This window comes from Phoenix dactylifera, chromosome 8, assembly GCF_051530095.1.
Source record: "Phoenix dactylifera cultivar Ajwa chromosome 8, Ajwa_hap1_PhDact_Kaust_v1.1, whole genome shotgun sequence".
NCBI lineage: Eukaryota > Viridiplantae > Streptophyta > Magnoliopsida > Arecales > Arecaceae > Phoenix > Phoenix dactylifera.
This window is the reverse complement of record NC_143197.1, coordinates 27,883,602-28,170,660: the sequence shown is the minus strand read 5'-3', so window position 1 is coordinate 28,170,660 and position 287,059 is coordinate 27,883,602. Positions and strand designations below refer to the sequence as shown.

Here is a 287,059-nt window from a genome sequence, read left to right as displayed (position 1 = left end):
AACATTTCCACCACTGTATTCCAGCTTTTCCTCAGAATTGACAATAGCACGCCTCTTAAATGACAAAAAGAAAAGAAAAGAAAAGAAAGTAAGTACCTTCGCAAAGGCATGAGCCAGTGAATATCATAAAGCACCGTACAGCAAATTTCTCCAGTTTTTTATTTAACTACATTATGCATTTGAGCAGGTAAATGACATAAAAGGAATGCTTTCTAAATCATTATGTTCCCGAGAAAGATAGATCAAAATTAAGAAAAGCAGTGGGAAGCCTGCATAGAGTCGAGATCAATAACTTGATTTGCTACAAGGTTTGTGGGGCAAAAAGGCTTAGCTGAGACAATATTAAAACATCAAAACTCAAAATCTTTGACTGGTGAAGCAGACAAAAGACATCTTTTCATTAACTCTGTGCCTAATAAAGTTCAAAGCTCAAGCCCATGATATGAACTTGACTATTTCCGCCATCACTTTTAATGCCAAGGAGCACAGACACACCGAAACACATACAACAAACACACGCATATATTTCCTACCTCTTTGTAACAATATCTAAAAAGAAAAATGAATAAGAACAAGTAATTAACAGGTTACATAAGAGCATCTTCCAATAAACCTTTAAAAATGGATATGAAACAAAGGAAGCAAGTTGATAGCACCGGAACAAACTAATAAAAAGAAATACCTAGCACTGCCTTGACTTCTCATGTAGCTAGCTCATAAACACTAACCTTATCCATGCAATTCCCCATTCTAAATCGAACGAGCGAACCAAGAGAACAGGGTCACCCAGATTCTGCAGGCAAAATTAGACGAAATCCATTAGAAGAACCAGAAAATATGTGTGGCACTTCCCAGAAACTCGTAGAACCTAAAAATAGGAGAAATAGTAGAAGATGCCTGCAATCCAAACAAAATAGAGTTTTTCGGAAAATAGCTGATTCCTCACACTTTAAGGTCACAATTTGTTGCCAAAATAGTGAGAGAAGAGACATAGTCAGAGAGAAATCTTGTTTTCCATCGTTTGACAACGAAAAAAGTAAATTCATGGAGGTTCTCTCAAAAGACAAATCTTTCCTTTTAGGAAAAAAAAATTACAGAAAGTCAAACGGATCATGGTTTCACAACCTTTTCTTTTCGACCATATTCCCCTCCCCAAGTTTCTTGGATCCCGCGAAACACGAGAAGATTCATAAATTTCATTTTCTTCTGTTGATTTCACCGTGGGATCTCATCAACGGAACCACAAATTCTTTTTCAAAGAATTTGAAAAATTCCTATTCGATCATTCGAAAGATTTCGAAGTTAAATCAAGAAAAGAGAGAGAGAGAGAGAGAGAGAGAGAGAGAGAATGAGAATAGATACCTTGAGCCAAGCCGTCCCCTTCGGAGGGGAGGTTTGCGGTGCCTATCCGTTATTTATGGCGGGAAAGAACCGGCGGGGATCGGAGAGAAGAGACCCGAGAACGGGCGGGAGGAAGACGGGAACGAGGCGGGGGACGGTGGAGCGCGCTGGGGAGGCCGGCTTCTTTTTCGGTGATTCCCACGGCGAAGCGATGGCAAACCACGGGGTTTGCTTCGCTACCACCGAGCCTATATCCAAGGATCTGAGGGACATCAAACTTCCAATATGACGGAAATGTCCCTTGCCACGGCCGTTGTGACGGTTAGAAGGCAGGCATTTTGGACCAGAAGAACTATCTTACGACGGTTTGAATTGTGGGAGATGGCAGCTTGCATGCTGATAAAGTCTGCCTCATTTTAATTTTAGAAGATGGTTTCGCGTATGGTATGCTGTGTCAATCTGAATCGGACGGTATAAAATATATCATACTATATCGGTTCAGCATCAATATTCTATATAAATGTCATACCGATACTCGTATGCCAAAAAAATTTTATACCATATCATGCCGATACTGCACTAGTATGGCATCAGTACGAAATTTGATACCGAAACGACGAACTTTAGTTTGAAACATTTGGAATGGGCTATCTCTCTCATGAAGGACACGATATTATCCTTAATTACCTAAACAACATTACAATAGTGCTTTGCTGTTTTTCTTTTTGCTTTCTCCATGTTTTGTTTGTGAATGGTATTTAAACATGATCAGAAAGATGCTTATAATCCATTTCTCTCTCTTTTTTTTGAGAAAAATTGAGACCAATGCCCCACAGTCCTGTACCAAACATTAGACCGTGGCACTCTACTTTTCCCCTCATAACATTACATACCTCACTCTTTAAGGATCTCACAGTCCTGTACCAAAAAAAGGTTCTCAAAGGAGCTTCCAGCATGTATTCAGGAAGGCCAATGGGGCAGCCGATTGGGTAGCTGCCTACGTGGCCCACCATTCGGAGTATGCCCTTTGGTCGGGGGAGGGGGAGTTGCCTTTGGCACTCCGTGAGTTACTGTATTTTGATCTTATTGGGTGTATTCACACACGTACTGTATGATGCACATGTTTTAAGCAAAAAAAAAAAAAAAAGAAAAAAAAAAGAAAAAAAGAAAGAAAAAAGAAGAAGAAGAAGAAGAAGAAGAAAAGAAGAAAAGAAAGAAGAAGCGCTTCCAGCACTCTTTGCCAGAGGACTCCTTGCTGTTAAATAAATACCTTTCCGTTCCATTGTCTCCTAGTCGCTAACAAAGAGCCATGGAAAATTGGTCGCAAACCTCTTAATTCTCATAGCAGTGACGACTCGTTTCCTCCTCCAAGAGGGCCAGGCTGATAGAAAGGTGGCAGGATGTCCTTTGATTCCCAAGTGGTTTTTAAGTATGAAGAAAGTAGCAGCTGGTCTGCACTCTTTTAGGTACGAAGCTACAACTTGAGTTGAATCTGCCAGCCATCCTTTCCAAACCAGCAGTTCCTCCATCTGCAGTCTATTTCTGAGTGCTAACCAAGTGAAGATTTTTCACTTTCTCAGGTATTACTGGCTTCCACAGTGCATCATGATAAAGACAGCTCAGCCCTCCAGTATTTAAAAACTTTTAGAAGGAAGACACCGAAAACTTTATATAGTTTTTGCAGAACCTTATCATCAAAACTTGAGGGACATACTGTTGGGGCCAAAACAGGGATATTGCAGAATAAACTAAGGCAAAACCAAAGCCAACTAGAAGCAATATTCACACAGGCAATATATCAAACACTTGAAAAGCAGAAAGAAAAACACACCAAATTTACGTGGAAAACCCTCCAGTATAGAGGGAAAAAACCACGGGGCAAATCCAATCAATCCACTATAATAAATATAGAGTTTACAATCCTCAAGTTTATGCCCAAAACTTGAGTTCATAACAAATTGGGAAAACTCCAATATCACCTCCCTAAGAGTAACAATGATCTCACCCAAACCACCACAATGTGATGAACCTAAGAATGTAATGAGATCCCTAACAAATGAATACTATAAACTCCCTATAGCATCCAACACAACTCTTAGATAGAAATCCAATTTGTTAAATCATTGTGTGAAAAACCACACCCAATAAAAAATAAAGAAAGAAAGAGAACCTGTTTTTCTTCCTTTATTTCTTCTTCGTTTGGCGTGCCAATTTCTGTCACTGTGCCCTCTGCCCAAAATCCCAAGAGCTGACGCGCCGTGAACCTTCCTCCTTTTTTTTTCTTCACAGCCGCTCTCTCTGTTTTTGGGATTTTCATGTGCCGCCACTTTGATTCACGCCTCCCTATTTAACTTTCACGTGCACACTCCCAGGGTCCTGCAAAAAGCAAACAAAGGTAAAGCCCTAATGGGCTTTCTGGGCCTCTCCAAGTGGGCTGGACCCACTTACACATACAGCATTCGAGATGTTAGGAGTTCAACAAATTCCCTGTCTTACAGCAAGTTCATAAGCCTTGTAACTCGCGTGCGCCATCTGTTTCCTATACTGTTCCTTGAGAAGCTATTAGTAACATTAGTTTTCATAGCTGAAGGATAAAGATTGGAAACAACTGTTTCAGGGGCAAAGTATCTAGCCCGTCATCCCCCCTAAAACGCACCGTACCCCGTTTCTTGACTTGAATGCAAGACACTGGGGGAAAGCCTTTTGACTCTTGTTTTTGTCTTTCTATATTGGGGAGAAACAATGCAGCCTTTTATTACTCTTTAGTCCAAGCTTCCTTCTAGAATAACGTAGAGTTGACTAATTTTCCTCCAAAGTGCTTCATCTTTGACCAAGAACTTCCATGCCCTTTTGACCAACTGCACAATGATGAATTCTTCGAGATTTTTAATTCCTAACCCCTTTCTTCTTTAGCTTTACACAGATTAGCCTAATTAACCAGAATCCACTAATTTAATCCTTTGCAGAAGAAAGCCTGTCTCCTTCTATCAATTGGATGGCAGACCTACCTAGGAAGCTCGTAAATTGCCTTGCGATAAGAGGGTAGTGCTGAGAGAATAAAATTTAGAAGAGTAATTCTTCCTCCATGAGATAAAATCCAACCCTTCCATTCAACTAATCTATGATCAATTTTCTCCAAGGAGGGTATCCAAGTTGATTTAGGTAACCTTCTGTCACTGATTGGTAGACCGAGGTAAATGAAAATAAATTTCTCCAACTTACAATCAAACACTTTGGCAAGATTTCAGCTTCAGCTTCCCAAATATTCGTGCAAATTTAATGAAGTTTTTGTCTAAGTTGATCTTGAGAGCTATTAAGCTTCAAAGAATAAAAACACAGCCTTGTCCACAGTCAAATTAACAGGCGTCCCTTCGATAAATAGAATGGAATCATCGGCAAACTGCAAGTAGAGTATGTTCTGAACTATCTTATTCTTGTTAATACTATAAATAAGATCTTGTTCCCGTGCATAAGTCAATAATCTTGTCAGCATATCTACTGCTGATATAAATAAACTGGGTGATAAAGGTCCCATGCCTGATCTCTCCCTTGCATTGTATCCACTTAGTTGAAATCACCAATTATCCTAAAAGCTTAAGCTGATAGGATGAGGTAGATTTATTTATATATTTTATATTTTCTTACAGTATTTGCTCACTCGGCAAGCCATTGAAAAAACAACAAACTAGAGATCTAGTTAATCCATAAAATAGTAAATGCTCTTACTTTTGGAAGGTCCAATGGAAAGATATATCAATCTAATCAAATGAATGTCTTTTCAAAATCAAGTTTGCAAATAGCTTCATGCATCTTAGTTTTCTTATAGTATCTAATAATTCCGTTAGCTGCCATGATGTTCTCAAGGATGCGTCACCCCTTTATGAAGTTGATTGCAATTCATGCACGAAACAAGAAAAGAAGAGACTAGGTAGCGCAATGCGAACCTTTGCAATCATTTTGTGTAGATGGTTAAGAAGAAAAATTGGCTAGAAAAAGACTATTAAGCATACCCTTATGAAATTATTTGAATAGGGCAACCACATCTTGTTTCAGCAACTTCGTATCATTTTTATCTTCCATTAATTGGAGGGTGAAGTAGCTAGCTCTCCTCGGTGCCTTCTACATGAACTCAATTGACATGTGTAGGCTGATGTGGTATACCATATATTTGCCCTTGGATCTAGTTTTGAAAATAGAATTATAAAGAAAATCGTAGCTTATTTAATATAGATATAGACTTAAATAATGTCCATATGCAAATTGCATCAGCTTATTTAAAACTTTATTATGGTCAAATATTTGATACCATATGGTAAGACCCATGCTCCAATCGACATTCATTTTGATCAAACATAATGCAACTTAAGTTGGATATGTTGAATAGAGGAAAAGAAACCATGAGTATAGGGTAGCATTTGCCATCAATAGTCGTCATCACCTGCATGTTGGGGTTTGCTGCAGTTAGGTATGGAACTTAAACAACCTATCACTACTTATAAGCTAGATATCCTAATTAGTTAAGCTTAATGGTACATATTGGATCTAATTAGGTTGATCATGGTCATTGGTTGTTTCAAACAAAACTATTTTTTAAATACATATGGGAGCTGCGTATGTTTCTCATGCTGCCCTGGGGAACCTTTTTGTCCGCTGGCTAGGAAAAAAAAGTGTTATCTAGGCATGATGCCAAACTAAAAGAGGCAACCGAAGTCTAAAGTTACCTGACTACTCCAAGTGAATGATGACTGGTCATAATCTTATCAAATAATATATTATTTATAAAAAAAATATAAAAGGCATCATTTAGAATTGTTGAATAATAATTTTTTTTGCATGAATATTCTTCCAAATATCGATTTTTTCATAAATACCCTTCTAAATTGATATTTGCATATATATATATATATATATATATATATATATATATATATATATATATATATATATATCCTTGTAAAATACTTATTTTGCTATTCTACTTTTTTTTTATCCTTATTTTTGTATATGTACCAACATCATCTAATGTTGTTAAAAAATTAACGGTTTCAAATTAAAATGGCTAAAATATTTTTATAGATAGATGTGCAAAAAAATATATATTTATAAGATGATTACAGTGAATGGTAAAAAAGTAATTTCAAAATTTTATTTTATTTTAATTAAAATAAATATGATTTTTATTAATGGTGTTAGAAGAACCGATGAGTATTTATGCGAAAATAGTGTTTTATGGGCGTAAAAAAATACCACGAATATTCATGCATATTTAAAGTTAAAAGAATATTTATGTAAAAATTATATATTATATATATATATTAATAAGAAAAGAGAGAAGAGCTATGAGGACGGAGCTGTACCTCAAAAATTAATGCTCGACTGTGCATCGCCCGACACGCAACGATAAATCCTGTGCTAATCTTTTACGCACGGCCCACCGCCCCATGGAAACACGTGACGAGCGCTGCCTATAAAAGCCAACGCCCGTAGCAACCCCGGCCGCCCCACCGACCCCCTCTGTAATCCGAAAGCCGATGATGGCTTCTCTTTGCCACTGCCCCGCCTCTCCTCCCCATCACTCCCTCTCGAAGCTCCTCTCCCCTCTTTCTCGCCCCAGACTCCATCCCCTTCTCTCAAACGTCCCGCCCATCTTTAACCCTAGCCCTAATCGCATCCGAGCCGGCGATCAGTTCCGGAGGCTCTCCTCGTCCTCCCGCTCGATCGCCCTCCCCCCCGAAGAATTGGATTCCCCTTCTCTCGGCGATCTCACCAGACCGGATTTCCCCATCCTCCATCAGGTATTTGATTTGATACCTGATCAATTGGTGATCGCAATCTTTTCATTTAGCTGAATCTTTTGAATTTTTGATCGCTTAAAAATATCTCTTTTCGTATACTCTCCGTGGTGATGTTGGATGCTACAACTTTTACCCGTATTTTAATGCCAAATTGCTCATAGACTTTGTAATTAGATCCTGCTACTGTTTGATTGATTACTTATTTTTGCTTTTATTTGTAAATTTATGGGCTGAATATAAAGTTTGAAATTGTATTTTTCATATTGGGAAGAATTAAATAGCAAGCTTCTTGGATTTTCTAGGAGGTTAATGGGTTTAATCTGGTTTACTTGGATAATGCTGCGACTTCTCAAAAACCGACTGCTGTTCTGAAGGTTTTGAACAAGTACTATGAGTCCTATAATTCAAATGTTCACCGTGCCATCCATTCTCTGAGGTAGTGAGGAATTTCTTCTGCTTTTATTGCAGCTCAGTGTTGTTCTTACTTGAATCCTTTTACCTGCTTGATGATAGCAAATAATGATTTTCTTCATAAATATTTTCTAACATGCAATCTGATTTGATGCGACACCTCTAGATGATTTCATAGTTCAATTGTGACGAACACTTCTCACCAACATAACCTACTACACATGCACATATTATGTATATGTGCAGTTCACGCACACATGCATTCATGGATGTATGCTTATCAAGTGATCTCTAACCTGTCAGTGGAGAGAAAATTAGCATTTAGCTTGACAAATCAGAGGTGCTGTACCTATTTTCTTGATGTTTGCAGGCATAAAAGCACAGTTTAACATGCGTACTTTTGCTATTATGATTAGTGCAGAGGCCACAGATGCATATGAGCAAGCAAGAAACAAAGTTGCAGCCTTCATCAATGCATCAAAACACAAAGAGATTGTATTTACTCGTAATGCTACTGAAGCAATCAATTTGGTAGCATATTCATGGGGCCTCTCAAACTTAAGATCTGGAGACGAGGTGTGTTTTCTACATTTTTTTTTAAAAAAAATATTTAAGGCTTATAATTCGAGATTTGGACATCTTATGTGATTGAGCCATAATGTGGGGTATCATGCATCTTGTGGTTCTATAAAAATCTTTAATATTTCATACTGAAGTCAGCAGCCCTAGGTTCATTATAACTCCTACAAAATCTCCTTTCTGTACCGGATCATTTTGATCAACATTCCAATTAAGAATTGAACTATCATCTTCTGCGATTTTTATCTAGTGATTTTTTTACTGTAGAACTTATTTCTACCTACCAACAGTCTATTATTGAGAAACTTATTGTCCATTAAATACGTTTTAAGTTGTTAATCATTTGTACGTTGCTTTTTAAAGTTACTTTCACCCTTTCCTTGACAGTCTACTTAATTTTTTTTAGATATTACTTACTATTGCGGAACATCATAGTGCTATAGTTCCTTGGCAACTTGTTGCACAAAAGACTGGCGCTTCTCTGAAGTTTGTTGGGTTGACAAAGGAAGAAGTTCCAGATATTGAGCAGCTTAAGGAGCTTCTTTCAGTAAAGACAAAGATTGTTGTTATCCATCATGTCTCAAATATGCTTGGTAGGTCCGTACTTAGGTCAGCTCATAATTTTAATTTATGATTTTTAGATTTGTTATGTTTCTTGATATCATAAAGAGTAAGGCCAGGGAATATGAACCCCTATGACTGGAGAATATATTTAGGAATCTGGAAGCAGATGTGTTGAAAAATTAATCGAAGACATTTTTTATGTTGTAAATGTTTTTTTCCTTTTTTTCTGCAAGATGTAAACTATATTTAGTTTGATTTGTAAAACATCATGAAAATGTATATTCAGTAAAATACAATTATATTGAATAGGTTTTATTGCTCAAGGTATAGAGTTAATACTTACAAAACTATTTAGTAGAACAATATGAAACCTTCTTACCTGTCCTTAACCAACTAGACTTATACTTTCGTATGGCCTAGCATTATGAGCCAGTTTGTGAATGTATTATCGGTGGTTGCACTGTGATCTCGGGCTGTTGACTTAATGCCTAGAGAAGCTAATAGACCTATCTTATTTCTTTGGAAAATCGAGCTCATGCAACTAGGATGGGCCATCCTCTAGTACTCTCCTATAATTAAACAGAGTAAGGAGGAAGTGGAGTTTGATGCAGGGAACTGTATATTTCTAAGTCAGAAGTTATAAGTGGAAGAATCAAATTAAGACACAATCCTCGATGTAAAATTGCACGTATAATCAACTTAGATGGACCAGCTTAAAAAAAATCAATAAAATGATACTTTAAACTAATTTAAAACTGAGAACATAATAGGATACTTTCTTAAAGTTAGCTAACAAGCCTCGTCTCATATGTATGGATTGGCTTTTAAGGGCTAAGGCATGACCAATTAAATTAGTGGGAAGTGCACAAATGGAACTAGTCTCTAATGAACGTTCACTAGACATTTTCACGAGAACTGTGGGGAATATACTCATTGAGGTATCTTTAGTTTTTACACAAGATAACAAATGCTCAATTAATTGTAACTAACCAAGGACTTTTCTCCTGTTAATAGGTGAAGCATGCTTACTTTTCTAACTAAATTTTCACTAGCACAGGGAAGATTAATAAAATATCTGGATTCAGCAATATTTCTACCTTTCCTGAGTGCCGAGAAGAATGTGAAATAAAATAATGACTTCATGAACTAACCTGTATATATATATATATATATATATATATATATATATATATATATATATATATATATATATATATATATATATATATATATATATATATATATATATATTTTGGCTTCCAACTAGGCATCACTTTTTGCCTGCATGATCATTTAAGCTGTTATAAGTTTCCTTTTCTTTGGATTTGGTATAACTGCATGTCTTTATGTCAATGTTATATAAGTTTAGTTAGTTGTACTCTTCTTTCTGTATCCACTTTCTTTGTTTTTCAGGTTCTGTTCTGCCTATTGAAGACATCGTGGGCTGGGCACACAGTGTCGGGGCAAAAGTTCTTGTAGATGCTTGTCAGAGTGTTCCGCACATGGTTGTTGATGTGCAGAAACTCGATCCTGATTTTCTTGTTGCGTCATCACACAAGGTTCGTATTATTCTGGACTCTTTGGGTTGGTAATCAAGTGAATTTTAATGAACCATTAAAAGTTCAGCTTTGAAGGATTAACGTGACTGAGCTAAAGAATAAGCATGTATCAGATGTGTGGACCTACAGGCATGGGATTTTTGTATGGTAAAAGTGAGCTCTTATCTGCAATGCCTCCATTTTTAGGTATGGTTACATAATCCATTCATAACTGTTGGTAATTATTATGATATCTTTCTTTTTACCTTTTTTCCTATTTTCCTTGATAGGTGGTGGTGAAATGATTGCTGATGTGTTTCAAGATTATTCTACATTTGCTGAACCTCCTTCCAGGTCAGGATCCTCTTCTCATAATCGATATATATATCTGTTCTCTTCAAGTTTCTGCCTCTTTTTTTTAAAAAAAAAATCAACGTGAGTTAAATAAAGTGATTTTAAACAAAGTCGCTTGCATTCCATTAAAAGCATGTATCTTTATGTAAGGAGGCTTTTTTAAAATATGAATTTTGAGCTATAGATTTAGATGGAATTCAAGTGATTTTGTTTAAAATGATGTTTTGGACACAATCAAAGTGTGATATATGTCTTACATGAAATTCAAGTGATTTTGTTTCATATTGTGTTAATGAAACTATTGTGGTTTTTCTCCAAAACAAGCTGAGACAATATATGCATATGCTTCTTTTTAGTTTGGTTTTGCCAAGAAAAACCAAAAAGTCAGAATATTGTCTTGATTATTTATACTGGAACTGATCAGCCTGTGAGCATTTTTGGTTGTTTCATGAAGTGATCTTGGCTGGCATGATGGTCCACATTGTTGGAATAGAAGTGCTTGTGTAGGTTTTTGTTAACTCGCAATGGTACATTTTTGGATGTTGTGAGAAAAATGATGCTATCAAGTGTAAAATTAAAAGCTTCTCGCTCAATGACTGATGGATATAGGAAAATTCTGCTCTTAGGTTGCACTACCACGTAGCTACTGGATTGCTTGTATTAGAGTCTTGATATTGTTTCATCATGAGAATATGTCATGAACTGTTTTTACATGCCAATTTTGACTGCCTTTTTTATGGTCTAACACTTGTTTGCATGCGGCAGATTTGAGGCTGGAACTCCTGCAATTGGGGAAGCCATAGGATTGGGAGCAGCAATTGACTACTTGACGGGTATTGGCATGCAAAGGATCCATGACTATGAGGTGGTCACCGTTCCTCGTTTATTGTTCTTTCTATGTTCCTTGTTTATTGTTCTTTCTATGTTTCAACTGAACGGCAAGTTGGATGTTGTGTAAATAGAGCTATACCAGCACAGTGTAGATTTACTTATGCAGTTAATGGAACCCAACAAAAAAAGCCTTGCGTCATCAGGTGTAGAATGTTTACTTATTAGAAAATAAAGATCTTGCAATTGCAATGCATTATTTTCTTAATGGATATGTTCTAAGGGTAATTTGGATGGGTATATCTTCAACAGATGTTAGAATTCCATTGTCACATACAATTTCATAAGTAATGGGCTATAATTGCCACCACCTAAAGAAAAAGTGCTAAGCTGCCAAGCACTCTGTTTGTTTATGTCTTCAATTTTTTTTAATATTTGTTAATGTGATTATGTTGTTGGTAATCAATTGATCATTGGAAACAACAAAAATATATTATTCAAAAATGCCTATGAATTTACTAGCTTTACTGTTTATTTTTTAAAAATTTTCTTGGCAACATATTGTCATGCGATTGTTCAAGGAAGAAGATGGGGTAGTTTAGTCCATGAGATATCCTGATCAGCAAATTTAAAGTCTCATCTTTTACAAGTTTATTCATACTTCTGTTTTCACTTTTTTATTCTAGAAGCAAATGATAATTCTCATTGTGATATCCAATCTCTAGGATCTTGGAAGGCTGATATCTTTACAATCTCGGGATAAGCAGATGTTTACATGGGGGTTATATGCTTTTGTTTTTAAAGTGAGGAAGCCTTATGGTGATCCTGTATGTTATGGATGCTTTCAAGGAAGGAGGGTTTGCAGATTGTTTGCAAGTAACAAGTTATGAGGAAATTAAATCCTTAAGCTATGCTCTGTCATAGAGCAAGGAGTTTTATGTTAATCGACTTTAAGCTCCTTGACAACTGGATTAACAAAATAAGACAGCCAAGTTGCACCTGCATTCTTTTATATGATCGACGCGTGGGGGAGTTCAGATTCTGTTCGGCAAAGCTAAGGATAGAGATACTGTTGGAGTATCGAAACTAGAACTTCTTTAAAACTAAAATTGGGGGAATAGAATGTGGTTGCAATCAGTAGAAGGGGAGCCATGGAGAACTTTCATAGCCTTTGGTAAAGAATCTGTTATTGAAATGTTTGAATTTATTATTACTACTCAAAAGAAAAATACTGAGAAAGATTAGGAAATATGCTAATTAAATTTAAAATAGATGTAAGCTTCCTGCTGACATTGTAAGCTTCATGTAGTTAGTCTGCATGCAGTCACCTAGACTAGGGGTTAAATACTTAGTTATAAAATGCATTAGATATCTTGTTGAAACACATGCAGAATTTTTTTTTGATGAAAATGATTTGTTGCACGTAGGATGTTAGGAATATATTTCAGCTTTTGAGTCTTTTGGTGTTTACAAGAATTGTTTTGAATGGGGATTCACCATGGTCCATTGTTTGATCTAGTTGAATTAAAAGAGATATTTTAGTTGAATACTCATGTGAAGTGCTGGTAAATTGCTGCCTTGATGGTGACTTTAAAGGTACATGGAAAAATGGTAAAGGGCAGTCTAAAGCATGGGAAGCTTGTTGGAATTATTCAGGATATATCTTTGGTTTTATTAGTACTAGCATGTGGGAGCGCGCAATGCACGTTTAGTAGAAACATAGCTTAGATAAAAATAATAAACAATATTAAATAGCTAAAATAAAAAATCAAAAATGGACGATAAAGATTGGAGGTGGATAAAGTTGTTAGAGCGGGAGATAAAGATAGAGGGGAAATAAGTTTGTTGGAGAGTAGTTAGGATAGAGAGAGAGGGATTTAAGGCGTTAGAGAGATCCCATTGGAGAAAGGATGATGCGTGTGGGCTTAGTTTAAGTATATGCATGTTTTTTGTTTCCAAAAGTACTTATGTCGACTATTATCATGTAATAAAGTTTTGTTTATGAATAATATCCAATCATGGACAAATTTGACAAAAGCAAGGGATCTCCAATGCTTTTTTAAGTATAGTGTAGAATAATGCCTTAAAGTTGTTTGATGCCTGCATATTTTGCTACTATTTGCTCATACATGAGGTGCTGATTCCCTGTTGTTTCTCACTGTAGTTTTTTTTAGTTAATTTGCATTTACTTTCGAAATTTACCTCAATACTAACAAATGTGTCTACTACCCTTTTCAGAAGGAGCTAGCAAACTATCTTTATCATAGCCTCCTCTCTATACCTAATGTGCACATCTATGGTCCTGCTCCTTCAGAAACTGTCCATCGTGCTGCTCTTTGTTCATTTAATGTCGAGAATATTCATCCAACAGATATTGCTACTATTCTTGATAAACAGGTAGAGAAATAATGCTTTTGGATTAATAAGAAAGTGTTCTTTGTTCTTTCTTTATTTGGTTTCAAATGACTATTGTTTATATGAAGATTCTTAAGTTTCTAAGATTTCCCTCTAAATCTTTATCTATGTACATGTATATATAGAAGGGAGGCTACTTTATTTAGGGCTGGCAGTCTATCCATTGGGTTGTGTTGACCTCATATATCAAGATCTGGAAGGCGTGTCCTAAATCTGATCTAACCCACCAATGGGTTAGGAATGCCTGAACCGAACCTGACCCATAGACAGCCCACAACCAACCTACTGACCTGTTTAAGGCCCAACTCATTTAGTTTTGAGCTTTATATTAAATGGATAGATTGTTTTTTTCATAGTTGTAGACCATCTATGCTAGAACTCGTCTCTCCTTTTAGTTTTAAGCCATCAGATCAATGGTTCAATGGCTCATATATTGACTAAATTTTTAAAATATATAAGTATGAATATAATATAAATATTTTTAAAAATTGTACAATATAAATAACTCCCCTTTATGACCCGATATGTTGAGGGGCCTTTGACCTAAACATGACCCGACTCAACTTGCTGGCTAGTTAGGATTGGGACCTATACTCAACCTGTGAATCTGACAGGTTGAGTTAGGCAGGTAGGTTCTGGGTCGAGTCAAAAAGTTGCCATCGTTAATTATATTCTTGGTAGGAGTAAAGTTTCAATGATGTAGTATATCAGTCATGGGTACTTTAATTTGAGAATTGACATAGCTGATAATGATAAAAACTAGTGAAATGCTTAAAAAAAAAGAGTATGTGATTAGAAAGCTCTTTCATATATGCATCAGGTGGCTCAAAATGGATAGTAGCTTCAAATTTGCCAGACTGACCTATACCAAGCATTCCGTACTAGTATGGTATTGAGGTTGGTTAGGTATGAGCAAAATTGATCCAAAACAAGCAAAACTACTTCCTAGTCTCATTTGTACCAACATGTATCACCCAATTTTGGGTGGGTATATGGCCGAACATCAAAAAATGCTATGTTGTTGGTATAATGTGCACACTATATCAACTGTACTGTACCAACCATATGGTAGCCGATATCAGTATAGTGAACTTTGGGTAGCATTGTGGCTATTGAGCTAAGATGAATGATAAGACAAGTTCTGACTTTAAATGTTGAATATGATTTGCACTTCTTAAAATAAGTATGGACTAAGATTCAATAGGTTTGAGTGCTTGAAGCAATATATTCCAAAGAATGTTGTATTTTGGCAATAAAATTAGTTATTTTTTGGATCGCTTAACCCATGAATAAGAGACCTCTAAAGCATATGATTTTTAGTGTTAGAATTTTAAATGTTGATCATGGCTGAGAATGTCGATCCTTAATTTTAAATACCTACTATTGATTTTGCATCGTTGAACCGATTAAAGTGACCTATTGGTGATTTTAGTGGCTTTACATAATATAAAAAAGAGTTTTTTCATCTGGGATCAATTATTTTGGTATTTGTTCATCCTTCTTTGGGATATGGTGATCGACTGTAGATTATAGCGAATGTAGCTGACTAGGTTAAAGAGGAAGTCTTAAGTTGAAGAAATGGAGTTGCTATCTGGCAATTGAAGATTGTTAAGGCACTGTGGATGATGAGAGGGAAATAATAGGAACAAAAGAAAAAAAGTCCTCTAGTCTATGGATTGGAGGGTGATCAAGAACCAAATTGTGCATTGGGTAGGTATTAGGTTGCTCCTAATCTATTGACTAGAGAATGAGTACAAGCCTCATTGTGCAGTGGGTAGGTATTCAGCACTCAATGACTCGCTAATTATGGTCTTGAAGGTTTTTGATGACAACGAAAACCAAAAAAAATGAAACATAAAATCAAATTAGATATGACATTGGAAAGTGAGAGTGGAAAAGGAGATAGAAAGAATTAACTGAAAATGTGAGGATATTTCCAAGGACCTGCCTTTTTCTCCTCAATGTCTCCCCCTCTTTCCTTGGTATCAAGTTTGGAACCAACTTGGCATAGGGTAGGGTATTCATATTTATACATGTAGATAGGCCTTGAGTTTGGGTTGGCTAAGGATGTGTTTGGATAGGAAATTTATTAGGTATGGAATTTTAGCGGAGTAAATGGTTACGGTGTAGGGCCTACGCTGGTTTTTAAGGTTCTGGGTTTGGAAATTGGAAAAGTATGTTCAAGGGTGGGTGGTGAAGGATTAGACAACTCTATGGCTTTGACATGATGTCTACCAGCTATTGGATGGCTAAGTTTTTTAGGTATTGGAGATGAAAAGCTCTCACTTGCTTCCCCACTTTTCTGCCTAAGAAATGGGGTATCAATAATCGTAGGAATGGTTTAGGTGGCATGTAGGTTGACCATAGGTGGCTATTGGGTGGCTTCACATTTGGTGACATTTGGTTTGGAAATTGGAAAAGTATGCTCAAGGGTGGGTGGCGAAGGATTAGACAACTCTATGGCTTTGACATGATATCTACCGTCTATTGGATGGCTAAGTTTTTTTAAGTATTGGATATGAAAAGCTCTCACTTCCTCCCTTTTCTGCCTAAGAAGCGGGGTATCAATAATCGTAGGAATAGTTTCGGCGGCATGTAGGTTGACCATAGGTGGCTATTGGGTGGCTTCACATTTGGTGACATTCAATTGGCTAAGGATTATTTTAATTGAAAATGAATACTTACACCATATTGTGCTTGAGTTGATGGGCTTACTAGGGTTGGGTCGTTGGATTTACTTTGTAGGCTTAGTTCTTGGATTGAGAAAATTTGGCTTGGCTACTTGGGTTGAGCTAGGTTTGAGCTTGTTTGGTTTGGTTTTGATTAGGTTATGGTTTAGATTTGTTAAATCAGAGGGTCTTAGGTTAATTAGGTTTTGTTCTTAGGTTTTATGTATATAGATTTAGATGTGGTTTGGCTAATTAGGGTGGGTTTGTTAATTAGGGAAGGTTTTGATCATGGTATGCCGTACCGGTTCGAATCAGGCTGTACGGGACATATTGTACCATACTGATTCGGTACCAGTATCTAGTACGCCAAAAAAATTTCGTACCATACCGTATTGATATTGTGCTAGTGTGACACTGATACGGAGTCCGATATCGAGACAGCGAACCTAGGTTTTGATTAATTATGTTTTTTCTTTTTAGGGCTTGCAATTATGTATGAAGAAAAAACTTCTTAACATTTTCACCTTCCATGTATAGCCAAATAGACTTACTGCACTAGGTTGTCTTTCTGAGATATTCTACTCCTAGATGTGTGTATTGTAGTTTGTTTTTATCTTGATACAGTTTAAACAATTATTTAAATGTTTAACCCTTGGTTCCTTTATGGGTATGGTCAGCATATAATGAAAATTAGTATGTGCTTTTGCTTTAGAATTATGAGAAGGTCAAATTTCAAGCATAAAAGATGTCCAAAATTATATGATAGCACATAATTTGGTAAAAAAGAGGAAAAATATTGTTGAACTCTTGAGGTTCAGCTTATATGTGTAAATTCTATTGTTGAATGTTGAAAATGTAAACTAGAAAAGTTGGAGGTTATTTTGTTTTCCAATTTAATTTTGTTTGGCTGCATTTGTTGGTGATTTGTTAGCAGTAATCGTTGCAAACTATTTTATCAAAACATATTAGATTCCTGTCTAATATCATGTGATAATCTGGTCAAATCTATTTGCTTATATAATTTCTCTGATGGTCAACTACCTATTTCTCTTAGCACGGAGTGGCTATTCGATCGGGACATCATTGCGCCCAACCGCTGCACCGTTCCTTGAGTATTAGTGCGAGTGCACGTGCTAGCCTTTACTACTACAACACCAAGAAAGAGATTGATGTCTTTATTCGAGCACTCAAAGATACTATTGACTTCTTCACTTCCTTCCAGTAAGTTACCCTACATTTTTTCTCCTGTCATGGTTGTGGCAATTAATGTATACTAAATAATTTTGTAAAAGAACCTAGATAATTTATAATGGAAATTTCATTATTAGAATTAGTGTACTATTCATGAGAATGAATCTTTTAGTTGGTGGCAAAATATTTGATGCTTGCTACAAAGTGGGAGAGAAGCATGAGGGACCGTGAGTGAATGGCTGAGCCCGGGCAGAACCATACCTGAGAGTGGGTGTGCCATCTGAAGGAGAAGATTCCAGCTGCTGAAGCAAGGTTGCCTATTCTATCTTAGGGTGCTCATATCTTTGTGGGAAATCTCTTCGTTTTATTATGCTTTTGCAAAGGGAATGGCATGGATGGTTTTGTCGTTCAGAAAAATGCCATTATTTCTTTTGGTGCTAAATTAATGCATGCTGCCGCCCTTAGGTGTCCTGTTGAAGGCAAACCGGCACCTGCAACATATGCATTTATGGTAGGTTGATATATGAAACCATAGCCCGTTCTCTGTAATTAGGCTGTAAATGGTCACCCGGAGTGCATGTTTCTAGCCAAGTTTGGTTCCACGACATACCATTTCTTTGAACTTACGCAATGTGCATGGAGACAAAGGTGTTTGATAAGGGATAAGATTCTGATTGGATTGGGTTGCATCATGACAAAGCTCAATGAAATGTTATTCCATGAGTTTGTTGCCCACTTGATTTGGAAGGTAGCTATTGTTGTGTTCTCAAATCTGATTTTTGACTGTAGAGAGTTACTTATTGATAAAGGTTTGTGAGGAACTCTCCTAGTGAGAAATAATATTCTGTCATTTCTCATGACTTACAATAAATATGCTTTACAAAGTCGAGTAATATTTTGGGCTTTTATTGCATGTGGTTTGGACGAAATTGCTATTCTCATTTAACTGAAGATATCCACCTGAATTTGATCATTATATGTATTTACAACTACTTTCCTGTGGTTTGACACACTGCTTGTGGGGTCGCATCCTAAAGAATATTTCCACTGGAACTTTCCCGATGATCTGTCAATTATGTCTTTTTCTTCCCTTTTGTTTTTCCACTCTTTTTCTTTTGCAAATTGTCCAAGATGGCGACTAATCTTCTTAGGATATCTCTTAGCAGATTTTGAGGCTTCATTTCATGTGTCACATAAGTTGCATTTCGAACTACCAAATCTCTAAAACTAATCACTCGTTTATGTGTCAGGCATAAAGCACCTTTACATGGGGTAGGTTTGAGCCTGATAAGTTTCAGTTTGTTGAGTTCGAGCAGACCTCAGCTCCAAATTAAGCGACATCGCCTTCCCCACCATACCAATATCAAGCTCTCTGGATTGCCAACCCACAATTTTTTTCCTGCATTGCCATCTTTTCTGAACGCATACATTCACCTAACTTGTCCTTTGGTCCAGTGGACATTTACAGCAGTGCGCCCAATACCCCCTTTCTTGTGATTTCACTTTTGTCCGCTCAACTACCTCTTCATCTCTCCAAACACTACACCTCTGTGCGCACATGGTGACTCCCACCCAAAAGTCTGAAAAATGCCTAATATTCTTGAATGATTTAAGACCATCAAGCTGCATAACTTTGCAGCCAAGGCCTGCAGCAAAGACACAAGGGCCATATATCATTGATGAGGAACTTTATGTTTCACTTGCTTGTGTGATGATGAAACCCCCAAAACCTGGGTTTAATGCAAACACTTAATGAACTCATATGATCCCAATTTGCCCATGCACATCTCCCCTCCCACATCTTTTTCGTCAGATTATGCTCTACGCAGGATAACCATTTGCTAGTTGTGTTCTCATTCTACCTCTTTCAATTATCGTTTTCGATCCTCTTTCTTCATTTTTCTGCAGGGTCTCTGAATATCTTTTGTACAAAATAAATACTTGTCTTGTTTTTAGGTGGGTCATTTAGGTGGGACCATACTTTTTCATTAACCTACTGTGCTGGCAGGCTTGAGGATTGTCATGTTTTCACACAATGTTGAAGGGAAAATTATAATCTTCCATCTACTTGATTGTATGGTGGAATGTAGTATAACATGTCTCAGGTGGGGCCTATGCAAAATTGGATTTGTGTTACTTGTTATGCTGGAAATAACACTTTTCCAAATGCTCTATCTGCGAGAAAGGTCCACCGTTCACATATATGCCGGCATGAAGTGGATCAACACCAAATGCCACAAGGTTCTTGTTTTGCAGGGCGTTGCTGCTGGGTAAATAACAATCATCCATGCATATGTGTACATGAAGTGGATGAAAAGGAACATGTTATGGGATGTGTTCATTTGTTATTCATGATAGTGGTCTTCACATAATAGAGAGGAACTTGCCTGTGTACTTATTGCTCCATTTCAAGTTTTGATCGATTGTACCTTGGCATATAAATGAAGTTCTCCCTAACTACATGTCAAGGGCCATATCTTCAGTCAGCTCAACTCCCCGATCCTAGAAAGCTTTGGTACTATAACGAAGCATGGATTGGTATTAATGCAGTGTTAATGAGCTGGGTGAAGTTGCGAATTTTTTGTGACCTTAGCCTTTTCGGACTTGGCTTTCTAGAGAAAGTTGTGGACGTGCTTCTGTCTGGATTGGCATCCCAGTGAACTTTTAATAGTTACAAGATTGGGTCTCTCTCTCTCTCTCTCTCTCTCTCTTATTTCATACTTTCTCCTCTTTTGGTTAGAAAGCAGAAAAAAATGTAAGAGAGACAAACCAAAGACGTAGTTCTCCCAGATAAAATCTTCGGAGTAAAGAACCGCATAGGATGCCACCCAATCCGCAGTGCTATTGGTCTCTCTGAAAACATGGATAGCCCGAAAGGTGGCACATTCGTTTAAGAGTCGGCGAATATCGAGGAGTAGCCACATCCCTCCAAATGTCGGACTTTGCTTTGATGCACGTCATCTTCGTTTGTTTTTGCAATTGATTAGAAGTGACAATTCTTTCTATAATTTCGTTCTATACATTTATTATTTATTCCTTCCTTCACCATAATTTGATATAGTTTGAGTTACCAGTCCTTTCTGGCTTCCTCCTATTTTCCTTCTGTTCTCTCTTATTGATGTTCCCAGTGCATGTTCCTTAGCTGCACCTGCATCTTTTGCGTGTGCTGCCATTCTGAATGGGGAAAGCTATTGAAAAATGTCCAGGTAAGGGTGCATGCCTGCCTCTTTACAGTGTGGAGAGACAGTCAGTTGGTCATCTCATTACCTGAGAAAAAAGGCCATCAAATTTGATATCCACTGTGGATTTCTGGAGGCATTGAAGTAAGCAAGTCATGTGCTTCTGGTGCAGCAAGTTACTTGTTGGGAATTTAGATTTAATCAACACAGCTGAGTGCCGGCCCTACTCCCCACATTCAAAACATCCAGCTTCCATATTGGCTATTTTAAAACATCGCAAGTTCTCAAGTGTTTTCTAGAAGTAGCTACATCTATAAAACTTTCACTCACTACTGTAGAACCCAGTCTTCAGACCGCTACCAACCCAAGTCGATTCGAATTTGTCTACTTCATACTTTCGTTCCTTGGAAAAGTATCAGTATAATAAAAAAACTTGCAGAGACTCTTCAATCTGTGCACTAAAGTACAAGAAAGAACTTGCAATGTATGGAACCATTCCAAGAGCAGGAAAAATTGAAGTTCGTGCACTTGGGCTTTTGCCAGTTCCTTTCAAGCTCTTAAATCTGGCTGGTTGCTGCTGCTGCTGCGGCTCCCATAGGGCATTTTCCTTTCAGCAAAAGTCTATGATCAATTCCTGAAATTCTTGGGCAGGGGAAGAACTGTGCATTGGACCCCATCCACATGACTTGCTTGGAGAGAGCGGTGGCTGTTCCGATGGAGCATGCCTGCTGCCTTCTGCCCGCCGGTCAGGACCACCTCATCGACGGCCCTTCTTTGTCAGAATTCATGGGCCCTCATCTCAATTGACTTTATGGTACGTTGCTTTAACTTTTCCCGGTCATCTTAGATCTCGTTGATTCCAGCGATTCGATCGATTCGCTCGTGGTCTAACGACTCTTCCAGGAGTGGTTGCCCCCCCCCCCAAGTTGATGCTTCTATTAATATTAATCAGCGATTCGAGCTGCATCTAAAAAGATATCTTTGATCTCAGATGAGGCCATTGGTCGCAAGTTGGTAGCCATTAAAACAATTTGACTCTCATTTCATTGGATGCTATAGATTTGTGAGACTTTCAACCATTTGGAAGCCGGCTTCAAAATCTTATTTATTTGTCTCCATCACTCATCACCCATCTTAGTGGGGATGTGGAGACCACGCTCTTGTTATTTATCTGATGTGGGGTGCAACTATGGGTGCCCCCTTAAAACAAAACAAAGGCTGCATGACATAGGTCCATGATGTGGTTGGTTAGTGTGACGGACGGCGGCATAAAGCACAAAAAATTATACCTTATATGCGCCACGTGGCTGTGCATCAGGTAATTATAGCCGGTTGTTTCTATAGCAATACATTGAGATTAGCGTTCAACGAATCAGATCAAAAAATTGAAAACTGTGATGAGCTGCATGCATGGCTCTATGGTGCATGTAGGGTAGCGGATAATTACTTGTGAAGCTTATATTTGTATGTGATTGGTGTAGGGGATCTCTTTGGTACAAGTCGGGTCCTGCAGCATTTTTGTTCTTTATTTTTGGGACGACTCTGATTTGCTGCCTTCGTGTCGGCAAAAGAGAAATTAGCTCGTCTTTCCTCAGGAGAAAAAAAAAAAAAGGCCCGTGTAGTGTGCGAGAGCTCGAGTATTACGGCCATCCTCGCGTCCTTTGCGGTGAACGGTCGGCGTAACGAGACAATTTTCCGGCGGGGAATGATGGGCCCACCGAATCTTTGGTGTCGGACCGCTGTCCGCTGGATGCGGCGATCTCGTTCGCCGGAGAGGCGTGCTTGAATCGCCCTCTCTCTCTCCCACTCTCAGCACAAACGTCAGCAACCATTTATCCCTTAAACCCGTGGTGGCCACGTCCGCTTCATAAAGTTTTAACCACGTAGTGCGAGGGGAATCGTTCCCACTTTTTTCTCCGAGGAGCAGCTCTTCATTAGTGCCGTTAAATGGTTTCACACGAGAGTTGGCTTTCCCGTTTATTCTAAAAGGTGATTTGAACGAGTCATGGCATAATATCCGTTGCAATAAACGAACATCACGCATGTTTTGGGAGGCTTGAACCGGATTTAAAACATGTGCAACGGGTTGGGCCGGAAGGGGTGGGAAAGCATGCAAGTCCGTTACTTGATGACCTCGACGACATGCTGCTGGAGTCCAGTGTGTGTAAAGGTATCTCATATCTTCCCAAAGCTGGTAGATTGCGTTGTCGTGTGTGGAATTACAATTATAATTACATTAGGATGCTGCTTCCCAAACTTGCAACTCATATTAGGTCGTGATAGCATTTAAATTGACCGTGGAGCTACATCCTGAAGTGTTTTTGCACTTGCGCAATCAATTGAAAACAACTCTGATCTGGACAGAGATTAGCGAAGGAGCTTATAAAGAGAAAGCTCTTAATACGTGTTTAGAGAAGGAGTCTAATAGATTATTTATAGTCTTCTTTAGGAACCAAACGTTACGGATGGTTACATCCATAAAGAGTCACGCCCATCAAAATAATTCTTCACTACTGTGAAATTATCTTAATGTCCTTAAGATTATCAGAATTTACGAAATTCAATGGAAGGTTCTAATAAACAGGATTAGGATTTAATTAAGCATGATCTAACATTTTCAAGATATTTTGATTGCAGTCCAGCCTTCCCGTTTTCTTAGGATGGTGGCCGGTGGAATATGACATGCAAACATGCGAACTTATCCTTTCCAAGTAATGGATTCATGAGAACATCGGGGTATGGCGATGCAATCCGATTTCCACTTGTCAGCCGTCCATGTCGACGCTCGAATGATGTGGAGGCCACCCAAACCCGGCGGGTCCCATGCAACCCACCCGACCACGAGGCGTACACCGCCTCGAATCGATCGTCTCCTGTGCCACCCTCTCCACCTCCCGTGCTGACATCTTCCACCCCCATTCCGCGCAAAGCTCCTGACACGTGTCAGCTAGCCCTCCATACAGCCACCGTTCAGAATACCGGCCCCAAAACGAGCCTATCAAAATTTCAACGCTTTTCCAGCGTCACAGATACTATTATCGTCTTGCATTAACCTGCTCCGGACAGAGATTACATTGCTAAGCCACCAAAAGTACGAAATTGTATAAATGGAAAAACAGACATCCCAAACTTTTCCACGTCAAAGCGCGGGGGCTACGGAAAGCCCCTCCTTTCCCACTCTCACGAGTCATCACTTCAGTCTAACACGAAAAGGCCACGCATTAAATTAGAAGGATTTCCTTTATAATAAAATATTAATGATAGTACCAAACTGTAAAAAAATCCCGCCACTCGCTCTAGCTAACAAAACTCGCAGTAACGCTCGGCCAACTCGCGACGCATCCAACGCTACATGATGACGATTTTGCCCCCGGTGGGTCGGATGGGAGGAGGAGGTGAAATCGTCATTTTAGGCAAAAATGGAGCCGAGATCTTAACGAACTTGGCTCTAGGAGAAATCGTCGGCGTCCAACTCGCCGAAGTCCACTTCCAAGAAACGCGGTCGCGGCCAGTAGAACTCCGTTAGACATAACGGCGGCTCGAAACTGAACCCGAACGCATCTACGCCGCCGTCGCCGAGGCAGTCGAACGGCGTTTCTTCGCCGCCGTACCGGAGCACAGACGTCGGCGACGGGTGGGAGTCGTCGGAGGAGCCGCCGCTCTTGCTCGGAGCCTCCTCCACGGCCACCGCCAAATCTTCGGTCGCGGGGGCCAGCGAGGCCTTCTTGGCGGGGAAGTTGGTCACAGCCTTGGCCCCTTTCAGCCGGACGGCGGCGTTGTCGTACACGGTGGCGGCCTCCTCCGCCGTGTCGAAGGTCCCGAGCCACACCCGCTTCCTCTGCGTCGGGTCTCGGATCTCCGCCGCCCAGCGGCCCCACGGCCGCCGCCGCACGCCGCGGAACCTCTTCTGCTCCCCCGCTCGCTCCGGCGCCTTCTCCGCCGGCTTCGGCGCCACCGCCGCCGCTCTCCGTCGGTGCGCCGCGCCCGCCGAGGCGGCGCCGGCCTCCGACGCGGCGGCCTCCATCCGAAGCTCGAGGACGTGCCTCTTCACTCTCCTCCGCGCGGTCCGGCCGCCGATCTCTTCATCGCTCGACGACGAGTCGGTCGCATCCGCATCAGTGAAGCAAACCCTCACGACCCTCCGCTTTCTTGACTTCCCGTCGGCCTTCGCCGCCTGGACCGTCTTCCTCGTGGCCACCACGTGCTCGGAGAACTTCACGCCGGCCATATCGAGCCGCCGCCGGGCGACGTCCGCCGGATTCATCGCGAGAACTCCCAAATCCGAAGCTCCACTAGTCGGGTATCATTCGAAGAAAAAGTTAAGAACCAGAAACGAATCCAGGGGTTCCTATTCTCCCAAAAGCTTCGAAATTCTTCGAACCAAACAGAGATATACTCGAAGAAATTCTTGACCGACTCCTTCCCCCCTTGCTCTCTTTCTGGCGGACAAAACCCCCAAAACCTTTCGAAGTACGGGAGAAATCAATCTCTGGTTAGGGTTTTAGCCAGGGTATTTGCTGGATCTAGGCGGGAAGGGGAGGGAGAGCGAGAGAGTGAGGGGGGGGAGGGAGGAGGAGCGGGGGAAGAGTGGAAAATGAGACCCAGAAGGAAAGCGGGCGAATGGTTGGGTAGAAGGGAGAGGAGGGGTATTTAAGAAATAAGATCGAGCCCCTTAATCTTATCGTCTCTTAAATTTCCAAAATACCCCAGTCTAGCTGTCCTGGGAACATGATTTGGAGATATTGCTAATCTATATTTTTCCAATTACTTCCGTATTTATCACCGATCCATCTCTCTTTAGTGTATGCCGGATTTCATCGAATGGACGGTCGATATCAGATCTAGTAGCTGAACTAGATTAGATTCTGGCGAACGGTCGACTAGATTGGAAACATAATACTCGTGTGATGCCAGCTAATGTAGTGTCGGATAATTGATTACTCGATTAAGGATATTTTTGTAATTTTACATGACGTACCCGGGACTTTTTCCCGCGTTTTAAGGTGCGGAGCGTAGCCGCCTCTGCACGTGGGACCATCGGTTGGTTGCGGTCGTCGTCGCGCCAGGCCCACCACGGACTTAAAATCCCATCTCCCGAACTTTTTTAATTTATTCTAATTCGTCACTTACTTCTCCTTCCCAGCCGTCCGATTCGCTCGATCGAGAATCAGTGAACCGGGCTTTTAATGCGAGTATTCTGTGAACCGCAGGGATAATTTGGTTTATGGAGTCCGTGGATCGCTAGGCGTGTGCCACGTGGAAATATATTCTCGGCCTTCGAACGGAAATTTTTCGGTAAAAGGAGCGCGAGAATTCGACACGTTCGCAGGGAAAAAGCGGGTTCGGGGATCTGATGGGAATGATCCGTGCGCCTCGCGATCCGAGCGCACGTGATGACGTCCGTACTTGGGAGCAGGTGTGCGGCTGATACATGACCGGAGTCATGTGGAGGCGACCCCGCCGTATACGGGGGAATCCTTTATACAAAACGGTGGTGGACTCGCATTTGACTGCCTCGGGCTGATTAACGATAATTTCTTGCGACAAAGACTTTTCAAGCATCTCGGTCTGTGGTCAAGTGTGAAAACAATAACGACGTTCTTGTCCTTGCAGGGGGAAATCATACACCATTCATCCCTATAGGCTCCATAGATCGAGCGCCTACCTAAATATATAATTATAAAAACAAACAGTTGTAATTATCTGCAAGCATAGCTACATTAGATCGAGCCGAACAAAATACAAGATCAAATATATAATAGATCAAAAATTTATAGACCCAAATCCGATCTATTATTAAATGGCTCAAATTTCATGTTCAAACTTGTTTATTTTATAAAATAAATAATCTAACTTAATCTACGGTATCTTGAAATAAGTTAAATGGGTTAAGCTGTTGAACATTGCCACCCTTGCCTGCAATGCAGGGTGTAATTTCTTTATGGGTTAGTCCTAGTTGACCTGGCCAGCATTTGCTGTGGATTTGGTAATGAAGCTTCCTCAATGGATGGGAATCTACCATCTATGATATAGATGTATCCCCCTTGTTAATTTATACTGATAGATGATGCTTTGGCTTTTCTTGGGCATAATATCATACACAAGCGAACAGAACGGCTGCACTGAAGAAATAGAATAGTAATTACAGTGATTGCAGAGGAACTACTGTGTGGACCTAGAAGATGTGTTTGTCAACTGCTAGTAGATCTTGCTGGAAGGGTAATTTATGGAGATATAATTTATTTTGCAATAAGGTTGAGCATGGATTTTGACTTGAATGATGGATTGAACAGCTAGGTGATCACTAGGGAGAATTTTCGTAATCATTATAATGTAATGTTGGAACTTTTACTGTACTCAGGAAGAAGAAACGAATTGCTGATCTCTTTAATCAGTAACTGATAACTATTTAGAACTTACAATTATGATGAACGGCTTGACAATCTTGAATAAAAAAATGGTCAGCAAATTAGGATGCGTGAAGTTGATCCCAAAGAGCCGGGCTATAGCCGGATGAATAAGATATTATGAAAGGAAAAAATCACTAACAAGTATACCTTTTATGTCAATAAAAAGTACATCAGCTAAGCTAACAGAATGATTTGACATTAACTTGTGCATTCAGAATGCACTCAATCGCATGGTCAAGTAAATAGGTCATGTAGCTTGGAAGATGAGTTGCTGCCCAGACTAGTTGGATGTCACGTGCATCTCACGTGCCAACTGAAACTATATCGATGAATTCTATATATAAATTTCTCATTTGTTATCATATTTAGTTTGATGTCTCAATACATTTCGTGCAGCATATGATGCCATTAACAAATAAATGAGAGTTGATGGTGCATTAAAACTACTTGCTGATCAAAAAATTATAATTAATTATTGATTCATATATAAGGCTGTTATTAACTCAGATATGGTGTAATGGTTAAGCAAGTGCCATTTTATGTCATTCATGAGTTAAACTGTAAATTCTATTTGTTGAAGCTTATACAAAAAGGAGAGCCGTCTCTTTAGTTAAATTGTCTGAGAAATTTAAAAATTCAAAACCACATGAAAGAAGCAAAATATAGGCAATCTAGTTCTAAAAATAAAAGAAGTTCTATATAGTCAGTTGTCATACATAAATAGATTTTTCGTAATCATCTGGTGTTTCTTTTATAATAGCTAATAAAGGTCATTTTGCTCCATATAAGGGTTAGATACAGTAGAACAAGTATTTAGATCCCATCGCCTTCCTATTATTTAGACTATTAACCCATCAGCTAACTGCCTTCACGTTCCCCATTGAGGTGGCATCTAGGGTGCGAAAGAAGATTCATCTTTCTTTGCACGAATCCGTAATTGGATCATCCAATGCACAGATCTCAAACTACACAATTTTGTCATTCATCTGTCCGCACAGATCTCAAAGCAATCGGTGGGGTGATTGGATGGTGGATTTGCATGAAGGGAGATGAAACCACCACCCTACTCTTCATCATATTTCGATGATGCTCATCCGAATCTCACAAATGAGGCCATGAAGCAAACCATTGAACTTGAGTTCAAACACTTCCTCCTCGAGGTCATTGCTTTTGGGGTCCCTCCAAATGATCATTGTCTCTTTTAACCGTCTCAATAAATCCATCCTGGTGCGACTCCGTCGGATGCTATCCGTTGCATTCTTGGGTAGTAGACTATGTGGCATGCCATATAGCGCGTGATTGCTCAGGCTAAGCACCGGAAAAAATGCCGGCGAGGGCAAGAAGAGTCGATTTTTGGCATAGCAACCGCAAAGATTACGATTGGCACTACCGTTTGGTTCCATAAAACCTCAGCAATCATTTCATGAAGAAAATAAAGACCTATCTATGTTGACCCCTCATGAAAGTTGATAATGCCGGGGTTACATATGCAAAAATAAAATCTTTAATATGGAAGCAAAAATTTGAAATAAAAATCAGGATGCTTGACACATCAATTCAACTTTTAAAATTCAAATTAAGTAGGATTAGTGGCAAAAATATCAACCACATGCGCACGTGTGTCCATGAGTCCAAAACTCACCAAACCCAGCTAGGCCATAAGCTATTAAACTTCATTAAATACAAATCGAGCGTCATTAAATCATCCAATATGCAATTATTCAAAACCATGAAAACATAAGAATTTGAATCTTTTCCAAAATTATAATAAAATAAAGACGTCAGACAATGAAAAATATTCCAACACTAAATGGGCCTCACAGGGACATTGCTTAGAACGATGAAGTTTGAAATTATGGAGTTCTCTTGGTCAATTAAGTATTATTATTATGCTTTGGATTTAGAAAATGACAAGTCATAGCATTAGCAGGGCATGCAGCGGCGATAATCTGACCCCATGAATAATATTCATTACTCATTTAGTCATACACCTTCCTCTTTTAACCCCACAGGAACTCTTAATTAATTAATACCTTTTTCTAAAGGATGAGGAGGCATGAGTGGGTGTCTTGCCTTTATGCCACTATACAACATCCATGTGATCCTTGTCCTTTTGGCTTGCTGGCTTCCTTGCTTTGAGTGGGATTAAACAAATCTAATGAAGCGACAATAGTCAACTGAAGTTAATTTGGAGAACCTCCCTCTCTCTCTCTCTCTCTCTCTCTCTCGTGAATGAGTACAATCCGTTTGGCTTCTTTTTGATGAATCTAATCCGCTTCATCATTCTCGGGTCTTATAAGCTAATCTTGGGCATTGGATCTCACTAAAATATCATGATAGCGGGTGGTATTTGGAATATTGGCACTAAGCTACTCAGATATCTGGCACGTGTATTGACACGATGAATAGCACGTGAGAGTGGATTATGAGTTCTGCAAGAGTTGATTGTTTTCTAAATTATTGAAAAAAAATCATCAATTATTCATTGATTTCTTCGTTATTTAAAAGAAATGATAATTTATTGATGACCGTGGAACTTCTAAAATCATTCAACAAATCAAACAATTGCCGGCTTTAATAAGAGCCACGCCATATAAAATAACATGAGCTTGAATGCGAGAAATAGATACATATGGCGTCTGCAGGGTTTACTAGGTGAAACTTAGGTATTTGTATGCATAAAAAAAAAAAAGCATATGTGGTGTGTATCACCGACATGTATGAATAGATTAAGCATCATTGTTACTCATCACATTACGATTATTTATTAAGGTTATCCGCTATGGTAATCAAAACCAGCAATTGCAATTTCATAACCTTGGCATGAAATTACGATTAGTTTAGCTAGTCTTAATCATTTTCGAGAGCATGACATCACACCCCCACCGATTATGGTAGGATCGATTGAACATTTGAATGTGAGGGGATGTCATTATCAGGAGGCACCGAACCTAGCTACAGTGACGCCTGCGCGCTATGTGGCACTTGGGATGGCCGCTTGGAGCCCAACCAAACAAATAAAACACGTTCCAAGATACGCCGATTAAAAAGACTAACGATGAGAAGTTGATGACCAAAGGCATATCTATCAAGCGCCTGGAAAAATATATAATTGATAGCTCTGAACTCTAAAGACGAAAACAGGGACAGGCCTACATGAGAGAATCCGATGTCTGCTCGGCATTGAGCGTGAGACAGATTCGTGCTCGATGGATGGCCCGGGTATTATGGCATCCATGGTGTCAAACTATATATGTAGACAAGAGAATCAAACTGCAATCCATTTAAAGGTGACATTTTTGAGTGCTAAAATCTTAGGATTTAGTTGGATCCATCCCATATTGTAGATCCAGACTTCTTCTCCAAAAAACTATAGCAAGTCCAAAATCAGACGCAATGGTGTCATCCTGAATCCTAAAATTTTAGAATTAAGTGGTATCCACCTGTCCAAGTTTCTTAATGCCAACATCCGACACCATGGTGAAGCCGAGTCCAGTGTGGGACCAATTGGATCCAGATCTACTCAAATCACTTGCACCCCCGAGGGATCACCACTAGTTTAAAGTGAAATCCAACTAAACAAATCCATGGGTGGCCAAGGTCCTTTCTCTAATCTATGTGTCGGTAAATCGCTTTTAAAGGTTCTTCGATTCTTTAAGGGGTGGCAGAGATTGGATAAGAGGAGGGTTCAGCTTGTAGTAGAAGCGAGTGCTGTTGGTCCCTCTACCATGTGTTATCGCAATCATCTTGGCAGAGAGGAAGCAGAGAATGTTCGTTGCTTGTAAACCAAGCCTCCGAACACTGTGACCCTCATAATGGATGCAACCCTATGAGCTTCTGATCATCGGTATAGGGTCCTTATAGCCATTTTAGTTTTAAGATTTCCAAAGATTACCCTTCCTTTGAACAAATAAGAGGTAAAGGAAATGCCCGCAAGAAGAGCTTCTGTTCCTAGTTATTTCTGGTTGGGTGTGTCATAATAGCATGCACCGAAGAAAACAGAGAAAAAACTGAATAATAAGAATTCAGTTAATTGTCATTAGGAATTTTTTTCAACTCTAAGTCCTAAATTGATAAATTCACTTACCATGGTGCCTCAAAATAATTTATTAATTGAAGACGGGTATAATTACCACAATTTATGATATTTATTTGAAACACTGTTTTAGAGGAGAGGATCTTAATTCGCACAATTGAATCCTACCTAAAAACACATTCATTTTAAGGCTCTCACATCATACATATTGTAAATATTTCATGTCATAAAATCATAATAATAGCTACATAAATAGCTATGGGGCTATAAATGATAACCAGAAACCTTGTAACGTGACTTGATTGCTATTAATAATTGAGTTAAAACCCTAAGGTTACTGTATCAATTTGTATAGATCCCAATCAATAAACTAATGTGTGTGTGTGTGTGACAGGCTAGATATTTTATATCTATTAACAATATGCACATTATGACTTGTCAATTTATTGTAAAATTCATCTTTCAATATTTATAAACAAACAATCAAGTTTTAAGATATCATGACCTAGAACTAATAAATAATCATTTTAGCATGACAAAAGAAAGGGGTGGCAAAATTTGACTTGCATTTGCAATGGGCACAAACCTCCCTACAACAAATTGGGGTAGTTCTATATACACCCCCCCTATTGCTCAGGACACCCCCCAAAAACCAAAAAGAAAATACCCAAACTAACCTTTAGTGTAATTACCATATTGCCCTTGAAATTTTCTCATACACCCCCCCCCCCCTCCTCCTCCGTTTCGTTTTGAAAAGAAAAAAAAAAACACCCCTCAAACCCCCCTTAAACCCCTCCTCCCCCGTTCCCCCTTCTCCCTCTCGTCGCCGGCATTCTCCCGATCTCCGACCACCTCGCCGGCTTCTCCCGGAACCACCTCGCCGGCTTCTCCCGAAATTTTTTTTTTTCACGGTTCGTGCTCCGTTCGGCACTGGATCGCCGAACAAAAGGCTTCTGTTCGGCTGAACAGTGCCGAACAGAAGCCTTCTGTTCGGCAACCCTCAACCGAACAGATCTGTTCGGCTGCACAGTGCCGAACAGAAGGCTTCTGTCCGGCACTGTTCAGCCGAACAGAAGCCTTTTATTCGGCGATCCAGTGCCGAACGGAGCACGAACCGTGAAAAAAAAAATTTCGGGAGAAGCCGGCGAGGTGGTTCCGGGAGAAGCCGGCGAGGTGGTCGGAGATCGGGAGAATGCCAGCGACGAGAGGGAGAAGGGGGAACGGGGGGTTTTGGGCGTTGGCGATGTGTTTTGGAGGGGAAGAGCGGGGTGGGGGGGGGGGGGTTTGGGGGGTGTAGAGAGCAATTTAGGTGAGGGGGTGGGGAGGGTGGGGGGTAATTTAGGAATTTTTAATTTTTTAGGGGTGTCCTTAGCAAATGGGGGGTGTAGAGAGTATTTAATTTTTTTTTAATTTTTGGGGGGTGTCCTGAGCAATAGGGGGGGTGTATATAGAACCACCCAACAAATTGGTCTAGGAGCGGTTCTCCATTGACCGGTTCCAGCTGAACATGAGTCAAATATATAATTAGATTTAACCCCCTTGAACCTCATAGGTCATCTAGGTTGATCCAATCGGAAATGAACCGACTCTCAAATTTCAACATAGCTAATGGTTCTCCAAATTTTTTCCATGTTTTGGTTTATTATAAAACTTAAAAAAAGGTTATAGAGTGATGGGCATGGTGGTTCACAAAATTGCAAAATGCAAAGTCAATTTTTAGCTAGAATTATGAATATCATATAAGTTAAATTTTAAGTCTATCTCAATTATAATGATATATTTGAAATTAATTTGATTCAGTTGTTTGTGACCCTAGAAGACCATGATCTTCTATTTTTTTAATTATATATAACTAATAAGCGAATACTTTAAAAAATTGGTGGAGCAAGTACATTATTTTATATAAAATAAATAGATCAGATAAGTATTTACATTTTTTAACCTAATTATTACCAAATGAGGTTAAACGGGTAAGATATGTCATGAGAAGATTTTGACCCTGGCCTGGCTTGACCAGACCTGAACGCAACCCGTCCTATTGCGATCCCCAACGAAGCATATGACATTGCAAGCATAGATCTTATTTTTATCTAATTAATAACTGTACGTAGCACCCTAAGGTTATTCTACATCCAGAACATGTTTTCTATGAAAAAACACTGAAAAGTTAGTAATAGTTCATACCATATAGAGCCAACAAATATTCAACTAGAGTTCTGAAACTGGATACAAACCTCACAAAAAATAAAACCCATATCCTGACCCAAACTTGCTGGTCTTACTTTCATGTCCAGATCGATCCATTCTCTTGCTGATGTAGAATGAGTATGACAGAACCAGGTTTTCGGAGCTCGGCCTGAAAATACAACATTCGTTTTCTACCCTCCGGGACCATGCACAATATAAATGCAAGCTACAAGCACACCTCTGGAGCCGAATGAAGAAGTATGTTTTTTCAGACTAACACCCCACCTTCGCACAACCTGGTTCAGTTTCATTATTCGTACGAAGGAGTAGGCCCATTTGATCAGCTTTCATTTTATCACATAACTCTTAATGACGCCTCAGGTCCACGTCGGTGGGGTTAACAATAGCAAATACAAATTTGACAAACAAGCCACAACAAGCCGCATCTGTTTGATCCGTTTCCTACAACTATCAGACCACATCAACCCACCCATATTTTAAAGGGCCTACAGAATGAACAAAGGCGAGTTATTGACAAGCTATTCTCAATTGAGCACCAGCATGAAGACGAGCATATGAATATTATTCACAGTGAAAATTATAGCAGGCCAAGTAGCAGACATGAATTTGGTATATCTGGTCAAATAAGAAACAGAACAAACATGATACTCCATCTTAACGAAATCACTTTAAGAACATCATGAGAATCAGGACCTTCATCATTAGATTTCATTTGTCTCGATAGCATAACACACTCAGAGTAGGAGACCCTCATCCCATAGCATATTTCTGAGTCCAGCTGCGAGCTGTGGCCTCATACTTTGCTCTGTCAGTCTTGTACATATGAGCAATCTCTGGAACAAGAGGATCATCTGGATTTGGATCCGTCAACAAAGAGCAGATAGAAAGCAGGACCTGTTGCAAATTACATTGTTCACTATCAAGAATCACATAGTTCCAATCATAACATGTTCAGAGAAGGAAGAAAGTGAAATTGCCAATATAAAATGTGAAAACACAGATATCCGACTTGATTTGCAAAGCACATTACTATGATATAGGTTTAGGATCAGAAAAATGGTGCTCGCTAGAGTGATGATATCAACTGCTAAAAACTAGGCTCAATTCTCATCATAGATACTACCGTATATCTGATCAAAAATAAAATCATGACAATCCTAATAGGTTATCCTTTTTGTTGTATCGACTAACTTCATTGTCATTCTGCATATATTTTATTTTAACTCTAGAAAACAACAGTTCCTGGCAAGCATGTATGGGTTTGGCATGGACAAGAAGAATCATCAAATAATTGTCCATCTTTCAGGGGGAAAAAACGAATAATTTTCCCTACAAGGGTCCCCAAAAGCAGCTTCCACCTACATAGGTTACATTTGAACTCTCATACATATTATAGGAACTCTCTTTTTCTTTCATTTTTGGCATCAAATGATCTGAATTTCCATATGGAAGTGAGTATTAAGAAAGTTCGGGAAATTTACAAAAACAAAAAAAAAAAACACAAGCAAGACATATACTGCACATTTTTATTCAGAACTGGCCATTTGTATAAACTTGTGATAAAAAACTGAATTTTCTGCTTTATTCTTTTTCTTTTCAATGTATCTTCACAGCACATTCACATCAATAGCAACTTGCGAATAATACTGCAGCACCACAGACTTTAGTTCTGTTCTTGTTCTTAATGCTCATTAACAGAAACACACAAATTTATGAAAGATTGGAGAAATTTTAACATAAAACATAATTTTCTTATTTTCTTCAACCAGTATTAAATGCCAAAAAAACTGTTTATTTCCTATCAATAATGGCATAAAAAATCGAGTTACAGAAAGGGATACATCCTGTTTGTTCAACACAAATCAAAACAAGTAAATAACATTTGCATGTCATACCTTTGAGATGGTCAGGGCAGGACTCCACTGCTCCTTAAGGATATCCAGACAGATACTCCCATTACTATTGATGTTCGGATGGAAGACCTTAGTCTTAAAAGCAACCTAAAATGTGTAACTGTATCAGTGTATGAAGGTATGGATCCAGTATAACAAAAATTAAAAAGGAAAAGAACTGTTGATTATTGATAAATCACTGAAATGATCTCAACCGTTAAATGTCATGTATATAGAATATAAAAATATGGCACTGTATATGCCACAACCACACCAACAAGCATAGTTCTAACTTCTGGTGATTATTTTAACACAATATTCTGTATAATTGAGTCCCCATTTTCCATGGATTACCTACAGAAAGAAGAACTCCATCTTTATGTCATCCGTGGATGCGTGCAAACACCTACTGACCTACAAATTTCATGCAAGTACTAACCTTTCTCACTAAACCTTTAATGACAGCTGTTAATATTAATTTGGTATGTAAGCAAGTTCTAGTTAACTAGAACCAAACTTGTCATCTAAATGCACTTTCATTACATATATACACACACACACACACACACACACACATATATATATATATATAGTCATCTTGATGAAAGAAACCAAAAGAAAAAAAAAAGAAATGAACTTCAAAACAGACACAGCTACTTTTGCATTCCCTTCTAAAAATAAGGTTCCTTCTCTAGACGAACACTGAGATAATTCAATATTCCTAAAGATCTCCCAAGTCTTTTGAGTTTCTGATCTAACTGTTGGATTCTTCTATTTTCTTCCACTCCAAATCTCCCACTAAACAGCATGTGGCTACTCCAAGTTTCTTGTCTTTCAAAATAACTGGACATAGAAATCATCATACATTGTAGATAAATTAAAAAAAGCTTAAGAGAGTTTTCAAGCAACCTCATTTCAAAAACAGTTCTGAAGCAATCTTTTTTTTAACAACAAAAAAAATGCAAGGGAGGAAATTTTTCGTATAGCACATGAACAGCTCTACATCAGTCCTCCCAGCACAATCTACTTTCTACTTAAAATATAAATAATGATGACCTCCACATAAAGGATTGAATCTCAGAGGGACATTGGGATTCTGCACCAACTTCAATAGATTTGTGGGCCCCAAAATACAAGCACTTCGTAGAATGATCTAGCATAGTAAGATCCTTGAAAGTAGAAAACCTAGCAACCACTCCCCCAAAATCAATATCAACAATGAGAATGAATGTCAAGTGTCCTCTCACTTCAGCTTAGTTTCTACATTATTTGGGCAATGAACAGCCCAATTTGCTAGTTCTGAAGGTTAAACCAATAACACATAACTCTGGTCCTTCAATTGATTAAAGTAACTAACGTTAAGGAAATAGATTCAGTAACTAGAGAATAGGAAAATAGACTGAAATGGACTCTTGCAGTACTTCCCATGCATCTCTAGAACAATGTTCTATCACCTCTCCAACATTATAAGCTCTCCTTGCTCTCCTTTCTTGAAGCATGGGCCTTGTTGTCTCCATATACCATGATTGAACTGACAGACACTCCATCCAAATGAAGACAGTTTCCACATGCTCTTGTTGGATTAAGAAAAAAATACTATGATGTAAACCATGCAAAATTTATTCACCTTTTCAAGCAGATGAAAATCACAGATAACAGGATGGTTAAAACTTAATTTCCAGTTGAGACATTATCCACCAGCAGAGATAGGAGCAACATCAAACACAGATTTTTGTTTCAGATAAAGGGTAATTTGGGGAAGTGACTGTTCAAATCATGATGAAATGTTCCAAAATTCAAATACTTACTATGATATAACATAGATAAAGCTTCCAAGTTCCAAAAACTTAATGCTCTGCATCAATATATCCTAGTAAGTGTTTTTATATCTACTTTATAAAAATATTAGAATTTTGAATTTCCGAAATATTTCAGAAACATTCAATCACTTTTTTCCACAATACCGTTGATATTGGGGGGAAATCTTGTATCCAATGATCTCTCAGTAATCTCCACCAATAGATACTCCAACCTATAATAGTGCTTGAAATAACTGAACATAACTGAATTCTAAGATATTTCCATTCTTACTAAAACATGACTGATTAATTGATTCCATTAACGTGGTGATCCTTCTAAATTGCCGTCGATAGATATTATCAAAACCTGACCCTTGGATAGTTTCAATTCTTGATAAAACTTAACTAATAAAAAGTTTCGCATCTTGTTCATGACCAAAGTTTCTATAAGTTAGAATTTTAATTAATCAATACTTTCTTCATCCAACCAAATGTTGGCTTGATGCCCTCGCCATCTAGCACTCTCATCATTATGAGGGTCTCCAATAATGAACTCAATTTCCATGTAAACAATCATTACATTTAACATATTGGTTTTATATTCTCATGCATAAGCAATGTGCATGCTCAAAATAGTTTTACTACATTTTTATCTATGCCTTTTTGAATACATAATAAAGGAAACAAATGGAAGTTATTTGAAAAAATAGTTGCTGATGGTCCTAAAGGATATGTGTTTCTTGATCTTTTACCTCTTTTAAGAAGAGTAGCTTTGAGAAATCTACCTATTCAGACTAGGATTAGTTACAAAACTGAATTGGTTATATGTTGAAACTGGGATGTAAATGAGATCATGATCAAGAAAACTTATTATAGTCTTCGTACAACAGACTACAGCAGAGTTACAAATAAATATGAAATAGGTTTATTGAATGAAATATTAATTCTTCCTTCAAAAGATCTCTCAGCCTCATCATTCTTAAGTTTTCTAATCATGTCTCATCTCTTCTCTCAAATCCTTTTATCTAATGTCTCTCCAATCTAAACCCTGCAGAAACTATATAAATCCCTCCTAGTCATTATCCCTAGCTAGTATTTCACATGTGCTCTGCACATGCCTTTCAAAAAAGTGTGGAGAGAGAGAGAGAGAGGCAGAACAAGAAAAGGTAAGTGTTCAGTTTGGAGGTGGGGACTCTATCGCACTTCCACTGGTTTCGCTTTTGTGGAATCTGGCTTCACATGTCCAACTCTTATAATTCACTTCAGATTCAGTAGATATGGACCTGAATGTGCTCAGAGGTATCGAAAATGATACAAGTATTCCATGCCTGTTTTCTGGATCCGCAGTATCTTCTCTTCAACCTTAACTGTGGCTTCCACAAATCAGTGGGCAAGTAGGGGCGAGCCAATATTATATACAACCCTGCCACATTAGGACTCAATTTAACTCAAATTTCTATCACAAAAAAAAAAAGAAGAGGAGGGAAGAGAAGAAAATGTCTCCTCCCAACCATGTCACTTCCATGTGCATTCCATTAACAAAGTTGGCCTTCAGGTCTCCTATTGTCCATCAAGAACACCTGCAGAATCCTCTTGAGCGAGGATCTGATAGTTATATGATTGTGGGATGAGCAGGCAAAAGTTTCACATGCCAACTAATGTTAAATAGGTGAACTGCAGTAATTAATTGAAAAAAATAAAAGTAGCAATGTTATGGAAGCCAAAGTGGAGTTCATGAATAGAGGTTCAAGCTTGGAATGGTACTTCACCTATCCTGGTGATGCAACTAATTGAAGCCAACTGTTGCTGAAAGCAAATGCAAGAAAGCAATAGCATGCAATCATCCACAATTAGGAGCAATAGCTGAATGTATATAATTAATATTATGATCTCCTAAATGTATGAACACAATACTGAACAAAAATAAATTGCTGAACTTTATCATATATCAATGAACCAAATGGCCTTTCCAGAAATCGATGATAATAAAGATATGAAGCAAACATCAAGCAACAATAAAGAGAAAGTCACCCCAAAATGCATGCTATATGCCTTTAGTACCTAAAAGTTAGTGCTCTAATCAACAAGGACACTTATATACACCCCCCCCACCCCCCGCGCCCACCAAAAAAAAAGGCAGAAAAGTAAAAGAAAAAGAAAACATCCCCTAATTAGGGGTGGAACTTAAAACAGAAAAACAGACCATCATGACAACAGACTAGACGGGAACACCTGTAAATGAGATATCCAAAAGCTATGCCAGAATATCACTCATACCTTTGGTGGCTTGAAAGGATAATCTGGAGGGAAATGAATATTTACTAAATATACACCTCCAGCATATGGACTGTCAGGAGGGCCCATGATCGTTGCTTGCCAATGAAACATGTCCTGTGCTACAGGACCTGCAAAATATAAACATAAATTCCCAGCATTAGTGCAGTAGAGAAAACACTGAACATATCCAACCATATCCTATTAAAGATTGCATGTTGAGTCAGCAGAAGCTTTTTATTTCATCTGCTATGAGTCCCTGACTAACCCTTTTAGGTCATTCCCCCCACTATTATGGTAAGTATACAAACCAAATTCCTCACCTTATCATAGCCTCGCATCTTTATTTTGTTGCAAAGTGACCATGCTATCTGATTTGCTTTTCCACCACATTTTCAGTGTAAATCTTGCAAAGCAACTTTTACCAATAATATGTTCATTTCTAATCAAGTACAACAATCTGAGCCATACCAAGGGTTCAACGTTGTTACCGTCTTAGTCTCAAGATCATATATCCTACAAGTCTCAAGAAGCATGCAACAACTTCACAACGCACTAAAATGCCCCTCTTGACTTCATCCATCCAACTCTAGTTCTATAAGGTAAGAATTTGTATATGCCTCCACTATTTTATATAACCAATCAAAGATAAGAAAATAACTATGGCTACATATATCTTGGGAATCAACTTTGATCATGACCAAATTATCATTTGTATTCAAGATACAGTTGAGTTACTTGGAAACAAAAGCTCATCAGTAACCATCTGAGACAAAGTGCGATTCAAATTAAGACACATAGCAGTACAGATGACCTGCCCTTTTATCAAAGAGTGCAATGTACTTCATCAATGATTTTGAGGATAACCCTGCAAAGAAAATCTCATTTTGAAGATTTAATCTGCCTGATCCTTTATTATGATGTTTTCCACAAACATTCTATGACAAGACACTAATTAATTTAATTCTCTGATCTTCTGTTGACATAATATTACACTTGATAATGAAAAACTACTAATCAAAATTCCCAATAGTTTTAACCTGAGCATTTCTTTGAGGAATAGGACATCATTGTGCTAATTAATCAATTTAAGGGTGGGGAAATTGAGACCATTACAAAGGGAAAAAAGATTTTAACGGAACACTTGCACCATAAAATCAACCCAAGCCAATAAAGAAAAAATAAATAAATAAATAAATCACTGCTTAAGTTAATACTAAAGTCCTAACACTTCAATAAATGAAAAGTAACTAGGACCAACTTCATCATTGTCACAGTGACACAAGTCCTGGACTAAGTTAACATAGTTAAAGTTTAACTATCGCCTGGTAAACATGATTACATAACCATATTAGCTTTAATAGTTTCACACGGGCAGGTGTTGCACGTTATAATTGAAGTTACCAAACTTACATTCATAGTTTCCACTTCATAAAAAACTTCTCCTTGAAGGTGTATCTTATTGATATGAAAAAAATGACATGCTTTAACGATTATGCGAAGTCAAAAACTTCGCCAACAACATTGGCAACCAGTGCCATCTATAGAAAGTTTTACATAGAGTGACTTCCACCCAAGCAAGACCTATATTAACACAAAAAGGTAGTCCGAAATATAAGAACTCAAACTATCCCCTGCAGCCTTTAGAAGTCTAAAAATTTAATCCAAATTCACAAATCTGGAAGTAAAATAAAAGAAAGCTAGTGCAAAACAATAACATCAAGTTGAGAAAGGCCCCTCCAGCAATTTTTCACATTTTTTCTTTTCAAGAGTGAAGGTCATTGTCCTTCCTTCCCTCTGCTTTTTGACAATTGACAACTTGTGTCATCTTCAAGAAAAAAAGAAGCATAAGAGAAAACGAGGGTGTGGTTCCTATAAGAAATAATGAATCAAATATAACTTGACAAAGAGAGGAAAAAATTACATGAAGAGGGATTTAGAAATGGAGTGGTGAGAAACTAAAAAGACCGAATCTGGCGCTACAGCCAATTGTACCTGCACTGCAGGAGGTAGGAGGATCCTTCTGCAAATCCTTCAGCTCCTTCAGGATACGCTTTGATGCCATGAGAATCTTCTGCAAAACAAAATTTAAATAAAAGTTTCAGACTCTTAAAGGTTAAAGGCCAATGCTGACAAGGATGACAAAACACATGAAGATTATGAATTTAGGAATCCAAATAAAATTACACTATTCTCAAATATTAGAATCCAAAGGAGTATTTACTAAGTGATCAGAACCTAGAGGAAACAAACTTTCAAAAGAAAAAAAAAAATTGGAGAACCATTTTAATTCTAAACCACAGTAATTGCATGGGTCAAATGAAACCATAGCACTATTTTTGCACTGGATAAAGTTCCTACAATTTGGAAACTGATCAAAGGCCATCCAGTTCAAAGTAAATATACTAATAACATGCAGAATCTCATGATTCTTTTTTTCAGGGAGACTATGAAAAGAGGAAAGATGGCTTAACAGAGAAATAACCTAAAAGGAAAATCTTTTGATTGTACTCAACCGGTGCCCCATAAGCCTATCCGTAAACATATGATTGAATTCAATATGTTGTTCATTTATGTTTGATTGCGTCATAGTTCTATAATTCAAATTAGGTTTATCCTTGGCTGAACTACATTGGCAAGAAAAAAACAGTTGGTACAGCTAATCCATGAACAGCCAACCATCATATTGTAAAATTGGAAAAGTTCAATCCATGGTCATTTGGGGCCTCCTAAAAGGCTCTACTAAATTTATCAAGTTGTTCCAAATAATCAAAATGGTCGAATGATGATTTCCAATCCAACTGTTACTATGCTAACAAAAATTTAGTTCCAACATCCTCTTTCAACTTCAGTTATCAACAAACGCCATGGAGTCTATGCCAACTATATAAATACCTTCAACTTCAATAATTTCATGTAAAAAAATTTGACAACTTGATCCTCTCCCTTGCAACATAAGCACTATGAAGCATTAATATTGCTAAAATCACCATGAGAAAAATGGGAATCTATCTATAGGCATCACTGAAGTGTCATCAGAATGAAGTTTTAATAGACCATATTGAGAAATAATCCACTCTCCAACTATTCTTATTAGCAACCAGACATTAAGCATGGATGGTGACACATTGATAGAATCACCTTGCTTCCATCATTAGAGAGAACAGTAGCTTCTAATTTCTCCAAATGACAAATGGAAGCACCATTTCCAAGGAAAAACCATAATTTACTATAGCTTCCATAAATGTCATTAATTTGTGAAAACTATTAGGCCCAGACCCATCAAAAAATTATACAATAATCTCCTGTGTGTCTCTAAGTGATACAACAAATTAACACTTTTACTAGCATCCAACAGATAACCTCAAAACAATGTCAAAACACATAACAATAACACCTCGAATGGTACAAACTCACTCTTCAAGTGTGCATAACCCGCTATTCACACAAAACCTGAATGCTCAACCGAAATCAAATTTCTTCAAGAGTTGACCACTTTCAGATTTCCATCTTAAACCTTTTTTGACATCTTAGTCAAAAGAAAATAATTTCTTCATTAATTTGAGAACTCCTGGTGCGTCATGAAAATCATGACAATCATCTAAGATTCATGTCTCATGGACCTTGTAAACTATTCAATCATAACATAGTAATTTCAGATTGGGTTCACCTCGCTAACACTGATTGAAACCCTTAGCCTCCATGGAGGTACCTAACTAGTAACATCAATGAGAGCCCGTAAAACAAGCGAACACAAGACATTATCAGAACAATAACCTGCATGCCTTCTATATAAAATAAACATCATGTGATCTAATAATATTTATCTATATAGGTTTAACTAAATGGTTACATAACAAATGCCAGAATTCAGGATATTTGCAAAATTCTACCAGAAAATGATGAAGAAAAATGTGTAAAAGCTGAAATACTAATTCCAGCACAAAGTTACCAAAACTATAGAGCAAAAAATCTTATATAACATGCCAACAACACTTGTCTCATCTAGTTCACTGCCCACATCTCAAGAAAAAGATCCAGGATTCGACTCAAGATTTTGTCACTCCCACAAAACTAGGGCCACAAATGAGCTGAGGCGAGTTGAGTTGGCTTCTCAGCCATAGGTTGATATGTAATGGGGTTGATCAAGCTTGAGTAAAGCTCGACAAGACATGATCAAGCTTTGCTCGTTCATCAAAGCAAACTGATCCTGAACGAGCTCCTTATCGAGCTCAGATTATCCTTATTCACTTTTGCAAATTCAAGGATTCCAATTCAATTCACTCATAATGGTTGAGCTTTAAAAAATGTTCGACATAGGCTTGGTGGCAAGCCGAACCAGGCTTGTAAGCCTGTTCTCGGGAGAAGACTGAGTTGTGCATGACCAGCTAATTCATTTGCAGCCCCAAACCAAATTTCCCACAAGAAAGGGGGAAAATCTTATATAACACGATCCTTCACAGTCCTTGTAAGGAACTTTACTATGCATGATCCACCAATCGATTTTGCAGTAATTTGTCTTGTTCACCCACTTCGTAACTATTAGCAAGTACTTCTCTGTTCTTGAATTCAGATCTTTATGAAATAAAATAAAATACTAGGATTTGACTGATAAAACTGATCAAAACTCCTTGAAAATTGAATTATTCCATTAGATCTCAAGAGCTACAAAGTGCCATCACTTTTTTTATATTCATTATTAGAAAAAAGAATTGACTACTACTAAATAGGTAATAAGTTATGAAGTACTTGCTGATTCCAATCAACTATCTACCTCACATGATCCACACGGAATAGTTGGACAATTTTTCTTCCAGCTGATTCGGGGGATCCCTATGTTGCTATTCATGTATGCAACTAACATAGCCCTATCACCATGATTAAGTAGATATAAATTAACCAATCAAATTTTTGAGTGACTACAGTACAGATCTCATAACTATGATTAATTATCAAATATGGTTTAAAAAAATAACAAAATAATAATGATTCACTTTTATAGTAAATATGTACATTTTTGTCATGGGAATACTAGCAGATGCTCCCAATCATCTCTTAGATCACATGTGAAATTTCCAATATGCGAGACAAAGCCTTCATCATTTAATAATTTGGATTATAAGCTGCGCACTTATAGCCTTGTTTCCACAACTATTTGGGAGTTAAGCATTTATAACACATAAGAAGATAAACAATATCATATGACTCAATTAAAATTTTACCCTTTTCATTAAAATCTTTGTCATCCCCAAACTTGGTTGGGTGAAAGAAACTGTTACCAACCTACTGAATGCACGTGATATTTTGCTGCAGCCCATAATGAAGATCATATACTATTTCAGTTATTCTCTATCATGATCGTAACCCATAAAAGCACTCTTGCCATTCTTGTTTGTGGCAATAATACCCTTTTTTATCTATGCAATGGACTTATTCTGAGAACTGCAACTACATTTAGCTTCTTTCACTGGGGTTGGGCATCGATGTCTTTTAACTTCATCAGTTGAAGGTGCTCGATAGAGTTGGGCAACGGGCCGTGCCGGGCCGGCCCGGCCCAGGCCCCCCGGGCCAAAACTCTAAACGGGCCGTGCCTGGCACGGCCCGCTTATGAAGCGGGCCGTGCCTGGCACGGCCCGTGAGGCACGGAAGGCAAGCCCGGCCCGGCCCCCGGCCCCTCTATTGGTGGGCCGGGCCGGGCACGGCACGGCACGGGCCGGGCCGGGCACGGCCCGTAACGGGCGGTAACGGGCCGTGCCAGGCACGGCCCGCAACGTCTCTAAACGGGCCGTGCCTGGCACGGCCCGTAACGGCTCCAGACGGGCCGTGCCTGGCACGGCCCGTCTGGAGAGGGGGGAAGAAAATAGCCGTTTCCAACGGCTATTTTCGGGAAAAAGACGGTTTTGCCCCTCCCAACAGTCCTATAACGGCTGAATTGAGGGGTATTTTGGGAAAAAAAATTTTTGGGCTTCTATAAATAGCCCATTCCTCCCTCATTCTCACCACACCAAACCTCTCATTCTCTCCTTCTCTACTGCTATTATTTCTCTCTTCTAAAGTGCTCTTCTAGCAATTTAATTTTTAGTTTGTTCAAGTGCTACACAAGAGGAGGTTCCTGTTGAGAAGAGAAGGTCGCTTCTGTTGAGAGCACAAGAGGAAGCTCGGAATCTCGGCGCTGCCTCTGCCCTCCGACCCTCTACTCAATTCCTCCTTGCGGTTAGTTTTTATTTTTTGAATTAATCATAGATATGTCATCTTTTGAGGAAAGTCAGTTTGGCATTCCTGTTTCTGAGGGGGAAGAAACTAATCCCCAACCCCCTGTTCCTAGTTCCTCTAGAACTGGTGAACCGAGTGAAGGTCAAACCTCTTCTCGTAAGAGGACTAGTACTGTATGGAATGAATTTGATAGAGTTATGGTTGAGGAAGTCTGGAAAGCTAAATGTAAAAAATGTGCCAAACTTTATAGTTGTAGTAGTAGTGGGGGAACAGGGCATTTAAAAAGACATCAAGAGAGTCATAGGATGCATGATTCTCATGCTCAAACTCAAAGTAGCCTTAATATACAAGGGGGATTACTTGTAGGTAATTTTGCATATAATCATGAAAATCAAAGAAAAGCACTTGTAAAATGGATAGTCAAGGATGAATTACCTTTTAGTTTATGTGAATCTTTTAATTTTGAAGAATATGTTCAATTAAACCTACAACCTACTTACAAAAGAACTAGTAGGCGTACATTTAGAAGAGTAGCTATGACCAATTTTTTAGCAATGAAACAAAATTTAATTGAAACACTTTCTACTTTAAATGTAAAAATTTCATTAACTTCTGATATTTGGTCAGCATCTGTAGGTAGTAATTCTTTTATTGCCATTACTGCTCATTATATTGATAATGATTGGCAATTAAATAAACGTATTCTTGCTTTTCGTGCTTTTGATTTTCCACATTCTGGGCAACAAATTTCAAATATAATTTATCAAACTGCATGTTCATATAATATTAATGATAAAATTATGTCTATTACTTTTGATAATGCATCTAATAATAATTCTGCTGTTGTATTATTAAGAGACTCATTGCATCCCATATTAGATGAAAATTTACTGCATATTAGATGTGCATGTCATATCTTAAATCTTTCTGTTCAAGCTGGCATGGGCATGATTCAAGATGTGATTTCAAAAATTAGAAATGCAGTTTCTTTTATTCATGCTTCTAGATCAAGACTTCAAGAATTTAAGGAATTATGCATAAATCATGGTAAACGTTTTAAAAAATTTAAACTTGATGTAATTACTCGTTGGAACTCCACATATAGCATGATACATGATGCATACCCATATAAAAATTTATTAAGTGCATATATTAATGATCGTGGATTAGGATTTACATTGACTGAAACTGATTGGAATAAAGAAAAAATTTTGGAAGATTTTTTGCTTAGTTTTTATAATGCTACCAATGTTCTTTCTGGTATTTATTACCCTACTTCATGTTCATTTTTACAACAAGCATATATAATTAGTCAAAAATTTGCAGAACATAGATATAATGATGTTTTAATGCCTATTATTCACCTAATGGAATCTAAATGGAATGAGTATTGGGACAGGATATGTCCTATGCATAACTTAGCTGCTGTATTTGATCCTAGAGTTAAATTAAATGGCGTGCTAATTTTACTTGATGCATACGCTGAAAATATGCATCAAGATGCTGAATCTGCTAAAGATGAGGTAAGACAACTTCTTTATGATATTTATGCTATATATGATGAAAAAATTCGTGGATCTAGAACACAAATACAAACCTCTATTCCTCCTTCTAGTAGTTCTCGTTCGTCATCTATTTTTTCATTCATTGCACAGAGAAGACACACACATGCTTCAAGTTCCTCTTCATCTTCTTCATCTTTAAGTAGTGAACTAGAATTTTATTTACGAAATGATCTTCAGTCTGCATATGATGAAAATCAAATAGAGAATCTAGATGTATTATCTTGGTGGAAGAGTGTTAGAAATCAATATCCTGTTATGTCTGCAATTGCACGCGATATTTTAGCTGTGCCGATGTCCACGGTAGCATCGGAATCCGCTTTTAGTGCAGGTCGGCGTGTTCTTGACGAAAAGAGAAGTAGGATGACGGGCGAAACGGTGGAGATGCTTCTCTGCTTCAAGGATTGGCTGGATGCTGAGGCAAGACTTCAAGATAAAGGTGGACATAATACAACATCCTCTGATGATGATGATACAAACACTACTGAAGACTGAAGACTGAAGAGTGAATACTGATTCACTGAATCACTGATGATTAGTAAGATTTCTTAATTTTTTATAATTGTACATTTTTATTGTATTCTGGAGGTCAGACCAAGGTCCAAACCTCGGCCCTTTCTTAGTTTCTTATTGTATTCTAGAATCTAGAGGTCAGACCAAGGTCCAAACCTCCCTTCATGTACCATTTTGATTGAAATTAATAAACTGGTAGGGGTCTATGCCAAACCCCCCACCATTAAGGTGGCTTTATATTCATAAATCAAGATTTCTTAGTGTTCATAATTTATTAATGTATTAAAAAAATTTTATCGGGCCGAGCCGGGCCCAGGCCCGGACCGTGCCAGGCCCGCGTGCCAGCCCGGCCCAGGCCCTTATGGGCCGTGCCGTGCCGTGCTGGCACGCGGGCCGTGCCGTGCTTGGCCCGCGTGCCTAGACCGGGCCGTGCCGGCCCAGGCCCGAAGCGGGCCGTGCCTGGCACGGCCCGCTGGCCAGGATTCGCTAGCCCAGCACGGCCCTATCAAAGGGGCCGTGCCAGGCACGGCCCGTCACTGTAGCTGGCGGGCCGTGCCAGGCACGGCCCGCTTCGTGCCGTGCCGTGTCGGGCCGTGGGCGGCCCGGCCCAGTGCCCATCTCTAGTGCTCGACTATAATAGATCAAGCCACAACCATTTGCACACCCTGATTTTGCCTCTCCAGTTTCATCCCTAGTCGCATCACTCATCATAAATTAAGATCCAACACTTGTTTAAGTGATAATATGGGCATTCTCTAATCAAGAACTCATTCTTGAATACCAAACTTATAAACTCCTAAAAGCCATGACATGTAGATAACTGCCTAGGGAATCTCTGGATACTCCATTTCAATCTTCTTGCTATTAACTTCAAGTTGATTTGACATAGGAATCACCTTGTCAAAGTCAAAAATCATTTTAGAACATTCAAATTGTCATCTTAACTTTCACTACTTCCAAGGTAACTCCTTTCAAAGTGCACACCTCTTTCATTTTACTAGTACTTAACATATTAAAAGTCATGTATCCATTGCTTGAAACATGAAGAAATGAGCACATTTCTCAATTCTTTTTAGTGCACCTTCCAGGCTCAGGGAGCATTAACTACTCTAGCTCAATAACAGCCTCCATGTAGTTCTTCACTATATTCTAGATTTTATATCCAAGAAGTCCATTAACCTAAAAACTCTGATGGCACTAATTACTAAAGAATGACTTGTAGAGACTAGGATTCATCTCTCCTAATTAAAAGGCATGATCTACAAATTTCTACGTTAATAGTTTGCCCGTGAAGAATTGCAAATCAGCTCATACTTCCGAGATCTAACTTTCGGTTTTGGACGTTCATGATTCACAAAGGAGGATAAAACATGGATAATGAGCAAAATAGGATTCTGACTTGATTGATTTCAATAAGGGCAAATCAACCATCTACATGTTTAATCTAAGAGTTATAAGTGAGTCAAAAGGGTTCAAATCTGGCATGGCCTCATTTTGACTCTAATTAGCTTTGGGTTTAGAGATTTAGATGAGCTGCCATTCATGTGGTGGGTTGTACTAAATTTCTTTTCAAATTAGGTCAGTGTAAGGTGTAAGTCTAAAGACTAAGAACCTAGACTCAGATTCCTGAATGAATTTTTCTCAGGTCCAAGCAGCATTTTTCGTGCTTGACTAGTCTAATCCAGGAGATTCAGACCCTATCCAGTTGGAATTCAAGTTTTTGTGCGGACCATATCTAACCCATAAGATCAAATTGGATATGGGTCAAGTCCAGGCCCAATCAGCTAAAATCTGATTCATGTCTAGATGTCTCCCTTACGTCCCTAGTTACTTTATCTTTACATAAATTCAAACATGGACTCCGAACACCAATAGCCTATTTGTCAACCTTTCTATAGACAGTCTAGGCAACTACCATCAACTGTGCTTCGCAATACGAGGAGATGTTATCTTAACCTATATGTCTCAGTTTAGCTAGTTATCTAACCAACATACCTTGTTGAGCTACCAGTTCACATTTTCTTTTCTTAAGCACATGAAAAGCCTTCTTCTTCCAGAAGACCAGAAAGTAGAAGCACATCAGACGAATGGACCAAATATAACAGATGTATTTTCCTTCATCAAATACTAGTTATGGATACTCCATCAATTCAGTGCCTCTCAACCTATAATTGTGGAATCAGAACACGGATGCATTCCTAGACCATGCAATGTTTTGAGATGGAGGATGTCACCATGTAAAAGCTCTTAACACTCGATGAGCTCTTAATTCTCCCTTGATCATCAGGCTGAAACCTACTTTACCATGTCGCCAGCAGTGCATTGCCAAAGTTCAGTTAGATCTTAGTTTAGGGTCTAAATAGGATAACAATTGTACCAAATCATGGTTTAAAACACATCATATACTACAACAGCAAGATAGCTCCTTCCTTTAGCATTCTAGCTCCTTATGTTAGCATTCTTTTACTATTGCACCTCCTTCAGGCAACTTTGATTTTCTTTTCACATTGCCACTGAACATTTCTTTCATATCCAAAACTACGCAGCAAATCATGGTAAGTGATCGAGCAATACGTAAATTTTAAAAAAAAAGTCTCCTCTTCTGAAATTTGGTAACACGTAGACTAGTAATCCAAGCGGCAGCTAAGAAAATGGACAAATGAAGGGAGGATTCGTGATGCTCGCGCGCTCGAAACAAGCGAACCATCCGAGACGTACGATTTCAGATTGTTCACAAATCGACCAATCCCAAAAATGATATCTAACCCATCGCATATGAATCTAATCCCCTCTTCCGCATAATAAACCAGAAATTTAGAAACAAAAGGGCCGATCTAAAAACCCTAGAAACGAATTCGATCAAGCCTCACGGAATGAAACCCCAAAATCCAAATCAAGAACGAAAAATAAACAGAAGCAGGCAAAGAATCGAGATCGGAGCAAACCGGACAAGAACAGCAAGGCCTCAGAGCCCGATCGAATCGAAAGAAATAACGAAATCAAACCCTAGGTACTCGGGAACTGATCGCAATCCACGGAAACAAGAAGGGAAGGAGGCGAACCTGGGTCGAAATCAGGGGGCGCCTTGACGACGGGGGGCTAGGGTTTCACGCTCGGAGCTCTCGGCCTCGGAGGACGGCGAGAAGAATTTATCGCCAAGAATGGGGAAAAATAAAGAGAGAGGGACGGCCTTGGGAATCGGGTCAGATCCACCACCGCGCCGCCACCGCTGGTGCAGGGAGGCAAGGGCACCTTATGTAGTCAGAGAAAAAAATGTAGTGACGATAATGACCCTGAGGCTTTAGGCGAATGGCAAGTGATCGGTGAGTTGCTGTGTTGTTTTGGGGTGGGTAGAGATGGAAACGTTCGGGAAGGCCGGCCATCGGTTTAATGGCCCCTCGCCTTGTTCCATAGAATACACGTGTTTTTTTAATCAACTTGATAATTTCAGCCAACTTGAATCAACCTTTGTTCGATCTTGGACAACGGGAGAAGGGAGGGATTAGGACTTGGTAGAGACCAGCCAAGACCAAATTTAAGATTGACCGTTGGATTATATTTAATTATTACAGTTCGTGTTACTTGAGGAAGACTTGAGATTAATTTTCGAGCATGCGAACGGTGCTCGAGCTTAGGTCAATTATATTTAAATTAAGCTTGATTCAAGTCCGCATAGAACCAAGTTCAGGCTACTTGGATTATTTTGACAATCCTGATTAATTTATGAACTTACTTCAGCCAAGTTTTTAACTTGCCTAGATTATTTGTAGAATTAAGAGGACATATTTGGAAAATATCTATTTTTTTTTGTGCAAAGAAGAATACAATAGCAGTTTAAAAAAAAAAAAAAAACACACTTGGTTGGTGAATTATATGGTGAGAAACTGACTGGGCCGGTCAAGTTGACTGGCCCAGTTAGTTTGGCCCAAAAAGAAAAAAAAAAATTGGCATATGTCGTGCACATGCTTGAAGAGAAGAGGACTTTTGATAGAAGTCTTCTTCCTGCTGATCTCGTCGGATGGAATCCAACTCTAGGTCAGATTCCTGCTGCCCTTAGGCCTATTGAGAGGCCCTCCCCTAAGTCCTCTCTCATCCTCATCAGAGAACCGACCTCGATCGGAGTTCACCGTCGGTGTCTTCCTCGATTTTTCTTTTTGAGCACTTATCACTTTCGCACCATTGCCATAGCCAATCGCTATTGGAAGAGCCACTATCAAGCTACTACTTTTCTCTCCCTTCCAAACCTTTTGAAACCTATATTTTGGTTAATGATTGTTGAAATTTGGCCGAGAAAGGCAACGCCCTATTTTCCTCTATTTTTGAAAACAAACTATGTTTCTTCTTGTTTCTGACGCTTTTTGCCGCCTATGCTTGTCGTTGAGGCCTCCTTTTGTTTCTCCACGATAGCTTATCGCCTTGGTTGGAGTTCCGATTACTAAATTTGTCCTGTTTCATGATTTAAAAGGTTGGAACCCCTATTTTGATCCATTTTGGTGCTGCTCGCCGCCAGTCACCACAGCCGCCTGTTGGCCTGCCGTGGGTCCGCTGACCCTTGGCGTAACCACCACCACCCTTTCCCTCTCCTTTATTCTTCCTTAGCTAGAGAGAGACTTTGTTCTCTCTTCCTCTCTTCTTTCTCTCTCTTTTCCATCCTTTCTATCTTGTTTGTCTCTACTGAATTTTCTCTCTCTACTTTCTCTAGAGATGATAGATCAAGTAAAATACTTCTCTTAGTGATTTTGGATCAAGCCTGATGAAGGATTCTGATCTAGAGTTATCGGGCAGTGTGCCAACCCCTACCTTAGCCCTTGCAAAATACTATTGATTTAATCATCCTCGATCTCTGTTAAACTATATATGCCCTAGTTCGAGTATGATTCGATGAAGTCACCTTAATTAGACCGACCGAGATGTCAGACATTTCCGCTTGGTCAGTTCTGTGAGAGTAGTGAAATTTAGAGTTTTTATTTTTTTAAAATAATTATGCTAAAACTTTAATAAAAAATATAATTTTTGAATATTAGGCTTAGAGGGTAACTTTCAAAATTAATTGGACCTAAAATTTTATTGCTTTCACAAAGTAGGTAATATAACTTTGTACTTTTTTTTAAATTTATTGGCAAATTTATGAATATTTTTTGAATCAAATTATTCTCGATTTATGAACTTGATTCTTAATGTTTTATTATTATATATGCCTCTTTCCTATGTGATTTTTGATTGAATGTATTGATTTCGATATGGATTATGTTCGATTGATCTTGATGTCGTATAATTTATTATTTGGAACACTTAATATGCTTTGAGAAAGCAAGTTTTGCTTCAAAACGGATTTAGACTCGCAGCTAGACTATGTATCGATGCCCTGCCAGTGAGGGTTACTTGCTGGTATATCGACACCCTACAAATGGAGGTTATTCACTAGTATATTGACATCCTACTAGTGGGGCTTATACGTTGGCATATTGACGCCCTACTAGTGGGGGGTTATACATTGGCATATAGACAACCTGCCAATGTAGGCACTTTGATGAGCTCACATTCTGACCCAACCATAGGGTATAAATATAGTTGTAGTTCAGGATTATCGAGATGAACTTGATGATTTGAAAGAAATTGATTTATGAAAAAGATTTGAAATTTGAAATGACTGGATAACATATCGATTTGGTTTTGAATTGATATATTTTTGCATTCTTAATTTTAGTATATTATTATTATTTTATTGCTTGATTTATCTAATTAAAGTGTTCATTACTTGTTAGACTGTCTAGCTTATTATATAATTTTTTATTATTTTGCAGATCCGAAAAACTAACTGACTTAAGGATTTATCTTGAGAGAGCAATTAGAGACAATATTTTATTTCAAGGATTTAATGCAAGATTTTGGAATATTATTAGTTTTGTAAAACTTTTTATTTTGTTATTTAATTAAAATTTGAACGTTATTATTTAAATTATTTTTGTTGCTGTCTGATTATGCTATCATAATGAGATGTCTTGTATGCTTGTGGAGCAACTCCGATGATTGTGATAATTGGTGGAGCACTAAAATACGGCGGCCAATAACTTTTTTTTTCTTCTTCCTCCTCTTTCTTTCTTTTTCATTGGACAAGCATTACTACGGAAGGGGATTTAACGACAAATCAAATGCACAAGTTCTATCTGTTTAAATGGATTAGACGTGTGCATTACCATTGATAAATTTTCAGTTTAGTTACTTCTCTATAGATCAAATAAGCATCTGCGTAAGGGCCTTTTAGATGCATGCCACAATGCCTAGAGAGGATGAATTGGTGAGGAAATTGTGACAAGAAATCAGAAGAATGTGACGCATCGACCCCATAAAAATTTCAATGCTTTTGGGATATCAAAGAAAGACAATGCCACAATGCCTGACAACTCCGATCGGCACTATATTAAGACTTAAAGAGCACCAAATTGTTTTAATTCGGCAAACAAATACATCTGACCAATTTATATTTTGTGGCGAGCCTAGTTTAGTTGGAGACATCTTGGGCAAGTTGATATCTAAATTATTACGATAAGCACATGATTAGAAGGCTCTCTTGTCTTTATTTCTGATCACACTAGAACTTTGACATGCAGGATATTACTCAGCTGAAAAAAAAGTTGTTCTTTTTTCGTGGCCTCTAGGACCTCTGCAGACATGCATGATGCTGTTAATTTGGATGATTCATACATGATGGAACATTTTAACTTTTATCTCCTGTGTGACGATGGGTACAATGGAAGATAGGCCTTTTGGCTTCTAACCCCCAAGTCTCTGCAGTAAACTATGTGCTGCATATTACCAGGATTTCTTGCCTGATGATAAGAGTACTGAAAGATAACGTTTTGTAACTAGTGATAAATCTGATTGCACATAAAAGCTAATACATTCAAGAAAAAACATGCTGATAGATGTCCAAAGCAAATATTAGTTAAACTTCTAAAATGGATGCTATCTCAGTCACATGAAAACTTTGGAGAAGCTTTTTTTCAAAAGATCAGGCATGCAAATATTTGAGTTGCTGGCATTTTTTAACAGTAATCATATGCATACTCCCTTTCGTATTCATTCGACCTGAGGCTGAAAAAAGAGTCTTCTGAGAAAGCAATGTCATCTTCGGTAAACAGACTCCAAATATTTGAAGTATAATGAAACCAAGTTAACTTTCAACACGAAGGGATAAAATAGAATAAAGAAAAATCACCAATCAAATTGTGGAAAAATGAATGCCAGTCACTACAACAATCATCAAATTTGACACATAGAATACATGCAAGGATCTGAATGCCCTTTGACGCAGGCTTCCCCATGCACCCATGCTACCATGCTGCACAACAAATAGAACTCACTGAGTCAGATTCCTTCCAGAAACTAATTTCTAAACAGCTAAGCCTGTTTTTGTTTTTTTTTTTTTTCAGGCCCCCTCATGGTGTTTGAGCATTTGAGTCCTTGGACTTCTCTGATGATGGCCGGTTCCCCGAGTCAGAGTGCCGGACCTCCTCGATCATTCTAATCACTTCCTCCATTCTGGGACGTTGATCTGGAGCCCTTGCAACACATGCCATCGCAATCTGAAGCATCTGAACCATCTCTTCCTCGATGTTCTGATACCTCATCAGCTCCACATCAAAAACTTCTGCAGTCCACTCTTCCCGGACAACAGACTGTACCCATCTTGGTAGATCCACAACATCATCACGTCCTGGAGATTGAAGCGGAGCTTTTCCGGTGAGCATCTCAAGGAGTAGGACGCCAAAGCTGTAGACATCAGATTTCTGAGTGGATTTTCGAGTCTCGATGACTTCGGGTGCACGGTAGCCCACCACAATTCGGGAGGGAGTTGCATGGGTGTTCATAAGGGGAGCAAGGCCAAAGTCAGATACGCAAGCTTCAAGGTCCTGGGTGAGGAGGACATTAGAAGCTTTGATATTGCCATGGGTGAACTTTCCACCTCCTTCAGTGTGTATATGTGCTATGCCACGTGCAGCTCCTACTGAGATCTTTACCCGGGAGTCCCAGTCCAATGGAGTTCTTCCAGCACCCTTGTTTCCTATAATTTATGTTTGAAGGGAGATGACAATAAGGCAAATTGGATCATAAAATTTTTATCACAGTAAAGTTATAAAACTTAACTTTAATCTTCAACTTTCTTTGCAAACAAGGAGGTTAGCACATATCTTATTTATGGTCAACTTATTATAATATGGATCAACTAATGAAATTGAGTACTCAAGAACAACATGCCAGATTACTCAAAACAATTTTTAACTGTATACGTTGAAGTAATTTCAGGACAAATATGGTCTATTTGATAGAGAAAAGCATGCGATATTAATTTCTCATAATGCAAGGTTTCTGACTCTCAGAAATGGCATTAAATTTCTATTACATTCATCATTAAGATAGCAACAAGTCCCATTTATTTGATCATGAATGATATTATAGGTATGTGAAGGGAATTGGGTAAATATATTTCTAAAATCTAGCTTACATTTTATGCACAAAGTTTGACTCTTTCAGATCAAGTACATGGAAGTTTTTTCAGTTGCAAAATAGAATTAGCTGTTGATTGATCTGGGACAAAATACACCCAACTGACATAGCTAGCATAACTATCAACTCATTTGTACTTATAAGGATTGGTTCCTCACCACTTGTTAATCATCTTTAAGGATCACACAGTCGTAATTCAGTGAAACTAATGTTAAAGTAATAATGAAACAATCTTAGTTCCTATTGAATCATCTATGGCTAGCCTAGTATAAAATGATGTTTTGGATCCATAGGGACATGATTAAAATTGCACCGTAGACCAATATACCTATGGGACACCTACTTGTAATTTTTGCATACATTACTGTCTCCTCATGAAGCACAAATGATCGAACCAGATAAGACAGAGTTCTTAGACAGAACTGAACAAAGGAGCCAGAACAACTGTAATGAAAATTGTCTATTTCTGCTCTTCTAAGTAGGAAGCTGAAGCATGAGCAGTTCCAAATTGCAAATTTAGGGCCTTCATGATGTTAACTACGTTAAGTGTTGATTACATCAGACAAATTATCCTAAACTGCAAAATAAGGATTCCATGGAGATACGCCAAGCTATTCAACCATTTTATGGTTCTTTTAAGTATAATTTGAAAAAATGCTATGGGACGATATTATTCTCAAAATATATGTCAAATGCAAAACAAAACTATAACATCATTGTCAAAAACCGTAAAATAAAATTCCAATCTTAATCTGGGACTCGGAATATATTAAGCCTGGTCAATTCCTTTAGAAGGAGTGTCAATGGTTTACTGCATAAAATGTTGTCAAAGTGCATGAATACAGCAAGCTTATCTCCAAGCCACAAGAGTACACATATGCAACACCCATCAGAGGGATAAACCAGCCAGTTCTCATTCATCTTACTAAGAGTGTGCAAAGCCTGATGAACAAGAGTTAGACATGACCTCAAGCAACACAAACGAGCAATGGCTTTGCAGCAAGTATGTCTGCTAGTACCGGGGCTACCACAAAAAGGCTTAAATAGCTCTCTCTAAGAAAGTTTGGCCAAGGATCTGTCTTTCACAAATTATGCCAACCAGACTTCATAGGAGGACCCTTTAAAACTGAAAATCACAAATTGTTGGAGAGATGAATAATAAGGAGTCGACATAGGAAGTTGTAGAACACGAGAGAGGAGAGGTTTCATAAGTGTTTATAAACACTCCAATGGGCAAGTCCAATGTACCTTCACTCTTAACCTAAAAAAGTGTTTGCTCTAATTTTGTCCATAAGAACCGATACAGTGTCCTAGCATGCATCATTTTACTACCTTTAAGTGACTGCTTCAATGTCTTTATCTAGCACTAGACTTTCTCTGCTTTTCCTACAAAGAAATTTCATCACACAAAAACTATGGGAAAAAAATGGTGCTATACTAGAAAAGGAGTTAAAAGTGCACAAGTCCAACCATGGCTCAAAACAGAAATACTATCAAGGGATGCAATCACCAAGGTTGGTATGAGCACAATAATAGCATAGTTAGGTGCACTGAGGTACATGACTCAAACCAAGGCCCTCCAATGTAACATCAGTGATATTCATCAACCTGTTAAGGCCATCAAAGCCATCCAATGTGTTTGCAATATGTAATTTGATCTTGATGGCTTTTTTCTTTTCCAGCATTGCACAATGCACACTTGTACCTACCAAAGTTCTCTAGTCCTCAAGTTCTCTCACATATATGGAAAAAAGTAGGGTTTTATAAATAAATGAAGTTTTTAGCTGGTTACACAGCAAACCACAATAATATAAATTCCGATTTCTCATGGGCTGGACTTCTAGAAACCGAGCTTTTCAAATGTATCCATGAAGATAGAGCTTATCATATGAATAACTCAATGTCACCAGGACTAATTGGTTTTTACAGCACTAGTTAATCTACATCAGTTGTCACCAAATCATGTTTTGGCAAAATTAGATAGACCAATCAGTCATTTGTGGGACTCTGGCAAAAATAAATTGCTTCATTTGGCAATATTAGAGAACCAACGTGGCATATTGAATCATATTACTAATCATTTGCAGATGGCTGTTCAGTCTGAAAAAAACAAATTGTATTATGATGCTCATATTTGGCATTATAAGAACATTAGCATCAACAATAATGTTAAGTAGATTCTTAAACATATCTGATCTCTAAAGATTTTATATAGTTTGGCCTTCTATATTCACCAACTTGGTTTGTCTGATGTTTGTGCAACAAGCAATCAGACTTTCTGTATTACACATATTAACCAATAGGCCACAATATGATTTCATTTTCCTTAGTAAAGCAGTTCACTATTACTAGACAAAAATATAAATGACTAAAGAGATGGGAGTTTAAATAGGCATACCATGCAAGAGGGTGGAGAAGCTGCCAGAGGGAACATAGTCATAAACAAGAAGCTTCTCATCCTTGGAATAGTAATAAGCACGAAGCGGCACAACATTTGGGTGCTGCCCGACTCTTCCTATTATTTCCATCTGCTGCTCAAAATCTCTCTTCCCAACAACCACTTCTTTCAACCTTTTCACCACTACCGTCGTACCATCTTCAAGAACAGCTTTATATGTAGTCCCATAACTTCCCTTCCCAAGAACTTCAGCAGAAGCTCTTAGTAGATCTTCGAGGTCAAAATTATATGAACAGCCCTCAAAGAAAACCAACTTGTTTTTCTCAGCTTCTTGAACCCCACTGCTGTACTCCTCTTTGGGTTTTTCACTCCTTCCACCAGCAGGACCCTTTCCCTTTGACACTATGCTGCCCTCCTTATCTCTCCTCTTCAAAAAGCATACCAGAAGTACAATAGCCAATACAAACAGCAGGGTTCCTCCTCCAGCAGCAATTGCAATAATGACTCCTGTACCTAATTTTTTCCAAAAGCTTTTTCTGGGCTTCGAGGGGAATGCTGGTGGTGGTGACATTGGTGATGGTGAAGGAGCAACTCCTGGGCATTGTGGTAGAGGGGAACCACATAGCAAAGGATTTCCTAGAAATGACTCAACTGGGAATCTGTGGAGAGAAATCGGTATCTCACCACTGAGATTATTGTAGCTCAGATTCAAATGCCTTAGCTTGGGAAGTTGAAGGTCAGGGATGGGTCCAGAAAGAGAGTTATTCTCAACATACAATGCAGTAAGTTGAGTAAGATTTTGAATCGTCAGTGGAATTTCCCCCATGAAAGAATTATAGGAGAGGTCAAGGAAGGTGAGGTTGGAAGACAGTGCAGTAGGTATAATTCCAGATAAATTGTTGTGCTGAAGGAAGAGAGAGTGCAGCGAAGGAAGTGATGCAACATCTGGAGGAAGATGTACAGTAAGGCGGTTGGATCGGAGGCTCAAAACTTTAAGCGCATCAAGCTGTCCAAGCGTGTTAGCAGGAATTGGGCCTATGAGCCCAACCGCTGGTAGACGAAGGGTAAGTACACGGGAGTGATTTGGTGTACATGTCACCCCAACCCAAGAAGAGCAGATTGGGGTCTTAGAACTCCAATTTAATTTGTGTCCATGAGGGATTGCTGCCGCAAAGGCAAGAAGGGCTTCCTTATCAGAATTCAAGTCAGCACTGGTCAGAGAGGGAAGGCATAGAAGGAGACAAAGAAAGGGAATTGATGTAAAGACAAAGAGGTGATCCATGACTAAATTTCTAGAAGAGTACAAGGAACTCAATTATTTTAGTCACTGGTTCTTCCAATCCTGTAGCAGTCAAAAAAAAAAGGAAAAAGATTATAAAAGACTATGCAGATAATATGGACATTAGAATCATAGAAAAACAACTGCATATCGTGCTTCTCAGCAACATTCATGGATTTCTCCATCGATAGTCACAAAAGAAAGAAGAGTGGGAAGTAAAGAATGACATAAAATATATCAAAGCAAAAAAAAAAAGGAAGGATGCCTTACCTAAATGTTATCCTATTAAAAGGAAACCTGGCATTAGAAAAAAGAACAAATCAATGTCTAGAGTAGCAATCATCTTTCATTTTTCAAAAAAGAAATTAAAGAAGAAGAAGAAGAAGAAGAAGTATGTAGTCTTCTCAAAACTTTAGATGCCTAAAAAAACAAATGTGATTCATTAAGACCTGGAAATGATCCAATTGCTAGGCGAGAATATCAGGAAAAGATCAAGCACTGTGATAATTGCTACGTAGGGGACCATCTTAACTACCGGTTAGCTAATCTCTCTCTCATTGAAGTGAACAAGGAGGTTCTTCTTGTCTGTTTCTTTTCACATCTAAGCTTCAAAATTCTTGTTACCCTAACAAAAGGGCAGTGGGGTCATTATCAGAGCAAAATAACAGGAGCCTCTCATAAGGAAAACTCTGGTCTTTCTCAAAGAGTGAAGAGAAAAGCAAACCCATTTATTTTTACAAATAAAGTCAGAGTGCTCGAGACAATGGTTTCAGAGAAATTCATCAGCATCCAAATGGAAGAAAAGCAAAGCCCAAATGCAAAACTCCAAAAATAATTTGCACAAAGAATGTATTAAAAAATTCTGCCCACAATACCTCAACCCATCTACTGCCATACTGAAATGGAGCAGCAAATAATGCATTGCTTACCTAAAAACAATCAATGCCCCGAAAGGTCATCCCAAAGCAAAAGCACAGGCAGTGTCAACTTTCTTTTCAGAAAAAAGGACCAAAGCTTGGAGCTTTGGAGCAGGGGAAGGACTTCGGTAAAAAAATGGATAGGTAACATGGGCCAACCCGGCGTATGTTAGACTCCCCCAATTTAAAGACAACGACACATAAAACTACTACAAGCACACAGAGATAAACCATTTAAATCTTAAAAAAATTCAAAAATCCAATGTCCTAAATCTTAATCTCACCTAATTCAAAGAGCAGAAGCCGATTCCATCAGCTCCTCCCTCCACCAATTTTTCAAGGCTTCATCAGTCGAGCAGTGGCATGGCAATCTTCAAAAATCTGAAAAAGGATTCTCACTTTTCTACATAAAAACCAAGGAAGAATCAGAAAGAAGGCATTCAAGGCTACTAAACACTAAATTGAATCATACCTGGGACTATCCACAGCATCCAATTGAAATAACTCTCAGAAACAACTCGAAACTGGAATGCGACCAAACAGTTCAAGACCGGAACCCTGGAAGCCACCGTTATAAGCCTTAGCTTAGAGGAGCTTAACAAACAATCGAGATTATCCAGAACCCGTGAACTAATTCTCCAACTGGAAGCGGCTTATGGCTCCCGGCGCTTAAAAATGCGACCTTTCACCAGAAAAAAAAATAATAAGAAAAAGGCAGGTCTCAAAAGAATCAGAAAGAAGCACCGAACAGGAGGGCAATTTGACAACATTGCTCCACGAACCTGGCCTCAAAAGCTCCAAATCCTCCGTTACAGCCGGAAACCAGAGCTCCATGTCCCGAAACAAAGGAAACCCGTGTAAAACTCGCGGAATTATTCTAAGAAACCGATCTTTCTGGTTTTTCCGGAATCAACGAAATTAGGCGGAACAGGACGAGATTTCTCCAAGGAACTCGAAGTATCCCATTCCCTCCAAGGAGCAACCTCCAAAGCTCTCGCCCGCGCCCGCGCCCCCGCCCCCGCCCCCAGCTCCCAATATCGATTCTTTAAGCCACCGTGTCTGCCATTAAAGTAAGAGAGCGAAGGAGTGAGAGAAGTGAAGCGTATTGAAGGAATTGGTTATGGAAACGCCCTTGCCAAATGTAAATTTACGAGTCTAGCCTCGGGCAGGTGCAAGCGTAAAGTCTCTGTGGGGTCACGCGCATCACGCGTGATGGAGGAGGGCCGAAGGCCTGGGTGTTCTCCCAGTGAAATTAGAGCCGTCGGATTGGTGTGTCCCCTCTAATATAGCGGGCCCCACTGGCCCTAGACCTGGTCTTGGGAGCACCGCCGCCGAAGGTAGCGTTCCTGGAGCTTTGACCATTCTAATGCTCAAAAGGCCCCACTACACTCCCAAATGTCGCCATGTGGCGGGAGGGGTGTGATGCTATTCGCGATCTCCAGTTACACGTGGCTGCGAAAAGAGCTCGCCTAACGTAGTTGGTAATATACCAGAGCATTTTCCACGTTACCGGGTCCCATTTGTACACCCACTCCCAGCACTGGGCCCCACCTTGCGTTAGGGTAGAGGATTTGTTTACATTTTGCCGTCTGAATTCTTTCTTGGAATGAAACAGGAATGAGCTCTGGAATAAGTTTTATTCCCCTTGAAAAGAAAGAGGAGGCCAAAGGGAATTGAATCAAACTTTGTTCCTACGATGGGGAACCTGTTTATTTCTATCCTCGGTCTTAGATTTATTCCAGCAAGAATTTTGAAAAAAAAAAAAATCCACAAAACAGAGAAGAGTAACTATATTTATCCCACCTTTTCTTATTCAGATGGTAGCAGGGAATTGGTTGAGTCCTCTGCAGACATCCATGCAGCTTGATTGTGAAAAAGCCATGCCAATGCATACGGCCTCATGTACTGACATGGTAACATGGGATTGACAACATACAGCAGCAAAAAATAAAAAGGAATAGCAAACTAAATTCAGATGCTGACGTCTCCTACTTGGACATATTTGTTTGGAGGCAGATGATTCTAAAATTATCGGAATTAGCAAGCTGATATCTTTCACTGTCCCCAACCAACCTAGTTTAATAAAGATTAAATCTTAAAACAAACGAAGGAGGCCTTGGAGACTTTGGAGGAGAATCTAATTATTAACAAAGATGACAAGGGATGCACTGTTGGCATCTGAAGGCCCTGATTCATAACAGCATGATAAAGCAAAAAAAGAAAGGGGGATGGACTTTGGCAATGAGGTTGTAATTGAGAGATAAAATAGTGGAAGGACGAAAAAAAAGAGAGAGCAAAGTCAAGTGGTGGAAGAAAGGAATATCATAATAAGGAATATCTGAGTCCCCGCATAAAGACATGAATGAGAGGATGAGAAATTTTTTTATTAGGAAGGAATCAGAAGGTTAAAGAATTAGTCGTTCCATGGTCATGCTGATGATTGATGGCTTAATGTAAGAGATCATACTTCAGAGATTATAGGCATGCTTCATAATTGGAAAGGGATGTTTAGATGTGAATTATTGCACGAAAGGCATGGAAACTAGTTAATAATAACTCCTGGAATTAAGAAACTTAGCTTCCAAACAAGTTACATGCACATGAAGTTGGAAGTTGGGCCATTTTGAGGCACTTGCTCTACATTTGACTCTAAGCAAGTTGCTTGAAAGCCAGCAGCTCATCTGCGAAGCCCTCGGAATGCATTAATCATCATGCCACTTAGGACTCACGATTGTTTACTTACTCAGATATTAAGTTATTGTAATCCTACTCGCATACTCATATACAATCTATAGATAGCCATCAAATATGCAATTGCAGTTGAGCCAAACAACCATCCAACTCTTGTCAGGCAATAAACACATTATACAATATGCAGTGCGATTAAATAACTTAGATACCTTGTAATTCTCTCCTCTTTTTGAAGGATAGAGGCTCTGTTTAAAAAAAATTTCACATTCTACAGTAGAGTAGATGCTAGTACAAAATGGTCCTTTGACCCCAAAAATGACCCCCCAGCAGCTCAGACTGTCCTATTGAAGGTGGTGGGTGGTTCCCTCAACAAATGCTGGTATCCTATGGTGCATCTGCCTCAGAGTTTGGGAAATGGCAAGGAAAGAGCCCGCCATGAGAGCATCATCAAGTCTTCAACCCCTTTAATTTCTTCTGTTCACTGAATCAAAGAAAAGCCCACACAGTACAATTACCCAGTCTTCCTTTTCTGGTAGATAGAATCTACTTAATTTTTAAAGTTAGAGCATCTTTTCGTCAAACAAAATGAGAGCATCTACCTGCTTCAATTTACTCAGTTTGCAGTCCTAGCGACAGCATTTATTTCCGAAATGAACCGCATATGTTATATATGTAGAAGATACACTCATAATAGCCTAGTTGCATGTTAACTAAGTGGGGTAGACTCTGTTTCTGCTTACTTTGCATCGAAGCAACTCAGACTACCAAACAACAAGAAGCTATTACTAATTTTTCAATCAAATGGATGCTATCCTAAGCAAGTTATATCATGTGGTTGCCTTCTTTTATTTCTAACTACTCAACCATTTGAGAGTCTCCAATTAATTAATCATGGCTCTTTGGGCATTCTTTCTCTATGCAGGGAGCCAAAGAAGATATTTAATGAATAGATGGACGCATATTAGCTCCAGTAGGTATACTTGCATTAAATTATTCATGTTGATTCTAAGATCTCTTTGTCAAAGGCTTGATCCTGGTGAACTTGGCTTTTACTACATATGTTCATCATCCAATGAATTTTAAATCAACACATATTACGTTAAATTATTAATGCCTTTATATCATTCTTCCATCCGCTCCATAGGAAAAACTTTACGTTTGAATTGAAGCAATGAAGCTTCTAACTCGGTTGCTCCTTTTTTTTTCTGATCGTTTTCCCCAATTCCAACCGCAAGAATTTGCACCTTAAAAGAGCAATAAGCAGCAAAATTCACTATTGGACCACGGCATATACAGGCAAGTGCCAGTAAAGTAGCTTACATGCAAGAGCTGTCACCTTTAATACTTATTGCCTTCACGTCAGTTTGTGGTTCCACGCCTTACCTTCCAATAGCAATTACACCGTGATTAGACTCTTAGTTGAGGTCCAATCAAACTTAATCTTCATTGTTACGTAGCTCATCATTAGTTGCAGAAAACCCCATCTCGTTTCCCATTTTCAGGGAGAGCAAGCAACGAATAACTGCAGTGTTAGTATCATGCCATTAGCTTACTGTAAAACAGTGCCATGCACATCACTAACTACAAGTTTTATTATGCTAACTGTGTAAGGACTGTACGGACATATGTTTAGTCTCATATTGATTATTTACCGAGCAAATTTAACTAAGAAACTATAAAAAATACCTTCCGACTAACCATTTTAGATGAGATCTTGAGTTGTTATAAATGATATCAAAACGAACTCGGTCCATAGCCTATGTGGACGAGGAGCCACTGTAGCACGAGTTCATGAAGGCTGACCACGGGCCAATCGGGGTACTTGTGATTAGATTTGAATAGATTTGAACCTTTAGCATGACACAGACGTTAGGGCTTGAATGGATGGAATATGTGAGAACCCATGCGGGCATGTATTTAGTCTCACATTGGTTATCCGCCAAAAAAATTTTAGATACTTATACAGAACTAAGAAACTTAAAAAATACCATCCGGCTAGCGATGTTGCGCTGCATTCCTTGCGGTAGAGTTGAGTTGCTGGGTACTGGGTCAGAAAACAATTTAAAATCACTTGAGATGTTGCAGTGGTGCATCACGGCACATGCTCCAATGGTCTTTGAAATTCGAATTTATGGTTTGGGACTTTGGAGGGTGAAGTGCTTACACGGCCCGGCTCTTCTTTAGGATTGATGACAATAGATAATAATTTTGACCTGATCGAAAGCACTGCGAGGAGATGATTAGAGCAGGGAAGCTTTTTTCGAGGGGCACAAAAGCCGGCTTTTTGCTAGTGATTTCAAGAAACAGCTCACCTTATGATTTTAAAAGTGATTATTACTTTGAGGTTCGTCGGATCAAAGCTTTTCCAAGATTAGGGAGCAAAATAGAAAACTTATTTGGTAGGTCGCTTGGTCAACGCTTTGCAGAAGAAAGAACCTTTGAGGACCGCGAACTAGGGGGCCCATATGTTGGCTAGCTGTGCTATCAAGTTTGAGTTTTCTGATTTAATTTGGGCTAAATCTACCTCTTATGATAGTTATCAAGATTTGGATTCTTATTTCTTGTTCTAAATGTCAAATATTTTATTTTTCTTTTTCGTTTAGTCTAAGTGATGGTCAAATAAATTTTAGCAATATATATATATATATATATATATATAAAAATTCATGAGTTGCAAGGATTCACAGGCACAGCCTTAACTCCTTTCTTTTGAATCTACTGATCTCAACTGGTATTGAAGGAGTTTCGGAGTGTAACTATGTTCTCCAGTGGCAGAGTTTTTTTAAAAAAATTTACTTTCTGTATTATAAGATTATCTGCCTTATATGCTCTAGTTATCTATTAGAAAAATAGATAAGTGAGGTCAATGTCTTCTCCTCACCTACTTAGTTTGGCCCAGTGGTGGGTATCATCCACCTGGACAAGCTTTTGAGCTCAAAATTATAGGCATAATGATGTAGAGAATGCCTCGAAAAGAAGAAGATTACATTTATTAGTGGAGCAGAAGGCATGAAACTGAGGCAGTCGCAAGGTTATATATGACCAACTACTAAATAAAACTAATCATGGAACCATGGGCGTTACAATTTAAACGAGACATAAGTTATGATGTGTATATCCAATTTTCATGCTCTTGGTATTTGTCAACGGTTGTTGGTGTCATGCCACCGCCTCCGTAGAGCATGTGAGGCACCTAATGCCCACGTGGGAGCCACATGAGGGAAAAAATATGGAGCTTCCCTGCTAGATATTGTTCGGTTTCAGAGTTTCATGCAAGTAGGAGTGCAAATGAGTCGAGTGGGATCAGGTTCTGAGTGACTCCGATTCGATCTTCTTTTTTGTTCGAATTCTAATTTTGGACTCAGATTCAATCCGATTGAAGAATGGATCGGGTCGGATCCGAGTCGGACCCAGATCTAAATCGGGTCGGATTCGAATCCGAATTAGATCCATTTCTCCATGCTTTTGAAAAGAATTTGGGCAAATCTAATTTGGTCACATCATAATTATGAGGTGCTGGGTGACCCAGGACTTGAAAGACTTGCAATTGACCTCCAGTCAGAACAGATGACCCATGACTTACAAACTAAGTCGGTCTACGAGCCAAATTTCATATCACACTATTTTTTTGTCTATATGGCTGATTGGACGGAACTTGGTGTCTCCCAGCTCCCCTCTTGCGAGGACAAAAAAAATCCCAGACCTTCTTCCAAAATCCGATTCCATTGCAGAAAACTGGCACATGACCCATATTCAGTTCTGTTCCCCCACTTCCTCCCTGCAAAAGTTAAAAAAAACAAAAACCAAAAAACAGTAGGAAAAAAAAAAAAAAAAGCCAGCCACCGAGACACCAGAGGTATCAACAGTGTAATAGATCGAGAGAGAATCCTGACGGACCAATAGTGCCATGACCCACATACCAAAAAAAAAAAAAAATCTCTCTTTTGCTTCCCCCCCCCCCCCCCCTCTCTCAGTCCATTCGAGTTGGGTCGGGTCCATACAGTAAACCCAAACTCGATCCAGAAAATGATTCGGGTCCAATTTTAGGATCCAACCCGGACTCACGGGTCCTAAAATTCGGATCGGGTTGGTCTATGCGGGTCGGGCCTCGGGTCGGACCCATTTGCAGCCTTACACACAAATGTCCTTCATCCTTCCCCGGTTTTGTTTTTCTTCCAAAACGCGTCTGCAGAATTTAGAAACACCCGCCTCATATGCCCGGGTTCTGGAACAAGTCTTTCTGAGGTGGGACTATTGGGCCTCACATCCTTCCCACCATAGGACAAGAGCCGTTTTCGACTCTGATACCAAATGTCACGTCTCCGCCTCCGCGGGGCACGTAAGGCACCAAGTGCCCACGTGGGGGCCACATGAGGAGGAAAACACGGAGCTCCCCTGCCAGATATTGTCCGGTTCCGGAGCTTCACGCAAGCATCCTTCATCCCTTTCCGATTTTGTTTTTCTCCCAAAACGTGTCTGCAGGATTTGGAGACACCCGCCTTATATGCCCAGGCTTTGGAACAAGTCTTTCCGATGTGAAACTATTAGGCCTCACACCCTTCCCACCATCGGACAAGAGTCGTCCTTGGCTCTGATACCAAATGTCACACCCCCGTCTCCATGGAGCACATGAAGCACCTAATGCCCACGTGGGGGCCACATTAGGGGAAAAATACGGAGCTCCCCTATCAGATATTGTCCGGTTTCGGAGCTTCACGCAAGTATCCTTCACCCCTTCCCAATTTTGTTTTCCTCCCAAAACGTGTTTGCAGGATTTGGAGACACCCGCCTCATATGCCCAGGCTCTGGAACGAGCCTTTTCGATGTAGGACTATTGGGCCTCACAGTTGGACTCTTTCTCTTTGGCCGCTGCTGGACTTATGCATCGTATCAAACAAGTTGGATTCCTTAACCAGTTTATAAAACAATTTCTTCCAAAATAACCGCCCAATTTTGCTTCCTACCTTCACATACACTTTGGAGAAAATGTTCAGTTTTACTAAAGACTTCAGACAGGACCAACCAAGAAAATACTGGTTGATTGTTATATGTAACATACACCAACAAATTCCATTAGAAGATGCAAGTTCTTGATTATAATGTCCATTTACAGGAGTCCCATGGTACAAGATATTACTAGTTGATGGATATACAAAGTCAGCATAAATCAGTCGTAAGCCACCATGCCTTTGCAATTATTTGCAATTGGCATCATAACTATTTCTTTGCCCATAATTCCATCCAAAACTCAACTGTTTGCCACTGGAGGCTTCTTCAAAATACTCCTAATACACAAACTCATCCATAGAGTCTCAAATCATTCACTCTTTCGTGACCTTAGCAAAGCCTCCCTGGTTTGGCGTCATAAATAGATACCATGCCCAAACACAACAGGAATACATGCATTCGATCATTCAAATAGCGATACAATGCCATGGCAGACAATGTGCTAATCTTCATATGTGCTGAAGATAAACAAGTCCACTTTTCTATATAAAACCAGTCAACAGATGAAGTTTACAAAGAAAATAGTAGATCTAATTCCGACATCTTACCGATTACACATCAAGAACCGAATTTGAATCCTAAAATCCATAGATTCAAGAACTTGAGGGTTTAGCTGTAGGGTCCAGAGTCATATGTTTTATGGACATGGCTAGTAGGAAGGATTTTCTCAGTTCAAAGACTTATCAAACTTCCAGTATCTCTTGGTTCAACGGGGAAGAAAAAAAACACACACCATCCAATCCAGGGAGCATCTTCTAGAAATATGAAGATCAGAACCAAGAATTAAAAAATCAAATGTTACAAATATTACACAGACAACAACAAGGGAATCGTCATAGAGGATCAAAAGGTTCTGGGGGAGGCTCAAATCGATGATCGAAAGGGCTTTGGTCGGACTTATCCTCAACACTGTGCAACCAACTTGTGTTCTTTGAATCCTCTTTCATCAACATGGCATCATACTGGTAGCTACCATCGAGATCTAGCTCACCCACACTCTCCCTTGTCCTGAGGCTTTCCCTGTCTGGAGACCTAGACATACTGTCTCCATTATATGACACAGATCTGTTGCAGTCTCCAGAAAATGTTTCATTACAATTGCCATTCTCTGCAGAGTCTTCATCACTTGTCAGAGGAACTATGGGTTCCGACATACGAGCTGGTCTTCCTTTTGGAGCAGCAGAGCGAATGCTACGAGGAAAGAGGGAAGCACCCCGAATGCCCCCCAGGCTTTGTCGAATGTCCTGTGTTAACAAAGAAAAGAAGATTTCAGAATTGTAACATACCATGCAGCAACAGTCTTTATATTTAACAAGCTATAGTATCCAGTCTTCCCTCAGAACTATGACAATAAAATACTTTCATTGGAAAGTCCAAATGCTTAATAATAGTAGGAGCCACCTGTATGCATGAATTAGTGGATGTTCATATCACCAAATGCTAGCAGGGAGAAGGAACACAACGTACCATGTGCCTGAGAGCCATATCAAGCGACTTCTTTGAGATCGTCCTTCCAAACCCGGTGCTCTCTGTGGCTGCAGCTGGCCTTATAGGCTTACGAGTTCCAGACTCTGATACCATAGATTTTCGCATTTCAGGTGGCGTGGTCTGGTGTCCATTGTTCTGTGATAAAACCTTGGGTGGATTCTCTGGGAACCTGCTCCGAGGGGCAATAGGCAAAGACAGCCTCCGATTTGAACTCACAGAAGCTACTGTCTCAGAGTTTGAACTTGAATTTGACCGAACTGTCAGCGCCATTCCTGGACGCATCCTGCCAGCAGAAGCTGGCCGTTCAGGCAACTTTGTCCTCAGGTTAGGCGGCGTATCAAGTGAAAAATCTGGGAGATCAACTGGGCGCACTGGAGCTCGGGACCGTGGACTAGGGGAGCTGGGACGTGATGAAGGTGCTGAATTTCGGCCATTTCTGGCTGAGAGCCGCCCAACAGATGGGGAACGCCCTGTCGTCGGGGCTAGTGTTGGTGCAGCAGGCTGGCGAGTGGGGGTTGATGGTCTTGAATTCAAGCGGGCTACTGAAGAATTTGAATTTGAGATAGAATTGGTGGCAGCTTGGAGTCGTGAGGTTGGAGTTGATGGCCTAGAACCATGTGAAGGTCCAGATTTAAGTCCTGGAGCGCTGGGGGTTGCTCGAGTTCTGACTGGAGTGGATGATCGAGTCGGTATGGGACGTGAGGTTGGAGTCGATGGCCTTGCAGTTGAGAGGGTAGCTGGTATGGAACGTGAGGTTGGAGCCGATGGCCTTGCAGTTGAGAGGGTAGCTGGTATGGGACGTGAGGTTGGAGTCGATGGCCTTGCAGATGAGAGAGCAGCTGCTCGGCTCCCTGGGGTTGATGGCCTTGAGGTTACTGAGGCTGAGCTAGTGTCAAGGACTGATGTTCTGTTAGTATTAGAGAAATTGCTGGAAGAGATGGAAGGCCGGGTCACCGAACCACTCCTGGCTGGCCTTGTTGAATGGCCAGTCTCGGACTGAGAAGCAGGGAGCTGCAACAAGAATGAGAAATTGAGATGTTTTATTTATTTATGAATGAACACATGGGTGTAAGAATGACACAACTGAAACAAGAGCAGCTTAAAAGGTTACAAAGTAATACATGCATTAACAGATACGAATTAATACTCTCCAAGGGATGTTGACTTAATCCCCAATCCATATAAATTTGTGAAATTACCATTTCCTATAACTAAACCAGAATTGATCGATCTAACAAAAAGGTAGGTAGGTGAGTGGCGAGAGTCGAGACTATGATTCACCAGTTCTCTGGCATAGAAAGAATGCCGCATGAGATACAGTGATATTTAAGCTTTACATGAGATGAAACTAAATGACATCACAGAGGACAGATCATTAAAATCTGATTGCAACTGAGTATGTAGATAGAAGTATATTTTGGGTTCTCCTTCATATACTGAATTTAACATTTGCTGAAGAGCCAGACAAAGCAAACTGTGCTGAGCTCAAAATAACTTGTCAGGCCCTTGAACATTAGAAAAGACCAAGAAGATCACATATCAAGAAGGTGAAAAGGCTACTACTGCATAATGAGACCAGATGTTTGTGCTTCTTCTGGGGTATAAGCAATGAATGCTTGCAATAAAACTGATTAAATAAAACCTTTTGCAAATTAGATTTAGATTCCTTTTTCTGTTGTGCATGCATGCGTGGAAGAGTTCGGAGAGAACCCCCTGGAATGGATATGTCATCTTGAACAACCTAACCGTTGAATTAGAATAACAAAGATAACTGATAAACTGTGATACTATATTCTTAGAACAGCTACTGGAGATGATGAGATGATTCATACCCTTGTAGCTCTTGTAGTTGAAACTGATCTAACAGTGGAACTGCGCTTAGGTGCTACTGAGGAAAGTGGCTTCTTACTAGCATCAGAAGAAGGGCCATGTGGAGATCCAGGAGGAGTTAGAAGCCTGTCCATGCGGAAGTCAAATCAACAGCTAATTAGCTTTCAACATTTTGCAAGACATGTGCCAAAGTAGAAATTCTGCTTGTAATTGCAAACTAAGAGAATCTGAAGGTAACAACATTTAGCATGTCATTGGCTTCTGATGCCCTACCAAAGATGATACAAATGGGTTTTTGATCTTCACCTACTAAAAAGAAAAGATAATTCAAAGATAAAAGACACAGAGTATAGGATTTATTGCATGCTCAAATAATTCAAGACTTACTTGAAACCAAATAATCAACAAGGAGTTTTGGTTATCTTTTGCTAGTAAGGTGTAAGCATTTTTACTTTTTATCTGTTTATGGAATATAAAAGTCAAAGACTTGACCATGTCTTTTATTATGAGAACATTCCAGAGAGTATAAAGACATCCTTATAAGTATGGAAAGGAAACATTTATTGACAATCCGTTGCTCCATTTAGGGAGAGATGAATTTCCTCCCTATCCTGATCTAAATTAACTCTTGCATGTATTATCTAAGTTGCTAAGAATTATTATGAAGCTTTGAAGGACAACTGCAGGCAAAGTAGGAATCCTCAAGCCTACTCAACTTGTTGGAGTGTCTTACAAAAGAAAATGTAGTTTTCAAATGAAAATCCTATTTTACTTTAGAAAAAAGCATTTTTCCCTTTTGAGTGCAAGATAAAGTTTTGAGTTTGATTTGATTTGTGTTTCCTCTGACTTTCGAACATTTGAGGCTTGTTCAAAACATAACTTATCCTATCAAGTGCATAGCAACTAAAGAAATATTGTACATATAGCATGATGGTCTGCCGCCAACTGTAAGTTGACATAAATCCTACTCCATAGAGCTCTAGACATTTGGAGATGGCAAATTGCTATCTAAATAGTTCACTTCATACAATAACTTTAGCATTGCCCATAACCAGTTAACATCTCTCTACAAGTGAAGATGGATACAAATAGACAACCTTTTTTGGGCAATAGAAATTGATGGAAGATGTATAGCATGACCTAGTGATCGGATGTAAAGTGGAAGCTTGATGAGTTCAGAAAGAGCATCAAGTTACACAAGAGATGATCAATTATCCTTTATGAATCAAATATAAGTTCAATAATTGAAGACAATTTAACTATGTCAGACTTCAAGATTCTGTATCTAAGGTTCTTGCATCAAGACATTTTTTGGGTAAGTTTGCATTAAATAGAGTATCAGAAGCAATCATAAGGACAAAAAAATCATTATAGGCAAGCATTCTAATAAATCTAAAACGTTAAATCTTCCCTGGAACAAAAATTTTCACGCTTAATGCGGCCTAAAGACTGATCAAGAACAGCTAAGCTTTTCTATTTTAAGCACATGGGGATATACCCAACCATTTTATTGAAAAAAATGAAGGATTTAGTCATGGTATTTACCAATCGTAATCATGCTTTCCATTGTCAGCATTGAGTAAATCATCCATTCCGCTCCTCCCAATCTTGGCCGATCCAATTGATAGTCTCTCCAATTTAACTTGTTCTGCAAAGAACAATAAATAGAGTCAGAAAAAAAGGACAAATAATCGAATTCTCACAACTGATGAGTAATTCAGTCCTGCCGGCTCCCACAGAAATCACATCACAACTCGTGATACAAATAAATATTACGTCAAAATTCTTCCAAACGGAAATAGATGTTTAAATTAAAAAACTAAAAGCCCAAGGATTACAAGAAGTAAATGCCATCGTTACAAGCACGTGATAAAAACTACAATAAACAGCAGAAACTTAGATCACGAGATTTTCACGATATCCAAATAATTATAATTAAAACTTGAAACATTTCTCAAATAAAAGGGCTGTCATAGATCGAATTATTGATAAAAGAAGATAAATTTATGCAGTTTGCGCACGCTCTCATTCAGGAGGCCATTTCCGGAAACATACCATCCACAAAACAATCCAAATCCACAAAAGGCCAAAAAAGAAAGTTAATAATAATAAATCAGAATAAAATGGAGGAAAAAGAGGGATCCACACCGTCCTGGCCGTCGGATCCGTTGGCCGATCCGATCAGAGCGCCGCCGCCGCTTTTCAAGAACAGATCCAATTCCAAGCTCTCATCCTCCCCCTTTCCGCCCAAGCTCCGCCGCCGGTCATGCCCCCATCCCCCCGGAATATTCCTCCGTTCCGACAGCGATCCCCTCGCCACCCGATTCATCGGTTCCCCCACTCCCTCCCCGATCCGATCCGAGAGAGAAATTTCTCCTCCCAAGAAAACGATTAAATGAGAAATTTTTGTGGAGAGAGAGTATAAAAGGAGTAGATCGAGAGGGAAGCAACGGTTCCGCGCCTATGCGGTAATTAGCGACATTTCGGGGATCGAAAGCTGGTTATTTGGTGCGGGAGTTCGCATATGCTTATGTAGGGATCTTGAGAACCTGATGGCGTGCGAGATGGACGGTGATGGAATCGTGTCGCATAGTAATTCTCCAGATATTGACGTATTGAGGTTCGTAGGATTCATGGGTCTACCTGGGTTTATTTCCTTATAGCATGATGTGAGGTTTTTTGTCCAAGCTTCTGTCATTATAGTGTATATCTGTTCTAAATTATTGGACAAGGTTGGTACGAGGAAGGTGAATGATTTGATTTCATTTCCAAGTCTTTCGTAACTCTAGGAACAGAATTACAGCCTATAAGGAACAATTTTTTTTTTCGCGCTAAAATAAATAAATCATACCTAACGAGTATGGATACATTCAATAAAATCAAAAAATAAAATACTTCGAAGTGACAGAAACAACTTCCCATCTTCAGCCCATAAGATACTACCGAAGTAACTGGCTACATAAGCAGCCACACAGTCTGCAGCTCTATTAGCTTTACAAAGAATATTAATTAAAAGGCTGGGATTTTTTTTTTTTTCTTTTCCTTGGTGATCTTATTTTTTTCTTTTTTTTTTAAGAAGAATGATCGGTGTGCTGTTGGAGAGCTTATTTTCTGGGTCGGTTGCCAAATCTGACCAGTAACTATGACAGCCGTTGGATGTTAACTGGGCGGGTGTGATATTGTTGGGATGTAAACTTTGGTCAAATTCTTTTAGCATTGACTTTCAGGACATATTACAAAAGCATTTGATTTTTTTTAATTTTTAATGAAAGCATCATTTGTATACCCTATGCTTTCTATACTTGCAGGCACCTCTGACCTTAGCCTGGTCCATTTATAGCAAGAGAAACCAAGATCTCGTATTATCTTAACCGGAGAAAAGATAAAAATATTTTAAATTATAGTAAAAAAATATAAAAGCACCATCTAATATAAAAAAACACGAAGATGAAACAATAAAACTATTTGATTTTCGATAAATATTTCATTAAAAGTTGAAGAAGTGTGGCTATAGCATTAATTCTGATTTAAAAAATATCTTGAAATGTATCAATTAATCAAATGAGACAATAAGAGCAGGGGTTTTAGATATGTTATTTTAATGATATCTAATGCTGATGCATATAATATCTTGGTCATGATGAAAACATTGCCTACACTTTTGTAGGGCCATGATAAGGTATTTTACATTATATAAATTAAGCATTTTAAGCTTTTAACTTTTTTTTTTTTAGGGTGTGGGGAGGGTAATATAATGTTTATAGGTGATTTTGGTTTGCCTTGTCTCCCTCAAAACCAAAACATTTCCAATAAAAAAAAACCTGACATGTTAATGCAGACTTAAATCTATGTAACCGGAAGGCTTCACCAAGAAACTATGGAAGGAAGAAAATCCAAGAGACAGTAATTTAGTGGCTCATGTCAGTACTTGCCATCATCTAGTTTGTGTTTTAGAACCCAAGACTAACAGTTTGGTTGAAGTTAATAATCCATACTTATATTACTTCTCAAATAATGGCCCGTACTTAATTTGAATAGTTTGGTCATACCAAACGTTTAAATTTAGAGATGGTAGGTTGGTTGTGCATGTCATGTAGACATCATAGGTCCCATCTAATTGAGCCATTGTAACTGAAACTACTCAAAAAGAAGAAAAATAACCTATTTCGCTGAGTAACACAGACTAACAATTCAAGGATTTGAGTTGTCTGGACACCTAAAAATATAAATGTCAGCGATATCATTATTATTTTTAATTCAGATACTAGTTAGAGAGACATGAGGGCAATATCCCAACTCAAACTTGCGAGAATACTGTACAATAAAATGACTGCAGTGACATACTTAAAAAAGGAAAATGGAAAAAAAAGCTCTATTTCATGATAGAAATTCTAATATAAGATTAACTATTTGGGATATTATTTGGCAAGTTTTTTGTCAAAATATTTGGTCAAGATGTGGGGACATTTTTATAAGAGTTTCCATTATAATAGGAGAGTTGCGTCTTTCTAATGTCATGTATTTGCAACTAACTAAAAGCATACTGTTTTCTCTTACTTGGAACTTATCACTGGCTTTAGTTTTAGGGCTTTGCTTGGCTAGAAAATAAGAAAGATAAGAACAGCAAGGTTGTGCCTACGAGAATAGACATCTTTGAGTTATTCTAATTCTTATTTGACTGGAATCTTTGAAAATAACTTTTTTACATGAGAAACTTTTTATCATAAAAACTAAAAAGTAGGCAAAAATGATGATATTATTTCAAAATTAATCTATGGGATCTTCTCATTTGGGATAATTGTGCCTAACATTAAATAAAAAAAAAAAACCAGTATACCTGTTTTTCATTTTATGCCTGCATTTCTTGTTTAAGTCTTATGCCTGCTTTATTTCCCGACAAAACATCGCCTAAATTATTTACAAAACTCGGCCTCGTGTGAATCCAGCATTTCCCTTTTGGTCTAGCATGGCACAAATCTATCATTTCAATCAACCTAATGGCATGGCCCCTGCCGTCTCCTTGCCGACAGGACCGGAGTGGCGGGAGGAGAATAGAATGAGAGCTGAGTCTTTTTTGGTGAGAAATCCAAATACCAAATCTTCGGAAGGGGACAGAGCTCCTACTGAACTATTTGCAATAATTGAACTGAATAAATTAACTCCGCTCCTCAACAAGAGAAGGGATAATCGCTATGTTATCGTCTAGCATGAAAGGGAACTTTTTTTAATGAAGAACGGGGTGGGGAACAATCACAGGGAACTGTGACGTGGGCCAGGAGAAAGAGAAGGCTCACAGGATTTGCACCAAACGAGCTATCATACACAGAGAGAGGTTGGTTCGGTTTTTAATTTAATTGATGAAGTCTGCATCCTTTTCTGCCAAGCCTCAACCACTGCCACCTTATCTTGTCTCCTTAATCTTGTAAGCTATCCTACTCTTACATAGACCATAGTTTATATTTGGGAGATTGATTATTTTTCAGGCAAACGTTCGGACATGCATATGAACATACTCGCACTGCATTTTCAGAGCTGAGTTGGGACACTTGATTAGGAATTGGGCTTCTAATTGGGATAGAAGGCACGCCCCTCTATCCCCCACTCTGACATGGTAAATCCATAGTCAATGATGGTGGAGATGCCCTCACTTTCAGCTGTTTCTCATCCATGGGAGTTCATAAAGGTAATGCCGTAGAGCACATTACCCGTATCCATGGTGAAAAAGTAATCCCACATTACCCGTATCCTTCTATCAAGCCAACAATGAACACTAAATGAAAAATAATCATTTCAGTGCTCTGAAAGCAATAGAACATTGGAAATTCTGATCGCCGTCTCATTTGAGATCGAGGCTGTAGAGCACATTTGAAGAATTTTAAGCTCCCTTACCAGTTACATCTAGATCCTACACAATTTATAGACCACATCCAGGACAAACAATATGTAGGAAAATTCTAGTCACAAAAGTAGAAATATGTAAACTCAAAACTCCTCAAATGCACTCCTTTCCCCAGTATTAAACAAAATTAGCACCATTAAAGCTCGGGAAGCCAGTATCCTCTGACAGTTTAGCTCCTCATTTGTAGAAATCAAAATCTGTGTCTGGCTTCTTTACATTGGTACGGTAGCCTTTCTCAAAGTCCTTGGGAAGAATAACATATCGGTTCTTGCGAACAGCATGCATACCCGCCTCCTGGCAAATGGCAGCAATCTGCAAAACAATTCATGAAAGATGGTCACTTTGGTCAAGCTACACTTTATATGGAACAGTTCTACTTATAAATGATGCGATACAAGGAGGGCTGAAATGCACAACTACAGTCCAAGAAAAGTTTATAGGTCAAACTACACTAAAGTTTCTAGGGTCAAACTATGCTATGATATTGTAAAGCCCAACCCCCCACCCCAAAAAAAATGAAAAAGACAAAAATAAAAAAAAACACTCCCGATGTTAGAAAAGCTTTTGCAGGTGGAAAAGAAATTGAGTGCACCGGTTATTACGTCAATAATGGTTATACACTCAAGCGACGTTAGTATAAGTTGGATTAGCATTATTATTACACATGCAAGTTGAAACGATCAAGGAGATGGGCACAGACGTTCCACAAGGGGCATGCTGTAGGCCACACTCCATGATAAAAACAACTCAAGATTTGTTATATGGTGTATAGATAAATGCTTGAAATGATTATTAGAAAGTCAACTCATTACACTAAATAGGCGAGAACACAAATAACTAGGAAGGAAATGTTAGCAAGAAGTTTCATAACCATTGAAATGAGTAAGGTTTTAATTCTCAGTCTCAATTAGAACAAAACTAACTCACAGTTTCTGGCTTCAATCAGTTTCAGCCAAAACTGATTAATTTTGATCTAGTTTTGGTGGTTATTTTCAGTTTAAACTAATCAAAACTAACCATCACCTCTTTTTTAGAGTTTTATTTTGGTCTGTACTATCACATTGGGGTTATTTCTTTATTTCTTTAATCACATAGGCTATATAATTTCAGTTTTTGCTAATTATCCTTGTTTTGCTGAGTAAAAAAAGATGGGATAGATGATGAACATAATCCTTGATAGGCCAAGGCCTCCAAAAAGCGATTTACAAAGACTGATGCAAACAACTAAATAAAAGATCAATCTTTATAGTAATGGCATTTTTCATATAAAATAAATATAACATTCTACAACTACATGTATTTAATTAACAGTCACTTAACCATGGAAATATAAGAAAGAAGTGCCCAAATTTAACATATTTGTGAATTTTACTAAACATGGTGAAACAATTAATTGCACCAGGCACTGAAACGTTCCAGAATTGCTAAATATAATGAAATTTTGTAAGTAATATAAATTAGTGGTACAAATTATTACCCCTTATGAGTTTTACTTACATGCAAAAGTAGCTTGAGCCCAAAATTGTTGAAACTACACAAATAAAGAACTTATGTATCACAAAATACTCTAAAATGCCATGTGCAATCTTTCTTTTTTTCTTTTATTTTTCTTCTACTTTTTCAGATGTGTCAATGTTTTCCCCGATTTTTATGATCAAAACTCTGAAACTTGGAAAGGAACTGCCAAAACTGAAACTCCACAAGCCCAACTGAATCTAAGTTCAAACTCCGACGAAAGTTGCATTCCATTATCATGTCTAAAACATATCAGCTATTTGAAAACACAGCTCATGTGCTTGAAGGAAAAATAACAGCCTAATAATTGGATCACTGAGACTTCTAGACAATCAATCAGACGTCAATTTAAAGTGGCTAATCTCAGCTTCATCTGAATCTGGAAATTTTAACACACAAAGTAAAATAAATGGAAAAGGAATTCCAGAATGAATAAATTTAAAATAACTAACCTCAGCAGCACTAATTTTATCTGGTCGAGAAACATAGTCTTCCAAGTCAACCTCATCACTGAGATTCATTTTAGCAGTGCAGACCTGAATAAAGACGAAGCACAAAGCACGAGACACATTCAATAAAAGAAGTGTAGAAAAATAGCACAGAAAATAATGTCATTATGCCTACTTAACCATTAGTATAGAATTAACAAAGCCATTTAAAAGATAATAAGCAATATTAGTAATCTATAGTGAAATTTTACTCATATGGGAAATAATCTTCTCAACTTTGCCTCTTTCTACAATTTATTGATCTTTCCAATGATTTTTTCCTGTAAACAAATTTTCTAATTTTTGCCTTTTCTTTTTGGGTAAGATCTAATGTTTTATTGCGCTATATTCTTGAGCAATAGTTGCCTATTTGAAAAACAAGTGCAGAAAGTGGGAAACAAATACAAAGAGACATAAGTTAACAATTGTAGCACTTGTGTACCTAGATATGGTCTCTCTCTATCTATCTATCTATCTCAATCTCTCCCCTCTCTGTGTGCATGTGTCCACATGTCTGTGTCCGTGGTTGTGTGTTCGTGCTTGGAGAAAAAGAGAGGTAAGACAACGCAAGAAAGATACAAGTTAAGCTTGAAAAAAGAGGAGCGAGAGACTAGGAGGTAAGAGGGAGGTTCACCAAGATATAGCAATGAAATGTTAAAACTCAAAATTTCTCTAGCAAGATCATCAATGATACTTCAGATTGATGAGAGCATCCCTCGTGTTTTTATCAACCAAGGACATGCCGCAATAAGAAAAATCAACTGTCAGATATTTATGACATCTAGATGTATACAAAGTCAGCATAATAAAATAATCAATGCCCGTCCATACCATTAAAAGCCTGCGATTTGTAAAGCTGTGTACGGATTGTTATGCATATTCCCGGTTCTATTGACGCAATTGGATAACTTCCAATTTATTTGTTGTTTGTTATATTGAACCAGTGCATTTTAACATCAATTAAAGCTTAAATTATGAATTTTAATGATATTTTGGATCGCTTTTTGCAGATCTTACTTGAAAAACTAGCCGCTTTTGCCGTCTGTCAGGCAAAGGAAATTCAATTTTCCGATCAAGTCTACCCGGGCGCAGAAGGGCAGGGTCTAGGGTGTCAGCTCGATTTGTTGCCATTATAACCTTTACATTCACAGTTTGATCGAAACCATCCATCTGCAAAACCAATCACAGACAAATACCTCACATAATTAATCCATGACAATGAAAATGGGCAAGATATGAGCAAGCATACATGTTGGTGACAAGCATACACATTGTTAATCAGTGAAAAAAAAGTTACGCAGTGCAAGTTTTCCTCTAATCCACGACATGGCTTCAATGGGAACAAGCCAAAAGACTAAGCACATCTAGAACTACACTTATTGCCTAAATTCCTTGGCCACTTCAGGGTCCCACCCTAAGATAACCACTAGATGGTCTTTGGAGCCAAAAAAGAACCAAAAAATGTTGCACACAGAACTTTATAGAGTCAAAAAATGCCACATCGACTTGATGATTTATCCAAAGCAGGGTAATCTCAATCAGGTGGTCCAAGAAAGAAAGGTTGTACACCAGCAGGAGCAGCTAGCAGCAAACAGCAAAACTAAATGAGGGAATTATTTATATATTTAACTTGTATAGCATTTCAGTTTGGTTGAACTTATTAGAGTTCTCTTTTATTTCTGAGACCTTTTACTCTTTCAAACAAGTGGAAAGGGATTAATTCATCAAAAAAGAGAAAAAGAAAGGACAAACTGGTGCCTCCAATATCTTTACTTAGTTCTACCTGATTCAGAAGTTCCATGAGGATACGCTGCACTTCCCTATCAGCACCAGTTTGTGCATCAAACCGTGCCGTAGCTATAGCATCAACCTCATCAATAAATATGATTGCAGGGGCATTCTCTTTAGCAAGTCGGAAAACATCCCGAACCATTCGTGGACCCTGAATAAAAAAATGCAATAAACAAGATGCTTGAAAATTGAAATATAGCAGAGGAATTCAGGAATAATAATGACAACTTCTGACCAAATTTATATTCTTCATGAAATTGAGCACAACGAGCAATCTTCTTATAAAAAATGAAGAAAATCTAAGCATAAGTGGTAGAAAATTGTTACTGCATGTACCCTTTAAACTTTGTCCTTGTAAGGATACAAATGAAACAACGGATACAACTTGTCGGTAAAAAAAAAAACATGAAAATTATCTTGACACATTTAGAACCTATATTTACACCACCTGTTAAGGAAACAAAAGATCACTAAGCAGATTTATCATTTTTTAAAATATAAATGTGACCAAACCAAATTCTATGAGAATGTCTTAACCTAGATGAACATAACAGACAAAAGGAAAAGGATACGCAATGGATGTGGGTGGTGCATTCAGATATATCTAAGAAACCGTACCTCACCCAAATACTTCTGAACAAATTCTGACCCAACAACTCTTATAAAAGCTGCAGTTGTATGATTAGCCACAGCCTTGGCAAGCATGGTTTTACCAGTTCCAGGAGGGCCATAGAGAAGCACGCCTCTTGGAGGATCTATACCAATCTGTTTGTATAACTCATGATGTGTCAGAGGCAACTCAACAGCTTCACGAATTTCCTGCTTCTGAATATCACAACCCCCAATATCCTGAGCAGATAAAAGGACGATAATTCAGCAAATTATAACAGTTAACCTGTAACTATTAACTGGTATCAACAGAATGCAGAATGCCAATGGTTCAATAAAATTATCAAATAAATTACAAGATGGTTAATAGATTACTGAATGAAGTGGTAAAAGTCAACATATTTCATTTCCTAGATTCATTGATAGATTTTCAACCTTTTAGTTAAAGTGATTAAAAGAATGAGTTAAATAAAGGGATGAAACAAAATGCATGACGATATTCACCATTCCAAGGTTGCATGAGCACCAAAGAGTGAAAAGACAAGGAACAAACACAAAGGATGATAAAATGAAAAGTAAGCGAAGCAAGCATGATATCTCCCCAAGTTCTAGGCACATGGTTTTGTGAGCTCCACTATTAAGTGAAAAATAAAGGAGTCCCCAGAGGACAGAGAAGCACAGAAACATATCTGAAGTTCAAATCTTTTCAACAGTCTTGATCTGCTTTTGATAACATGATTGCTACTATTTAACTGACGACACCAATATAATGCTCGCAATCTATTCAATAAATTTGTATTTCTTCTTCAATGAGCATTCCTCAACTATATCGATCAGCAATTCCAGGGGCACCACAGTAACTGAACTGTTGCTTCTAAACCAATACCAAAGGTTTGACAAGAAAAAACGCATACTGCATTCAAGTCATTTGACTAGTGACTTAATTCAACGTAACAGCAATTAGGTAATCGCAGATCTCATTTATAAGCTATCATATAACATGATTTTTTTCAAAGGTAACCAACCAACAGATGTCTTGGTACCAAGAGGGTTGGAAGAGATGCAAAATCATATAAGGCAATCCAAACCTATACCAAATTCCACAGGCAAATATTACATATACAAGTCATTTGAATATTTCATATAAAATGATTTTTTTAGAAGGTAACAACCAACATGTATTTGTACCAAAAGGGCTAGAAAAGCTGAAAAATACATCATACACCTTAAACCACAACCATCCAAGACATATTTTAGGGAAATAAACTTAATAAAGAACTGAATTTTTTTCTATAGTTAGGTTTTTTTGGTTGACATCTCTTTTTCCAGCAAGCATGCAAGCGCAAATCAAAGCAAGCAAGCATGCAAGACACTCGCACATATAGAGGAAGAGGCAAAAAAATATTGCATGCATTCTGAAACTCTACAAAGGTATCTTAGTAATGCAAAATTGCAAATACAATAATCTCTGTAACAAAACCACACTCATCTGACGATACTTGACTGTGAATACATTAATAAGCCCATCAAGCCAAGTAGATTTACATTATCAGGAGTTATATCGAGATAAATTTCCATATGAAGTCAGCTTTCAATATGTCTAGTTGTCTACAATTTTAACTACATCAAACGAAGGAAACTGTGTTAAACTATAAAACATACAATTTTGAAGTATCAGTAGGTCCTGTGCAATCACTGCAGAATAATCCATAGAACCACAGTTTGGTGATGTTGCGAACATCATGTAGCATGCCTGTCTTTGCTGGTCACTTTATTTGTTGGTGCTTAATTTATATGGTTTTGCAACTTTCATGCTGTGGCTTCAGTTCCTAAAATTAAATTCTCCTTGATGGATTTATTTTGTAATAAATAAAAATCAGACTGAATTCCCAATAATGATAAATAATCATGATTTTACTATATCAGACAAGATATCAATAACTTGGTTTCTATATAACAACTAGGACATATCTTGGATCTGTCCAAAATTTCTCCACTTCCATCCCAGGGGCCACTCACCAAGGTGTTTAATGTCTCACCATCCAAAAGCCCTGCACTCAACATCAATTTGCACGTATCACTAATATGAAAACTTTGGGCTCGAAAATCTGACATGGATGACCAATAGTAGAAGCGATAACAATCTACCATTTCCAATAAATCACCTAAAATTTCCAATTCATCATTCCAAGCTTAACATAATGATGGGATAAGGTTTCTAGGGAAAACAAAACAGATATTCTACTTAAGTTTCCCGTTGGATCTCTTAGAGAAAGTGCAATGCCTTCAAGCATCTCCCAAACAAAGTTACAAGAGCCATCAACAATCCAAGTGTTTCATTCAGGAGACAAGGAGATAAACACTTTTAAGTACAAACAAAAACAATTCTTTATAAAATTATTCATTAATAATAGTGCTCTTCAGAACATTTAAACAGCTCGCAAAAGTGATATCCTTTATTGTCTGTGTTAATAAACCGCTTCTCTAGACATGTTGCTCTCGTACAATTGGCAATGACAAACTAAGTTTGGCTTCTGGGTTTTGCCTTTCAAAGTCAATAGGACTTGATTCCAAAAGATTCAATGTATATTGTCGAAACTAATATGCATCGACTCAAGAACAAATGCCAAGAAAGTTATTTCTAGCTCGATAGCAGCATGATTATTAGCAGAGTTTAGAATGTCATCAGGGGCAACTAGGCAAAACCATGCCCCGAGTATTGAGAGAAACAAAATAATCTCGTCAGACATATGTCAGTTTTTATTAGCATATAGAACTATAATAGGATGCAAATATGGTGCAGAAACACAGGAGCCCATTTCTAGCAAAAAATGGAAACGTTCTGAAACCTGGTAGATACAGTGTGGAAAAGAACAACTGAATTTTAGCTTGAAGCAACCACTAAGTACCAGACTCCTATCATAATGCAACATCTTAGAATTGACTCATCCAGAAATACTCAGCATTCCATAAATGCAACTTGGCCACTTCATGCACATGTAAGAGAACTTGAGATCTTCACCACCCGTGCAATCACTAGTCCATAAACTTGTGATTCGGCTTCCTCTTTCAAAATGGGTGTGCTATATCAACAACCTCAAAGATTTTCTTCTCCCATAACTTCCCTATCCTTCACCAAGGAAAAAAGTGACAGCCTAGAGAGAAGTATAAGACTAAAATCCTGGAATCCAGGATAACTAAAATCATTAAGTATGGGTCCCACTACATACATTTTAAATGCAAATCAGGTTTAGTCTATAACAGTCATGAGCTTTGCATCTTCTCAATATTTCCCCTGCAACTCTTAGCTATATCTAACACTACATCAGAAATTCCTAGACTCACAAGAAAAGCAAAAGTAAAAAAAAAAAAAAAAAGATAAACATTTTTTTCCTGCAAAACCCAACTTCAACTCCAAGAAAACCCAAATTCTAAATATAGAATATTCAAATGAACTAAATACATTACTGAAGCTTCAAAATTCCCAGATTCTACCTAACTCCGAATTGCATCAATAGAACTACTGCATGGAACAACTAGGTCATGTTTGCAATCCCATATCCATACTAATATTCAATACTAACTATTCACGAAGTAATGCTAAAAATCAAGAAAAGAGGGTGTACCTTTCTTTAATCCCTAAATCCATCTTCAAGAAAACCCAAATTTAAAGGTTCAATAACCTATACGCGTAAGAAATGAAACCAAAAGCTTACAAATTCTAAATTCCATCTTACAGCCATAATAATCCACCAATCGGAGAAACTTTCACGCCAAGAAACACGAGATTCCACTCCAAACCCTAAGAAACTTTCCCGCCAAGAAACACGAGATTCCACTCCAAACCCTAATTTGCACCCTAGAATCCCAACCCCCCCGGGGAGATCTTCCCAAACCGTAATGCATAAACACATGCAGATGGATGCACATAGATTGAAACTTTCGATCAAAGAATCAATTTTTCTAGGGTTTCCGCACTCACGTTATAGGTAACGTCGGGTTTCTCGGACTGGCTGAGGAGGGAGATGCTAGAGTCGGCCTCGGGCGGGAGCACGTCGACGAGGGCGTTGGAGTGGCGGTGGAGGGCGACGGAGGCGGAGGGCTTGAGGAGCTCGCGGTTGATGGTGCTCAAAATTCGAACATAGTAGTTGGATCCGGTGGTGGAGCCAACGATGCCGTTGTTCTGGTCGACCATTTCCATGAACTGGCCTATGACAAGAGGAACGGACTGGATCCGCTTGACCTCCTCCTGGGCGCGGAGGAGCTCGCGCTTGAGGTTCTTCTGCTCGTCCTTGACGTACTCCTCCTGGATGTCGACAAACTCGATCTGCCGCTGGAGAGACTTGAGGCGACCGTAGAGATCCTCGTCGTCGTCGACAGAGAGGAAGACGTCGGCGCTCACGGCCGGGAAGCTCGGCGGCGGGCCGGACGGCCGGGAGCAAACTTTGTTGTCTACGACCATGGCGGAGGCCGCCATTGGAGAGAGAGAGAGAGAGAGAGAGAGGATGTTCTTTTTGGTAAAAGAGAGGATGTTCTTGGCTAACAGAGAAAGAAAGCCGTGTATGAACCAAAACCGGTTTATATAAAGACGGTGAATGAAAATTATCTGAAAACCCTATGTGAGTCTTTGTTACATAGACAAAAGATGTCTAGGTTACAACTTTCCCATGGAGTCTGCATTGGCATTACAGTTTCTATTAAAAAAAAAAAAATACATGATCCATTATTTGTTTTGCATGAATACCCTCCTAAATATCAAATTTTATATGAATACTCTTCTAATTGATATTTGCATTTATATCCTCTTAAAATACTTGTTTTGTTATTCTTTTCTATTTTTATTTTTATTTTTGCATATATACCTACGCCATCTAATGTCATTAAAAAATTAACAATTTAAATTAAAATAACTAATATATTTTTAATGTGTAGATGTGCAAAAAGAAGCATTTATAAGACGATCGAGATTAAGAAAAAAAATAATTTTAAAATTTTATTTTATTTTTAATTAAAATAGATATGGTTTTTATTAATGGTGTTTGAAGAACTGTTATATTACGAATATTTAGGCAAAAACAATGTTTTTATGGAAGTATAGAAATAAATATAAATTTAAAGAGAGAATTCAAGCAAATTTAAATTTTTAGAAGGATATTTCCAATGTGAAAAGAAAGAATAAAACATTCTTTGGAGCCATGACTTGAAATGGAAGTTAAGTTATACAAAGATTTCTAAATTACCGCTAAACTTGGTTTGGATGGTGCAATGCCTTGCTTTTAAGGCAAGGGACAGGGTTCGATTCCAAAGGGCACACTTTGACTCCTGATAGTACCAAGTCCCAGTTCCAGGAGGAGTGGATCAGTTTGCTTGGGAGCTTGCGCTCTGGCTTGCATGGGGTGGGTGAATAGCCCCCCCCTAGTTTCTTCTAGTATATTGGGTCAAACCATCAAATGTAATGTTTTGCAATGCTCATTTATTTGAACATCCTTTCTCTTTTCGAAGAGTATATACTTACCACTAATTTATGAGCCAAATAGTGCATAGTAGGCTGAAGCTTTAGTATCAAGAAAAAGTAACAATCCTGTTCCATCCAAAAATTACTCGATCATCGACGAACTATAGAAAATAGTCAAAAATATTGGATCATTCAACATTTGATTAATTAATTTATGTGATACTTGAAGATACCATATTTGGCTACTTGTCATTTATATAACAGACAGTGTATGAATAGTTTTTTTTGAGGAATTAACTTCCACAAAGAAATGATTTTTGACAGATAAGAAATTAGTCATACAAGAAATCTTTGGTTACGACTAAGGGATAACTTTTTTCTTTTGTAAGAAAAAAAGCATTAGAAGACTTTAATAGAATTCTCTCATAATTGTACATAATACGATGGGTTTACCATGGCGACTACCGCAAATGGGTCATTTTAGTCTTCTACCTTGGGACTAGGATTCTTTTCCAAAGTTAGGGTTTGACCTGCTATAGAGTGTGTCTCAGTCTTAATGTATCAATGATGCTTGAAATCAAGTTGAATAAAAAAATTTTTCTTCATCTTTGTAATCTAATTTCCCTCTCCAGTGCCCACCTTATATTATATTAATTTAAATGCAAAAATAAATTATGAGCTTATGCTAAAAGAATACTAACAAAAGAAGTAAAAACATTGTGAACTTATATGTTGTTCCACTAGTGCCCATCTTCTTCCTAAGAAACTTTTGGAAGATCAATTGAGCCTCCAGGGTTCGCCACCTTCCTATCTAGTTAAACTAAGTTATAACAAAGCTAGCCTTTGGCTAACAAGAGCTATCACGGTGTAAGAAATGTTCTGAAATTAATGAGCCAGTAATATTAATTAAAAATAATAGGATGAGATCAGTCCTTGCCATAAATCTCATTTAACAATGCAATATGAAAAGTTACTGATAAAAGTTTTGTATAAAAACTTAAAAAGTCCAAGATAATATGTTGCAAAATGCCTCTTCAATTAATGTTATTTAAAGTAATTCATTGCTTGAGCATGGAAGGAAGGATCTACTACTTGTATTTATTAGCATTTGTACAATGCCAATACAAAAGAAGATCAAGTAAGATAGCCAACTGATGCTTGTAACATCTTCTTGGAAGCATGGACATGGAGTAAAAATGCTAACAAATGGGACTTAAAGCTTATTGTCTTAGACCCTTTGGCATCATCGATAATTTCTATTTTTTATTTTTTACTTTTGAAAAAAAATGAGATAAAAATGATGTTTTTTTAGCCCAATTTTTGTTTCGATTTTATTGAGATTCCTTTTTAGTTCATAGAAATTATGAAATTAATTTTTTTTTTGTGAAAACCAAAATCATCCATAACCGGCACTCTTGGTGACCCTGCCACTAGCCATCGGCACCACTATGATTGGTTTCCATCATCACATATTCACCATCACCGCTACCACCACCACCAAATACAATATAGTTGACTACTAAACAAATTTTGAGTTCAAGTTCTTAAGAAATAAAAAATTAAAATATAAAAGCGACGCCAAATAGATTTCTCATGTAAATAGAGAAAGCGGACCACTAGATATGTAATTTGGTATGAATTGCTTAATATTTGTATCAAAAAAAATGTCAATAAGTTGCGACATTATGACTGTAACTAGCACAATTTTGTAAAAAAAAATGGTATGGAAAAACCTAGGTCAAGTGATCTGAGAATGAAGGTTGAAATAAAAACCAATTCATGTATTGTTTGTTATAGGGGATTTCATTTTCATTGTTCATCCTCCTTTTTGTCACAATTTTTATCAAATTCTTTTAGCTTATTGGTCACCATGAATTCAGTCTTCCTCGTCATCAAGTCATTCGTAGTAGCCTTTCACTAACTTTTTTTTTCCATCTGAAAACACCACATTCAAACGATTAGATTGAATCTTTTTGTATTACTGTGTTGCAAAGCTTGAGTGCTTCTTTCATGACTTTCCACTTTTTTCTAGTGACAACAAAGGTGTTCTTTTCCTGGGCTTATGCATTCCAAGCAATTTTGAGGGTAGTTTTGAATGTTAGGTATTTTTTTCATCCACACATGAAAGAAGCAAAAGGGTGCAAGCAAGAGCAAGTTTGTAACAGTACAAAATAACAAGGTCCTTAATAAGCTCCATGTCGATCTATCAACAATCATTATTTTCTCAAACATCGTCAAATAAACACAATTGTAATCAAAAAAACGTTATGCAATCATCACACAAGCTTAGAAAAAAATGGCTAATACTTTTTCAATACATTGTTGCAAATTTCTTAGCAGATTACAAGCTTAGAAATCCGGTCAACTACATACATATACATACACACATAGAGAGAAATACCAAATCAATTATGCAAACCAACGAAAGAGCGTCTCTAACGCCTAATCACCCAAATCAACCTAAGATATAGAGAACCTTCTTCTCCTAGGCTTAGGCTTGGTCAAAGCCTCCCCAAGGACCCCAACCCCACCATTATCAATGCTAGAAGCGTCCATGGACCCATGCCTAAACGGGTTAAGCTTCCCCAGGGTCTTGGAAAACGAGGAGAGAAACGTGGGCCTTTTGGGCCTTCCTTTGAGCCCACTACCGCCCTGTAGCTCGGACAGGCAGAGCTGCATCCGTGTGAGCTCCGACCGCAGCGCCTCGTTCTCCCGCATCAGCGACGCATCCGCCATCGCCCCGGCCCGGGCGGCCGCCGCCGAGTTCGGCGGCGCCACCGCGTCCTTCGCCGCGGCCCCGCTCCGGAGCTTGAGCTGGTCGAAGTAGAGCGCGTGGAGGATTATTTGTAAGGGGAGGCGGTTGTTCCGAGCGGCGTGGAGTCGGGCCTCGTGAGAGAGTTTGAGCGGGTCCATCACGCTGCACGCCTTCTCTTTCTCGATCTCGTGCAGTCCCGTGTGAGCCTGTCGTCCAGAAGAGGCGTTAGGTCAAGGGACTCAAAATTAACGGCCGTCAAAAATTATAACGGTTTTTAAAAAAATGATTTAAGTGATCTTATTAATCATTGTCATTTATTTGACAGAAATTGTTTTGTTTCCACATCTAAAAATCCAAATCAGATTGAAAATTTTGCTATTGTTATTTAATGACATATAACCAAATAGTAAACTAAGGGTGGTTGAGGTGCATTTAATAGGTTGACCTGACCTTAAACTAGATAATGTATGGGCTAGGCATAAACTACGTTCAACACTTTTCGATTATTAAAACCATTGATTTGATTTAAGTTATGAGGATAAAGATTTTACAAGTCAAGCCACAGTTTTGCTCAATCAAGTCTTCTGAACTTGGTTATTTGTTAAAATTGTTGTTATTGTTTTCCAAACACGATTAGTCATTTCAATCAATATCAATTGTTTTACTCTACTTAAAAGCACCATTTGAAGTAGGTAAGGGACCTAATTGGGAGAAAAAAGAAGATAAGAAATAGTAAAGCGAATAAAATATGGCAAAAAAAAATTTATTTTAGATCGAAATGGATTTATTAGAATGACTAGTACAAAGTAAATTGTGTGATGTATCATATCTGTTTAAGCTGATATATCCTTAAGTTAGTTTAGGTCAAGAAGATGTTGGATTAATCATCCAAGCTTGTAAATGACAAACACTCTATCTCGTCATTCCATTTTGGAATAATTGCCATCTATGAAGCTATGTTATTTTGTCTGGAAAATAAAATCATTTTTTTTTTTTTTGCTACTCTTCCGTAATTTCTGATGCCAAAAATTCTTTTAGCAGCCTGAGGGAACATAACGGCCGTTATGTCGCAACAACGGTAAGTAATAGTTTCGTAGGCGTCCCACATCAGTGGGTACCGGCGTTACTAGAGACCGTCATAGAGTTAGGGTGGCGTACGTTAACAGAAGGAACATATATGTCACTAGCGGGCGCATATACGGACCTTGAGGTAGATGTCGACGGCCCGGTAGAGGTCGTCGTCGAACCTCCGGGCGGACTTGGGGAGCACGCCAGCGATCCCGGCGAACTTGTGCACTGTCAGATCCTTGTCGGTGGCGATCTCGCCTACGAACGCGTCCACGGTGCGGGCGACCTTCTGGAGCGCGGCGGAGCAGCAGACGGCGCCGCCTCCATAGTTGTCTTCGCCGCCGCCACCCATCTCCCTTTGCAAGAACCTTGCCACGATCCGGCGGACGCTGTCTAGATCGACGATCCGCTCGCCTGAGTAGTCCAGCGCGACGACGAGGAGATCGGCGACGATGGCCTGGTCGAGCGCGACGGAGATCCGGCGCTCGAGCTCCTGCCGGCAGGCGGCGGAGGCCGTGAGGAAGATGGCGGCGCGGAGGAGGCAGCAGAGGAAGCCGACGGGGAGGGCGTCGTCGGGGACGACGGTGGGGAGGAGGGCGGCGAAGGACTCGAGGAGGGCGCGCTGGCGGGGGCGGTGGTTGGCGGCGGTGGCGGGGACGGGGAGGGTGCCGGGGGCGGCGGCGCTTGGGAGAGCGAGGAGGTCGGGGAGGTTGCGCTCGGCGTAGGCGGCGACGGCGGCGGCGAGGGTTTTGGTGGAGGCGCCGCGGGATCGCATGGCAGAGAGGATCTTTTGGAGGGAGGAGGGGCTGAGGGCGGCGAGCTCCGCTGCCCACCACTCCGGCGGGCACCTCGTCGGAAAGTTCGCCTCGTTGCATGCCTGGGGAAAATTTTGAGCCCGTTAACTCTGGAGAATTAAGGGCTACTTTGGGAAGTAAAAATTTCGGATAGGTGCACTTTGAGAATTTTCAGAACGCAGGCAGGCCTATTTAGGGAATACAAGGAACCCGTGAAAAAAATTGTGCAAAAACTGAGACAACACTCACCCGACCTTGATGCCAAAGAAGCAGAAGAAAAGGAGCAAGACAAACCTTCAAACTGATGGCATCGAAGCATCGCTTCGCGATCTGGATCTCCCCAGCCATGGGGAGCAGCTCCTCGCAAGATCGCAGCACGATCACAGCGCCAGGGAGCGTCTTGAGCGCCGCCTGAGCCAAGAATTCCTCCGTCCGTCCTTCGAGGTTCCCTTCGCAGTACTTCTCAGTCATCTCCAAGTACTCCGCAGCGCATCGGAGCGCCACCACGTTGTACACCGAGATCTCAAAGTTCACACCATAACAGAACTTAGCAGCCTTCTCAAATGCCTCCACTCCACCCGGCACCTCCGAGAGATCGATCCGGGCGACGTTAGTCCGGTCCGAATCCATGATCTTTCTTCGTATGTACCCACTCTTAGCCACAAGCATGAACTGACTCAAAGAAAAACATTAGTTTTTAGGTCAAAACAAAACATGATGAGTTCATTTCAGGAAGAATCGTAGCATGATCAAGCTTGATTACCTTGTGAAGAGGGAAGCTAACATCACCGACATGGATGATGATATCGGTCGGGATATCTTGATCAGATGGAACCCTGTAATATTAGTAGAAGAAGAATGGGTTAGAGAATTGTACATAGCTGTAGAAATTTTACCTTAGGTATTTTGGGAATGAATAGGAAAAGGAAGATAAGATATATATTACCATTGGCCAGTTCTTTCCGTGGCGGAAGGGAGGCTAGAGCTGGAGGAGGAGACGGCCATGGGAAGCACTCTTGTGGGAAGAAGCGCTTCCCCCAGAAGGTGAGCGCTCTTTTATTCCGTTGGGTCAACTACGTTTTTTGGTAATCCATCTCGATCCATTTTTAAGTGAAAGCGTTGGACTTTGAATTGCGTACGTCGCTTCCAAGTGTTTCACTAGAGCGGTGGCTGGCTCGGCTAAGCCATAGCTTTTGGCGTTTGTGTATTTTGGATCTATATAGTGGCCTATGGACTGGGTTTGCAATTAGTATATTTTGGATCATCTATTACAATTAGTATGCTTGACTAAGTCAAGCCACATCTGTATGTGATCTTGTGACATTATAACATTTGCATCTATAGCATGATGAATCATACAAAATTATCTCATATAAGACTTGCATTATAACTTATCTGTCCAAATTGATGGGCCAATGATTATTATTTATTTAATCTTCATTAATTGTGGACTTGTAGGTGTGAAATAAATATTAAAGCATATATGGTGGAACCATGACCTTAACATAGATTTGGTTTTTCCAAGTAGTCGAAATTTTTTTAAAATAAGATTGCATTTTATTGTGATCATAATGATTGCACATACATATCACTATTTGAATGCTTGGCTAGTACATATAATTTGAAGTACGGTATTTGATTGACCACACTTTTTTTTTGAAAATATGTCTACTACATGATTTAGGCATAAATATTACATTTGTGAAAAAAACATATTATCCTAGACGTCTACATTGCAATGATGAAAGAAAATAGCAAAAAGACAAATCCTACTTTGGATGATTTGGCTTGGCTTTCTTGTTGAGCTACTACCCTTACTTTTGGCTTTGTCGTAACGTGTATAACCCTACCTTAGGGGCTTGTTTGGTTTGCGGGAAGCATTTTCCTCCAGGAATATGATTTCTGGGAAGAAGATTCCTAAGAAGAGAATGCCTAGAAATGTATTTTTGGTATGTTTGATTTAACATGGAAAAGTAACAAATTTTTAGAGTGCTTATGTTTGGTTGATCATCAACTTTTCTGGAAAAGTTATGTGTAATTCTCATTATACCCTTAATAAAAGTTAGGTCTTTAATGTCTGTTTAATGCTGAAGAGCCTTTTTGGAAAAAAAATAAAGATAGAATGATTCCCGCATTAATTTTCCATAAAATGTAGGAATCATATTTTCATGAAAATACAACTTTTTTATTTTTTTTCATTTGAAAACTCCAACCAAATAAAAAATATTTTATTATTGTTTTATTGATCATATTTTTTCTCCTTGTTCTGCGAACCAAACGAGCTCTAGATGGCTTGGCTTGGCTTTCTTGTCGAGCGGTCCGAGCTGAGTGGCTCTACGTCCGTCTCGGTCTCTCTCGCCGCCGAACATGTGGCGGGAAAGGCTCCGTCCTCTCGTCCGGAATATCTTGGCGAGCGACGTGCCACGACACTAAGCTGAGGTGGCAGTGAGACAAGCACTGCATGGTGGACCCCATAGGAATCCAATCCACGGGCACAGCGTCCAATCTTTACTTCACACGTGTTCACGTCTTTCCGTGACCAAGGAAACCCTTCCTCCAATGGGATCAAAGAAAAGGATGGTAGTGGAATAAAATAAACAATTCCCGCAATAGCAGTTCAGTGCTGACTTGGACCCACCTGCGACAGCAAAAGAGTGACACGTCTTAGGCCCTGTTTAGGGAAGCTGTTGGCAGTAGAGCTGTTGGAAGTAGAGCTGTTGAAAGTAGAGCTGTCTGAAGTAGAGCTGTTATAAAAAGCTGTTTGTTGTTTGGTAACTATATTTTTAAAGTGCTGTGGCACTTTAACATAGATTTGGTAAACAAACTGAGAAAGTACTTTTATATGATAAAATTACTATAAAGGACATTGCATAGTATTATACAATAGAGCATGATAAAACATAACATATATTAATATATAATATACGATATAGTTTAATATTACTATAATATAAAATATTATTATTATTATATAGTAATATGATATTGCATAGCATAGCATAATGGTAATATAATTATTAGAATAAATTAATTTTCTATAATATAACATAATATTAAATTATTTAACATAACATATTAATGTATTATGATATAATATAATATATATTATGTTTATAGTATAATACAATAATAAAGGTATAAAATATTATAATTATTAGTATTAATTAATTTCTCATAATATAACATAATATTAAATTATTTAAAATAACATATTAATATATTATGATATAAGGTAATATAATATAATATGTATAGTATAATACAATAATAAAGGTATAAAATAATATATTATTAGTATAAATTAATTTTTCATAATATAACATAATATTAAATTATTTAAGATTACATATTAATGTATTATGATATAATGTAATATAATAATATACTTATAGTATAATATAATAATAAATAACCATTTATCTGTTTAATAGATTATCTCTTTACTTAACTATTTGCAATGGCGACAAATTCACTGTACTTATCAATATCATAAGGATCAGATTATTTGCCACTCACTCATTATTTTTCTTTATATTTATTTATTTATACGTTCATTCGTATATATATTTTTATTTATGCATTTATTTATTTATTATTTTATCCATTGAAATATATTTATTTATTATCTAATTTATTTATTCATTCATTCATTCATTTATATAAATATTTATTTATACATTTATTTATTTATTTATTCTTTTATTTTATTTTATTTTCTTTTATTTTATTTCCTTTTCTTCTTTTTTTTTCTTTTCTTTTTTTCTTCTCTTCTTCTCCTTCCTTCCTCTGCCCCCTTCTCCGTAGCACCGGAAGGGGGCCAGGCCGCGGCGGCCGCCGGAGGGGGCCGGGCCGAGGCCGGCGGCAGTCTCGGTGGCCGACGGCGCTGAAGGGGGTGCAGCACTACGGCGGCGGGGGAGCGGGACGGGGTGCCGCGGTGGGGGAGAGAGACGGGGTGCAGCGGCGGGGGAGAGGGAGGAGGTGCGGCGGGGGAGAGGGAGGGGGTGCGGCTCTGCAGCGGTAGGGGAGAGGGAGGGGGTGCGGCGGCGGGGGAGAGGGAGAGGGAGGGGGTGCCGCGGCGGGGGAGAGGGAGGCACTGCAGCGGCGGCGAGGGAGAGGGAGGCGGCAGCGGCGACAGGAAAGAGGGAGGCACAGCAGCGGCAGCGGCGGCGGCGGTGCGGGGGGAGGGGTGGGGGTGCTGGTGGGTTGGGAGAGGAACAGGGCGGGGGGGAGGGGGGGTTTGGGGCAGGTCGGTTGGGAGAGGAACAGGTGGTACAACGAGATTTTGGGGGGAGGAATTTTTTTTTTACATGGGGGTATTTTGGTCAAAAAGACAGCTTTCCGAAAAAGCTGAAAACAGCATTTTCGGAAAGCTCCAAATTTTTTAGCTTTTCAAAATTTTTTAGCTTTTCAAAATTTCCGAAAATGCTGTTTTCAGCTTCCCGCAAAAGCTGAAACAGCTTTTCAAAAAATTTACCAAACACCATTTTTTAGCTAAAAGTACTTTTGGAGGGCCAGAAAGTGCTTTTTGGCCCTCCAAAAGCTCCCCCAAACAGGGCCTTAGTCACCCTCACTTTGGGTAAGCTTGGACCGTGGGTAGATCTCAAGCTTGGGCAGTACTACCAAAGGAACAAAAAAAAGGATAGATCTCAAGGGAAGATAAAATGGTACTGTTTTTTACTAGGTCACTCGTGCAACCTTAGATTTGGTCAAAGTTGTCATCTTCTAAGGAAAGATGGGTACCGGTTGCAAATAGAGAAGCTTCAGAACTCGTTTGGTTTACACAAAAAAAGAAAAAAAATATAAATATGAGGCATGAAAAAATAATTTTAGCATATTTAGTTAATCATGAAAAAGTGGCACATGTTAAAGTGGCTTATATTTAGTTGAGTATCTACTAAAAAAATTATATAAAATATCTATTATATTTTTAATAAAGAGAAAGATCTTACGCATGAATTTTGATGGCTTGAGAATATTTTTGGAAAAAAAGAAACTCCAATTTTCAACAAGTAGAAAAGTAGCTTTTTAATGTCTTCTTGAAGGGAGCCTGCTAAACCTGCAATGAGTTGGACTTTCTAACCATGCAACACAATGTTGGCCATACATCTTTCCTTTGGGGGGTATGAATTGAGTCAATGACAACTTTTTTTTATGATTACTCAATGAATAAATGCATGCACACACATACACACACACATATACATACATACATACATACATACATACACACACACACACACACATATATATATATATATGGGGATTGATAACCTACTCTCTGTTATGGTAGGTTATCAATCTACCCATTTTTTATTGGACAAAAAATACCCTTACTTTTTATAACTCTTAAGGGTATTTATGTCTTTTTATAATCCCACATTAATTCACCCTCTCAACCCCCTAATTAATACTCTCTTCCTCTCTCTCTCATACATACATACATACATACATACATACAAATATATATATACATATATATATGTATATATGTGTATATATATACATGTATATATATAGATGTATGTATATATATAGATAGATATACGTATGTATATATACATATGTATATGCATATATATATATACACACACACATATATGCGCATGTATACATATACATATATGTGTATGTGTGTGTGTGTATGCATACATATACATATATGCATACATATACATATATGTGTACATATATATATATATATATATATATATATATATATATATATATATATATATACACACACACACACATATATGTATATATCACTACAAAAGAAGGAATAACTCCCGGCGCTTTTTTTGGTCTCTACCGACGCTTATAAGCGTCGGCGAATTCCCAGCCCACGCGACCCAAAGCGTGGGTCAGACGTCGGGCAGGTGGGCGTGGGTCCGGTTTTTGCCGACGCTAAGAGAAAGCGTCGGCAAAAACAGGGATTTGCCGACGCTAATGAAAGCGTCGGCAAAAAGGGCTTTCCCGACGCTTTAAAGCGTCGATAAAGCCCAATCCATTTTTATTAAAGCGTCGGCGAAAACAACTTTCCCGACGCTTTAAAGCGTCCATAAAGCCTAACCAGTTTTTCGTTTTCGCCGACGCTTTAAAGCGTCGGGGATTGCTATTTTTTTTAAAAAAAATAAAAATACGAATGTAAATTATAAAGGTCAAAAAATATGTGCTGCCTACTCATAATAAAAATAATAATTATAATAAAAGATAAGACATTCTATGGATACATAAAATTAAGAAAGGGAAGCTATAAGATGACTGCTTTCCAAATCACTGCCAACTAATTTCAGATACCAATTTATATGAACAAGTTATAAGCTTGCAAGAGTGCAAGCTAAAACTTACCATCTCTAATGGCTGTTGGACCATCCGCAAATAGCGCAACAACAGCAAGGGTCATGGCAACATCGGGCACGCAAGTTTTTTCTCTTGGAAGGATCTCGTGGTGGACCAGTAACAGTGACACTGTTCTCAGTCCATGTAACCTTGGCTCCCATTTTCTCAAGAACTTCTGCGAATTTCACATCACCCTACATCATAAGGGCAAAACAGAGACACAGCAGGAACACCCTTGTCAAAAGAATGAACGCAAGAAAAGGAATCAACGAGCGCAAGCATTCAGATCACCAATTCCAATTCTTTTCTTCGGAAAAAAAAAGCAGAAAGAAAAGGAAAACCGAGAGAAGATCACAAGATAAAACAAAACCGAACCAAACCACCGGATCTTGAGAGGCAAACCTTGAAGGCATGGCGAGCCTTGCATCCCATGAGCTGGAGCGTGCTCTGCAGCACCGGCCGCGTGTACCGGAACGACAAGCTGTCCTTCTCGTCCCCTCCCCTCGCTCCCTCGTCCACGACCACAATGTACAGCAGCTTCGGTACCTCCGCCATCTCCAATAACCCCTGCAGATCCCAAACCACAAGACCCACCCAAGGATCCATCAATTGACCCTCAAAACGAAATCAAAAAACCCAAGAAAACAAGCAAATCAACCAAGAACACCCCGCATTCCGAATCGCGACCAAGATCACATCCAAAAGATCAAAACCAAAACGGACGAGGAAAAACCCAATAAACAGAGCAATGCCGCGGTACGAAGGCCCGATCGAGACGAAAGAGAAGGAGAGAGAGAGACCGGACGACAAACCTGGGCGGATAGGAAGGGGGTAAAGCAGGAATGGAAGACGGGTAAGGTTAGGGTTTTTGTAGGAGAGGGGGCTCGATCCGCCATGCCCAAAGCTTCCACCGCGACCTCGCCCGCAGCGGCGAGAGTCTGGCCGTCGGCTTGGTCGGGCGGGGGGTAAGGAGGTGGGTTTTCAGGGGTAGGGGGAGGGGGGAAGTGGTCGCAGTAGTCGAGGGTTTCGGAAGGAGGAGGAGGGTTTGAGGCGACGGATTGGAGGGTTAAATAGATGCTTGCATTCCGTTCTCTTCGATCTCTGGGTTGAGGGAGGAGGGATGAGAGAGAGAGCGCGGTGGCTTCTGACACAAGCTAGTTGGCTTCGGACGCCTTTGGAGTTTGGAGAGGTCGTGGCTTCCGACGACGCTTTTTAGCGTCGTTTTAGGCCCGCAACTATCCCGACCCTTATAAGCGTCGTCTGTTGCCGACGCTTGTTTTAAGCGTCGGCAAATGTTGACGCTAGGCTAAAAATTACCGACGCTCCACTTTTTCTGTAGTGTATATACACATATATGTATACTGGGGAGAGAGAGAGTATTAAGTAGGAGGTTGAGAGGGTGAGTTAATGTGGGAGTGTAAAAAGACATAAAATACCCTTAAGAGTTATAAAAACTAAGGATATTTTTTGTCTACGGAAAAATGGGTAGATTGATAACCTACTATAACAGAGAGTAGGTTATCAATCCCCTATATATATATATATATATATATATATATATATATATATATATATATATATATATATATATATATATATATATATATATATATATATATATATATATATATATATATATATATATATATATATATATATATATATATATATATATATATATATATATGTGTATGTATGTAGGAGGAGATCCACAAAGGTTATCTGGCCCATTTATTGGATCCTATCTTCCAACGAGGCCCCTTATCCCAAACTCCTGGAGGGTAATCCACAAATGAAAAGGTGATACTGAAGATTTGTGCATGGATAAGAAAAGAGCATGAAAGATTGTAAAGCGTTACTTGGATCACATGGATCCTGGGAAAGCGAGTTTTCCACCCGTGTGAATGAGCTGGGTTTTATTAGACCTGTGGGAAGATTCATGAACTTGGGGATAGAGAATTAATTCTGGCTAGGGGTCCAAGGATGGAGACGCAAGATAGAGACCTTAGTGTGAAAGATGGCACCCTTTCGTCTCACCTTGACTAGCAAATGGCTAGGAAAGGAGTCCTGGAGTGGAATGCAAACAAACTAGTTGCTTCAACACGTTTGCCAATTTGAGCTACATCACAAACAATGGCTGTTGCTTGTTGCTTCGGGAGATTTGTGGTTTAAACATAAGGAGGGCTCGCTCTTGAAAAGGATATACTCATCTTTTGATTCAGTTAGCCATGCTCACGCCAAACTAGTATGAGCTGCCGATGTATCAAAAAAAAAGAAAAAAAAATAAAAAAAAGAAGAAGAAAAGATACACTTGAATAAAGCTTGTGGAAAAGATGAAGCACCATATCTTACCGCACACTGGATGATTATGATAGTATAATAATGATTATAATAAGAAACATTATAACATAGTGAGCATCATGCTGTTATGGTTTTGATAGAAAATTAATTCTACTATTAAATCATGGTTTGATTACCACAATAAAACTTACTATAGTATATAGCACTATAAAGTTTTTGGATATTAGCAATGGGATGCATTATTATAATTACACATATTCATAAGATTTATATTATAATAACCAATAATTACTATGTAACAATTATAATTATATTTTTACAATGATGCCCACTAAACTGATTATATCGCTGCAAAATTATTTGATTTATAATAATTAGGTATATTAAATGACAAATAGTTACATATATTAGTTATCATAATATAATTATGATTGTTATTATAATATTATATATAGAAATTAAAATAAGAATCATTAAGATAAAATTAATAATGATTAAATAATTATATTATGACCATAATGATAGTTAGGTTATTTATTTGATATTATGATAAGTATACATGTTATTGTAAATACAAAGCTATATTCTATAAGATATTAAAAGAATCTATTGATACTGAATATATTAAAATTATAATATTATCATATATAAATTATATTGTGGTGAGAGGATACAAGTTAGGCGGGATGAGATTTTCTACCCTTTTTCTCCTACTATATCAAATATAACTTATGAGCCAACTTGTCATCTTTCATAAATATTGCACGCCAATTAATTTATGCCCTGGAGTCCAGGTACCTTCGGTGAGCTTAACCATCTTCCCTCTTTCTCGCCCTGCTCTCGTAGCAACGGACAAAACGCCGGCTCGAGCCCCTTCTCCCGTGATTCTTTCCGTCCGTGGTTGGTTCCCGATCCGATCCCCACTGTATTGTCTCTCTCTCTCGCGATCGATCGAACGCTAATAGAAGAAGAACAGAGAACCCGCCGTCGGGGAGAAACCCTAGCTTTTTTATTGGGGGAGGCGCGGAGAGGCGAAGAGGAGGAGGTGGGAACGATGAACGACGCCGATGTCTCGAGGCAGATCCAACAGATGGTGCGGTTCATCCGGCAGGAGGCCGAGGAGAAAGCCAATGAGATCTCCGTTTCCGCTGAAGAGGTTTTGTTCCGCAAATCTCGAACGCTGTCTCTTTTCTTTATAAATAAAGCTGTCTCTTTTCACTCACTTTGTTTCTCTTGTTTTGATGGAATCTTTCGCTTTATACGCTGTTTACAGTGATCGGTTTGCCGTCAAAATAGCATCTTGGGTGCCTTTGTTCCTTTTGGTTTCTTGTAATCGCTTTGATGAACCCGCTCATTAGTCTTTTTAATAATACGAGGCTAAAATCTGCGCTAGATTTCTTGGTTGTTCAGCAATTTTAAATATTGAAACTTTTTTTAAATCAAGAATGATTTCCCCCCCTATTCCCGATTTTCTGGAGGAATTTTTGCAAATATCAACTTTTTCCCTACTTTTCTCGTCAAACTGATATTACCCTATTCGTTACCCTGGAATCAAGACTTTATCTTGGCATCGATATCAAAGAATATGAGAGAGAGACCAGTGCCTTCAATAATAACTTTATTCTGGCACTGGAAACTAAGACTTAATTAAAGAGAGATCTTTTTTTTCTGATGTGATATACCAAAATAATTAAACTGTTGTTCTGTTAGTCCTGAATGTTCAATCAGTATATCCAGATAGTCTAAAAATACTTGTTAAGGGAGTATAGCTGGTCTTTATTGTTATATTACCCCGTTTATCTTTGACATGGAATGATATTGGATTATAGTCCTTAGACAAATGGTTAAAATGGTTGGTTACCATGATGGAGTTGTGGGTTGAATATATATTAATGTTTTAAAAGATTGCGGATGGCAGACAGGTGGCCATATCGCATAGTGCCTAAATGCTGGGCAGGTGCCAAAACATCAGAATGCCCAAGAAAGAAAAAGTAATAAATAGAAGGAGAAATTTAAAAGTCCATTATCTGTAACATGAAACATAACAGGAAGTGCCTAGGTGGTCATGGTTGTTGTATTTATGGAGTTACGTTATCAAAATGATAATATGTCACTATGGATGATATCCTTCTTCTTGGCACTTGGATTGCACTTATCCATTTGAAAAACAAAGAGAGAAAAGAAAATGAAACTGGGGCATATGTTCATGTGAAGAATCTTACACAAGGTTAAAACGGAAGTATTGATAACTTTATGTGCTTTTAAGAGTGCTCGACTATCAATATTTTTTTATGCTTTTATTAGATACATTAGGATAATTGGCTTGTTGTGAGACATTTTCCCCCATTGCATGCAGGAATTCAACATAGAAAAGCTGCAGCTAGTTGAAGCAGAGAAAAGAAAGATCCGACAAGAATATGAACGTAAGGAAAAACAGGTGGAAATTCGCAGGAAAATGTGAGTATGTGTTCTGAATCGGTCTCAAAAAATTAGCCACAATTTGTAGTTAATCTTGGCCAAGATAATTGTTTAGGATCCTTCACGACTTTCTCTAGTTATTTATCAATTTTTTCAAGACAATAAGAGACAATGTGCTCCTTTGATTGTGACATTATGGGCTTTTTGCAAGCAACATATGGCAAAAAGTGTATAGGAATACTGACATCTTATCCTTTAGAAGTTCCTATGCAACAATTAAAAGACTTGTACAACCCATGTTGGTCTTCTTATACAAATCTGAGCAGGCATTATACTTTGTCTCCCTGCAATACATATCAAACTTGGTCTAGTCTGTAACAACATCATCCCAGCCTCACACAAATAATGCTACAAGGCTGTGCCTTCCATATATAAGGGTTGCACGTAGAGCTTAGGTTTATGCAAAGGCCCATACCTAGACTCATGTAAAACCTTATATAAGCCCATAAAAGGGTCACCCACTTGCTTATAAGTTTTATACAAATGCAAGAAGGGAGATTTGGAACTTTTACCAGGACATCTATCAAAGTTAAATATTGCCATGGTATGCAAAATGCATTTTCCAATGTTCTATGAGACCTAACACACCCTTCTTAATGAACCCTAAAAGTACAACTTTTACCAAAACCTTCTAACAATATTGATGGTTCCTAACAAGCCATGGATAATCCTTATCACAAAATTTGCCAAGTCTTAAAAAACTAGCAGTACAATCTCACCTATTCCTTGTACGAGCCGCATAACATTGCTGGTAGACATATTTTGAGTCCGCTCTCATTCTTGCACAATATTCATACATGGCTTGCAGTTGTACCTTTGTACTTTAGTACAAACACATAAGGGGGTTATAACTTTGCAAGTATGCCAACATTTTAGGAATCTATATGCACATTGGGCACCTTAACTTTGTGTAGAGCCCCTAACTAGACCTTTGTGCACCATCTCCCTAAAGATTGTACATATATTTTAGAAACCTAGAGGAAGTCTACAACCCAATAAGTCTTGTCACCATGGCCTTGTCCAAGGTATGTTGTCTTCTTTTTAAGAACTTCTAATAACACAACCTCTCTTCCTTACATTCAATGGGGGCTTGTGAGTCTTGCAGTAGAGCTTTCACAAGGCTTGATACATCGATATTGTTGTTTGTGTAGGATGGGATGCATGGTACCTCCTATCATTTATATGAGAAAGTCAACCATCAATGTAGGTTGTGAAAAGCTTGTGAGATTGTACAAGACTTAGTATAGTATGTACAGATCTTAAAACCTCAATATACGCCATGCTGTTAATGTTCTTCACCTTTTGTTATACAATAATGTGGCACTGCCAATGGTATTGTTTAAGCTGTTCTTGACTTCTATAAGATAAATTTGGTCAAGAAACAAAAAGTAAAGAAAATTGGCTTCTTGAACAAAATAAACATGATATTTTCAGTTCATCTTTTTAACATCCATAATGGTTGGCTAAGCAACAAATTGACTTTGAAAAACCCATTCCAGTGCTAATTAGGGTAGATTGATATGGTGTGTTCACAAAAAATTTCAAAGGGGTTAATAACTGCGTTTATTTGATAATCGGAGTCATTGTTACAACTTCATCTAATATCTGGAGCAAAGCAATGATTGGGTGTGGGTTCAAACTTTGGAATACATATGTCACTGACATGGCCATTAATTTTATATTAGGATTCTGGTTTGGCTACACAGCTGCTCTTTTTTATGTTATATTATGGATGTACATCAATTTTCTAATATTTTCTTTCAGTATGCTACCTAAGAAGTTATGCACGTTCTATGAAGTGAATCCCACATCTTTCAAGCAACATGATTGTGTTGGCATTTCAAAATGTTTACATTGGTTAGATTGTGAACGTTAGTCCCATGCATAATATTTGTGTGCTAATGCAATCTGACCATGGTTGCTTCATTAGGATTTACCAGAGAATGATTACATGCAATCTCACCTTTCTTTTTCCTTGGTTTTAGTTTTCTCTTTTATGTAAAGGAAATTTTATGAAGGTTATATCTCATGCCTACAACATTTAAAATGTTTGCTCCAGTCAAATTGAGAATACTTTATTCTATTAAAAAAATGTGCAGCAAGGAAGATGGCCTTATAGCCAAGTAACATACCCCTTGTCGGTCTACCAAAGTTATTGCATCCTTGTGCATACCTGTGCATGCACATGCACGTGTGACACACACACACACACACACACACACAGAGAGAGAGAGAGAGAGAGAGAGAGAGAGAGAGGGTACAAAAGAGGCTTTTGTCCACTGGTCCTTTTTCCCAGAAAAATTACAAAAAGGAAGAAATATATAAGGACGGCCCTCAACTGCTTGTCCCCAATGAATTTTGATGCCAGGAATGTTCAAACCAAAGGTGCTAAAGCAAAAAATGTAATGGCCTACTTTCAATTATTTTTTGTTAACAGAAATTGGATAGTGCATATTATTCTTCGTACAAACATTTTATCAAGTTACTGAGGTTAACTGTCCCTTACATTATAACTGATAGGTGATGGTCGAAAATCTTCAAAAATAAGAAGACAAATGGTTAGAAATGTGAATTGGAGTGAATGTAATACTTCTCTTTAGTGTGTTACTCATGGAAGGCTCTCTCCTTCTCAAATGCCATAGCGAGGAAAATAGCACTGAGTCAAAAGGAATATTTCTTGTTGGGAGCTATTTGTAGAATGTTTGCTCATGAACCATACCTTTTTCCATAAGCCTCACCTGTGTAGCGATTGCATTTGCTAGACATGGGTCTGCATTTGTCTCAACTTCAGTTTTGATAGTGCAAAAGGAAATATAAGTAAAAACCAAAAAAGAGTGTGAATCATGAAGATAATTTGCACTTAACTTGAAATGTACTGTATTTTTGAGGACCTCTTGGTATATTGCTTTAGTGGTTTCAGATTGTTGCAATTCAAAAAATATATTTTCTAAAAGTGAAAATCAAAAATCAGATTTCATGTCATTTTAGAGTGCAAGAGATCATTTGATTGTTTGATGACACTCTAAACATCTATACATGTAACCTCAAGAATAGCCAAGCCTATGGAAGATCTAGCTTTTCAGTTTAATTTATTTCAAACCCAAATATCATAATGCTTCGAAATCTTCTAAAAACTTGCATAGTCCAATTTAAATCTTCAGCAAATGTTTAGTATTCAAGGAAACGATGAAGTACACAAAAGCAGCAACAAGTTGGCTGTACAATAAGTTAAGGTTGGAACATCCACAAACCAAACTCAGCTTTGGGTTAGTCCCAGACAAAAACGGGATGTCTTGATTTTGGTTGTGGAGTTTTGAAACTCATGTATGAAATTATGATAACAGCAAGGATAGCCATGCGAGTAAATTTTCCTGATACATATCATTACAGTAGGTTTCTAGCAATTTGTGGTTGCATGTTGTCATTTTAGCTTCTAGAATTTGTTTTAGCAGATTTTCATCCATCATTGAAGTCTTTTTGCAGTGAATACTCAATGCAGCTCAATGCGTCACGCATTAAAGTTTTGCAAGCCCAAGATGATCTCGTAAATTTGATGAAGGAGACTGCTAGCCAGGAGCTTCTGCGTGTTTCTAATAATTCACAGGCCTATAAAAGGCTTTTGAAAGACCTTATTGTCCAGGTAATAAAGAAGTGTATTTTTGCATATATACCCAATAGCCAATTGCATATTTACCCTTGAAAAGTTGAAAATTGCATATTTACCTGTAGATCCAATTCCTTTTGCTAATTTACCCTTGCTGCCGTCACCTTCTAGTACGTATTGTTAGATGGCGTTGTTAAAATATTATTAAATTTACGAAATTGTATTTTTGACCTCATGGAACCAGCCCTTCAACTAAAACACGAACCTCTTGGCTGCTAAGGCGGTATTGGATGATGGTTTAACATGATGATTTATTTTACTTATAGTAATTGAATTGAATTATTTCTACTAACTAATAATATTTGAATTGGTTTACTGCTATTTTAAAGTGAAGTTATGAGAACTTTCAAAGGAATAAAATGAAGCAAGCATTACTTATTTTTCTGTCAAAAAGGATAAAATTAACTGTTTAAAATATTATAAGCTAGTAAAATACTATAAGTTACTGGAACACTTGAGTTCAATCACTATAAGTAAAATGGATCATCATATTAAGTCGTCATCAAGTATTATACTAGCAGTAAAGAATTTGTGTTTTATTTAAAGGTTAGGGGTTCAATTCTGCTCTTGAACGGTATTTTAATTTAATTTTTTTAGAGCCAGTTCTATTGTGTAAAAATGTTATTTTGTAAAGTTAATGATAGTTTAACTGCAGTTTAATGGTGCCGTCTTATGGTACCTAATGGAAGGTGGTAACATGGCTAAATATGCAAAAGAGGTGGATCTAGGGGTAAATATGCAAATTGTAACTTTGTGGGAGTAAATATGCAATTGGACATTTTACAGGGGCATATATGGAAAAATACCTAAGAAAAATGTTGCTTTATCCTAATTGGGCATTTTCATTTGATGTTGGGTTACATTGTACCATGACTGCTTGTTTTTCCAAAAAATTTTCATGGGAATAAAAGGGTAAATAACATAAAATAAGGCCATGAAATACAGGTGGACTCAACTGGTTTGTAGTTGTTACCATAAATTTATATGAAAAATTCCAGGGGCATGCCATCTATAATTTTTTTATATGAAATTTAGAGTGGTTATCTACTTTTTCTTTGTTTCTTTATTTCATCAACAATTGCCTTCTTTCTTTTCTTCTGTTTTTTGGTTGGGTTCTCTTTTTAACAGAAGGATAATTGGATCTGTGTGTTGTGATTTCCAGAGCTTACTGCGTCTGAAAGAGCCATCCATTTTACTACGGTGTAGGGAGGTTGACCATACACTGGTAGAGTCTATCTTGAATGAAGCTAAACAAGAGTATGCAGATAAAGCACAAGTTCATCCTCCAAACATTAATATTGATCATGTGTATCTTCCAGCACCTCCAACTAGCAGTGAAGCTCATGGAACTTTTTGGTAATTTCTCAGCTAGTCAGATTCAGTACAGAATTTGAATATACTAGGAATATGCCAACTTCTAGGATTAAATTCTAAATTTAGAGGAAGTCATTAAATCCTCTGCGAGCAACATAATTTGTAGAGACTGCTTCTGCAATACTACATGCTTTCTTGTTTAAACAGGATGTATGCCATGCTTTATAGTGCGTTGGACACAGTGATTTAGGTAGTTTGCATGCAAGTCCTTTGAGCACAATTTAAAACCTGCAAGTTGACATGTTCAAATATGCATGGTCTCATATAGTCCTGATCTTCTCTGTAATGTATAATTCACTATTGGAGCCTTTCTTCAGCCACATCATGTAGCATGGAAGACTTTGATCTTTCACAGATATGATCTTAGCCTAAAAAAATGTGCATCAGTGGATCTATTTAAACCTGCCGATGTTTCTGTGATGTGGATTTTTGACTTTTCTCTACCTCTGTTGTATCTCTAGAAGTGCTCCACTTGTGTTAGCAATTCATTTGCTATCTGCTTGTCTTTGCTAGCAAATGATTACCGGCACAATTATACTTTGGGTTCTGTCAGTCTTAACCCTTTAAAATTTGACCACCAAGTAATCATTTCCGATGAAATCTGGAATCCTAAATTGTATGGGAATCCAACACCTTCACCAGCACCAACTCTTTTTCTCTTTCAAATGTCTCTGCATGTTTCTTATTGGCTTGGAAATTATTCACCTTTAGGTCTGCCATATTTTGTGTCATGTGTAGTATAAATACGGGTAGTCATTAAGTGGAAGGAACAGAATATATGGTTGGGTGATGTTGAAGGGAGAAATGTGTAAATCTAGTACAAGGGAGTTTACGGATAGATAGTTTTCAAAAATTGGAAACTTGGAGTAAGTGCCCACTCATAATGAAATATGTATATCCAACGTGATGAAGACCTAGGAGTTGTCCATTAACATTTCCTCTTTTTAGCTTTTTTTCATTATGATATCCATTTTTGCAATGCAGTAAATGTTGGTTTGCTCTATGATAAATAAAAGGAAAACATGACAAATATGAATGTGTTACTTCAAGATATTATGATTCAATAACATTTGAAGAAGAAGAAGATGGTACCAATTCTCAACCCTTCACCAAACTGTGAAGTGTAGAGGCCCAGCAAGGTCCGTCGAATCGGTACCGGGGCTCATACCGGTCGGCAGATGGATTGGTACGGTACCAGTTCGGTACCGTACCGACACACGGTATGCTTGAGCGTGCTGATTCCGTACCAGCACGCCTTTTTTTTTTAGAGTTTTTCAAGTTGATTTAATTGGTAATCAATTTTTTTGAACCTTTTCAATAATTTTAAGTCTAATTTGATGTTTTTGATGTTCTTTTGATGTGTTTTTGATGTTTCTATAATCCCAGTTTAACCTAGATGATGCATCTTATTATTTTAAAATGATACAAAATATAAAACGATTAGTGAGATGCTTCATACTATAAGAAGCAACATGAAATATTCTCAAATCAAGTAGTGAGGTAAAAAATATAAAATAATACAATCAATTACATATATTTAAAGTACAACATACATACTAATATCTAAAATCTCGTCAAGTGGCGATGGCTCTCATAGATATCTAGATCATCGGCATGGTCAGGACTCTTAGTTGACATTCATGCATACTTTTAGATTACAACTTAGCTGACACAATTGTTTAGTGATGTTTAAACTTTTTCGTTTTATGTTGATACCGAACTTATTAAAGACTTCCACATTATTAGTATTTCAACATTCTCTAATCCTCTTACATATTTGCATCGTTAGTCAATGTTGTTTCTTTTTTCTCCTTCCCCCTTCTGTAACATTAAACTAGCAAGGCAACTGATCTATTTGAAAATTGGCAGTTGACTATTTATTTCTGTACGAGCTTCTTGATGGACTTTGATTGGTCTAAAACAATGATCCGTTGTGTTTCCCATGATGTAACAGCTCTGGAGGTGTTGTTTTGGCTTCACAAGATGGGAAGATTGTCTGTGAGAACACACTGGATGCAAGACTAGAGGTTGCTTTCAGACAGAAATTACCTGAGGTAATCTTTCAGGCCTGAATTTTTTTAACATTCTAACGAGATAGATACATTTCAAAAAGAATGCTTTATGATGTATATCCTGAAGATGTGAGTTTAACGACGTGTATTGGCTCGACCACTCTTGAAAGACTAATGGTCCTTATATGTCCCTGTTAATACTTGTGTTGGCAGGTGTCCGTCTTTGGTGTGCAACTTTTGTCATTATGTCATTGTGCCTTTTACTTAGCTATTCGCTATTTTGAATTAATTATAAAGAAAGATAAGTTCAACCTTGGAGTCCTGTCTTTTTGCTCCATGCATTTTAGAATTTAAATGACTCTTTTATGAGAACGTTTTTTTAATGAATTTTTGACTCATAAAATTAAAATATATATTTTTTATAAGAAGTAAACCCTAGAATGACATAAATATGAGATTTGAGGTTGACATTGGATTTTCAAAATTTTCTCTCATAGGACTGAAAAAAATAATATTGGTAAGGCTTATTTGTTCTAATCACTGAAAGGACTTTCAGCATCATACTTGTGAATATCTCCATGATGATATGTTGTATAAGTATTCTTATTTTTCTATTCATGTCTCTCTATTCGTATCAACACCTCAAATCTGTTGTTCACCAACTGGCTAGAAAAATTTGAGCTTATTTCTTGTGCAATCTGTCATAATAAGGCTATCAATCTGGACCACTGAATATTGCTTCTAATCAAATAATAGTTTTCTTTAGTATAGCAACGGAGATGTTGATAGCTTTTCTCATTGGTAGACTGCTGGTATTGTTGATGATTTTTATGCTGCAATAGATAAAATGAATGGTCTGGTTAATTGGATTGGATTTGTGCTTTAAAAGGTTATGACATGGAATAACCCTGCAATGCTTACAGATTCAATATAACCATTTTAGAAATGCTCACATGTTTATTTGGTGAACTTCATAGCTGATTGCATGTTGTTATCCTCTCATGTTACTAAGAATATGATTTCCCCGCCTTTCTTGCAGATCAGAAAGCGTCTTTTTGGGAAGATGGAAGCCTGACTTGTTCATATCTGTATTTTTCTTGCAATAAAACATCACTCGTCCTTTCACCCATTTCTGTAATGGGTCCTATATCTTCTCTATTAAACCTCCTCCGCTTGGTCCAAATTTGAGCTTGACAGTCTTTAAGCAATGATAGTAAAGAGGTATGGTCTTGCATTCACATGCACCAGAGTCGCTGTTCTTTCACATGCCGAACAAAATCTGTTTCATCTTATCACAAAATTCTGGTATTGTACTTGCTGTAGATGCTTTGAATGTGCTTACCCATACACTGGGATCCTGGGACAAGCACTTCCGCCCTTTGCTTGCTCTCTCTGTGTCTGCCTTTTGTCAGACCGAAATCTGAGTTACTGATAGTTCACAAGTTAGATAAGTTAGATTCAAGGTTGCATGTTGTTTAAAGTAGTATTTCTAAGATTTGGACCCAAGGTATTGCTGGTAGAGTTGGATTCTGGAAGAAAGGGTCAGGAAGATATTTTGATCTACATAAGATTTCTGTTGATGTTCTTAAGTACCAACAAGAAGCTTGTCTTTGCATTATGCTTATGTATGCATCACATTGACCGGTGGTTGGCTGTGAAAATTTCATGATTTGAGTTATCCAATACTCTCTTGTTTCTTGTTGCCTGATTTTTTTCACCCCATTCTGAAGTTGTCAAAGCGATCAGTGTGGCCATGTTTTACCCATTGTGTTTAAAATTATTTCTTATTTCATGAATGCTAAGTATTTAGATGTAGAAAGAATGAGTAATAACAGAATTCATCGAACTTTCTAGAGAATATTAAGCTTTCAAATGGTGAGATGATTATATATGAGTTGTTTCATGGATGCTAAGTATTAAGAGGTTGTGCTGCTGGCGGCTAGAATTATTTTATTAAAAATATTTATTCCAACTTATATCATATATAACTAAATCCAAAATGTTTGGTTGAGGTAATTTGTTTGTTTGGATGGACATTTAATATGTTTTACTGTCCATGTATCTTTAGTAGGGCCATAGATGTGTGCCCAAGAAGAAGGAGAAGAAATATAATTTAAGGGTTTTAGTTATTACAAGCTTTTGCTTCAATGTTAAGAAAAGCGGAAGTTGGATCCTTATTAGAATTTGAATCCTTTTCTGAAATCTTCAAAACATGGGGCAGTGTGTTGGAGTTTTAAAAATGTAGGAAAGCTGGAACCAGGATCAAGTGGAGCAAACTCCTGCCCATTTTAGGTTCACAGAAGAAACAGAACTAATATTTGATGTTTTTCTAAATATTGGTTCTGAAGTGATCAAACGCTATTTGTTAATACATCTGTATGAAAATTGTCAAACATTATGCTAGCTTTGACAAGTTCTCTCTTATCTGGATCATTATAGAAATGGGCTGAGGTATCTGGGTCCTAGAACTCGTTTGGGAAAAATAGTTTATGGAAATATGATGTCTAAAAAACATCGTGTTGGTATATTTAATTGATTATAAGAAGACATTACATTCTAGAATGGTATGTATTTGGTTAAGCACCTATTTTTTTTAAATATATATATATAAATATCTATCATACTTTTGATTAAAAAAATATTTTATTCATGGACTTTAATAGCATAAGAATACTTTTAGAAAAAAACGATATCAATTTACAACCATAGTTTGTTTATGCCGTCTATGAATTTTTCTTTCTAATGAAATATAAAAATTTTATTTTTATAAAAATACTATTTTTTTAGCTCTTTTTCTTGAAAACTCTAATTTTTTATTTTTTCGTTGTTCATAGTTTTCTCCATTTTTTTTCTGCGAACCAGATGGGTTCCGTCTAAAATGTAATAAAGATAGTTTTATTTTTACATGTTGACCCAGTGAACCTGAATCTGCCCAAATATATAATGACATAAGTATTGTTTGGCTGCCAAGGCCCGTTAAGTCTCGGCTACCATGACATGGTCTATAACATTAAAACCTATGCTCGCATTGGATTGGGATGTGGATCCAAGGACCATCAAGCCCGACCCTCTCTTTTCTGTAGAAGGGAATCAACCTGCAGAGCTCTGGAGACTAGCTGCCCCCATGGTACTTTGTACATATTAAAAAAGCACAGAGAGAGAAAGAGAGAGAGAGAGAGAGAGAGAGCAGATACATCCTTCTTGCATTATTAACTTATCCACCAACAGTGGTTTCAGGTATGCCTGTGAGCACTAATAAGATCTCAAAAGATCATACAGTGAACAAACTGCATGGTTGTACGTGTACTCCATAATCTAACCAAGGTAAATATAACTTCTCACAACAACAAAACCCCACTGCAATCTATGAGACAGATTGTCTTTGCCGCCTCCTGCTCTTTCCATCTGATGCCTGCAACTTCTTCGTGCTCTTATGCTGTTTTCCAGTGGCTGGGCCAAACATTGCTATCCGGCCTATTCCCCTAGAAAGAGATGCAAAGAATGCTCTACCATGTTCCCCTGATCTACTATCCCTCATCCCTTGCTTCATGAATGCCTGTTCCTTCTCCAATTCGCTGAGCCTCACTCGCATCCTGGATATCTCTAGCTTCAGCTCCCGGTTCTCCCTTCGCAACGAAGCATAGTTGTCTCTCGGTGACACTGCAGCACTTGGGACCCCGCTGCTACTGATCATCCTCTGAGAGAACCCGTCGCCGGAGTTCCCTGAGAGGGCAGACTTGAGGCGAAGCTGCTCGAAATAGAGAACACGGATGACCATCTGGACAGGAAGGCGGTCATTTTGAGCGGCGTGGTTTGAGGCTTCCTGGGAGAGCTTCTGGCAGTCAATGAGCTTGCACAGCTTCTTGCATTCAGACTCTGTCAGGGATGGATGGGCCTGATTGAGTTCAAAAGCTTGGTCAAGCATCTCAGGAAAAGCAAAAAGCATGAAACTTGAAAGATTTTCTACAAATTCATGTTGAGTTATCGCATATTTTCGTTACAAGAAAATAAGGTCATGTAATAAAACAGTCATGCATTCATAATGAAAAATTAACTCAAAAAAGACCAGACTGATCTTTCAAAATTTTAACTTGGAGTGAATTGAGTAACCAAGCAAGTTACTAATAATGGGTAACTTTTGTTTGGAAGATAATTGAGAGATGAAGTTACAGTTCTCACTTAAGAAGACTATGCAAAAAAAATTTCTGATAAAAGAAATGTTTCTGAAATGTTTAAAGAATTGGATCCTCTGGATTACATTGTAAAGTTCATCGAAATTTATTGAGTAATGACAATATTAGTTTTGTTAAATTTAAACCTTGAGCTTCCATTATATATGTGCTTGTATTTATGTGCAAGCGCATTTGTGCGCGCGCGTGCATGCATGTGTGAAACAGTGATAAACATAACAGACAGCAAACCGAATAAGGCAAATTTTTAGTAACTCCATACTACTCACTTTTCCTGTTTTCATATTGAACTAATATCTTCACCAAAATTTAAAAAACTGCTCGATTCTTACAGGGTACATCTTGAGTAAAACATGATGAAGTTAATTGCCACATGTCAAATAAGGCTAAATAGAAAATAAACCAGAAGAAAAATCATGAAATAAAATAATAGTAAGGTGAACTAAATGAGGCAGCAGGTCAAGAACATGCTACATTGAGACCTAGATGTTACAAAAAGTATAATTGTATCTTTCAATTCACCATAGAAAAAAAGAAAGAAATGTATAATTATATTCACAGTAATTGCAAAATCAGGTTCAAATAGTTACCTTCAAGTATATGTCAATTGCTCTATAGAGTCCATCATCAATTACATGAGCATAATCTGGCAATAATTCAATGATAGCCATAATTTTTTGCAATTTTAGGCATGGATCTGGTGCAATTTCTGCCAGGTACCCATCCATAAGCCTCCCCACTTTCAGAACTGAACTGTGATTTGGAGATTTAAGACCTTCAGATTCATATCCACAATGCGATGACTCTTCAGAAGCTTCATCTTCAATCCTTTGCAGGAAATTCACTAGTATACGATGGACAGTATCAACATCAAACACTGAATCACTTGTCTGCAGTGAAGGAATGAGCAGGTCATCTAGTGATGCCATTTCCAATTGAAACCCAATCCTCCTTTCAAGCTCAAGCCTACAGCCAAGACCTGCATCCACCTCTATTGCCATCCTTAGCATCCCAAACAAAAAGGACAGAGGAACAGATGTGATCTTCTCTGTTGCTAAGAGACCAACAAGTGTTTCTATGATCACCCTCTGCTTGTCTCCAACGAAAGCACTAGAATCCCAAGCTTGTCGTCTTTCAATACCTTTTAGAGAGGTTTGGGCATAGTGCATAATTGATGTGGTAATGCTATCTGATCTCACCCCTGTCCTCCTCATGGCAGCAATAACTCGCTGATAAAGATCAATTCTTAGCACTGAAAGATCTTCAACCCACCAGTCCTGACAATCCATTTTCAACTTCCCAGATCCAGCATCACATTCCAAGCGGGCTAAACCAGAAACCAGCTGTTCCTTGCTAGCATTTATGGCAATTGCATCCACACATCTATTCAGTATACCGAGCTCCTCCACAATGGGATGCAAACCCTCACAAGCACATAAAACTTCGAGAGACTTCTCAAGGCTTTGCACCACAATCTCATTCATGTAGGTCTCTGTCCGGGCAATCAAGTTCTCCTCCTGGTAATCTTCTGTCATTTCTAGATACTCAGCAATGCATCGGAGATGAGCCACATTGCTGGTAGTGATTTCGAAGTTTGTTCCGTAGCAGAATTTTGCAGCAAGTTCAAATGCTGGAGCTCCCCCAGGTACATTGCAGAGCTCCAACTTAAAAAGATCAGGGTCCTTGGATTCCACTATCATCTTGCGAATTTTTCCACTCCGAGAAACCAAAGGGAACTTCAAAATAAAAAACAAGGTCAGAACAGATGTTACAAAGCCGATTTCCTCTATGTGAGTTGCACGGAGTGAATGAAGTTTCACCAAGAAGAAATAATAAATATATGGCTATGCACGAGATTACTAAATGCTAATTAGTGTGCAGATATTATGTCTAGGCTCTCTTGTCTGGAGTAAGGTAAGGGATGAAAAAAGATAAAGTGTGTTTATGTATGTATATGTATTTGTATATGTATATGTTTATGTATCTCTCTCTCTCTCTGTGTGTGTGTACTCATGGATGTCCTTTATGTTTTGATCCTGGTAAAGTCTAGGCTCTGCATCCTTTATTTTTTGACCACTGTCTTGCTGATATACTCATAGATGTCCATCTATGAATCAAACAAGAAAAGATTAAGCAACTTTATTAATGGATGGTCATTTATGTGGTTTCTTGGAAAATTAGCTTTCAAATATACAATCACAATCTTGCTATATTTGATTAAGATTGTTCTCTCATGGTAAAGGATGTCCACATTGACTCATACTGCAAATCTAGATTTTCAATCATTATAATAGTGGTTTTCTCCCTTGTTTCATTTCATTGCTTACAGCACACATTGCATTTCGTGGGCAATTATTAACTGGTCAAATATAGCTAAATCATATCATATTCAATCTTTAGAACAGTATCTGCATTCTGCACAATACTATAAGCACCAGAATCCAGAATTCTCATAGGAGGAGTGTGCATCAATGACACATATCTGAAAGAAAGGGTAATGTAAACTATATAAATAGAAGAAACAGAAAGCTATTCATGAACAATTTCATTAAAACATCCATGTATACCTTGTGCAACAGAAATGATTGGCCATCCACATAAATCGTTATATCCCCAACAACATCAGAAAATATCCTGCACATATTGTGATAATCTTTACAATAGGAAACAGGCCAAGTACCACATTCTTACTTCCAAATCTAAATATCAAGCCATTAATACTGTATCACTCCCTGTTTTCTTCTTCAGCCCTCGAAGAATGATGGCAAGAGATTTTTGCTAACAAACCTCATAAATAGTGGCAAAAATAGAAATAAAAACTAGGTTATGAGTAATTTTTAAAATAAAAAATACAGTTTTTTGTTAAAAAAACCTTTTGACATTTCATACCTTTATTTTTTCTCTAAAAAAAGCTTTGCGAAAAAATAGTTCCCAAAAGGCAATGAATACATATAAAACAAGAACGCATTTATAGCTCAAATGCGAACGAAAATAAATTTTGAAAAAACTCTGTTTTGTTCGCATTTCATAATCCGTTACTTGACAAAAATGGGGAAAAGGGCCAAAAATATCCAAAAATCAAAATTTTCTTCTCCGAAGTCCCTAAACAAAACACCAAAGAGTAACACATTTAAAGCTCCCAATAAGAAAAACCCTGCAGAAAAAGAAATCCCAAAGGATCGATTCGATCTGACCAGATAAGATCTCCTCAACTCATCCGACAAATACAAAAGCAAGATCGAAGAAGAAATGACAGAAGGAAACGGATCACCTCCTACTGATCGAGTTACAGAAGCGCGGAGACGTCGCAAGCTTCATCGAGGAGAAAGGGAAAGCGCTCTCCGACGCCATCCCCATTGCTCTCTCTCTCTCTCTCTCCCTCTCTCTCCCTCCTCCTAGAGCTAAAGCTGAAAAGAAAGAACTGGAGTGGAGCTGTAATAAAAGGAGAGTGAACATGAGAAGGAAAGCTCGGCTTCTCACACACCCTCGGTTTTCACTGTTATTTGCGTTTATGCCACTGAGGGCGTGGTGGGAACCACGGGGTGGGTAGGAGTGGGAAAGAAGGAATGACGGACGATCGGATCATTTCGGTTCGCTTTCTCGACGCTGGTGTCCATGGATTGGACGCTTGAGGTGACGTGGAATGGATGTGGGTCCACGGTTGATCGTCCTGTCGTGTCGTGATGGGAGAGGGACGTATCTGATGGAAAAATCTGGTGGATTATCTTGTCGTTAGGTAGAAAAATAACAGTACAATGTAACAATCTAATGATCCCATCTAAAATAATTAATTTTTTTTATAAATATTTATTTTTAAATAAATAATAAATATAAAACTAAACATGTACAAATTTTTACATTAAACTTGAAATGAAGAATTTACTTTGAGTAATATTTTTGATGTTTCTTATCTCAACAATTAATTATATAGTACAGGTGGTAGTGTGGTATGCTGATCAAACAGATATTTATAATTCTATGGTGAGAAGAATAAAAACCCCATGTTGTAAGTTTTTTTTTTTTGATTGAAATGTTATAAGTTCTGTTTGGTCTAATTGAAATGGCACAAATGGGTGCAATTCAAGAAAGATTAGTATGATTAATTGGTGCCTTTGTAATATTTTACGATGAATTGTAATTTGATATATTTAGATTGTTAATTAGTTTGTATATATTGGAGAATCAAATCAAAGGTAAGATAGTTATGTTTTCTTGTATGCATAGATGAAGTTTATTTTTGTATATAATAAAGGATGGTAAAAGAGGCATATTTTTTTAAGCAAAATAATTAATTATGAAGGAGCGTGATTATACTTGAATTGCATGGATAATGGATGTAAGCTATTTTATAATTAAACTAAGATGGATGATTGAAGACTTGAAGTTGGATATGACTTTGCTGGATTTAATGTAAACATTCAGCTATGTTATCTTTATTAAGGTAGTGGGTAAGTAGGTGATTGGAAGTGACCTAGCTACTATAGATCTCTTATGGGGTGCAAGCTAGCTTTCATTCCATTTAGTAATTACGCACTAAGTATCAACTAACATTTTGAGAATATAGAGTTCGTTATAAAGGGGTTTTTTTTCCCCAAAACTCCACTTTTTGAGTTTTATGAAGAATCAATATTGGTTTCCAATATATTAAGCCTGCAATCAGTTGATAATCTGACTTCTATTTTTTGTTGTTACATAAGACTGCTTTATGTGCAATGGAATATAATCATTAAGATTGTTGATTACAACAGGGATAGACGAAGCAATTTTATTGAATCCATACTCATTAGTAAACTTCATGCCTATAAACCATTACAAGAAAGTATAAAATCTGTAATATTCAAGTTTTGTGGGCTACATGAGAGTGCCTAGAAATTTTTAAGAGTTTCTATATAAAATTTGGCCAAGTCTATTGCGTTCAAGAGTTTAATTCATTAGCTAAAGTACAGAACCACTACGATTTGATATGGTTCGACATCATTGCAACTAACATTTTAGCAACTAATTGAGCACTCTGCATATAGTTTATCCTAAAAATCATTGGAATTGTGCAAATGTAATCTATGGTCCACTAGACCTATGCATAAATGGATAGGTGAACCACTACTTTCTTTAATTCAAAATGACCCCAATAAATAATAAAAATAAGAAATTGCTTTTAGGACAAACCTATAATTATTGCCATGGATTTCCTTGCTAAACTTTTTCAATATAAGTTCAGCCCAACATGGAAGACTTGATTCAAGAAATAATAAAAAAAAATGCTAATATAACATAACTCTCACACATTATAAAGAAACATCAGGATTCCTGTATTTATAATGGTAACAAGTCACATGTTTGAGTGGAGAGAGTTTTATAAGATAAACTTGCAAGATGTTGATGCTAACCAAAATTTTGTGGAATCTCTTCTGATTTCTAATGCTAGTTCAACATTATTCATGATCTAATTAAACTAAGACTAATTAGATGGCTTCATGAAACCTTAGATTTTTTATTGGATCTCTCCATTATAAGAAAAGAAACGAAACACTTTTAACAAATGTGGGGTTCACCACGATGCCATGTTCTTTCCAAAACGGGATGGGGTTACCATTTTTGTTTCCACAAAGTTTTACATCAAACTATATTTCCTTTTCTCCTTTTCTAATATTCATATATTGGAATGCAACCTTGCACTCAAAAGTTTGCTTTCCCTTCCTATTCAATGAAGCAAAGCCCAAGCTTTTTGACTGCATAATTGAATGGCTAGCCTGTAATTTTGCAATTGAAAGTGGTCCTTCGATGGGATGTGCCGAAGGGGAGGAATATAAGGAAGTGGAATGATGCGACAGTTGTAACACGGAACTCGATAAGGAAGTAATCATCGACAGCGCTTCTTTCCTTTCTTTGTGGGCTGTTTTTGACGTTATAATATCCAAAAAGCCTTGCAACGACGCAAGTACGGTCCCGCTCTCCCGACCGTGACCGCTGTTCCTTTGCCTCTCTCGAGATTCTGGGAGGAATGCTTGGGGCCCCATGGAGTCACAATAATTGGTTGAAAGTGGGGTTGGTTGCATGTGAAGAACCAACGGCTGAGTGACACGTTCATATGGAGGAGTTTGGTACCATACTTGATAAGGGAAGCAATTTGATGATAGATCGACTTTTTTTTTTTTTTTTGTTATGGTGGGCGGACCATACTTGACAAGTATCAATACACCTAATAAAATCAAAAAACAAAATACCTCAGAGTGCCAGAGCAATAGCTTTACAGAAAACATATTTGGTCTGTAGATTCAGCCAGTTCGCCGATGCTGTTCCAACATCAGAGAAGAATTTTTTTGGATAGTCACAAATAATATATTTTATGCTTTTTTATTTTATGATAGTTATTGTATTTTTAAAAAACATCTTTTGAAGTCTTCTAAATTTAGCATAGTTGATAGAAAATTTTTAAATTTATGGAATATCTGCTAAAGTCTTTGAAATCACTTTAGTCTCCTTTGAAGCCCTTCTTTCGTATAACCGTAGATTTTCTTCTTCCTTGTCCATTTCAAGTAGAGGCTGTAGAGCTTCATTTTGCGCAAATTTTACCATTTTCTTTACTCAAGAACTTCAGAAAAATTATACGAAATTCATCTGACGTCATGTTGTAATATAGTTAATTATAACATTGTAAATACAATGTGGAATATACCACCCATATACATAATACTATCTACACAACAATTTTGAACCATGTAGACTTATTACGAATTTATTTTATCTATGCAGCAATTATGAGATGTTTTAATTATAAAACATAGCTTAAAGTAATGAAGTACAAATAAGAGAGAATAAAAACCCTGATAAAACAAAAAATATAAAGTACTAGCATCATGCAATGTTAAACAAGTTTGTTGTAGATATTGAGCAATATCAATGCACACGGTGGGACATTTCTATGCACATATTAGACAACATCAATGAGCATATTCTGCTCAAACCTTTGTCTTGGCCTTCCTCATGTATGACTGTATGAGTCTTGTGTCTTTCTTCGTCCCTCAAATATAAGCTTATGATGGAACTTTTATCACCCAAGATGACGAATCTCTTGTGGCATTGTATGGATATGTAAAATACCGAATTTTCAATTTTAGCAAGAAAAGATGGGAAACGGATACTCAATATAAAGTAAGTAAACAGAATTTCTTACTCGATCTCGAGAATACATATAAAATTCAGTAGAAAGCTGCATTCAATATGGAGAAACGTAGTAAAACTAGCTTTACTTGACCTAACCCTCGAAAGTGAAGGACGAGGCGACAATGGCTTTGGAGCATCCGGGCAAGAATCAGGTACGTAACAAGCATACATAATATAGATAGTACATGTTCTTAATGGAAAACACATGTGATAAGAAAAAAAAGGACTTGAAATTGATAAACTAAGTCACAGTATATTATAGCTAATATATAATTAATTCCTTTTAAACTCAATTCAATGATTCACATTTGGCTTAGTAAGCATATGATGAACCATTAACCCAAGCTTGAACCCTGCTTGAACTGAGGTTGGTATAAGTTGGCATCGATCTCGACTCCAGAAGAAGACAAGTTCGAATTGATTTCAGCCCAATAGAGATTATCAAGCCATTCAAGATAGGCTCGAGCTTTGATCGGTAACAAACTCATCAAAAACACATCAAGCTTGATCTCCTATTTTTTTTATTCGACGGTTACGTCAAGCTTGATCTCAACTGCCAGACTTGAATTCAATTTCGAATCGAGTGAATCAAACCAGGTTCAATCAAGCGCACCGTTCTTAGCTACATCCAATTCTACGTCCATGTAACCATTTGATCGCACCGTCGGATTGTCACCATCGTCAAGGGGGCTTCTGCTCCCAGGCCAAAAGCCTTATCTCTTCTGTTCCACTCTTTCTAATAAACGGCAGCAGAGAGAGAGAGAGAGAGAGAGAGAGAGAGGCGCCAAGGCTCAGGTTCGAGAGGGATTAGGGAAAAGAAAGATGCTCTCCAGCGCATCGGTTGCCTCATCGTCTCCGTAAGTTTGCGAGTTCATTAAATGGGAACAAAGATCGTATTTTTGCCCTTTGTTTTGAGTTTTTCTTTTCGATGTGCTTGTTTATCCTCCGGTAAAAGAAAAAAACGTCGATTTTAGTACCTTGGAAGGAATTTAAAAGAATCCGTCGGGAAATCTTGGGTGAAATTGGATGTTTTCTTGCTTGCTTCTACCTTGCTGCTGCTTCAAATCAACCTTTAACTTGGTCGGTTTTATTTGATGAATCTGGCGTAGATTATATTACTGTAACTTCTAGCATATTTGGATGCCCTAGTAGGAATTTGTCATACAAATTAATAATTTTGTTTAATCGCACATACAGAATTGTAAAAAGTGGAGAAGTTTTATTTTGGGCCCAGTATTCTTGTTACAAAGCATGATATAAACAGAAAACTCGAACAATTCTTCCTATCCATGGTCAAACAATTCTTCCATCTATGTGCCGTGTGTAAAACTCGAGGAGAAAATGCGAAATGTTAGCTCATTAGGGGTTTAAGACAAAGGCTATGGAACTAGTTCGATCTCACCTTTAGGCTTTTGCTTATAGCTTTTAACTATGCTATCTTAAGTTGGCTTCTTTGCCTCAAATTTTCGTTGTAATGTGGCCACATTGAATTCTTTTTTTTCTTCTTCTTATCTACACATGTTCATACAGTCTCCAGACAAGCATTTCATTATCTAGTCAGTTTGGCTAGACTTGTACTACATATGCACCTCGGTATTTTATCTTGGTGATGCCCTCCCTATGTGCTGTATGATACTCTTTCTTGCCCCGCTAATGGTTACCTCTCAAATTTCTAGCCCAGTGATGGACACCAAAAAGCCTACAATCTCTGCTTTCACATTCTTTGAAATAACTAAACTGAAACTTCAATTCAGTGGATTTCAATTAAACCCTACAGAATAAGGTCTTCAACAAGCTGTTCTAACTCTTCATGCGTATCTGTGTTATAAATTCTGAAAGCAGTTCCCTTATAGATTCTGTCATAATGATAGTAACACATACTATTATGACCTTTTCACTGGCTTGGTTGATACTCCATGCTCATCAAAAGCCTTCATTTTGATGATGCATATTGTAAGGACCCGTGCGGGTGTGTGTTTAGTCCCACATCGGTTATTTGCTGGATAGATCTTGGGTACTTATACAGGATCAAAGAACCCAAATAATACCTTCCGGCTAGCCATTTTGGGTGAGGTTTTGGGTTGTTACAAATGGTATCAGAGCGGACCCGGCTCATAACTTATGTGGACTAGGGGACACTGCAGCACGGATCCATTGGGGTTGACCACGGACCGATCGCGGTGTTTGTGATTAGATTTGAATGGATTTGAACCTTTAGCCTGACGAGGACGTCAGGGCTTGAAAGGGGGGAGTATGTGAGGATCCGTGTGGGCGTGTGTTTAGTCCCATATCGATTATTCGCTGGGTAGATCTTGGGTACTTATACAGGATCAAGGAACCTAAACAATATCTTCCGGCTAGCTATTTTGGGTGAGGTCCTGGGTGCGATCATACCAGCACTAATGCACCGGATCCCATCAGAACTCCGCAGTTAAGCGTGCTTGGGCGAGAGTAGTAATAGGATGGGTGGCCCCCTGGGAAGTCCTCGTGTTGCACCCCTTTTAAAAAGGGGACACTGCAGCACAGATCCATTGGGGTTGATCACGGACCGATCGTGGTGTTTGTGATTAGATTTGAATGGATTTGAACCCTTAGCCTGACAAGAACGTCAGGGCTTGAACGGGAGGAGTATGTGAGGACCCGTGCGGGCGTGTGTTTAGTCCCACATCGGTTATTCCTGGGTAGATCTTGGGTACTTATACAGGATCAAGGAATCCAAATAATACCTTCCGGCTGGCCATTTTGGGTGAGGTCCTGGGTTGTTACAAATGGTATCAGAGCGGATCCGGCCCATAACCTATGTGGACTAGGAGACACTGCAGCACGGATCCATTGGGGCTGACCACGGGCCAATCGTGGTATTTGTGATTAGATTTGAACCCTTAGCCTGACGAGGACGTCAGGGCTTGAACAGGGGGAGTATGTGAGGACCCGTGCGGGTGTGTGTTTAGTCCCACATCGGTTATTTGCTGGGTAGATCTTGGGTACTTATACAGGATCAAGGAACCCAAATAATACCTTCCGGCTAGCCATTTTGGGTGAGGTCTTAGGTTGTTACACATATAATTTTTCAAATAATGTCACTCAATTTGAATTGAGTATGCCAAGAGTTCTAATGTGTCCGAATTCTATGATAACAATTGCGCCATAATTAGAACTGCTTAGTTTGTTTAGCTGTTAGAAATGGCTAGTTTATTTTTTGTAGTACTTGTCATCAGTCTAACGTTCAACACTCAGTTTATATATATTTATTATATCTTAGGAAAAAAAAGATGTATTCTAAAAGCAGCACAGGATTCATATCAGTACCTTTCACACTGTGTAAGGTAACTGGATGTGAGAAATATGAGCTGAAAGCTGAAGAATGAGAAACGAAGTGCTCATATCACTTTCAGTAACTGCTAGAGTTGTTTGGTTTTAGATGATCTATCAACATATATATGTTTATTTAGAGATTTTTATTGTTGTGTTAAACTTGGATCTTTGGCCATGGGGCATGCTCTAATCCGCTGTCATTCACATATTTAATCTTTCATAGGTACCATATTCATTTCCTTGCTTGCCATTTTCAAGTTCCAAATCGATCTCTTCCTCCTTCAAATGTATTCTTTGGGCTAATGCCAGGTAAGCGTCTTCTACTTCTAAGGCAATGAAGTAGGTCAGCTGTATTCAATTTTGTAATCTCATCATGTGCAATTAGAATATAGTGCGAAGCGATTAATACATATATAAGAATTTGCAGGGCAACCATAGGTTTTTGTTATTATTACTATTTTTCTTTTAGAAAAGTGGACTCAGATGGTTAAGTAATGGAGGAATCATTTTTTTGAATACGGGAATGCATTTGACTGGATTTGATACGTTTTTCCTAAGGACCAACATGATTATTCACCTCTTTTTCTTCTTTTTTAATTTCAAAATATATGACCACAATTTAGTATACTTATATGTATTATCTACATATATCTATGTCACTACGTCTATGATAAAAATACAACTTCCTTCTCTATTTTTATCATTTTTCCAATTGTCTCCTTATAGACATAGATGCATTGTCTTATGTACATACATGTGTATATGTAAATACTTGTATGTACGTATGCATAGGATATAGTTTTAATGCTCCTAAAGCATAATTTATGTTATTATGCTGCATATTCAAATTGATGATTCAAATCATTTGTCACTACTCATGTCATTTAGATATAAAAGTTAAAAAATATTTTGGAGTCTTGTTACCTATGCATCAAAGGATCAAAAGATGAACTAATCTTCGACAAAAACAAACATATTTGTTGCAAGAAAGATTCCAAAAGCATTCAAACCATTTTAATTATGGACAATTTGTCTTTACAGTTTGTGGTACAATGGACAAAGTGGATTAATGATGTGTATTTCCCATTGCACATTTTTTTTTCATTGTTTTAGTTATCCTTAGGAACATTTAGGCTGTCCCATAATCATATTTTTGTATCCATGAAGCATGTATGCAAGTTTGATACTCCTATCTTGTGATCATCATGGTAAAAGTGGAATGTGCCCCTTGTATCTCCTTTTTTTATTTTATACATGTCTTAGCACTATGTTTTGTCTGATTTTTTTTTTTCTATCAATTTCTTTAGCCATTTAATGCTGGATATCGGTCGTAGGATGATACTTTCATTGGACATACCATCTTGACACAATACCATTATCTTATTTTCATGCATTCTCAATTTCTTCAAAACATTTCTAATAGGACTTGGGTCCACCGGTTTGAACCACTCTCCTTAGCACTTGTATGGGGAGAAGTTCTGAGTTCAAACTCCAAAGGTGGTGATCCCATTGCTGTTCTCAAAAAAGAAAAAGTGGTCAAAACAAAGGTTTGCCATCTCGATACTAGATCCCGTACAAGTGCCCACCTGGTACACCACATATCAAGTTTTGGTACTTTCATACCTCTATACTGACACTCGAAATAGAGGGTGTACCGAGTCTTGATATCCTACTGGTGCAGTACGGTATGCTCTGTACTGGATGGTATGGTCTGAGATCGCAAACCTTGGTCAAAACATTAGATTGTTTCACAATTCCCCTTAAATGCGAATTTGTTTTGTTAGTGCTATCAGAGGCATCATACAATCAGATAAGTCAGTTGAGTTAGGTGGGAACCAAGTAATAATAATGCTCACACTTTTTTTTTTTGCAGCAAAAAGAAGAGTGAATGTTTTTCCTTTGAGAGCTAGCTTTTGGGATTCCATCAGATCTAGGTAACTGAAAATGCACATTAACATCAATGATGTAAAGATTACTTTATAACTCCAGCAACGAGAATGATACTTCACTAAAAAATATTTTTTGTGATTCACGTACTGGAACTTGGCTTTGCTTTCTGACTTGCCGATGTACGATGCTTTACAAGTTTTTGTTAGAATTCCATTAGAATTTGATATTCTGATTTGCCTGCATTCTTTTGTGGTGTAATGACCACTTCCAAGAGATTTGCCCTTTGTCCAGTTGGATATTTGGAAAAAGACATTTAGGTTAATGTGCTAAAAAAACAAGTTACTCTCTTTACTAACCTCGATTGGCATCAGCAAGGTTTTTTTGCGATCAAGTTCATGAATAAAACATGCAGAGATCCTATCCAAGAGCTCTTTAAGATTTGTTTCTCCTCATTTGAATAAAGAACTGCTAGGTAGTGTATTTTCATCACTGTCCTGACTACTGCAGTAGAGGAAGCTTAATATATGCTATATTTCTCCTTGGTTATTATTTTATTAAATGATCTTCTTGTCCGAGGCATCTGCCAGAGGGTCTAAAACAAGTATCTCGAGGTATTTCCGGCCTTCCTCCTCACTATGGCTGTTTTTTTCCCTAAATTGCGCACTTCCAAACAACACTAAATGTTTTTTGCACTTAAGCCTCTCCTTGTCCCAGTTATAAGCTTACTCTATATATCAATCTTTTAAACTGAACCTCTGATAGCTTATCACTTGTCCATGTTAATATCCTTCATTGCTATACGATTCTGTGCTATATGTTCCTTCATTAAAACTTTTTGGTTCATATGATAGTGTTGGTCCTATAATAATGTCACATATATTTTTTTTAAGTCCTACTAGCATACAATGATCTCATTACACTCTGAAGGCTTCTTAATTTCATTCACCTTGCTCTAATGTGATTGAAGACAGATGTCTATCTTTTCAACCATCTATATAATGGATCCTACTTGGCAAAAGCGTCATTATGACAAATTTTATTGTTCATTTCTAGATATGTATCCAAATTATCTTTCAAATCCACAAAAGTTGCAAACAGCATACTCCATTTTGGTGCGATCAATATATAGAAATTTTATTCTTTAGAACTTCTATAACCCCAATACTATGTTCTTCCTTGCTTGTCTGATCAGTCAACAATCTATCAACTGAAATTAACATGCGCCAAGTTTTCTCTTCATGGAGATTGATAGCTACTGCATCTGAAACAGTGTTGAAAGTTGGACAATTAAATTGACCCCTGATGACAGCAGATAACATATTGGCACTGTAAACTTCTCAATCTATCTGTAAGTAGATTGTCCACTTCTTACACGTCTTTAGCAAGACAATGTGGCCCATCTGATGATGCCTTAATTTCACCATTACCCATGGGATTATTTCTTTAGGAACCTAATAAGCTTCATCTAAACCAATAAAATCATGTTTAAGTTCTTTTGAGCTCTAAATTTAATTGTTTATTTGTTTCTTTTGAGTTCTTACTGGGTATCTATGTATAGAAACTGTCTCGAGAAAGACATGGGATTCATTGTTCGTTTTCTTTTTCTTCATGGATTAACAAGCATTAACAAACATGATTTATGTGGTCATGCAGTTTCTTGAAGAATAACAACAACTCTACACAGATTACTGAGCCACCACCAACATTAATGGAAGAGGAAGAACCCTTGCCACAGGAGATAGTACTTCTAGAAAGGACTCAACCTGATGGAACATTTGAGCAAATAATCTTTTCTTCATCCGGAGATGTTGATGTTTATGAACTCCAAGCTTTATGCGATAAGGTGATTATTTACTTGTTGACAATTGACTTTCGAATGTTTTAACACAGATATATAGTATTTGTGACTCATGACTTACATGATTGAGTGCGATGAAGGACAGAGATTAGAACCTTTAGCCATATGTATCCATTGGAAAATATTGAGAATCAAGCACGAGTTCCTTGCAATAATATCTTTATTGAACTGTAAAATGGCATCAAATAGTTATTCTTTTGTCAAAGATTACTTGCTAAGGAAGTTTACAAAATGACTCCTGTTTTGTTTATCAAAGTACTTTTTAAGAAAATCATTTTCTTTTATTTTTGTTATAATCATTTTCTTGGTTATTTTTCATGCATAATTTCCCTCCTTCCATCTCTCTCTCTCTCTCTCTCTCTCTCTCGGTCGCTCACTCTGTCCAACCCCCCCCCTGGGCGAAATAAAAACAGCAATCCTCTGTTTACCACTTATTTAAGGTTCCATGTGTAACTAGCAAAACTGAGCAAACCACAAAGACATGCAAATTAACACACAATCACTACACAAAGATCTGAGCAAGAGAAAAATCATTGGGAATCAAACAGAAATAGATTAAGTTAAGGAGGGTCTTTTCCATGAGGATCTGATTTGAAGATTACCTTGTTAGGAGGGGATGACGAGATATTATGACTAGATGATGAGATGTTATATGAGGGGCACTGGGGCACCTAGCGAGGATGTTGTTGGAAGCCGCTAAAACCAAAAGAACCAAAAGAAACCAAGAAGAAATTCTTGCTCTTGTACAGTCTGAAGAAGTACAAAAAATGACACATCACCAGAAAACCTAACTTAAATAAATTCTTTAGAGATGTGGTAAGGAAACAAATAGCACAAATAAGAGACAGGTGAAATGATAATGTGTAATGCATGGGAAGAAGCACTTGAAGAGGTCATGTAGATGCTCCAGATGATGCAACACTGACCCTATGACCTCTGCAATGATCCTGCATGATGTAATTGAAAATAAGTCGCAAGTCGATTAAATTTGAAAGTAAACATCTTTATTTATAGTTTGGAATTGGAAAAATATGAGGAGCCACTAGTTAATCAATGATATTCCATCAAGGATGTAAGGGTCCTTTTTTCAGAGAGATGCAAGGGCGACTCATCTGCAGTGTATATTTGATATTTAAGAGATAAGCTATAAGAATTGATGCATAATAATATTATGTGAACTGTGAAGTACGAACAACCATAGCTTCAAGTATGCAAAGGATAATGAAAATAAAGTTTGGGAACATATTTGGCATATACCAGCTTGCCTTGACTAGGAACTCTCCTCTTCCTTTTTATTTTCTTTTTTTTTGTTTGTTTGTTTCTTTTCATGTGCTTGCGGGTGGTGGGGTTGGGGTTGATCAGGGAGGAGGCCCCTTGCGCAATATTTAAGAGATGACCTATAAGAATTGATGCATAATAATATTATGTCAAGTATGAACAACCATAGCTTCAAGTATGCAAAGTATAATGAAAATAAACTTTGGGAAAATATTTGGCATATACCAGCTTTCCTTGACTAGGAACTCTCCTTTTCCTTTTTATTTTCTTTTTGGTTTGTTTCTTTTCATGCGCCTGCGGGTGGTGGGGTGGGGGTTGATCAGGGAGGAGGCCCCTTGTGCAGACCTCATTGTAGGTGCCTAAGAAAACACACCCCCCAGCAAAACTACAGACATGAAAGAAAAGAAGAAAAATATTCAGTTGATGGAACAGAGTCTGCTGTTATTCTGAAACAAGAAATCAAGATTTTACTATTTCAAAGAAATTCTTTTATTCAAATGCAACTTCTTTTTTTTATATATATACAATTTAACTATAACTTGTTTGGCATCATTGCCTGACAGGTATTTGGGTGCAAATTTTGATAGTTTTAAAACTTCAGGAAGAGAATATATTATAAAGGAAAGATGATTTCGTCCTTCTAAAACTTGGAATCTGAACAATGCATTAAAAATATTCTGACTCACGCTTACAATTCAGTAGATAACAATTGTTTTGATATCTGCAGATTTAATTACATTCTTTAAAAAAAAAATCCTGCTTAAACAGTTATTTGTATTAAATTGTGCATAATTGTTTTTATAATGATAACATGGATTTGACAGGTAGGATGGCCTCGAAGACCACTAACAAAAGTAGCAGCATCTTTAAGAAATAGCTACTTGGTTGCCACACTTCACTTAATAAGTAGATCTCCAGGCCCAGGTAGTTGTATTTTCTTCTGGGCAATTTTTTTGTGTTTCTGTTAGTTTGAGCTGATATGCCATGCTTGTTTTTATACTTTAAAACAATTTGCAGCTGAGATTCATATAATTAAATGATGAACATCTTAGTGTACTTGGAGAAGTTATTTGACAGAGGGGAATGAGCGGAAGCAACTAATTGGCATGGCTCGTGCTACTTCTGACCATGCCTTCAATGCTACAATATGGGATGTCCTTGTTGATCCTTCTTATCAGGTAGCTATCAGAATGGAATGGGTGAGCAAAATTTCATGCTAAACTTGCTCGTTTCGCTTTTTCTGCAAAACTTAGTCTTACCAGCTTATATTAGTTTTGGCAGACAGATCAGCTTGTTTACAATGGAGGAAAAAACTTTGTAAAATTACACATAGCTTAGGAATTTGTGATGCTTTTCAGGGCCAGGGTCTTGGTAAGGCACTCGTGGAACAGCTAATCCGGGCATTACTACAAAGAGACATTGGCAATATAACATTATTTGCAGACAGTAAAGGTACAGATGCTACACCTGTAGTGATCATTTCACTTTATCAAGTTAATTTTAGTCAAACCATAAGTTTCCCCACTTGCACTAACATAAGCAAGCAGCAGAATTTCCTTGGATCTCCAATGCTAAAAACCACTAGTTTATTGGGCTGAAAAGATGAAAATTGTTTTTCAAGTTTGGTCTCATTTATACACAACATTGATCATTAGCAGGTAATCTGCATTCTTGGCTAATAAGATGATGCAACATGCTGTTGCTGACAACTGTGGAAGAAAGATATAATTATCTATCTAGCAATCTGAACAACTATAGAAAAAAAACTAGTTAACAAATATAAGCACATAAGTTTTAAAGCCACCCCGTTGGAGTTCAGTTGATCTGCTCCCCTCTCTTAAAAAGAGGGAGTTTCACAGGGTCTAATTTCGAGTCCTATGGTGGGGAACCCACCGTATTTCTCAGGAAAAAAAAAGATACAAGTTTTTAAAGGTCCAGCAAGCAACTGGTAGCTGCAACGGAAAAGAAAATAAGTTATTGAGGTTACTTTACATTTTCCACAGATGAGTTTGTCTGTCTGCCTTGAGCACTCATTAAATAAATGAGCAATATCTATATTTAATACTACATTTATGGAATATTTTGCGATGTTATTGTATTTGTCTGACCATATTTTAAATGATTGAAGTTTAATAGGGTCTTGTTTGCATCATTTGCAGTTGTTGATTTCTATAGAAATTTAGGATTTGAAGCTGATCCTGAAGGTATCAAGGGCATGTTCTGGTACCCAAGATTTTAGCAGCCTTTTGATGATGGCGGGATTTCTACACGTTGTTTAATTGGAAGCATCATCTTGGAATCAAAGAGCTACTGCACCTGTAAATCTATGGCAATCACACATCAATTCATAACTTATTTTAATATTTTGGAATTCTTCCTGATCCTTTTGGCTGTGTCTCAGTCTGTGAATGCTTCATATGTTGGCAAGAAAACGCCCACTCATAACAAATGATTAATATAGCTTCTTCTGCACTCTTTCTAATAGTTATGAGAGAGCGGAGAGAATAAGGGAGGTATGTTGGTTATTATCCCAGCATGGATGGATAGCATTATATCTACCCGAAAAAAGGGGGGATTATAGCTGTTGTTCAGGGAGCATAAACCTCCTCTTAGGGCTCATTTTCTTACTGAAATCGAGCTCTGTCAAGCATATGTTTTAAGATTCATGGAGTACCTACATGCAATATTTAAATTTTAAAGGGTGTTGTTCATTGCAATAGATCTTACGGCGTCCGGCCGGACTAACTCAAACTTAAATGGAGAATCTTATCTATGATATTCAAATTCTACGAGTGGATATTACAATGATACTTAAAATAATTATGAAGGCATGCCTGGACCAGCTTAATCATGCGTTAGGGGTCTTTTTTCCATTTAAACCCTACAAATAAGAATATTATATCCCAGTTCTTTAGTTTTTCAAAAAGTTAACAGAACCATCCTTCTGTATCTCCTCTCAACGTTACCAGATTCTTTCTTCCATGGCCATTCTCTTAAACCCTAATGGTCCCTGGAGGGCTCGCTATTAGTTTTTAGGGCTAACAATTTGTGAGCCAATAGCCCATCCTTTGCCAAACTTTATACAACATTCATGCATTCGAGTTATTCATATTGCAATACGTTCTATATAATAGATAAAATAAAATAGTAGAAGAGATTGCATGCCAAATATTATTTTTGAACCTTTCATGGGAATGGCTAAAAGTGGATGGATATTGGAAAGTTCCTCTATAGGATACTCACACACACCACAATGAAGTACAACAAGTTTACGGAGGTCTTTGTCTCCATGGAAAGCCTTATTAAAACAAGTTCTAAAACCACAAATTACTTCTAAAACAAGTTATCAACTAAGGTAAAGAGTGGAGGATTATTAAATTGAATTAAAAACTAAAACCTTTATATAAAAGACTAAGACCATTTCTATCCATTACATCATTGGATCAAGAAACTTCTACATAGAGCTCGTGGAAAAGCAAGACTAAAATCACAAATCTATATTAAACCCAAAGCCATCTCAAATTTTTATCCAAATCCTATGCTTTTATCCATTCAAAGTAAGAATTTGCTGCTGGTCTATCATGTAATTTGAACTCCATCAAGGCAACATATTGGTTTTTTTCTAAACTAATAATCCTAGCTAAATCCATGCTTCTTTCAACGAGAACTTTCTTTTAGTTATGTGATCGAAAGACCACATGCCGCACAGTGCTCTGTTTCTATGGGGTATGCTACAAATTGCAGGACATTGATTGAGCCTAGAAGTTTCTGCCTTTGTGTTTCTATAAACAAGCAGCTATCCAAGGATATTCCAAATTCTTCCATCTAACCAAATATTTCCATTTTCTCTTTTTGTTATATATGTTTCTTGTTTTCTATGTTGTCTTTTTTTATTGGGACATAGGGTAAGCCAATCCCAATACTAAGGGAGAGAAAAAAATTGGGTTTTGGAAGATTAAAGCTGTAACAACCCAGGACCTCACCCAAAATTGCTAGCCGGAAGATATTATTTGGGTTCCTTGATCCTGTATAAGTACCCAAGATCTACCCAACGAATAACCGATGTGGGACTAAACACACGCCCGCACAGGTCCTCACATACTCCCCCCGTTCAAGTCCTGACGTCCTCGTCAGGCTAAGGGTTCAAATCCATTCAAATCTAATCACAAACATCACGATCGGTCTGTGGTCAACCCCAATGGATCCATGCTGCAGTGTCCCATAGTCCACATAAGTTATGGGCCGAATCCGCTCTGATACCATTTGTAATAACCCAGGACCTCACCCAAAATGACTAGCCGGAAGGTATTATTTGGGTTTCTTGATCCTGTATAAGTATCCAAGATCTACCTAGCGAATAATCGATGTGGGACTAAACACACTTTCGCACAGATCCTCACAAAAGTATTCCTATATTCCTCTAAAATTGGAACAGGATGGACTCTTCCCAATCAAACACGGCTGAAATAGAGTAATTTATTCCCTTTCCCATCCAAAGTTCAACCAAACATGCCCTACGAGCCTTTATGGTTTGTACCATTTATTCGAGTGAGATATCTCATCCCATCGTAGTTGACATCAGAATGCCGACTTTATTGCATGGATTGCGACACAATCGATCCTCCTCGGCCAGCCGCAGCCACTGACTTTAGAAGAAACGTGTTTATACCTGTTCCCATTACTTATCTTGCTGTGCTTCAAGGCATTTTTAATAGAGAGCTAAATGACAGGGCGACACCTTTTTTCCCCCCTATTTGAATCGATCTTCCATGGAAGGATGGAATTGGCTAGAATATTAGATGGTGATTGAGGATGTTTTAGCCTAATAAAGAGCAAATTCCAACACCTGTGCTCATAAAGTCTAAGATTCCCAACAAGGAGCAATCTTCCTGATGTGGCCTTTTAAGCTGGACCCACCAAACAGATCTCATCACAGCTGACCCGAGTTCTATATGGATCATCTCCTTGCTTGCACACAAGCAAGCCTTGAAACTTATCTTGATCGAAATCCCTTAAAAACAAAGTCTTGTAGGGAAAAAAAAGAGTACCATTTTTTCAAAAAAAAAAAAATCATTTTATTGTGATATCAATGATCCATTTTAAACTTCAATGAATGGCGGGTGCTCATTGGTTACCATTATGTCGTCATCTTATGTCTATATTTTGACTGTACCAGCTTTTTTTTTTTTTTTTGTTTAAAACGGCAATTCATATACCTCTAATGTGAGTACATCCTGCCAAATCAGAAGACAATAAAGAGTACAAAGAAGGCGGAAGCTCTACTGTAGGCATCCACAAGAACTCTCCAAAATGTCTCGCAACATAGGAGGCGATCCAGTCTGTAGCCCTGTTCGCCTCTTGAAAAGCATGTACAACCTGAAACTCGCTCAGCTTCGCCACCAGTCTGCTTGGTGACAATCTTCGAACCTATCCACGCCCCGTATCCACTCAATCACCATCGATGAGTCTTCCTCAATGTACACCCATTCGGCACCGAGCACCTGCCTCACATATGATATACCCTTCCAAGCTGCTCGAAGCTCTGCCCTGACGACGGTAAGACCTGGAGTGCAATGATCATCTGCTGCAACCAAACCGCTGCGATGGTCTCTGATCAGAAATCGAACACCTCCTGACTGCACATGATTTAAACCATATATTTTGGGATGATAAGTCTTTCTATTACTACCGGCAAAACCTTGGAAACTAAAATAATGAGCCAATCATTGAAGAGAAGAGGTCAATAGCCCGCTAGGTTTGTTTGGTGGACTAAATTATCCAGGAGTCAAACCACGAGATGGGACGACCGCGACTGCACGATTTCGTACCTACTGGGAAGTTGAGAAAACTCCACCCTTCTGGCGCTCAAGTATCCACGTTGGTGGAGTAAAATTGTTGGCCATCGTTTCGAACCGGAAGCCAAAAACTCGGTCTAACTCGATGATTACATCAAGGAAAAAAATTAATCAGAGAAATCGCACGAGTCATTTCTACTTTGTACGGACATTTACGTAGATCCTATTTTAAGTTTGGGAATGCATCCTATTTGCTGGTTATTCAATCAAAAATTGTTAATAACATCTCAAGTCTTCAGTTGAGAGCGAAGCAGCGTGTCATATATACATATTTTTTTTAATGTAAGGGAGGCATAGCCACCTAAATTTATTAAAAGATGATAGAAGAGAGAGAGAAAAAAAAATCATCTAGAGGAAGAGTTGTTGAGATGACCAAGTTGGTATAAGGTAAACCAAATTAAGTGGAACCGCACGTCATCACTTGCGTTAGGAGTCTATAATTATGAGTACCCACTTAATTGTAATTCCTTCTAGTCCTTCAATTTTTTTTTTCCTAATTATCTTGACAATGCCAGGATAATGAAAGAGGCTATGCCATATCAACCATTACATATTTGGGTTCACTAAATTGGGTTTCCTAAACAGGCAACAGTAAGAGCAACAGATACTTTACAATCTTAGTTCCAAGAAAAAAAAAATGATGTCTTGTTAACCTATAAGAATATTTAGAAAGATATTTTTTACCCCACTATTTTGTTCTATAATTATGTAACAAGTTTGATAATTAATTTTTTGGTCAAAGTTTACTGTATAGAATTTATATCGATGCCACACTAGCATAATGTCAGTATGTTACAGTATGAAATTTTGTCGAAATGCTATTTTTATTGGTATCCGTATCGAATTGATATGGCTATGTCCAGACAAAATACATTTGTTATTATTTGATACAGTATTATATGATATTTTAATTTTTTTTTTACAAAAGCTAGGTATAGTTATCAGAGGGCTAAGTATTTACGGCGGATATAATTCAAAGTTAATCGGAGGTTGGGCTTTTAGGAAAGGCATCGACGTTGCCTCTGAAGCACCACCGTCAGCGACGCCCTTTTTCACCCCCGTCGTTTTCCGCTTTGCCGTCCCCGTTGTCTCGTTTTTTCTATCTCCATCCTTCTCTCAATTAATTAATTATAATAGCGCCGCAGTTCACGTCGAACTCCCTACAAGTTGAAGAGCGATGTCCCTTTCCGAACTCCTCCTCCTCCTCCACCGCCTCCTCCCTCCCCTTCTCTTTGATTCGGTCGGAGAGCGCCTTCTTTCGCCGTGGAGGTGGCTTCCTCACCCGTTGTTTGTTTTCTTTCGAGGTACTTTTGTCTTTTTCCCGGGGATTACGGGCAGTATTCTCGGTTCTTGCGAACAGCAACCGGTTTCAAGGATTCGATTTTTGGGGGCTGGTTCGACTTCTGTCGTTGCATGGATCAAGAAATCGAAACGTCCTGAGTTTTTTTATCGTGATTGTGCTTGAACGTGTTGCAGGTTTTCAAGAATTTGGTTTGTGGAGTTTCCTGACGTCGTGTGAATCAGGGACGCAGACTCTTTGAGGTGGGTTGGAGTATTGTATCATTTGATTTCTGTTATTTTCTATTTTTATAAACAGTTTCTTGGTTTTCATGATTCCTGTGAGCTCGTTGGAGCGAGAAATCTTTGGGATTAGTCGGTATTAAGATTTTCTATCAGTCGGTATTAGCCGTTGCAAGAAATCCTAGCATCCCGATTGGAATGTTCTTGATCCCTGAGAGCTCGTTCGAGCAATCGAGATGCTATTTTGTTGATTCTGGGGGCTGGCTGGAGCAAGAAATTTTTGGAACGAAGACAGTCTTGATCTGTGTGTGTGTATGTATATATATATATATATATATTAATTTCTGGTTGCTTGCGAGAGCAAGAAATCCTAGTATTGGGACATTGTTAAGAGTTTCTTGATTTCTGAGGGCTGGTTCAAGCAAGAAATCTTAGTATCTGGACCAAGGTCCGAAATACCAAAACCGTATTAGTCTCGATGAAGGGTATGTATGATACATGCCATATCAAGGATCATGCTGACAGAAGGTATCCATGCATACCCATAGATATGCCTCAAACACCCTAAGTATGGCCTTTTTTAGCCTCTTAACTTTGATTTTGGGCTTTCTATCTTGTCTTGTCTAAATTTATGTTTTTGTAAGAAATAAGGTGGGAATATCGAGTTAAGGGTTCTAATCAAGGTTTTCTCTATATCCTGAAGTCATTAATATGCATAAATATTTCATAGCATCTCATAACTTGCAACATAAGATACATTAGAAAGATGTGTTAAAGTAAATAAAAGGAAAATATATTTATTATATTATTTAACTATACTATCATCAACGACCATGTACCAGGCACTAGCTTATTAATTTTTCTTATCAATTCTTGATCTTCAAAATTATTATAGCATGGCATGAAGTAAAAGTTATTACGTACACTTCCTTAAAGCATTCACCTTATTTCTTTTGGTGCATCGATTTATCTTCAGTTAGTAACTTAACGACGAGTGGTACGCAGGCATACCGCTCGGTTTGGGAGTGGTTTGGGGTTAGTTCAAGGCGAAGCGACCTTGATCTTCCCTCAAACTGCTTGTTCTGCCCTCATTTTGGGCGGTTTAGTGGCAGTTTGGATGGTTTCATCCAAATTGAGTCTCCATATACTATACTAAGTAGGCATACTGGTTGCCTATCGGACCGATATGGTTTTGGTTTGAACCGGTATCGAATCGGCCAACGCGCTGCACGTGTGGACACAAACCCGGGCGCACGCGAAAAAACAGGCGCGGATGCGTTAAATGCCACTTTGGAGCATTAAACGCCCCCGCACGGGTGCGCTGCCCCTGGGAATCGCGCTCGAAACCGTGCGTGAGTGCGGTTCCTAGTGCGGGGAATCGCGTGTGGGCGCGGTTCCCAGCTCGTGCCCGTGCGGGCGCGCTGCCCTGTGCGCGGGCGCTCTTCTCCTCACGTGGGCGCTCTTCCCCGTGCGCAGATGCACTGCCTCGAGGGTGGGTATCGGTGCGAACCGGTCCAGTTTGCACCGGTACTGGGCTTGTATTGGTGCGAACCGGTCCGGTTTGCACCGGTACCGGGCTTGTACTGCTCGGTTTCAGCTCCAAAGGGGCTGGAGCCGTTTTCCATGCTTGAAGGACTGGACCGGTTCGGCACGGGCTGAACCGGTCGGTACGGGCCGGTTCAGCATACCATGACTATGAATTTATTGATTTCTGAGGACTCGTATTTTTAGGATCACAAGAGTGTTAAGATTATTTTCCTCTATTCATGTTTTGATTGTTTTCATTTTGTAAAGTATGTGTAGTTTCTCTACTGTAAAAATTGGAATCTTTGACAAAGGTTTACTGTATTCATGAGTGTCACTTTTTTCTGAAGTTTCTAGAAGGATAATGTAGTGGTGCAAATATTTGTTTTCCAGTTCATCCACTGCTTCTTTCCCATAGCTAATATAATTACCAATGCATGTTACTTGTTATCCATTTCCATGTGTCTATTTCATTGCTTTAGTGAAGAAGCATCTGCTCAACAGCCCCAATTAGGATTTGGCAAGTATGGCAACTTAAGTCAGGTGAATGATATGAGTTCAACTAATGTAAATCACAATGCTAAACTAATAAACAGCATGTTTCCATGCAAAAACTTTATCACACTATGGATGTCCTAAAAGTTTGTTGTGCTTGCTTGTTTGTTTGATGAGCAATGCTGTCAGACTTGATATATTATAAGTCAAGCAGATGAGCAGCTCATCTGAGAAATCAACATCCCAAACAAGCTGCTCATCCCTCTGCCTCTAACAATATCTTACAAACTTCACAAACCAACTCAGCAAATTTGGTTATGATTATAATGGCTAGTAATTTAATTTGATCCATGCATAACCTGCTTTTTACTTTTAACTGTGATGGTTCATTTTATGGACTGTGTTGTGTATCTATAGTTTTTTTTTCAAATTGTCTAAATCATGGCAAAGCTCTTAGACTGTATATAAGTAGCATCTACATTTTATATTTCCTCTATTATCTGTATTGCATTATGTTTAACTCTATGATGCATATAATGCTCTTATATATATTTTGGATGTTGCAGTTATGGAATGCTTCATGCTTGCTTTACTAAGATTCTCAAAGTAGCACAGTATGAGAGTAGAGAATTGGTTCCTACTCGTTGTATCGGTGATCATCATATATGATCTTTGAAGACTCCTGTTTTGATTCAGTTGTTGAATGTGACCTGATCTTATGGACATGAACCTATCCAGACATGGTCTGTAATAGGTGGCATTTGGGTCCTTCATGCCAACAACCAACTAGATAGATTTCAGGGGTCATCTTTTGCACTATGTCCTGTTTAACTAGCTTAAAATTGGTTGTTTATGGGCTCAGCAACCTAATCAAGCTAACCCCAGTCGGCCTGAGTTTGGATCATTGTTATTGATGACGTATTCCTAAATTTTGGTACATGTCATCTTTCAAACTACATAGTGTATTACAGCTTATCAGTTATATAAATTTGGCAAAAATCATTTCCTTCAACAACTTGAACTTTTTTAAATGTAAAGGAATCTTTTATATCCAACTTTTTTTAATAGTTAATATTTATAATTTACAGCAGTTTAATCTTGATTTCATGAGCCACAATATTTTTTCTGGAGGGAGATGGTTTCTCATCTAAAACGGCTTGCTGCTTCAGGTTTGGAGAGTTGCTGATATGCCTATCAGGATGTCTGGAGTTCAATTTAGATTACATGGGGCCATTCTGGGCATACTGTTTCCTTACTTTTTGTATGTTGCTGTGGCCAAGAGTACCGATCCATCAGAAGGTGTGGTAGACTGCCCATAACTTAAACCTTACGTAATCCATTATGCTGTGCTACTGAGTGCTTGTAATTTAATATTAAATCACTCATGCCATTTTACTCTTGCTGATGAAGATGCATTTGTTTGTTTACGGATTAAAATTTCATTTGATGTACTTTTGGTGTATATTTAGATGGAGAGAGTAGCTTTTTTTCCACATGCCCTAACAGCATTGATATTGTTACTTGAAATGGGTATTTTATTTATGCTCAGAATTTGTTGTTTCATTAATTTCATATTTCAACATATTCATGAAACATTCTAAGAGGAATCTGGTTCTGTTTGTTTGGGTTGCAAGTTTTTGTTTTGTTTTTTCCTTCTTTTCCTCAACCAAATGCAAATGTATAATTCCTTCTCTCAGTTTATTTTTTCCTTTGTCTTGTTTGGGAGATTATTGGTCCTTGGAACTCTAATTACACATTTTAAAGGTTGTTGAAGTTACTTTTGTTATCCCAAACATGATTTGCTGGAGACAAGTGGCGTGCATGGACGCACACGTATATTATGCATGCACACTAAGGGGCTGTTTGGTTATGAGTTTTTAGTGAAACAGATTTATACAAAACCTAAACTAAGTGGTTTTAATTAGAATACTTGGTTCATTGCTTTCATAGAACCTGTTTTGTAGAAACCAGGTCATAAAACTAGAAAAACGAGTTTGAAAAAAACAGGTTTCTCCCTCTGTTTTAAAACCTTTTTCACATAAAATCATGTTTTAGGATTATCCATTTAAAAAAATCTGACGGAATTAAACAGTCATAAGTATATAAAAGAAGACAAAATACTCATTTTTTTAAATTTATAAAAATTATTCATAGATAATGAAATTTTTTATTTAAAAAAATCTTTACTTGTAAAAATATTATGTGTTAATGGTATGAGTTTAATCAGATTTATTATGAGAATGCAAGTGAGATAAGCATTTAGTAGAGCTGGGGCTAACAAGGAAAAAAATATGACAGGAGAGGTTGAGAGAGAGGTAGGTGCCACTGAGAGTAGCATTAACATGTGTCTGAGAGACTCATATATAATGAGAGAGAAAGAAGTGGATGAGGATCTAATCAAGGTTTTAAATCCTATGGGATGTAACTATCCTAGTTTGCCGATGGAACGAGACCGACACTTGTAATAGGGGATGCCCCAAGATGTGCCGATTGGGACAATGGGATAATGGTGGGATGGTTCTGTCTCGATCCTCAGCACTGGAACCCCATCCCAGTGTTCTGCGGGACGTCTCACCAGGATTTGAGACCGTCGATCTAATAAAACCTCATTATTAATTTGGATATGTGTGAAGCTAGAATTAGGGGGGGTTCCATCTCTCTCTCTCTCTCTCTGGGTCCTTTTCGATGTTTGGACTCTCAATTATTGAATGCTCAAATTTCTAGTGATGGTGAGGCCTAATATGTAAGATCTATTCTTCTGCAGATATCTGAGATAGAGAAGGGGGTGCTAGAGATCTTTCTTGTGGGATTTTCAAGAAGAGAGACATAGAAAGGATATTTCTGGAGATTCATTTGGGATAAAAGGGCAAGTTATTCCTAGCAATTTACTAAAATCTACCATTATAATAGATCATTTATAAAACTTAGAAAAATTAAGAGTGGACTTGGAAGAAATTGATAGACTTAAAGGCACAACCATAACCATCAAGCCTTGTCCCTACTATTTGGCATCAGCTTTATAGGTTATCATTTAGCAAGCATTCCCATTTAGGGCTACCTATGGAGCAAGATACCTTTTAGGTTCTCACTTTCGGAACATCCTTTTCCTATTGTAAGCCATTGCAGTACTTGACATCAAAATTCGCCGTGCCGGTACTGGAGCCTATACCGACCCTCGTGTCGGGCCCGTGCCGACATAGCATAAAGGGAGAACAGGAGCGAGAAAAATAGAGAGAGGAAGGGGGAAGGGAGAGGGAAGAGAGGCTTTAGAGGTCGTCGGAGGGCACCGAAGGGCACCGGAGGGCCGCAGAGGGCTGGAGGAGGGGCTCTGCCCTCTGGACCCCTATTTCGAATGAAATAGATGTCCGTTGGGGCCCTTTTTTTATTTTGTAAATTTTAAATGAAGTCGGCAATTTGGGCCTCTGGCGGCCCTCTCTCCCTCTCCCTCTCCCTTCCTCCCCCCCCCTCTCTCTCTTTTTCTCTCTTTCCTTCTTCTTGTCCCCCTTTCGCCGGTTTCTCATTTTGAATGTCGGAACCATCCCAGTTCACCACCGACATGGCTCGGTACGTTCCGAACCGGGCGGTTCGGGATGGTTCCGCATTTTTTGCTTGATAGTATATGTAATGCCATATTTGCTAGAACTTTCTGTTCCACCTGCTCAGCTAATTATTTTAAAGGCTTTTATTTTGCAACAGTTGCGGTATTGCTGCCTCAGCCATTCTATATAACTGCTCTATATTTACCTTTCTATATAATAGTTCTATATTTCAAAAAATGATGATGCTATACTATGTTGCGTATTGTAGATTATTATTTTTTTGATTCTTCAATTTTTATATATGAGAAAAGCAAAATCAAATAATAAATGCAGGCTAAGAAGCTCAATCTTGTATATGACGAACTTTGGCATGATATGTGTGTTGGTCATGAAAGTAACTTAGAAGTCTTCCCAAAATGAAGTTGGATGTTTAAGCAAAGATTTAGAACAAGGACCATGGAAATATATTTCTTCATGCTTCCACTTACATTCAACAAAAATCGCCTATCATTGAAAAAGATTTTTTCTCATTCTCACCATTTATTAATATGAAATCTCTTAAGATATGTTTTCTCAAAAGAAAGATGCTTATGAAATGGCTATAATCATTTTATCTTGATATGTTCATTTGGTTACATTTGATGAATTCTAGAGGTAAAAATTTAACAAAAAAATTACATACCATAAAAAAAGAAATTTTTTCATTTCTCACCATTTATTGTTGTGAAGTTTCTTAAGATACATTTTCTCAAATAAGTGTGCTTATGAAATGGTAATAATCATTTTATCTTAATATGCAGTTCATGCATTAAAGGCTATTAGGAGCAGTCTGATTGACCCCTTGAAAAATCTTGCTAATTGGAACAGTGGAGATCCATGTACATCAAATTGGACAGGGGTTGTTTGTGCGTCCATGCCAAATGATGGGTACCTGCATATAGAAGAATTGTATGAATGCTTGACTCTTTAAAATATTCATTCTGTGTTTTCTGGAGATACTTAGAAAATTTATTGCTGGTTACTGCTTAGGATATATTATTTGTTTCTATTATCTTGAAGGCTTTGAAATTCCCCTCCCCTCATGCTACTCAATGCAATTGGCTGTACATGTGTAACTTTCTTGTTAATCGGCTGTTTTAGCCTGATGTCTCTCAGTTAAACATAAACAGATCTAAGTACTATCTTGCAGGGCAAAACTCTTTTTTGAGAAATGGGAGCGAGAATACAACCCATTCCATTAAGTGAATGAAAGAAATAACCTTGCAATGCAAAAGGGGACTAACAGTTTTGTAAAGTTTACTGTCTTATGATCCATTAGTGCCCCTATTAATGTGCTTGCTTCTATGACAATGCTTAGTTGATGTCACTCTCAGTAGAAAATGATAACTCTTCAATAGGATAGAAGAGTAATAGGGTGTTTCATGTATTTATAGCTCAAAATTGTGGTATAAATGATCAACACAGTTTTGAGTCTCGACTTTGTATTTCTTAAAGAATTTTTAATCATTCTGGATTTATTAAACAATTCTCAAGTACTTTATAGAAGCCTTGTGGTTCTTTTACTTTTAAACCTGAATTGGCTGAAACAATTTTTAGGTTCATCATGCTCTATATTTATGTCAAAATCCCATTACATATATTGTACTTCATAGAAGATGTAAGATGGGGTGGAAAACATATTAGTTTGTCAGATTGCTTGTTGACATGATTTGGTCAACTTATGTTCTGTCAGCATTTATATATTTAGCTACCAGCTGCTATCTCTGGTTTGGGTGCTTGAATTTTGACATAACAATAAACTATTATTTTGCCATCTTGAAATGCTGTTGTGTCTCACTGTATGTACTGTGATACATCATTGTACTTCACTGGTACATCTAGGGCATGTTTTGCATAATCTGGTCCAATATTTGTGTTATTTCGTTGCCAATAAGGTTAAAATGATATATGATGTGTTATTCACTGGTAAGAAACATAATCATTACCTGTAAGGATTTTTTTTAGACCTCTAGAGGTCTCTAATAACGAAAGCTACTTTCCCACTCCAAAACATTTCATAGCATGTTTAACTAATCTGGATGGTAATACAACGTTTGACGTAAGAGGTCATAATGCACTGTTGAAATATTGTGAATCATTCCTGTAACAAGGAACCAGAAAACAAGCTATCGATCATATTTTGTAACTTTATTAGTGCTTTCCAATGTTTTATCTTCTTGTTGTCGTTCTTGTTCTTCAGACATATGAGCTTAGGCCCCCACCCCCACCTCTTTTCTTTTCTTTTACGGATTTAAAAAATGCATGAATCAATTGATTCATTTCTAAATTGCATATCATGTTACTTAAAAGTGCTTGTGGCATATTGTAGATACTAGATACACAAGACTAAGATCACATAGTTTCACCATATTCTCAAATCACAAGTTATGTTCTATTATCCATCAACATGTGCTTTTTCCTGTTCTCAAATCTTTTGGTTTGCTTTAATGACTTCTAAGCTAATTAAACACTAATGCTCTAAAACCTATGCAGTATTTTAATATTGATGCAGTGTCATGTAAGCTACTGTAATTACTATTATTTTATGTAAAATATAACAAGCTGCCATCTTATTGATGTTGGCTTTTATAGTTTATACTGATATCGAATTTCTCTGAAAATGTAGACAGCTTCTAAAGTTGAATCTCTCGGGAACTTTAGCACCCGAACTTGGTCTCCTAGCTCATCTGAGAATATTGTAAGTCATTGCATATTTTGGATTTATCAGCCAATCTAGTTAATTCCTCTGATGTTGTACAGTTATTAATACTTTGTCAGAACTGTTATTTCTATGTTTTGTTGTAAGTATCTTCCCTAAATTTTTCTGCATTGGTGATCCTTGTTTTACCCCCTTTCTTTTGAAAAAAGAAAGGGACCTAAGATTCTGGTTAAATCTTCTTTTTTTCTCCTGTTGAAGAGGCTTTATGTGGAACAACATAAGTGGAAGTATTCCAAGGGAGATAGGCAACATTACATCTCTTAAACTTCTGTAAGTTGTATTCTCATGACTCAAGGTTTCTGAATATGTATTAAATGTTGGTGATCTTTTCAATATCAGTTTGGATGCTTTAGTTACTGACCAGTTCTACAGTGCTGCACAGCACCCAAATGTTCAGCTTCTTCCTTCTGCAGCCTTCCATAATAATCTATCATGATGCATTTGTTGTAAGGCATGCTGTGTTACTTGTACTCCCTGGCTCTCCTCTAGCCCTCCCCCTCCCTTCCCCTCTCCCTCCCTCCCTCTCTCTCTCTATCTCCTTCTTCCTCTCCCTCTCTCTAGCCAGCTCTGTTGTGTCGGTATGGGCCCGACATGAGACGGCATGGTACCGTACCAAACCATGCCATCGGGCAACCGATATAGGTCCTGATACTGGCATAGGTCCTGGTACCGGCACAGCATACCTTGGGTTTAATGGAGACTGTAAATCAGATTAGCAAAAAGGAAAATCATGACAAGTTGCATCATCTAACTTGAAAGAGACAATTGAAGTACATTTTTTTATTATGTAATCTAGGAATACATAACTGATTTAAAACTACTCTAATCTCACAAATTGTGTGATATGAAGTCCTTCAATTCACATCACAATATACATTCAGAATTTAAACAAAACATAGGTACATGTGTTGAGTTTGTCCAAATGGAAAAAGAAGTTACTGATTTCCCTTTCTTGGCAATTTTATTTTCTTACAATTGTATTTTTTTGTCACTTCTTTTTGTTCCTTTTTGGGAAATATGGTGGCAATGCCACCTTCCATGATCAAACCAGGAACTTCTCCCTAGAGAATATGCTGAGAGGGGTGTCAACAAGCTGGATCAAGTAATGTTCTTATCAGATTATATTTCTTGGGTTTGATTGTTGAGAAAATCCACAAAGATGCTTTTCTCAGTTGCAGATGATTTACACCCCAAATTGTAGCATTAGTGGGATTTAAGGATTTCAGTATGCCAACGTTGAATGGCTCTCAACCTACATCAAATTATACAGGTATATGCATCCATCTCTGTGGCCACATGCCAAAGAGTCACATAAATATGCCAAATCTGAAATCCCTCTGTAAGACCCTTAGGTCTCATATAATTAGAAAAAGTTGAAACCAAGGTCAAAAACAAAGGACACCAAGGATGAAGAAGAAAACACAGACTTCAGCCCAGAACTCTTGTAAAAGGGCAAACGATGAACTGATAGACAAAAGGCTCATTTAGCATTTGTTGGTGAGGCACTGCTGAATTGTATATCAAATTGGGAGCTAAGATCAACTAACTATTCTTGATTTTTTAACCTATGATTGCCCTTGACAAGAAGTTTTTTTTTTTTGATTCTGAGTGGATAATTGGCTGGAGCCATACTGCTAATGTGGACTCCTTCATCACTGTCATTGGCTAGTGAATTCTGATGATTTCTTGGTTTCTTCTGCTTCAATGTAGTCCAACATGTTATGTTCGTAATAGGTTTTTCACCATTAAATATGTGAATACATCCATGTAAGAGATATACTGATAAATCAGGTGTGAAGATTTCGCGAAAAGGAGGATTAATGCAAACTTGAAATTATCCTTTTGAATGTACACATGTGGACACAGCAGGATGAAGCTTTCTGTGAAAAGATTCTTCCTTTGTTATATAATGTTGAACGAAGGCCTACATTCTGATCTTCAGTCGAAGGTTACTTGATTCAAGTCAGAAAATACTTAGTCACGTAACATACTGGCAAAGCATAGCAAATTACAAACATACATACTGAATATGTTTAGATAATTACTTGTTGATTTTGTGTTGTCCTGGTTAAGTTTGGTTATGCTACAAATAGATTATTGGTGTGCAACTACTTCAATTGTCATTGTTCTTCTTCTTATTTAGTAGCTTGATAGCACAAATTAACTGTTTGTTTCAATGGAATGCCTTTATGCAAGTTATTTCTACATATTCAAACGACATCTTGGAAATAATATTTATTTTTTCCCAGAAGAACTACTCATTTGCTGATAAGTTGCAGGATGTGCTGTATTTGCAGGCTTCTGAATGGTAACCAACTGTCTGGTTCTTTACCTGAAGATATTGGCTACCTTTCTAATCTAGATAGATTGCAAATTGACGTGAACCAAATATCAGGGCCGATACCTAAATCTTTTGCAAACTTAAGCCGTGTAAAGCATCTGTAAGTTGGTTTTGATTCACAGTCTTGCTCTTAGTTGTGAAGAAGCCCTTATTTTTCTAAGCTACCTGATTTTTTTTCTCCCATTTACCTGCAGCCACATGAACAATAACTCATTAAGTGGACAAATTCCACACGAGTTATCCAGACTACCTATTCTCCTTCACTTGTGAGTGTGTTTCTGTTTCATTTCCTCCTCTTTGGTGGGCCATGCTGTCAGATTTATGTGTATCTTTATTATTTCTTCTTTTTGTGAACTTTTGTAGGCTGGTGGACAACAACAACTTATCAGGACATCTTCCTCGAGAATTTGCAGAGCTGCCAAGTCTGAAAATTCTGTATGTCCTTGAATTCATTTAGGAAAAAATGCTGCTTCAGTTGACAAGCTGATCTTTATTTATTTGTGCTGGTATCTACTGTTCCTATATTGATATGCAAGGAGCTATCAGTCCTTTTTTTGTAGAAACTTCTATTCAAAATTTGAATTCTACAAAAAGTTTATTTTTTGAGTAGATGTTTAATATTTTATAATTTACTTTTTCAGAAACACGATGATTCTGCCACATTCAGTTTATTATATCAGGGATCTTCAATTCTGTTTTAAATTTCCAACATCCAAATCAGATTGTTTTACAGAACACTGTTTATTTTCACTAACATATTTGTATCACATCTACTTTAAGTAATGTTTCACTGATCCGAGTCTCCCAACTCCGATAAAAGGTGTCTTGTATTTGTTGATAATAGTTTTTGGGTTAATGAACCTCTTTCTAGGTTGTTGCATACCATCTTTTAGGGTTTTTGGCCAACCGACATATCAGTTATGTAAATGTTTAAAAGACACGGCATTTTATATTTTATGCTTTTCATTCAATTATATATTTTTTTTCAATTTTTTAGTTAGCATTTATATTGTGTATTATCAAGTTTCTTAGATTTTCTTCCTCAGAATCTTTTTGTGACTTTATCTTTATCTTGCTAAAAGGTGAAGAATTTTCTTTTCTTATCTTCATTCATTTTTTTTCTTTACCTTATAGTTACCTATTCCTTTTTCCTTCTTGGTTACTTGTTCATCTTTTTTTTTTTTTAATTTTTAATTTTTGTTTTCCACTATTGACCTCAAATAGGTAGGACTTAGGCCAAGGCTTGATGACTATGGTTACGTGTTGTTCCACCATGGTTCTTTAATATAGTTGTCTTGCTTCTGAGGTATGAAATCTCAATCACACCATAATTCCTCAACCCATATCGCAATCTGTATATTAAACCGTATCGACAAGGGGGTATATCTAGTTTGGCAAAGCATGAGTAGATACAAGAGGCATACTATCTCTTGTATTGTATTGATATGCGAACGACATGGGGGTTACCACAAGAATTCAAACCTGTCTTGCTTTATGGGGAAAGCTAAAATGTCACCACCATAATATTTTAAGGTATGGGAGTGTGTACAAAGAGAAGCATCTAGCTTTACCTCCAAATCCAATAACCTGACCTTACATATTAGAATTTTGGTTTGGCGGACATCTAGAATAAAAAAAATGTAAACTGAAAATAGAAATTTAATTGAATTGCCCCAAAAAGAAAATAACTAACATAAAATACAAAAGAACAAAAGATAGTCGCAAGCAAGGCAACTCCTTGAACAACGTAACCCTTGAGGACAAAGATAAGAACAGGCCCAATTTAGATTATTATATCACAAGTAGCATTTAGGCCATTCCCTTAAGGTAATAAAGGCTCTCTGAAATACCCTAGAAGTCTTGTCATGCTAGATACCCATAGAAGAAGATTAGCCACCATCTTTGCATATGCTATGTTTTCTTTAAAATTATTAGGTTCTGGCATTTAAAAATAATAATAACCAATGAAGTTTAAATGCAAAACCAATTTTGCCAAAATTTCTCCAAGAAGCATGATTCGGATATTTGGTGTAGGCAACTTAACCAGTCAGCAAGACCCTTTTTCTCTTGATTCAGTTTGCCACAGACTTAATATGAAATTATCACTCCAAATTATATGAATGGAAGCTCAGTTTAAAGCATAAGTACCTGAGACCAAACTTTATGTGTCAAAATTCTGGGAACTTAGTGTTCTAACTTTTTTTGAGAAATTTTTATTGTTGTTATTGGAATTATTTTTGAGACTAAATACCTTAGTTAAATTGACTTAATTCTGGGATTTTCACCTTGAATTCTTCACATACTTTTAGATGGTTTCCCACCTTGGTTGCTGTTTTGTGCTATTTGGAAAGGATAATCTTTCACTCACCTTCGTCCTCCATCTCTCCTTTATTTCTCTACCGTACACCTTGCCTTTGGTTCTTGCTTGCACTTTGATATGCTGAGCAAGAATAAAACCTATGATTTAGGTTCCTTCCAGAAATCAGAACACTCTAAAATTCTCACCCTTTGGTCTTTATTAGATTCTAGTTATCAAATCCGGGGCAAGCATTTAGATATCAATATGAAGCTCATGCTATATGCATGAGAATATTCTCAACTATTTTCCCCCTCTTACCAAGCTGATGCTAACTGTAAGCAGCTCTGTATTAAAGGCATAAAGTTATCCTGTTCCTATGTATTCTACACCTCACCCCCTTCATTACCTTAGAAACCTCCTTGTATCATCTTCACTACTCAATCTTATCACTCCTTAGAAGTTTCTGACCACTTCTAGTACCCTCTTTGTTTTTATTGCCCCCCTACACCCTACTCTCCATGCATAAGAATTATAAGATAGCACCTTGATACATAATTAAAATTGTAGTCCCATCTCTTTAATATATAGCCCGAGCCACATGCATTATTGTCATAAATTGATGAAAAATTAAATAAGATAAATCTAAATTCTAATTTTGATTCCTTATTCCTTAACTTCTCCTTGCATCTACTTTGTGGTTCTTTTTAATGAATTAAGTTTCTTTGTGCAATTGTTATTTTGGATTTTGGAGAGCTGTAGCCTTTTGATGCAACTATTTGGATTGTTAGGTGTCTAGGCTTTTATCTTAGTGGTTGAAAAGCGATCACTACTTCAATGCCATTTGATGGAACCTTCAGACTCCTTCCCACCACGTGCAACGTGTCGCCCCACCTTCCTCTGCATGTGCACACACATACACTCACAAACATGGAGAGAGACATACTGGGTGCTTAGATATGCTGACTTAACATATTACATTTTTTTTTTGTTATTTGCAGTCAGCTCGATAACAATAACTTCAGTGGCAGCTCGATCCCAGCTTCTTACAGCAACATTTCTACACTTTTAAAACTGTAAGTGCAATTTCCTTTCTGTAGGTTTGTCTTTAAAAAATTGGAGTATGGATAGACTATAACAAAGAATGATTATCTAAAATGTAAATTCTGGCTGCGAAGAACTCTGAATTCCTGATTTTTTAAAAGTTATTTCAATAGTAAAGTGCAGGGAAAGGAAGAGTCCTCTGGGTTGGAAGTGCCATTGATTCCCATTGTTGGCTATTTCCATGCCAATGGTTGCACCATGTTGGTTTTCTAAGATAAATAAGAAAAATTTTGCTCAGAACATCTACATTTGCCAAAAGAAAACTATGTATCCATTAATTTTAATTACATTCGGGCCACTTGTTGTTAGTTTAGGTTCATAACTTTCTAATGGTTTAAACTTTTTAAATGTAATATGGCAGAAGGAGGTTCTTCTTTGCAATATGGCCTTAAGTTTGTTAATATGTTAATCAACATACTTTTAATTTAATATTGGATTTTGATCCATGCATCCAAATGCTAATAATTAGAAATATTGGGCTTGGACATCATAAGCTCTTCCCTAGGGTCTCTTGAATCGTCTCGAACCATGTGGTTTCAGACATACCATATCAGACTAACTAGCAGATTCGGTCCTAGGTCAAAAGCGGCTTGAACTGTTTGGTTCTGCTAGTTTCAAGCCATTTTTGGCTATTCCAGACCGAATCGTGCTCAATCCTTTATAAGTTGCTTGTGACTCCTTTATACTCTCTCCCGATTCCCTACGCTCTCTCCCAATCCTCCTCGCCTCTCCCCTCTCTCCCTCTCTCCCGATCCTTTTCTCCCCCCTCTCCCAATCCTCCTTGCCTATAGCGAGTCGCAACTCCTCTACCCTCAAGCGATTCCCCACACTAGAGTTATGGTGTCGTCGCCGCTGCTGTCGTCGACATTGATGATCATAGACCAGTATGTTTCTCTTTCTCTTCTCTCAAGTCGTGTTTCCTATGATGACGACAACGAAGTTGTAACTCCCTCTTCCTCTCCCTCCCTTTGGTTTCGGTATGCCTCAGGTCAGTATGGTACGTTTTGGTATAATACCAAACTAATAGCCGACTGGCATGACCCCTAGTACCGATTCGGCGAATCTTGCTTTTGCTTCATTGTTTTTAGTTTTTTTCTTCAAAAATCTTAGTTTCTTTGTCATATGTGTTAGGATATTAGGACTAATGCTTTTAGTTTTGGTATTAGGCCCTATACCGACACATTACCATATGATACATCTCAGTACTGAGATATAGTACAATGCTGAAGTTGGCATAGCACTTGTACCCATGTCTCGAGACAGGGGTTTTTAAACCTTTGTTAGGGCTAGAGAGGTGGATGGGTTCTTGCTTGTGTGAAGAGGAGTGGAGTTTAGAATATGGGTCCATCCATTTGCAAAATGTGAATTGCTAGTAGCATCTAAGTGTCAAATACAGGTGAAACACCCTCAATGCTTTGAATGGAGGCTTTCCACATCAAGGAAAGCCGTACCGGCCGGTACGGACCGGTACAAACCGGTCCGGTGCTTGACCGGTACCGGAGACAGATGAAAACCGGTATATCCGGTTTTCATCTGCGAACCGGCCGGTACGGACCCCGTACCGGTGCGAACCGGCCGGTTCGCACCGGTACGGGTGTTTTTTTTTTTTTTTTTTAAGAAACCACAGCGCTTCGCGCTGTGGTTTCAAAAACCACGCGCGGCGCGTGGTTTCAAAAACCACGCGCGGCGCGTGGTTTCAAAAACCACGCGCGGCGCGTGGTTTCAAAAACCACGCGCGGCGCGTGGTTTAAGGGAGAAGTGGCCCACGGGCCACTTCTTTCAAAAAAAAAAAAGTTTTTTTTTTTTTTTTTGGGAACCACAGCGAGGCGCTGTGGTTCCAAAAACCACCGGCGCGTGGTTTCAAAAACCACGCGCAGAAGGAAGTGGCCAACCGGCCACTTCTTTCAAAAAAAAAAAAATTGCTGTGGCCGACAGGCCACAGCTTTTTTCCTTTTTTAATGGGAAAGGGAGTGGCCTCGGCCACTCCTTCCCATTAAAAAACAAGGAAGTGGCCGGCCGGCCACTTCTTTCCGTACCGAATCAACGATCTTAAGCTGGGATTTTCTGTTAATCTGGGATTAACAGCACGATCTTAAGCCTCTCGTTCGGTTATAAAAACCGAACGAGGCTCACTTCTTTCCCAAACAATTTGAGGTTGAGACTTGAGAGGTTCTATTTAAGGTGCGGAGACGGAAAGATTTGAGAGATAGCGAGGAGGAGGTCCTGCCCAAAAAATCCAGCGGAGACTATTTAAGGTGCGGTTTTTTTATCCTATATTATTTCATTAATTTTGTTAATAATTTACTTAAAAAAATAGTTTATAAATTACTTAAATAATAAGATAATGCAAAAATTTACTTTATTAGCTTAATTTTTTGATAAGTTGTCCTTTTATGATAGAAATGGAGCCATCAAGAAAAACGAACCCTGCAAAGCGTGATATTGGCTGGTCTTATGGGCGAAGACTTGGAAGTGAGGGGCAACGACATCAGTTTCAATGCAAGTTTTGCGACAAGGTTTTCAAGAGAGGAGGGGTAACCAGGTTGAAGCAACACTTAGCCGGAAATTCCGGTGAGGTTGCTACGTGCCGAAATTGTCCTAACGAGATTCGTGTGCTGATGAGGCAGAATCTTGCTGAGGCCAAAGAAGCGAAGGAGATAGCTTCCAAGAAGAGGGCGGAGGTCGATCGCCAAGCGGCAGAGCCACCTTCCTATCACTCTAGGGAGCCAGAGGAGGTCGAGGATCTAGATGAGGAGGAGGCAGATATTCAGGCGGCCATGCATGCAAGCCTGGATGATCAGTGGCAGCAGGAGGAGGTGGCCAGGCATAGGGCTCGATTTGGGCCCTCTGCATACGAGTCGGGCGGCGGTTCTCGAAGCACTAGACAAGATCCAGAGTTCTTGAGGACAACTTCAGTAAGAGAGGGCGTCGGCAAAGAACGTGGCCGGATTGCATCTATGCTGGGTGGTTTTGGTAGCCGAAAGAAGTCATCTAGAGGAGTTCCAGAAGGAGCGACAATTCATGATGTAGATCCGCATGCTCTCCCCAGTAGAGATTCAAGGCAGCAGAGGGTAGACACAATGTGGATGAAGGATAAGAAGAAAACTATGTGGCGAGCTATTGGATCCTGGTTTCACTTCAGCCACATCCCAGCGAATGTGGCAGACAATACATACTACAGGTCTGCCATTGCCGCCATACAAGCTGCCGGTCCCGGTGTAGCTCCTCCAGGCCCGAAGGATATATACGGTGAGCTTCTTGACAACAATAAGGAGGAGCTGGAGAATTGGATTGACTCCTACAAGAGCAAGTGGCCCATATATGGACTAACCATCATGTGCGATGGTTGGACCGGTCCGACCAGGCGGAGCATCATCAACTTCCTGACATACTGTGATGCTAAGATCTTCTTCCACAAGTCGATTGATGCTTCGGCTTATGTGCACAACACCTCGTACATGCTGAAACTTATGGAGGATGTGATTGATATGGTAGGAGAGGAGAATGTCGTGCAGGTCGTCACTGATAATGGGCCGCAATATAAGGCTGCCGGGCAGGTCTTGATGGAGCGGCGGCCACATATTTTCTGGATCCCATGTGCTGCACATTGTATCGATCTTATGTTGATGGACATTGGAAAGATCCGTAGGGTGCAACAAACGGTGGAGACAGCCCAACGCATTACGAGGTATATTTATAACCATAACTGGGTTCTTTCATTGATGAGAAAGTATGCAGGGGGAGAGATTCTGAGACCAGGAGTCACACGGTTTGCTACCAACTTCATCGCACTTGATAGCATACTCGAGAAGAGAGGAGCCCTACGTCAGATGTTTGCCAGTCCCGAGTGGTATGATAGTAGATATTCTTATGCCGGCACTGAAGGGAGCAAGATAGAAGACTTGGTGACGAGACAGCCATTCTGGCAGCGGGCTACTACAATAGTCAAGGCTATCAAACCATTATATGAAGTGCTGCGGGCCGTAGATAGCGAGATCTACCCTCAGATGGGATTTTTGTATCACATGATGGTCAAGGCAAAGGATCAGATTATGGAGGCAGATCCAGCACATGGCCGGTCATACATCAACATCATTGAGCAACGGTGGGGAGCGCAAATGGGTACGGAATTACATCTAGCAGGTAAACTAAGATATAATTATAGTGACAATTATAGTGATGGATATAATTATATAATTATGCTAAGATAGTCTCGTATATGTACAGCATACTACCTAAACCCCCGATTTCAGTACAGCATAGATGGAATTGGTATGGATGAAACACTTCTGGATGCTTTGCGTAATGTGATTTACAAAATGGAGGCAGATCCAGAAAAAGCGGCCCTATGTCTTGAAGAGGTAATTATGATTTAGTAATTACTAGCATGTGTAAGTATATCAGCATCTTCAATTATTAACATGGTTTTCTTATGCTTATTTTTCACAGAGCAAATTATTTAGAGAGGGCAGCTACAGTTTTGGCCAACGAGCGGCTGTTGTCAGCAAACACAATATGAATCCAGGTACGTGACACATCAGGAAAACATTCACCTGGTGTTACTTAGTTACTATTATGGAATTATCATATATGTAATTTTCATAAATATTTTTGCAGCTGAATGGTGGGTGCATTTTGGCGGATCCGCGAGAAATCTAAAGCGGATAGCTATCCGGATCCTCTCCCAAACAGTCTCCTCTAGTGGATGTGAGCGCAATTGGTCCACCTTCGCCCTTATCCACAGCAAACAAAGAAACCGTTTGACGCAAAAGCGCCTCAACGACCTTGTTTATGTGCATTACAATTTGCGGTTGAGGCTAAAGTGCGTCCAGGAGGAAGTGGAGCTCAAGTATACAGATCCGATTTACGGGTCCTTCACCGCTGATGACGATGATCCACTACTCGGCTGGCTTGTAGGCCAGCAGCAGGAGCCCGAGCTTGACGAGCCAGGATCGCCTCCACGACCAGCTACCTTCATAGCCACCGAAGCTGGGGTCGATCCAGAGCAATGGGCTGAGCGCAATATTCCACGCACTTCCAGAGCTGATCAGCCGCAGGCACAGGGGAGCCAGACAGAGAGGGCCAGGAAAGGAAAACAAAGAATCCCAATGGAGAGTGTCGAGGAAGAGACTTGGACTAGCAGCGATGAAGGTTCTGGTGGTGATGGATCTTCTAGCCATGGAGGGAGCGGAGGACAGTATGGTACTCATGAGACACAGCCGGAGGGTGGTCTTTATTTTACCGGTGAGTCCCAATTTATGGGTGCTACACAGGATACGGACCACGGTCGACCACCTGATAGAGATCGTGAGGATATTATTGGATATAGAAGACGGGCTCCTCGAGGTCGTTCAGGAAGACAGGATACGACTGCAGATCCGACAACATACGGATACGGATTCTATTATCCACAGCCTCAGCCTGACGAATACGGACATGGTGCATTGGATTTTGCTTCCGCCATATTTGGATGGGCCCCTACACAATCAGAGGACACCTCTCAGAGCCAGAGCGTGAGCGAGAGATCCGACAGTTCTTATAACCTGGCGCGCGTTCCTTCTGATTGGGTTGATTTGCCTCCTCCTGATTATACTTATGATCCAGATATCTACGAGAGCCATCGGCACTCGTCCCGATTTTAGATATCCTAGAGTACTTTAAATGTATGTAAATGATTGTATCTTAATTTGAAGATATTTTATGTATATGATTTTATCATTTGGAACGGGAGGAAAACATAACATGCAATCATGCATCATATATGTTTCAAATTTCAACCCTAAATTTAAATATGAAAATATCAAAAATCATGAAAAAAGTAATAAAAAAATATCAATTTTCACTTAATTTAAGATCCAACAGAGACAACATTAAAAAAAAAAAAGTCTGGCTCGCGGAGCCCGGCCGGTACCGTACCGGTCCGGCCGGCCACCGGTACGCCGAGCCGGACCGGTACGGCGGACCTTGCTCCACATAATACATATATGAACCTCTACAATACGTCGACCCAACTAACGCGGAAGAAGCATGTGATTAACACTGGTCTCTATAGAGCCCAAGAGAGGACCTTTGTCCAGCATCACACTTCAAGGAGATCTTGGTTATGGGTCTTACCATACTAGGTCAAGGCATTCCTTATCTATTGCCCTTTCCAAGAGGTAAATTAAAAAAGAAGCAAAAAGAAAAGATGAGAGAAACATGTGATGTATGGCACCTGCTCGAGAATTATATAATAATAAAAATACCAGGTGATACACATCTAACATTTAAATAGATGCATTTTATATATGCATCATTTTGCAAGTTTGATATCCAAAAATGCTATTGTATGATGATGCATTGATTTATGTTGGTGCACTTCATGATGTCTACGTGTGCTAGTTATAATCTTTTCCTGTTTTAGTTCGATGGTATGTTGCCAACTTAAATTCCTTTCTAGAACTTAAATTTCTTTCTCGGCCATCCTTGCCTACTTTGTTGTATATTTTACTTTGTTCTTCTGCCTTGCTTCTCCCATCAGTATCTTGGCTTCCACTCTTTTCTTTCCCACCCACTATATTTTGCATCCACCTTTCTCTCATTGCACCTGCCATTTTCACCCCTTTTGTCATCATATTAGACTCTTTTCTATGGCAAGGTGCCGATTGTTTACCCATTATCATGTTATGGAAGGCCAACTTCAACGTGCAACCTCTTCTCAGACCATTTTAATTGATTTTCTTGCTTGCATCCTTGGCAAGGTCTCCTACTCCAACTGTAGATCTTCAATCCTTGAAGGTGTCATCTGTATTGATTTTAATATATCCACTTTGTGGATTAAGCAACAAATCACTTGCTTCTATCCAATTTGTGGATTAAGCAACAAACCACTTGCTCATTCTTGTGGCTAAAATTTTGTTGTTACTCAGCTTCTTAAGCTTTCTCCTAGCGTATTCCAATATGCCTTTTAGTGCAAGATTACATATGATATAGTCCTTACTCCTTAGTCAAACAAGATTGCATTTTGCATGATGATTTGGGTGGTTTTATGCTTCCTATTAGATACATGATCGCATTAGTAGTTTGATGGAATGACGTTGGAGCGCTTGCATGGATCGGGGTCCCGTACACATGGGTCTCAGGATACATCTAGTTTTTGATGATTAGTTATTTTTCTATTTCGTTGAGGCAAGTTTGATGTTTATAAATTCTAGAGAGTTTGATTTTTATGAACTTTCCTTTTGAGAACTTTTGATGTTATTAGGAAAGTTAGTAGTTAGGATTTTTCGAGTTAGAGGACTTGGAATCTCATATTGGAAAGTTGAAGAAAAGAGTCCTCTTGTGTTACTTATAAATACTTATATTGGGGCCCCTTTTGTAATCATACTTAAAATCTTTGAGTTATTGATTATTGAGAGTTCTCTTATGGGAATTATTCTTTTTTTTCTCTCTATTCTCTCTCTCTTCCCTTTTGGTGGATTTCTAGGATTTGCAAGTGAACGTGTGAGAGTTGTATCCTTGGAGTAGCCAGCCAATATAGTGTTTACGGCTTTGGAAGAAAGTGATCCACTCCTGCTCTTTTTTCAACTACCATCTGCCTCTGTGTCGTTCATGCCATAGTGGGGTTTCTACCTCGCGACGATCGGTTGTGGCGACATCTATTCTCCTTCGAGTTTTTAGCTTAGGTTCAACATCTTCTTGGCATCGGTACCAGAGCACGATTTCAAGATGCCGCCCCATCATCGCAATGTTGAAGAGTATGTTGAACGTAAGTAAGTTCTGCAAGACAAAATTTGATGAATTGTGCTGCCAGCGCTTGAGCAACTTCAAGAAGAAAATTAGTGACTTCAACAATGACAAGTGAACATCGTCATTGTCAAGGTTTTAATCACTACTCTAACAGAGCGTGCCCTTTGATAATAAATGAGTGTTCCAATGAAAAAATGGAAGATTTCAATCTGTTCTACAATTGAAGAGCATCTTCATCGAGTGAAGAAGATAATCATCGTCAAGGCGAACGAAAACTACATCACAACCATCGCGACTTTGGCATCAAAATAGATGTCCGTGATTTTGAAGGACGCCTGCAACCTGACAAATTTGTTGATTAGCTCCACACCGTTGAATGAGTTTTCGAGCTTAACGAAGTTCCCAACAATCGACGTGTGAAGGTAGTCGCCATCTAGCTCAAAAAATATGCATCAATTTGGTGCTAAATTTGAAGCGACGACGTGAATATGAAGGACAGAAGAAGATTTGAACGTGAGACAAAAAGCATTGCTAATTTAAATGTAAGTTATCATCAAAATAAATTTCTAAAGCTTCACAATCTTCAATAGTACGATATGATCATAGAAGAGTACACAATAGAATTCGAGCCTGAAGAGCAAACGTAGCGCGATATCTTGAAGCCTGAAATTTTGTAAGTTGTGTAACTTCAATCCTATTGGATATAATGACATGATACAATTGGCAACAAAGATTGAGAAGTAGCAGCTAAGAACAAGTAATTCACACTTTCTAAGATATAGAAATGAAGCATCCAACCAGGGAAGTTCTATGTCGAAAATGTTGGCGCCCTCTAAAGCCAACGCCTCCTAAACATCTCAGAAGAAGGACAAGGGCATCCTTAACAACCCCAGCTGTTCCAACACCATCGCTTCCAACCCTCGCAAGTGTTTCAAGTGCCAAGCTTTTATTGGTACCGGGCTTCTATTGCTTAGATCTCTTGCAACCAGGTACCTCTACTTCTACAAACCCCTTAAGTTCTTCAAGTTTTTCTTCTCTTTTTGAGGTCCACAATGGTGGTTCCAATCCAATCCTGCTAGAAAATGATAACCAAGATGATGCAGAAAGGTTAGTTTTCCTTGTGGATACACTTTTAGATGAAATTCAAATAGAATTGCTTGATGCTACATCAAATGCCCCTTCCTATAGACAAGACATAATTGAGGAAGTATTTATCTGATGTATACGTTGCAAGTAGCACAACAAGAGAAACTCATCATTAATGGGGAAAAACCAAAGAAGTCTCCGTACTTGTTAGCTCCATGGCGTGCAAAATCATTAAACAACACAACCTTTCCTCACAATCACCTTCTCATCCTCTTGGTGTGGCATTGGGTACTTCTAACAAGAATAGCCTTGAAATTATGCCGCAACCAGCATATTCTCATGCACAATCTCCAATTTCTTCTCCTTGTGAGCCTGTCGCCAATACTGACTTTCTCCATCAATGTTTTTAAAAGGATGCAATGCAAAGACTGGATGCCAAGACAATGTTGCAGTATTCATGGATCCAAAATGCAAGATGTGCTTTGCCATCCTCTATGCAACAAACAGGTGGATCAATTAGGAATATTGATGAAGATGTGGCTGATGACAACTCAAGCAGGGATAACCAAACTAGAAGTGAAAGTCCATCATTAGAGAGAACAAAAATAGAAGAATATGAAAAAGAGCTCTTGACTACTGATTCTGTTGAAAGGAATAGGACCGATAAAGATCTCAATTTAAAGCATAACCTTGCTTGGAATACTTGTTCAGACAATGCAGAAAATATCGTTGATGATGCGCTTCCAGCTCAGTGGTCTTTAATGTCTTTAAATTTGTCCTATGCTTCGAATGAGCCTAACTTGAAGATGTTGCAAAAGATGGCTAATCTTAGAAAGACTACAATATATTAGCACATCAAGCAAGCCCACCTATTGTGGTTGCCACCCATGATATCACAAGATCCTGAGCTGTACTTCCTATATCTCGCTACTCCATTCGACCCTGCATTGGTTTTATCAATCCTTCGGCTGCGTTGGACCTAGATCTTGTTTTCTTATCATACCTTGAGGATTATATCAACTTCTTGTGCTCATTGCGCATTCTTAATGCCTCTGCAGAGCGACCTACCACCGGAACACCATGTAATAAAATAATTGATGGCCCTTCCAAGGTTTTGAAGCGCATCAATCACAATATCTACAAAATTAAACTTTCTAGAGGCTATGGAGTGTTTGCAACAATAGCTGATCTATCCCCTTAATATGAAGACCAAAAAGATCTAGACTCGATAGCGAGTCTTTTCTAACTGGGGGAGTATTGACATCGGAGCGCCAAGTCGCGAGTCCCAGCCACATAGGTCCCGAGTTCAGGCTGCACGGATCACAGATCCCATATGCATGGGTTTCGGGTCTCATATGTACAGATTTTGGGATACAACTAGATTTTGATGTTGATGTTAGTAAATTCTAGGGAGTTCTGATTTTTGTGAACTTTCTTTTTAAGAACTTTTGATGTCATTAGAAAAATTAGTAATTAAGGTTTTTTGAGTTAGAATAGGACTTGAAATCTCATATTAGAAAGTTGAAGAAAAGAGTCCCTTTGTATTACTTATAAATACCCTTATTGGTGCTCCTCTTGTAATCATCCTCAAGATCTTTGAGTTACTGATTATTGAGAGTTCTCTTGTGGGAATTATTCTTTCCTCCTTCTTTCTATTCTCTCTCCTCCCTTGTGGTTGATTCCTAGGATTTCCGAGTGTGTGAGAGCTATACATTTGGAGTGGCTAGCCAAGATGGTGTTTTTGGCCTTGGAAGCGTGATCCATCCCTGCTCATTTTTCAATTACCGTCTGCCTTGGTGTCGTTCGTGCCGTAGTGGGGTTTCTACCTCACCATGATCAGTTGTGTTGACATATCCATCCTCCTTCAAATTTTCAGCTCGAGTTCAACACTTTCCCAACGTCATGGAAGCAGATCCTGCCATGGTTATTTGGTGGATTAAGAACTGATCGGCATGCTACAAAAGGTATCATCCATTTCTTGATGATAGTCTGTGATTATCCTCGAGGCTTACCAAGTTCGTCACCTCTAGGACCTACTGTGAAGTGAAATAAGGAGCAGACTAGTTGGCAGGCCTTGGAACATCGAGCAATGCATCCATCCTATAGACTGAAGATTTTCTAACACCTATCTCTTTTGGATAGATGCTCCAGGATGTATTTACTTAGGAAGTATATAAAGGGGCTGGACTCTCTCTATCTGTAAAAAAAATAAATAGAGACAGCTAGCATAAGCAATAAATATTTTTCAATGCCACATGATTTTCCCTCCTAGGTTACTCTCCTTAATATAAATAAAGAATTCCATGCTGGCTTTTAATATTTGTCCATAAGTAGGGAGTGTCAGTCCTCCAGGGAAGCCTTGCAGCTTGGACACTCTATCAGAAAGTAGACATGCCTCCTTTTCATTAGTTCCATAGAAGGAAGCTTCTCCAAAGCTACCTTCTGTAGAAAAGCAACTATTGTAGCTGCTGGAATAGATGAAACAACACATGATCCCGTGGTTTGTTTTTTGAGGTAGGTCTGGAAGAAAGTTACCAACCAACTAGATATGCATTCTTCCATCTCGAATATACAGCCATGAAGACACATCTTTTCCATCCCTATATTGAAAAGTAAATATGAAGTCATTATTTGTTTGAGGAAAAGAATCTTCTAGTAATATCCTTAGTCCAGTTTCCATGAGCATTTAAAAGTATATGACAGTGAGGTCCTCCTCAAGACATCCGGTTTAAGGGACTAACTCAATTATTAATTGGGTACCATAGAACTGATTGTCCAGTAATTTATGTTAGAACCATTCCCCACTATATATTGGGTACTCGGTCCTAGATTGTGCACCATCTTGATTATGATTTTAGCAATCAGCAACGCATTATGTTTTACCAATTATGCGTCTGATATTTGGGCCTCCAAATCATCTAAAACTTTAAATCTTGAATAGCTCTGCCTGCTAACTTCATGATGCAGGCTTTATGCTGCTACTCTTGATCTTTTGAATGCCAGCCCACCAATGTCTCTCCTTGCAATAAAACTTTTTCCTGGCAAGAATGCAATGACCTCTTGCTCCACACTGCAGGCAGCAGATGAAGGATCTCACTTTGTTGTTATGCTTTCATGAAGCACATTAATTAATGCCATGAAAGGACTCTCTGTTAAATAACATTGTACAGTAGTGGTAATACTTTAGAATTTAGATACTGGATTAGCAACTATATCTACTAATATGGAATCAAACTCTATCCAACCATTAGATTGCCTGTGTTTTTAATGGATGAACAAGACGCTCATCATCTTTAACTCATGTTTAAATAAAACCGAACAACATGACTATTTGTTTGAGTATCATTTATAACTTTGGTGTTAGATGACTGTTTATCAGTCACTTAGCATTTAAGTGAATGCTTTTGACAGTCTTGCTTGTATGTGTCTGTTTTCTTTGTTTTCCTTCATCCTTGCTTCATAAATTCTGAATTGTGGTTGATTAGCAAGCGCAATTTAATTGTTGCTTGATGATGATTTTGCTTTTTTTTTTTTTTTATATTTTGCAGATTCATGCTCAATGATGATATCTATATGTCCCTTTATTTTTGAAGTTTGCACTTTTTCTCCATTAAGATTTGTGCATTCAGTGGTTGTTGCAATATTAGAACATGAAAAAGATGGCTTTTCATGATTTACTGTAATACCTTATTTTTTCATAGTGAGGTAACTTATAGACTAAATCAAGAAATTGACTGAGAAGAAATGATTGTTTTCCTCTTTATCAGGAGTCTTAGGAACTGTGACTTGCAAGGATCTATTCCTGATTTGAGTAAGCTGCCTCACCTAATGTACCTGTAAGTATGGGCAACTTCAAATTTCGAGTTTCTTGATGTGATGATTACTTATTAATATCGTGGCACCCTAAGAAACTTAAATGATGCTCTTTGGAGCTATCTTAAGTTCTTAACATCGAACCATGATCGCACCATCTTTCTATGAGAGATTTTGGCGCTTTAAGATGAATATGTCATGTCTGAGGACATGAATTGTTATTTACTATTAAGCTGGATATTAAGTTATATACAAAGCACTGTAAGACATCTGTAGTATCAATCTTATTGCTCTATTAGTTACATAGTAGCTCATATGTATAGCTATATGCTATACGTGCACAACCATGTATAAATGAACGGAGGCACGTGCAAAGTAGAGATGTGTCACCATGTTGGTTCCATGTGGATTGCTGTGTTAATTCTCCTGGACACCTCAACTCTTCATATCACCGGTCCAGGCAATATGGATTGTTGTTGTGATTTCTTCAGGATTAATTATATAAATTAGTTTATTTCATTTTGATTAGTTCGATGGTTATTTAGTAATTGATGGTTTTCATATTTCAGAGATCTTAGTTCGAACCAGTTGAAGGGACCCTTGCCATCTTATAAGCTTTCGATTAGTATGACGACGATGTAAGAATTCTCAACTTTGAGATTGAAAGTATTCTCAAACTGTGTTTGCTTTCATTTGCTTTTTCCGGATCTGTTGGTCAAATCAAATTGACCTATTTCATGTGAGTCATCTGATGTTTGCAGCAAACTGATAAATTTCTGGGCTCTATTGTATTCTGAAATTTTTGCAGTGACCTGTCAAACAACTTTCTTGATGGATCCATTCCTACAAACTTTTCAGGTTTTCCGAAGCTCCAGAGATTGTAAGCCTACTTTTCCCTGCATTTATTTTGTAACTATAAAACATCTAAGCCGGTGAATGGATTTTTGTTGCCTTTTTCTAGAATTAGCTATACTCTCTAATACAGTTATTAAAAAGGATATCTTTAAATTCTGACATGGCATGTCATGGTGTACCGCATTAAGATATTCATTTATATATGTTCATTTTAGGATCTACATTATAAGATTCATGCACATGAATGTCATTAGTACACTGCATTTTCAAGAAAATGTGTAATCCTTTTCTTTTTGCAGGTCTCTCCAGAACAATCAACTAAATGGTTCTGTTCCATCCTCCATTTGGCAGAATATCACTTTTGGTGGAAATGATACTCTTTTCTTGTATGATATGTTGACCAGCAACTCTCTTTTGATGGACCTGATATATATGAATTGCTAGCTAACACTAAGTGTTCAATTTTCAGGGATTTTGAAAACAATTCTCTCACAAGTATACCTGTTGCTTTTCATCCTCCAGCGAATGTTACCATGTTGTATGTTTCTTTTTCTTACAGTCCTGTAGGAATGCATTGTTATTATTGTTTTGAAATATCTGCATTCTCTTGTTGATGTTCATATGTATGTACATACTTACATCAAAATATGAAGGTATATATGGCAAAGAATTTGGATGATAACCAACTATTCCTGGCTGATAGGAGGAAAGAATAATTTGTCTATTCAGCCAACCTTTACCTTATCTAAATTTTGGCTTGGATGTCCTGTAGCTTTTTCATGCATTTTATCATTCCTTTTGCAAGTATGTACATTTTTTATGTTGAAGGCTTATTTTTTTTAAGATACATACAGACAAGCATGTGCAGCACGCAAACATGTGAATAGATATCTGCAGTGTGTATTCATCCAAAAATAGACAGATTAAACAAATTACGCATGTGCAAGGTTTTCCAAAATTAATATTTTAATTGAATCTGGGCATTTGGCTGATAAATTAGTATAAAATCATAACAAATTTCTGTCAAGATTATGGCTATTCTTGCTTCTCCCCTTTGTTGGCTGTGCTGCCTTTTGCCCTGCTGCTGTGCTGCTGCATGCAGCCTACCTCTTCGCCCTCTCTCTCTCTCTCTCTCTCTGTCTCTTTGTGCATGCTTCCTGTAACATTGGCCCATGTTCTTATACGCTATTAACTGATATCTATGGTTACATAAGAATTTACAGCAGATAATTGAGGATGATATTTTATTTATTCATATCAGTCATTGATCAATGCCTATACAAATTGAGACCTTTATATTGGCCCAGATGAAAAATTTGGCATTTGGAACCACTTCCTTGAGCTTAGGGATGAATCCCTTGGTGCAGTATGTTTGCCATACTATTGAATGAAAAAACCTGACAAATATATTCTACCTTCCAGATTTTTTACTTCTCTGAAATGTAAACTCATTCAAATGTATGAGCTCCATTTTATTCTTTTATTCTTCGCTAGAAGTAGCCTGCTTATATACTTTTGCACACTTGGCACAAACTTGTGGTTCCATATTTTACTGTTTTCTTGTACAGTGGCATCGTAACTCATTTAATCTATATATTATTATGCTCAGGTTATATCGAAATCCTGTATGTGCAAATGCAAAGCAGCCTGATCTGGTTCGCTATTGTCAGCCTCAGGTTGAAAAGCAGACTTCTGGAAGCTCGACCAACTCTAACATAAATTGCATCCCTTGCCCGACGGATATACCTTATGAACATAACCCAATGTCTCCTATACCTTGTTTATGTGCTGTCCCTCTTGGAGTTGGATTTCGGTTGAAAAGTCCAGGAATCTCAGACTTTCCTCCATATATTGCTGATTTTGAGATCAACCTGACTTCTCTCCTCAAGTTGTTTCTTTATCAATTACACATTGATAGATATATATGGGAGGTTGGACCAAGGTTGAGCATGCACTTGAAGTTATATCCAGATAAATCTAATTTATTTAATGTAACTGAAATTTTGCGAATCCAAAGGATGCTTAGGGGATGGGAGATTACGCTTTCAGATACTTTTGGGCCCTATGAGCTCCTCAACTTCACACTGGGGCCCTATGCAAACGGTATGTCCTCATTACCATACGAATAAATTGCACATGAACACCCACAAAAATTGATAGGTATATCAATCACTAAGGAAATAAAAATTTATGTACATGAAATCAGAATTATAATTGTACGATGAAAAGTTCATAATGAGAACAGTCTTACAAGAGAGCTAGAAAAGCCTACGTTGTTTTTTTTGTTTTAGAGTTGAAGACGAAAAGGAGAAATGTAATTCTTTTGTTTGGTTATTGAAAGAAAATAAAACAAAGAAGAATAAAATATCAGGTCAAATTATCTCTCCTCAATAAGAAAGCTTTTATCTTGAGAGAAATATGCTACAATAAAACTTCAGTGCTCCATCTTCTGCCAATTTCTAATTTTCTGCAACCAGTGCCACAAACATTTGCTGTTACTACAACCACCACACATAAACACTGCCAGCTATGTTACTCCTGCAACTGTTCTCTCGAACATTCCTGTCACTAACGTTGCTCCTATTACAATTGTTGCCATTAACACCACTGTTGCCACTACCTTCACTATTTTGGTGCCATGGCCACTACTGCAGTACTGCTGCTCACTATACCACTATCCTTAGCATACCAAAATTTTACTAGTTTTGAGTATTCTTCCTTTTCTTTTTCTCCACTATTTTAAGTCTATAAAAATTGCTAATTTATTTGTTATTATTTTTTTTAAAAATTTTGTCCTCTGTTCTCTTAAACCAAAGAAAAGCTAAAAAAAAAAAGCAAGTATAATAAATTATGAATTTGAACATCAGGAAACAAAAAAGTGAAATTATTTACACAGCTTTTGAATTTTTCCAAGACCAACAGTTCTCATGTTAATCATGAGAAATTCTAGAAAAAAATCTGATTAATTGTTTATAAGCATGAACTCAGAAATTCTTGGGAATTATTGAACTATGTAGCCATGTCACAGTTGAGGTAGAATAGTCACAGAATAAGATCTGTTAAGTCAATAACTAGCTTTGTTAATTGGTGTACCGACTACCTCATGAAGCAATATCCTTCAACTCTCCTTTTTAAACCCTGGCTTCTAGTTTAGCCATTTCATAAGAGCTTGAGCCATGCTGCTCCTCCCAGAAGCCACATATACCTCATCTCCAAGATGGTTTAGAAGATACTTCCTTGGGGTCCGTGGTCCACCAATAAACTCCCATCTAGATTTACTTTTGTTATCTTTCTGGTAAATTAATCCATATTGGTGCAAAATTATTCTTTTTGTGGCCCATTACTGTGTATTATTAACATCAATTCCAGCCCATATTAGTTTTCTTTGGTATTTTATTTTTGTTTACTTTTTTGGTTGTGAGATTCTCTTGATTATAAATATTTCTTTTACTAGGCAACCTTATTTTGCATATTTTAAGCCAATGATATTGTTCCATATTGGTACTCAAACCATCCTTCGCCATTTTGGCATTATGCCTCTGACTAACTTGTCATTCTGTTCCCCAAATCATGATACTTGATACTTGTAATCTATAACAGGGTTTTCAAATGGTATGAGAATATTTTCACTTAGTTCCATTCAGAGCAGACTATCTCTTTAATCGTCCATTGTAGAATTCCAGATTCTTCAAGGCTAAAGGTTATATTATTTAAGCTAATCAAAGGCTCCATACCTCCTCGAGGAAGGTAGAGAAGTTGCTAAAACAAATGTTAGGAGACCATAATTTTTCCAACATAAAATATCATCATGCAATTTTTTAGACTTTCAGTGATTTCAGATTTTCAGATTCTTTTTTTATTTTTTCATTTGCAATTCCTAATTTGAACTTTATGTACTTTTGCAACTTTAATAGAGTAAAGCTGGTGTTAACTCATATTGCTATTGCAGAGATTCCAAATACTTCAAAAACGGGATTAAGCAAGGGGGCAGTTGCGGGCATTCTTCTTGGGGCAGTCGCTGGTGCAGGCACTGTATCTGCGTTGGCTACCATTCTGATCATGAGAAGACACTCTAGAAATCAAGTGGCTTCAAAAAGACGCTCATGTAAGTTTATTTATTTTTTTTAATTGTGAAGAATGACTTGACAACTCTTGTATTAACCCTCAAGAGGCATATATATGTTTAGTTAAATGAATAGTATCTTTTTAAGCAGCTAAAGTGAAGAAAGAAATACATAATTTCTAAAGAATGCCCAAAGTTGTCTTAGTCTAGTAACGCCTGATTTTGTTCTTAGTTTTTTGCCTTGCTTTTGCTTTGCTTAAGATCAACATTCCGTTCTGAAGACTTGAAGATTCTTCAACTCGAGAATTAGCTTATTATATACTTTCCGTAGTTTCTTTTTGTAGGAATCTGGAATTGAAAACCCTACAAATATGGTACGAGGAATATCAGCTGTTACATATTGTTCATAGTGATATCCTTTTGTGTTTGCTTACTAGAATGCGTGAGCACTGTGCTAGATTTTGTGTTCTTGACTGCACTTGTGGGAAAGCTAATACACATGCTTGCCTTCCCAATATTCTTCTACTGAATCATATAGATAATGGGCCATCTACTGTCTCCTTTCATTCATAGAAACATTGTTTGGAGCAAATGATATACGAGTGTTTCCTTCTCATTTTAACATCTCTTTGCACCTGAACAACTATGTAGTGTTAACTCCACTACCATAACCAGCTAATGAAATATTCATGCATGTGTTCTAGCTGTGTGCCTTATAATTTCCTGTATTCATCTAAAGAATTTGGAAGTATCTGAAATGGCTGATTGAATAATTCAGGGATATAACAAGACAATGCATGGCTATGTAGAACATGCTTTTTATTTTCCAATCAAGAACATGATATCTAGATTGTCCATTTCAAGTTGCTGGCTTTAGCCATTGAAACCTTCTAAAAGCTTGCTTGTACCATTAGTAGCCTTTATTTCATTATTTTTTACATCTCGAACCATAACTGGAAGATTTTGTTCATGCACAAGGTTAGATAGATGACGTCACATTCTTCCTATTATCTTTTAGTTTATTTTAAATTGGTTTCTCACCCAATAGGAGTTTGCCAGTTTTTTCCCTAAACATCAAAATTTTAGATCCCCTTTGCAGAATAAAATATCTAAGAGTTACTGAAATACGTGGTGTCATTGAGGATTGAAATGAATTATCCAAAAATGGCATGATTCTTATCTTTGGATGCTGCATAGAATTAGTTAAATTGATCAGGCTACTTTAATTCATTTTCCAGATCTCAAATTCTTTTTTTTCTTTTGCAGCGTCAAAATTTTCATTTAAAGTTGATGGTGTAAAATACTTTACGTTTGAAGAAATGGCTCTGGCAACGAACAATTTCAATGACTCGACTCAAGTTGGCCAGGGAGGGTATGGGAAGGTATATAAGGGTATTTTAGCAGATGGTACACTTGTCGCCATAAAACGAGCTCAAGAAGGATCTTTACAAGGTTCAAAAGAGTTCTTCACTGAAATAGAGTTGTTGTCACGGTTGCATCACCGAAACCTGGTTTCTTTGGTCGGTTATTGTGATGAACAAGATGAACAGGTGTATCTCTGGTATCCAGCCTCATTTATCAGTGAACAAAAATATTTATATCGTACTTATTTTATGAAAGAAAATATCAATCAGTGAAAAAGATCAAGTTTATTGATATTCTAAAAGATAATATAGTAGCTATGTAAGAAATCATCTGGCCAGATGGATGAACCATGCAGTTATAGAAAAAGAAAATGTTATATATTAGGCTGGCACTTCTTATGCAATACCACTCATTATATTTAGCTAATATTATTTCATTTATTTTATGTTATAAAATATGATTCCAATGTGTGAAAATGACTTGAGATGATTCGACACATAAGCAACCTTAATCCTAGATTGTCTCTATACCATATGATTTTTACAATTCACATTCTCAAATCAAGTACAAAATGTGCTAACATTTTGTATACTGTTGTGCATTTGATTTTCTATTATCATATTTGAGGGTTTGATGGGGCCATTGCTGGTGCAATGGTAAAGTTTTGGGCTGACAACTGCAATGGCATGGGTTCTAAGTCCTGGGTCAGCCACTATATAAAAACTGCTGAAGATTTAGAGTTTAGATTGTCCCTAATCAGCCCCTCCGAAACCCCAGGAACGTAACTGGGTAATGACTGTTTCTATTTTTAAGGGTTTGATCTTGAAAGCTTCGAATTATTCAATGCAATGTTAGTAATTGTTAAACAGATGAAGGAAAGCATGTCCACAATATCATTTGTTATGACTAGGTCATGTAATTTCTTTGTGATAATTTTTACAAGCATGTTGTAGTTAATGTGGTCTAAAGGATCGACCATACTGCAGTATTTACTGGTCCATACCCGGAGATACCATGGTATGTACCAAGGTCTGCCGTACCGGTACCGGTTGGCGTACCGGTGGCCGGCCGGACCGGTACAGTACCGACCGGTACGGAGCACGTATCGGTCGGCTCTACTATAAAAACAACCCGGTACTGGATTCCACGCGGATCCGGTACCGGTCTAGGGCCGGACCGGTATGTACTGGCCGGTACGGCAGACCATGCTATGTACTGTGGTACGGACTTTGCCTTACCACTAATGTAGACAAATTGTGTATAGATATGGGGGCATACATTGGTATGTAGATATAGTCACGTGGATGTATGCAATCTTGGTTGGTATGGTACATAGTAAGGTCGGAGGAACAGGTACCGGCACCGTACCGGTTCTCCAGCAGCATGAGTCGGTATAGACCGTGCCGGGCCTGTACCGACAGAGAGCACGGTTGATGCAGCATCGAAAACGGGAGAAGGTTGCTGTGGCGACAGAACAGAGTAACAGGGGAGAGAGAAAGGAAGAGGAGAGGAAAGAGAGGAAGAGAGGAAGAGGAGAGGAAAGAGAGGGGAGGAGGAAACGTGGGGAAGAAATCTCAAATTACTTTCATTAAAATCCTAATCACAATAAGGATCCTAGAGCCCAAAACAAGAAAATTAACACAAAACCTCTTATACACAAATAATTTCCAAAATAACACAAATAAAGCCTTACAACCATAAAAATGCAAACAAGCCCAAAAATAAAACAAAAAAATAAAATCCAAAATAAGAATGGTGGACTAGACGGGTCGATGATCAGCTCTGATGTCCCCTCAACTCCTTCCGGGTGGGAAAAGCTCGATCCCATCGAGTGCAGGTCTGGCCGGCTGTCGTACTGCTTCAGAAGGTCAAGGTCAAGGCGCTGCAACTCGGCTCTCGAAATTCACGTCACATCCGATTCTGGTCGACCTTTTCACCGAACAAGGTAACGTCGGTAACTTTCTCTCCTGATAGATATAACATGCTCATCTAATATATGTTATATGTGTTTTCTGCGAGTATGAAATTTTGAAGGTGGAGGCTTAACATGTAATGGGTCAGGATGATCAACAAAGGCGGGTGTATCAACAAAGGGGTCAGAAAGAATGAATGTTGTCTTTTTGTATGGGACTAAATCTTTAATATTAAATGTCGTACTAATCCCATAGTCTTCAGGAAGATCTACAACATAAGCATTCGAACTGATTTTTTTTAGGATTTTGAACGATCTCGCACTATGAGCTTGCAACTTTTTGAATGTTTCCGAAGGAAATCATTCAGGTCTAATTCTCATCATGACAATCTTCAACATTCAACTCTTTATAACGTATGTGCAAATCAGCAAGGGATTTATATTTTAAGTTATTAGAGTGAATGTGTTTGCTGATTTTCTGATACAATGTATGCAGGTGTGATGCAAATGATTGTGCAGACTCAGAGACTCTATGTTGATGAGACAGAAAAATCAGATCTATGGGCTGCCTAGGTTTATAACCATTCACCACTTCGAAGGGACTCATATCTAAGGACCTATTGACCGAACTATTATATGTAAACTCAGCTGTCGGTAACACTAAATCCCAAATCCTAGCATGTTCACCTACCAGACATCTTAAAAGATTTTCTAGACTACGGTTAACAACTTCTGTCTGGCCGTCAGTTTGCGGATGATAGGTAGATGAAAATTTCAATGTGGTGCTTATCATATGCCGAAGGGTCTTCCAAATATAACTCATGAAACATCCCTATCGGGCACAATAGATTTTGGAAGGCCATGGAGTCTAACGACTTCGTCAAAATAGAGTTTGGCAATTTTAGAAGCATCAGAAGTCTTAGAACAGGGAAGAAAATGAGCTATCTTTGAAAATCGGTCCACAACTACAAAAATGGAATCATGTTTGGTGGAAGTACGTGGAAGCCCTAACACGAAATCCATACTGACATCTTGCCAGAGACACTCGAAAACGGGTAGTGGAGTGTATAGACCAGTATTTTGTTTACGCTGTTTGGCTAGATGACATGTGCAACACTGATCGACAATTTTGGCCACGTCTCTCTTGAGACTCGGCCAGAAAAAATGTCTCTCCACCATTTCTATAGTTTTGTCTCTCCCAAAATGTTCAGAGAGTCCTCCAGCATATATTTTCCTTACTAGAAAATCTCTCAATGAGGTTCGAGGGATACACAATCGATTGGAGCGAAAGAGATAATCATTTGTAGGAAGAAATCATTCTGTTCTCTCTTTATTCCGTCTCGTAGGGTCAGGTATACTTCACCAAAGTCAGGAGGAAGATCCGGATAGGATCTTCCTATCAAAACCAATTACTTTAGTGCTCATCACGGATAGGAGGAAGATTCGTCGACTGAGCGCATCAGCTGCTTTATTCTCAACTCCGGCTTTATCTTTCAAAACAAAAGTATAGGCTTGAAGAAACTCGATCCATCGGCAATGTCTATGGTTCAATTTTTTTTTGAGAATTGAGATGTTTCAAAGCCTTATGGTCTGAATACAATATAAACTCTTGCGGTAGCAAATAGTGTCGCCAATGTCGCAAAGCTTGCACTACCGCATAGAATTTTTTATCATAGGTGAAGTAACGTAACCTGCCGTCGCTTAATTTTTCACTAAGAATGCGACATGGTGACCTTCTTGGCTTAACACGCCACCTATGCCAACGCTAGAGGCATCACATGCGACCTTGAATACCTTTGTGAAATCAGGGAGGCGCAAAACTGGAGCTTCGATCATTCTTTTCTTAATTTCATTAAATGCTTGGGATGCCGTTTTGGTCCAGATAAAGTCTCCTTTCTTCATGCAATCCATAATGGGAGACATTATCGAACTAAAACTCCTAATGAAGTGGCGGTAGAAAGTGGCTAAACCATGGAAACTACATACTTCCATTAGGGTCTTGGACTCAGGCCAATCTACTATCGTGCTTACTTTCTCCGGGTTTGCAGAAACACCCTTAGAAGACACTATGAATCCTAAGAAAGTGACATGATCAGTCAGGAAGGCACACTTCTTAGGGTTTGCAAAGAAGCTTTCTCTCCTAAGGATATCACAGACTTGCCTTAAGTGTGAGATATGGAGCTCTTGAGTTTGACTATATATGAGGATGTCATCAAAATACACAATGACAAATTATTCAAGAAAGGTCGAAAGATCTGCGTTATCACCCTCATAAAAGTACTGGGAGCGTTTGTTAACCCGAACAGCATAACTAACCATTCGTAGAGCCCATCTTTTGTTTTAAAGGCAGTTTTCCATTCATCCCTAGGACGAATCGAAATCTGGTGGTATCCACTCTTCAGGTCGATCTTGGAAAAGACCGTAGCACCAAATATAGAATCTAAGAGGTCATCCAGCCTAGAGATGGAAAAACGATACTTAACCGTGATTTTATTGAAGGCACGCCAATCAACGCACATCCTCCAAGAACCATCTTTTTTGGGGGTGAGGAGTACGGGTACAACACAGGAGCTTAGGCTCTCACGAACATATCCTCTTATGAGGAGTTCGTCAACTTGACGTTTCAGTTCAGCATGTTCGTTTGGGTTGAGCCTATGATGGGGAAGATTGGGTAAGGATGCGTCAGAAACTAGATCAATTGCATGCTAGATATCACGCATCGGAGGAAGTATATCCGGAAGATCCGTAGGAAAAACAGAATGAAACTCCTCTAGTAGGGGAACTACTGCCGGTGGGTGCTCAGGCTTCGATCCACATTGATGACTCTAGCCACAAGTGCAAACACAGGTGACTGGCTTTCAATATCTTTCATTACCTCTTTCGAAGCAATGATATGAAGTGCTTCATCTTTACGCAGGTTGGCACTCTTCATTTCAGGGGCGGGCTCTCTAGGAGGCAGTGAGTTCAGTATAATTTTCCGACCCTGGAACATAAAGCTACATAAATTCGAACGTCCATGAAGTGTGACGTCCATATCGTATAGCCAAGGTCTTCCTAGAATGACTTGACCTACATCCATCGAAATGCAGTCACACCAGATTTTGTCTTTATAAGATAGGAATTGAATTAGGACGAGGCATCTTTCCGACACGGAAATGGATGTCTTATCTACCCAAGCTACTTTATACGGGTTGGGATGAGGGGTAGATTTTAGGCCGAGGCAGGAGACAACTCGGAAGCAATGACGTTGATACAACTTCCGCTATCAAATAGGATTTTGCACATTTTACCATTAATCTTAACGAGAGTGTAGAACAGGGAGGTTCTACGCCAATCTTGTTCGGTCTTAGTCTGAGTTAGTGTACACCCAACCACATAGAGCCTAGGGTTTTGTTTACTTGGATCAGTGAGCTTCTTTTGTGATTCAGTCTGGACAAATTCTAATGCGGTCTGTTCGTCTCCAAAGTCTTCGATATAATCTTTGATGTTTGGTTCATAGACTTCTTCGACATATTCAGTCTCTTGGGTCCCAGCTTCTGGTTCAGTAATCAGGTAGGTCTTGGAAGTACATTGGGACGCTATGTGGCCGAACTTTTGGCACCAGAAACATTGGGTTTGGCTTCGAAAAGGAGGGTTGGGACCTAATATTTCTTTTCCTTTATCATTTGAAAGGTTCGGGACAGGCATCGGGGATGCCCTAGTCGGTGCTTGGATAGGGCTGGGCTGGTTAGGAGGATTGAGAAGCGGTCTGGGTTGCGGAAGATAATTTTGGTTAGGTCGAGCTCCCAAGGCCATTGGTCGAGGATCGATACGGCTCACCACAGGGGGCTGTAAGAAACTATCCACATCTTGAGCCAACTGGTATGCTTGGCTAAGTGTGGTAATCTCTCGTAGGATAAGTTCTTTCTGGATCTCCTCTCGGAGTCCTGCCCGGAACTTAGAGAGGATAACAGTCTCCTCTTCTATTACACCGCACCTCATATGAAACTCCTCAAATCGTGCAATGTAATCAGCAACAATTGATGTCCTTTGAGTTAATTCTGGCATTTATCCATAAGGCGTTGTTGATAAGAAAATGGCAGATACTTTTCATTCAATTTCTCTTTTATATCCTCTCATGTGGTAATACGAGGAAGCCTTTGGGTTTCACGCATATGTTCAACATTATGCCAGTACCAGTGAGCTTGCCCAATAAGTTTCATCTTGGCAAATCACACCTTTCGATCATCGGACATCTCATACCACTCAAAGTAGTTGTCCATGGCTGCTCTCCAATCAAGATACACACTTGGCTCTAGTTGACCAACAAAGGTAGGGGCATTTACTCTTACGGTATGCATAGCCTTTTATTGAGATCGCGCTGGTAATCGGGAGGCTGTTGGTTCCTAAAGGGATGGGGAAGGCCTACAGGTGGTGCAGCCAAACCGAATTCAGGTTGGGCTGCAATTGGGGTCGGCGGTTCAGGGGTCCTAATGTTTTGCACTAGCGCACGGACCTCTCATTTGAATTCTTCATTTTCAGCTCGCATGGCAGCGAACTGTTCTAATAAGAACTTTTAGAGCTTCGAAATCCATGGTAGCTAAGGAGGCTTAGGTGGAGTGAAGTGGTACTCCCTACCGCTACGGGTTGGCATGCACTGACAACAATAGTTGATGATGTGAAATGCAATGTCACTAATGAACCCTAGTAATATGATGATTTCAACCAATATGATGCAGGGCAGCCTACCAATGCAACCTACTATGAATTTCGAAAATCAGCAAGCTTTCACAAAAGTAACTTAAAATTCAAATATTGTTGATTTTTTACTTCGGTTATTTCGGAGTTAAAGTATGAGATTAATCAAGTTAAGAAATTAGGTTGCAATCAAGTATTACGGTTGTTTTGATCCTAAAGAAATCTGATCGAATCGTCCTGTCGCTAGGGTGTGCTAATTTAATATCTAGATTTTTAAAGATAAATAGGATGGGTTTGGTAGTAGATGTTCTAGGTTCTGAATTTTTTTTTGACAGCAAAGTAAGTTTTCAAAAATACGGCTATCATGCAAGAGAACTAGAACATAATTAAATGAACAAGCCCAAAAAAATAGAAACCTATCACCTGTCGTGATGTAAAGACGACCAGAGTTGTTCGCTCGTGGGCTGGGGCGACAACCAGCAATGCGACGCAGCAAGTAGACTCATCAAAGGGCTCCAATTGGTTATGATCACAGCAATTCTGGGGGTCTGACTTCAGCAGCTCATGGGCCTGATCAATTTTGGTTGGCCCTTAAAGAAGAGGGGATGGTACTGTGCGTCCTGTAGTGGAGTAGGGTCTGGTGGTCCCTTACAGTGAATAGAGGCAAAGTTAGCTTGGGCCCTGAATGGGCGCAGTCCTACTGACTTGGCCCGTGGGAAGAATGGTCTACGGGCTGGGGTAGCTGGGCCCGAGGGTCTGCGGCCTGATGGGCCGAGGAAGGGAGGGACGTGAGGGGAGGGTGTGTGTGTGTTGGGGTTCTGGTGTTTTTGGGGCCTGAGGGCCTGTTGTGAAATGGGTGTGGGGTTTTGGGGTGGGGTGACCGGAGACGATGATAGAGGGAAAAAAAGGAGGGAAGGTGGGGGCTCTGATGGGGTCTGATGAACGCCGGGGAAGGGGGGCTTTGGGGGGAAAACTTGGATGGGGTTTGATGAAGTGGGGGCTTGCGGGCTAGAAGGGAATAGGAGGAGATAGGGTTTGGGGGGTGGCGTCACGGGTCAGACGGCGAAGATGAAGGAGGACGGGGGAGGGTGCGGCGCTGGAGGGGCAGAAGCGGCGGATGGAGGAGAGGAGCGGCGGTGGCGACTCGGAGAAGAAGGGGCGGTGAGCGAAAGGGGGAAGAAGGCGGTGGTGACGGCGGAGGCGGTGAAGCGAAAAGGCGGCGGCACTTGGGCGGCGATGGCGGGCAAAGGCGGTGGCGGTGAGAGTCTTGGCGGCACGGCATAGGCGGCGGTGGTGCGGCGTAGGCAACGACGACTAGGGCGATCGTGGGGAAGAAGACCAACAGGTACCTCTTTTTTTTCCCTCTTTTTTTTCTTGGACAGCACGTGCAGGTCACGTGCCTTCTTTTTTTTTGGAACGGATCCGGATTAATGGGTCTTCAAAAAAAAAAGGTTAACGGGTCTGCATCTTACCCGTTAGCTGACTTTAAACCTCCCGATGGTTTCGGGAGGCCGCGCCAAGACTCGCGCCAGCGGCTGCGGGCGGATCTTCGTGGTTTGCGGTGGCGGCCGGTGATCGGTCACCGGCTCCGGCCGGTGGTGGGGACTTCTTCCTTGGGAGTGGTGGCCGCCCGTGACCTCCGACTGCTACAACGGATCTGAGGACTGAGAGACAGAGACGAGGGAAGAGAGGTGAGGCTCCCTCTCTTGTTGGCAACGCGAGTTGCACGTGGCCCTTCCGCACGCTTCAGCGTTCGCGGCGCAATGGGTACAGAGAAGACCTCGTGCAGCAGCCAGGGACGTGGAATCGGAGGCTGCTCTGCCATACACCAGGGCTGATGCTTTGGCATAGAGGCAAAGCACGGGCTCTGCCAAATTTGATGCAGCACCGAAAATGGGAGAAGGTTGTTGTGGCGATAGAACAAAGAAACAAGGGAGAGAGAAAGGAAGAGAAGGAGAGGAAAGAGAGGGAGGAAGAGAAGAAGGAGAGGAAAGAGAGAGGGGAGGAGGAAACGTGGGGAAGAAATCTCAAATTACTTTCATTAAAACCCTAATCACAATGAGGGTCCCATATATATAGGGCCCAAAACAAGAAAATTAACACGAAACCTATTATACACAAATAATTTCCAAAATAACACAAATAAAGCCCTACAACAATAAAAATGCAAACAAGCCCAAAAATAAAACAAAAAAAAATCCAAAATAAGAATGGTGGACTAGACTGGTGGATGATCAGCTCTGATGTCCCCATAAACGATATTGTGGAAGAGAAAAAGAGAGAGAAGGGGGAGAGAGGGAGGGAGGCTGACGCACGCTGGCGGAGGCCGCGGCAGGTGAGGTCGCAGCCGTTTTTCCTGCTTCGAACGAAATAGGGGTCCGACCGTGGCTTAAAATTTTTTGCGATTTTTAAGTGAAGTTGGCAACTCGGATTCTCGCAGCCTCCGCCAGCGTCCTGACCTCCCCCTCTCCTCCCTCCCTGCTCTCTCTCTCTCTTTCCTTCTCTATCTTTGGCTCCGGCAATGGTTCTCATTTCCATTGCCGGAACCGTACTAGTGAGCCACCAGTACGGCTCGGAACGGCCGGAACCATCCGGTTCGGGACGGTTCTGCCGACCTTGATATATAGTATATGCTGTACCATGGCCTTCATTTTAACTTTTCTTTTTTGAATTATTTAGTGTGTCAATTGCTACGTTTATACAACAATATGGTTTGTTATTGATTTGAATGCTCAAATTATTCTAATGTCTGTGGTGCCCCTAGTACCCCTCAGGTTGTTGATAGTGCTTGAGCCTCACTCACCGCATGGTAATTGTACCCCAGACTAATGTATTTTAGACATTTGATTGAAAATCCAGATTTTAGTAAATTAAGTGGTATGGACATGATTCTTCTGTTATTAAGATTGCTTTTTCTATGTGAAAGCTTGTTCATCCTTATTTGGCATGTTATGTAGTACATAATCTAATTCAAATTCTCTTGATTTAGGGTCGGATTTTTTGCCAAAAAGAAAAAAAAAAGAGTAGGGAAGGCATTACCTAGCTAGAAACAATGTTCTAGCAGCTTCTTATTGATTTTTTTCAGCAATCCTAGCTCTTAGTGCTCAGAAACTGAAGGATGATGACTCTCATTACCCCACTAGCTTTCTCCCACCTGAAATGATGGGCAAAACACTAACTTTTGAGGTATCTTACTTCGTACTGAGTGCTTCACCCTTGGTTCAGGTTCAATCTGCTTCAGTCCAGCATGATATGGGCAGTTCAGGCCTGGTTTACCAGAGCCAAGGCACACCAAGCTCCCACCAGTTCACAGTATGCCTGATAGTATATACCATACATGATAAGAGTTGGATCCCAATGTGTTCTTGTATCTATGGCTATTGGCCCCATATTGGGAGCGCACATTTTGTAACCGTATTTTTTATGGCTATTGCACCAAAAGGAAGTAGAATTCATTAGTGTGCTTAATTTCCAACTTTGCTCGGCAGATTTCGAGGATATTCAATTGTGCATACTTTGTTGGAAATTGACTTTCATGGGGAGTTTATAAGGCAGTGTTCGAAATGGCTCAAAACCATGGAATGCCGTACCGGCCCGTACCGGCCGGTACGGGCCGGTACGTACCGGTCCGTACCGGCCGGTACGGGCCGGTACGTACCGGTCCGGTCCTAGACCGGTACCGGAACGGATAAAAAACCGGTATTTCCCGGTTTTTTATCCAAACCGGCCGGTACGGGTGCGTACCGGCCGGTTCGGGCCCGTACCGGCCGGTTCGGAGCCCGTACCGGCCGGTTCGGAGCCCGTACCGGCCGGTTCGGAGCCCGTACCGGCCGGTTCGGAGCCCGTACCGGCCGGTACGGGCCTCGTACTGGTGCGAACCGGCCGGTTCGCACCGGTACGATTTTTTTTTTTTTTTTTTAGAACCACAGCGCCGCGCGCTGTGGTTTTTGAAACCACCGGTACCGGCCGGTACGGACCGGACCGGACCGGTACCGTACCGGTCCGGCCGGCCACCGGTACGCCGACCGGTACCGGTACGGCGGACCTTGCTCAAAACTGCAGTGGAATTACATTATTGTTTATAGGTTTTGTTAGAGTGCCAGTAAATTGAACATCCCCGAAGCAATTAAAAGATCATGCATCTTTTTTATCTACAACTTCTCTTAGAATTTTGATTTCTCTCAATTTTTTTGAGTTTTTAAGAATTAATACAAAAATCTTCAACTGTGCACTTGGATATAGTGGAAATCCTCTTAGAAACTAGGTAATTTTACGGCTATGGCAGCTACCTTTCATAGCCCATGCAAAATATTGGGGTTTTCCCCCTTTTTTCTTGACTATAATGTTCTTTTGTCTCTCCTTTTTAACTATTTGTTTATTGCAGATGCTGGTTTATGAGTTCATGCCAAATGGTACACTTCGCGATCACCTTTCCTGTAAGCATTTCAAATTTTCAATATTGTCTGGATATGTGATTTCTTTGTTTTCTATATCACAATGTTGTTATGGTGTTTTAACAGAATTACTAGTGTATAATTTTTTTTTTCTTTTGAGGGGCTAATGTTGCCAAGGCATCAAAGAAATTTTATTAGAAACAAAGAGAGTACAAAGAGGGGAGAAAAGTGAAAGAAAAAGAGGAGGGAGTTGCATAGAGAACGTTCTTAGGAAGGTTTGACAAATACTTCCATCTTCATTATGGTCTTCCTCGCATTACACGAATTCTTCCTCTTGACCAGTACCAAAATGCTCCTAAGAAGAGTTTCTACACTCTGGATTATGGCCATACCAGAATGCTTCTCATCTCTGAAAATTTTTCCATTTTTTTCTAACCAGATATGCCAGAAAATGCAAATTATCACCATGTTCCAGCCCTTTAAGTCGGCTTTGGGGATCTTATTTTCCTTCCAACTTTCCTAAGAATCTGATGGTGAAGTAGGCATACCTTGTACTCCCATCATGTGCAAAACTGTTTCTTCACAGACCTTGAAAATCCACACAGCAAGGAAAGATGGTTGGCCATCTTCTGTTTCTCTCTCATAGTACACACAGCACTGCATTGTGGTCCAGCCCAATATCTCTTGATCATATTGTCATCCTTTAGAAATATGTTGTGAATCAAAACCCACAAGAAGACTTTCAGTTTACTTGGCCACAAGTGCTCCAGAGATCACCAATAATAGAAGAGAATGCTCATCCCTTGTGTAAAAATTTGTATGCAGAATTAATGGAGAATAAACGATTGGCCTTCCATCTCCATCAGATAACATCCCTAAATCAGGACAATAGTGGAACCTGCTTAACATTTGGCTTAGCTCTGCAAATTCAGCAGCTTTAGCCCATGTAGTTTATAATCACTTATGCGAAGAAGTTTTGATTCATATCAATGCAGAAAAGCATTATGCCATATATTCGCTTTAGAAAAAGAGTGAACCAGGGTCGGCGGAACCATCTCGAACCAGGCGGTTCTAGTCGTACTGAGCCGTCCCGGCGGCGGATCAGGACAGTTCTGGCAATGGAAACGAAACCCGTTGCCGGAAAGGAAGGAGAAGGGAAGAGGAGAGAGTGAGCAGGAGAGGGAGGCCGGTGGACCCAGGCGGAGGCCTCCAACGGCCCTCCGCCGGCCTCCTTCCCTCTCTCCCCCTTCTCTTTATTTTTCTCTCTTCTGTTCACCCTCTCCCCCGCCTCTATTGTGTCGGTACAAGCCCGGCACGGCACGATGCGGGCCCGTATTGACCTGTGCCATCGGGCAACTGGTCCGGTGCTCGGTACCTGCACAGCAGACCATGGAGTGAAGTGTTTGGTAATCACGATGATGAGTACTCATTGTAACAATTCTCAAAGGTCGTTTAATGCTATAAAAGAAGTCTTATCCCAACTATATGTTGCCATATATGCAAACTTTTTCACCAAGGTAGGCCAAATCGGACTGAATCGCCCGGTTCGGCCTGTACCAAGCCGATCCAGTGGGAAACCGGGTTAGTTCGCCTATTCGAATTGGTTCTGTCCCCGAACCGACCAGAACGAATTCTGAACCGGTTGAAAAAGGCCGGAACCGTTCGGAACCGGACTGAACCAGCTGGAATTGTTCGGAACCAGTTGGAACCGTTCGGAATTGGACTGAACTGGCCGGTTCGTTCAAACTTGGTATGAACCGTTAAGGATGAGGCTGAAGTGTATTCAGAAGGAAGTGGAGCTAAAGTACACAAATCCGATTTATAGTGCTTTCATTGATGATGAGGATGATCCTATGATCGGATGGCTTATGGGCCAGCAACAGGAGCCGAAGCTTGATGAGCAAGGATTGCCTCCATGACTGGCTAATTTTGTAGCCAGCAAGGCTAGGGTCGATGCAGAATAATGGGCAGATAGTAATATTCCACGCATTTTTCCAACTGATCAACCACAACCATAGAGAAGCCGGTGACCACATGACTTCTTGTCCGAGATATCCTCTCAGAGATATGATTGAGAGATGCTTAGACGAGGCTACTATGCTACCGGTCGACTCAGTCGGCTCGGTTAGGAGGGCGACATACATCCTCCCAACATAGTCAGACAAAGAGAGGCATGAAGGATAAATAGGCAAAGAGTGACATGAAGGATAAGCAAGCAGCGAGTGGCACGAAGGGTATGCAAGCAACGAGTGGCATGAAGAATAAGAAAGCAGCTGTCCAGCACACCAAAAAAGAAAAACAAAAGGCATCTGCAGCTCCAATAGAGAGTGTGGAGGAGCCAGTTCACTTAGATTCAGAAATCAGGAGCAGCAATTCTGGTGGTCATGAATCTGCCAGCCAAGGAGGAAGTGAAGAATATGAGACCACCGTTTATGAGACTGGCATAGAGCGGTCTTCGCTTCACTGGTGAGTTCCAGTTTACGCATGCTATAAAGGATAGGGATCACGATTCATGATCTAGTAGAGCCTGTGAGGATCCGATTGCATATGGAAGACGAGCTCTTTGAGGTCATTCAGAAAGACACGATGTAGCTGCAGATGATCTTGCACGTGGAGTAGGATCTATAGACATATCAGATTTCGAGTCATATACTAGATCCTTAATCCGTAATCATAGGTAGCCTATGACTCATATAGGTATGGATATGGATATGGTGCGTCTGAGGCATCTTCCAGTGGCTATTATCCTACGCAGCCCAGAGCATCTTATGGGTCGAATTTTGCTGCCGGCTTATTTGGATAGGCCCTTTCACGTCCATTTTATCAGCTAGTTTATTAGCCAGAGGACACCTCTCAGAGTCAGAGCTTCAACGAGAGATCTAAGAGTGCTTATAATCCAGAGCGCGTTTCATATAGGTTGAACATACATGACTACAACGCCGCTCGGTTAGAGGAGTGGGCTGATGTGCCTTTTGACTATGCTAACGATCCGAATATTTACGAGAGGTATCACCAGTCGACAAAATTTTAGATATCGACATGTATGTTGTATTTTAAATTTACATAATTAATTGTATTATTTTATATTTTTTACCTCACTACTTGATTTGACGATATTTCATGTTGCTTCTTGTTGCATGCAGCATCTCACTAATCACTTTCTGTTTTGTATCATTTTAAGATAATAAGATGCATCATTTAGGTTAAACCGAGATCATAGAAATATCAAAAAATATCAAAAAAATATCAAATTAGACTTAAAATCATTAAAAAAGTTCAATAAGATTGATTACCAATTAAATCAACTTGAAAAACTCCAAAAAAAATTGGGTATGCCGGGCACGCCGAAGCGTACTGTATGTCGGTACGGTTCGGCCCGTCTGCTGACCGGTATGGGTCCCGGTACCGGTTCGGCGGGCCTTGCTTTTCACCATTCATTTCCAAATAAGAGCATCCTCCTCTATGAAGTCTCTACATGCTATTCTGAGTTCATGAATATAAGTTAAAAAGTTAATGCTATGGAAATATTAACAAGCATTATTAAGAATTGAAACATACAATGCGAGATAAAAATTTCCTCAATCATCATATAAGTTAACATTTCCAAAAACAATTAAAATCATAAGCACAAATTGATATAATTCTTGAAAATATATTACCTTTGAATTTTTATGCAATGTAACATATCATTTATTTATGTCTAATTATACAGGATATGTAATTTTAAATTAGACTCACTTTGAGATAACCTTCCAAGCTATGTTGTCCAAGATGGTCTAAAGGACAAAAAAAGAAGCAATTCTAGGAGTAGCTTTCCATCTCCCTTCCCCGCTGGAGGGAAATTGACAACTTCATGGCTTGAGATGTTGCCTCCATACATCTATACTTTGTGGATTTCCTTATGCTCTATACCTCCATTTCTCCTTATAGTTGTTGTTCGTCTTCTTATTTAACGGAGGCTGCCTTTCTGTTTAAAATCATCCATTCCACTTCCTCTAATAAGTTAAAATTCTAGTTCCAATATATTATACCAAAATAGATTATTCTTTTTTTGGAGAAAACCCTGATAAGATAGCAATGCGAAGATTCTATGGAGAAATTGGAACATCTAACTGAAACATATGGATTGGTTATGGACAAGGTATACTGAACCGGGCTGTACCGACCGGTTTAGCCCATACCGAACTGGTCCACTTCGGTCTTAAAAAATGGTTTCGGCCCTATGGGGCCTGAATTGGCTGGAACTGGCCGGTACTACATGCGTACCGGACGGTTCCGTTCCGTACGGCTAGGAACCGATGCGAACCGGTCGGTTCGCCACAGCGCTCCTGTGCATGCTGTGGGCAGCGCGCCAACCGGTTCGCACCGGTTCACCATAGCACGCCCGATGCGCTGTGTTATGAGGACCGGTTCGGCACTATGTTATGAGGACTGATTCGGCACTGGTCCGAACTGATCCCGGTACGCCTACCGGAACCGGTTCAGCATACCTTGGTTGTAGATGATGCGTTTGCTGGGAGTATGGTCAGTGATGCATGGACGTTGAGACAAGAACCAGCTTTGGACATGTATCCAAGTGTCTAATTCAACAAGAGGGAAAAAGGAGATACATGATATGTAGGATAAATGATAATTTATTATCTTTAATTTGTCTAAATATTAGAAATAAATATTAAGAAGATATTCTTTGTTAAGGCCTTTCAATGTATATATTTTCATTCAAACTTCTCAATTAACTTAAGAATGTAATAAAAATAATATTTTCCAAAGCTATTTCAATCCCTACATCTTTGGCTAATTACTACAAAAAAAGAATACTCACTTCTAACATGAAAATGGAAGGTCAAGCTTGTTATTGGAGGAGTTCAACTCCTCGCAATCTTGAAAAGTGGCAACTATAGAACTTCATAAGCATCCAAGTTTGATACTTTTTCGACTTGGATACTTTACTGATGCAGATTTTTAGAGTCAGATGTGAGTTCCTAGGTAACACAAAGCATAGTTCATTGTGCACTTGTACCACCTAGTACCAAGCGTACAATACTGTACTCGTAAGGTACTGGTACATTATCGAATTTCAATATAACGTAGGGGCTGAATTGACTTGTATTGAGTGGAACTGCCAAGTTCACTCAATGTCATGTTATACCAACCTGTACCTCTTGATTTTGATCGGTATCATGGCTGGATACGCGGAAAAGGGTCTCTGTCCTTGTGTTGGTACAGGGGGATTGTGCCATACTAATCAGGCATATTGTACCATACTAATAGGGTATTGGGATTGTACCTGGTAGCAGTACAAGGAACCTTGGCTAGGAGCAATAAAGATGGGCTAAATCATGGGATGCACAAGAATATGATGGCGGAAGAGGAGGAGGAACTATTGTGTTCTAGTGAGAAACTGTTGAGGAAAAATTGGAGCTGAAGAACTTCATCCAATATATTGTAGAAGAGACATTATCCTAGGAGGATTTCTAAAGTTGTGCTTGCAAATTCAAAGCTAGGTGACTTTTGTGCAAGGCATGTTTAGTTTGCTCTAAGTGGGCTTAGTAGGAATCCACTTCATCAAAGCGACTTTGGCTTCCTACTATTCTAAGTCAGTTAAGGCAATATTGAGTTCAATTTCTCCTGGAATGGGATCTCAGTTCATGTCATCTCGGGCCACTTTGTGGGCAACCAAATGCCCAAAGTGACTTCTCACCTACCTCAAGTGACTTCAAATGCCCGATTATGAACAATCAAACACAATAAAGGAAATTTAGTGGAGTGTAGAGATTTAAAAGGCAATCATGAAAAAGTGCTTGAAGAAATGGCATGGAACAAATGCGATCTATTGTTTGGAGGAAACATACAAAGAACAAAAAGCTATAGGGAGGCAACAAACTACTAAGGCGAAGTATGCAGCTTATGGTGATCTATAAGGCTCTATTGAAGGTAGAGCTTAATTATGGGAAAGAAAATTTTAGTTGTTGAACAAAGGAATTGCATTGAAGATTGAGGTTCACAAAGTTTTTGTCAATATTTGTGAGACTAGGAAAAGATGGAATTGTTATCGCCAAAATCTGTTAGGTTAGGTCAATTAGACGATCTGTTTTATGAGGCCCCACAATTAGGGAGGTGTATATGTGCCACCATTTGTTACAGATCAGACAATTCAAATGGATGCCAAGAGATTGACTTAGATTAAGGTTTGATGCCATAGGAGAGAATGGACTAACTAGGTTAGCCAGTTTATAGGATAAGATCCTTAAAATAATAAAATGGACAAAAATCTTAAAATGAATGTTGTTTTATGCCATGAAATTCAACTATGGAAGTAATTTTCAAGGAAATTGATTGAAATAAGTATGAGAAAGAATCTATATATGGTCTATAGTCATACCATGTGTACTGTAAGATGTGTTTATGTGGGGAATAATAGAGAAAAATGCACATAAAGGGAATAGTGATATGGTGTGGCCGTTCATGAACAAGCAATGGTGGGTGCAATTGTATTGAGTGTGGTGAGACAAGTGAATCTCTACTTGCGGACGCCTACACAAAGGGCTGGGCCCCGAGTCCTATATTTTTTTCACTTGTTATAAAGAAACTTAATCAAAATATTAGGAGGACAATGGTAATTTGTAGCATTGACTGATGAAATGAGGATACGGTCGAGTGCAAGACTGCCAGGCTGGACGTAACTTTGGATGACAAGTCTTTAAAGAGTACTAGAGCAACACCGTAGTATATGGAAAGTATGGTTCAAAAAAAAAAAAAGAGTCAGAATGAAACCTAGGCCTGCGAGCTTCTTTTGACATTTTCAGTATGAAGCTTCTTTTTTACCTGTTTGCATACTTGGACACCTCTTACTCTCCACAATGGAGATTATATTATTAAGCATTAAAGCTACATCTCTTTATTTGGTGCTCCCTAGTAACTTTTCTTGTTTTGATTTTTTCTTCCACCTCATTTCAGAAGTTGGTTCTGTCAAGATGTTTAACTTTGGGTTGGTGGTGAAGTTTCCTTACCACCATTACTACCTGCTTTTATGATAAATGAAATTATTATGGGATTCTTTGAAGCCTTCATAGAAAAAAAATGATGGCAAAATATATAACAAAAACTAATAAATGACGTTATAGTGATGCATATCGTTTTATTCTTCAAAGTTCAAAGGGGAAGTCATTAAGTTGCAGACTCCTTAGATAATGACTCTAGGTGGAACAAAAGATTCCACTTATGGATGTATAACTACCTTGAGGAACTCATACAATATCTTGATTGGATGAGTGACCCATGTATCATATTCAAACAAGTTCTTTAGATTTTAGGGTCAGAAATCCACAAAGTTAAAAAATAAAAAATAAATTTGTCTCTCATGCTATGTATTAGATTAGCGTAGTACTTACATTTTTTGTATGTAGTTAGGTCAAATTCTCAGGGTATAATGTCGAAAATTATTGTAGAAAGGTTGGCTACTTGCATAGTTTATTGCTAAAAGTGTTTATAAATGAACTAGATACTTATGCTGCAATGATTACTTAAATCTTCATTCTCTGTTGATTAGCTTTATTCTAATCAATATGCTTTGTCATGTAGCAACTAAATCAAAGCAGCCTTTAAGTTTTGCTATGAGGTTGCGCATCGCATTGGGTTCTGCAAGGGGCATCATCTATCTACATAGTGAAGCAGACCCTCCTATATTCCACCGTGATATCAAAGCCAGCAACATATTGTTGGATGCCAAGTTTAACGCCAAAGTAGCTGATTTTGGACTCTCCCGGCTTGCGCCAGTACCAGATGTTGAAGGGATCGTACCTGGTCATGTGTCAACTGTGGTCAAGGGCACACCTGTAAGTTGGAGCTTTGAACAAATGCTCATGCTATATTGCATTATAAATGTTCAAAAGCTAAAAACATCTTTCTTCTGTGTCTAATCCAAATACTGAATGTAGAAATCAATGAAAATCTCATCTATATATGAGTGCAGAACAGGATTCACTAGGACAGGGTAGAAATGTGATATTTCCACTGGAATATTTCTTTTCTCTTTCTTTTTTTTTCGGGGGTCGGGGGAGAGTTGGGTAAGCAATTGAAAATGCATTGTTTCTTGACCATCAGAATATTTTTTTCTGGATTATTTGGCTGCCTGTTTAGAAATACAGATGTTCATAACCAAGAAGCAGCATGAACTTTGCACACCCGAATTCTACTAAACATATTATAATGTATAAATAAAATAGTAAATTAAAGATGTTATCTTGCTTGAATCTATGGAATAATAGCAATGCTTATGCTGTGGCTTCATGCTGATTTATTAGCTTGGACTGTTTTGTATTTATTATTTTTATTAACGAAATTATTTGGCCCATAAATGCATAATTGGAGTTTAATGAACGTAAAAAGTATGCTTTGTCTTATCTATTTGTCTCCACTATTCAAAAAATCTCTTTTCCCAACATGTTTCTTCCAAGATTGTACTTTAAACTGAATGTTCTTAGACACCTTCTCACTCCTTCTGTTAACTCTCTTTGAGTCTCCTGTCTTCGTTTTCAACCATTCCACCTGTACAGATATTTTAATTGTGTCTGGGTTCATGTTCTATAGCTTTCATTTCCTGTCACCCTTATTTGTTCGCTGCGGCAATCGGCAATAAAATTGCCTTTCTGATTTTTTTTTTCAAACTTATATGCTTGATTATTTTGTAGAGGACATCATATAAATGTTTAAATAGAATATATATTTGATAGAACAGATTTGACCTCGTCATGTCAACTTGGAAGAACTAGATAGCTAAATTTTAGTCGACAACATGTTAAATGCTATAGATTTACTATACATTTTTTTGCGACGTGTTTATGATACATAGATAATTATTTCTCAATCATGACTTAAAATGAGGCAAAGATAGTAGAATCATTAAATGCAAGGTTTTAAATCCCGTGGGATAGGGCTGTCCCTGTTTTCCCATGGAATAGGCGGTGCTGTCATCCTGCCCTGTCCCAATACTTGGGATAGGGGATGTCCCAAACTGTGCCAATCGGGATGCCGGAATAATGGTGGGAGGTCCTGTCTCGACACTTGGGATGGTACCTCGTCCTGGTGTCCCATGGGACGTCCCGTCAGAACTTAAAGTTTTGATTAAATGAAAGGGAGGATTTTTGGAAGATAAGACTTTTGTATTGTGATAGCAGGGTGATGCATGGACTCACTGAGCTTCTCTCTCCTCCCCCCACCCCACCCCACCCCCCAAAAAAGCTCAAGTGCTTGCTTACCAGAACTTGTCAGATTGTCTCTTTTGTGGTGTACTCAGCTGTAAGATGGCTAGGTTTCTGTATTAGATTTACCATAGCTAGGGTTTTGAAGGGAATGCTACACTTTTACTCAGGTATTGAAATTCCACTGCAAATTCGGAGGCCAAGTAGCAGTAAGTGGATGCAAGCCTCTTATATGAGTTATTTCCACTGCTTGAGCTAGATATGAAGGTGGTCTAAGAAAAATACAGTTAGTAAATTATGGAAAGTTTACAGATCAGGCCCAAATTGCTCAAAGTAGCATATTAAACAACTAAATCACCCATTGAATTTTTAGGAATGGTTTTTTTAAGACTTTAATACATCAGCATATTTTAGAAATAGGCATCTTTGAGACACGGACAAACATGTAATCAGGGAGCAAATGTGCGGTAAAATGTTGGGATTTGCAGTAACTGTGTGCTAAGATGAAATTAACATTTGAATGAAGTAGCAATTTTGTTAAGTTGATTTCTGTTTTATCCAAAGAATTCTTTATCTATTTTTTTGTGGTGTGCATACATTTTAGATTCTAGAGCTGCTGCTAGTTAATGCACATTGATATGATATTAAAATCCTTTTTCATAGCATTGATTTCATTGTTAGATTCCCGTCAATGGAATTTTAGCTGCTGTTCAGCTTACACATACATTTTACTTGCAGGGTTACCTTGATCCCGAATATTTCCTAACTCATAAGTTAACAGACAAAAGTGATGTGTATAGTCTTGGAGTTGTGTTTCTAGAGCTATTGACAGGGATGCGACCAATTTTGCATGGCAAAAACATTGTCAGAGAGGTACATGGCTCAACTATTTCTTGACACCTTTAAAGTGCCTTTTTTCTCCATCTTGGATTTGCATCCCAGAATAATTATAAGCAAATTATCTTCATTCTATTAAACCTGGGCAGAAATGCATGCTCTACTGCTTGTGTCATCAACTAGACATAAATGTATGCAGTGGGACCAGGGAATTCAACTAAGAAGCATGTTGTGCTTCGTTGCTTGCATTTTCCTGCAGGAACTGATTTTTTATATTTATATTTGACATTTACTTCATTGATTAATGATGAGCAAGTTGTTCTCTTCATCTTACACTAACTAACACAGACATGAACTTATACAGTGGGACTTGGGTTTGAACCTGCAGTACTTTCATGTTAGAGTGAACGATTGCTGTGTTGGTATACATACATATAAGAAATTGTTGACATCAAATAAGGTCATATAAATCATCTCACATGAACTTGGAACATGTTGAAGACATCCAGATAGGATAATAGTTTGGTTATATATAGAACATATCGGTTTAAAAAAAAGTAAAAAAAACTCGAAAGCTAAGGTATTTCGAATGTTCAATATATAACTGAAAGTAAATCCATGGCAATTTGGATTCTCTGTATGAGTACTTGACATGGATATATGTAGGTCAAACAATTAATGGATTATATGCTATTCAGCTTGCATTTTTTCTTTGTGATGGTGTGCTCAAACATTGGTTACCTATCATTTCTGTAATATTTTGGTTGCTGCTGCTGCTGCTGCTATTTTCACTTTATTTACACAGTAATACAATTTCTATACATATTGTAGCATTTCAAACATGTCTCTCCTTAGTGAAAGAAACAAAATGTTCAAATTTCTTGATAACATCATGGAAAATATGAAATTCTAAAGTGTTTTTGTTTCTCAAGGTTAAGGTTTCTCTAGAGGAATCCAAAGAATCATCAGAGAAATGGAAGATCTAGAAGATAACCAAATGGGTCAAAATATTGAAAGAGTTGCTTGACATTTAAGGACTCCTAGGAGGAAGAGACCAATCCAAAACTTTGTGCTATTAACCAAGTGTAACATAGATTCATCTAAAGCAGTTTATTTGATTCAATCATTGGAAATCTTCCATACAATAACACCCATAACCATTATTTTGAGGCCTTCTTGTTTTCCAAGTCCATTGTTTTCACTTTGTTCACCGAACGAATGAGCTGGATAGGCTATGCAAAGTATTATATTGGGCAACCAAACGCGAAATCATTGTTAGCTTTACTCAACAGAGGACCAAAAGTTGGCAATGCATGGCTTTTTATGAAAGGACTAAATGCCATAAATAACTTGACAATGAATGGTTTTTATGAAAGGGACTAAACACCAGGAATGAATGAGAAGGAGAATGAGCTCCTAGATGGGTGTTAACCGACAAAGCTAGCTAGCTAGCACTATATAGGAACTTTGAATCTCGGGTTGAAATATAAATTGAAATATAAACGATACACTCAGCAAGACATTGTAAGCATCATTCTAGGAAATGTTGGTGGATGTGGCAAAAAAGTTTATTTGGTGTTTAGGATGGAAACATTGATGAGGATAAGTATAAGGTTTAGTTTTGGATTAATGAAGAGGTTCTTATATATGTTGTTCGGCCAACACAAATCTTGGTGGGAAAAATTCATCAAAGAGCAATGATTGCACGGAATGTTGCATGGCTCAGAATGTTGGTTGATACTTGGTAAAGAATGTCAAGAGAAAAAGTCAAATGTAACAAAAATGAGAATGTTGGTATGGATGTGCGACGAGACTTGACAAGAAGGATGAGGAATGTGTGTGTTGGAGGAGCTATAGTACTTGCATCAACAAAAGATGAAGTAACGAGAACACGAATAAGATGGTATGGGCATATACAACAAAGATATAAGTAACTAACTTTGTCTAATGAACGTGGAAGATGGGAGGAAAACATATACTAATAGATGTGTAGGGCTTCAAATGGGTCGGGCTGGATCAATGCATGCTTGGCCCCAAACCCAACCCAATAGAAGATCAGTCAGGTCAGATCGGGTCCACAACCAAAAAATATAGACCCAATGGGTCATTCGAGTCAGGTCGAGTTCTTGTCTCAACTCGAAAAGGTTGAATTTGGATCGAGTCACGCACATTTCCCTATTCTTGACTCGGTTGAGGCCTCCCAAAGGTTCTCGAACACTTCGAAGAAGGTGAAGGGTAGAGCGAGGCCCAACGACAATATGCTTCGCCACCATTGTCTCCTCTAGTGACGACTCCATGTAGGAAAGAAGAAAACAAAGGCAGGCGGTGGCGGCGCTGGGTCGACAAGGTTGGTGGAGGCATCGGAGAGGCTGTAGAGGTGCTTGATGGAGAGCTCCTCGAGGAGGGCGCAGCCCTAATGAACGGCCTTGATGCCCTTGTCATCGAAGGTGCAAGAGCCATAGGAGTTAGGGTAGTGCTTGGCAAGTGCGGCCATGCTGCGCTCCATCAGGAAGACTCTTCCATATGCGGGAATACGTAAGGGCGCTTCAACAGGTACAACCTGTCTCTAAAGCTAACCCCGCGTGGCCATATGGACCGGGTGGTCTTCCATAGCAACTGGGCGGCATGCCTAATGCATATGCAACCCGTCGACCATGAGGCCTTTGTCGCTGAGTGCTTTCTCGCCCTCCATCACTCCCATGCCCACACCCTCTACCGATCTCGCCCTGCAAGACATCTAGGCCCTTCTTGAGGCCAATCCCTCCAATCACGATGCCCTTGACCTCGCTCACTACCTCAGCACCACCCTTGCCTCAGCCTCCGCCTCCCTACCCCCTAACCCCCTCAGCCTCTCCTCCCCCTTGGCACCTCCACTGTTTGCATCGCCGCCCTTGGCACCAATACTGTTTGCACCGCCGCCTCATCGCCGGCCTCAGCCCTTGCCTCCTCGCCCGCCCAATCCCCAAGAAGTCCTTGTCCTCGAGTCTCGCTAAACCCCTCATTTCCCTTTCTACGAAATACCTCTAGCGTCGCCAAGAGCAGTAGTCGCCAGGTTCCTTGCAATTCCCCAATGGTGCATGAGATTGGGGCAGCAAAGGGAGATGAGAGTGAGGGCCTCGTAGCCGATGCTGTCAAAGAGGTGGTTGCACTTGAGGGGTGAGCTTGCAGATGATGTCAAAGCAGGAGGTTGGCGTTCTAGCATTTCAAAAGAAGGGAACAGACCAATGGGAGAATCGGGATTCGAGGTTGGGGTTGGTGAGCCTGAGGCAGCGGTTAGTGGGTCTATTTAGGTTTGGGTTGGGTCAAAAGGGTCAAAATTTAATAAATCTAGACCCGACCTGGAATGTCGAACATGTCCAATTTTGGAACCAGCCTTGCCCTACGGGTCCTTAAATACAGATCGGATCGGGTCTAAATGGGTCAGGTCATATCAGGTCACGGGTTAACCGGACCCATTTGCAGCCTTATAGATGTGGAAGTTATAACAAACAATATGGAAAACTTGCAATAACATTATAGGAGCCGGATAGTTCCAAATAGGATTTATAAAGCCGATCCAAGCCCAAATAGTTGGGACGAGGCTTGATGGCTATGGTTATGGTTATTTTTATAAATTGAGAGATTGATGTTGTTTAAAATGGTTAGTGACAAAAAAAAGTCATGTTTTGCAATACTGTGTGTGAAAAAAACAAGGGTGGCTGAGGAAAAAGGTCTGGTTTTAATTGAACCATTGTATATTCAGCTACTTGTTTCATTACATCCTTGCTTCCCCATGTGTTGAAAAGGTTGTTACATTCAATGGAAAGTGATGACCTGAGAACATTATTGATAATTATAATTGTTGTACCAGACCATTGCAAAACCAAAACATTTTGAGAACTGTAAGTTTTAATCCGGAAATCACTCTGTTATTGCACTTATAATTGCTCGTAACATCAAATTCCCATCTGTAAGAAGGAATATTTTGCATTTTATGTATTATGCATCAGAATATATATGCAAATAAGTATTTTTTAAAAAAATTGAATATGTGGTGAATGTAAATAGTGATGGTGATTGTCTGTTTGATGGCATTACAGCAGCCATAATGCATATCCAATTGCTATTATCTATGTCCCATTATCTATGTTCATAACATAATGGAGGGGTATCATATCAAGATTATTAGAATAACTCTTTGGATATTATAAGAGTCATTTAGTCTATGTCTCTTCTCAGTTACATCCAGGTCCCAAGTACTCCCTGACCTAAAATATTAGGGGATATGAACTAGGACTTGGATGTTCTGACACCATGATATGTTAAATATCTTGGTTCACCAGAATTATAAACAGTTTTGCTAAAAGCTGATATTGTCTCTATGATATAGGTGAGCATGGCCTGTCAATCTGGTATGATGTTCTCGATCATTGACAACCACATGGGATCTTACCCTTCTGAATGCATTGAGAACTTTGTGTCATTAGCACGTAGATGCTGTCGAGATGAGCCTGATGCAAGACCTTCAATGTCGGAGGTAGTCAGAGAGCTGGAGTGCATATGGCAGATGATGCCAGAAGCTGATGCTACGCCATCAGAATCCATGGCAACAGATTCTGGCAAGATATTTACACCAAGTTCATCCTCGGTAACCAGGAACCAATACGTGTCATCCGTTGGCTCTGGAAGTGATCTTGTCAGCAGTGGATTCCCCCTCATTGCCCCTCGGTGATGTAGCGGTGCTGTATTCTTTAGAAACCATGTAATATATTATGGTGACATGAACTTCTTTCCCTTTTTTTCTGTCCTGCCCCCTTTTCTCCCATACACATAAAGATCTGTTTGGTGTGAGGAACAAAAGAAGCTATGTGGATTTGTTCTCTGGAGTAATATTTTTGTGAGGCAGTATCTGGTCATTTGCATAGACGCATGTACAGCTATGAAGTGCTGGATATATAGATCCACCGTTACAAGATTTTCATTGATTAGAACTCTCTTGTTGTTCATCAGTTGGATGATATTTTGAGCTTGAAAGCAACATTGTGTATGAATTGGTCGGATGAAAAACCCTCCTGGCTTATGGTATGGGTAGTGCTTTGCTTTGTTGTGACGAAAAGCCTGTCTGGACTCTGCCTTGTTTCTTTGATGAAGAAGAGATCTACGGATCAGCTGTGACCTGTGGCAGTCAAATAAAGCTGTAATGTCGAATACCTATTTTAATCCATTTCAGTTAACCATTCACTTTGAAATTACAGAAATCGTCCAGATGTTGATCTATTGTAGTCCACTAACTGATCAATCGTGTAAGAGGTAGTTGATATATTGCATCTGATATTAGCGTATGCATCAGAAGATATCAGATGGTACAGTATGAAGATTTGTAGGGAATTCTAAGAACAAAAGAAGAATACTTGTAATGATAGAATATGCGGAAAAGGACCATATGCATATTGTCTGCAAAAAATGATGCCCCATAAGAGTTGTAGTCAAGGTTCGCCGTACCGGTATCGAACCCCGTACCGGTGCCGTACTAGTATAGACGTACCGAGTGTCGGTATGGTATGGTATGCAGTACGCCAGGCGTACCGACATTGGCGTACCGATACCGGTACCCATCGGTACGGGTATGGTACGTCCAGTACCGACCGGTACAGCATACTATATGTAGTGTACCACGATACCCCCTAACCGTTTAGGGGGGACATTTTTAACCAGTTTGTATTATATGTGCATCCTTCACCAATATGTGTGCACGGAGCAAGATGATACAGCTTTTCTAATCTAAAGATGGGATTGCAGTATTACGGTGTAGATTAACAGCGGAGCAGAGAGAGGAGATTGGAGGGGAGCATGGGTGGAGCAAAGTAGCTGCAGGAGTAGCAGTGGAGTAGATGGCAAAAGGGAGAGAGATGGATCATCAGCATCGAGATAGTAGATACCAACATATGGAACCAGGCTCTGCTGGATCCTGAGTGTGACGACAATCTCAATCAATCAATAGCTGGATTTAATTTGACTAATTTTGGAAGCACATGCTTACCAATTTAACCTCAAGACATATACTTACAAAATAAGTGACCATTTAATATAAAAATTTTTCATTACGCATAACTTTTGGAACCAAGCCACAATTTACATCCTTCCATTATCTTATAACTTGCGATAGTTCAGTTCAATGTGCATTACCAACATCCTTTCCTTCCTCTACTATTACAATAACTTCTTTAGCTACAAGCCTCACCTTAAGATCTCTTAACTCTGTACCAGCAGCTGCATTATATACACCAAAAATACTTCAAATCTCTTAGTAGTGTAAGTGAACAAGCTTCATACTCCTAAATATAATAAATAATTAAGTGAACTGCATAGCTCATTAAATAGCCAAACATAGCGGACAATATAGTATGAAGAAAAATAGAACAATAGGAACAATGAGCACCATACTTATTAAAATTTAAATAGTTACTAGACCATATCTTATAACACATATCCAATAAGTGCTCTAACATTAACTTTATTTTGAAACACTGGAATGCCTTTGAAAATAATCGGTATCGTCAACATACACTTAGAAACACTGCAAATATGCTAGGATACACTTCAAAACACTTGAATACGCTGGAACTTTGAAACGCTTATCTTGATCATTTCTGTACCAACTGGTCAGTGACCAATTATTGTACCCGCTAGTCAGAGGTTTGCTGAAACTAACTATTGAACCCATTGGTCAAGAGCTCACTAGTTACTGCGGCTATTAGCTAAAGGTTCACTATGATCAATTATTATACCTGCTGGTCTAGGATTTACTGTATTGTGCCTCTGCTGATAACATGAAGGCCAACAACTTATCCTCCTCTGCTGGTCAGGATCACTGCATTGTGTCCCTACTAAGAATATAAAGACCAACAACTTATCCCTTGCCGACCAAGGTTACTTGTCCTAAAATGATTGGCTTCTTTTCAATTCATAACCAATGGAAATTTTCACTTTTAGGCAATAAAATAGTTAAGGAACTTTCAAATGTCTAGAGGCAAAAAGAAATCTTGCTGATACATTGACATAAATTAAAACTATGATGACTTAACACTGATAAATTTGGATGTCGAAATAGCCACTCAAAGCATGTATATTTCAGAATTCACTTACTATAAAGTATTAGAAAAGATAACAAAGTTATGAAAATTTTAATCATTTACATAAAACGAAGATATATAAACCATAACAGTATTCATGTAACCAAGCACTATGATAAAATTAATATCAATAAGCTATATCAACTTTAGTTAGAAATAAAGATTTCAGAAACATCATGGACAATGGGGAAGAGAAACTTCTCAAACACCAGAAATTCAATGCAATCATTTACGTAAAATAAGATGCAGACTATGTGAAGATACATACTTTCCAAATGATTTACGAAGTTTCACACTACACCTTCATTTCTTTCTTCTATCTTGCCTCTTTTCCTCACTTTCTTGCTTCACTAGTTGCTTTCTGTTGGTATTTGGGATTTCTAAAATTGCAAGACTGTAGAAATTGGGCAACAGTCTCCTATTTATAGATGGCTCCTAAGCATGAGGTATTAACCAACCTAAAATGCATCAAGATAAGCAACATTAAGATGTTACAAAGGTGGGGTATTATAGCAAATGCGTCACTATAATAAGCATGGAAGAAAAGGAAAATGTAATGCCTTTTATTTCAACCAACATAGCCATCTGGTTTATGCCTACTTCTATTGCATATAGTAGAAGGCGGACTCCAAGAGTGAAGCCGTTAGATAATTAATTATATTTGAAAGTTTTTTAACAATAAATATTTCAAGAGTCCTTGTAATTAAGAAAGGAATTCTATGTATAATAATTTTCCTTTTATTTCTTCCATTATTCTCTTGCTTTTTTCTTGAAAAGATGTGCACAGCACTATTTACTATATATAATACCTGCATTGGCCACACGAATGGAGACTCCACTAAAGAAGCCTTAAATAATTAATTGCAGGTTATAGCTTTTTAAAACATATAAATATTTCATGGATCCACTTAATTAAGAGAGTTTTTGTATGATAACTTCCTTTTTCTTCATCCATCATTCACTCTCCCTTCTTCCCAAAAACACTTGCATAGCACGTGCATATACCAGATAATAATTATGGAAGGTTAAAGAAAAAAAAGAGTCTTCCAGTCCATGTCATCATGAGAAATCCCAGAATAATTGCGTTTTTTTTCAAAAAAAAAAAAAAAATCCTTCTCGCATTGCTCTAGTTCAAGCTTAGCACAGGTTCCCAAGCTCCTTGCTCCAACTTCGAGGGAGTTGAGTGTGGCTCTTTAGGATCTAAAACTGCTAATTGACAGGGTCTTTGATTGAGGGGAAAACAAAAAAAAGATTCAAAAGCCCTGTAGAACGTTCATGGATTCGTTTTGATGTAGGGCTGTTCTCATAGCCCCATTCCGCCGCCCCTTATCCATGGTAATTGCTGAAAGATGATAGGATATGGATTCGTTTATTTATGCGGTTCTTCTTTCTCTCTCTCTTCTTTTTTTTTGGTTGTCTTGAGATGAATCCTTTTAGATACATGGGTTTTGTTTTCTATAGTTTGATCTTTTACATGTCAATTCCTGTCACTCAATTACCATAGTGGTTCCTTTATGTTGTTGGATACCTGTAATTCCTGATAATGTTGATGCCAACCTTAGTTTTTTTTTCCCCGTACAAACCAATTGCAATTCATTCTTTAACTGTCCAACAATGTTATATCGTTGAGGCGTTTCATTCATTTTCATGTTTTCTTCACCTTTGGATTTGTTTTCTTTTCTGCTCTTTTCTTTGGATTTCCTTTGCCTTTTGCTCTCTTTTTCTTTCTGGTTGCTATGAGTTTTTGGGCGTCCTCAAGTTTACTGTAAGTGAAGATCGTATCACTACCTCGCAGAATGTGAATTGCTTCCGTGGGCACTCATCGAGTATCCAGTGATAAGAACTCGCATATTTGCAACACCGAAGCGAGTCTGCACCATTTGTTAGCTACCTGCTATAGCTATCAGTTAATATACAGGTGCTAATGCACATGCCTGACTTGGATTCCTAGAATTCTTTCTCAACCGGCAAATTGACGAATTCATAAAACCTATTAATTTGAGATCATTATTGAAATTTTTTGAAGTTGATCTCAATGTATACACTACTTATTTAGTTTACCAGGTCTCATTATAAATCTTCTTCTGGTCTCTTCATGTTTCATTTATTTTGCGTGATAACCAGATATTTTCCACAACCCCCCATCTGTTTCCTTTTCCATGCATGAACACTACTAATCTATCTGCAGTTAGTGGTGTGGTATTAATGCCATGTTGTTAGGAACACATGAACCAGGTTTTAAATGAGGTTTCATATCCATTATAATGGCTGTTATGATAACAGTTTCAAAGCTCCCTTTGTTATGTTTATTTATATAGTATCAGGAGCACAAGATAGCAGCTGTCATTACTAGTTATTTAGTGTTATAGTTGTCTTTTGTAAATTATAGCGTGAGTAACAGCTATTATTTTTACTGGTTCCCTTCTCCGAATTGAAATAATGTTTTTTGAAAATTGTTTGTTTCATCAAATGTCTCTCCAAAAGTGATTGTATGGTCACAAAAAGATAAATTTTTTAATCCAATGAAAAAAATAATGATATTAGTTTTTTCTATTGCTCATTATTTTTCATTATAATGTCACTATTGCTTTGACTCTAGAGAACTAAAAACTGGCTCTGCTTCTTTAGGCTTATCATTTTCAGGTTGACAATGACTAAGGCCCTGTTTGGGGGAGCTGTTGGCAGTAGAGCTGTTAGAAGTAGAGCTGTTGGAAGTAGAGCTGTCTGAAGTAGAGCTGTTATAAAAAGCTGTTTGCTGTTTGGTAACTATATTCGTAAAGTGCTGTGGTACTTTGTTTTGTGTTTGGTAAACAAACTGAAAAAGTACTTTTGTATGACAAAATTACCATAAAGGATATTGCATAGTATTATACAACAGAACATAATAAAATATAACATAAATTAATACATAAATATACGATATAGTATAATATTATTGTAATATAAAATAATATTATGTTAATATAGCATAATAGTAATATAATTATTAGAGTAAATTAATATTTGGTAATATAACATAATATTAAATTATTTAACATAACATATTAATGTATTATGATATAATGTAATATATATTATATTTATAGTATAATACAATAATAAAAGTATAAAATATTATAATTATTAGTATAAATTAATTTCTCATAATATAACATAATATTAAATTATTTAAAATAACATATTAATGTATTATAATGTAATGTAATATAATACAATATTTATAGTATAATACAATAATAAAGGTATAAAATATTATAATTATTATTATAAATTAATTTTCCATAATATAACATAATATTAAATTATTTAAAATAACATATTAATGTATTATAATGTAATGTAATATAATATAATATTTATAGTATAATACAATAATAAAGGTATAGAATATTATAATTATTAGTATAAATTAATTTTCCATAATATAACATAATATTAAATTATTTAACATAACATATTAATATATTATGATATAATATAATATGATATTATATTTATAGTATAATACAAAAATAAAGGTATAAAATATTATAATTATTAGTATAAATTATTTTTCCATAATATAACATAATATTAAATTATTTAACATAACATATTAATGTATTATGATATAATATAATATGATATTATATTTATAGTATAATACAAAAATAAAGGTATAAAATATTATAATTATTAGTATAAAATAATTTCCCATAATAATTTCCCATAAAATAATTTTCCGCGATCCAGGGGCTCTTCTTTGTCGTCCACGCTCGAGGAGGACCTTAGCGTGGGCCGCGAGGTTGATGATAAAAAAAAAACAATAGATTGATTTTGGAAGGTATGGAAAAGGATTAAAAATTTTTTCTTCTAAAATGTGGTTCAAGAGATGCATACAAAAATTGAAAAGAAAAATACCTTTTCTTACGGAAGGGAGTCTCACGGCTAGGGTTCTTGGCTCCAGCAGATTTTTAGGTTTATAAAGGGACAAACTATGTAATTATGTTATTTTAATATGGGCATTTTTGTCAAAAATACAGCTTTCCGAAAAAGCTGAAACAGCTTCCTCCCAAAAGCTCCAAATTGGAGCTTTCTCCCAAAAGCTGTTTTCAGCTTCCCGCAAAAGCTGAAACAGCTTTTTGAAAAATTTACCAAACACAGTTTTTCATCTAAAAGTACTTTTGGAGGGCCAGAATGTCGATGTTGACGTCTGAGCTTAGGCCCTGTTTGGGGGAGCTTTTGGAGGGCCAGAAAGTGCTTTCTAGCCCTCCAAAAGCTCCCCCAAACAGGGCCTAAGCTCAGACGTCAACATCGACACTGCTCCAATGAGGTGCTTGGTCAGAATACCTCAAATTAATGGAAACAGTAACCACTTTCAAAAAGCATATACAAATGTTTAGCAATATATAGCCAGTATCAGGTCCACCCACCTCATGTAATCTATAATAGTATTAGCCTGCATCAAACTAAAATGATCAAACCATGATAATCCATTCAGTTTAAAACGTAATCAGACCAGCAAAATGATACAAAATGGTCTGATATCGGGGAATGCTCGTATAACAATCCTATATCGCTATTCGGCTGTATGTGTGAGCTATCCTGGTCGACGTTTCCTAGCTCTTTCAGCTCGCCTGAAAGATCCATTGTTTGAGACGGGCTTTTGAGAAACAGTTGAGTCCTCAACAGATTCTTCTGCTTTTGTTGATATGTTAGTTCCTTTACTTTCCACATCAGCAATCCTGTCATCACTATCTTGACTTTCAATTGCTTTTATAATGTAAACCTGTGAAGATACAGAAAACAGTAGTTGTGAAGATACATGTTAAGAGCAAAATCATGGGGCAAAGGAGGAGAATCTATATACTACTAGCAACATTTCTCCCTACAGTAATTCAAAAAGTGGTTAAAGTTTGATTCATGGTAGCTTTCAGTCAGATATGATCATCTCAGATGTTTAATCAAGTACAGTACTCTGATTCCTATTTCTCACCATGCATAAATTTTGGCAGAATGAACAGCCTGAGCTAGTTCCTGAAATCAATTTCATTTGTATGACAGGGATTTATCACTCAAGATTTTACAGAAGGGATTTGTTTGTAAATTAGTTTTCTTCAAAGGTGCAGCATAATTAGCAACTCATCAAGTGTCATTATTGAGCAACCATATTGCCAATGAAATTATGTAACTTAGTGAAGGCTGTCAGAAGATTAAGCTAAGTTCCATGTTGACTTGGACCCTCCCTGCTCATCTTTATTTCAACTTGAAGAAGCTAAAACTTGCATCTTGGCTGAAGTTCTGGGTGCAGCTCCAATTTTAAAGACAGGCTATTGTGGAAATAATATTAGAACAAAGAGCATAAGCAGAGGAGTGACACTGATCAATTTTTTTCGAGTTCGTCAATGCAATTCTTTGTCATTGTGAACTTGCTGTTTTCCTGTCGTCTTCCGTCCTACTTTTCCTCTTAGTTTTTTGTAATATGCACTAAATCCTTTGATACTGAAAGGATGGCTGCCTGCTAAATCTAAAAGAAGGGTTCCATCCATCTATTGCAGACAATTCTGCCAGTCATCCCAAACAATTTCAAGAATTTGAAGCCAGTTCTTAGAACAATTTTGTTAATGGTTGAGAAAATTGTGAGGAGCTTAATTTGGAAACTAGCAAAAACAAAAGACTTGTTCGCGTCAACTAGGATCAGGCAATACTACCAAAAGAAGGGGGAATAGGCAAATGGAGAATGGTGTTTAATACAGGAAGCATTCCAAGCAAAAGATTTGCTGAATGCATTTCAGTGATGCAAGTTTATCAAGGGCTGTCATAAAGCATAAGTATTATCAACAACAGTATTATATACATGCCAAGTTCCTACGTCAGAAAAGATAAATCTAATATTAATCAGCTGTTAGCTGAGCCAGAATGCAGCAAAAATGGATTTTTAGCACATGTCGCAAGTATCTGTACTCGAAAAATGGCCTTCGGCAAATAGCTGAGTCCCTCAAATATGGATTTCAACTAAAAGGAGTAACAGCGAGCTTGCTCGTAAAAGAGAATATCAACTCTTAGGTGAGATGTTAAACTACTAAAAAAGATGCATTCCCACCCAAATAGGTTGTTGTACCAATTTGTGAGACAACATAGGCCATTTTAAAAGCAAAACTTAAATAAGTATGTTTCAGTTTGTTGTTATCCAATCCTGAGACACTTTCACTTCTGAACAAGAATTCGAATTCAATGGAATGAGCTATGGTACACGAGGGTACAAAAGATTGAGATATCACATGCCAATGCTGTGCCAGCCTGGCACCAGCATAGCATGTGATTTGTGTACCATGCCAATGCTTGGCACACCCTCACACCGACATGTCAAGTGCAGTCAATACCATGCCAATGATGCATGCTGGCAAGATACTAGGATAGTACATATCAAGCAGTATCAACCAAAATCCATGGTGAAATTGCCAAGCATATATTTCTGGAATTTGTCAATCCATAAGGCTTTGGGTTGGACAATCTGTATAGTAAATAGGAATATCTAGAGACTTTTCTCTGTACCTGGATTAATGGTCAATCAGTTAACAGAAGAGGACCAACTATATTATTACATGCTGAATGCAAGGGAGATGGTGCTAGAAACGTACAAATGCCTTGAATTCATGCTATTCAGGAGAGTAATAATTTAAGAGGGTTTAAAGTAAAAGCGGCAAAGGTGGAATCAAGTATAAAATTGGAGATTATTCATTAGCGAAAGCTTGTTTGGCCAGCTACCTTGAAAATTTTATTCAGCCATATGATTACAGTGTCCCTTTATCAAGTAAAGGTGACACATGGTATACTTTGGCTGACTGGTTTATTGGACAAGAAAATCTTGCAAGGTTTGTTTTCTGTAGGTTAAAAGTGTCCTTTTACCAAATGAAGGCGACACATATCCAGGCAAAGTATAGTTTGACTGGTTCATTCAACAGGAAGATTTTACAAGGTTTGATTTGTCTAATGAATTGTGGGATGTGGGCTTTTTGGCGCATTTATAAGAAAGGAAAGAAACGAAAGAAAACCTTGGGATCATCAGGCATGTTGTCAAAAAAAAACAGAGTGGATTTCAAAAGCAAAAAGGCATCAGCTTTGGATCTAATCAGCTGCATCACTTGGACTGTCCATTTAAGATGATGGCATCATAGGTGGATTTGTTTGTGTGCTAGGGCACCGAGTGCTTGAGTATGGGTCTGCACGCACATAAACTTCATATACCTCAAGTACAGTTTGCCCCACAACAAAGAACACAAAGCATGGTAGTTAGGTTTTGTATACTAGATTTATCTTATTTGGCATCAGATTTTCCTTTCCTTCTTACTGCACAAATATGCATGTCCAGTCCCACCATATGACCAGGTTAATAAAGTGGAATTCCAAACAGTATGAAGGATGTATTTTCTAAGTCAGATGGTTACAAAGATAAACACAATGAAAAATCCGAACGAATCAGAAATCGTCCTGCTTTTGATCAGAAGAAGTTCCTATAGTCCAGACTACTTCCAAACTCTGAAATAAGCTATTAATGTAAACATGGCTTTCAAAAATCAACTGAGAGAAAAATTTATAGCCACGTGATATGAAAATAGAAAGACTGGAGAGACATGATATATCGTCAAGTGAGGTTCACGCAATAAAAATGCAAACTATTGGTTGAGATCAATTTTCACATGAAGATAACGATGTAAAACAAAATAATAATGATTATAAAGCATCTTACATATAATACATAAAAAAAGGATTACCTTAAATCTGTCTGGCTTGACTAACTCAAACACTAAGGCATCTCCATCTTCCAACTTGTGGTCCATTGCGAAAGCTCTCCATCCACCACTAAGACCAGTTCGGTTCCCAATATAGATAGCATCATATTCTAAACCATTCTCATCTTCTAAAACCATTATCATCTCATGTGGAGGTAGGTTTTCCTTGCAGAACTTTGATGGAAGACCCTTGTGATCATGATATCAGAAACATCCACACACATAAGCTCTTATCCTTTTCAATTGACTGTGCATGCATATATGCATTTGTGTCTGTGAATGTGTGTGCATGCATGCATTCATCTACATGTGTATATGTATGTATGTGAAAACAATAACTTACAAGCCAAAAGCAACTTGATACGTGTGACCGGAGCATAGATTTAACAAAGGAGGGGTGGTTGGAATTTAGATCACTTTGAAGCTTCTCTGCTCTTTGTACTGCACCAATTTGTTCTTCATATGAAACAACTCTTCCAGTGTATACTCTTCCATTTTGGTCACTCCTAGAGTATCTGGTAGAAAGATAATAATCACCATTAGCATTTAGCAACATAAAGACCAACATAATAATTTTTTTAAAAAAAAATCAACCAAGTAACTGGCCTGATTGAAAAGTATTACCTTTTGCGGTATGATCGGAGATCTATGTCACCAACCTGACACATCCTTAAGCACTTCAGAAAGCTATCTTTTTATACTAGATAAAAATTTCAGATAATAAATGATCCTAAAGACTTCCATACAATATAAAAAAATAAAAAAGAAAACTATCAATTATAACATAGCACAATTAATAGTGAAGTCTGCAAGGAGACGATAGTTTGAGCAGTTTGCTGGGGGCATAATTGATTCCAAGCTATAGAAAGAACTAATTTTACATGGTAATAGGCATTACAAATGATCCATCAAATGTTTAAGTTAGACTGAAGACGTGACAATGATGCACTGCCCTATCTAAAAATCTTGCCATCTGTCATCATGTTGATCTTATCCAGTCTAGAGGGACCTAGAAGTGTTGATCTCCAAGTGCGTAACTGTAATTAGTATGACAGGTTTGCTTTCAGTGCAGATGGCCCATTAGGTTTCACAGCAAGTTCTTTTCTTACCCAAACTTGCCTTGCCAAGAAAATCATCAGTCAGCACCAATTTCTGAAGGGTTGATGTCCACATCAAGAACCATACAAAATGTTCTCAAAATTCAATAAATCATGCATTCATGACTGATGTACAAGTAAATATCAAATAAATAACTTAAGAATAAGATGGTAGCTAATGATTAATAAACTGTTTAATCAGTGGACCTGAAAGAAAGGTGTACCACAAAGTTGGATTGGGCAACTTTTCACCAGTCAGCTTGTTTGTGTTTACTTAATAGGTGTTAATTTCTCGAAGTGATACGTCAGTGCAATTGCAAATGGCTATACAGTACTAAGAGAAAGATAACAGATTGAAGTCAGCCATGAAGTTTCTAACAAGAAGAAAGAAAGTATGAAATAGCAGCCTTTTATAACTTCAATAAACATATCTATCTACCATTTTTATCCACTATTATGGATGTTGAACAAAGATATAATCCATTCTTCTATTATTAAATTGAAAAGATAGATGACTTACTTCATCACGGTATGAAGGAACTGGATTCCTTGCTCTTGAAGAGCGCCTTAACTCTGTCATTTCAAGGTTTTTCTTTGATTTGGGGCTTGCATGACATTTCTGCAAAACAAAGCAGGCCCTCAAAAAATCAATACATTCTCCTCAGAGCCTTGATTTAAAAGCATAATGTATGTCAAATTGCAGCACAGATGGATTTGCAAATTGTAGTGTAAAAATGGATTTGTTGTATTTTCATTAAACTTTGTAAGTTGTTTCAAGAAAAAGGGGTTGCCATCAAGATTCAGTAAAGAATAGCAATTTGAAACATTTTAATTTTATGAGATACCCACAGAAATACTCACATTCATTGAGCTAGAAGTCTCTTGAACTTGGAAATGATAATAAACCAAATCACATCCCACTGCGTTAAATACAAAACAGCAAACTTCTTGCATGCATTTTATTGATGTTTGAACTTACCAAAAGCTTGTACTCGCATTTCGCAACTTCCAATAGGCATTGTGAAATCTTCGAAATTCCTAAATCCTTGTTAAACAAAAAACAATGCAAATAGTGAACACAAGATATAAATTTTAGAATTGTTCGGCAGAAACTTTTGCATTCAATTTTCATTACTAGAGTGTATCGCGTATATTAAGAAAAAAGAAACAAGAATATGTGCATATAAAATCTATCCTTAATTAAAAAGAGGATAACAAAAAAGCTATGTTGCAGAGCTCCTTTCTCAGAATGGAATTGTAACTCAGGATTAGGCCCTTTCGTTTGGGACTTCATGAGGCATGATTTGTGATGGCATGGCCAGGCCAGTTCACTTGACCAGCACGACCTAGACCCATGCATGCGTCGCACACGATGAGCAGTAGTAGACTCCCAATAGGAGTCTGTTTTTTCATCTGAAGCAAGCGACTCCTAGTAGAATTAGAAGACCTAGGGCTGCTAGAACTTTCTTAGGGCGATGAGCAACAGTAGACTCTTGATAGGAGTGTGCTTTCCCATCCAAAGCAGGTGACTCATGGTAGAAATAGGAGGCCTAGGACCGCTAAAACTCTCCTAGAGCCGCTAGAACCCTATATCACCTCTATAAATAGGAAGCCCTTTTCCACCATGACCCTCCACCACGAGCACTGCACCTCCTCCTCTCTTCTTTCTCCCTCCTCCTTCCTTCGAACTCGCCATTCCCATCGAAAATCGAGGTCGAAGAGCGCCCCTGGAACCAAGGTTTCAAGGTCTAAGATGGAAAAGGTAAGTAAACCTAATACTCGTTACTAGTTTATTTCAATGCTTAGGTAAAGAGAAATGGTGATGACAAACAATTTCCTGGCCTTTATTTATTTTAATAAAGGACTCATTTTCAATTCAAAATTAACTCAAATTGTATATCTTATCCTCTAAATTAGTCTTATGTACCGAAGACAACTACTAACGTGATTTACCTCTACTTCTGTTGCAAGTATGACCCCACAAACCTCCACTGCTGGCATAAAAAAATTACTAAATGGTTAAAAACTGCTGATCGTCCAAATTAGACGTGCTGTTTTTCCATCATTATTACAATATAATCGCATACATCATAGCTTCCAAATCTATATATTAACAAGTTTCATCTGCGACAACGTAAAGGAAGATGGGCTTAAAGTGCACCCTAGGTGTAACTACACTAGTAAATGATAACTCGTTAGTCTAACCCCTACTTCTGCACTTGTTATCCACTGATTCATACATCTCTCAAAATCTCGAAGCTTCTCAGAAGAACCATTCATCCAGCGCATCTAAATAAAAAAAGAAAATCCAAAAAAAAATTCTCCTCCTCTTGCTAGACCGTATAATAAACTATACAAAATGTAAAAGGAAAAAAACCAATAAATGAAAAATAATAAACTGGCCTTCCATTCCACTGCCAAAAATTTTCTCGGCAAGAATATAACCTCATAAACACCACCGAGCCATTGCCTAACCGGAAAACAAAGTGTATAAAAAACAAGGAAAAAAGAGGCAGTCTTCTTTTATTTTTCAAGATTTCAAATGGTTATCTACAAATCAGTCATAAAAATCGAAATGCATAAGTATTTTTGCATCAATAACATAGAAACAGGGATTAGAGCAGGATTTTCGTTCTTCATTGACCATTTTTTTAATGATTATTACCTCGAGATGCTTGAGATTTTCTTGGATCCTTTGCCTTCGGATCTCTTCGTAGGAGTTCTTATCATCTGCCATCACCTGTTGACCTCTATCCCACCACTAAAAAATTTTTTCCAAGTGCGCAAGAGATCGATTTTTCTCACAATAATCACTATTTCTTGTTTTTCTTTCTTTTTCCCTTCCCCTATTTTTGGGCGCTCGGCAGCTGCGCGCCGAGATGAGGAACCCCCCTTTCGGACCGCTCCAAGAGAAGGGATTTGAAGTCATTTGCTGTACTTCTTCCACAAGATAAGAATCTGTTGTGTAGACATCGCATCAGGAACCGTCCAAGTCAACTTGGATGGCGCGTAGAGGTGAGATTCAAAATGGTGGTTTCTGAACGCTTCGTTACCATTTTGGGGTAAACCGTAAACATACACAGCCTCCAAAATAGTGGATTTCTAGTGACTTCTGCTAGTTGGACACAAAAAGCCAAAAGTTCTCACGCGTTTTTTAAGAAGGTAGTTTTATATAACAAAAGAAAAAAAAAATAAAATATAAAAGGATCAAGCAAACGTAAAGAGAAGAAAATGCTAGAATCTATTTTTTTTCAGAAGAAAATAAACTATTTTTTTTAACTTTCCTTCTTGTAAAAAGGCTTTTCAAATACCATTACTAAATTCTTTTTTCTTTTTTTTTAAGTCAAAAAGTTTTTTTTTTTAAAGTAATACCAAACATGTGTTTAATAAATAAAAGTAAATTATGTGATTGAATGGATAACAAGATGGTAGCATTGTTACTTGTGAGGATAATTATACCGGCTAATCATGTATATTGGAATTGATAGTCATGGTTTTCATATCTATCGAGAAAACTTAACGATGTAACATATAAAACATTAGATCTTATCATCTTGGCTGGCGTAAATTGATATATCCTCGTAAAATTAGCCAGCATATTATATTATGCAGAATTAAGTGCTTTTTATTTTTAGTTTACTATCTTATTACAAGGATTTGATCACCTAAAATTATAACCAATTTATCTGGACCACCGTTGATCTAATCCAAGAAAATCCAATACATTGCCAACCAGCCAAGTAACCACAAAAGTTATTTAAAAAAGAGGAGGAAGAACTAATAAAATAGAAAAGGAAAATAAATGATTGTCTTGGATGTATGACTTCATTTCAATTTTGTGCACAGTTGACAAATTGCAAACTAGACAATCAGCAAACAAAAAGGCGCTAGCTTTTTTTTTTCCATTTTTCCTAGAATGAAAGATATCCAATGATAAGGTAATCTGCTGTAATCAAACTTTAGCAAGTAATAGAAACATGACAAATATATTTTCATTTCTTTGTCAACTAACCATCACAAATTCAAGAGCATCATATATGGAATGTGCAATTTGTCTTTGTGCTAAACCATACATATTATACGATGCAACCGCTGTAAAAAATCATTAAAGTCTCAGCAATATTTCCATTGGCTAAATGATTCTCCAGTCTGTTCTATGCCAATCAAACTAATGAATAACTACTCGATTATACAAGAATTTTTATGATTTATTCAAGAAGTATGGATCTATCTTTTCAAGAAAAGGCGCATAGATTGCAAATCAACAGTTATGTCTTTCATGGTGAAGGCATACATAGGACCTCTGTTGAGACCTCAATTTCAACATTCAACACCAGCACCAACATTAGGAGTCCTTTCATGCTGACCCAAATCTTCTTGCTCGCTGAAGAGGAAAGGATTTATTGGGTTGGATTAGTCCTGTTATTCCTTTGCTCACAGAAAAAAGGAGTTAGTCCCATTTAGCTACCTAGAAACACTTGATGCAGCTCCACAAAACACAACACACTATGGGAAAAGCAGGATTTTTTTTCTCTTCTTCTCTCTTTTCTGCAGTGGTTAGGGAGCTTTTATATGGGCTCCATATTTGCCACACAAAGTCAAAGGAAATTTATCTAAATAATTGATTAAAAATCATGTTATTAAAAATATTATTAAAATTTGTAGTTTGTCTATGCTCTATATTACTTTAATTACATATTCTTTGCATCATGTTATCCTACAATCGTTGTTTGTACCTAAAATGTGATGATAATTGAAAGGTACGGACATGTCTGAAATTATTGAACACAGATGAGGGAATTGGTTGACTAATTGATTTAAGATTAACGGTTGTGTTTGGAAGCAGAATAAAAGAATCAAAATAATTAGGCTAACTAGAATAAGTTAGACTAAGAAGAGGAATGCTAGATTATTCATCTTTTTTTTATAAGAATTTATGGTATACAAATTTTCTTGAAAGAACCATTCTGCCATTTTGAAAAATTATTTGTTCTATGGACTGTGACTGTTTGGCTGAAGAAGTAAGCAATTTTTGTTCATTCTATTCCATTTTTAAAAGTACAAAAGCTGCAGACTCCAAACTGCTTCTCTTGCTCTCTGCGACGACGCATCACTTTGAAAATCCTCCCTCTCATTCTTTCCTATTGCCCAGGGAAGCATATTTAGATTATAGAAAATCATTACGCTTGCTAAACTTTTTCGATATCAGAAGACTTAACAAAGCTAAGTTTGGCATTTGCAATTGAATAACCTGATTGCGTTTAGTTTGCTTTAACTTCTCAAAACCAGGAGGTCAAACAAACTGGAAAGCATAAGCTTACAACCATAACCTAATTCTTCAATGAACCATAGGAGCTCCAAAATTCAAATCAAAGTTAGCACATACAAGAAGAGGTAACACCAGTTTCACTTTAGTTGGTTTGACCTGACTTGACACAAGATTCTGTCGATAAATTTAGTAAAACCTAGTATACCTGCTTGAAGAACTTCAAAAAAAAAAAAAACATTACCACATAACGCTCTTTGAGTAATGTACAATCATGGCTTATCAACTTAAAAGTTGCAACTCAACATTCGGTCAGACACCTAATTGGTTCCTCTTTTCCAAGTAATAATAAAAAATTGGAAAATCAAAATAACGAGCAAAATTTGCCGTATCGAGCATACCGTACCATACCGAACCTTTATGCAATCTTGTACCATACTAATATTTGGTACACCTCACCATCTTATACTATACCACATACCGACACTGTAATAGAGTGGTACCGGTATGGGGTCCGGTACGAGACGGCGAACCTTGATGATGAATATATCTGGCATCCATTTTTTACAAATAAAGGGCACCGACAATTAGGAATTGCAATATCACCATCCCCTTCACCACAGAATATAAGACTGTAGACTGAGGAACTTCAATTCAAGGCTAAACAATTAAAGATGTGTGTGTATAGCTATAGCTTACAAATTAATAGTGCAATGGTACAGCTTAACTGAAGTCAAACAACAAGAACAATATTTAAGTTCAGGAATGTTCATTGACAGTCAAACATAGCTAATGGACCCGGGTTAAAAGTAGAAAATGAATAAAATGAATACCCTAGGTTCACAACAAACATGGCTCAACATCAACAAAACAGGAAGACCTGGTAGATGTAGTCACAACAGATGCTGTGAAGTCTTCTTTCTTTCTTCTAATGAAAAAATTCCACTAGCAGATCAAACTCACCAGCTAGTTATGGTGTTCTCCACACATGCTTGACTAAGTAACTTGAGCTGAAGGCATGACTGGATAGAAGAAAATTTGACAACTACTGCTGAGCTAATAATTATTCTCTACCGTCCTGTTTTTGCTCGCTTCATTCCGCTATTTCCAAATGGAGAAACGCTGCCACTTGGATGGAGGCTATCCTCTCTTAAACCTGAATTCAACATGGCTAGCTCCCGAAGCTGCTGCCTCTTGTAGTAATCCTGCGATTCATCCTGTAGATGACAAGATACATGGTAACAAAAATGGAGTTGAATTGAATAATACTAATTAGGCCTATGAAGAACTTCAAAATTGCGGAAAACAGAGATTATGACTCCACATGGAAGGAAGTTCCAAAGAACGAGCTAGAGAAAGCTAGTAGAATAAGGAAATTGACACAAGGGTGTGTCAGGACATAAGGAATAGATGGTAATACCGATATTACAATTGGGAAAATAAATTGTATTACATGGCATAATTCATTGCAATGAAGTCTGCTCATTGTATGGTATGTTATAACATGCTTAAAAGCTTCTAAAACTTGGGAAATTAATGGGGTTGAACAATTAATACATGCTAAGAAATACTTACAATTGGTTTGAGCAACTCTTCGATAATTTCCTGTGCCTGTCTCAACCTAACATCAACAACATTCACAGGTAACTCGGCCTCAATCAGGATATGCAGCGGATCATTTAAGTGTTCATAGCCTGGTCTTCCCCTTAGTTTTTCCTCCTTGAAGTTTAGAAGAATAAATACAATAAGTTTTTAGCTCCAAGCCAAGAGAAAAGCAGCAAATGAAGAAAAAAATATATTAGACCAATACTTAATTGATGTACATTTCGTTTCTGTGATCAACCTAGCTTCATCAATAATAAATTATATGTAATAATCAGAGACTCTACTAAACCTGGAAAAGAGCACTGCATTGTTTGAGTGACATAAAATACAAATTTTAGAGAAAAATATGAGAAATGTCCAAAAAGTTGACAAAATCACTAGCTAGACATGAAAAATTAGTCTGGAGGATATAATTTCATCATTATAAAGATACTGTATTATATGAAAATACACCTGCTAGGATTCGATTTGAATGGACAAGACAAAAAGGTGTCTGTGGGTGCCCTGTGGTGAATCCCTGCTTTCAAACTCATCAAACTACATTAGATAATGATACAACTAGCCATCTTATATGGTTTAGACTTCAGAGTGTCGGACAATAAAGAGTGCCCAAGCACACCAAACAAGTAGAATACGTCCGAAGTTGAAGGGGATGTTCAGTAAAACTAGGAAAAAAATAGGGTGACAAATGAGCATAATAGAAGATGTGATAGAAGGATAATGCAGTGAAGCTACTGAGATGATAAGGACATGTGCAATGAACATCTGTTGCTCCTATGAGGAGAGGTATTCAAGGGTCCAGAACAGGGAGCAGATGACCTATGGTAACCTGAATGAGAGTTGCGATGAAGGACTTGAAAAATTTGTAGTGATAGCAGAGAGCCCTTCGTATGAATGACTAAAAAGGAACACACAAAGCCAACTAAAATTGAAATAAGGCTTGATGGGTGTACTTATGGCTTTTTAAAAGTATTGGCTATTGATAGAACCACTGTACAACTAACATAGAAAAGCTAGTTTTAGTTTAACATATGAGCTCTGATAGCTAGAGACAGCCTTCACAAGAAAGGCGGACTTCAATCAAAGGGTCTGAGAGGAGGCATAATCTGAAAGATCAACTTGGAAGTGCTGAAAAATATATCCAGAGCTGCTCTTAGTGACATCTTATATTGTTTTTAATGGAACGGTCTTGGACTATAGTTCCCAATTCACATGTTGAATAACTGAACAAAGATGAATACCTGTTTCCATTGAAATTCATGTTATACTTACTTTTGGTTATGGTTGGTAAATATGACAGTATTGGAGAAGATGCAACTTATTTGAACATGGCATGTAACTATTCGACAATCTGTTTTGACCACACTGTGTTTACACACTTGCAAAGCAAAAGAATGCTAAATAGAAACATAAACCTATATTAAGAAGAGAAAAAGCTAAAAGTGCAACATATGAAGAAGATGTATCAAGCTCTTTTATGGACAATTTAATTATACGTTTACATGTCCTTTGTCAAAAATGGTGAAACAAGATTGATTTTTCACCTATTACTAAATGTTTGGATAAAGAAGTAAAATCACCGAAAATTTCCAAACTTGTATATAAGCAACATAATCATAAATAAATTTATTTGTTAGGATGCTAATGAGTATTTACACAAAGAGATAACATTTATATTTAAGTATGCGAGTTTTACTTCTTAAATTTATGGTGACATTCATATTAATATATATATATATATAGACCATATTTTCCTAGTTGAGAACCTCTAGCATAAAAACATTCGTGACCAATTTGGTCGAATTAATGATAAGTTTGGTGCTTGTTCTGATGAAACTGGACTACTCTAATTAGTTATGGTGAGCAGGTGCACATGAAGCATATGTGTGACTAAAGAATGGAAGAATATCTGTTATATAATTGCAGCGAGAATAGCAAGAGAGATATGTTGAGGTAATGGACTAATATTTGCAAACAGGATCATATCTCTAACCGGTTGCAATCTCAAGGTCAAAGAATGAACATGCAAACAAATGTTAAGGCCTGATATACATTGTAGACCCCTTCAATAACAGCTTAAGATTTTGGGGTCTAGTGATTAGTTAACATGTTATCAATTATTGTAACAACCCAGGACCTCACCCAAAATGGCTAGCCAGAAGGTATTGTTTGGGTTTCTTGATCCCGTATAAGTACCCAAGATCTACCCAGCGAATAACCGATGTGGGACTAAACACACGCCCGCACGGGTCCTCACATACTCCCCCCGTTCAAGCCCTGACGTCCTCGTCAGGCTAAGGGTTCATATCTATTCAAATCTAATCACAAACACCACGATTGGCCCGTGGTCAGTCCCAATAGATCCGTGCTGCAGTGTCCCCTAGTCCACATAGGTTATGAGCCGGGTCCGCTCTGATACCATTTGTAACAACCTAGGACCTCACCCAAAATGGCTAGCCGGAAGGTATCATTTGGATTCCTTGATCCTGTATAAGTATCCAAGATCTACCCAGCGAATAACCGATGTGGGACTAAACACACGCCCGCATGGGTCCTCACATAAAGAAGGAAGAAGAGAGGAAGAGAGAGGGTCTTTCCCCTCTCTTTCTCTTATTAAATAACCCTTTTATTATATTATTTGTCTATTTGTTGTTTGGTTTCCTTTTTACTATTGGATCCGGGAAGATCATGGCCTTGAGGACTCTAGATAGTCTTGGGATGCTAGATTTTAGAGGACCCTTTAGAGGATTAAACAGGGGTCCTAGATCATCTTATATCTTTGACAAATTTTAATAATGACTTGGTTCTGTAGGGGAACAATCTATTGGACGAGAGGACGCTGAGCAGAGTCCTGAGCATTCCGGTTCATAGATCACCGTGAGGGCGGGTGATTACTTGTCGGAGTTTTCAATAAAGGGTAAGAATCCTTGTACGCCAATCCTGCATAATATAAATATTTTTATACTTAAATATGTATAATATGCTACGATCTGAATTAATATGCTATGATCCAGACAAATCAAAATTGTTATATTAAACTATATTTTGATTGTGTTGGCTTGTGATTGATATTATGTTGTATGCATGTGCATAACCTACACCTGTATAATTGGATTTATGGATGTGGTGCTATAGACTAACCTTGTTAATATTGGTTGCCCCGTCACGGGCTGGAAACGTGACCGGATTAGTCTATAGTTGTAAATAAAAGGGATTGATGTGTGGATGTGAAATTGATTAAATGAACATTGACTTTGGGCCGTCTCGTTATTATGGGTTTGCCCGTCACAGGCTCTAAGTGTGACACTATTGGTTTGCCCGTCACAGGCTCTAAGTGTGACAATGTTGGTTTGCCCGTCACAGGCTCTAAGTGTGACAATGTTGGTTTGCCCGTCACAGGCTCTAAGTGTGACAATGTTGGTTTGCCCGTCACAGGCTCTAAGTGTGACACTATTGGTTTGCCCTGTCACGGGCTGGAAACGTGACCGGGATTTGGCCCAAAGTCGGAAAGATAATTGATCCGGATCAAGTTAATATAGAATGGAAAAAAAAAAAATGAACACAGTAATGAATATATATGAGTTATCCTATGCTATATCATTCTTGTGTGACTGGACTTTCATTGATGTTTGTTTGACGTACAAACTTATATTGATTACTTGAGTCTTTTGATGGCCGATTTATGATCTCATGAAGTTTGCATCGTTTTGCCACGGTTTTCAAAATTCATATTACTATTGTGTTGGTATGGATGTGTAGGGGTTCTTACTGGGCTGTAAAGCTCACCCCCTTCTTCTTTCTCTTTCAGAGATGCAGGATGCATACATGGATGGGTTGGGCGCAGAGTGCAAGTACCAGAGTCATTAGTTAGTTAGTTGTTTATTCTTCTTGATGTCGATGAATATTTGAAGAGCTCGTAATTGAACTAATTTGTCTATTTGGACATGTCGGATTTGTCTATTTGAATTATCAATTTCTTGTGGATTTATTGGAATTTTTGTTAATCATAGGCCTTGCATGATCTTTAGGGCACTGCTCTAGGGCTCATGCGGCCGGTCGCGTACCGGACCCGGGTGCTGGGTTCGGGGCGTGACAGAGTGGTATGTGAGGACCCGTGCGGGCGTGTGTTTAGTCCCACATCGGTTATTCGCTGGGTAGATCTTGGGTACTTATACAGGATCAAGAAACCCAAACAATACCTTCCGGCTAGCCATTTTGGGTGAGGTCCTGGGTTGTTACAAATGGTATCAGAGCCGACCCGGCCCATAGCCGATGTGGACTAGGGGACACTGCAGCACGGATCTATTGGGGTTGACCACGGGCCAATCGTGGTGTTTGTGATTAGATTTGAATAGATTTGAATAGATTTGAACCCTTAGCCTGACGAGGACGTCAGGGCTTGAACGGGGGGAGTATGTGAGGACCCATGCGGGCGTGTGTTTAGTCCCACATCGGTTATTCGCTGGGTAGATCTTGGATACTTATACAGGATCAAGGAATCCAAATGATACCTTCCGGCTAGCCATTTTGGGTGAGGTCCTAGGTTGTTACAATTATCAAAGCCATAGGTCATGGGGTTAAATCCTCCTCGGGCCAATTTGTCTTTAAACCACCTGCTTGCTATCTTGATTCTTCCTTTTCTTGACTCATTCCCGGTTCCTACCTTGAGTCATGTGAGTCTAGTGGTAAGTGAACAAACAAAAATATCCTTAGATGCAGAGTATCACCTTTTGCTTTACCCCGAAGCTACTAGGATATAAGATGAATAAAAAAAGGGTTCTCTAATATGATAGCTAGGAGAAATATCTCCTGGAAAACACCTAGGAGAACTTTCATTACCTTGCCAGGATCTTTTATTGAACCCTTTCCCCTAATGTAAACACGACAGCCTGTAGAAGCTTCCACCCGTTTTAGTGAATTGCCTCGGGGTCCCAGGAGACGCCCAACAAAATTGAACTGAACACCAGCAGAAAAGAGTTAATCATGAACCAGTAACAAGTATCCTATATCATCATGGAAAGGAAAGACCTACATTAGGATAGGTGTTCACTGGAATATCCAAGCGTAAGATCTTCTTGACAACATATGAACTTGGGCTTGGTGGTGCTCCTTGCCAGTCTAGATTCATTCCTTGCAGAAAACCTATTCTCTGCTTAAAGATTAAATGAAGTCCACAGATATGGTCAAAAAAGGAGCTAGCAAAAAGAAAGCCAGCACATAAAACTTATTTTCCTGGTGTACTATAATTAGTTAGGCAACACATTCTGGAGCAAACTAAAAAAAAAAAAAATGAAGCAGGAGATACGCAATTCTATTGAAAATCCAAGCAATAAGCAGAGAAGAGATCATGACCAGATAAAAATACTACATATATTGATACAATGTCCACCAAAAGAAGATTTCATTTAATTATTATGTAGGACAGGGAAGTTCTAGCTCTATGGTAAGTTATTATCATATTGAACAACACTCTTATAAAAATCATAAGCATAATGAGATACGATATCTCAAACTTCTTCAAGAACCAACTGCCATATCCATATGCAGATATTAAATTGACTCCATCTCATCTATGTGGGACAAAATCATGATTGTTGATTATGTAATAGTCTCAAGGAAACTTCATGGCATGTATATAGACTGCGTGAGGAAGTGTATAACTTACAACGACTGACCAACATCATAAAACAGGAGCACTCACTGCAGCCTTATGCCTTATGCCCACAATTTCAAAAAATTTCAAGAAAAATTATTCATAACAGTATAATACAGCTTCCTGAAATTTTTAGCACTTGTATACAATTACAGTAAGTTAAAGTTGTAGGAGCATATGGTGCCTCCAGATAGTATATGTCGAGCAACGGAGGATGGGAATTTCAAAGAAACTTGGATGACTGTTAGGGCGATATGAGGGCTTACAAAGAAGTAATCTTATATCTAAATCTTCAGGCCTTCAAAATGAAATCATGTTGATCATATTGGACTCAAAAATATAACTTTTCAGACGTAATAACTTTGTAATATAATTGATCAAACAAGAAGAGTCTCGCATTTACTCCCAAAAGCAATTGCAATACATTAGGGTAGCTACCACACATATAGCAATAGTTCAAAACTATTTTGGCTTTGTGAGGTAAGAATGCTTCCATAAATAAAATATATGTAGGAAATATTGCAATAAAGGGATACAAAATATTCATCATACAATTAACACTGCAAGTGTCTAAGATCTATGCACAATGAGATCTCTACAAAATTCATGACCTCTTGAGGAATAGTTTATGAGATAATCTTAAAATAAATATGATCAAGCACATGAATATGAAATGAAAAAATACAGTTGATGAGATGATGGATAATGATAGCAATGAGCTTTATTTTTTATTTTTTGATTCTAGGTTTAGGGCAATATATGCTGGCTAGTTAAGGTTGAGAGACCTAAAAAAGTAGAATTCAGATGTGCCAGTATTTATATTTTATCCTGTCCATCTGATAATAGACCAAAAGAAGGCATTATCAGAAATAATAGCTTTATGGTATTTCAAATTTGATTGCAATATATCATATAGAAACATGACAAGAGTGCAAAAAATATGTAGAAACTCAAAATAAGAAGTACTTATTGTTCCACATCTGATGGGACCAAACCTATGGCAAATCAGAAAATTCACCTTAGAAATTTTTAATCCTTGCACTACAGTTGCATTCCTTCACTCTTTTCTGGGAAAAATAAGTTAGTAGAATCTTTTTTTCTTTGGTAGTTAGTAGAATCTTTGAAATTTACTGATAGGCATATCTAATGGGCGAAAGCTATTAATTATTTGTAACATTAGATTATTTATTATATGATGAAGACTGATTAAGTATAATATGATGATGTCATTGGGAACTGGAGGATATTAAGCTCTGCTGTACCTTTGAAAGTTTGAATTTGCAGTGCCGTGTTTTCAGTTCAAACCATATTTGATCCCTTTCTGGTAGAGCTTCAATTTTCTTAAGGAAAATCTCATTAATATATAATGAATTCTTGAACTTGCACAAGAGTATCTCATATACTTGAAAAGGCAAAGAGCTATTCGCAGTAAAAGGTTATCCATACTAAACAATTCTGATGGAAAATTTGTTATACTCAGAGCATAATACGTAAATAGTCGAGGGAAAGAAATATCTCTTACATGAACTTTGTCTTGTAATTAGATAGACAAAAACATAAATTTAGGCATTCAAAACAATAAAACTAGTTGTGCAAATGGAAAAGAGAGCACATATTCACCTCGTGCTGAAGCCCACTCCAACCACCTAAACTAGTTCCCCCAACATTAGGAATAAGGTTTGAAGAAACAATGGGACTGGGACTTCCATGCTGCATCCTGTCAAAATCCCCAAAGCCTTGGTTGGAGACCATTCCTGAGACTCGTATAATTTCTGTCAGAACAAAACAAATACAACTGTTCATTAAACATCAGACTAATAGGAAAACTAGAGATCAATGCACTTTTAAGGTAACAGCTAAAAAATATCTCCTCCTCCCTTCCTCTAATGATACATTTGGGGTCCTTCTAAATGATAATCTAGGCTGTCTAATGCAAACTTCAGGATATATTTTAGCAATCAAACTATCATTACCACAAGATCAATGAACAATTAAAAAGAATGCAAGATGACGAAAGACTTTAATTTAATCATTCAAGTATCAGATTATCATATTATTTACATATGTCCCTCCAATGGAATTTAGATCATTTAAAAGGGCCACTGAGTATGTGCAGCTTATAAATAGCTAATACATGGGAGCATCACTTCCAAACATGCATCAAAATATATGACGCATATCATACAGATCCTTTTTCTATCTTATCCTTATGCGCAACATATTTAAGCTTCTTCTGCTGTTAACTATGAAAGAAAATTCCAATTGTAGCAACTTCCCAACAAGTAATAGTGATATCCATTTATTAGTGACAATTCATTAGAAAGTATTGCACCAAAACTAGCCAAAAAGGAAGAACCTGTTATCTATCAACACCTTCCACCAAATCACAAACTGTAACAAATTGAGAAATATAAATTCTAAGAAAATTTTATTTAGCAAAATGGAAGGACATAGGTTTTAGTATTGTCTCTTTTTTGTGAAGGAAAGGTTCCTTTTCAGCACCCTATTATCTGGATATCACTAACTGATGGAGAAATCTGCAATATCTTGTCAAAATTTTTACAAGATTATCCTCAAAAAGCTGCAAGACACAATCCAGTTTGACAAGCAGCAAACATAATTAAACTTGTATACTCATATCCTCTGTCTCAGCAAGAAAACAGGCACTATTATCATATTTCAAAAGATGATTTCTCCAGCAAGGCCCTTATAGTTCAAATAATTCCTCACAAGCTTATCCTGCCTAAATTCCAGAAATAGAAAAGGAAGAAATAAATCAAACTACAAACTATGCAACGTTTCCCCTCCCCGCCAGTATATCACTGAATGGCAGATTAGGTACTCAGGAAAGTTCTTTTTAGTAGTTGGGACGGTTCCTTATTGCAAATGCAAAATAACATTTGCAGCCGTGCATATTTCAGGATGCATGTCCAAGCATGAGTGGACTTCAAACTTATTTTTCCATGATGAAGTTTTTATTAATTTTGTTTACATATAGCTGAAACATTGCTCACATTGTTTCTACACGTAGACAACAACTATTATGAAACAGAAAGTGGGAAACAACTCTGTTCTCAGATCAAAGCATCTAATGCTGGACCACAAGATAACTTATGATAATATATCTGTTCTTAAGTGCCTGTACTATTAAAATGTATTGTAGCCTTCTCTTTTTTGTAATCAGAAAAGTGAAAGGAAGCACATAAAGAAGTATGTATTGTACATGAGTCGAATAGTCGATAAGTTGGTAGGTATAGTATAGTTGCTCCACAGCATGTAACTGAAGAGAATTGATTCCAGAGCATAGTCATGGCCCGACCTATCCTACCAACTATTGTCAGTTAACTTAATGAGTCCAGTTGCGCCTATGCATTGAAAAGTGCTCCCATAATGAATTCAGAGCATAGAACCAACAACAAAAGGACCACCACAGAAATATCAAAACAGAAACAAGAGTATGTGGCAGAAAGCGCTAAAATTAAAACATTGCCACAACCAAAACACAACAGGCAAGAAAACAGTAATATAACCAAGAATATCATTGCCAATCCAAAGAATTACCATCCACATGGAAGGGAAGTCTTCGTTTTAGCTATCTTGTCAGTTAAGCAAATAATCATCTAACAGGAACAGTCAAGAACTCCAACTCAGAAACAACAATAGACACCCTATAACATAATCTGCTATGCGCCAAAGGCACCTATACAACTAGGTCCAACTACTGTAGGTGCAAAGAGCAAACCTCTAACTATTATCAAGTTCCCAATCAAAGCAATACTTCATATCTAGCCAATATATTCTAGCAGGATAGTAGGTACAAATTAAATGTATTCAAAAAAACAACCGTGCGACTGCATCAGTTTAAACAACTAAACAGCTTCCATTGTACATGACCACATGAACAAAGATTATATATCCCAGATACGTTTTCCAACCAACAATCACCAAACAAAACCACATCTTAGAAAGCCAATAAGCATTTCTTATGACACATAACTAACATGAATAAAATGAGCTATCTCGGACAGAACTCTTTATAGAATAAGGCAAGAGACCTGTGAAGACAACAAAGCAGAAGATAATGAAGCAAAAAGGGTAAAGCAGCTATTAAGATCTACGAAGAAAGCAGTAGAAACTCTCAGACTGATCGGGGCACTTGTTAGATTGCATGAAACACTACACTTCTCTCGGTACAGCAGTCTTATCAATTGTAGCCATATTTACAAAACCCTTAGAAACACCTAAAGGCTCATATTTATGAACCACTTCGAAAATTCTACAAAGGAATGCATTATGACACCAGCCTTGGTTCTATAATTCCAATTCCCAATACGTCATAGCAAAAAGAAAGCAAAATTAAAGTAAACCGATCAAGCAATGACATCAGACAAAACAAAGATCGGTAAACACATCCTGAAAACCTGATGAACTAGCAATTAACTGAAAACCTAAACCAAGAATTCAAAGTAAAACCACGAGAAAACTCAATAAAGCACTCACCTTGATTCAACAAACGGCTACATATAGGAAGAACCTGCATGAAAGGCCCCAGCTTTTGATGCTCCGCCAACAGCTCTGCCAAGTACGGACTATACCAATAACAAAGAGAACAATCAAAGATTCATAAACGCCAGATATCATACAAAGATTGAAAATTTACGAGAAGAGACATCAAAATACTGTCTATAACTCTATATATCTTGTTGTACCTATCTATATCTGGCGTGCTTCTTATCTGTGGGGAGGGGGCTCTCGCAGGCGAGAAGCTGTGAGTATATAAACCCGACATGCTTGTATGAAGAAAGGTGTTGCAGAGAAAGAGAGAGGAGATAAGAGAAAGGTGATGAGGGAAAGAAAAAAAGAGGAGGTGGATTGTAGAAAGGTGTTGTCTGCGGGCGCTGAACGAAGATGGCCTTCAGGCTTCAGTACCCTTTCTCAAGGTGGGCAACCCTGCAACCCGTAAAAAAAAAAAAAGGAGTAGGAATGAAAGAAGGCAAAGAATAGGAGCGTCATGGAAATGAGTGGCCCTTTGGGTTCTTTCTCTGGAGGTTTAAATAGGTCCCTGGGTTTAAGGGGAACTTTATGTGTCCAACTTTTTACAGCATGACAGAGAAAGTTGGATGCTGTTTAATTTTGGTCGGAGAGAGAGACTTGTGCACCCAATGACCCTCGTAGAGTGACACCTATTTGTAGTAGCAAAAACTATTTTGATGGAGAATTAATTGGTTTAGTGTCTCTCATGCATAAAAAGTGCAGCAATCTCATCAGTCACTGCTGAAATGGTGCATATATTTCATGGTGCATTACTGCAAAGATGCATTTCACATTGACATTGGTTGATTTTTTTTTTTTTGAAGGCACCGACGAATCCTATGGTTTGGACACACATTTTTATGCTTTGGTTTTTACATGCACATTGCCAGGAGACAGTTGTGCAAAGGGCCAAGGATGATAAGGTTCATTGAGGCTTTGAGCCAAGGAGCAACAAAGATACTTTAGTGCTTTAAATGGTCTCACATGAAAGAGTTGGCAAGGCACCACCAACCTAATATAGCCCATGAAGCAATAAAAACATATTTTCCTTTTTTTTTTCCTTTCTTGTGAATAAAATGGATAGCTAATTTATAATTCTAGAGATGATAGTTGGATTAGAAACAATAATTAGTTACTACTTATTGAAATTAACCCATCCCGTATATGTTTACCAAAGATTTTTTGGATGATATGTATATGTTTACTAAATTATTATTATTCAAAATATGAAATCAAAGATATGAAATAGGCGACCGACTATGGTAAAGATAATGGATTGTGTATAGAGAAGATTTTGTCATTCAACTTATAGATATTGGATTGGAGAGAAATTATTCATTAACCGGAATCCATTATTTAGTTGCTTTCTAGGTCATACATTTATTGTAGCCAACAATTCATAAAATCAACAAAGTTGCGTATGCTTTTTCACTAGATTGTTCATATAAAAATGAGCCGACTATATTTCCTTCTCATTGCCAAACAACCACCTTATGCAATCCTATGCACATGGAGCTAAAGCTAAAATGTTACATTTTGTGCCACTCCATTTCATATTTGTATTCTTAGGATGGGACTAAAGAGTAGTTTCTCTAAATGTAGCAGCAATTTTGCCAACATCATATTCCATATTCAAGACATTCAAAAAAGTCTATCATTACCAGTTTTGAAAATATAATTCAAACATAATGTATACTCATAAATCCTCATACCAAATCGGATTTTTTTGGAGAAACACTTCATCATAACACGAGCAACAGCAAACGAAAACAAGAAAAGAAGCAAGCATCTGATCCGATAAAGATTCATATGGTAGTTTCTCTTGAAGCGAGGAACATTATGATGCGACAAAATTCGATATTTTTCTTCGAATTCAGCTAGGAATGGAAAATGCATGGGCGAAACATATAATTCAATAAGAAATTCTTTCCCGTAATACCGAACATTTAGATCACAATAATACAAGATCAAACCGAAGCCTAACATCTTAATCATTTATCAAACAGTAAAATTACAATATTGTATACACTTAAATGCAAGGGCATAGATTGCAGAGAGAGAGAGAGAGAGAGAGAGAGAGAGAGAGAGAGAGAGAGAGAGAGAGGAGAGAGATAGGGGGTGAATAAGAAGAAGAACAGAGCATAGGATTCCCTAGTGGTCTAGCAGAAAAGTACAGGGCAGTGCACGTTGGGGGGCAGGGACAGAAATGTGGGGGTTACCACAAAAGCGCTTTGCTGCTCTGCTCCCCTTTTAATTTTATTAAATCACCCACACATGCGCATCTCTACCCCCCAAATTCCCATGATTCCATCATACGTTACAAACCCCCCGCTCTCCTCCTTGCCTTGTTGTCATCACCCTCACAGAAACCCACACCCCCTCGCAATAATATTATTATACCATCCATACTCCATGGATTTGGTACCCCATAATCCTACTTTGTCATCACCTAAAGCTCACACACCTCCCCCCATTATATCAAAGTATTCAGAGGCCGATCGGCAGTACTCTCTCTCAGTTTTCAGTCCGATCTTTTGGAGTGGCGAAGTTGGTGGCGGTGGAAAAAAGTTAGAGGACCCTACAAGACTAACAACAGTCCCCATAAAAAAAAAAACTACTTGTGGCGAAATCTAGTAGTCCTCGTCACCGCCCAAAGCCCACACACCCCTCATCATCAGTACTCGTCTTAGCGTTTCAAATCTAATCCCGTCGAAGTGACCAGGTTGGTGGGAGTGGAAAGAAAAAAGTTCAGGATTCTGGAAGACTAACAACAGAGTTATCCATCGGTTTGACACCCACCCTATAAAACTACTCCATTGTAGCACAAATCTAGTAGTTCTTGTCGCACCCCTCATTATATCAAGTGCTTGTCATCCAATTCTCTTCTAGATTTCTTGTTAAGCTGCATCCGTAGATTTTGTACCCTATAAAACTACGTAGATATTTCCAACCAAGAGTGTGAGTCGGCCGAATGGCTTAGGAAGACATTGTGCTTTGGGTATTCGGTCTTCAGGCTTGAACTAAGGTTGGAGTAAATTAACTCCTCTTTAGATTATCTTGTATTCCTCTATTCGGAATAAAATCCGTAATTTTTTTTTCTTTGTGCGCCTCATGTGTTGATACCACTTGACCGACCAAAGAGATAAGCTGCAGTCAGTAATTTTATTGATTGATCAAAAATTCCAAAAAAAAAATCATTCTTCTTCTTGTGCCATTTTCAAGATAAACTGCAGCCAGTAACTTTTGAACTTGTGGTAGAAATCGAGTAGTTTTTGCGACCACCTAAAGCCCAAGCACCCCTAATTATTTCCAAGTGCTCGGAGGCCGACGGGCAATACTCCAAGAAGTGGGAAGTTGGGGAGGCTATAAGACAATGGATGGTCTCAAGTCTTCTAGTACTCCATGTTGTCCTGCCCTGACTTGTTTTTTTTTTACTTTTTGCGGGTAGGGCTACGGAGCACGAGACGGGCCACATGGGGGGTTGGGCGCGAGCGCGCGGGCGCGAGGGCTCGGACCGAACGGAGGGCGCCGAGGGGAGAAGTCGCGGGGTTGGGGCGGTCCAACTCACGAACAAGAGCGAGACGGACAGGGACAGGTGGGCCGTCGGGGGTTGGACTGGGCTAGCTCGGTCCGAGAGCTGTCCCCTTGGGAGAGTTTTGGGACCACGGAGGAAAACGAGAGGCGGAACCCGGCCTTTCTACGGTTCCAAAGCGCTCTCTCTCTCTCTCTCTCTCTCTCTCTCTCTCTCTCCACAATTCTGAAACACGGAATTGGCCGATGAATAAAAATTGAGTTTGAATGGAAATATAAATGATCCGTAGGTGATATTTTGAAATGATTTCAACGTTACACCAACCACATATCATGCTTCTCATGCGTGTTTGGAAATACCAATGACAATGATTAAAAATACCAATTTCATTTAATTTTAAGTTTTTTGCATGAATATCCTCCTAAATATCGAATTTTGTATGAATACCCTTTCAAAGTGATATTTGCATGTATAGCTTTGTAAAATACTTGTTTTGTTAATTTATCTTTTTTTATCTTTATTTTTGCATATGTACCCATGCCATCTAATGTCGTTAAAAAATTAACGGATTCAAATTAAAATGACTAAAATATTCTTAATGAGTAGATGTGCAAAAAAGAAATATTTATAAGACAACCATGATGGAAGACAAAAAAGTAATTTCAAAATTCTATTTTATTTTTAATTAAAATAAATATGGTTTTTATTAACGGTATTAGAAAAATCGTTATGTTAGGGATATTTATGCAAAAATAGTGTTTTCTGATGGCACAGAAATAAATATAAATTTTAAGAGGGTATTCACGTAAATTTGATTTTTTAGAAAGATAATCATGCAAAAAAAAATTTAATTTTTACAACAAAAATATTCTTAGACTCATATTTAGAGAGAGAGAGAGAGAGAGAGATGCAGGTTTAGGTGAGTCTTTGTATTGGACAGATGGAGTGATGCGATTGCACTATGACAAAACGATAGCAACAGATCAATGAAGTCGGGTAATAGCTAGGTCCAAAGTGTTATGTGTTATGAGAGCACAGATGTATCAATATGGTAGGCTCAGCTTTGTGTCATGGAATCAAGTATGGCTTCAGTGGCATATGTTTCCAATGGCACGACAAAGACTTGAAAGCTCGCTAATTAGAAGCTTTAGAATTGTCCTTTGGCGATATAAATAGCAGACAAATTAAATCAGCTTAACAGAATTGTCTGTGTCAAGAGCTTCTCTTGCAAGGACATCCATTTCAATTTTGGCTCTTGTACAGTTGATGTTTTGATTCGCTGAATCATTTATATCATTTCAATTTTGTCGAAGGAAGCTGGAACATTAAGAAGTAAATGGAAAAGTCCACTCGTGTAACTGAAGACATCTCCACATTAGACCTTGTCCTTGTTTAACAATGAATTGGTTGGTCGGTACACCAACATCTTTTTTATTGAAGCTATAAGATTATATTTTATTTTTTGTGGTGTCATAATGATGGCAACCTCGCATATTGATGCAGGAATCCTGTGGTTATTCATTGAAGGTGCTATAATCTTTCAAAGAAGATAATTTGTGGCTGTAACATTTGATAACTTGTAGTCATGGGAACACTAAAAAACCTTGAGTTCTTTTCGAAAAATATGCATGCATTGTCGAAACTTTAGGTTCTATTTGGACGATACCCAAGATAGCTGAAAGAATAGAATTTTTGAACTCGAGGTGATCTTTCCAAGGAGCGATTAATGCAGCCGAAGAATTGAATTAGTCATTATTTATGCAGATTGAGTCTCTTTTCATGCTGATCAAGTCATGTTCTTTTCTAGGGGCATAGTATGAGGTATATATACAAGCTTGCAGATGCTCATTTTAGGCCAGGCATATTGCACTAAAAGTTGTACTCTTCACTTGAGAAGATCATTGCCAATTTTGTTATGATCGGGTCGATTCATAAATCGTGGAGGAGCTTAGATTGGATTAGATTGTGGACTATGTCGCCGATTGCAAGATTTTTTTTTGATTTTGTTCATAATTTTTGAAATATAAATGAAATATGAAAATTGAAAAATGAGTCAAGTGAACTATAAAATAGATGAATGGGGAATAAAATGCCATAAAAAGTCTGCTTTTCGCCATCATAAACATAAACACCATGTCCAGTTATTCAAGATATCACAAACTTCCTATCAATTCAATTATCTTATTAGGAAGAATGTTCTAAGAAAGAACAAGGATAAGATTTTGACTTAATGTTGTAAACACTTGTTAAAATCTTACATTCATGATCCGGATCATATGATAGGATCAAAATGGCTCTAAATAATCCAGATCTCCTCCTTTGGTCACAATTAGATAGGATTAGAAAAACCCAAATATATATTCTGAGCTATCGAATGTGATCTACCACCTCTAATTTGCGTGTAAGCTAAAAATTATATGATTTGAGAACCTCTGGCTTGTGCATCAAGTGGTCAAAGCATGCATTGCATCATACTATTTAAACAATCCATTTGACAACTTGATGCATAGGTTAGGAGTCTCTAAATCATATAATTTTTGATCTTAAGCTCTTTGGAGGTAGTGGATCATATTCAATGGCTTAGGTCATCGGTTCAAAGTTAAAAAATCAATGCTTAGGCAAGATTTGGTGTATTTATACCAGATATGTGGTATAAATATCTACACTGCATATGCATGTTGTACAAATACCAGGCTGGGCTAGCAGGCTCATGAACTACTAGCTTGAGCTTGGCCCAAAGTTGAGGATCCAAGCTCAGCCCATGCCATATGAAAGTAGGCCCAGCTCACTTAAGATGTGGGCTCTGTTGAGTGAGCTGTGGCCTTGGCCCAGCCTGAGATCCCCAGGCCTACTAAAACTTCATAGGGCAAATGTGTTGCACCTCTAGTTACAAGATCCAATCATTGCATATGCCTATTGCTTGGGTGCTTATAATATTTTTGCATGTATTCTTGCAGTTTTGTGTTACCAGTTATAGCATAAATATTTTCTTTTTAAAAAATAATCAGATTTTTTCTTGGTGTAAATTTTGTCAAAATTTTATGGAGGCGATAAAGCTGACATTGTCAGCTATGGTCAACAATGTTGGATGAGGTTAATAGTTGGTCATGGTTAGCTGCATCCAATCATGTGGTTAATGATCAACTATAGCCAAAAGATAATGAGAGAAGGTGTAATCAAGGTCATTTCTGACTTTTGTGAACTTACATGAATGTTCTTAGGTACATATATTTGAATGCTTGGAAGGGAATCACCAGTATAAATTGAGTCACCCCTAAGTCCAATTTCATGCAATGAAATAATCTCTGAGAGTTGCTTGTGTACTAAAATTTTATAAAGTCAAACTCCTTGTGTACTAAAATTAGGTATTAGTTTATCTGAGCATAGCTCGAGTATAAGGTGAGATGCTGATTAGTTCGATAAGAGAGTTCAATACTAAGAGATTTTCTTTTATATTTATGGGTTTTTATACATGAATACCATTCTAAATATCGAATTTTGCATGAATACCCTCCTAAAATTGATATTTACATATATACTCTCGTAAAACACTTATTTTGTTATTTTATCCTTTTTTTATCCTTGTTTTTGCGTATGTACCCACGTTATTTAATGTCGTTAAAAAATTAACGGTTTCAAATTAAAATGACTAAAATACCCTTAATGGGTAGACGTGCAAAAAGAAACATTTATAAGGTGATTGCGATGGAGAACAAAAAAAATAATATCAAAATTCTATTTTATTTTTAATTAAAATAAATATGGTTTTTATTCGTGGTGTTAGAAGAACTGTTATATTAGGAGCATTTATGCAAAAGCAGTGTTTTATGACGGTACAAAATAAATATAACAAGCTTACCACCATGTCCTGTTGTAGTGGTTAAACCTTTGCATTTAGTAGTGCTTGATTGAATAAGTGCTGCCATGCATGAAGTAAAGTTTGATCTCATTAATTAACAAAACAAATTAAGGAAAATTAAAAAGCTTCACATTACCTTGGTTATCAGCATTTACCTTGTCTCATGCTGAGATAACATGTCCAAGTTCTTCAAGTAGAGTTCCCTTGAATTGAAAGAAAATAAAGATAGATAACATAGAACCCTTGATTGAACATCGAAATGAACTCTTCATGAACCCCAGAGTAATGTTGAAGATAAAAAAAAGGGATCTTGTTAAGAAGGCTCATGAATCTCTGCTAGGTATTTAAAAAGCCCCTCTAGTTATTGAAGCAAAAGAGAAAACCTAGAGATGAACTACAGAAGGTCAAAGGAGTGGCAAAAGTGTGGTGGATCTTAGCATAAAAACCATATGGTGCTACTTGAAAAAGGACTGCCACCTCTGTAGGGATCCATCATCATCTAGACATCATCATAATCGATGAGCTGAAATTTATCACGGTTTACACCAGTGAACTCGCAAGTGGGTGATGCTGGACTTTCTTCTTTTTCCACATTCTATTACTTTGTAATTGATTAGGATTTCTCTGTTCCAGAATCAGAGTTATATGATTGTTTTTTAATGTTTAGCTTGAGGTTGCCCCAGGAGCAGCTCGTAGGCAGTCTTGGAACCATATCAAGCTTAAAAGTATGAGCCTGCCCATTTCCAGCAGTAGGCACGTATGCAGCATTTCTAATGCATGCAGTATTATTCTTTGATCCCTTGGTGCAGGGAGTGACTTAAGGAGGGGCGCTGCAAGAACAGGAGCCAATGTGCTTTGAGGCACCTTGTCCCCTGTTTCTTATTCGTGCTTTCTCGTATTTATGCGTATGAAAACCCCAGTTTAGTCGAAGTTGTTAATTCGGAGAATGTTGGATTGCGTTCTTAATTTGAATGGATATTAAATTACTCAACTTTTTCCTCAGATTAAATGATTTCCATGCCTTGTTGGGGGTTTGTGATGTTAAAGTTGAACTTCCAATGATTAGTCTAATGTTATATAAAAACAGCAAGCCACCCACCGGTTGGGCGACATTGCTTTGAGTGATTTGATTTTGCTTGATTTGTGCCTGACATGTATAGCAGAAGATTCATGGGTGAGTTCTTGTTTAATGTCTTAATTATTGTCCATGCAGGGTCTTGCACCATATGTTAATACGACATCTGGCATCTAAATCGCAACCAGCATATGATTAATGCTCGATCCAACAAGCCTGCAGGCAGTATTGGTGGTCTTTGGTGTCATCATCATCGGTTGTTGCTTTTGGGAAGCTGCTGATTGAAGCAATATCAGATCTAAGAAACGGAAGCTTTGAATGTTTTATATAAGTAATCTCGTAGTTGTAATGAAAGATTTGAAGTGCAACCAGCAATTATCCCATTAAAAATTAACCACGTCAACTCTATACACACGTTTCTTGGGTGGCCTTTGGTGTCCTTGGCATCATTTTATGTTTTTGGTCAGCTGCTCATTGAAGCAAAGATATGATTTAACCAAATATACTAAGAAATACAAGCCTTGAATGCTTAATATAAGTAATGTCATAGTTGAAATGAAAATTTTGAAGTGTAACTACCAAGTCTCCAATTAAAAAATATCTAGTTCAATTCTAATAAGTTTAGCTATCAAGTCTCCTAATCTTATTGGTGGAAATCCAATCCAGCATTTCTCCTTCTTGCATCAACGTCGCTAGCATGCATGCATGCATCATGTATACTGGTGTGGAACAAAGCAAAAGTTTTTGATTAGATAACGAGAAAGAGGATTTATTGTTGCATTAATTCGTAAAGGCACATTAACTATCTTCATCTTATAGAGCAAAGAAAACGAGTTGCATTTTTGGTGTTTGGATGCATAACTTCATAGAGGGTTGTTCTTAACAGGGTGGGAATGATGCTGAAAATTTATGCTTTTAGAACCTCCTCCAAATTTAGGATGCAAATCTTCATTCCTCCTTGTCCTTAAAACATCTGTTTTGTTTTTGCCAGCCTTAAAAATAAGTATTATGTTTGCCCTTGACTAACCATGTCAACATATTTAAGACATCTAATTAATTATTTTAAAAAGCATTTTATGCAGGAAAAAATTTAGATTAGGACCCTTGATTGAGAAATCTGACTGCTCCAACCAAGTGTGTTACATTAATGATGCCGTAAAGAAGAGTTGTCTAAAGAAGAATAAAAATAATATTTTAATGCCTCCAAATGGTTGAGTCAAATATATTTCATTCTTTTTCTTGTAAAAGATGGGGACGGCGCCTCATAGAATTTTATTAATGCATCTCAAATAAGTACATTTCCGAGTATATGATAAATTGGGAGGTAAATGAGTTACGTCATAAGAGAATTTGAGAAGCCCTCAGCACCTTTCCCTGCCGACCAGTAGTCAGCAGGTCAGATTTCCTCCTCAGTAAATGTGAGAAATGTGATCACAATGAGCAGGAATTAATCCATGAATCTTCACACATCTTGCAATAGAGGATGAGTAGACTGTTACTCCAACTTGAAGTCTTTAATCCAAGATATGATATTTCGATAGATGATGTATTGTGATATTCTTTCAGAGCATTCAATCCCTCCCAAAGAGCTCAGAGTTCAGCTTGTGGGTCTGCACAGAGAGGTATTCAATAAAAACATGCCCTTCATGGTCTCAAAACTTGGAATTAGTGACTGCCCCATCGAAGTTAACTGCACCAATGAGAGTGGGTACTCACAGATTAAAAGAATGCACAGGTGGTCTTTTGAGAGACTTCATCAGGCGATGTTAGCTTTCCTTCAAACAATCTTTCATACTTTCTGCTCCAAATAAGGATACCAGCATTACCTAAAGCTCTGTGCTAAAGATGGTGATAGTTCATCAAAAGATTGTGTTGAGAGTGGGATGTGCAGTTGCACTACAAGCGATCTACCGAACAACTTCACCAGCACAGCAATTGAACAAGAAAAGGGAAGCAAAACCAGCTTCCCATCTGAATTCTGTTTTCAAATTTCAGCTGGCTCTACGGGTTGCTCTTTTAAACAATTTTATTCACACACACACACACACACACACACACACACACACACACACAGAGAGAGAGAGAGAGAGAGAGAGAAGTTATTTTTATTAAAGAAAAGAAGCCAACTTCTTAAGAGTTGACGGTTGAAACAGTCCATTTAGACTTTAATCTCCGTTTGGGTGCCTGATAGATTGGCTTATGACCTCTACGCCCTCGACAGGTCGCTTAAGTTTTCGTGTTCTTTTTGGGTGAAATAGCCGCCTAGCCTCGCCGACAACTTTGACGATGACTCGGGGCATGTTGGGTTGTTCTTAAAAATAGTTTAAGAAGGTTGTTGGGATTTGTGGCCGTGATCTAAACGTATCCAACCCTTTTAGAGGTCAGCTTTCAGAGGTTTAATTGTCAATGTCACCTTGTTTACTGGCATTGAGACGGCTTGTTCGCATGTTCCACTTAAACTTGAACAAAAATAACATGGGCAGGCACCATATAATATTTTTATAGGAAGGTACTCTTATTTTGTCATATTTCTTCAACACTCATGTTAAAAAAATATATATCTAAAAATCAAATAGAAGTCCGTCAATTTCATAATATTAAAAAAATAAATATAAAATAATTAATTATTTAATATGTATTATCTGGTCATATAGTACGTATCATTAAAAAGTATATTCTGAAAATCTATGTATCGATTTATTTAAAAATGTGTATTGGGTCTCTGCTCAGTGTGTACCAGATAAGCTTGCAATATATATCAGAAAGTCGATGAGTATGTATCACCAATCATATAATGTGTATTGGTGAATATGATATTTTAGAAATATATATTGATTTGTTTGGAAATATGTATTGATAAATATCATGTTTTAGAAGTTATATATCGATTTAGCTAAATATGTGTATTAATTTGCTAAATAACTAATTTGTTTGATGTGTATTATTTAGATATATAATATGTACTATAATTTTTTTATTCTTTTTAATCACATAACTATAACTCCGTCAGTAGAAAGAATTTACGATTTTGGTTTTTTTTTTTTTTTGAGATGCGCACTAAAAAAATTGACAAAATAGAAAATCTGTCTCTCTCTTCTTCTCTTTTTTTTTAATCTCTGGCGCCTGCCTCAATATGACTTTTGGTCATTAAACTTCCCACAATTTCTTTATATTCATTCTAAACGAAATGAAAAAGTAAAATTACTTCCCAGCCCCTGTTTATCCTTCCATTTAATGTTCAGGGCCTGCTGACCAAAACATATACAGCAAGAGTATGTAAGATAAGTGTACACCACACACACATGAATGATATGTATGTATGTATGTATAGATCAATATACATGTATGACACACAGACCAAGAATTAAAAGGTAAAAGTATGTAAGATAAGTGTACACACACATGTATGATATGTATGTATAGATCAACATGCATGTATGATACACAGACCAAGAATTAAAAGTAAAGAAAGAGTTGGGGAATAGCTGTCGCATGGTAGTCCAACAAAGTGACGTGAAGTGATTTATTCCCCTTAACTCGTATGTCAACATTCCAAAGGCTTTCGTCTCCTACCTTGTTTGTTTTGGTAGAGGAGACTACTATTTCAAAGAAGAAAACATGTAGCTAATGGCTGAGATCATATTTTTCATTCCAACTCTGGCTCCTGAGATGGCTCTGACTGGTTAAACAGAAGGGATAATGAGAATTTGATACACCCCCTATTTGCTTCATTTCATTTTGTGAAGGAGAAGCATCAAGAGTAATACTAATACGGTGCTTGCAAACAGGCACTTCAAAGGCAATGCTGGATAGCTTGTATGCTAGTTAAACAGTACATTCTTAGCTATACTTTACCTAAACTATACTAGACACCCACTTGAACTATGTTAAACTGAAAAAAGCCACATCACTTATGAGATATATTAGACCTAACACTGATGAGAAGCTGTATTAGATCTAGCACAAATCATGTAAACTCACACAAACTAACATGCAAACCAACCCTGCCGCTAACTTATGCTAATCTTGGAGACACCATCAGATTTGAACTCGACACCTTGCTGCTTCATTGGCTTTATGAAATACCAGTATAAGCAACGATAGTTTTGGATGTGCTACCATACTCAGCCCCACAGATGAGATCAGGATAGGCGAAGATGGCAGCCTTACCTTATAAATTCAAAAATTTATGTGAGGATGTTATTTCATTTTCCTAAGACTGCTAGCTAGAAAGCTGGATGCATCTCATTAAGAATCTCTTACAAAATTGCAAGTCATTCCAGTAATAGATTAACCAGCTGGGCTCCGAAACATGAAAAGCAAAATCAGATAAAAATTAAAACATAAAGGCAACAATACTGGGCATGGGCATGAGGCAGTCCACCAGTAGTGCAAATATTACAGTGATTTGAGAATTGGGAAGCAGAATGTAAAATAATAACCAAATACAGTGTACAGAGACCTAAAGATCCCCCACCTCTTCTAAGCTTTGATTTTATATTCCCAAGCTCTACAGTGTTGTTGGACCACAAATATACCCTGGCCAGCTTGTCAATGATGCCATCTAAGATAAACATCCAATATGCTTGTTTCTTTGTAATATTAAGCTTCTGGCATTGTCTAAAGTCTAGAGTAATATTTCCATGTTTGTTTCTCTTTATTATTAAATTTCTAGATACATCTGCTCGTTATCCCATCCTCATTTTTCTTCTAAGTTCATCTGGATTTTGCTTACAAGAAGCAGGTTACAAAGCAATTTGGTAGCGTTTCAAATAATCACCTCTTCTTTTGTCTAAAATTTGTTAAAAAGCCTGGTTACTAATGTGCTTCAGAAGAAAAAAAAAGCACATTGTGATTTTATTTCGAAGAACCGACTCATGTTCGCCCCAAAAGAATCCTCCTAGAAGTGAAGCTATGATTTAGAAAATACCTTAGATGTTGAAAAGGAGATATCAAGTTTAGGTAAAATATGAATCTTAGGGTTTTCCAAAATCTTCACTATTTTTTTCTTCTCTTCATCATGCTTATAACAATCAAGAGTTCTAAATGAAAAATTGTAAGTTTCAAAAATTTAGAATTGAAAAAAGACAGAAATACAACCCCTCTATAAGGATGAAGAAATACGTGTATGGAAACCTGCAAAATCATAAATTTTGTAATTTTGCTCTTTCTTAAGTGGCGTTAGGCTGTAGTAATGAAAATTTATAAAAATCTTAGCAATTATGGAATCAGAGACTGCTTCCAAATTTGTCATTTTGCTTTCCTATCATCTTATAGTTATTCCCAAATTTGAACTTTCTCCTTTCAAAATTTAGGAAAAGTCCACTTTATTTTTGTTTTTGCAGAAATAAGATATGTTGTCCTTTCTTGCAAAGAGGCGGTTTTGAACTTAAAATGAATGCACACGTTTAGTTTATAAATGCAAAAGTGCTGGTTTACAAGTGGATCCGCATGCAAAGAAATGTTCTCACAGTAGCAGTTATGAGGACATGGGTAAAATGATCCAATAAAGTTCAAAATTGCATAGCAAAGGATGAAAATTTCGTGGCAGTTTCTTGCAAAATTCTATTCTTGCGATGGACAAAAACTTTCTGGAAAACCTTAAATTCTAACTCTAAACATTTTTGAATCAAATAAAGGAGAATAATAAATGTATCATGATTTGGAATTTTTTAAAAAACTTAACAGTGTTTCAAGAAAATTGCAACCAAAGCTTTTTCCCCCCTCTTTTCTTTCTAATTTTGGTCTATACCTATCACAGCTTTTGAAAAAGTGAGTTGATAGAACATACTTACAACTTACAAGAATCGACTGCAACGATCTTAAACCAGAAACGAAGACATGAGCATATCACAGAGGCACCAGATAGTGAGAAAAGAATAATATCTCATCTTTATTAGAACGCTGCATCTAAATACATTTACCAAATAAATAATCAAAACAGTTCCAGACCAGGCATAGTAAGAAACACCATCTCCTGCATGATGTGTCTACACAACAATTCAAACTTCACCCTGCATGACCATGCTACCATTGACACAGAAAAAAAGAATGTGTGATCTGATCTTAAATAAACGCCAAGCCCAGAACCCAACCAATATCACAGAAAATCATCCTCTTGGCCGGCACTTGAGCAAAAGAACATGGCAATGCTTGTGCACGCATTCTGTACATATCAAATATTTGAAAGAAAATCCTCATTTTGTTCCTCACAGACCAGCCAAGAAAGGACACCAGTTTGGTACTCATTCTATGCAACAACTCAAGCAACATATTCATTCTCAAGAACTGGTTGTGTCCGTGTCCCTAAGGCCACTGGTGCCTGAGTGTTTCCAACCCTTGCCATTTGTAATGCTTCTCCCACATCAGCATGCCGTTCCATATCTGCCATCTTTCTTTCTTGTCTGTAACGAAAGATCCATGCCACAAGCAATGCCAAGAGAACCAAAGCAATGAACCCGCCAACGACAGCACCGACAATCTTCCACACCTTAGACTTATTACCCTTAGCGTGACCAGGCCTTGGTGCAGGAGGAGGAGCAATGCTGCTGGCATTAACCACAATAGAGAAGTGACCCTGTTGGGATGTTGAACAAACATTGCTTGACACTAATTCTCTGAACACTGGCAAGCCAACCAAATTGAAATACACACATCTGGCACTCAGCCCAGCTGGCACTGGTCTTGCATCCGTGAAATTAATCAATATGGGCGATTTTGAAACAACAACAGTTAATTCTGGCAAGTTGGTGGCAGACAGATTTGCTGCATCATAAGCAAGAAGGCCGAGCACAGGAGTTAAGTGAGTGTAGCCAGGAAGGTTGTAGTAAGTAGAGGACCAGTTACCCAGATTTTGGTAAACCAGGACAAGCCTTTTGACATATGGCCGCACGATGACTCCAGTGGGGATTTGGAATTCCTTGTACCCCGGAACTCCCTTTCTACGTAAGCTCCCACTCCTGAGCCTTAATGCTGCTATCTTGATGCCAGTAATATTGGATGGGACTTGACCATCATAGGGTCTTCCAGTGTGGGGATGAACAAAAGCCCGGTAAGCATAGTCCTGAAGGAGTGCATCCAGTGATCTTGCAGGTGTCATGGAACCTCCGCTCGATTGGGCCTTATATTGGTACGCCGATAGAATCCCAATGAGCACAAGAATGATCATGAAATGCTGAATGGACTCCATGGATGCTTTAAGATTTCTGAAGACTGTTTCAATTGATAACCTTAGCCAATCTCCGATGGTTGTACATGGTTTAAAATATAATGCCCCAAATCCCTCTTTCTATCAATTTTTTTTTTCGTTTTTCTGAGGGACTGGGGCAAAACAAGAGGACCTCAGAACTGATTCAGAGACTATAACATGCTCCTACCCTCCTCATTTCTAAGGCCTTGAAATGGCAATGCACGAAGCCAAAAGGTGGAAGAAATGCTTTAAAATTACTCAAGAATTACTTCAGAAACTGAAAACTAGAGGAAACCCAACAAAGCTTCCAACTTCTAAAGCCAGGGACTCGTTCTCTAGTAATTCATAAGAATTCATCAAAGAAACAGTAGAGATAATGCGCAGAAACTAAACTTTATCCGAAGTACCTGAATCCCGCTCAATCGAAACCCTAGCACCGTCCAGACTGATTCTGTCTGTAGCAATGCCTCAGAATTTGGAGCCTCGTCCACCTAAATCTCCACGAAACCTCCGAAAAATCGAGCAGAAACCCCAATTCCTTGACCAAAATCTCTCTCTTCGAAACCCTCTAACTCAAAACCCAATAGCTTTCAGAAATCCAGTCCCTGTCGCTGTTCCAGCCTCACCAATGTCGGCAAATCGAGACCCCTATCAGCTTAAATTCAACTCCGGCCGCGTGAATTCCAAAATAATAATAATAATAATCAAATCCGTCCCCCTACCCAAAAAAAAAACCCAATCACTTGGAAGCCGCAGCAATGTTCGCCTTGAAAGCCGATTTCCACGCATAAACCTCCGCAGATCTCACGCCACGGAGCGCAACGCAATCGCTTCCGGATCCAATCCCACGCTCTCGCGAGATCAAGGGCAGATCAGGGCCTTCCAAAACACTCTCTCTCTCCCAAAAGAAGTAAGGAAAAAAATGGAAATACGGAGAGGAGAAAGGGTGGGGGGGACGAAGAAATCACGAGGCGTTGCAGAATAAAAACACATATAAACCCCACTGGCATGACCGGATTCCAAAACTACCCCTAACCTTCACAAAACGCCCCCCCGTTTTCCCCTTTTTGTCGGACAGGGACGAAAGCGTCGCCGTCGCGCTTTAACGGCGGCTTGGCCTTTGCCTCGGGGGAATATTTATTCTCACCCCTTTTCGCAACGTCTATATTCGATCCGAGGCCCTTTTTCTGGACTCCTTCGAGAAACCTTTTTCGATCGAGGGGCCTTTTTATGAAATTCCCGATGGAGTTCTCCGTCTCAGTTGGACACTTGGACTTCGACCAAAAGGAGGAGACTACGTTGGAAATCGCAACTTGAACCCGTTCAAAGGACCAAAACCAGGAATAGCTGACGTGGAAAGATAAAAGTAAAAGGGTAGTATTGGAATTTAACTGAAGCCATCCCTCCCTTTCCCCTTCTTCCGCGTGCAATCCTCTCCTCGGATCCCCTTCGAATCCTCCCATCCCATCCCTCTTCCTCCTCTCTCTTCTGATAAAAAATCTCTTACCAAGTCCAGGTTCAGAGCTCCTTTGGTGCTGTCTATGGTAACGGTAGATATAGTTTATAAAGAGGGTCATCTCTTTTTTTTATTTCTTTTTTGATGCTATACTTTTTTGGACACTTTTTTGATGCTCACTGCAACATTTGCTCGCTGGGGATTTTAGACCCTTTTTCCTGTTATTCGAAGATGGGGTTCGAGAAGAGAGTGAAGAAAATAAACTAAGGTTAGGGGTGGAATGTGCGAACGCAGAGTCGGAAACCATGGGGTTTCTCTTCGAAGTCCCTCCCTCCCCTCAACGGGAAGCCTGGAAGAGAAATGAGGTTAAGGCGAGTAATTATGGCCCTGTTTTTTTTTTTTCTCGTTTAAGACGTCTTGTCGAGCTCATCGATACATCATCTCGCCAGGTAACAGGTAACTGTCCCGACTCACACGTCTCCGTCTCGTCTTTTGGGCCCAGCTCCAAGCGCTCGACTGCGTTGACGTCCGGATCTTAGAAGTCTCGATCACAGCCGTCCGATCACAATTGTATGGCTTATGGAAGGTGGGCCCACGAATCCAGCTCATCAATGGCCGCAGAACATAAATTTGACCCATGGAGACGAGGGGGTTGGAGCAAAAATCAGAGCGTGCTTTTTATTTTTATCATATTTCTTTTAGTATTTATTTTTTTTAAAAAAATTAAAAGTTAGAAAATTCTACCGTTAGTCGTTAATTTTTTTATTTAAAAATAATAATAACTAAAAAATCTCACACATTTTTTTTTCTTTTTCATCAAGTCTCTTCATCCTTTTTTTTTTTTTTTTTCTCGTCCAGTAGCTCTCGTATACATGAGATCTTTTATCTTCTTTTCAAATTTTTTTCTCTCCAAATTCATCTCACTTTTCTAAAATATTTGTATCTATAAATTCTTAGAAGGTAAAAAATAGTATGTATATAATATCATATATTAGACAAAGTTTGAAAATTGTGTTATATATATTGGTATTGATGAAACGTATATTTTAAAAATTATTTTTAATTTATCTGGAGATATGTATTAACTTACTAGATGATTAATTTGTTTGGTGTGTAGCTATATAATGTGTACTAGTAAAAAAATATGTTCTGAATATCTGTGTATTAATTTACTTAGAGTTGTATGTTGGATCACTACTGAGTGTACATAAAAAAATATACACTATGTGTCATGAAGTTGACGAGTGTGTATCATCTGACTATATATGTTCTGAAAATTATTTATTAATTTACTTAAAAGTATAATTTAGGTTGCTAAATGATTAATTTATTGATTGTGTATTATCTATCGCCTACCGTGTATTGGCAAACATCATATTCCGTAAGCTATATATCATATTTTTAGATATATGTATTGACTTGTTAGACGACTAATTTTTTTGGTGTATATCATTGAGCTATGTAGTGTATAGTGATAAAAAATATATTTTAAAAATTAAAAAATACTAAGTATGATTTTATTTTTTATTAATTTTTTAGTTACGAATCTGACTACTTTCGTCAATAGGAGAAGGTTTTTATTTTTAGATTTTTTTTAAAAGATAAGCGCGAGAGAAAATACGCTGAAATTGGAAGCCCGCCGCATATTTCTCCCTATGATTTTTGATGACCGTTTATCAGGGTTAAAAATGGAACATTTCCTTATATCTATTCATGCCGGATAATAAAAAGGTAATGGCTTTTTGAGAAATAATTGTTGCCAGCTCACGACTATTAAATTTCTATTCTTGATTTAATTTTTTTTGGGGGGAAGGGGGGGGAGCACCAGGAGTCGGGAGATGTGGTCCGCTGGGCCTTGTCGCCCCTATAATTTCTACAGTAGACCATCACGGGCGGGTCGCATTAAATCCCATCAATGAGGAAACGGGGACCATTCGATCACCGTGCCCGATTCCGTGTACGCGAAGGTCCATCTAATGGACGGTGGACCCATTTCCCTTTCCTTGTACCCGAAGGGAAGGGTCCAATCATTGGATGCTCGAGATATTTGCGACGTCACGGCGCCATCGTTTCCTATCTCAGCCCGAGAAAATTTTTTATGCGTGATTTCACGATTCGTGCCAGGGGAAAGGCGGACGGTGGATGTGATGGTCGCGTAAGAATTTGTATGGAGGGCGGTGGTTGGAATCGGGGGAAGGGATAGTGAGGATGACGTAAAAAGGCTGCAGCGCCTCGAGGATATCTTCGACGGCCTCCTGTCGCCACGTGGCGAGCGGGGCCACGCTTCGGGGGCGGCGGTCGTGTGGGCCCGGAGATGAGCTGGATGTCACTGTGGACAGAACTTTTTGAGGTGCGCGTCGTTCTGATGATCTAAGAATAGATTTTTGTTCTCTAAGAATGGGCTGCCTCTTTGTCTGATTGGGACACGTGTAATGTTTCTATAGGCTGGTGTTATTGCGATCTACTCCCTCGTGATGCTGGATGATTGGTAGAGAAAAGTTGGGCCCACATGCTGTGAGGATGGGCTCATGCTCTCGTGATGCCGTGAATTGCTTCTGAAAAGATAAAAAGAAGTAAAAATCTCTTAATTACATAACATATTTCGTTTTTTTATGAAAAAATAGATTTTAATCCTCCACTACTTACTCTCCCTTCATGGTTGGGACTTGGATGCTCTGAATTACTTATTAAAAAAATATAAAGAAATATAAATGTCTTAATAAGTGTGTAACGTGAGACTAAATATTACTAAAAGAAAATAAAAATACTATTTTTTGGACATCCAATTAATCATCTACTTTCTATTTGTATAGTTGGATTTTACTTCACAATAATGGATGATCAAAAGGGTCGTGATGTACTATAAACAGATTTATTTATTTATATAACCCAATATTTTGACCAGCTGGATCTATGTTGCATATTGCAACTATCCGATTTCCAAAATAACTATAATACATAGGGAATAGCATCATAATGATGTTATTTGAGTAATGTCTAAATTGCACCTCTAATTTATTGAAATCAATCATAAGTACCATAACTTTTATCTTATCTACATGTGCGTATTTTCATTTATTGCTATTTTTTTCAAAAATTTAAGACTTTCAATCATAAATAATGGTTTCAAAAATTTCTAAAAAGGATACGACACTCCAAAAAAATGGAAAATTGCCGACATATATATGCTGATGTTAGATAGAAGCATTGATAATTTTGGCTCCAGCGCCAAAATTTGATGATGCTTCTAAGTAGCGTCGGCAGGGATGAAACTAAGACGATGCTAATTAGCGTCGTCGAAAGCAAATAGTAAGACGACACTTATAAATGTTGTAGGACGCTAAGAATTTTTGGGTAGGAAAAAGAGCAGACGACGCTTAAAAGGAATCTTACACACCTCTGCCTCCATCCTCTAGGGATATTGCTGTTCCTGAGGAAGCGATCAATTATTTACTCTTCGTGCATAATTTCTTAAGATCGTTCAACATCCAATTATTTCTGAGTCCCTTTGGATTTGATGATTTTGTGGGGTCACTCAACTGCAATGTCCAGAATTCGTTAATGGATGCCATTTATGTCTCCCTCATGCGGGCTCTAAGGCGACATCTTCAAATGTTTCCGTCCGAGGGCTCAGATTTAGCCTCAAAATGCTTAAGGTGAGTATGCACTTCCTTTGTCTCCTTATTTATGAGTAACTACTTGTTAATCAAATTTCTAGTGGTTTGAACTTTGGAGGTTAAAAGATTTTTGTTCTTTTTCTTTTCCACATTATCCATGGACATCAAGATTGGACCTTGCTCGATGCATTAACTTGGCTAGTTTTCTCAATGGAGTATCTCTACACAATGGGATACATCCATAAAAGGCCTTAGTGGGAAGGGATTTAGTACTGTCCTTTCAGAAAGAGAATATTATGAGATTTTTGTGGCCATAAAACTCAAAATTATGCAAATATTATGCGATGATATCATAGATTCTGCACAGCTAAAACTTGAACTAAAAAAAATATAACGACGCTTTAAGTATTGTTATAAAATATAACTGGTGACGCGATTTAGCATTGCTATTAGACGATGCTTAAAAGCATTGCTAAATGCCGATACTAATAAGCGTCGGTAGTTAGTGACGCTTTGTTACGTCGGCATTTTTTTTTCGGCGCTCACATTGCCGACGCTTTTGCAACAATTTATAAAGCATCGCTAATAAAACTAACGGCGCTTATAAGCGTCGATATAAGCAATAAAAAGCTTCGACAATGTCTGATTTTTTTTGTAGTCGGAGTAGGTAATTATGCTATCTAGATCATATGCAATCAGTTCATAAAAATGTGCGTGGGTGTGTATAGTGTTGAATACAATGTTCTTATTATGATGCAAATTGATTACAAACTAATTGTAAGTATAAGCTAGACATAATGCCATAGGAGTAGATGGAGCTAATCTACAAAATTAAGGCTTAATATTATCAGCCAACGCCAAATGAACCAACTCATATGCTTAGTATTATTTTTGACACTCTTGTTGGAAACTAACACATACACATGTGAGTATGAACTTATGGAGGGACACCAGAACTAGTATTTGTGACACTCTTGTTGGAAACTAACACATACACATGTGAGTATGAACTTATGGAGGGACACCAGAACTAGTATTAGTAAATCAAAAAAAAAAGATAGAGAATTAATTTTACAACACAAAAATACCAACCAAAAATTTTATACAACTCACAGCCAAACTAGCCTTATTCATGTGCGTAAGGTTTGAATTATTTTTTTTTCTTAGTTGAATGATGCTTTGAGATATTATTGATAAACAAATCAATGCGGAAAATTAAAGTATTCTCAAATTGTTCTTAGATTGTTTGGTTCATTCATGAGTTATATATGACTACTTAAAAAAATATTAGTTAGAAACTAATGATACTATATTGTCAATTTGTTTTTTTCTCTTTACTATCATTTATTCTGTTCTCTCTTCTATACTTATTTTGAAATAAACAAGTATACAAATATTTTGCAAGTTTTTCTTATTTTTATTATTTTATTTGTTCTTTTTGTGTATTTTTTCCTGATCTTTTTCTGAATTTATTGGGTTCTTTTTTTTGAATTCTAATCTTTACCTCTAACCAAATTATAGTACACTGGATTTCCAACTGTGGATACAAAGTGCTCCCAAATGCCCATATGAGCTTTTTTTTTATGATGATACCTGCCCATAGGAGATTTACAAGTCACCATTTACTCATGCGCTGGTCAGTGCTGGAGATTCGTGCTAAATGCATAAGAATATAATCATGATAATATGATTACCAAGTCCACATATGGCTGGTTCAACTAGGAATGAAATTTGGGCTGGATTTCTCCCAAGCCAATCCGTTCCCAATCAGTAGGTTCAGGTTGGATGTGGGGTCAATAAATAGCTAACTTGGAGTGGGAGGTTGAGCATGCCGATCAAGTCCATTAAGTTTAGATTTGATTGGGATTAGGTCAAGCATGCTGACTTGATGTCAAGTTAGGTCAGGTCTGAGGTTTCATGTAGCTAAAAACAATCTTACTTTCTATTTTCCCCGCCCAACCAAAGTGAGCTCAAAACAATGTTTTTGCAAAAGAGCTAGCTTGAATTTGCCCAACCAAACATGCTTCAACCCAAATTGCATTTTTGTTGAAAATTTTGGAGATTGGTCAGGTTAAAATTTCAGTGGAGAGTGCCAACTAATTGAGTTGGTAAAGTCACTGGATATTGGTTATTAGCAACTTGGGTTCAAAACGTTACCCTCACTTGACTTCATCTGGGCTGTATAAGAATAAATTTCCTTAAAGAGAAAAAGATAATGAAGGGCAAAAGCCCAAAGAATGACACAAGATTAACAGGAGAAAAATCCCAGCAACTAAAGAACCAGTGGGATTAGCAACATTTTTTTTCCCCTGAAGCAGCCTTGGTCCAATCAGAAAATAGTAAACGGTAGCCTAAATTTGGTCCCCCTAGTTTCAACCCAAGTAGACATTAATTAGAATCTCAAAGCTCATGAATCACACCACCAAGCTGAGTAGCAGTTACAGGACCATGGATGATGGCACACAAGACAAGAAAAATCCACATGATCATCATGAGCATATAAATAAGGATGACACAAATAAATGATGCCTCACGATTACAAATAATACAATCAAGAATGAATGAAATTCTACATGCACAAACAAGCCAAGCACACCCAAGTGGAGAAGGCTATAAACGGTCCATTCAGATCTCAGACAGGTGGGATTGGAGACTGCGGCTGCCTGGAACCTCGAGCTCATGGAGATGGTGATGGACTCCTCTCCTGCTGTCTGGGACATTCAACCATTGAAGATGACAATGGACTAAACTCCTGCTGCTTGCAACCTTCAGCCTTTGGAGATGGTGATGGACTTGTCTCTCTGTCTGTAGGCACAGGCTTTGCAAGTACCTTTGGAGGCGATGTAGGATTGGTGGGCGTTCTTGATATGGAGATTTCCTTTGGAGATGATAAAATAGTGGGGTCTGGAGCAGGAGAGGGAGTGCTAGAGAGGACAGGGAAGGGAAATTCAGATGCAGAACGAGATGATGATGAGTGGGAGGGGATCTGATAGACCTCCGTGACCTCTTCGATGCCCTCATCCAAGTAGACAACGTCCTGCATGGTAAGCTGATGGTATTCCACAATCTCCCTCAGGAATCGATTCTCTCGTGCATATAACGAGTTCTCATTTGCCAACCTTGCCTTCTCAGCCAATAACGTCTCCAGCTGGAGACGTATCTGTGTCAGACACATGATAACAAGCATCAGGAAAGAGAATATAAATATGGTCATAAGATCTCGGGAGAGGAAAATGACACTAGAAATCCACTGCATGAGTGTTGCTGTCCAGCCCCATGTAAAACTCAAGATGTGATATCCATTTTTTTTTTGGATGAAAGGAGATATCCATTTTTTTGATGTAACCATCTCCCTCAAAAGTGCTTAAGTGAACAATATCACAATTAAATGCCGAAGCAGCCTGGCTGCATGCAGTGAAATAGTAAATTTAATGATATATACAGAAATTCAGGTATTACGTCTACCCAGGAAGTAATACAAAAATTTCTGAATTGGAGGTGTTATTTTGACTTGCAAAAGCTATAAAGGAATAGGCATACCAGATCGTCATCTTCATGGTGAGTTCCCTTTTCACGGTTTTCCCGCAAGATTTTATTCTCTTCTTCAAGCTGAGAGCACCGTTGCTTTGCAAAAGCCAGGTCTGCTTTGACTGTTTTTAGTTCCCGCAAAAGAAGTTTGGCCTTAGCAGCCATTGCATTTGCAACCTGCAACAATAAACAAAAGGCTGTTTCGTATTTCGCAAAAGCAAAATACCGAAGGTGTAACATTTCTTTTAGGAAAACCAAAGGTGTAATATTTGATTTTAACTTTTTATTGTTGGAAAATAAAAAAATTCCAAAGCCAAATCTGCTACAAAATTTTAATAAACTGGAAACAATTATCAGGTACCAAGCAGCAAGAAACTGTTGCATGATAGCATAATACTTGTACCTTGATGGGCTAGACAAAACTAGGACAGACCGACTATGCTAAGATATGCCGATTGATGAGAGCAAATTGCATTCTGAAAGGACATAAGAGATGTGGATTCTTCCTGATTCTTAGGGGAACAATCCATTAACAATATGCATGAGCTTAACTCATGAAGCATAGTTACCTACGCCAGTTTTAAGCATTGACTGCGTTCATGTCAGTCTTTACCTGAACCTTTCCCATTTTCAAAAGGCTTTACTGCTTTGAAGAATATTTCCATGTAACGCATGCTTGGAATTGCAAATTTGAAAACTTGAGCAAATCATAAAAATGTTAAAGATAAGGTCTGTATGATGCATTATTTGACAAAATAATCCGAATGACAAACACAGGACTGTCTCCTATGGGATCCAGTGATACACAGTTGCCACCTTACATCGCGAGAAGCCTTCAGTTGTATTTCTTGGTCAGTTTGAATCTGAGAGAGATTATCCGGAGCCAATGTATCTGAAGGCTGATCTTGTGAACTGGAACCACTTGCTTTTCTCCTAATTTGCAGCTTCTTGGTTTCCTGAATGATATCAGCTGTTCTATTCTCCACAATTGTCAGGCCCTCCTGACAAAAGGAGAACACAGAACTGAGAATGTAAACCAGAAATTTCAACATAATATCCAGATCTAGTTGCAGAATGTAGAACATAAACAGTTTTTGAAAACCAAAAAAAGAATATGCAGTTAAAAAAAAATTAGAAGTGACCAGATGATCTGATAAGCACAGGATAATAAAGAAGGGACGCATTTAATATGAGCCCAGCACAAGATTCCATTGTCGACTTGAATAACTATTGGAATTGAGGACAAAACCAAAGGTCAAGACTCAAGAGCTCTTAGAGAACTTACTTCAAGGGCATGTCTGATTGTACCACCAATGTGATTAAGGGAAGAAGCAATTGAATCTGATCCTTTATTAAATGCAGGCTTTTCTGCCTTCCGGTAGCCTTCAGAATAGGATTGATGGAACTGCCATCATCAGAATGAAGTCAGAAAAAAAAAAACTTAAAATCCTACCACCATAAATGCAAGAGGTTCAGTAGTGATACAAGGCACAAAACAATGAAAAAGTAAAAAAGACAATAATGCAAGATTAGGCCTAATAATGGTAACTAAAATGAGTTAGAATCAACCAGTTTAAACAAGGATATTTTGCATATAAAATACAGAATGCTGCAAGCCTATCACATGTTAAAATTTATGCAAAGACTAAATTTTTTTCAGGCTCAGATTTCCCACAAGTTGAATACCGTTCTTACCAAAAAACTGGATGATCCAATTTCAGACCATTATTTCATTCATACCAATATCAGTCCAATGATTTTAATGTTAAAAGAGAAATTTGAACTCTCTTTCCGAGTCTCACCTGTCCACCTGTTGATGAGTCAAACATATGGAGCTGGTTCCTGCCATGGTCATCAAATTGCTGGGTTGCATTATCATCTTCAAGAATTGCTTTAGCTTTTCTAGCCAAAACCCCCCAAAATCCATGCTTAGGTTCATTCAAGGTTTTCATCGATGTGTACTCATAGGTATTTGAATCCTGAATGAAAAATTCCAGACATGATAAAACAAAAAATTGAATATACACCTAATAAATTAGTGTTACCATAATTTGCAGGAAGCAAACAAATCCGCATGCACATCATAATAAAGTTTCTAATGAAACCGAAAAGAAAGGGATTTCTTGTCCGCATTCACAGGAATTTGCGTCCTGCATGAAAAATTCCACAAGCATGACAAAACAAAAAACTGAATATACACCTAATAACTTGTTACCACCACAACTTACAAGAAGCTAACAAGAATTTGAGAAAAAAAAAGATTATTTTTTTAGTCTTTCACAAATCTTCTGAAAAAAATAAGCAAATTTAATAAACTTGTCCCATAAGAATTAGTCCAAAGAACACAGAAGAGGTTGGGTAAAGACCTAAGAATAACATTCAATCTAGATGGTGATGAGGTCCTCTTATACTATAATTGTCTTCATCAAGTCAAGCACTTGAGCTCGTAGTAAATCATTACTAGACATGCCAATCAGGCTGAGTAAACCAGAATGGCAAACCTAGGATGAACAAGAAAAAGAAGTAGTTTCATTTTTTCAAAAATTCTGATACAGCAATTAATAGCAGTACTGCTTTCTCTCAAAACCATTCACACCAAAGTTCATAGCAGTTTAGACAACATGTTCTGTAGAACTACCAGGTTCACACAGAAGTATAAGAAAAAAACAACACCATGATAAAAATAAATCAGCCAATCAGTTAATTTTCAAATGCCTTTTTCCAGTTATAAACAATGTCAAATAAGGTAATTTGTAAATTTATCTTATATTTGCAAGAAATGAATGTTAGATTCCAAAAGCATCATATGATCACATAGACATCATCCCAAGAAGAAAAACTAGCAGTATCTCATATCTCCTTGGACTTAATAATCCAATTGGAGTGTGTTCCTTCAATACTAATGATAGATAGATAACTAATTCTTGACAAATATGTAAAATGTCCTCATGGTTCTTGCATGCATAAAAGTGTGTTCTACCTTAACTGTTGAAAAAGAAAAAAGTTGAGGTATGCTTAAGCCCCCGAGGAACCAGAGGCCTAACTAAAATTGGTAAGCAAGAAATATTCCAAGATAATCACTCCCAATATCTAATATGCATTATATAGAAGAAAGGACAAAGAGAAGGCAATTAATATATGATATTCAATATAGCTTATAGATTATAGTGTGATTTACTCTTTAAGACCAATAGGAAAATCTTATAAAAAAACAACTACAAAACTGACAAGTTAAATGAATTATCACTTCAGCCAAAAATGAATTACTACAACATATAAAGCAAAGAGTTGAATTGATTTTATACAAAATAGTATGTGTATGAGGAACTATATAAGCTCCTAAACAGATAAATCTCAATTAAAAAAAAAAGAAAAAAGGATCAAGATGGGTGAAGATGACCTATACATACCAGGAGGATATTGCTAAGAAAAGTTTATAAAAAAACTGGTTGACTGAAGATGAAACCATACACATAAATAAATAAAGGAATCAGGATCCTGTTTAAGAGGACCTGGTTAAGGTGTGTTGGTCATGGTTATGATTATGATTGCTATTAAAAATTCACCAGGAAGTTGATCAAGATGCAGAAACAACCAAGCAGCAAAGAATGTGAAGATGACAATGACAAATAAAAAAAGGAAAACAAGGAAGCAAGGACACTCAGCTGCTTTCCCATCAAAACTGAAAAAATCTTGATGCAAGCGAAAGTTTGAACCGCAACCAGGAAATCACATGATTTCTTCAAAGCATCTTCCAGCAACAAGTCCAAATTAAAGGTGGAAAACCACAATGAATTCCCGAGATGCAGCTTAGAGGTAAAATGGTCACAGCCAAGGATTGTAAATTCGCATAGATGTCCATCAATAACCAGCAGTTAGCAGGCAACAACTAACAGCAGCCAGCAGCCATGCAATTGCATCTCCATTATAGTCAGAATGAACTCCATCTTGCGAGGCAGGACCAATGAAACAATTTCTCACCCATCACGGACACAACCAACTCATGAATTACAACACAAACTCCAACAACTCAAGTATACTACCAGCCACGCTAATTCCTAAATAAACCAGAAAGTTAGATTACAACACAAGCTGCAATCCTTTCCGCAAGGCCAACTGCAACCAACGCTCCCCCGACAACCTCTCCTACACGCTTTTTTGCAACCCTCCTTGACCACCTTCAGCCCCTTCCCCTCCTCCCCCAACATGTCCTCACCCTATCTCACCTCCCCCGTGACCTCTCCTCCCCCACCTACTCCTGCCTCTTCCTTGGCCTCTCCTCCCTGCTCTCTTCCACACCCTCTCCTCCCCCACCTTTGCTACAGTGGTGACAGCAACTCTGATGCAAGGGGAAAAGAAAAGGGAAGAGAAAGCATAGACAAGGGAAGCCAGTCCTTCACTGTCAGTGCTTCGAGAAGAATGGAAAAGGAGAAGGGGGATATGAAATCATTGGATTTCCTCTGCTCCTTTTTTTATTTAGTTTCATTTGGAAATGGTGCTAAGTGTTATCTCTCCTCAACTTCCCTTTCCATTTGATTGCTGACCTGCAATTTTTAGCAATATGATAGTCTTCCACATGCATAGCCTAGTCTAGATCCTGTTTGAGCAAAAACAACTAAACTGCACACCTACCAATATGCAAATGTACACTATCCCATAAATAAATCCCACCCTTCCAATCATTCAGCCATTTCCCCAAGTATCTCTCTCTCTATCTCTCTATCTATCTCTCTCTCTCTTCTCTCTCACACCCACCCTGCCTTTGTTCTCTACTTCTAATTGTGGTTCAGATCAGGCGAGCTTCCGGTTAAAATACATTGAAGAGTTTCAACATTCAATGGGTCAAGTTACCTAAACATGGTCGTCAGTCCTCTCATTTCCATCCTTAGTACTTACAATTCAATCAGATAACCATTCCCCCTTTTTTTGCCTTTGCTACAAACAAATGTTCTTCCAGTATGATGGAAGCTTTACAAATGTACCAACTTACCTTGATAACTTACCAAGAATTACGTGAGAGAAAAAAAAGGAATCTATCTAGCAACCTTACTTTTTTTTCTCCTTCCATTTTAACCATAACTGTCTTAATCCAAGTTCCCATCTAAAATATGAACATGTTGCCACAACTTCCATCCAACAACTCATAAACATTGTGCTACTAGTTTGATACTAATTTGAGTCACTTTTACCTATATTACTTCCTCTAACTTATTTATTCATACATATACTATTTTAGTCTTTTGTTCATTACCTTATCCTTTGATGGGAAAATTCCAAAAGACTCAACTGATGTACTAAACTTTGACCCCCTTTGTTTTACCAGGGTCTACTTGTAAACACTCATTTAAACTGTGCCCATCCTTTGTGCCCCAAAACTCTTTATTTTCCAACAAACCTATCCATAAAAATGCTGGCATCGCATTTAAGCTTACTAACATACACTAATCATAAAGCATGACTAAATCACATATCTTATTTCAATATCATTTTTTGCATCATAGATTTAAGGAAATTTAGATAATCTTGTGATGGTTCACTTGGCCCTCATTTTCATGTCACTAGCACTAAATTGAATTCCAAACCATTGCACTTGCTACAACTTACCATACCCTTAATTAGATTATCTGTATGTTAGTCCAACAATGACAACTTTCTCGAATATGACCACATGATACAGATATTACATGCGACAAAGGTATGATGGCTTGGGTCCACCAAAATCAGAAGCTGATTTAAGCCCCACATATTACAAATTTTTTAGTCCCTTCGTTCCCGTCTGAGAGACTGACATCAGACTTGTAAAACTAATTCTCAATCATCATTGTCCTTTCATACATATCTAATGAACTATCAAAATTACTGCAGCGATGCATATCTTCCTAAATCATTCATGAATAATAAAGGAATCATACAATGAAGACGTGACCATCCTTGAATGCACATACCGAGGAGAATTATGGTGTAAACTCATCTCAACCAGAGAGTAAGCAGTCCTGCCACAATGAATTTTGATGCACGACCCTATTTCCATGTGCACAATTTGTGACATAAATATAAATAAATAATTCTAACATACAATATTATGCATTTCATCCTCAAATGTCAACTTGAAGTATAGTTGTGCATATCAAGAATATATGACTATCAGCTGATTAAGTAAACAGGGGTAATTGTTGCCACAGGGAGATCACATGCAAAAACTAAAAAGTCTCACTGAAACAGGTTCACACTTCACAAACTGACCACCTGTTCCAAATTGATGAATCTATTGCCATCAATTTTAACATCTAGTATCCATTACCTTAATGACAAGAACACTAAAAATTCTCATCACATAACTATCCCATAACCTATTTACATCCACTAAAAATGACCTTTTACAACTAAATAGGGAATCAAAATCCAATATCACAGGATTAGCATGGATGTATGCTCAAAGTTTATGTTAGGGAATCTTTTGTCACAATAATTTTGTTTGCAAAGACAATTAACCTAAAGTTAACTAAAGATCATATGTCCAAAAGATCAAGCAATAAATATCAGAGTTATTGACTAATTCCCTGAGCACTTGGATGCATACAGCCAAAACAGCACATTTCGTCTAGACAGCAACAGCAGAAACATTTCACCATCAACACAACTGCATATAGTCGATCTCCATAATTTCCAACCCTTTGTATTTTCCCTATGTTCGTCAAAATAATTTATTGTAAATATACTAAAATTTCGCAAACTTTCAATATCACAAATGACTACTATCCAAAATAAGCATCTCTGCTTTTAGGATCTTTTTGTATTTCGAATTAACTTATGAAACCAAAATATCCATCAGCTTCCCTCTTCCAGCTGTTCTTTCATCAATTGCCTTTATTCTTCCTCAAAATCAAGATGCATCTCGACCGATGGCACCTCAAATTACCAAAAGATCCTCTTCCACAACAACAAGAACAACAAAAACCACCTCACTAAATCCAAACAACGAATTCCTCAAACATCTCACAATAAACTGAGATTCCAATCATCTACTCGGGAATAAACATCCGATTCCCTTCGCTTTGTACAAAGAGGCTACGATCCGATCGAAATCGGATCCCCAGAACCAAAAGAAAATACAGAGAAAAGATCAAATGGGAAGAACCTTGGGGGACTTTGGACGATTGGATTCCCGGTAGGCGGAGGAGAAGGCGGATTCGCCATAGGCGGAGGAGAGGGAGGAATCGCGGTGGGCGGCGGAGGCGCGGATGGCCTGGGCGGCTAGCGACGACGGCGGTGGCGACGGCGACGGCAAACAGTCCTCCGGCGCCGGTGCAGATCGGAAGTCCTCGAAGGTGGTGGCCCTGTGCGTGCCGTGCTTCCTCCGATACGCCATAGCCGACGCAAAGCGATGAGAAGGGAGCACCGGAATACCCGTAACTCCGCTTCTTTAAATGAACTCTCGCCGCGTTTATAGGCTCGGACCGCGTGCAAGGCCCCCGAATCGGGCCGTCCATTCATTTAACGGAACGCACGAATGTCATTGGTGGGGATCTCATCATACATGGATCACCACAGCGCCATACCGGATGAACGGTGATGATGATTCAATTTAATGCGATCAGGAGCGAGACCACTAGGCCTATTAACCCAACTGGTCCGGACCCGCTCAGGCTTGGGCTTGTGAATGACTTCGATCATAGCTTAAGAGGATGGATTTTCTGCTCTTTTGGGGTGGGGAATAGGAAGGATTATTTGATTGAAACATGAGATTTTGTTCAATCGTGGATTCTGTCCATCACCTATTACTATTAGAGCATGTGCATCCCAAAAAAATAATATAAAGTTTTATTTATAATATATATTAAAAATAATATATTCAAAAAATATAAAATTTCTACCTTTCCATATTTATCTATTTTGACAAATATCTAATTAAATATTTTCTTATCTAATTCTGCTAGTATTCCTCTGGTTAATTTATGATATTTCTAATTTATTTACTCTCTTAATTTCTTATTATGGTATCCGCTCAATTTATTTGCAATATGATTTTATTTTTTTTAGTTTTTATTTATTTATTCTCTCAAAATGGCAGTGAGAGAAAGAGAACGAATGTTTTTTGGTATGATCTTAATATAAAAAAATAATTTATTATATTTTTTATTTGGTTATGGTTGGTATTTTGATGTAGGAGCATCATCAGACTTGATGTATATTATTTTAGTTAGAAAGGACTAGATAGATTCTATGAGGGAGATTCGTATGTCGAAAGGCTAAATTGTGACACCGACCTTATGGAAGCCATATTTAATTATTTAATTTAGGAGAAGGCATAACTTATCTTTCTACTATAATCAATGTTATGTCCTTACCATAGTCGAGTGCTACACCTCTATAGTATCTTAATGCTACATCATTCCATCCTAGCCTAAAGTTATATCTCCATCAATTTTTATATCATTTGAACGGTGGCAAAAGTCCTTAAAAGTCAAAGTATCTAAATCAACATTACTCTACATCATCATCCACACTTTTCCGACTAACGCAATGTCGATGGCATGCCCGTGTATGCATCTAGATTTTGCTCAGTCAAGTTTGATGAGTCGCCTTCTACCTTATCAACCGAGCTACCTAAGGATTATGAATTCTTCAACTCATCCGAAAATGGTATGGAAAAGACAGCAATACTTGCCCATACAACATCCCACTGAAAAATGTTTGTTGAAATCAGATAATTTTTTAATCTCTATGATGTGACACCACTTGAAGTATGCAGTGCATCAAGTAGTCAATGCTAAATTTCAATCTGAGTCCTATAGGTCCATTAAAATATTTTTTTTAAAAAATATTTTTGACCAAGTATATCTTCTAATTTGGGAAGAATTAGGTAAAAATGCTAAAGATAAAATTGATATAGAAGTTAGGTAAGATTTTAGTTTTTTGGTAATTATTGGTTTTAGTCCTGCTTATTTTTAGAAAAGCATAACCCTTTTAATTAGAAGAAGAATCAAATTCGAATTACATAAGTGCGAGCCTTACTAGTATAAATAAAAGCTTTATAACTCAGTTTTATGATTCATTAATAAAAAAAGATCTAAACCCTATGTCAGCCAACTTTCTTATGTTTTAAAATTTTATTTAAAGATATTTGAATTGAACAGGTTGAAAAAATTTTTTATTCTTTTCGATCAAATCATATTTTTAGTTGCTTATTTATTTTGTATCATAATTTTTTTGGTATGATCTTGTACAACCACTTTTCAGTTTTCCTATTTGTTTGAAGTTGTTTATTTTTATGACTTTAATTAGGTAGAATTTTCTTTATCTGCCTAAACTAAAGTGGAATTTTAGTTGCCATCAAAATTAAAGTCGCTAGAGTCCTAAGAAAAAGGAACCTGGTGGGCCGGGCCATGTTTCACAAGCCTAGTCAAGTTCGATCGGCTTAAACAGCTATTATAACCTTCTTCCTTATGATCCCTTGACTTAAGTCCAGGTGGCTTAGTTCTTCAGGCAACTCCACTAGCGTAGTTTGTTTAGCCCACCCTTTTGAGGGGCAAGAGTTCTCTCCTTTTTATTCTAGTCTCAGCTTCAACATTTTCAAGGTTTTGTTTGGATGTTCCTATAGAATCAGACTGAAAATTCTGTACGAATCAAACTTGATAGACCACCTAGCTTACATTTTCTAATTAGAGTTTTCTAAATCCAGCCTAGAACCTGGCCTTTGGGCTGCAAGGAGGAAAAAAAAAAACTTTCCCATAGGATTTGGATTGGATGATTGTTGGTTGATACATGATAATGCTTAAATAGACAACCTAATTCCCAGATCTCGTAAAATTTTCAGCCCAATTCTATACAAATATCCAACTAAGCCATAAGGGGTCTAACTTTAATATTATTTTGTTGCAGGTCTAAAAAAGCTTCACAACCGAGTTAGTACATGCCTAAAATCATAGCAATTAGCAAGCAAATGCTTTCCTTTATGTGATAGCTAAATTCATGCATAACAAAAGAAAAGGTCAAACAAGATTGCATGTGTTTCGTTTTCTAGAAAAAAAATCCTGAAAAATTAATGTCAAACTTTCTAGCCGTTTGGGCAGGAAAACCAATGAGTTACTGAAACAAATTTTTCATATTTGTCTAGATTTTTCCTCATCCTTGAACAATTTTTTCCTTTTCTTTTTCCTTAGTTTTTCAAATAAGCAAACTTAGCCTAAAGCAACCATCATGTTTGTGAATAATTTATATCTAAAAATATTGTCAACAAAATTGTTTACATTGTAACAACCCATTACCTCATCTAAAATAGATAGCTAAAAGGTATTATTTAGATTTTTTGATCCTATATAAGTATTCAAGATCTATCCAGCAAATAACCGACATGAGACTAAACACAAGCCCGCATGTGTTCTCACATACTCTTTCCATTTAAGCCATGACGTCCTCATCAGGCTAAGGGTTTAAATTTATTCAAATCTAATTACGAATATCATAATCGTCTAGTGGTCAGCCTTAATGGATCTATGCAGCAATGTCCTTTTATCCACATAAATTATGGATCGAGTAATTCACTTTGATACCATTTGTAATAATTTAAGACCTCACTCAAAATGGTATTATATAAATTTTTTAATTCTATTTAAAATCTATCCAATGAATAATCGATATGGAACTAAATGCACGTCCTCACATATATTCACATCTCTTCAGCTCGAGTTAATCACCTTGCTCCACATTAACTTCTATTTTTAAGCGATGATCGACGTCTATCTGCTTCTCTTCGTCTGAATTACCTCAACTTATCTTGCTCCATATCAACTTCTCTTGTATGCATAAATTAATTGTGAAATGACTTGGTCCAATCCGGGGATCCACAATCCAAGGTGTCTCAGTCAGCTGTCTCAAAAATTTACTTTATTCTGAGATCATGACAAACCATGAAGTGCTGGAGCTTAATGACAGCTCCATGGTTGTGTCCTTCGACGGCACTTTTTATGCTGAACTACCTGTCGCTAAGCAAAAACTTGGACTGATCTCCAGTCCTGTACTTCTTTTTTTTTTGACAAGAAGTGTAGTTGCCCAAGGCTTTCTTTATCCTTCGTTGGAAACATAGGAAGATTTCAGAAATAGCAGCCTGCACATATTCATTAGTTTTGCAAATGGGGTATATGTGCTGCTTGGCTGGTTCGTCATCTTCACTCCCTTACTTTCTCATCCATATATGCAAGAATATGATTACATGTAGATGTAAGCGAAAAATTTGGTAGCATAACAAAGAAAAGAAAAATATTATGCAAGTCTTTCTCCATAGGGACATAAAGTCTTACCTCAAGGATTGTTTGATGGAAAGATGAGATTTCAGGAAAAAAAAGGATCATATATTTGTGGTCTTTCAACACTTTTTTGCTTTTATATTAGTGGTGCATGATATTAATGTAGCATGCGAAAAACAAAAAAATATGGAAGATAATTTTCAAACTAGTGATGCTCTAGGGATAGCTGATCCTTGACCATTCGCTTTTTATGGTAGCATAGATGAAATCAATGATCATTGATGTACAAAAAAAAAAATCGTTTCAACTGGTACAATCATATATCATACACACACAATATATTCGGTACGATTAATTAAGGTGGTGTTAGACATATAATATAAACTAAATCCAAAATAAAGAAAGTGTTAATATATGTTTTAAGTCAAAATAAAGTGCTACAAAGCAACCTAGTTTCAGGCAGTCTCATATTACCCCTCAAAAAAAAAAATCTAAAAGTTATGCGCGCAGTCTCATATTTATCTCTCTCCTTGTGTTCTACCATACATTTGAGTGTTGGTGTAGTACTAACCTGCTATATGAAAAGTGGATGTACTGATACATAACCAAAGAAAGGTGGAGGTTTATTCTTTTGATATCAAGGGTGCAATCTCTAAATGACAAGTGCACTCCCATCTTCAATGTGGGAGACGGGACATCCCTTTTGGCCAAACATCTGAAACTTGCTTGGCCTTCAATCACAGCTAAAGATCAAGCCAACATCTACCCAACCCCTCACCTCATCCAACAACAACAACAACAACACAACTAGCCTCCAGGATTATTTAGATAAACGAGGAAGAATTAAAGAGCATGTAACTGAAGAGAATACTGGTGTCACTACTCACTCCTTGAACCTTTGCCAAGGTTATAATAGGGGAGAGCCCCAAACCACCATGGTGTTGCTCAGCGAGCACAATAAAATTGAGACATCCCCGTGCGTCTCAGGTGACTCGCGGACCCCAGAAAAACAGTAAGGTCATAAAAGAAACCCAGCAACATTATTGCCCAGAGGTATAGAGGTGGATAAAAGAGACAACGTTATCACGTTCAGTCCATAAACCCGAGCAAGTGTGGAAAAAATCTGTGACCACACCCTTTCTTTCACATGGTGATCAGTCTCAAAGTTCCATAGGCTTAAAAGGCTACAACCTTCTTCCTTCTCTCACCATCCACTTCGGTCTCCACTTCGCTCTGGGTTCTCTGGGCCCAGGCGTTGAGGCAAACTCCACTTAGTACTGTTTAACCCGCCCATTCCGGAGAGAAAAGGCAGTCAAAGGGGCGGTACACCCACTGAGCTTTCCCTGCGCTCGTATTCAAAGCGTTTGTGAACATAGCTTTGGACTTTTTGGGAACCCCCCATCTCCGTTAGATCTGCTCCAAAGATTAGATAACTCGAGAGATCCCCTCAGTTGAATCGCTTTTACCTGTGCTTAGATTTGGCAGCGGCCTCCGGTCGCTTTCCTCGTCTCTAACTCCCATGAACTGAACCGACGATCTCTTCTCTCTTATTTATAGACTTCCTACCTCTCTTCTGTTTCTCATATTGTATGTGGGTTTTTCCCTGTTTGGGCAGTAACAGGCCAAGAGAAAAAAATTCTCTAAGCTCTTTTATCTTTGATTTGGTTACTGTAGACTGTGTTGTCTTTGTTTTGCTACCTGGTTCTTTTGGACTGGCATGTGGTATGGGTCTTGTGTGTTTATATTCTCTTCTTTTTTGCTCTCTTTCCTTTCTGTAATCTCTCTCTCTTTTAGCTATACTGCAGGTCGATATCTGGTTTTATAAGAATTATTGGAGGTGTACCACGAAGCTTTAAAACTATAGCCCTTTATAAGAGTATTATAAGAATCGGCCTTGTTGGAATATTTGGTATTCAGAAGGGTTTTAAAATGGAAAGAATCTTTATTTCCTGGCATATCCTATAATAGCTCTTTTTTCTTTGCAATTTTAGAAGTTTATCTATGTAGATGCTCTGGTTCTTTCTTCTTTTTCCCTCTATATATGCAGCTCTGCTTGGCGTGAAATGGGAATTAGGGTTTGGCGGAGAGGGGGCCGAACAGCAGCCACCAACCATTTAGACCATCTGAGATCAAGGTTTCTTTGGAGGTTTATCTCACCTCCAAGAAAATGGCAAGATCCCTCCCTCCCTTGCTCTCCCTCTCCCCCCTCCCCTCTCTCCTCTCTCTCTCTCTCTCTCTCCTCTCTCTCCTCTCTCTTTCTCTGTCCCCCCGCTCACAAAGACTTGTTTAGCTTCAAGTTCATCTACTTTGCTTTGTGATTTTTTTCTTCTGTTTGTGTATGTGGTTGGAAGATTGTTGAAAGATCTCTCGCAAGGGATCATGATCTTCTGTTATCTGTCAAATATATGGACTGTCTAGTTGTTCCACTCTTTCTTCCCTCGGAGAAAAAGGGTCGAGCTCCTTTTACATATTTTTGTTAAGATTATGTTGACCTACACTTAAAGAGTTTGATATGTTATTTCTATGTGGTTCCAAGGTGAACACGTCTTCTCTTGAGTTTTTTTATTTCTTTTGAGCAGCACCGAGGATTTGAAACCTAGACCTGCTCCAAGGCTAGCCCTTAGTGGGGAGGTGCCAACCAAATGAGAGAATAGCTGCTGGACTCTTGTATTTTTAATTTGCCATTCAAGGTATAGAAGATGTAGGTTGGCAATCTATCTTATATTTGTCGGAAATTTTGTTGGTTAGGGTTTGAACTTCTATCTTTGAATAACTACTTGAACAATAGATTGAAGTTAGAATCGTGCTCGAAGATTGATCATTTCTTCTTCTATGTTTTTGGGCTTCAGCCTTTTCAACTTTTTGAGTTATTGTATATCATCTGTTTTTAGAACTGCTATTGTATATGAACTTGCGATCAACAATAAGGCGTTGACATGTTATATTTTTGAGAGATCATGATGACTTTTTCTACAAGGCTCAGGTGCTTTGGATCATGGTCTACCAGCTTTAGCGTAGATGGTTGGCTTTCCTCTCTACTTGGAAGAGGTCTAGGATACAAACCCTGGTGGCGACATCACCCATATTTCTCAGGTGCTCAGGATCATGAAAGGAGTGTTTCCTTTATGACAAAGTCTTAAATGAAATGATCTCTTTTCTCAAAACAAAAAAAAATGGAATAATATCATGTAGTAGTTCTTGGCATGCTATTGTTGCATGGTGTCTGATTCGGATGCTATATATTCTGCAGTGGTGAAATCCTTATCTTTCTCTTAGTTTTCATTTAATTGCGTAAAGAAAGACATTTTGTTACTGATATGTTTACTTTAGTTGAAACTTATTTTGGTAGGTAAATTTACAATCGGCATCAAGAGGAAAAAGTTGATTGATTAGAACTTATGCAAGTAATACTCATAGCTCACATTACATGTTCTCTTTTATACAACTTCTTCCTCTTCTTCTTTTCTTTTCTTTTCTTTTTTTCTTTTTTTTTTTTTGAGAGAGCGAGCATTTTTATTTCTTATTTCTTTCCTCCATTGGAGGAATTGAGAAATGGGTTGGAGAGAGCTTCCTTCAGTCCAGTCACGGATGGTTCTGGGGTTGGAATCAGCTGCCGACTCATTCACTCAAACACTCAGTAGAAATTATAGCACCACTTTACTCGAGCTCACCAACAGAAACGGAAGAACTTTTGTGCTACTATGTGAATGAGTGAATGATGCGGGAGCTATTCCTTCCTTTCCATTCCATGCTTGGACTGAAGGGAGCTCCCTCTTTCTCCTCTTTGAAACCTTCCGTTTTTTCTTTCTTCCATGCAAATCGCGCCTGCTTCTCTTTTTCTCAGTACTCTATTGATTTAGTGTTTTATCATATTCTATTGCCTACTTTGGTGCCTCTTTTCTTCATCCTCTCTTCTGAAGTAACTAGCTTCTGTTGGTGGATGTTTTTTCCAATGTATCTAACATCATGTCATCAGTTGCCCCAGAAGAAAAGACATTTACAAGGAGGAGGGAAAGAAAATGTATTACAAGGAGAGAGAGAGAGAGAGAGAGAGAGAGAGAGAGAGAGAGAGATGTAAAATGAGATCTTACAAGAGGAACTAGGTTCCTGGATTAGGCATCCAAGGACTAAGAAGGTTAACAAGTGGTTGGTGACTCTCTTTTCCTTTGCCACAAGAAGAAACCCAAAGATCTTACTCATTTTTACTGGAGGGTCCAGCTGATTCTTAACTTTATGGATTCTAATTACATGCCTTTTGTTCGAAGTTATGTATAGCATGAATCCAATTCTTTCTACAGGCTCTCTCTGGAATACCCTATTTCTTATTAAAGGAATGATATTATACTCTTCTCTAATCTCAGTCAAGCTCACAGGCAACCTCCCAGGAAGTCAGCAAAGAGTTTAAAAAGAAGTCTTGCTTCCCCACCTGGGTGTGTTTCGCGTCTTTATTTTGTTGTAAGTGACATAGGACTGTGGTAGCTTGGAACTAGAAATTTATTGAAGTATTCTCTACTTTTGTTGCTAGTGACCTTTTTTGCATTTCTTTTATAGTAACATATGTGGGGAACCCTCAATTCCCCCTCTATTTTCGGATTTCAAAATAGAAACTGGCAGCCACTTCTTGTATCTGTCCCACCCTGAAAATTTGTGTTGAAGAGGGTGGGAAGAGAAGCCTTGGATATGGGTGTTTTGAAGAGGGTGGGAAGAGAAGCCTTGGATATGTGTGTTTTGAAGAGGGTGGGAAGAGAAGAAGGGGGTTGGGGCTTTTCCGGGCTAGAAGTCATCTAAACAAGTGCTCTCTTTTTTATTTTAGTCTCACCTTTGTAGGCTTTTTAAAGGTCCAACATTAGTATTTCTTCAACTGCAGGTCTGGAAAAGGTTGAGGAAGGACCGAGTTACTGCTCTAATCTACAGTGAAAGTACCATCACCTCAGGGCTATGACTTTGTTGATCTTGAGCTGATTCCCTTGTTTTTTGGCTGATACCTATGCTGCGTAAAGTTCTTTGAGATTTGATGAAAAATGCTTTTCTTTCACATATCTATACATGGATGCACTCCTGCCGATGCGCCCCTCACTTGCCATTGCTCTCTCTTGAACATTGCCTTGAAAGTTGAGAACACAAAGGGTTGATTTCTTGTGTAAATTATGTGGTGAAAGTACAGATCAACAGGTTATTTTACTTTATGCTGAGAGTACGTGCTGTATAATGTATCAGGTTCCCTTTAAAGCCCGTGTACAAGTATATTTTTTAATTGCAGTATGCTGTTGGGTGTCTGTCTAATTGAAAAGAGATTAGCTTAGTTTCTTGGAGACCATGTTTTGTATTCTACTATTCTGCTTTTTAGATAAGAAATGGGGTCATTTAGGGTAAGGGACTGCCAAGTATGGATGAGGTCTCTATGAAAAGCCTGGTGGAGATAGGGTGCCTATATAAAAGGCATGCCATTTATATATGGAAGCTTCTCTGGAAGAGGAGGGTTTATTAGCCCATGTTTTGCCTTGTACTTTAAGGATTTTCTACGTTTACAGTCCATGGGTTTTTTTCAGCTATATATTATAACCCATTCAGGGGCTCGGCAAGAGTATTTTCAGGTGATATCATCTAAACTAGAATTCTATCAAACTCCCCCACTCATTGTGCACTGTTTTTCGAGCCAGATGTCATGCGAACAATTGTGTCTCAAACTTGGGTTCTTTAATCTCACCTTTTTTCCTATTCATTTAATATGTAGAAGTTCTGCAAATCTCAAACATGACTTACTGTTCAAATGGTTATAACAGTTATTTTCAGGTATCATGGTGCTTGTATATGAATAATAAGTTCTGAGATCTGTAAAAGCTCTACATTTTCATCCTGGTGGTAAGAAACTCGTTTAGAGATAGATTGGATGGCTAAGTGGGACTAGATTAAATTTGATCTAAATGGAACCACATTTCACCTGAATAAATGCAAATAATCACGTCCGGGGTACTAGAACGTCGGGTACTCCATCAACTTATCTTCTGCAGTGATAGCTACTAATAGCTTCTGGATGTTATCGAGTGGTGCGCTAGCTTGCTTTCAACAGCGACATCTCTGAGTTTGGTAGAACCTTTGGCTTGGTTTCCAGTGAGCCTCCTGCCTTCTGCTCCTTAAGTTCTCATAGAACCCATTTACAAATCTCTCTGCTCGAATGTTGAGGTTGGTCATGAAATGAAATCCCTGCAGATTAGTCCACAATTCAACTGCTTGCAACTTGTAATTTTCTCCAGAACTGGGAGAGATATCAAAGTTCGTTGGGCCACACGCAACGCAAAAGAGCACTGCTTGAACCTTCAGGACAACTAATCAGCATATTAAAGTGTTTTGCATTTGGAGAGACGGTGTATTCTGGAGGCAGCTACGAAGATTTGATTCTATGGAACCTCCTTTATTCTCTGCAAAAGTTTTCCTCATGGGAGATACAGGAGATTTCCTTTTTTCCAAATCCACGTATTTAAATTTAAACCATGATCCAGTCGAAGTAAGCTTAAGGAATAAGGTGAGCACAAGTCTCAAAAGAGCAGACATGCGGGCCTTGTTTATCATGCACCCAGCTTAGCACAAGATGTGCGTCTTTACTTATAATTATTTTTCGGAAAGTATGATGGAGATGTCGCTACCAAGATTCAAAATCTCGATCTTGCCTAAGTGGAAGGGGATTCTAACAAGCTAAGCTAAGATTGGCTGGTAAAGTTATAATAATATATAAATTCTTCCAACTTCGAACAAGCTGAACTAAGACTAGTTGGCAAGATTTTATTAATATATAAATATTTCTTAACTATAAGCTAAAAAGAATAGTTGAAAGATTTTGTTAAGAGTATTACTACCAACATGAAGTTGAACTTAACTCCCAACCATCAGTCGGGTGCGATCTTCTCTTCATCATATTACTTGCTATTTCATCTACTTTTTCTCATTGATTGTCACTTATTCTCCTTTTGCATTCGCATTGTGCATTTATACTTCACTTACAGATTCAATAAATTGGGCGGCTCAGCCTCCCCTTCCCTCAAAAAAAAAAAAAAAAATTTCCTGTCATAGCAATGCTCTGTTCACAAAGCTGATGTGGTAGTTGAGGATTGACATTGTATGTTGAGGGTTGGTGTTGTCGCTCAGGCTCCATCTAGCGAACTGAGTCGTTATCTGATGGGTGTTTTCTTAAACTTCAGTAAAACCTCATGTCCTTATTTCTCTCTTCCCAGCTTTCTACATTCTACATTGATTAATAAAAGAATGCATCCTCCGTTATTCCTCAAAACAAAAAAAAAAAGGTAATGTATAATACGATTTTATAACTAGAAGCTTAAGAAAAGAAACCAACAAAGCAACAAAGAAACTTCACCAAATACCAGTCCCCATGGCGTCTCTTCTACATGGAATGAAGTATAGACAAAGAATCTCTTACAGCAATCAATAAAAGGAGAGCTAAGCCATCATGAGGCTGATGCGTAAGCATAGATATATGTGTTGGTAGAACTGAGTTTAATGCCTGTGCAAGAACAGACACTGTATGAGCAGGTGCTGCCGTGGGTTTTCAAAAGTTTTCGATATATGTGCCACTTGAAGCCGGAAGTTTCCTGAAATTAAGTGTATGGTTTTAGGGAATGAGTTGAAAAAGACATGTCACTTATCCATTGCGAAGCATTTGATTGGTTGGGCAAAGCAGGTGGGAGGGCTTTCATTAATGGACCGGGGAATTCCAACTTGGGTCATATAAGAGGATTTCCAGTCCATGGAGCAGAGGGTTAAGCAGTGGTTCCGAGTGTGTGAGATCTGTCTTTGTATGAAGTCAGGCTGCCCGCCATACGGCTATCAAGGGAGATGGGCCCAAAGAGACAGGATGTGGTGGCCTGTCTCTGTCTTTGAAATAAGGGTGAAGGTGGGAGATATGGCTGGAGATTGATTACCACCAGTCCAATTTCCAAAATATTCTGTCCTGAGATAATGCTGTTGATATTGCTGAAGCATTTCAACTTTTGTGGCTAATTTATTGCTTTGTTCCAGAGGGAAAAAATATAACTAGTACTAGTTTTATTATTTCTAAAATAATAAATTATAATATAATTATTAAATATAACAAAATACATAATATTTTATTATTTTGTGAATAGAAAATTTAACATTGGGAAATACCACTATCTATTAACTACTAGTTTTATTGTAACATGCGGCCTCTCCCTATCACTCAATCAAGCATGAACATGTGGCAGCAGTTGTGTGAGCCTCGCACCACCATGATGCTCATCTTCCCATTCTGGTAGCCTAGTAGTAATTAGGGATGACAATCATATTTGCTCAAACCAGGTATGGGTCGGGTCAGATACAGAATAGGTCAAAAATCTGTTCATGCAAACGTAACCTTTTTATTAAGTGATCAAAATCTAAGCCTGGATTTGCTTACCTTATTAAACAGGTAACCAAATACAATCTATAATGACTTGAATCAAGTTAAATGAGTCAAATGGGTTAAGCAATGCAACCTCTATCAAAAATTATATTTATTATATTTAAAAAGAATAAAAACAAAAGAAGGAGCATAAGTTTTTGTAAGAGCATGATCTGGATGTTTTTTTCTTCACTTCTTCTCTTTCATTGTTTAGCGGGAAGATATCTCTAGAGCTTGTCGGAGATCCTTTATCCACCCTATATCTTCATCCAATTTGAGCTTGATATCTTTACCTTTGGACAGAGAAATCCATGTTTTTGTGCCCTTGCCAATTTATTTATTGTAGTTTTGTTTTAATATACAAGTAGATTTAAGACTTGAATTTTTCTTGAAAAAGTTTTTGAGGGATTTTAGTTATGCGTTATATAAAAGTGATGGCAGTTGTTTTGTAATTAGGAGTAAAGTATATAAGATTAGGTTAGCAAAACAACATGCTGCTAAGCTGGCCGGAAATAAATGAAGGGTGAACTATGCATCGCTCCAAATTAAACCCCTAAGTCTCTTCAACAAAGATGAAATGGTTCTCAAGCCTCACATACAATCACCAAACTCAACTTGGTATCTGAGATTTTTGTGTTTAAAAGATATTTAGTTTTTAGTCAATATATTAGACTTATCACAGTATATTAGCACACCTATTCTAGTACGAAGGATCCCGATTTGCAACTCACAATGGTAGGGCAGCCACTAAATTTCTGGAAAAGCAAACTTTTTGCAAGAAAAAAATATGCAATTCTTTATAATTTTTTGAAATGAAGATAAATAGATAATAGTACGCGAGGGAGGTCTCTATTGTATAAATCTAGAATTTATAAAAAATCGAAAAAAGGTAAGTTATAGAGTGGCTATTTTATTTTTTTAATTTTATTTAGAGAGAGAACGAGTGGGAGGTCTATTCGTACTATAATTATTAAGATTCCCACATCAGGAGATACATCACCCAAATTTAAATCTAGAATCTTTAATTTCTAAAAGAGGGGCATGATGACTCCCAAAATCATTAGAGCGGCTATTATTATCTTCCACGACAATCCAAATTAAGTTCATCGGGCCTAGCTTGGCAGGGATTGGAGTGTGATTTTATGTAGTACAAATAAGCAAAATAGACTTTTCAATTTATCTAAGTAATGTTATCTCTCTCCATATATAAATCTGATTTGATCAATACTTGGTAAGAACAGGAAAACAAACTAAACAGAAGAAATTAAGTAAGTTACAAGATAATACAAAGAAATCGAAACTGATGAAGGCTGAAAATATTGAAAATAGGCCGAAGCAAAGATTCCACATTCCTCTCAAAATGACGACGGAAGATGGAAAAAAGGTTCCACCCCCATTTCTGGTCTTTCAGAGTAATGTCGAGTATGCACTGCCACATTCTTGGCAAGAAGAATGGAGTCAAATCCACCATCTAATCATATAACCTTGCTAAAGGTGCAACAAAAGATCAATGAAACTGCTGCAGAAAAGAAGCTTCGGATTCCTCGGTGAATTAATTCACTTTTACCGCTGGAAAAGACTCCTGTGCATGGTCGCTCAATGATTGCGAGGTAACCTCTTCTATAGTCTTCAACGCTGGCTCCCAAGGATATTTCTTCAGCTCGGTAGCCTCAGGCACCCAAGCCTGGCCCAGATGCATTACTCCATCGTTTCCCTCCTTTCTTCTCTTCTGCGGCATCAACCCCTTGGACTCTCCCACCCGCCAGAACTTCTCGTAGGTCTCTTGGCATCTCTCGGAGCCCTCGGGCACCAAGAAGTAGAGCCGGTTGCTCTCGAGCTGAACGGAGCCCATCACGACTGTCCGGTCAGAGCAGCAACGTACCAACCTATGGCCAGCATGAGCTTCCATGACCACACGTGCATGGACTCCCTTCTTGAGCTTGAGAAGGCTCCCATCTGATCTCAGTACCAGTACACCCTCAGTTGAGGAATTGGAGCAAGGGCATGTCAGGGAGTTACCCATTTTGGGACTTGGCTTGGGATGTTCCAAAGCTAGAGAAGTTTCGTTACTTGGCTTTGCATATAAACTTGGAAGAGGGTATGCCTTTGGTGCAACCCCCTAAGAACCGGACAATTTCATTGAAGTTTACAGATTTTGGCGTAAAACAAGAGGATACGGTTGTGTTTGGTCTTTGGAAATGGCTACTTTGGAGCGAGAACGAGGTTTTGGATTTCTGATGGACTGCAAAGAACTTTCGTCTGTCTTTCATAACGACATATATATATATATACACACACTTTTGTTGTTTGTCATCTTTATCCACAAGCAGACCAGGAGAAGCATACGGATAGCCATCCTTTTGAATCAGCCTCAGTAATCACACGTCCGATTCTCGTTCTATTTTAGCAAAACCAAAGTGCTAGATGGACAAAAAAGATTTAAGTAAAGCATACCATTCCAGTCACTCCGGGTGGTGTGGTATATTCCCTGACATCGCGAAGTGTGCTTTTGTCAAGCACAGGTTCTCTACGACGCATGGGCTACATCATAAAGTATTGTGTAGCTCTCAATAGCCATCATCAGAAGATGGACAACCATCAAACAAATTAGTCCATGAGTGTGTTTTGTGCCATACACGGTGCACATTGTTTGATGGCATGATATGCACTTGTGGACCTTCTTATTTGATTACCAATCCATATTTTGATGACATTTATCAGAGGTTGCACAGAACTCTGCACTGGCGCACCGTAAAGAATCATGGTTGGCTTAATGAAGCAAAGTTATTGGTGCAAGACACCTAAGTGACTTTTCCTTAGCGATATCTTCGAGTTACCCTAAAATTGCTTTGGCTGAATACATGACCATCTACTTTCTTAAATGGAAGCGTCATCTAGATTATGCCGGCATGCACATTAAGTTGGACATCTGCCGTTGAACAATGTGTTGATGCAATTGCAGTACCTGCAGTGATGTGAATACCATCATCACGTGTAACTAAGCTGATGCATAGAAAAAGAACCGTATGTTCATGAATAGCACAGGCTCAACTTAAGATCCTGCAAGCAGGCTTGTTCTACTAAGGAAACTAGCTTAGCTTATGCAAAGCATATATAACCGACTCAATTGCCAATCTAAAGGCAGCCGTGGAAATAAGTTAGCCATTAGTAATTCAAAAGCCATCTTAATAGCTGGTTTAAACTAGCACTAAGCTTAGGTGTTATTCTAATAGCTGTAATTGGGGGTGCTAGCAGGCTGGATTTGGCCATATTCATATCTAATCCAAAATATATTTACTAGATTCAAAATCCAAACCCAAAACCAATCTCTATACTCACACCAATATTATTGGATATTAGAAAAAGTAAGGTTTCACGTTGAAAACGAGTATTTAACAAGTTATTTTGCTATGCTTGAGGACCATATTTCAAAGGACTTAATGCTATTATTTTATTATATAATATGCAATGATATAACTAGGTAACCAATTTATATATAGTTATTATAGTTTGTGTTAGGATTATTGTTAAACCTAATTTCATGAAAAATATGATGGACTGATAAAATTAATGTATACTCGAACAGATCCACCACAGATGGAATTGGATTAAGTTTGGATTCAACTTCTAGACTTGATTTAAAGATCAATTGGATTTATGTTGTGCTTATCCTCGATCCAATCCGACCTACTTGCAGTCCTAGTAGCATCTAAAAGTGATTTATGAAATGAAGATGCTTAACTAAGAGTGCCTCCTCCCACATGATCAAAGAGTCGATGTATTTCCTTTGCATAAGGTTGATTGGTAGTCTCATATATCCATCCTTGGACTAGGAATAACAAAAGAACAGACAATGACACAGGGCAACTTCGAGGATACTGCTCCCACCTATATTCCATGATTCTAATCACAGATCCATAAACCGCCCATCTAACAGCTTGGACTCTAAATTCAACTTGGAGTTATCAACACAATTAATGGATGTCATTCATGGCGGCTCTTTAGCTCAAAATAGACCTTGATGGTCCAATTATCATACTCACTTTTTGTTTTTTTGTACAAACAAAATGAGACAAACTTCGAATCATAGCTCTCAGCAACATGAGGATAACTTATTAAGGCATAGTAGCCTACATCCCTACCTGTTAAAATTATTAGTTGGATCAAAACCACCAGCTTAGTGGTGGATTGGTCCGACACACATAAGCCATGAATAACGTGTATAGAAATTATTCTTGCATGGAATACAATAGCGCGTTTCTATAGTGATGCATTGAGATTCATACTTGATAAATGAGATTCATAAAAATTAACGATTGTGATTAATGGCGTGCATGATCGCATGGTGCATGCAGTGTAGAAAATATGTATATTTTTTTCTTATCCATGTTGCTCTATAGTTGGGCTGATCTATTGTTGAGCTGATGAACATGGTCCATCCAATAATCCCGTAGCGACAACGAAATAGTTTGGCCGATCCAGTCTTGCCCATACTTTCTAACAAGGGGCAGCCTGGACTGCGTTAATTAAGGGTTAGATTCCGTTACGGGTCTCAGACCCGAAACTAATTCCCGGCTGTTACAGGTGTGTCCGTTGGACCGGACTTTGAGATGATCACCTCCTTCCACGTGTCACCTCATACGGTCATTACCTCTCACTGGGTGGTGACCGGAACCACATCGCAAATCATAGCACTTCTGACGGTACCGATTCGACCACGTCTTCATCAATCACGCAGGTAGCGGAAGGCGGACCGTCTGATCTACGGAACTAAGGTACACGATACCGCCAGTGCTGTTGCCTTCCTCCGGGGCTACGTTCCGTGGTATATAGGGAGAGAGGGAGGACCTTTTCTCGGGGAGGGAGAGAGAGAGTGGGGAAATTTTTATATAAATCCTGAGCCCTCCTTGGTATTATTTCTCGGGGCTTGGATCCTTTCCTTCGCTTCTGGGAAAAGGGCTGGAGATCCGTGGAGCTTCTCAGGTACTCAGAACTTCCCCTCTCTTCGCTGTATTTTTCCTCTTTCTTCGTTTAATTTTGGTGGAATTTTGGATCAGAGGATGCTGCATTCATTTAAATCTTTAGGTATTTTTTCGAATTTGCCACCGTGAGATCTCCTTTTGGATTTTTTTTTTCAATACTTGTTTCTTAATTTTTGCATTTCAGACGCTCAAGGTTTTCATTTTGATCTTATTTTTTAGCTGTCTTGGAGTTTTTCAGGAAAATGACGATTTCTTCGCTTCGCTTTTGATTTTTTTTCCTCTGAGATTAGGATTCTTCGGTCAGTTTACGTGGAGCTATTAGATAACTTTTGGATATTTGGTGGGTTTTGACGCATTTGTTTTCCTTCGTTTAAGGTTACTGTTAGCTATCACTTTTTTTTTGTCAAATTTGGATACATGTTCATGCCATCGTGCGTCAGTTCAATTATTCTGTTCATTGGTGTTATCCCTGAGTTCGTAAGCTTGCAAAGCAAAGAGCAGATGATTCATTGAAGTTTATTGCTTTCTAAAGGGTCATGGAAGAGTTTGATTTGCTTGATGCCGTATTCTTTTGATCTTTTTCTATGAAAAGAAATATGCGATCAATCCCATGCACATTGATCTGTCAAATCATGATATTTGTCAACCTTGTAGCATTAATGAATTCTAATCCTACCTTCTATTCGCTTAAGAAACTGGATGGCGTGCAGAGGAGTCCACCAGATTTTACAAGTCTCTTAATTTGATTTTTAGTGGAAAGGATAATTGAAATAATAAGACTATAAGTGATGGAAGAAGCAGTACTTATTGGATTCAGCACTGGAATTATTATCTTATCTAAAATTTTATTGAAGGTTGTCACAAATTATGCATAAAACCACCAAATTGATTCTTGAAGTAAATTTAAATATGCTCAGAAATAGTTACCTAGTAAGTTAGATGAACTAAGAGTTCTTGGTCAGCCTTGTCACTTCTGAGTTCTAAGTTCTTTCCTTGTATTGACTTAAAACTCTCCTAACACATTACATGCTCAAGCTATTAGTTATCAACTTACAATCCTCCAAGGCCTATCCTAATACGACCTAGACCCTCATTAACAGTTACAGTATCAAGCTAGATCTCCTTTTTTGTCAGATGAAAGAACAACTGTTACTTGGGCTTTTAGTATGAGTCAAAGTAGACAAACTCAGCAGCCCTCATCTAGTAATCTTGTTTCTGTGCTTTAGACCATATTTTAAAGCCCGGGTAATAAAAGCATTTTTTTTGGGTCTCATAACAAGCCACCTGTACCTCTGGGTTGACATTTTAACTTTAACTGGACTTTTGATGTTTAGACTGTAGTTGTTGTTACAAGTTGAACCTGACTCTTATTGTAGATCAAACTCTAAGGGCTCGTTTGGTTTGCGGGAAGCATTTTTCCTCCTAAGAATATGTACGTGGAAAGCAGATTTTTGGGAAGAGGATGCCTGAAAAAGTACTTTTGGCATGTTTGGTTGACAATGAAAAAGTGATAGATTTTCAGAGTGCTTATGTTTGGTTGACCATCCACTTTTCTGAGAAAGTTATGTGTAATTCCTGTTATACCCTTAATAAAAATTAGGTCTTTAATGCCTCTTTAATGCTGAAGGGCTTTTTTAGAAAAAAATAAAAATGGAGTGATTTCCGGCTTATGGAAAAGTAACTTTTCCATGTTTTTCATAGGAAAGACTTTTCCATGAAACGTTGGAATCATATTCCCATGAAAATATAATTTTCTATTTCTCTCATTTGAAAACTCCAACCAAACAAGAGGCATCTCAATACTTTCCCGTTGACCACACTTTTCCTCCTTTTCCCGCAAACCAAACAAGCCCTAAGAGGCACAAGCATCATAGTTATTAGTAATTGCTGTGCTCTTTAGGTAATAGTGAAGTGACAATAAAAAGTTCTTTCTTTTTCTTTTTCCTTCCCTCCCTTCTGTTGGCTAAGTTGGTTTTGCGTGATTATTCCCTAGGTGCTGACTCCAAGCTCTGATATGTATATAGTAAGATGAATATTGTTGAATTATCTTTTATCGGCTTCACTTATTCTTGATCATCAGAAGTCCTTGAAAGAATCTATGATTGCTAATTGAATCTTATCATTGAAATAAATCCAAGATGAAGTCAATCAGTTCAATTATACCTTTTGAGCTAAAGCCAAGCAATAGTTATGAGTCAACTGAAGCCCAGTTTCGTAAGGGCAGCTTTCATTTTGAGTCAACCATGAACTGTTGGAACAGGCTATCAATGCAAAAAGACCACCATAAGTTGCATCCGCATATCTAGTCATTTGCCGAGATTGATCTTTAGCTAATGCACTAAGTGGAGGTTAGTTAATGGCGCTCCCATCACTGCACAATGCTAGTGTGCCTTGAGACTTTTCAACATATATTGACAAAGCCACCTACCATATTGTCATACAACCTCTTTCATAACCATGTTTATCTTTCGTTATTTGTATTAAGATAACACGGTACTCAGGAAAGTCATGTATGAAATTATTTCTGTCTTTGCAGGATCAAACAAATTTGAACGTAGTTGCAACTGCTATTTAGCATGATCATTAGCATATTTGTTTTGGGTTTCTAGAAAAGCTTTTTTCCTTAACTTATAATATAGTAGCTGGGTATTTTCTCCTTCAAAATTTCAAGTCACCCTCAAGACCATCTTGCTATGTGTTGATTAAGTGACTTTTCTATTTAAAATTAATTTATTAACTTTGTATTGTCTATATATCTATGTATCTACTATTGAATCTAAACTGCAGATTGCATCTTATTATAAATGATTTAATGCAAGGGCCATTACTGAATGTGGAGAAATGGTCTATAATTATATGTAAAATCTTCTAGATCTTGATGCTGCAGGAATTTTGTCTACCTTAGGCAGCCTCTGAGGAGTTCTAGATTGTATTTTTTTTCGATGGTCTTTGGCCGGGTCCATCACTGGTGAGAATCATTTCAGTCCTCATGAGCTCGACGGTCTCAACATCTCAAGAAGTACTCCCACCCATGAGGCTTGGCGCACTGGAATCACCACATTCCCAGCAATCACCTGTAGCATTTGTTCAACCTCAAGTGAATATTACTAATGATGATGAAACTGAGTTGTTGTCCGTGTCGTGGAATCAGGACTACGGGTGCTTTGCTGCTGGCACAAGCTCTGGTTTTAGGATCTATAATTGTGAGCCTTTCAAGGAAACCTTTAGAAGGGAATTGAAGAATGGGGGTTTTGGAATAGTTGAAATGCTGTTTCGGTGCAATATTCTAGCTCTTGTTGGTGGTGGAGCCAACTCACAGTACCCACCAAACAAAGTGATGATCTGGGATGATCATCAAAGTCGGTGCATTGGTGAATTTGCATTCAGATCTGATGTCAGGGCTGTAAAATTGAGGCGAGACCGCATTGTTGTGGTTCTTGAGCGCAAGATATATGTCTACAACTTTTTAGATCTAAAGCTGCTTCACCAGATTGAGACTTTATCAAATCCGAAGGGGCTTTGTTGCCTTTCACATCATTCAAATACCTCTGTTCTGGCTTGCCCTGGTCTTCACAGTGGGCAAGTTCGTATTGAACACTTTGGTCTGAAGGTGACTAAGTTTATCAGTGCACATGATTCTCATGTTGCTTGCTTGACCTTGACTATGGATGGGCTTCTTCTTGCAACAGCAAGTGTAAAGGGCACACTAATAAGGATATTTAACACGATGGATGGAACCCGCCTACAAGAGGTAGACTGCCATGTATTGGCTATGAATCGATCCTCTTTTTTCTTCTTTTTTCTCCTTTTTTTTTTTGATATCTCCTGATTAATTTATATAGAAATTGCTTTTTGAATCATTAGATTTGTTAAAATTCATGTATGATCGCATCATATAATTGATCAAAGCATGAGAAAGCCTTCAACTAGAGTCCTCTGCTTCTCCTTAAGAATCTCTCAGTGTCTTGTTAATGACTCTTTTATTGGAAAAGTCCAGGACTAGACTTATTTAAGTTGCAAGCTCACTTTAGCACCCTTAAATCATAGCTCAAATGAGTGCTTTACTTGTGAAAATATGGGCCAGACTAGGGAAGGTGTATGCTCAGGCTCAACCTGAGGCCCCAAGTAAATACTAGTTCAGTAACAGGCCTGTATATAATTTGGACAAGGCCTGATAAGCATAAGCCAACTATATATTTTATGTACATGATGGGCTTTACTCACAGTTTTGAAGTCAGAATTTACATTAAGTTTGGCTGCTGTCTTGAGCAAATATTTGTAATTGTTGGTTTTAATGGGGCAGTCAATATCTCAATGTATATATCTGTGACTATAAAGGACTTCAATGTTATATCTTCCTCTTCCTCTTGCTGCTTGCCATTAAACTAAAGATAGACTATGATATATAGCAAAAGTTGTTTCTTTTTCCTAACATCTTCCTACTTGAATTATTTGTTGCTATCATCATGCACTTTCTTTTAATTTATTTAACTCATATTTGGTGATGGTGTAGGTTCGGAGGGGAGCTGATAAAGCTGAAATATACAGCATTGCTCTCTCTCCCAATGTACAGTGGTTAGCAGTTTCTAGTGACAAAGGGACTGTTCATATATTCAGTCTTAGAGTTCGAGTAGTAGGAGAGGATGCATCGAACCATCAAACTTTTGGTCAAGGCCCAGGAATGGTCCATCAGAACTCTTCAAGTTCTCTTGATGCCCTCATATCTCCAAACACTGGTGCTAACCCTGGCTCGTCATTATCCTTTATGAAAGGTTAGAAGAGATAATATTGCTGTATGATATATTCATTTTCTTTTTTATCTACAAAACTGGCGGGGAAGAAAATGTAGAATTTCTTGAACCATACTCTGGTTTCTTACCATTTCTTTGAGATATTTTTCTGATGTTGTACAGCTAGGATGTTTTAAGAAAAGCTTGTTCAGTAAAAAATTTCCCCACAAAGATGCAATTCTTGTTCACATCAGTAAACTTGGTCTTGACTTCTTTTACATTAATGTATAGGAAAATGTGTATGCATTTATCCTTAATCCTTTCTTTTGTTATAGGAAAGCAGACCCTATTCTGATGATCTTCTTGTAAGATTAATGTGCTCAACCTGACCCATTGTCTTAGCGGTATTCACCGGAAATGGCGGTGCCTGTAAAAATATCTCAAATATCATATTTCAAACCCAGTATGATAAAGTACCTTCAACTGTTTATTGCTTCAGTAGTGTAGAGATATTTCTAAGTTGGCCCGATTCCAACTTCCAAATCTGCATCTTTCATAAGTCAGGTATACTTTTTTCTTGTCAACCAATTAGCGATTACTGTTCAGTTGACCCATTTCTATATTTTCTAATCTGTGATTTCAGAAGAAGACAAACTGTTTCACAAAAACAAAAAAGAAAAAAAAAAAACTTGATTCATGAGCTGCACAGAATTGATTTTCTTTCTAATAGGATATTTGAAATGTGACAGCCAGTTTTAGCTATTTGTCAGTATCTCTATTTGATGTTGCTCATTATTACTGTATAAGCATGCAGTCTTTCTGTGAGAAAGGATAGTTATCTCATGAGTACTGAAAATTTTCAGGGGTATTGCCAAAGTATTTTAGTTCTGAGTGGTCATTTGCACAATTTCACCTACCAGAAGCCACACGCTATATTGCTGCATTTGGAGCTCATAACACTGTTGTAATTGTTGGCATGGATGGCAGGTGCAGATCTTTTTCCCTTTATTTTCGTTTTAGCTTAGCAAATTATTTCTTATGTCAATATAAGCACCTTTTAAGTTCTATGAGGCCATTTGAACTATTAGATTTTATGAATCCTCTTGGGTCCTTGACACATTTCCTCTTAAAAAAGAAAAGAAAAAGAACTCTTAGATTTATCATTTCAAAAAAATAACTTTCATCAAATAAGTTACATGTATTGTTATCTCTGTAAGACCAAAATTATGGTGCTAACAATAACCAAAAATCCAAATCTTCTGTGAGTGATCCATATTCTAAATTTTGCAACATCTCTTCTGGTATTTCATTGAAGCTTTACTTTCTCTCAGTACATAGAAATCTATATTCAAGGAATTTCTCACAAAGTTATCCATGTGATCTGGTTACCCTCTCTAGGATCTGGTTTCTTCAGGTTATGGTATATAGTTTAAGTCGAAATTTCTTAACAAATATCGTCGACTCCTGATCGTAGTTATGAATCAACATTACTTGTGTCACAGCCACCCACTCCTGTTCCAAAGAGAAAGTCAACCAGCATGATCTTAAAGCCAAAACCAACTGATACACAGAAAGTTTATCTTAGTTTTAGCTTACTGGATGTGGGAGATTTGGTATGCTTGCCTCACCTTATTGACAAGAAGCATGGGAAGAGAAGTGGAATTACATCCCTGTACAAACTAATGCAAACTAAAGGGATTCATTCTGTTTCTCAATCATTGCTAAACTGCTATACAGATAATGTTGGAACGAAAACAAACCATGTGGGTTGCCAATGATGCAAGTGGGTAAAGTCTCTTGTGTTGATACAAGAGACAAAACTTTGATCCTTAACTCTGGTATTTTGGTTTGGTTTCGACAAGTCCCAGTTCAACCAAAAAAAGGGGGCAAACAACCATATATCAAATGAAGCACTAGTCATTGGGTTTTATTCTAAATAAAGCATCAAGAGTCAACAAAAATGCATATAATTTAATCAGAACTTCAGGAAACTTATGAAAGTTATGTTAGGTGATATAGGTGTTTTTCATGTCTATGTGCAGATGCTATATGACCTGTAGTTAGTTTCCATCTATCTTAAATTTTTTTTTAAGCTGAGATTTTCCCTTGCTTTAGGTTAATAAACCTGAATGTACAAGATGTGTTTGCCAGAAGCCGTGCAGAGGGTGCCAATAACCTTTTTTATGACAATGAATCTGCTGGTTGATTTTGATAGCTAGCTGATACCTGGCATAGGCCCTCTTCTCTGTTGCTGGAACATCTTTTGCCCTTAGCAGAATTCCATAAAGTAAAATAGTACCTAATAACCCTTTTTATGACATTGAATCTGCTGGTTGATTTTGATAGCTAGCTGACAGCTGGCATAGGCCCTCTTCTCTGTTGCTGGAACATCTTTTGCCCTTAGCAGAATTCCATAAAGTAAAATAGTACCTACAACACATTTTTGCTCTTGGCAAAAGATGATCTTGTTGATTCCATTGAATGAATCTTCATGCCAGAGGGTCAAAAGTTTTTGGAAATGCTCCTATGTGCACGAAATTATTAGGATGTAATATGGTTAATAAGGAAAATAGAGGTGAGTTGTAGTTAATCAGGTGGCTTTAGGCGCATGTGATGAGCATGCAATACAGGGTTACCCAAGCCATGTCTGAAATGTGATCTTGGTGTAGTCCAAGAAGTTTAGGTGGAGGATAGTTTGGATATAATAATGGCAATCATTTTTAAGAGCCAATGCTTTTTTCCCCTAGAATGAGCTGTCTGTATATTTCTTTGTTCCCTGCGCCTAACTGCATAAATGAGGTATTACTGTCAATTGGGGGCTCCTATCTCAAAGTGTTATATTCAGAACTAAATAAGACACGCATTATGAATCTGTTGCTTATCAGAGTTTTTGGTTGGGGTGGTGGGGAGGTGGATTTTATGGATGGTTGTGATATCTTGTGGAGGTCTTTAGTTAGTGCACCATAATATAAAGTGGTTTGATCAATTACGACAAATTGGACAATTATAAAGTGTTGGGCCGAAGTGATGATGCAATTCATTTCTTTATTTTTAATTTTTTACTTTTCATTTTGATTATGTCTATATCTAACTATACTTTCTGTATTGGTGCACTCCCATTATATCTTTATGAACATTTGAGAGACATAAAGAAGACATTTACCTCCATCAGAAAAAAAGGTACTCACCTTTGGAGCCCCTTCTCATGGTGTAGGATCATGTGCGATGTCTGGCAGTTGGCTTAGCCCCACGATGAAAGAGAGTTTGCATTAGATAAAGGGCTATAGAATATGGTTAGCAGATGATAGCCTGTTACTTTTGCGCTACTTCTATTAGTACTCAATGATAGAGGGTCATGCAAGCCTTTCAACTACTACGATTAGGTGGAACAACAGAAGTTCTTCCGTTGTAGGGAACTGATGCCACAGATGGGACCAAGAAGAACTTGATGCACCAGGAACTCATAGTATTAAATGTTGGATATGCATAGAGTGAATATATAGAGTGGGCGCACTATGATATACACAAACTAGGAAGCATTGCTGCAGTGGGGGAAAGTATACGGCTAACAAAAGCAGATGTGAACTTGCATAAATTTTAATGCAGACATGACTGATAAGCCATTCCCCAACAGCTGAGGTTATTTTTGTTGTTCTTGCATGCAGTAGACTACAATTTAATTGACTTTGTATTCTTATGTTTTAGAATTTCTGATGTTTTTTGATTTGCATGACAACATTTTGCTAGGGGGTGCCGAGTTTGCCCCGAGTCCAATGGAAAGCCATTGCCTCGGTGATTTTGTTCTTTAACCCAATAAATATCTTAATATAAACGACAAATGACTCCAAATGGAAAGCCATTACCTACTGTATTTTAAATGGTCTTTGTATCTTTTCGTCCTACTTCAGTATATCTTATAATTTTTTGTTGTTTCTTTTCCAGCTTCTACAGGTGCAGCTTTGATCTTGTGAATGGAGGAGAGATGGTGCAGCAAGAATACAACCGGTTTCTGAAGGCTGGCAAACACTGACCAATACCCATTGCCTCATGAAAATTGTAGAGCAAACTCAGCCCAATTCACTGAATGTAATTATGAGATGAAATTTGTCTATATGCCCATCTGCAGATATGTGTTGCAGTTTGCTTGGAAGTTTTACTTTAGCAACTGAAGTATGAAGAGCCCATCAATTGATTATATTCTAGGTCCATCTATTCATGTTCTAAATAATTCAGATGATAAGGTACCATCCTACGTCGTATGATGCGCTGTAGTTACGCCGAGATTTTGATCCAAATTGGAGTGACTATGATAATGTGGTACAGCCTGTGTGGGTAGGTTTTCAGAATTCTTCAAGCAAGTTGCGAGTTAGCTTTCACCTTGAAGTAGACAAGACTTGCAGCGAATAGTGGCTGTTCAAATGGACGCTTGTACTTGAAAAGGGCCTAAGTGGCCAACTCCAACTGCACTACTTTATGGTAATAAGGTGGCTGTCGCTAAGACTCCTGGATCCGGACCTTATTTGGGACCTACATGTGCCCAATCCAGACCCAGGGGCATGTGGGATGAGAACAGGTTCAAAGATGGTAGACCCTTCAAATCTTTTTTTTTTGGTTAGAACCCATTAAATCTTTTCGGGCATATGTTGTTTTCTAGCAAAAAAGTGTACTAGACCTGATCTAACTCAATTGTATAGTAGTTCAGGGTCTGGTATCAAAGTTTATGAGCCTTATCAGGATTTGGACTGCATTCAGTCTGGTTAGCTTATCTGAAATAAAAGTTGTAGTTTACTCAACAACAAAAAACAAGGTGGAGTTTTACCTTGGTAGATTTCACATTTTTTTAAAAAATTATCAATTATATTGTGAATCTATGTGTAAGAATCTGTGCGAGTCTGTGTTTAGTCCCATGTCGGTTATTTGCCGAGAAGATCTTAGGTACTTATTCAGGACTAAGAAATAAATAAACAAAAAAAATCTTCTTGCTATCTTTTTTGGGGGAAGTCATATGAATAATGGTATCAGAGTGAACTCGGCCCATAAACTATGTGGCTGGGAGATACTATAATATGGGTTCATGGAGGTTGACCATGAATCAATTGTGGCGGTTGTGATTAGATTTGAATGGATTTGAACGTTTAGTCTGACGAGGACGTTAAGACTTAAATGGGGAGAGTATGTGAAGACTTGTACAAGCGTGTATTTAATCCCACATTAGTTATTCGTCGAAGAAATTTTGAGTACTTATACAAAACTAAGAAACCTAAAAAAATACTTTCCGGCTTTTTTTTTTTTTTTTTTTTTGCCTTTTCCTCCTAAATTTATCTTTTGTTTCTGCCTGCCTTTAGGCCGAGGTGATTTCTTTGGGGCAGCAGGGTGTTGGTGGCGGTGCTGTTGTTTAGCTTTTTTGAATCCATAATCTATGGCCTGCTCTATGCTTGCCACACTCTTGTTTATTGGTTTGTTACGTGCCGGCAAAACCATTTTAAAGGGTAAGTTGAATTCCTTTAGTTGATTGGAAATTAATGGGCTCTTTTACTTCTATGGAACTAAGGACTCGTTTGGATTGTAGGAGCAAGCAGAAAAATATGGCCAACAAAAAAGTGAAGAAATACCTCATATCTGGTTGGTTTTTCTAAAGAAAAAGAAATTGGAAAAGTAACTTTTCCATAGGGATAAGATTTCCATATTTTATAGAAAAGAAAAAACTCATATAAAACATGAGAAAGTTCAATTTCCACCGGTCGAAAATAGGATAATTTTTTTCCATTTTCTTAAATTAAGGATATCATTTTGCATAATTTTTTCAAAAAAATAGATGCTCAACCAAATATAAGCCATATTGAAATATGTCATTTTTTCGTAATCAACTAAGTATGCAAAAATCACTTTTTCAGATATCATATAGCCAGGCATCGGTTTCATAGAAAAACTTTCCCAACAATGGAAAACTTTTTCCTACGATCCAAACGAGCCTTTAGCTATTGCCATCTTAGAATACTCTAAAACCTAAAAGGATTGAAATGAAAATTGGGATCTCGGTCAGTCGGCTGGTTGCCATGCAGCAGTTTGATACATACTTTTGAAGTTCCTGAGAGTGTTGCTGCACTGATCATATTCCACTGAAAAAATTGGAATGATTTCTAGTCCTCCATAAGTTGCTCTGGTTTAGGCCTTTGATGTAACATTAATGATTCCATGATATAAGAACAGAAATTTTTCATTAATTATAGAGACTAGCTGGAGCTGAAATCTTGTTGACAGGTGATTATGCAGAGTCTCAGACTACAAGATACAGGAAGAAACAACAGAATCAGACTTTACTGAGACAACATCCTTAAAGATTAGAACTTAGAAGGGAGGATCTGAAGAAACAATGAGGCTGCCGCTTTCGAAGTCTGCTGGAATATTCGTGCTCGACATGAAGTCATCACCAAATATCGCAGCCCCAGCAGCCAAAGCCCCTGCACCAATCCCCATCCCAAAGCCTGGTCCACTGCTGTGCCCTGGAGGCCCTGAAGGTGGGAGATTCACATAGTTCTCCGGCATGCGGCTTGTTCCCGGGAATAATGGTGGCAGGAAGCCGGCATTCGAGGGCGGTGGAGGTGGAGGTGGTGGTGGAGCTGGAGGCCGGTGGTACCCTGTTCCTGATTCTGATGGGTATGGGTGGTTCACAGGGGGTGGGATTGGATGGCCGTAAGGATAGCTGTTTTGGCTGTAACCTCCAAACTGGCCAGGGGGAGGTTGCTCAGGTTGGGTTGGAAAACCTATCACAGGGCCATCTTCTATGGCCAGTCTGATTCCATTCGTATGATCTGAGTGCCTGGATCCTTCAACCAGACCTGCAAAGGGAGGTAAATAGTAACTGGTCATGCATTAAAAACCAAAGAAAAAAATTCGGTCAAAAACATATTTCTCATGATAGATCGTATCCATGTACATGGCAAGGATTTGAATAAGTTATCAGGAAAGTATCTTCTTTCAGAGAATCAAAAAGTCTGCAGCTTGATTGCCTTCTCTATGATCGTTTCCAATTCTCAGTTGCTCAAACTAGATTGTTAATTTTTTTTACTAGTCTCCATGAGTGGGTTAAGCTTGCAGCCCGTGAGGAGAGGACTACTTTATTTCTTCGACTAAACTTAATTTACCAACTATTTGGGTAGTTTATAATAAGGTTCTTTTCTTTGGCTTTGTTTTTTTTTCTGGTAAACCTGTTCTTAAGCCATTGCAGGAACAATTGGCATGCTACGAGGGGTAGAAATCATTGGAGAATGGTGGAATGAGCATTCTTGAATCAGATCTACCTAGGAACCAGCAGGATCATCATGAATAACGATATCTCTATAACTGGGTTCGCAGGCAGGTCTGGCTAACGCATAAGGAGCATAAAAAAGGTGGAGAAAGACATAACACCCATAAAAACTAGTTCTAAAATATTAAACACCATGCCTGCAGTCTTACTCAAAACATATTAAATTGTCGTTAAGCACCATCAATTTGATTCCAACTATTTGATGATAACTTTGTCAAAAAAAAATTCCAAATAATTTTTGGCAGATCAGCCTCATCAGCTCTCATGCGACCAGCAGCTCACACCCATGGCCTACTGTGAGAGAATAGCTCGAGTTAAATTAGCATAAAGCTGTTCTTCACCTAAATAAAAAGGTCAGCAAACTGCTGTTAATGTCATATAATGGACCACAGTACCTGGGTGAGAAGCTACGACCTCCCTTTCCTCCATGATGCGAACAGAGATGTCAACAAATCCTCGTGGCTTCCCGGAATTCCGCTTCCTTAGTTGGAAACTTCCAGTCTCCTCAATACCCGATCTTGATGGCTCTGCATGCTTATAGAACTTGGCCAGAAATTCCCTGAGCTGCACAACTGCAGCTCCTTGTAAACTTTCCCTTAGGAATATCGGTTCTCTTCTGTACACTTCTATGGTCAATGACAGGCCTTGCAGGTTGGAGTTTGTGTCATCAATGGATACTGAGAATTTGGTTTCCCATGTTGGGTTCGAGCTCCCAGAGTTGTCTATCTTCGTGCAGTACTTGTTGTTGGGATCGATCCACCCGACAGCAAACCACTGGGGCTTCAAGAAAGATGATGATCGATGGAGGCCGCGAGCGGAGATCACGCAAACCTCGATGCGAATTTTTGCCATTTTGACGAGCTGTTTCGAAGGAGAACGAGATGAAGGTTAAACAAAACACATGCGACAAGGTTTCTTCTAGTAAAGTGGGGATTGGAAAGAAGAGAAAGAAACAGAATAAGACTGCTTTTCTTGACAAGGAGGAGATTCCTACCCACAAGACAAGCACTTTTGAAGGAACCAATCACCCTCGTCGTAAGAAGAATCGCATGCTGATCTGCTGAGTGTGGGAAACAGAAGATGCAAGTGAAAGTGCACGGAAAAGCAATTCATTAGACAAGGAGAATTAGATTTTTGAGGGAAAAAAAAGAGAGAGATGATCAGAATAGAATATGTTGGATTTGCTTTTCACAAGATACAACAGAGTGAATGTTCAATTCTGTCCCTTTATCATGGTCTTCATTTCTTTTATATACAAACAAGTGAGATTGAGTCTTATCACTGAGAGTGCACCTCACTTGTCCTCCACTTTGTTAAAATTTCATGGCAAGGTGCCATGATTTGACTCAAAAACATGTGGGCCTTGCTTCCTCCTATCTTTCCTGATGGTTACATGGAACATATCACGCAGGAGAAGCTTTAAATTAGTACATCATCATGTAAGGCTGACAAAAAACCCTACAGGGAGCATGTCCAGCTGGAGTAAATAGACCATTCGACCACTAAAAAAAAGAATTACCAGAGAAATTGCTATTCAAAATATGGTTAAAATTTATCATTTTAGTTAAACATTCCCTAAACATAACAATAATGTCA

The 287,059-nt window shown here is 38.1% G+C and overlaps 20 protein-coding genes, 2 long non-coding RNA genes and 1 other non-coding gene across 43 annotated transcripts in view; 9 read left to right on the top strand and 14 right to left on the bottom strand.

Moving 5' to 3' along the window:
- The window catches only part of LOC103716676 (thioredoxin H4-1-like), a 6,959-nt gene extending 5,346 nt beyond the window's left edge, over positions 1 to 1,613 (bottom strand). Inside the window, exons 1-3 of one of the 2 annotated variants that reach the window (XM_088703388.2) lie at positions 1,363 to 1,613; positions 729 to 793; positions 1 to 54 (exon numbers count right to left, since the gene is read on the bottom strand). The exon at positions 1 to 54 is cut by the window's left edge and continues 66 nt beyond it. In XM_088703388.2, the coding sequence (XP_088559514.1) occupies positions 1 to 54; positions 729 to 749 (75 nt within the window). In that variant the 5' untranslated portion in view covers positions 750 to 793; positions 1,363 to 1,613. The remainder of the gene's footprint in view (positions 55 to 728; positions 794 to 1,362) is intronic. The other variant, XM_089925072.1, reaches the window with a different exon arrangement.
- Positions 1,614 to 6,774: 5,161 nt separating this feature from the next.
- On the top strand, positions 6,775 to 17,824 carry CPNIFS (chloroplastic NIFS-like cysteine desulfurase). Its single transcript, XM_008804776.5, has 10 exons — positions 6,775 to 7,136; positions 7,439 to 7,572; positions 7,964 to 8,123; positions 8,533 to 8,719; positions 10,104 to 10,249; positions 10,363 to 10,435; positions 10,519 to 10,582; positions 11,348 to 11,447; positions 13,649 to 13,807; positions 17,549 to 17,824. The coding sequence occupies exons 1-10, from the start codon at positions 6,873 to 6,875 to the stop codon at positions 17,717 to 17,719; spliced, it is 1,458 nt and encodes a 485-aa protein (XP_008802998.3). The 5' UTR covers positions 6,775 to 6,872; the 3' UTR covers positions 17,720 to 17,824.
- Positions 17,825 to 24,085: 6,261 nt separating this feature from the next.
- On the bottom strand, positions 24,086 to 25,274 carry LOC103716679 (pathogenesis-related genes transcriptional activator PTI6-like). The gene has a single exon (XM_008804777.6). It carries the CDS (start codon positions 25,126 to 25,128, stop codon positions 24,313 to 24,315), a length of 816 nt encoding a protein of 271 aa, XP_008802999.2. The 5' UTR covers positions 25,129 to 25,274; the 3' UTR covers positions 24,086 to 24,312.
- Positions 25,275 to 34,059: 8,785 nt separating this feature from the next.
- Positions 34,060 to 51,001, bottom strand: LOC103716680 (ubiquitin-conjugating enzyme E2-17 kDa-like). Its single transcript, XM_008804778.6, has 5 exons — positions 50,834 to 51,001; positions 41,479 to 41,557; positions 39,487 to 39,614; positions 35,414 to 35,518; positions 34,060 to 34,412 (listed from the first exon to the last, which is right to left on the bottom strand). Exons 2-5 carry the CDS (start codon positions 41,546 to 41,548, stop codon positions 34,269 to 34,271), a joined length of 447 nt encoding a protein of 148 aa, XP_008803000.1. The 5' UTR covers positions 41,549 to 41,557; positions 50,834 to 51,001; the 3' UTR covers positions 34,060 to 34,268.
- Positions 51,002 to 54,971: 3,970 nt separating this feature from the next.
- LOC103716681 (putative inactive receptor kinase At5g58300) lies at positions 54,972 to 62,024 on the bottom strand. 7 transcript variants are annotated; one of them, XM_089925061.1, is made up of 6 exons: positions 61,656 to 62,024; positions 61,346 to 61,555; positions 61,158 to 61,254; positions 60,227 to 60,253; positions 58,678 to 60,019; positions 54,972 to 55,836 (listed from the first exon to the last, which is right to left on the bottom strand). In XM_089925061.1, exons 5-6 carry the CDS (start codon positions 59,957 to 59,959, stop codon positions 55,211 to 55,213), a joined length of 1,908 nt encoding a protein of 635 aa, XP_089781187.1. In that variant the 5' UTR covers positions 59,960 to 60,019; positions 60,227 to 60,253; positions 61,158 to 61,254; positions 61,346 to 61,555; positions 61,656 to 62,024; the 3' UTR covers positions 54,972 to 55,210. The 7 variants fall into 7 exon arrangements, with proteins under 7 accessions (XP_089781187.1, XP_008803002.3, XP_017700581.3 ...); XM_008804780.6 differs by having other exon boundaries at positions 61,158 to 61,276; positions 61,656 to 61,989; XM_017845092.5 differs by having other exon boundaries at positions 61,158 to 61,271; positions 61,656 to 61,953.
- Positions 62,025 to 69,025: 7,001 nt separating this feature from the next.
- LOC103716682 (uncharacterized) lies at positions 69,026 to 74,298 on the bottom strand. The gene is made up of 5 exons (XM_008804785.6): positions 74,038 to 74,298; positions 73,435 to 73,537; positions 71,892 to 72,015; positions 70,039 to 71,070; positions 69,026 to 69,815 (listed from the first exon to the last, which is right to left on the bottom strand). The coding sequence occupies exons 1-5, from the start codon at positions 74,216 to 74,218 to the stop codon at positions 69,405 to 69,407; spliced, it is 1,851 nt and encodes a 616-aa protein (XP_008803007.3). The 5' UTR covers positions 74,219 to 74,298; the 3' UTR covers positions 69,026 to 69,404.
- A 3,338-nt stretch (positions 74,299 to 77,636) lies between these two features.
- On the bottom strand, positions 77,637 to 86,793 carry LOC103716683 (26S proteasome regulatory subunit 6B homolog). Its single transcript, XM_088703378.2, has 6 exons — positions 86,174 to 86,793; positions 82,201 to 82,431; positions 81,575 to 81,733; positions 80,809 to 80,961; positions 79,756 to 79,839; positions 77,637 to 78,100 (listed from the first exon to the last, which is right to left on the bottom strand). Exons 1-6 carry the CDS (start codon positions 86,666 to 86,668, stop codon positions 77,966 to 77,968), a joined length of 1,257 nt encoding a protein of 418 aa, XP_088559504.1. The 5' UTR covers positions 86,669 to 86,793; the 3' UTR covers positions 77,637 to 77,965.
- Positions 86,794 to 89,932: 3,139 nt separating this feature from the next.
- Positions 89,933 to 93,438, bottom strand: RPT2 (Phototropic-responsive NPH3 family protein). Its single transcript, XM_008804787.6, has 5 exons — positions 93,210 to 93,438; positions 93,027 to 93,099; positions 92,558 to 92,935; positions 91,606 to 92,346; positions 89,933 to 90,607 (listed from the first exon to the last, which is right to left on the bottom strand). The coding sequence occupies exons 1-5, from the start codon at positions 93,266 to 93,268 to the stop codon at positions 90,107 to 90,109; spliced, it is 1,752 nt and encodes a 583-aa protein (XP_008803009.3). The 5' UTR covers positions 93,269 to 93,438; the 3' UTR covers positions 89,933 to 90,106.
- A 424-nt stretch (positions 93,439 to 93,862) lies between these two features.
- Positions 93,863 to 99,808, bottom strand: LOC103696428 (3-phosphoshikimate 1-carboxyvinyltransferase, chloroplastic-like). Of its 2 annotated transcripts, XM_039124890.3 has the most exons (4): positions 99,415 to 99,808; positions 99,005 to 99,169; positions 98,612 to 98,796; positions 93,863 to 94,901 (listed from the first exon to the last, which is right to left on the bottom strand). In XM_039124890.3, the coding sequence occupies exons 1-3, from the start codon at positions 99,496 to 99,498 to the stop codon at positions 98,617 to 98,619; spliced, it is 429 nt and encodes a 142-aa protein (XP_038980818.1). In that variant the 5' UTR covers positions 99,499 to 99,808; the 3' UTR covers positions 93,863 to 94,901; positions 98,612 to 98,616. The 2 variants fall into 2 exon arrangements, with proteins under 2 accessions (XP_038980818.1, XP_008776271.1); XM_008778049.6 differs by lacking the exon at positions 93,863 to 94,901 and having other exon boundaries at positions 98,447 to 98,796; positions 99,415 to 99,802.
- A 1,853-nt stretch (positions 99,809 to 101,661) lies between these two features.
- LOC103716686 (V-type proton ATPase subunit E-like) lies at positions 101,662 to 112,114 on the top strand. Its single transcript, XM_008804788.6, has 6 exons — positions 101,662 to 102,059; positions 103,260 to 103,360; positions 106,865 to 107,021; positions 108,208 to 108,401; positions 110,374 to 110,473; positions 111,471 to 112,114. Exons 1-6 carry the CDS (start codon positions 101,682 to 101,684, stop codon positions 111,504 to 111,506), a joined length of 966 nt encoding a protein of 321 aa, XP_008803010.2. The 5' UTR covers positions 101,662 to 101,681; the 3' UTR covers positions 111,507 to 112,114.
- Positions 112,115 to 113,611: 1,497 nt separating this feature from the next.
- Positions 113,612 to 118,101, bottom strand: LOC103716687 (BTB/POZ domain-containing protein At3g08570). Its single transcript, XM_008804789.5, has 4 exons — positions 117,893 to 118,101; positions 117,189 to 117,255; positions 115,212 to 116,357; positions 113,612 to 114,326 (listed from the first exon to the last, which is right to left on the bottom strand). Exons 1-4 carry the CDS (start codon positions 118,075 to 118,077, stop codon positions 113,796 to 113,798), a joined length of 1,929 nt encoding a protein of 642 aa, XP_008803011.4. The 5' UTR covers positions 118,078 to 118,101; the 3' UTR covers positions 113,612 to 113,795.
- Positions 118,102 to 122,442: 4,341 nt separating this feature from the next.
- NSI (nuclear shuttle interacting) lies at positions 122,443 to 132,600 on the top strand. 3 transcript variants are annotated; one of them, XM_039124888.3, is made up of 8 exons: positions 122,445 to 122,642; positions 125,324 to 125,409; positions 126,974 to 127,034; positions 128,644 to 128,833; positions 130,951 to 131,053; positions 131,204 to 131,304; positions 131,485 to 131,578; positions 132,286 to 132,600. In XM_039124888.3, exons 1-8 carry the CDS (start codon positions 122,608 to 122,610, stop codon positions 132,363 to 132,365), a joined length of 750 nt encoding a protein of 249 aa, XP_038980816.1. In that variant the 5' UTR covers positions 122,445 to 122,607; the 3' UTR covers positions 132,366 to 132,600. The 3 variants fall into 3 exon arrangements, with proteins under 3 accessions (XP_088559503.1, XP_038980816.1, XP_038980817.1); XM_039124889.3 differs by having other exon boundaries at positions 122,446 to 122,642; positions 130,951 to 131,050; XM_088703377.2 differs by lacking the exons at positions 125,324 to 125,409; positions 126,974 to 127,034 and having other exon boundaries at positions 122,443 to 122,642.
- LOC120110338 (5S ribosomal RNA) lies at positions 124,166 to 124,284 on the top strand. The gene has a single exon (XR_005511281.1). It is a non-coding gene; the product is annotated as a 5S ribosomal RNA (ribosomal RNA).
- A 4,381-nt stretch (positions 132,601 to 136,981) lies between the features above and the next one.
- On the top strand, positions 136,982 to 196,459 carry LOC103716688 (putative LRR receptor-like serine/threonine-protein kinase At1g06840). 5 transcript variants are annotated; one of them, XM_008804790.6, is made up of 22 exons: positions 136,982 to 137,285; positions 137,458 to 137,523; positions 140,691 to 140,820; positions 143,861 to 144,008; positions 145,726 to 145,797; positions 146,017 to 146,088; positions 148,116 to 148,259; positions 148,354 to 148,425; positions 148,523 to 148,594; positions 151,457 to 151,531; positions 164,141 to 164,209; positions 164,756 to 164,824; positions 164,995 to 165,066; positions 165,341 to 165,427; positions 165,511 to 165,579; positions 166,651 to 167,144; positions 168,991 to 169,146; positions 170,371 to 170,654; positions 181,443 to 181,494; positions 189,034 to 189,287; positions 191,391 to 191,525; positions 195,859 to 196,459. In XM_008804790.6, the coding sequence occupies exons 3-22, from the start codon at positions 140,709 to 140,711 to the stop codon at positions 196,198 to 196,200; spliced, it is 2,850 nt and encodes a 949-aa protein (XP_008803012.2). In that variant the 5' UTR covers positions 136,982 to 137,285; positions 137,458 to 137,523; positions 140,691 to 140,708; the 3' UTR covers positions 196,201 to 196,459. The 5 variants fall into 5 exon arrangements, with proteins under 5 accessions (XP_008803012.2, XP_088559502.1, XP_088559501.1 ...); XM_088703375.2 differs by having other exon boundaries at positions 137,142 to 137,285; positions 140,610 to 140,820; XM_026808300.4 differs by having other exon boundaries at positions 137,250 to 137,375.
- LOC120104154 (uncharacterized) lies at positions 153,725 to 157,255 on the top strand. 2 transcript variants are annotated; one of them, XM_088703374.2, is made up of 5 exons: positions 153,725 to 153,814; positions 153,960 to 155,702; positions 155,787 to 155,920; positions 156,009 to 156,084; positions 156,177 to 157,255. In XM_088703374.2, exons 2-5 carry the CDS (start codon positions 153,962 to 153,964, stop codon positions 157,199 to 157,201), a joined length of 2,976 nt encoding a protein of 991 aa, XP_088559500.2. In that variant the 5' UTR covers positions 153,725 to 153,814; positions 153,960 to 153,961; the 3' UTR covers positions 157,202 to 157,255. The 2 variants fall into 2 exon arrangements, with proteins under 2 accessions (XP_088559500.2, XP_088559499.2); XM_088703373.2 differs by lacking the exon at positions 153,725 to 153,814 and having other exon boundaries at positions 153,816 to 155,702.
- A 3,316-nt stretch (positions 196,460 to 199,775) lies between the features above and the next one.
- Positions 199,776 to 204,142, top strand: LOC149753063 (uncharacterized). The gene is made up of 3 exons (XR_016396274.1): positions 199,776 to 201,260; positions 202,881 to 203,548; positions 203,645 to 204,142. It is a non-coding gene; the product is annotated as an uncharacterized LOC149753063 (long non-coding RNA).
- LOC103716689 (AP2/B3-like transcriptional factor family protein) lies at positions 202,937 to 210,582 on the bottom strand. 2 transcript variants are annotated; one of them, XM_008804792.5, is made up of 7 exons: positions 210,136 to 210,582; positions 208,450 to 208,515; positions 207,991 to 208,089; positions 206,998 to 207,032; positions 206,717 to 206,888; positions 206,356 to 206,562; positions 202,937 to 203,369 (listed from the first exon to the last, which is right to left on the bottom strand). In XM_008804792.5, exons 1-7 carry the CDS (start codon positions 210,205 to 210,207, stop codon positions 203,181 to 203,183), a joined length of 840 nt encoding a protein of 279 aa, XP_008803014.3. In that variant the 5' UTR covers positions 210,208 to 210,582; the 3' UTR covers positions 202,937 to 203,180. The 2 variants fall into 2 exon arrangements, with proteins under 2 accessions (XP_008803014.3, XP_038980814.2); XM_039124886.3 differs by lacking the exon at positions 208,450 to 208,515 and having other exon boundaries at positions 210,136 to 210,349.
- Positions 210,583 to 213,376: 2,794 nt separating this feature from the next.
- Positions 213,377 to 225,041, bottom strand: LOC103716690 (KH domain-containing protein SPIN1-like). Its single transcript, XM_008804793.6, has 7 exons — positions 224,704 to 225,041; positions 224,495 to 224,583; positions 221,615 to 221,766; positions 219,374 to 219,490; positions 219,181 to 219,297; positions 214,312 to 214,455; positions 213,377 to 213,953 (listed from the first exon to the last, which is right to left on the bottom strand). Exons 1-7 carry the CDS (start codon positions 224,781 to 224,783, stop codon positions 213,807 to 213,809), a joined length of 846 nt encoding a protein of 281 aa, XP_008803015.2. The 5' UTR covers positions 224,784 to 225,041; the 3' UTR covers positions 213,377 to 213,806.
- A 13,821-nt stretch (positions 225,042 to 238,862) lies between these two features.
- On the bottom strand, positions 238,863 to 241,253 carry LOC103716691 (uncharacterized). The gene has a single exon (XM_008804794.6). It carries the CDS (start codon positions 240,180 to 240,182, stop codon positions 239,256 to 239,258), a length of 927 nt encoding a protein of 308 aa, XP_008803016.2. The 5' UTR covers positions 240,183 to 241,253; the 3' UTR covers positions 238,863 to 239,255.
- Positions 241,254 to 247,625: 6,372 nt separating this feature from the next.
- Positions 247,626 to 256,206, bottom strand: LOC103716692 (zinc finger CCCH domain protein). 2 transcript variants are annotated; one of them, XM_039124885.3, is made up of 6 exons: positions 255,922 to 256,206; positions 250,586 to 250,762; positions 250,069 to 250,188; positions 249,605 to 249,784; positions 248,796 to 248,960; positions 247,626 to 248,660 (listed from the first exon to the last, which is right to left on the bottom strand). In XM_039124885.3, exons 1-6 carry the CDS (start codon positions 256,150 to 256,152, stop codon positions 248,640 to 248,642), a joined length of 894 nt encoding a protein of 297 aa, XP_038980813.1. In that variant the 5' UTR covers positions 256,153 to 256,206; the 3' UTR covers positions 247,626 to 248,639. The 2 variants fall into 2 exon arrangements, with proteins under 2 accessions (XP_038980813.1, XP_008803017.3); XM_008804795.5 differs by having other exon boundaries at positions 247,626 to 248,415; positions 255,922 to 256,205.
- Positions 256,207 to 261,176: 4,970 nt separating this feature from the next.
- Positions 261,177 to 265,341, top strand: LOC103716695 (uncharacterized). Its single transcript, XR_605570.6, has 2 exons — positions 261,177 to 264,484; positions 264,897 to 265,341. It is a non-coding gene; the product is annotated as an uncharacterized LOC103716695 (long non-coding RNA).
- A 7,957-nt stretch (positions 265,342 to 273,298) lies between these two features.
- ATG18C (autophagy-like protein) lies at positions 273,299 to 282,349 on the top strand. 3 transcript variants are annotated; one of them, XR_005511173.3, is made up of 6 exons: positions 273,299 to 273,425; positions 276,312 to 277,175; positions 277,938 to 278,196; positions 278,490 to 278,718; positions 279,018 to 279,141; positions 282,097 to 282,349. XR_005511173.3 is itself a non-coding variant. In XM_008804797.5 (5 exons), the coding sequence occupies exons 2-5, from the start codon at positions 276,414 to 276,416 to the stop codon at positions 282,182 to 282,184; spliced, it is 1,233 nt and encodes a 410-aa protein (XP_008803019.1). In that variant the 5' UTR covers positions 273,299 to 273,425; positions 276,312 to 276,413; the 3' UTR covers positions 282,185 to 282,349. The 3 variants fall into 3 exon arrangements, 2 of the variants coding, with proteins under 2 accessions (XP_008803019.1, XP_038980811.1); XM_008804797.5 differs by lacking the exon at positions 278,490 to 278,718; XM_039124883.3 differs by lacking the exon at positions 278,490 to 278,718 and having other exon boundaries at positions 276,297 to 277,175.
- A 2,001-nt stretch (positions 282,350 to 284,350) lies between these two features.
- Positions 284,351 to 286,621, bottom strand: LOC103716698 (Calcium-dependent lipid-binding (CaLB domain) family protein). 2 transcript variants are annotated; one of them, XM_008804798.6, is made up of 3 exons: positions 286,458 to 286,621; positions 285,859 to 286,324; positions 284,351 to 284,993 (listed from the first exon to the last, which is right to left on the bottom strand). In XM_008804798.6, the coding sequence occupies exons 2-3, from the start codon at positions 286,313 to 286,315 to the stop codon at positions 284,503 to 284,505; spliced, it is 948 nt and encodes a 315-aa protein (XP_008803020.3). In that variant the 5' UTR covers positions 286,316 to 286,324; positions 286,458 to 286,621; the 3' UTR covers positions 284,351 to 284,502. The 2 variants fall into 2 exon arrangements, with proteins under 2 accessions (XP_008803020.3, XP_089781185.1); XM_089925059.1 differs by lacking the exon at positions 286,458 to 286,621 and having other exon boundaries at positions 285,859 to 286,392.
- Positions 286,622 to 287,059: the final 438 nt, after the last annotated feature.

Coding starts and splice junctions, on each gene's coding strand:
- CPNIFS (XM_008804776.5), top strand. CDS start 6,873: ATGATGGCTTCTCTTTGCCACTGCCCCGCCTCTCCTCCCCATCACTCC. Junction 10,583..11,347: donor TTTGCTGAACCTCCTTCCAG/GTCAGGATCCTC, acceptor TGCATGCGGCAG/ATTTGAGGCTGGAACTCCTG. Junction 13,808..17,548: donor CTACTATTCTTGATAAACAG/GTAGAGAAATAA, acceptor TATTTCTCTTAG/CACGGAGTGGCTATTCGATC.
- LOC103716679 (XM_008804777.6), bottom strand. CDS start 25,128: ATGAATCCGGCGGACGTCGCCCGGCGGCGGCTCGATATGGCCGGCGTG.
- LOC103716680 (XM_008804778.6), bottom strand. CDS start 41,548: ATGGCATCAAAGCGTATCCTGAAGGAGCTGAAGGATTTGCAGAAGGAT. Junction 39,615..41,478: donor TCCTACCTCCTGCAGTGCAG/GTACAATTGGCT, acceptor TATATTTTGCAG/GTCCTGTAGCACAGGACATG. Junction 34,413..35,413: donor CTGCCCTGACCATCTCAAAG/GTATGACATGCA, acceptor AATTTGCAACAG/GTCCTGCTTTCTATCTGCTC.
- LOC103716681 (XM_089925061.1), bottom strand. CDS start 59,959: ATGGATCACCTCTTTGTCTTTACATCAATTCCCTTTCTTTGTCTCCTT. Junction 55,837..58,677: donor CTTCTCCACCCTCTTGCATG/GTATGCCTATTT, acceptor CATAAATTATAG/GAAACAAGGGTGCTGGAAGA.
- LOC103716682 (XM_008804785.6), bottom strand. CDS start 74,218: ATGAATCGGGTGGCGAGGGGATCGCTGTCGGAACGGAGGAATATTCCG. Junction 72,016..73,434: donor GGAAAGCATGATTACGATTG/GTAAATACCATG, acceptor CCGCATGGACAG/GCTTCTAACTCCTCCTGGAT. Junction 69,816..70,038: donor ATATGGCTCTCAGGCACATG/GTACGTTGTGTT, acceptor TTGTTAACACAG/GACATTCGACAAAGCCTGGG.
- LOC103716683 (XM_088703378.2), bottom strand. CDS start 86,668: ATGGCGGCCTCCGCCATGGTCGTAGACAACAAAGTTTGCTCCCGGCCG. Junction 82,432..86,173: donor AACCCGACGTTACCTATAAC/GTGAGTGCGGAA, acceptor TTATCTGCTCAG/GATATTGGGGGTTGTGATAT. Junction 79,840..80,808: donor AAAAGCGGCTAGTTTTTCAA/GTAAGATCTGCA, acceptor GTCTTTATTCAG/GTCTGCACTGCTAAAATGAA.
- RPT2 (XM_008804787.6), bottom strand. CDS start 93,268: ATGGCCGTCTCCTCCTCCAGCTCTAGCCTCCCTTCCGCCACGGAAAGA. Junction 92,936..93,026: donor TTAGCTTCCCTCTTCACAAG/GTAATCAAGCTT, acceptor TCTTTGAGTCAG/TTCATGCTTGTGGCTAAGAG. Junction 90,608..91,605: donor CCGTCGACATCTACCTCAAG/GTCCGTATATGC, acceptor TCTGGACGACAG/GCTCACACGGGACTGCACGA.
- LOC103696428 (XM_039124890.3), bottom strand. CDS start 99,498: ATGGCGGATCGAGCCCCCTCTCCTACAAAAACCCTAACCTTACCCGTC. Junction 99,170..99,414: donor CCCCCTTCCTATCCGCCCAG/GTTTGTCGTCCG, acceptor TGGGATCTGCAG/GGGTTATTGGAGATGGCGGA. Junction 98,797..99,004: donor AGGCTCGCCATGCCTTCAAG/GTTTGCCTCTCA, acceptor CTTATGATGTAG/GGTGATGTGAAATTCGCAGA.
- LOC103716686 (XM_008804788.6), top strand. CDS start 101,682: ATGCCCTGGAGTCCAGGTACCTTCGGTGAGCTTAACCATCTTCCCTCT. Junction 108,402..110,373: donor GAAGCTCATGGAACTTTTTG/GTAATTTCTCAG, acceptor ATGATGTAACAG/CTCTGGAGGTGTTGTTTTGG. Junction 110,474..111,470: donor TCAGACAGAAATTACCTGAG/GTAATCTTTCAG, acceptor CCTTTCTTGCAG/ATCAGAAAGCGTCTTTTTGG.
- LOC103716687 (XM_008804789.5), bottom strand. CDS start 118,077: ATGTTCACTCTCCTTTTATTACAGCTCCACTCCAGTTCTTTCTTTTCA. Junction 117,256..117,892: donor TGTAACTCGATCAGTAGGAG/GTGATCCGTTTC, acceptor CAATATGTGCAG/GATATTTTCTGATGTTGTTG. Junction 114,327..115,211: donor CAATTGACATATACTTGAAG/GTAACTATTTGA, acceptor GAACTCAATCAG/GCCCATCCATCCCTGACAGA.
- NSI (XM_039124888.3), top strand. CDS start 122,608: ATGCTCTCCAGCGCATCGGTTGCCTCATCGTCTCC. Junction 125,410..126,973: donor ATTCTTTGGGCTAATGCCAG/GTAAGCGTCTTC, acceptor TTTTTTTTGCAG/CAAAAAGAAGAGTGAATGTT. Junction 128,834..130,950: donor TCCAAGCTTTATGCGATAAG/GTGATTATTTAC, acceptor TGGATTTGACAG/GTAGGATGGCCTCGAAGACC.
- LOC103716688 (XM_008804790.6), top strand. CDS start 140,709: ATGCCTATCAGGATGTCTGGAGTTCAATTTAGATTACATGGGGCCATT. Junction 167,145..168,990: donor ACTGGGGCCCTATGCAAACG/GTATGTCCTCAT, acceptor TTGCTATTGCAG/AGATTCCAAATACTTCAAAA. Junction 170,655..181,442: donor GTGATGAACAAGATGAACAG/GTGTATCTCTGG, acceptor TGTTTATTGCAG/ATGCTGGTTTATGAGTTCAT.
- LOC120104154 (XM_088703373.2), top strand. CDS start 153,953: ATGATAGAAATGGAGCCATCAAGAAAAACGAACCCTGCAAAGCGTGAT. Junction 155,921..156,008: donor CGGCCCTATGTCTTGAAGAG/GTAATTATGATT, acceptor TATTTTTCACAG/AGCAAATTATTTAGAGAGGG. Junction 156,085..156,176: donor CAAACACAATATGAATCCAG/GTACGTGACACA, acceptor ATATTTTTGCAG/CTGAATGGTGGGTGCATTTT.
- LOC103716689 (XM_008804792.5), bottom strand. CDS start 210,207: ATGGCAGATGATAAGAACTCCTACGAAGAGATCCGAAGGCAAAGGATC. Junction 206,889..206,997: donor CTCCGATCATACCGCAAAAG/GTAATACTTTTC, acceptor TCTTTCTACCAG/ATACTCTAGGAGTGACCAAA. Junction 203,370..206,355: donor TCAAGCCAGACAGATTTAAG/GTAATCCTTTTT, acceptor GTATCTTCACAG/GTTTACATTATAAAAGCAAT.
- LOC103716690 (XM_008804793.6), bottom strand. CDS start 224,783: ATGTCGGGTTTATATACTCACAGCTTCTCGCCTGCGAGAGCCCCCTCC. Junction 224,584..224,703: donor AGCACGCCAGATATAGATAG/GTACAACAAGAT, acceptor TTATTGGTATAG/TCCGTACTTGGCAGAGCTGT. Junction 213,954..214,311: donor AAGAGTTGCTCAAACCAATT/GTAAGTATTTCT, acceptor TGTCATCTACAG/GATGAATCGCAGGATTACTA.
- LOC103716691 (XM_008804794.6), bottom strand. CDS start 240,182: ATGGAGTCCATTCAGCATTTCATGATCATTCTTGTGCTCATTGGGATT.
- LOC103716692 (XM_008804795.5), bottom strand. CDS start 256,152: ATGGCGTATCGGAGGAAGCACGGCACGCACAGGGCCACCACCTTCGAG. Junction 250,763..255,921: donor ATCGTCCAAAGTCCCCCAAG/GTTCTTCCCATT, acceptor TTTTTCATTCAG/GATTCAAATACCTATGAGTA. Junction 250,189..250,585: donor ACTCATCAACAGGTGGACAG/GTGAGACTCGGA, acceptor TGATGATGGCAG/TTCCATCAATCCTATTCTGA.
- ATG18C (XM_008804797.5), top strand. CDS start 276,414: ATGAGCTCGACGGTCTCAACATCTCAAGAAGTACTCCCACCCATGAGG. Junction 277,176..277,937: donor ATGGAACCCGCCTACAAGAG/GTAGACTGCCAT, acceptor GTGATGGTGTAG/GTTCGGAGGGGAGCTGATAA. Junction 278,197..279,017: donor GTCATTATCCTTTATGAAAG/GTTAGAAGAGAT, acceptor GAAAATTTTCAG/GGGTATTGCCAAAGTATTTT.
- LOC103716698 (XM_008804798.6), bottom strand. CDS start 286,315: ATGGCAAAAATTCGCATCGAGGTTTGCGTGATCTCCGCTCGCGGCCTC. Junction 284,994..285,858: donor GGTCGTAGCTTCTCACCCAG/GTACTGTGGTCC, acceptor CTCCCTTTGCAG/GTCTGGTTGAAGGATCCAGG.